Source organism: Pelobates fuscus, chromosome 2 (genome assembly GCF_036172605.1).
Source record: "Pelobates fuscus isolate aPelFus1 chromosome 2, aPelFus1.pri, whole genome shotgun sequence".
Classification (NCBI taxonomy): domain Eukaryota; kingdom Metazoa; phylum Chordata; class Amphibia; order Anura; family Pelobatidae; genus Pelobates; species Pelobates fuscus.
Genome location: NC_086318.1, coordinates 125,160,715 through 125,423,597, shown reverse-complemented (window position 1 = coordinate 125,423,597; position 262,883 = coordinate 125,160,715). Strand labels below are relative to the sequence as shown.

General features: G+C 42.3%; 1 protein-coding gene and 1 pseudogene across 3 annotated transcripts; both read left to right on the top strand.

Moving 5' to 3' along the window:
- Nucleotides 1–51,860: 51,860 nt before the first annotated feature.
- On the top strand, nucleotides 51,861–231,197 carry PLD1 (phospholipase D1). Of its 3 annotated transcripts, none has more exons than XM_063442682.1 (26): nucleotides 51,861–51,976; nucleotides 160,932–161,099; nucleotides 161,811–161,947; nucleotides 163,177–163,322; nucleotides 163,721–163,826; nucleotides 167,756–167,821; nucleotides 170,907–170,965; nucleotides 172,984–173,076; nucleotides 174,112–174,264; nucleotides 174,874–175,023; nucleotides 182,636–182,719; nucleotides 189,879–189,960; nucleotides 192,430–192,540; nucleotides 193,173–193,376; nucleotides 193,900–194,119; nucleotides 203,583–203,711; nucleotides 204,846–204,964; nucleotides 205,080–205,193; nucleotides 214,919–215,029; nucleotides 217,092–217,180; nucleotides 219,106–219,219; nucleotides 221,351–221,400; nucleotides 224,528–224,662; nucleotides 227,405–227,558; nucleotides 228,753–228,870; nucleotides 230,368–231,197. In XM_063442682.1, the coding sequence occupies exons 2-26, from the start codon at nucleotides 160,946–160,948 to the stop codon at nucleotides 230,590–230,592; spliced, it is 3,123 nt and encodes a 1,040-aa protein (XP_063298752.1). In that variant the 5' UTR covers nucleotides 51,861–51,976; nucleotides 160,932–160,945; the 3' UTR covers nucleotides 230,593–231,197. The 3 variants fall into 3 exon arrangements, with proteins under 3 accessions (XP_063298752.1, XP_063298751.1, XP_063298750.1); XM_063442681.1 differs by lacking the exon at nucleotides 51,861–51,976 and adding an exon at nucleotides 57,324–57,441; XM_063442680.1 differs by lacking the exon at nucleotides 51,861–51,976 and adding an exon at nucleotides 108,752–108,841.
- A 19,288-nt stretch (nucleotides 231,198–250,485) lies between these two features.
- On the top strand, nucleotides 250,486–253,167 carry LOC134586190 (prefoldin subunit 6-like; annotated as a pseudogene).
- The last annotated feature ends 9,716 nt before the right edge of the window (nucleotides 253,168–262,883 follow it).

Here is a 262,883-nt window from a genome sequence, read left to right as displayed (position 1 = left end):
ATATAATCAATGTAATCACTTCACCAGTCAGAGGTTTTAATGTTTTGACTGATCAGTGTATATTGGCATTTGTTTTTTTCCTCGTTTCTTCCACCTCTCCTTTCTTTAGGCATTATTTTTTCTGACTTTCTTGTCATCCAATCCTCCTCTGCATAAAGGTACAAGGTCTGAATTATATTTGCCCCACTCACCCCGGCCTAAAAGGCACCCAGCTTACATTAGAGTAACCTTCATCAAGTTTGTAAATCAAGTTTACCACAGAATGCAATGTACACTATATTTTCAAAGAAAGGTGACAGACACATTAGGTAATACGATATGAGTTCAGCTAATTCACAGTCACAGTTGTACTTTTCAGGAGAGGTATCGAGTATCAGCATACCTCTTGTGACCCATTTTGGAAGGGCAGTCTCTTTTTAGAAACATTGATTCCCATATTCTCCATTTATACCTTTGGAATCAATTTTTTAGGAGCTTGGGAATTTAGTAGTGTATAAATTTCACAGTACGCTCAGCAATAGTATAACGTTTTGCATTAAAATTACATTTCTAGAGAACTGACAAGATAGCTACAAATCAAAGCTGAAGATTAATGAACTTGATGCATAACTGAGTTTGATAGATTTTCCAATTTGGACTATTGCATTCAATTTCCTTGTAAGTTCTACATAATTTCCAATTTAATGAGTAAACTCTACAATAAAATCCAAAAGTAACCATAATGTGTGTTTTTAAATTGCAGGCAGGAATTTGTAAAGCAAACGCTCCATCCCTGTTCTAAATGATTAACCCCAAAGTCTGAGTTCCAGCGCTAAATCTCTCTGCTTCTCTGTCGTTCTGTTTTCTCAAAATCGTGAACCTCCTCGGATCATAACAAATCCATTTTTATCAAGTTATTATTGTCCCCTAAGTTACATAGTTACATAGTTACATAGTTACATAGTTACATAGCTGAAAAGAGACTTGCGTCCATCAAGTTCAGCCTTCCTCACATATGCTTTTGCTGTTGATCCAAAAGAAGGCAAAAAACCCAGTCTGTTGCGCTTCCAATTTTGCAACAAACTAGGAAAAAATTCCTTCTTGACCCCAAAAAAACAGTCAGATGTCTCCTTGGATCAAGCAGCTATTACCCCACTAATTAGAAATTGTATCCCTGTATGTTATGTTTTTGCAAGTATTTATCCAATTGCAGTTTAAACATCTGTATAGACTCTGACAAAACCACCTCTTCCGGCAATGAATTCCATATCCTTATTGCTCTTACTGTAAAAAAACCTTTTCTTTGCCTTAGATGAAATCTCCTTTCTTCAAGCCTTTTAGTTCCTTTAAATGCATAAAATAAATATTGTTTAAAAGCAAGCTTCTGTATTTCACAAATATAGTATTATTGCTAAAGGAGAACAGTAATGTTAGTGAAAAATAAAGTCTTTACTATAAGATTGTTGAAATAATTAACTTTACTTGTCCAGATTACGACATGGACAGCTGACACCTTCAGCCCCCATCCTTCAACACACACAACATGTTTACACTCACATAAACAAATTCCAGCTTCAAAATAAAACAGTGTGTCTATGCGTGCAAAAACAAAAACAGACTCAAGTATTATATTATTATTGTGAATTTTTCTTTTTTTTAAGATGCGTCATGGGGTTTGTTAATAGTGACTTCACTTGATCGCTGCTGAATGGAATGTGTGAATGGATATTTTTTTTTTCCTTCTTAATGCTTATGGTCCTTGGAACACAATGTAAACATGCTAAAAGTATTTATGAAAAATTGTCAGGAACATCTTTCAGCTATCCAGCTGTTTGTAGAGTTTGTTGGGCGTGGTACAAAAAAAGTGCCAAAAACCTTCTACAACTTTCATTCTGTCAACAAATATCACCAATAGTATTGTGCTTGATACAGCTGTTGAGCAGAAATGTTCTCACAGACACCATCCAAATTGCATCTATATAACAGTCTCATCCAATAATGTTAGCTGAGGCTTCCAGCTTTGCTATAAACCGGATTCACAGCAAGCCATGTGAAATTTGCGGTTCCCTCAGGGCTATCCATTCTAGCACTGGTGAGTGTGCTACATTTTCTGATTAGTTAGGCATTCTTAGTGTACAAATATCCCTCTGCATCCCACAATGTTTGTTAGGATATTTGCCTGCCTAAAGCAGATGTGTACAAGGAAAACAACAAAACTATTGGGCAAGGCAGGTTCTGCTAATTTAGTCACACATGAACTGGTGGCTTGTGGGAGTATTTCCCATGTCTTACAATGACAGCGGTAAATTGTCCTTCCTCAGCTTATCAATTATCCATGCTTTTCGGAAAGGAGTCTGTGGGAACCTGAGCTTCGCTGGCTGTAAAATCGTTAAGTAAAAATAGAAATGTTATAGCGCAAATAACACATTTTATGTTAGGTTAGTAGAGTTGTCACAATGAAGCCATTCACCATTGCAAAGATTGGAGGCTTATTGAATGGAATCTGTACACTGGACAGGGAGTTATTGTGACTTTTATCCTGAAATAGCAAAGCTGGTAAATATATCCAACATGGCAGAATTAGCAGTTTTATCCAATTCGACACTTTATCTGTAAAAAGTCGAATCTCAAAACAAACACAATTTGCAGTTTAGTGAACAGGTCTCTATGTCGCAGACATTGATAATGGGAACATTTTATCTAGCTATAAGGAGTATTTCATTGTGATTGATAACTAGCCATCAACACATGCAAGGACATACAAATACTATGTGGTTATTCACCTAGTATTTAGAAAATTGGGCAGACTAGATGGGCCGAATTGTTCCTATCTGCCATCACATTCTATGTTTCTGTGTATTTCTATAGTGAATTGAAAATGGAAAAATTGTGGTTTGGGAAAAATTCTCCAACTAATCTGTAGTTATAGTTACAGGGTATTTAAAACTTTAACTTTGCAGTTTGATTTTTAGATCACTACGAGTAGTTGTTAGTGAAAAATCGATACGACTCAGTTTAGATCTGTGGCAATCTTAATAATGGAGAGAAAAGGAGGGTTGGTGCAGCACCTAGGATGTCCTTGGAAATATAAGTAACGACAGAAGGAGAGACCTTATAGTGTATTATGTAAAATATATTGAATAAAAGTATTTTTTTTAAACATATGTTTGATTGTATTTTTGAATCGATTTTTTCAAACGATTATGTTACAATATCAAGCATTTTTTATACTTTTGGCAAATGTAATGATCACATTTCATTCATTTTTCTTTTTATCCCCTCCTCTTATATATGTCTCCTTTTTTCCGCTTTTTCTTTTTTTCCCCTCTTCTACGCTTTTATACCTTTCTTTATCTTTTCCGTCACTGATTATTGTTACAACAAGAAATAACACAAATAAAAAACAATTTTAAAAAATACACACAAAAAATCACATAAAATTCATAAAATACATTGTAGATAACCATAAACCTAATAGGTATAAGAGCATATCTATAATGTTTTCTTTCCCCTTTTTTCAATTTTCCACATTTCTTTCCCTTTCCTCTCCTTCTTCTCTTTCCTTTACTCCCCTTTTTCATTTTTAGAGGTAAATGGGAGTTTGTCTCATTTTGTGATGCTTACTATCCTTTTCGTCTATATTTTCTCTTTTCTTCATTCTCAGTTTTTTTCCCTTCTCTTTTCCTTTTTTCTCACCTTTTTCTTCTTCTCTTTTCTCCTTTTTTACCTTTCATTCTTTTTTTTTTTTTTTATTCTTTATTTATTCCATTGTTGGTGAAACTCGGGTGGGGTTACAGAAAAGAAGAGGGGTATCAAAAATTACAATCATACATTTTCGTTATGGCGGTGGAATACAGGTGATACACAGTGAGATAGGGTTTCGTGCAGGCTAGGGTTTGTTTAGGTTTACCTTTCATTCTTAACATCCTTACTTTGAGCAGGGCCCTCAACACCCTCTGTTCCGGTACGTCCAACTTTTCTTGCAAATAGTTGTCTGTAAGTCCACATATTATACAGCACTTCATTATTTGTTGACATTTTATAAATAATAGTTATGAAATAATAGTGTGTAGGTATTGGTTTGCATTAAAACAATGCCTCTGTCATACTAGGTCAAAACTTTCTAAAACAAGGTGAAAATAGTTTTTCCATTTTGAACCAGTAGAGGCTGCTGTACAACTGCTCTAAAAATGTTAATCACATTACCTTGCAAACTGCAGCAGAACTGCGAGCAACATAACTCATTTAAAGTTTCTGTTTAAAATAACGATTCTATAAAAAATTCCAACAAAATGTTGGTAGGGGTGGGGGGAGAGGGACACCACTCCAAACCAATATCAAGTCACTAAGGACAAACAACGGTCTATTATTGTATGTCATAATTAGAATCTAGTCATTTTATCTCCTGCATCAACATCTGTCCATCTCATTTTTAACTAGGTTTGCCACCTTTTTTGGAAAAAAATACCGGCCATTCTAATTTGCATAATTAATTATATATGCGTGACATCACAGGGCACAACGTACATACAACAATGAGAACATTTGGAAGGAAAAAATTCCCTAAATCACTAATAAACTACTTACAATGTTGGTACTTTGTCTGACAGTGTGTATAGCATTGTGAATGTGAGGCAGTGTGTGTATGTACTGTCTGTATGAGTGTGTGTGTATAGTAGTGTGTCTTTGTCTAAATGTGTATAACTGTGTGATCTTACTGTTGTCTGAGCATGTGTCATTATCTGTATACTTTGGATGTGTGTCTAAAATGTCTGTGTATGTCATTGTGTGTATATAGTATCAATGTGTGTACATGCCATTTATAACAGATTGATATTCTGGTACTATTTCTTTCACCATTCTCCCATCTGACTGCTGAAAACATACACATGCTACTAAATACAAACACACACACACACACACACACACACACACAGACTGTTGTATACACACAGACTGCTGTATACCCACACACAGACTACTGTATACCCACACAGATTCACACATGCAGACTGCTAAATACAAACACAGAGATGCAGGCTACTAAGTACACACGCAGACTGCTGAATACATACAAAGACTGTTGAATACACATACAGAGACTGCTGAATACATACAGACTGCTGAAAAAACATACACACAGACTGCTGAATTCATACAGACTGCTGAATACACATACACACATACTTCTGAATACACACAGACTGCTAAGTACATACACACACAGACTGCTGAATACATACACACACAGACTTTTGAATACATACACACAGAGATTGCTGAATACATACACACAGAAAGACTGCTGAATTGTACAGCACTGTGGAATTTGTTGGCGCTTTATAAATGCCAATAATAATAATACACACAGACTGCTGAATACACACAGACAGGCTGCACACAGACTGCTAAGTACACACAGACCGCTGAATATACACACAGACTGCTAAGTACACACAGACTGCTAAGTATCCATAGACTGCTGAATATACATACACATAGACTGCTGAATACATACACACAGACTGTTGAATACACACACGCAGACTGATAGCTGAATACATACACACAGACTGCTTAGTACTAGTACACACACACTGCTGAACACATACACAGACTGATGGACACATACACATATCAAATTCTGAATGCATACACAGACTACTGAATACACTCACACACAGACTGATACATACACACACACATTGCTGAATACACACACACACACAGATTGCTGAATACAGACATACACATACTGTTATACACACATACACATTGCAATACACACACAAACACACCCACACACACAAGTACCTGCTCTCAAAACTCAGCTCCTGCTGCCATGCTTCCATCTCCTTGACATGCAGCTCCTGCTCCTCACTTGTAGACTTAGTGGAGAGGGCAGGTACAAGCTGAAAATTCCCCATCTCAGTCCTCTCAATACAGCTCTAGCACCTCAGGGTTTTCTTAGTATGGCCTGAGAGCACTGCACACCCTGGTGGCCGGTGCCGATATTGCTGCACATTCTCCTCATAGAAAAATACCAGCAATTGTATTGTAGTAGTTTTGCAATACCGGCACCGGCCACAGAGCAGTAAAATCCGGCTGTGCCGGTAAAATACTGGCCAGATGGCAACGCTATTTTATAACAGGACCTTAGAACTCTGTTGGTTTCATATATAGGACATTTTGTGCAGGATTAACGCCTACGGGGTAAGATTGTCATGGTGGCATGGAAAGTTATTAAGACTTAAAGGGTTAACTCATATAGTAATAACTAATATTTGGGCATTTTCACAGCAGGCTTGCAACTGGGTTGAGACAGTTTACAGACTGATTAATTAAAGTGTGAACTGTCAGGAATATAAGGTGCATTTTAAATTGTAGATCACAATAGACTGGAAACAGAATGGGAAAAAAATTCTCAGCTATATTACCAGTTCAGTGACGGGCAATGTGGAATGCACTGTGAATTTGAATTCCTGAAAATTCACACTTAAATGGCTATTCCAACCATTTCTTAAAATGTTTTTTCTTCTATTTATAATGTCCTTTGGGCACAATTCATTAGATCCCCCACAAATTTAGCAAAAAAAGTGTTTTACTTACTTGGAATCTAGCACCGGGCAAAGCTCCCAGTGCTGTCTTTCACAGCTCTTCTGATGTCACCAGCGCTGTTTCATAGAGAACCATTTGATTGGACATCCTCTGTGTCAGGGAGGTAGAGAAGGGGTGCACTGCCCGCTCACAACAGATTTAATTTTTGCACAGGATTAACAGCCCGGAATTCCTAAGGCAGGTGTGCATGCAGATACAGACTTCAATCGTTGCATATACAGACTTCAACCACCATGACCTATTCTAAATGCAAAAGTGGTCACGGTGGTTGGAGTAACCCTTTAAGGGAATAACCTTGTCTTTATAGTTATGGAGACATCAGACACAGAAGAGTAAAAGAAGGATACAGCACAAGGGAACAAAGTGTCCAGAAATGCAGAAATGTTTTATAATACGTATACATGGATCACCACCAATTTAGACATCTTCATATATGAAGCTTTGCCTCTAAACCCACATGACAAGTCACCAAATCTATTATGAGAAAATGGGTCCATCAACATATTCACAGCCAAGGGAAGACATGCCAAGTATCAGATGAATAGAAGCCAAATAAACACAAAATTCAAGTTTTAAATAATTTCAATGCCAGCTGGCCTTCTGGGAAAATTGTAATTACTGTACCTGAGCTTATACCACATTTAGTACTAACAATTGCAACCAAGTGCAGTAGAATATTGCAGGTTTTTAAAGCATTCAGTACCTATTTTACGTCACACTATCTTAGTGGTGTTTAAGCCAGGACTAGGTCACTCCAAAACTTTTATTTTGCTTCCTTTGATCCATTCTGAGGTAGACTTAATGTGTGTTTTGGATCATTGTCCTGGTACATAAGCCAATTATGCTTGAATAGAAATTCTCCTTCAGAATCTTCTGGTAGAAATCAGGTTCCCTGGTTCTTTCCATGAAAATTTCCCTGGGCCCTGAGGCAGTATTTGCTATTGTGAAATACAAGGTTTACTTTATGGCAGGTATAAAGAGGGATTTATCAGTGTTCAGTTTTGAAAAGTGGTTCAAAAAAGGGGAAGAGTGCCAACGTATTGTGTTGTTGGTTCCACTGATTTCCATTGTGATTGCCGCAATTTTATTATTTAAGACAATTTTTTTTTAACAGAACACTTTGCCAGCTAGTAAGAAGGGAAGAAAATTAATGGACAAGTAAGTCCTAAGGAGAGAGGACTCTATAGTAGTTTTTAGTAGTGAGAGAGGAGATCTGTAGGCTTGCATGATGTCGACAGCTAGACTTGGTTGGGAGACAGGGCCGTCTTTCTGCATGGGCACCTTGGGCAGTTGCCAGGGGGTCCCACAAGCATAGCGTTGCCCATGTGCCGAGGCCAACAGGAGAGATCCTTTGATCTCCCCTGCCGGCCCATGGAGAGATGGCACTGCTCAATTGATTTGGGCCATCTGTGGATGGTGAGGAGATCAATGATCTCCCTCACTGGCTCAAAGGCCCTTTATTAGTGACAGGGAAGGAGGTAGGACCTGGGAGGCAGATAGTTCCTCACGGGAGCATGATAATCTGAGCGTTGCTGTGCGTTGCCATGGCAACACCCTTGACACAGCATTCTGCTCACGCAGGAGTGAAGACAGCCTGCAGCCAGAGAAGCTGCAACATATAAATCTATACTACTCACCACTGGACCACCAGCAGTTGCAGTGTCCCCCCCTCCTTCACCAAATTTAAGAAGAAGAGTGGGGGGACATGAAGCTTTTATTAATTTATTAATTAAAAAAAATATATATATCCCTTATCACTATGCACCCCCTTCACACACACACACACACACACATACACACAAACAGCACCCCTCACATCAGGGCCATCTTTAACACGGGGCAAACGGGGCAGCTGCCCCGGGCCCAGTTACTCCTGGGGGTCCCGAAGCAGCTGCCCCGTAGGCCCCATTGGCCTCAACTATTTCTCACTCCCGGTCGGTAACCCGCGCACTAAGGAGGCCCACCGGGTGGCCCATGCACAATGGGCCACTCGGTAAGCTTCTGTCAGCAGGAGCCCGGTCACGCGCTGAGGCACTTTAACAGTGCGAGTGGGCCCCTTGCTTTTCGGCATCAGGCTAGGAGGAAGTAACGGCCGTGCATCACTTCCTCCCACAAAGAGAGGAGCGCATGGGAAAGAAGAGTAGGCAGAGTGGGGGGGGGGGGGGGTGCTGGCCGAGAGAGCAAGACCCCAACTCCCAACACCTTCAGCCACCAGCAGGAAAGCCAGCCTCCAAGGTAGGAAACTGGAGGGTGGGTTTAAAAGTGTACATTTTGAGTATGGGTGTGTGTCAGTATGTCTGTCTGTGTGTGTGTCAGTATGTCTGTCAGTGTGTGTCGGTATGTCTATCAGTGTGTGTCGGTATGTCTGTCTCTATATGTGCCAGTATATTTTGGTGTTTGTGTTAGTGTGTATATATGTGTGTGTGTGTGTGTGTGTGTGTATCTGTATGAAGTCTGTGTGTGTATCTGGATGTTTTCTTTGTGTGTTTTTGTGTATTTGCATGTGTTTCAGGTTGTATAGCTGTGTGTCAGTGTGTATATGTGTCTGTGTATATCTACATGTATGCCAGTATGTACATCTGTGTGTCTGCATGTGTTTCAGTGTGTATATATCTGTGTCTATATGTGTGTGTGTATATGTGCATACATCTCAGCATTCACACACTAACACTACACACAAATACATACAGCACCCCTCACACACACTGAACCACACACACACTGCACTCCTCACACACACACACACACACAGCACCTCTCACACACACACTTCTCACATACACACAGCACCCCTCACATACACTGAACCCCCCCCCCACACACACACGGAACTCCTCACACACTACACCCCCCCCACACACACACACACGCACATACACAGCATCCCTCATACACGCACTGCATCCCTCATTGCTCTCTGGGTATTCAGCAGTCTGTGTGTTTATGTGTTCAGCAGTCTGTGTGTATGTATTCAGCAGTCTGTATATGTATTTAACAATCTGTGTGTATGTATCCAGCAGTCTGCATGTATTCAGTAGTCTCTGTGTGTGTGTACTCAGCAGTCTGTGTATGTGTGTGTATTCAGATGTATGTGTGTATGTAATCAGCAGCCTGTGTGTTTATTCAGCAGTCTATGTATTTTGCATTCTGTGTGTGTGTGTGTTCAACAGTCTGTGTGTGTGTATTCAGCAGGCTGTGTGTGTGTGATCAGCAGGCTGTGTGTGTGTGATCAGCAGTCTGTGTGTATGTGTATTCAGCAGTCTGTATGAATTCAGCAGTCTGTATGTATTAAGCAGTCTGTATGTATTGTATGAATGTATTGCATTTGTTGGAGGTACCAATAAATATAAGCTTCCTTTTATCGATAATTTACATTTAATTCCTGTGAGTGGTCTTGCATGCAGGGCCCCAGTGCATTGTTTTGCCCGGTGGCCTACAATGCTGTTAAGATGGCACTGTTGCGAGATAGAATATAAAAGTTGACATAGGATATGTATAGGTTTTAATTTTATCCAGCACCACCTCCACCAGGCACTTGGCAAGTGTGACTGTTTTACTGTGTGCTGCACATAAGATTCTGTAATTAGGCCCATCTTAATCATAAGGTGGCCATATACTTGGTATTTTACCAGAACAGACAGTATTTGAGACTGTCTGGCCAGTACTTTTATTAAAAAATTCTGGAAATACAGAGCTCAGAATTTTTCTCCAATTGCATGACTGCTGACTCATACCAGTCCCCCCACCGTTGCCCCCCCCCCCCAATAACACATGTGACACATTCTTGTAGTGGATAAAGGCAATGGCCACAGATTTTATTTAACATAACCAATGTTAAACGATGTCCAAACAGACAGTTCCCCGGGAGACAATTAGTTTAGCACAGAGCAAATTGGTGTTGGGTAACATTTCCTTACACAATAATATAATTTAAAAATAGAATATTATGTGTTTATGTGGATTCTCTTTGTGTCTTATATTCCATTTAGAATGAAGATCTGGAAACTTTGTATGATAAATCTACACATACAGAAGAAATCTTTATAGAAGGGGCATACTTTATCACTACACTGTATATTTACTAAGCTATATCTTTAACCCCTTAAGGACCAAACGTCTGGAATAAAAGGGAATCATGACATGTCACACATGTCCTGTGTCCTTAAGGTGTTAAGAGACATGCGTTAAACAGTTTGTTAGAATATTATTTTAGGAATAATATCATCTGGTTATCATGTATACAAGTATGAAAGGGATAGAGATGTAATAATTTGTTTGTTAATTTATTCAGCACTGCTACTTGTATGTTAGTCATAAATACACCAAACAGTAAAAAATGTGTATTTAACTATAGAGGCACTTGTGTGTTCCTTTTCAATTTACACCACACATTAATGCACTGTCACAGATTAATGTACTGTTGTGATTAATGTGTTTCATTACCTTTTTCATTTCAAAGTTTATGAAGTTATGGGGTATAGCAGCAGGAATAGAAGGAGTTAAGCTGTTTTAGTTATAAAACCAATTTAGAAATTTTAGGCTAACCCAGGCATTCTGTGAGCACATAGCAATTATTACATCATCAGGAGTTTTAGCAACAATGACAAATTTCAGAATTAAAGGGACACTCTATCCACCATCCTCCATCTTAATCTAGTGGTTTTGTTAGGGAACACTTACATTAAAAGCAATATATTTATTAACAGTGTTTAATTGTCGGGATTTCAGAGTGAATTCAATGTGAATTTTAATTTTAGCTAAAATAATGTTTGCCTTACATTTGAAATTTTCTTTGAATTCCCACCATTTTTCACTTTAGTGAGTAACCCTAAGAGTGTTCCTTTAAAAGCTGACGATAAAGGCTACACAAAAAGGATTGTAGCTGCCGGGCCTTGAGTGAAAGAAATTCTGTAAGCAGAAAGAGATGAGGCAAAAGTGGAGGTAAAAGGAAAAGGCTGTCACCATTTTTTTTTTATTTACCTTTTGTATTTTAGCCAATCCTGATGCTTGAAGGGTGTTCTTTTGAGATGAATTTGTATTCAATTTAAAGAAAAAATATTGCCAATGTAAGAAAAGTGATTTCAAACATCGACCAATTAACTTAACATAAGTAATGCAAAGCAAACGACAATACTCAAACCCAGGATAATGGCCAAAACAGTCTGTATTCATCACTTCTTTGAGCAATGAAATAGGGCTAATGAGTGCAAGATAGTGATAGTTCTGGACATAGGAGAGAAGGACAGTAGTATGTTTAGGGAAGAGGCTTTTAAACAAAAATAAAAGGAATTCATTATTATGATTAGTGTGAGCAAGCAACAGAATACACTGGTAAATAAACAATTGAACAAGTACGGTAACTGCAGCCTTCTATATCCAAACATGGCTGTGGGGCTAACTAGATTTGTTAAACATTTATATTGAAGGCATTATATATTTTTTTGTAATTGGAAAAAAAAACTCATATGCCTGTGTGAAGATTCCAGCCTGTAAGTGTGATTCAATAAAAAGGTGTTATCATTGTTTAAAGACAGAGGCGGCTCTCTAATTAGGCGGTTTAGGCGGTTTAGGCTCGCGGCCGCCTAAACCACCTGTGAGCAGAGTGTGTCAGGTCCTCGGTCAGTGACCGAGGACCTGACACCAGGAGGGGGCCCGGCGGCTTGCCCGGTATGCCGCCGGGTGCGAGGCCCCTCCTGGCTGCCCGGCCACCATCGCAGACACTGGTCTGCAGCTCCGCAGTGTGCAGAGCTGCAGACCATGTGACTCGCGAGAATTGGCCAATCAGAGCGTTGCCGCGGGTTACCGCGGCAACGCTCTGAAATCTCGCGAGATTACATGGTCTGCAGCTATGCGGAGCTGCAGACCGGAAGCAGTGGCCACCGGACCACCAGGGAACCCACTGGACCACCAGGGAAAGGTAGGCTCTCCCTCCCCATCACCCCCACCAAACTCAGCCTCACCCACAGCATCACCCCCATCACCCTCAGCCTCACCCCCCACCACCATCACCCCCCACCACCATCACCACCCTCAGCCTCACCCCCCACCACCCTCAGCCTCACCCCCACCACCCTCAGCTTCACCCCCCCCACCCTCAGCCTCACCCCCCCCACCATCACCCCCACCACTCTCACCATCACTCCCCACCACCCTCAGCCTCACCCCCCACCACCATCACCCCTCCCCACCCTCACCATCACCCCCCACCACCCTCAGCCTCACCCCCACCACCATCACCCTCAGCCTCACCCCCACCATCCTCAGCCTCACCCCCCACCATCACCCCTCCCCACCCTCACCATCACCCCCCACCACTCTCACCATCACCCCCCAGCACCCTCAGCCTCACCCCCCACCACCATCACCCCTCCCCACCCTCACCATCACCCCCCACCACCCTCAGCCTCACCCCCCACCACCATCACCCCACCACCCTCAGCCTCACCCCCACCACCCTCAGCCTCTCCCCCCCACCCTCAGCCTCACCCCCTCACCATCACCCCCACCACCCTCAGCCTCACCCCCCACAACCATCACCCCCACCACCCTCAGCCTCACCCCCCACCACCATCAGCCTCACCCCCACCACCATCACCCCCACCACCCTCAGCCTCACCCCCACCACCCTCAGCCTCACCCCCCACCACTCTCACCATCACCCCCCAGCACCCTCAGCCTCACCCCCCACAACCATCACCCCCACCACCCTCAGCCTCACCCCCACCACCATCACCCCCCACCACCCTCAGCCTCACCCCCACCACCCTCAGCCTCACCCCCACCACATTCAGCCTCACCCCCACGACCCTCAGCCTCACCCCCCCACCCTCAGCCTCACCCCCCCACCATCAACCCCACCACTCCCACCATCACACACCACCCTCAGCCTCACCCCCCACCACCATCACCCCCACCACCCTCACCCTCAGCCTCACCCCCCACCATCACCACTCCCCACCCTCACCATCACCCCCCACCACTCTCACCATCACCCCCCAGCACCCTCAGCATCACCCCTCCCCACCCTCACCATCACCCCCCACCACCCTCAGCCTCACCCCCCACAACCATCACCACCCTCAGCCTCACCCCCTACCACCATCACCCCCCACCACCCTCAGCTTTACCCCCACCACCCTCAGCTTTACCCCCCACCACCCTCAGCTTTACCCCCCACCACCCTCAGCTTTACCCCCCACCACCCTCAGCCTCACCCCCCACCACCCTCGGCTTCATCCCCCACCACTCTCAGCCTCACCACCCCCCCACCACCCTCATCATCACCACCCCCCCACCACCCTCATCATCACCACCATCCCCCACCACCCTCAGCATCACTCCCCCCACCACCCTCAGCATCACCCCCCTCACCACCCCCAGCCTCACCCCCACCACCCTCAGCATAACCCTCCGTCACCACCCTCAGCCTCACCCCACTCACCATCACCCCCTCCTTCTCACATCACCCCCTCTCACTCTCACATTACCCCCTCTCACTCTCACATTACCCCCTCTCACTCTCACATTACCCCCTCTCACTCTCACATTACCCCCTCTCACTCTCACATTACCCCCTCACTCTCACATTACCCCCCTCACTCTCACATTACCCCCCTCACTCTCACATTACCCCCCTCACTCTCACATTACCCCCCTCACTCTCTCATTAGCCCCCCACTCTCACATTAGCCCCCCCACTCTCACATTAGCCCCCCCACTCTCACATTACCCCCCCACTCTCACATTACCCACCCACTCTCACATTACCCACCCACTCTCACATTATGCCCCCTCACTCTCACATTACCCCCCTCACTCTCACATTACCCTCACTCTCACATTACCCCCCTCTCACTCTCACATTACCCCCCCACTCTCACATTACCCACCCACTCTCACATTACCCCCCTCACTCTTACATTACCCCCTCACTTTTACATTACCCCCCCTCACTCTCACATTACCATCACCCCCCGCTCCCTGTCACATTACCATCACCCCCCGCTCCCTCTCACCATCAACCCCCCGCTCCCTCTCACCATCACTCCCCCGCTCCCTCTCACCATCACTCCCCCGCTCCCTCTCACCATCACACCCCCCGCTCCCTCTCACCATCACACCCCCCGCTCCCTCTCACCATCACACCCCCCGCTCCCTCTCACCATCACACCCCCCGCTCCCTCTCACCATCACACCCCCCGCTCCCTCTCACCATCATCCCCCCGCTCCCTCTCACCATCACCCCCCTTTCACCATCACCCGCCTCTCACATCACCCCCCTTTCACCATCACCCGCCTCTCACCATCACCCCCCCATACACACAACACACTTCAAGCAGCTACCCCATACACAGGGTCTCAGACAAAAACGCAAACATGCTCACAGAGACATACATTCACACACACAATGATACTCTCTGTCAGACACACTCTCAGGCACATACACAGGTAGACAGTGCATCAATGTGTATATGTGACACTTTTTTGTTAGTGGGGCCTCATGTTTGCGTTTCGCCTAAGGCCTCATAAAGTCTAGAGCCGCCTCTGTTTAACCCCTTAAGGACACATGACGTGTCTGACACGTCATGATTCCCTTTTATTCCAGAAGTTTGGTCCTTAAGGGGTTAAAGATACACACTATGTTCTGCTTTTCTCCTTTCTGTTGCATATATGGCTGATGATTGAAAGTGACAACGATAACCACGTCCCTAAAGAAACCTGTATGCGCCTGTTATTTACTTATTCCTTGTGAGTAACCTGTTGGCCACTCACATTTTCACTTATATTTCCGCCTTTCTTAGGCTATTTCACAATTTTTAGATTGTATATATTTTGTAAAATTCTAAGCCATATGGAATTGAACTTCATTTGCTAATTTACATTCCATATACAATAGTTCATCTCTAATACCATTTCACCATAATTTAGTCAATATATTATAATTCACCGCATGTGGCATTTCATTAAGACGTGCAATGGACCTCAAGAGAGCAGTAAGATAGGTGTGGGCAGGTGTATGAACATACTTTAAATTTCAACGACCCCATGACTGTGCCTTCAAATGTGACCACAATGGATACCAAAATGGTCGGTTCCCCAAGAACCTCTTAGCATCAGTGTCAAAAGGGGAGTACTTTGTGTCCACCCCAGAGTCTTCATTTTTTCTGGACTGCAAGATGACTAAGGACAGATAGCTACAATAAAAATGTACTTCACATAATCAGCAAGCAGCCAAACTTTAAAAATAAATGAATAAATAAAAAAGTATGGGAAGTTACATTCTGTAATAGATTCTGAATCAACCTTCTCTTACAGGGACACTGTGGGCACACAAACCACTTCATCTCAATATAGTGGTCTGGGTACCATACCCCTGTCCTTTTAATCCTGCAACTGAAAACATTGCTGTTTTGCAGAAAAGGAAATGTTTACATTACAGGGTTAACATGTCTGTAGTCATGTTCATATAATGTACTAAACATGCCATGTTTAGGCTATTACAGTTCCATGGCATACTTTCTTGTTTCTTATCACATTTTTATTTGTGGATCATGTGACTAATTAACTTTTGGCTTTATATACATACGATTCAGATAATGTCTGTGACTAAGGCTCTTGGGAGCCAAAACTTTGCATGTTTTGTGGGATGGTTTTCCCTTAAATAAACTGACACCATCAGGATTCGGGAGTGTTGCTTGTGTCTTCTGCTTATTATATTGCCTAGCGGATTCACGTTGTCCATTTACACGGAGCACCTCCTGGACGACGGCTGGCTTGTAGGGCGGAACCTGTGTGCAGAGTATCTTGTTTCCTATGCCTGTAGGCCAGTCCCACTGACAGCCATAGGTGGCACTTCCTATGTGAAAGCATTGAATTGGCTGAGATCATGAAGAGAAAGAGTCAAGGAGGCATCGCAGAAAGGGAGAAAAGGTAAGTTAATTACCTTTTTCCTTCACCTGGGTGGGAGGGATGTATTCCTAACATTATAGTGTTCCTTCAACCCCTTAGTGACCAATGACGTATCAGATACGTCTGACAAAAACTGGTCATTAACGACCTCGGATGTACCTGATACGTCTGTGGCACATTTGAGTGCTGGAAGAGATTTATGACAGACAACAGTGTTACAATGTCACTATTGATACATTTTAAAAATATTTATTTTCAAACAGCAATGTCCTACTTGTACTTATAGCCCTATAACATGTGGAAAAAAACATGTTAACATTGGGTATTTCTAAACTCAGGACAAAATTCAGAAATGATTTAGCACGGCTGTTTTTTCGCAGTTGTAGAAGCGTAACAGATTTTGGAGGTCAAATTTAGAAAAAGTGTTTTTTTCCTAAAAAAAAAATCACATTTTTTCATCATATTTTATAATAATTATATAATTTTATAGTGAATTATATGATAATACTAGAAAAGCTACAATTTCTGGGGAAATTGTGTAAAGTGTTCTTGCCTCCACCAGTAGTCTACAACTGGAGTGGGCGGAGTAACTGGGTGGAGTGGCTTGAGTAACTGTTGTGTGGCTGGAGTAACTGTGGAAAGGTTGGACTGGGCAGAGTAACTGTGTGGAGTGTTTGGAGTGAGTAAAGATAGTAAACATTACACTAACCAATTGATTGATCACATTTAAAAATTGCACATGGCAAGCTTGATAGAGTGAGAAATGCATTTCAACTTTTATTTATTTATATAGCACATTTAATTGCAACGTTGTTTCCCAAAGTGCTTTACAGTTACATTAAAACATACAGTTATAAAAACATTAGCAGGTGTACAAAAGGCCCTGTCTATGACATCACTTGCTGCTCCAGCTTGGCACAGGTCAGAGTATTTTGGCGGTTGCCATCTTCAAACGGTCGTATTTTAAAAACTATACATCCTACAGCAGAGAATTTTATATTGTGAGAATCACAAGACCCAGACATACATGTATGTCTCTGAAATATTAAACATGAAGGCACAGTCGCAGTTTAGAAATTGCCCTTCAAATGTGAGCTGGCTAAAGTGGAGTTTTAATAAATGTCAATGGACGGTGTGAGTTGCAAACAAATGGTCATATTGTTAAAACTATAAGGACTATGGCTTAGCCGTGGACATTTCTAGTGGCAGCAGGGATAGCTGAACGTTTTGATATAAGATTTGTGTAGGTGGGCTTGAAAATTAGGGAGTGGTGGCAGTTTAGAAATCATGTCCTGATTTTTCAGCTTTTGTCAGCTCCCACTCTAGTTTTGAACATTTTGCCATTCATTCCTATGGGACCAATTTCGCCACAAAAACGACGATATTCCGTGAACCATTTGGCGAAACGTTCCACAAAGTAATAGCACACCAATCGGGAACAATCCGCACGTTTCGGTATATTACTCTCTATGTAGTGTAAAAACTGTGGGAGGAGTTAGGGTGGTAAATTTGGCTATAATAAGAATAATAATATATATGTTAGATAACATTAAGTGGTCTTGCTATGCATGAACACTTAATTATATGAATTATATGAAAATAATGGTATCTTTAGAAAGACCATTTAATAGTGAGAAAAGCGGTATATAATATGTGTGGGTAAAGTAAATGCCCACACCGCAGAAATGTAAAAAGAGACCTGGACCTTAAAGGACCACTCTAGGCACCCAGACCACTTCAGCTTAATGAAGTGGTCTGGGTGTCAGGTCCCTCTAGGGTTAACCCTTTTTTTTTTATAAACATAGCAGTTTCAGAGAAACTGCTATGTTTATAATAGGGTTAAGCCAGCCTCCAAATCCTCTAGTGGCTGTCTCACTGACAGCCGCTAGAGGCGCTTGCGTGATTCTCACTGTGAAAATCACAGTGAGAGCACGCAAGCGTCCATAGGAAAGCATTGTAAATGCTTTCCTATGCGACCGGCTGAATGCGCGCGCAGCTCTTGCCGCGCATGCGCATTCAGCCGAAAGGGAGGATCGGAGGCGGAGAGGAGGAGGAGAGCTCCCCGCCCAGCACTGGAATAAAGGTAAGTTTTAACCCTTTACTCTCCATCCAGCCCGGTGGGGGCACCCTCAGGGCACTATAGTGCCAGGAAAAGGAGTATGTTTTCCTGGCACTATAGTGGTCCGTTAACGGTAAGAAAATTGAAAAACGGTCTGGTCACTAAGGGGTTAACTTGCAAAACAGGAAGAATCAGAATAATATTGAATTGCCCAAAGGTCACTTTCTGTACTCGGCAATTAATGAAATGCATTTAATTGGAGGATAAAAATAAAATTCATGGAGAAATGAACATAATTTCCATTACGCTTCAAAAATATATTTCTACTACCATTTCTAAATAGAGATGTAGATCATTTGAATTACTTTTCATCAGATGTGATGACAGAGAGTGCAAGTTTGCTTTTAAATTGAGACATTCACAAAGTAATTCTGAAAATCTGAACACTACAGATGTCTGCAGATTAGAAAAGCCAAACATCCCCTATTGGATGTAAGGTTCCATGGCCCATTATAAATACAGGAAATTGCATGAGAATCCTATTTTGGTTGATGCAGAAAAAATCTAAACTGTCTGATAACAGAAAAAGGAAATGTAATAAAGCCACAAGAATAAAAAGCAAGAAAGGACTCAGCATGCTCAAATCAAGTTATGGAATCCTCGAATGCCAAGTGTACGGTACTAGCAGAACTGTAAAAAAAAAAAAAAAAAAAAGCACTCTGGAAGCATTGCAAGTGTTTTAGGATTCAATTTGTCAGGGTTCAACAATTTAAAAATATGTGGAAATACCAGCTCTAATAGAATTGCAACTAAAATAGAATCTTTTAATGTAAATATTATAAAAAATACAAAATAAAAAGAAAATCTAAATATTAAAAAGTAGCCTATGGATACAGATAGAAGAGAAATCCAACTATAATTCTCGTATAATCCGATATATAGGTTAACAGGCTGGCTTGCAAACCTATTGCTCAAATACAGTGTTTGAGATGGAAAATACATTTACCACTTTCCAAAATTAGTTTGTGTGCAAGGGTTATGCACATATATATATATATATATATATACATATATATATATATATATATATATATATATAGCAATTAATCTGTATGTATAAAGAAAAGGTTATGAGCTGAAGTGGTCTGGGTGCATACAGTGTCCATTTGAATTTCACCTTGAATTCTCACTTTAGTGAATAACCCTGCAAGTGTTTGCTAAAAGGAAAATATTTTATTATAATACCTGTGCCATCTAGTGGTCAAATTGGATTTTGGAAACAATTAAGGTGTCTGCTTTATTACAGTGCAGTGAAGTATATGCAGGGGCAAATAAGTGTATTTATATATTGTTTTAATTTAATTTTTATATACTGAAATATATACAGGGGCAAAGAAATGTATTTATATATTGTTTTAATTTTATTTTAACTTGTCTATACTTGTCTAGATTTCTGTAGAGCAGTGGATGCAGGTAGAGATAGCACAGACATATGTTTTTCAATGGAGAGATGGGTGGGCATTGAGCAGTGAACATGCATGTTGCATCAGCATGTGATATTACATTCCTGTAGTCCTCTGGGGAAAAATATGTATTTACCAAAGGAATAATCACAGCAACTACAGAGAAACACAGATAGGATTGTTCTCCTGCTCTAGCCTGTCACTCTTTACTCAGCATTCAGGGCCGGCACGTTCTATAGGTGACTTATTCAGTTGCCTAGGGCACACCGGCCCTGGGGGAGAGGCACCAGATTTGCTCCCTCCTGCCAGTCACTCAATGTAGCGTGGCCTGACCACGGTACAGGAGCTTCTCAGTAAGCACTTCCTGTCAGTTCGGCCGGGTACAGGAAACAAAGTCCTGCTCCGAGCCGCCTGGCCACGCTACAAAGCTAGGTAGGAGGCACAACAGGGGGGTGGATAACACTAATGGGGAGAGCAGGGGGAGAGGTAGGACCACCAAATGGGGGGGAGGAGGAGAGGGACGACCACTACGAGAGGGGAGGGAAGGAGAGGGAGGATCACTAAGAGGGGGAAGAGGACCACTAAGGGGGGCAGGGGAAGAGAGGGGAGACCACTAAGTGGGTAGGGCAAAGGGAGGACCACTAAGGGGTTGGGGGAAATGGAGGACCACTAAGGGGTTGGAGGAGATGGAGGACCACTAAGGGAGGGCTGGGGAAGAGAGGACACTAAGGGAGGGCGAGTGGGGGAGAGAGGACCACTATGGGTGTGGGGGCGAGAGGAACACCAGGGGGGGTGGAGGAGAGAGGACCACTAAGGGAGGTTGGGGGAGATGGAGGCCCCCTAAGGGAGTTGTAGGAGAGTGAACCACTAAGAGGGGGAGAGACCCCTAGGGGACAGCGAAGGGAGTGGAACACTGAGGGACAGGGAAGAGATGGGAGACAGGGGGCAGGGGAGAGCTCCAAAGACAGAGGGGACATCTCTAATGGAGGGGAGGAGAGAGCACTAAGGGACAGGAGGGGAGGTGAGAGCACTAAGGGACAGTAGAGGGGAGCTCTAAGGGATGGGTGGGGAAACCACTAAGGGAAAGAAGGGAAAGGGAGAGCACTAAGAGGCAGTAGGGGAGGGGAGATGTCAGGAATATATTGATCCAGCATGCAGAATAGTATCACACCCTAGAACCATCTTACCGGGCCTATAATGACCGGACTTAACGTACCCGAGAATAGTCAGAAAACTAGCTGAGGTCAGGGACAAAGAACGAGACACAGCGATAAGGAAAAGCCAAAAGTCAAGGGTACCAGAAATCAGGGAAGTAAAAACGAAGCCAAAGTCAAAACAAAGAAAAACACATTCAGAAACACACTCGACAGGGCAATGAGCTAAGAAATAAGTGAGTTTAAATAACCTCTTGCAGATCCGATTGGCTGTACCTCGCCCTTGACCCCAAAACGTGTGAGTGCGTCTTTTGCGTGACGTCACCCGCACGTCGATGTCGTCTTTACCATGGACGGACATAAGGGCTATATAATTGCGTGGGTCCGCAGCGACCGGCGTGCACCGACATGCGGCAAAAGCCAGGCATCATGGCTGAAGACCGCCGAGCCGCACTCCGCTCGATCTTCAGAAGGTAATTATCTCTGTTTTTGCAACATGGAGACGAAGGATACGTGACAGGAGAGCACTAAGGGACAGGAGGGAGGGGAGAGCACTGAGGGACAAGAGGGGAGATTACTCATTGACAGGAGGGGAGAGCATTATAAAAAATATAAATGAAGAGCTACTCCCCTCTCAGCCCCTATCCTACCCCACAAATCCTCTCTTTCACACTACACACATACACAATGCATCTTTACGCATACACATAAAAATACAATGCACCCCTTACAGACACACACTGCATTACATGACATACACAGAAACACACCTTGCATTCCTTACACATACAAACACAGGTTCACACAATGCATCCCTTACTCACCCAGAAACATACAATGCATTCCTTACACACAAGCACACACTGAATCCCCTATACACACGCTACATCCCTTACACAAATTGGTATCCCTATACACTACATTCTATAAGAACACACACACATTACATCCTCTACAATAACACACCCCCTACACACATACACTCCACTCCCCGTGAGCGAACTCATGGGTGGGCCATGTAGGTGGATTTATGGGCGGGCCTTCTAGGCATACTCACGGTCAGGGGCCCAAAAAAATTGAGCTGCTTCCTGTTTGTTGATTTTTGTGAGCACTGTTACAAACAGTACACCAGATCAGTGGAGCCAAACTGCAGCCTGAGCCCATCGTTATCCTCTTGTCCTCATCTGTTGGTAAGTAGGCAATCCAATATATTATTAGTGGCCAGGGCCGCCATCAGGGGGTGACAACCATGACGGTTGTCACGGGCCCGGCAGCCCTGGGGGGCCCGGACTGCTCTGGCAGTCCCGGGCCCCACTTTCCCTCTCTGCACACATAGATAGCGAATATCGCTATCTATGTGTGCAGCCGCGGGCCCCCGGCTTCCCTGTTACCGCAGAGGGGGCCCAGGCAGCACACAGCCTCTTCTCTTCTCGTTTCTGCTAATAACTCTCGCGAGACCCGGTTGCCATGGCAACGCTCCGCGGGTCTCGCGAGAGTTATTAGAGGAGAGAGAAGAGAAGAGGCTGTGTGCTGCCTGGGCCCCCTCTGCGGTAACAGGGAAGCCAGGGGGCCCCACCATGCCACCGGACCACCAGGGATGGAATATCCCCCCTCCCTAGACACAGGTAAGCAGGGAGGGGGGAGAAACAATTTAATTAAATGTAATTTTTTTTTTTTATTATGTTAAAATGCCCCCCCTCCCCCTCACCCCAGATTGCACATTTACACACATACACTGACACAACACACACACACACACTACATACACTGACACAACACACACACACACTACATACACTGACACAACACACACAGTGCATACACTGACACAACACACACACGCACTATATACACTAACACAGCACACACACACTATATACACTAACACAACACACACACACACACTACATACACTAACACAACACACACACACACACTACATACACTAACACAGCACACACACACACACTACATACACTAACACAACACACACACACTACATACACTAACACAACACACACACACTACATACACTGACACAACACACACACTGACACAACACACACACACTACATACACTGACACAACACACACACTGACACAACACACACACACACACACTACATACACTGACACAACACACACACACTACATACACTGACACAACACACACACACTACATACACTGACACAACACACACACTGCATACACTGACAACACACACACACACACTGCATATACTGACACAACACACACACACACTATATACACTAACACAACACACACACTGCATACACTGGCACAACACACACACACTACATACACTGACACAACACACACACTGCATACACTGACACAACACACACACTGCATACACTGACACAACACACACACTGCATGCACTGACACAACACACACACCCACTACATACACTGACACAACACACACACTACATACACTGACACAACACACACACTGCATACACTAACACAACACACACTGCATACACTAACACAACACACACTTTGCATACACTGACACAACACACACTCTCCATACACTGACACAACACACTCTGCATACACCAACACAACACACACATGACATACACTAACACAACACACACACGGCATACACTAAGACAACACACACTCTGCATACACTGACACAACACACACTGCATACACTAACACCACACACACAATGCATACACTAACACAACACACACTCTGCATACACTGACACAACACACACTCTGCATACACTGACACAACACACACACTCTGCATACACTGACAACACACACACTCTGCATACACTGACACAACACACACTGCATACACTTACACAACACACACTCTGCATACACAACACACACTGCATACACTTACACAACACACACTGCATACACTTACACAACACACACTGCATACACTACCACAACACACACTCTGCATACACTGACACAACACACACTGCATACACTAATACAGCACACACTGCATACACTAACACGCACACTGCATACACTAACACAACATACATACTGCATACACTAACACAACACACACACACTGCATACACTAATACAACACACACACACACTGCATACACTAACACACACAGTGCATACACTAATACACTAATACAATACACACACTGCATTCACTAATACAACATGCACTCTGCATACACTACACACTAACCCACTCACTGCATCCACTATACTGACACACACTCTGCATTCGCTACATATTAACACACTCTGCATTCACTACACTAGCACACACTCTGCATCCGCTACACACTAACACACTCTCTGCATTCACTACACATTAACACTCTGCATTCACTACACTAACACACACTCTGCATCCGCTGCACACTAACACACTCTCTGCATCCGCTACACACTAACACACTCTCTGCATTCACTACACATTAACACACTCTCTGCATTCACTACACTAACACACTTTCTGCATTCACTACACTAACACACTCTCTGCATTCACTACACATTAACACACTCTCTGCATTCACTACACATTAACACACTCTCTGCATTCACTACAAATTTACACACACACTACATTCATTACACTGGCACACTCTGCATTCACTACACCCTAACACACTCTCTGCATTCACTACACATTAACACACTCTCTGCATTCACTACACTAACACACTTTCTGCATTCACTACACTTACACACTTTCTGCATTCACTACACTAACACACTCTCAGCATTCACTACACATTAACACACTCTCTGCATTCACTACACATTAACACACTCTCTGCATTCACTACAAATTTACACACACACTACATTCATTACACTGGCACACTCTGCATTCACTACACCCTAACACACACTCTGCATTTATTACACACTAACACACACTCTGCATTCACTAAACTATGCACACACTCTGCATTCACTATACTAACATACACTCTGCATCAACTGTACACACAGCATCCACTACACAAACATCTTGTATTCACAGTACACACACTACATCCACCACAAATTGAAACACTCTGCATTCACTATACACAGACACTGCGTCTAATACACACACTACATCCACTACAGACACTGCATCCACTAAACACATTTCATCTAGTACATACAAACACTACATCCACTACACAAACACACACTACATCACTGTACACACACTACATCCACTACTCAAACACTCTCTGCATTCACTACACATTAACACTCTGCATTCACTATACACAGACACTGTGTCTAATACACACACTACATCCACTACAGACACTGCATCCACTAAACACATTTCATCTAGTACATACAAACACTACATCCACTACACAAACACACACTACATCACTGTACACACACTACATCCACTACTCAAACACTCTCTGCATTCACTACACATTAACACTCTGCATTCACTACACTAACACACACTCTGCATCCGCTACACACTAACACACCCTCTGCATTCACTACACATTAACACTCTGCATCCGCTACAAACTAACACACACTCTGCATCCGCTACACACTAACACACACTATGCATCCGCTACACACTAACACACTCTCTGCATTCACTACACATTTACACACACTCTGCATTCACTGCACTAACACACACACACTACATTTATTACACTGACACACTCTGCATTCACTACACACTAACACACACTCTGCATTCATTACACACTAACACACACTCTGCAATCATTACACACTAACACACTCTGGATTCACTATACTGACACACACTCTGCATTAACTGTACACACAGCATCCACTACACAAACATCCTGTATTCACAGTACACACACTACATCCACCACAAATTGAAACACTCTGCATTCACTATACACAGACACTGCGTCTAATACACACACTGCATCCACTACAGACACTGCATCCACTAAACACATTTCATCTAGTACATACAAACACTACATCCACTACACAAACACACACTACATCACTGTACACACACTACATGCACTACTCAAACACACTTTGCGTTCACTATACACACTGCATCCTCTACACAAACACACACTCTGCATTCACTGCACAAACAGTATCTAATAAACACAAACACTACATCCATTACACACATTCTAATTCACTTCCACTATACACACCACATTCAGTCCCGCATCATTGTCAGCGGACTAGGTAGGGCGTGGGCGGGCCCGGTAGGGGGTCGGGGGGGGGGGGCCCAGACCTTGTGCTTTGTCAGGGGCCCCAAAATTTCTGATGGCAGCCCTGTTAGTGGCACTAATCTCTAATTTGCCTCACATTAAAGGGCCTTTATAGTCACCAGAACCACTACAGCTTAATGTAGTGGTTCTGGTGTCTACAGCCTGTCCCTGCAGGCTTTGTAATGTAAATACACTGCCTTTTCAGATAAAAGACACTGTGCGCAGAACTGGCATTGGCCTATATGGCAGATCATATGGGTGGGGCATTGTGATGTCACATGGTGGGCAGAACATATGGGGGGCGGCAAATTTTTGTTTGCCTAGGATGGCAAAAATCCTTGCACGGGCCCTGTCAGCATGGTTCATTATATGGAGAGTGGATGGTCTATAAATTTAAAGAGCATTTTAAGAATATACTTTTGCTAGCAATCCACTGCATAGATGTAGCATAACATAATGTATCTTTGATAGGTACCCTTTAAAAAATGAATTCAATTAAAATGCCAAACATGTACGTGCAATACGATATACCAGCACGTAATATTGAAATATGTTTAATACCCAGTTATATAGCAAATGGCCTCCTTTCTTCCCACACACCAACATATAATTCAAATGCTATGTCAACTATTGCAAAGCGTTTGAAAATTTCCCATGCTTTGCAACGTGAATTTGCCTCTGATCAATTATTTCTCGAGAGAAGTGAGACATATAATTAACCTGCCAAGGGTTTTTAATTAGTTGTCTGCTGACTGCTGGGGGCAAATAGTACTTAAAATTATCATTCACTCACCAGATGTCCCGAATTTAATTCAAACTGTGCTTTGTAAATCTTCTGAATTTACTTTTTGCTACATATTAAGTACACAGGCCTACAATGACATGCAGAGGGTCCGCAGCTTTCAGTGGTGCCAGCTATTTGGTTAGTACTAAAATTGTACATGATGAAAAAACTGCTTTGGCTAAATCGATTTGTCCCCCCCCCAGATTTTTAGGGTCAGCCATTTTGGAAATCATCCATGTGGTATTATGGTTCGGATTAATTTTCTCCAATGCAATCATTTCTGGAAAAATTATTCGGACAGAAAAGGCAGAACAATTGGAAAATTACAAAATATATGCCCAATATAAATATTACATATACAATTTTTCCTCCAAATTTTTTTTCACAGATCAAGTTGGAAAAAATAGCCAATAGAGTGAGGAAAGGCTAAGCAATAAAAAATCTAAATTTAAATATTACACACTTATTAAATATATAACATATAAATATGAGTTTCTTTACTGCTCAACCTTTTAGTCACTTTTTTCAAATTATTTTTATTAAAGATTTTTCAAAACAATTTTAGCAAAAATATAACGAGTAGACAGGTACAAGCAGACATCCAACTTACACACGAACAAGCTTGATTTTGCACACATTTATGCTCACACTTCCTTCTCCAACATGGAAAGACCAAACGAGCATACATAACTTCTCACACTTGCAGAATCCCAGGGGCACAACAAACACTCTATCAACTTTGTTACACCAAGGCCTACCCGGTGTTCGTCTTCACGCATGTTCACAATAAGAAAATGTGCTTAATACCTTCCTGTAAATGTTTTCAATATGCTGTTAACAACAATGTTACACGAGAACAACACCATTATCCTTGTATTTCTTAATCTATGTGGTGATGATGATTTTGTTGAAATGCTAAGCCAAGCACGAAAAATAAAGAATTAAAAAAAAATCATATATAATATGTAAAAATAGGGAATAAAATAGGAAGAGTGGGAGATAACATAAAGGAATATGAAGGTGTTTACATCTATAAGTATACAAATTAATATTATCATTTACATAAATGTAATAAAATACACTTCTCACTTGATCTGTGAATAAAATCGACATTTAATGACTGCTCTCTAGCCATCAATCATCTTTTCTTAGATAAAAAAACGGTGATCAGCGCAAAGGAAATTGTGGAATATACATACGATACAAGGGTAATTCCTAGTATGTAAATCTATGAATACAAAATAAAACAAAAATTATGGTGCAGTACAGTAAGTTTAGAGAAATATGAATAAGTCAAATGCAAACTTACACTTTTAGAGTTGTACCAGCTCTGTTTAGCAGGCCTGGACGGAATAATCCCCGTCTATGGATATATGAAGAAGGTATTCCTCCCAGCTTGATTCCCAAATTATGGAGACATCATGTAAGAAAACACAGAAAAAAATTCCAATGAAATGGTACATAAACTACAGTGGTATAAATAGAGAAAATAATGCTACTTTCTTGAATAGATTGCACATCCATAGTATGATATGAAGTAATTAAAGTAGAATAAGGAAGAAAAAATGAATACAATTTCTTAAGTCGTGTATATTTATATGGATATCTTAAAATGAATGACAAATACGGTAAATCAACAAAAGTGATAAATCGGTTTTCGGTCAGGTGGAAACTTCGTCAAGTTTGTACTTACTCCTCATTTCCTTCTCCCACTCAGACCAGACGTGCCTGAGGAGTACATTGGAAGCCGATGTTAAAGCAAGTTCACGTCTTTTATTTTTAAATATAACAGTAAGACATCTTTAACAGAGGGAATTGTAACAGATTTCCAATATCTGGGAATGATTGATGAAGCCGAGATAAGGAGGTGGCGTAACATTATTCTTTTATGCGCAGATAAATCTTCGGGGAAGCGTTTGAGTAAACATAATCCAGGTGTTAAATCAACAGGGAATTCAGTGATGGTTATGATTAATTCTAATATTTGTTGCAAGTAGTTAGCTAATTTTGGGCAGGACCCTAAAATATAATGTAAATTACCAAAGATTAGATGTGGAGAGGTGTAATCTGAACATTTTAAACGGGGAGAAATACCAGCTGTAAATTAATTTCAAGTGGGTTTCCAAATGTGAAATACAAGGGGTAACATCTTTCATTGCTAATAATGATAAATGCCAATCTTCCACTGTGAATACCTCACCTAGATCACTCTCCCACTTGGTCATATATGGTAGTTTTAAACCTACCTCGCCTGCACAAAAGGCATAGCGCATCTTTTCAACCAAATTCGCATGTCAGAGGTGTCAAAATGACTCAATCCAAATGGTATGAAATTGGGGGGCAAAAACAGGTCGTTAAAACACTTAATAGAGTGGGAGGACCAACGGTTAATTTTAGTACAGCTAGAGGAGTGGCTCTAGACCAGACATCAGAAGGGTGAATTTTTCGATATACAGGTGATACTTGAAAAATTAGAATATCGTGCAAAAGTTCATTTATTTCAGTAATGCAAAAGGGAAACTACTATATGAGATAGACGCATTACATGCAAAGCAAGATAGTTAAAGCCGTGATTTGTCATAAGTGCGATGATTATGGCTTACAGCTCATGAAAACCCCAAATCCACAATCTCAGTAAATTAGAATATTACATGCAATCAATAAAACAAGGAGTGCACATAGAACAATAACGGACCTCTGAAAAGTATAAGCATGCATATGGACTCTGTACTTCGTTTGGGCCCCTTTTGCAGCAATTACTGCCTCAATGCGGCATGGCATGGAAGCTATCAGGCTGTGGCACTACTGAGGTGTTATGGAAGACCAGGATGCTTCAATAGCGGCCTTCAGCTCTTCTGCATTGTTTGGTCTCATGTCTCTCATCTTTCTCTTGGCAATGCCCCATAGATTCTCTATGGGGTTCAGGTCAGGCGAGTTTGCTGGCCAATCAAGCACAATAATCCCACGGTCATTGAACCAGGCTTTGGTGCTTTTGGCAGTGTGGGCAGGTGCCAAGTCCTGCTGGAAAATGAAGTCAGCATCCCCATAAAGCTCGTCTGCGGAAGGAAGCATGAAGTGCTCCAAAATCTCCTGGTAAACGGCTGCGTTGACCCCGGACTTAATGAAGCACAGTGGACCAACACCAGCTGATGAAATGGCTCCCCAAATCAACACAGACTGTGGAAACTTCACACTGGACTTCAAGCATCTTGCAGACTCCATTCTTTCTCCAGACTCTGGATCCTTGGTTTCCAAATGAGATGCAAAAGTTGCTCTCCTTAGAAATGAGGACTTTGGACCACTGAGCAACAGACCAGGTCTGTTTTTCTTTAGCCCAGGTAAGACGCTTCTGACGTTGTTTATTGTTCAGGAGCGGCTTGACAAGAAGAATACGACATCTGAAGCCCATGTCCAGGATCCATCTGTGTGTGGTGGCTCTTGATGCACTGACTCCAGCCTCAGTACACTCCTTGTGAAAGTCCCCAACACTTTTTAATGACCTTTTCCTGACAATCCTCTCCAGGCTGCGGTCATCCCTGCTGCTTGTGCACCTTTTTCTTCCACACTTTTCCCTTCCACATAAATTTCTATTAATGTTCTTTGATGCAGCACTTTGGGAACATCCAACTTCCTTCCCAATTACCTTCTGAGGCTTGCCCTCCTTATGGAGGGTGTCAATGATGGTTTTCTGCACAATTGTGATTCCTACTGAAACAGACTGAGAGACTATTTAAAGGCTCAGAAACCCTTTGCAGGTGTTATGACTTACTTAGCTGATTAGAGTTGGACACTGTGAGCCTAGAATATTGCACCTTTTCACAATATTCCAATTTACTGAGATTGTGGATTTGGGGTTTTCATGAGCTGCAAGCAATAATCATCGCACTTATGACAAATCACGGCTTGAACTATCTTGCTTTGCATGTAATGCGTCTATCTCATATATTAGTTTCCCCTTTTATGTTGCATTACTGAAATAAATTAACTTTTGCACGATATTCTAATTTTTTGAGTATCATCTGTAGTATATTCCAAGCCATAACAGTGGTTTTGGTTGTAAGAAACATGTCCACTAACCTTGTGCGCTGAGATGGATCAACCAGAAAATATCTTGAAATGAATGGGGAGAGAGTTTGCTAGTCTGCATCGCAAACCAAAGGGGACGGTCATGCTCTTGGTTGAACTTCAGCGCCATCGCTGCATTAGTTGCATAATAATAATGAATAAAATCTGGCAAACCAGTGGCGTACATACCACGGTCACAGGGGTCGCAGCTGGGACCGGGCCTGTCACTCCAAAGGGGCCCGGCCTTCCTGCAGACCCCAGAGACCATGTGCCGGTCACCATGTGTTGGGGCTCCGGCCCGCGCAGTTTAACCACTGGAGCCACACGTTAAGGGATCCATCGGGTGGCCCATGCTGTGAGGGTCACCCAATGGAAATTAATTTCCAGGGGGGCTGGTCAGCGCTGCGGTGCTTTAACAGCGCGAACGTGCCCCCTTTCATGACATCACAGCTGGGAGGAAGTGGCTGCCCCGTCACTTCTCCCAGCTTACAACGGGAGCCACGTGGTCGGAAGAGAGGAGGGAGTCAGAGTAGGCACTCTGACTCCCTTCAGGCTGAACCACCACTGTACCCCAGGGAAGTCACCCTCCTGCATCTAAAAAGGTAGAAAACAAGAAGGTGACTAAACTTTTGTATATGTGTGTTTGTTTTTGATTTTATGTATGTGTGTGTGTGTCTGTATGAATGTTTCTCTGTATGTGTGTATGTATGTGTGTGTGTTTGTCTGTGTGTATGTATGTGTGTGGTCAAATGTAACACATGGATTTAATAAAAGACGAGGGTGAATTTTGGTGCCTTGTGGAAATAAGATTTTTAAGGTGTTGTTTTGGAAACCATGGCAGGGCTTTTAGTAGTGTTAACTATGTTCTATTCAGGGAGAATGCAAACACGATTAGACATTGCTTTGATAATACCTGAATAATGGTCTTATGAAGAAATCTGAGCTGTACACACTATCAATGGTCTCAACAAATACTTATTTGTATGTTCTTACAGCATCTGACAGAAATGTAAGTCAAAGGAAAAATTTATTAGCACGTAAATCTTTTTCATTGCACAGAGACATCATCGTCATTTAATTATTTATGCCTGTTTTATACATAAAACCATCATGTAATGGAGAAAAAAGGTAAAAATTAGGAGAAGAGAACTGACACTACAAGAATCTAAAATAAACCAAGCCCAATACAAAAGCTCAGTTATAGATACTGAGTAATGCGACCATTTTTTGTATTGTGTGTGTGTGTATGTCTGTATGTATGTATATAAATAATATAAAGTATGTATAAATAATGTATAAATATAAAGTTGTTTTTGGTGGTGGACCCATGGATCAGTTTTCGCACCGTGGCCCCATGGATTGTGTGTACGCCACTGTGGCAAACCCACAACTCCACTAACCCTGAGCTTTTGGAATATGGACAATTTAATCCTAGATGTTTTTTTATTCCAGATTAGTTTCAAGAGAGCAGAATATACCGTTCGAATAAAAGATAAGGCAATCGAAGGGGGATGGCTCTAAAAAAATATAAAATTTTTTGAAGGAGAGTCATTTTTACCGAATTAACTCTCCCTAACCATGAGATTTCCAGACTACTCCACTGCTCGAGAGCATTCCTAAAATTGGACCAGACCTTAACCAGGTTATAAGAATGCATCTTAGACAGGTTTTTGCATAAGTTAATGCCCAGATAAGAGATATAAGAGTCCCTCCAGTCGAAGTCAAACCGACCTTTAAGAATATCTAGGTCATACCAATGTATGAGGAAAAAAAGAGCTTCAGTCTAATGGGCCCTTTCTGCCTGCAAAGTATGTAGATGAAAGGCTCTTACTTAGGAACTAAATGCAATGAATGTTCTGTATGTATGTCAGTGGCTAAGCATCGAAGGTCCAGCTTTGCAACACCTGGTACATAGGTGTGCATAGGGTATGTGTAGGGTGTGAGCAGACATGCCCTAACGAGGGTCAGTTTGTCAGTTTGTCCTCACTGTGCCCTGCTAAGGGCTTTGTGGACACTTTTGTTTGCGGTTTTGGTTGCTTTATGTTTTTTAAGTAAAAAAGCATGAATATCTGAATTTCTGTATACATATGTTTATCAGAGTTTTATTTATAAATTAGAATATTTTATTTAACTATTAGCTGACAAGTTTATATGGCTGCACTATTTAATTTAATAAACTGGACACATTGTTGATGGAAAAATGTCTTCAAGACTAATGCCATAGATTGCAGAACTGCAACTCCCTATAGGAGTCAATTCAAGATACTAATCCACACCTATAATGCACTGACCAATTCTAGCACCTCCTATATTTCTTCACTGATCCGCAGGTATGCTCTTCTCTGTCTCTCCACTCTGCTTGTGATATTTTCCTGTTTGCTGCTCGCACCCGTACAGCCAACTCACGCTTGCAGGACTTCTTGCGGGTGGCTCCCTTCCTATGGAATAGTCTGCCTATGACCATCAAGCTCTCCCCTAGTCTTCAATCGTTTAAGAAGTGCCTCAAAACCCATCTCTTTAGGAAAGCTTATGGCCTCCCAGAGTAACCTCTACCTCACTTACCTGTCATACCAGCACTCTATTCTCTCATCCAGCTCTGCTTCACTCCACCATATGGCTGAAGGATCATGTCACAAATATTTCATTCAGAGGTCATTCATCTATTAGTGCTTCAGACTAAAGAACAAATGACTCAATGAATGAGCTTCCTATGGTAATGTATTTTTAAAGCAAACTTTACAACAAAATGTCAGAAAGTCCTTTTGATAGGATCAGTTTGTGTGTGCCCATTGCGTAAGATGAGGAGAGAGAGATAAACCTGCTCTGTCATTAACCTGCGTGCATGACAGAAACAATACAGCAACAGTAAAAGCTTATATTTCAAAGTAACTGTAAATTTGACTTGCATATGAAAAAAAACTCACAGTACTGAATAAATGTCCGTCATTGGAGAGCGGCAAGCAGAGCCCAGAAGGTGGTAGCCCCTATGAAACGTAATGCTTGCTCCCCCTACCAGAAAATCTAGGAAAGTCTTGAGCATTGAAATGGGTCAGGAGCACAACATGGAGTATGCATGCCAAGTATTACTGTGTGCTCCCCTCTCACAATTACTCTGCAGCCTGACCATCTTAAAGGGACTCTATAGTCACAAGAACAACTACAGCTTATTGTATTTGTTCTGGTGAGTAGAATCATTACCTTCAGGATTTTTGCTGTAAACAATGTCTTTTCAGAGAAAATGCAGTGTTTACATTACAGCCTAGTGATAACTTCACTGGCCACTCCTCAGATGGCTGTTAGAGATCCTTCCTGGGTCATGGCTGCCTAAAATGCATCCAAACATTCAGTATCTCCTCCCTCTGCATGCAGACACTGAACTTTCCTCATAGAGATTCATTGAAGAACTAGGGTGAGTAATAAGTGTAAGGCAATCAAACAGAAAATACTGAGAAATTAACTGAGGCGCGAAATAGGAGAGTAACCCCTCAAAAGAGACTCTTAGCTCATTCTTCCAAGTACAGAGGAACCACACAAACAGAAACTGGTTCCTTGGTCAATGATGTAGGAATAGGGATTCCCAGATCTTGTGTCATTTTTATTGTCACCTGCTGTAGACTATCAATGAACGGGGTGTTTCCCATTTATATGGAATTGCTGTATCCCTTAGCAGTTTGAGATGAGCATATACTACTTGTCAGAGAAAATACTGAGATGCCGTCTGACATCTCCACACTTTCCTCTTCACACTGTTTCATATTTATAGTTGAGTAGCTTCTGGGCTAGAGATAAAAGTGCTATATTTTCAGTGGGGAAATAGCAATATCATTAAAATGGCTCTGCTTTTTTTCCACCTCTTGATTGGACAGGAGATAAGCCCACATCAATGGACACACCTCTTGTCCATCGTGATAAGCTAAACTGCTTATAGGCTCTACCTTAAAAAAAATCGGCTTCCTCTCCATTCTGTTCCACCTTTAATTTCCATCCAATTGTTTGCTTGGTTTTATGTACACATGGCGCTTTAAATGTATGTTTGGCTATTTGGCTGAAATTTGATTGAATTCCGTTTTGGCTTAAAACAAATGCTCATTGCTCAAGTCTACTATCCGTAATTCTTTCATAAGGAGCAAAAAGGACACGATCAACTTGCAACTTTAAAAGTAACAAATGAGAGAGAATATGGTAAGTAAAAATGACTAAGGCAAGGAAGTCACAGCTGATAATTCACAACACACTTATAGTAAATTGAAACCTGAATTGCAAATTTAGGTCAAAATAGCTACGATGTGACGAAAAATTGTAGATAATTTTTTTTCCAAATTAGGAATGTTTGCTTACATTTTGCAATACAGTGATACATTTATTATAATATGAAATTTGTAAATAAACAAAAATGTCAGATACACTAACACAAGCAGTACAAATAAAAATCTATTTAGGAGGGCTTATTAACTGTAGATATTAGTATTGCAAAAATAATAATACAGCTTTCCTGCAGGGTCTAGCAGACTATTAACAGAGTAGAGGATAAAAAATTCAAAATTATGTAGACTGTGCAATAAAGGCAGTTTAAACATCAGAATATTCTTTACAGGAAGTGTTTAGGAAGTCTGTGTAAGCCGCATGCAGGGAGGTGTGACTAGAGCTGCATAAACAAAGTGATATGTACCCATAAATGTCAGAGAGCTGAACAGTGAGACTGCATGGGCATAATCTATTCGCACTAAAACTGCTTTATTAAGCTGAGGTTGTTTTAGTGCCTATCGTGTCCCTATTACTCTGCCATTTGTATATACTTTGATTATTTTTAAAAAGCTACAACAGAGTCTGTAAAACAGCACAGTATGATGATCCATAAGTTTAGTCGTGACATGAGAGCCAAGATTAGAAGTCAATGATGAATTTAAGATGAAAGGGTGATCTCATAAATCTGGTCAGGGTATGAGAACCGAGGTCAAATGCCCGGACAGGTCACTTGGAGTACACATGTACCAAGGCTGTAGGGGAAGGTTGTTTTTTTTTGTTTTTTTTCACACTTGCTAAAAGCAGAGCTTAATAATTGAGCCCTGGGGAAGCCACAAAGGAATGTGTAAACAGGCAACCATAATTAGAACAACCTGAAACAATTAAGGATTAAACATAAGAAATTATATGATATCATCCACTAAGGTATATGAGGCAGTGTTAACCTTTACTTGGGAGACATTCTGACAGAATCAGACAAATAGAGAGACTTACACAGAATTATACAGTCAGACAGACAGAGAATCAGGAAGTTACAGAGACAGAAGATCACACGGACAAACATTCAGGCAGACAGACATACAGACAGTGAATTTGGCACATATAATTGAAAAAAAAGGTAAGTGGGTAGAGCATCACTGAGTGAAAACAAATCAGACAGAATCAGAAATGAAATAAAACAGAAAAAAGGAGAGTGGGAATAAAATAAATGCATGTACAATGGGACCTCGGTTTACAAACGCCTCGGTTAACATAATTTTCGGTTTACAAATGAAAATTCATTGAAAATAATGCCTCGGTTTAAAAAAAGTTTTCGCAATACAAAGCAAGTTTCCCCAGGATGCATGGCACCCGGGAGGTTTATAGCACCGCCCCCTGCATGCTGGAGCCTGTGGGTAGCACGTGGCGTCGAGTGTGGAGGTGTTGGAGTGGCTTTTGCATCGAGTTTTGGAGCCATTCTGGAAATTGTTTGCAGTGACTAATATATCCGTGTGCAACAGTAAAATCACGGAACTTTACAATTACTTGAGATTTACAACTGAACCTAAGTGAGTATGTTAAATTGGTTCGTAGTACATGTAGATGCATACACTATACTGTCATAGCCAGTCACTAGCATTGATATTTGTTGTACAACCTGCTTTCTTATCAGAGATCTAAACAGGATATGTTCAGAGCAGAGTGCGTGGCCAAGAATAAACCCAGTAAGTTTTTAGTATGTAAGCCAAATAAGAGATTGGGATCTAACCATATTAACTTTATGTGGCCAAGTTCTATCTTGACTAATAAGGGTTAGTTGACAGTGCCAGTTGCCTGCTGGCACCATAACCAGTAAACAGGCTGCACTACTTATCGTCATTTTCAGGAGCATTACTGGGAGGGCCACTGACTTAGGTTGATACCCCAAGTGGGGCTTTAGTGGGTGCATGTTTAATGTTTCAAGTTTGGGGTGAAAGTTGTGTACAGGGCTAATACAGCCTGATATGGGGTAAATACAGCAGGTGTGGTTTATAAATTAAATGTAGATTCATATAGTACTCTGAATTCATTCAACGATTTGGTATCAGAATGTGATTCGTAGAACATGTTAGGGTTTATGGTTGGAAATAAGGAATTGTACAGAGTGGGGTTGTGGGAGGGTCTTTAGTCAGTTATATGTGGAAGAGGCCAGTGGTGAAACTAATGTAGACAGGACCCTGGTGCAAGAATTTGTTTTGGCCCCTTTACAGTGCAAGGGTGGCCAAAAGGCAGTTTACCATCTTTAGTACAACTTCAACTATGCCATGCCAGCTTAGGGTCTACCATTTGCAAATCCTTGAAGGGTTGTAATTGTGAGTTTGTACGTTCGAATGTAAGCATGGCTTTGTGAGTCATGCTTTCAGCTAATCCTCATTGGTCAAGATAGAACTTGGCCATATTTGTGAGCTTGTGCGTTTGAATGTAAGCATTGAGTATATGTGTATGCATGTAGTGGTGTACTTGTATGTACCGTTGCCATTGGAATATAATGGTGTACTTCTTTGTAATATTTGTGCATTAATACAGGGGTGTGTTTGTATGTAATGTAGTGTATTTTGATTGCTGCGGTGTATGCACAAACGCTGCCACATACATAAATAGTTACATAAATTCACATGCACATACAGACACTGACACATACACACACACTGATATGCAGAGAGATACATACTGAAATACAGACACACACGCACTGACACATAATTTGTAGGCACCCTCCTGCTAACATCTTTTTGTGGTGACTTCCCTGGGCCCTGCTGGTGTCTGAAGCTGATGGGTTTGTAGACTGGCTCATTTCTCTCCTTGCTTCTCTCCCTCCATGCTGATTGTGTCGCCTACTCCTCCCAAACTGCACTCTGTCTGTATCTGGGAGCAAGTGACAGTCTTTCACAGGGCTGGCGGTATTACACGTACCCAGCCATGCTCTTAAAGGGTTGCTGTGCTTAACTGGGCGCTGTTAATCAATTCCCAATGGGGTGGCCCTGAGTGCATTGGCCACTCAAGAGGCCATAAAATTTACCTTTACAAAGAAGCTTCTGATTTTTTTACCACGTAGTAACACCCCTTGTACTCTGAGTACTCCTTTAACTCTGATCCTGCAAGCTGTTAATATCGCCTAAAATCACTCTATATTTATGTATCAACTTCTGTGGTTAAAGTATAAAATTATAAAAGTTGTTATCTGTTTATCACACGAGCTATAACAGGTTCTGAGCCATAGATGAGACAGCATATGTAATTCAGCTACAAACCGTTGGGAGAAAAAACTAAAAACACTGTTATATTACCTTTTAAAAAAAAAAAAACAGTACCTGTATTACTTCATATTTTAAATCAAGGCTGGGATCAGCAGTAGGGGGAAGACACCACCACCACGATAACGCATTTCGTGCCTCATGGACACTTCATTAGAGTGAAGTATTACAGGTATATATTTTTTAAATTTTATTTGCACTTATTTCCTCCAGCCGCTCAGGTGAATACCTGTCACGTGGTCGTACTTTCATTGCCTACTGCAGCCTTGTGCCCTCCTTCTCAGCCTTAGTAGTTGAACAGTGCATGCCTGGTAGTAGTATATTGAAAGAGAGATGGGGATTTGTTTTATGTCATGTGCCTGCAACGTACACTCACAGCACAGATGCCAGTAACACAGGATTTGGGCTGAGAAGGAAATCATAGTGTAGCAATAAACAATGACAACACAGCTATGCTACATGCAGTGTTGGATTAGGGAAGCTGACGTTTAGGTAACCTAAAAAAGTGAAAATTACACTGGGCCTAAATTCTAAATTTTAATTTGGGCTTCTTGTCTAATGCTTCTTACCTTCATCTGCAACTGGACTTTGAAGCCATAAATAAATCGACCCTTATATGCATTTATGAAGTAGATATAAAATCCATATTCACAAGCAGGCAGTGCCATAGAGAAATAAGTCATAAGTCACTTATAATTAATTGCTTCATGCATAACACGTGTTTAAGGGACACGCAACATTTCGAGACAACTGTCTCATTGAAAAACTTTAACTTTGTATGAGACAGTTGCCTCACTCTGCAGTCTTAAAAACACAGGTAAATATGTTTTTTTTTTTCACATTTACCTACTTTTTTCTTATGTTTATCACACCCACTCCAGGAGGAAACACCCATCTAACCAATCATTGTCCTATCCCTAGGAATACTGAAAAGGTGCATTGGGCATACCTGACAGAGTTACACATGTGCAGCTGGAAGATCTCTTCACCTTACAACATCTGCCATGGGGAGAAGAGAGGAGTCTGATCAGTGTGATTAATGCAGTGCAGGCTCCAGTGTTGGGTTTCTCATGCTGCTGCACAGTGATTAGAGCTGGGTTAAGACAGGATGCCAGGTTTTGTCCTAGAGCTCTTGGCTCTGTTCTGTGAATAGGGGTGCATGGGTGGTTGCATTTTGTCTTTGAGCGTGTGTAGTGGCTGTGGTATGTGTGGATACACATAATGGTATGTGTGGAGGAGGCTGAGTGTGCCTGTGTTTGCTGGTTGAGTGTTGTGAGGTGGCTGAATTTCATGTGTGGATCAGTCTGCATGACTTAGTATTGTGTGTGTGTGTTGTGTTTGAATGTGTTTGAAAAGGCGGTTGAGTGTGTGGGTGAGTTTTTCATTTGCCCCCTCTAGCTTACCTTGTGGTGGTGGTGGGGGGGGGGGGGGAGGAGGGGTGTTTCAGGCCCCATGGTTTAGTGGAGGGTAGTCCGGTTGGGGAAACATTGTGGTCTGCATCTCTGTCCTAAGTCATTGAGAAGCACCAAGAACCCTGAGGGAGCTCTTAAAATGATCTGCACCATATAGTGTCAGTGTATCACAGACCTTCATAGCAACAAAACTTACAGTAGGCATGTGCATGGGGAAAATTTTCAGTTCGGTTCGGCATTCCAAAATTCGGAATTTTCACAATTCGGGACTTCGGCAATTCGGCACTTCAACACTTCGGAACTTCAGCAAACTTCGGAACTTCGGCACTTCAGCACTTCAGAACTTCGGCACTTCGGCAACTTCGGCACTTCGACACATCGGAACTTCAGCACTTCAACACTTCGGAACTTCGGCATTTCGGCACTTCGGGACTTCTATTGCAGCCGCTTAGTAGATAACTCCCTAATTCCCACGGTATTAGGGAGTTATCTACCAAAAGGCTGAAAGACCTAAATTGGTCTTTCAGACAAATGTACTAATACTAAGTAAAAATGACTTAGTATTAGTAAATTTTGCCCCTACTCGCTATACCGCGAGTAGGGGCATGTCTAGTAAACAGTGAGCAGCCTGTGGCTGCTCACTGTTTAAAAAAAAAATAGGCCCCCCGGTGGGTGGGGGCCCTAAAGTAAAATGATGGGGGGGTACCTATTGTCCTCCCCCTGGCCCCCACCCCTGAGCGGTGGGTGGGGGCCCTAAATACTAATAAGGATGGGGGAGCTAATGTCCTCCCCCCTGGCCCCCACCGCTGAGCGGCGGGTGGGGGCCCTAAATTGGTATAAGGGGGGGACCTAATGTCCTCCCCCCTGGCCCCCACCCCTGAGCGGCGTGTGGGGGCCCTAAATACTAATAAGGGGGGACCTAATGTCCTCCCCCCTGGCCCCCACCCCTGAGCGGCGGGTGGGGGCCCTAAATTGGAATAAGGGGGGGACCTAATGTCCTCCCCGCTGGCCCCCACCCCTGAGCGGCGGGTGGGGGCCCTAAATTGGTATAAGGGGGGGGACCTAATGTCCTCCCCCCTGGCCCCCACCCCTGAGCGGCGGGTGGGGGCCCTAAATACTAATAAGGGGGGGACCCTAATGTCCTCCCCCTGGCCCCCACCCCTGAGCGGCGGGTGGGGGCCTTAAATTGGAATAAGGGGGGGACCTAATGTCCTCCCCCCTGGCCCCCACCCCTGAGCGGTGGGTGGGGGCCCTAAATACTAAAAAGGGGGGACCTAAGGTCCTCCCCCCTTGCCCCCACCCCTGAGCGGTGGGTGGGGGCCCTAAATACAAATAAGGGGGGACCTAATGTCCTCCCCCCTGGCCCCCACCCCTGAGCGGCGGGTGGGGGCCCTAAATACCAATAGGGGGGGACCTATTGTCCTCCCCCGGCCCCCTCCCCTGAGCGGCGGGTGGGGGTCCTAAAAAAATGTCCCCCCCAGGTGACTAGGGGTCCCCAAACCCCTAGTCACCCCCCCCCAAAAAAAAATGATCCCTCTACCTACCCCCCTCACCCTAAAAATAATGAGGGGGGGACCTTTAACTAAGAACCTGTAAAAAAGAGATAACTTACTTATCTTTCTTCTAAAATCTTTTTTTTTCAGCTCCAAAAAAGGCCAAATAAAAAACCATAATAACCGACGCCAAAAAAAAAAATCCTTGTTCACCCGGTGAGGGCTCCGCGCAGACTGAGCTCTGCAGGGCGGGGGAAGGTTTATAGTTAAAGGTCCCCCCTCATTATTTTTAGGGTGAGGGGTGTAGGTAGGGGGATAATTTTTTGGGGGGTGGGGCAGGGGGTGACTAGGGGTTTGGGGACCCCTAGTCACCTGGGGACGGGACTTTTTTTTAGGGCCCCCACCCGCCACTCATGGGTGGGGGCGGGGACAAGGACAATAGGTCCCCCCTTATTGATATTTAGGGCCCCCACCCGCCGCTCAGGGGTGGGGGCCAGGGGGGAGGACATTAGGTCCCCCCCTTTATTAGTATTTAGGGCCCCCACCCACCACTCAGGGGTGGGGGCCAGGGGGGAGGACCTTAGGTCCCCCCTATTAGTATTTAGGGCCTTCACCCACCGCTCAAGGGTGGGGGTAAGGGGGGAGGACATTAGGTCCCCCCCCCCTTATTTTACTGTAGGGCCCCCAACCACCGCTCAGGGGTGGGGGCCAAGGGAGGAGGACATTAGGTGTCCCCCCCCCTTATTAGTATTTAGCGTCCCCACCCACCGCTTAGGGGTGGGGGCCAGGGGGGAGGACATTAGGTCCCCCCTTATTATAATTTAGGGCCCCCACCCGCCGCTCAGGGCCACAGGCTGCTCACTGTTTAATAGTATAGCGAGTAGGGGCATAATTTACTGATACTAAGTAATCTTTAATTAGTATTAGTAAATTTGACTGAAAGACCAATTTAGGTCTTTCAGCCTTTTAGTAGATAGCTCCCTAATGCCGTGGGAATTAGGGAGTTATCTACTTATTCATTCCTGTCATTACATTGACTGGCCAAGTAACTTACATTTTAAATGAATGTATGTTACTTGATTGTTGCAAGTGTTGCAAATGCTTACAGGTGAATCCTGGCTATGTTTGTATACTTTTTATTTAAAATTTTATACAATGTAACATTTTTCTTCTTTCACTGGGTAAGTATATTAGTACTTAGGCAATACTGTGCTTCGGAACTTCGGTACTTCGGCACTTTGACACTTCGGAACTTCGGCAGCTTCGGAACTTCGGCACTTCGGAACTTCGGCACTTCGGAACTTCGACACTTCGGAAATTCGGTAATTTCGGAACTTCGGGACCTCGGCAATTTGGCACTTCGGCAATTCGGCACTTCAGCAATTCAGCCATTCGGAAGTACCCGAAACGAATTGCACATGTCTAACTTACAGTGATGTGTAGTGTGCATGAGCGTATCACAGAGCTCCACAATAATAAAACTCAGTTATGTGCAGAGTATATCAATATATAACAGAGCTCATCTGAGCAAATATGGTTGAGTTTGATATTTGTAAGATGTATGTGTTGTGTTTCTGGAGTGTTGATAATGAGTGTGGGGTGGCTGGGTGTTGTGAGTGTGAGGTGGTTGTGTAATTAGCTCAATGTGGGGGCGTGGCCTGAGCTCAGACCGAGATGGCCGCATAAACTGTGAGCTCTGCTCCGCCGGCACCTAAAATGGCCCAGACACAGCGATCATAAGCACAAATGGGACGCCACCGATGCACTGATACCCCCCAGACCCTGAGGGGCTCCCAAGCGGGTCACCCGCATGGCCCGATGGGCGGGTTCCTCCAGCCTACAGCCGATAACAGCAGGCAGGCAGGCGGATCCAACATGGTGCTGACGGCCTCACCTCCTTGGTGCGGCGTTGGAGAGGATTGGGGATGAACTCACTGCTATGGCCACCAAGGCAGACCTTCTGGTCCTCACTACCACCATACAAGATGCTTTAAGGGCAGAAATGGTGGGCATGCGCACAGAGGTTGCGGCCCAGGTAGGCCGAATACGGGAAGTGGAGTGCACGCAGGAGACGCATGCCTTGAGGCATACAGCGACGGACACGGCCTTAACACGCCAAGGTGAGCTACTACTTACCATGAGACGGACAGTAGAGGACCTAGATAATCGGGGGCGCAGGTGTAACATCAGGGTCCGCGGGATCCCTGAACCGGACAGGGGAGAAGAAAATGTGGAGGAAATCCTCATGGGCCTATTTCGGCTGATACTGGGAGAAGACGCACCACGCACCATTAAGTTTGACAGAGCCCACAGGGCCCTGCGCCCCCGTTTGCTGGAGGACGGACCCCGAGACCTGATATGCTGCTTACACTCTTTCAAAGAGAAAGACGCCATCATGAAGGCCTCTCGCTCCCAACAGACCTGGGAATATGGGGGAGCATCGATTTACCTATACAATGACCTCTCACCTATTACGTTGGAGGCTCGGAGAGCGCTAAAGCCCTTAACCGCGGCCTTGCAGGAGAGGAAAATACCCTACCGCTGGGGCTTCCTCTTTGCCCTCCTTGCCCGCCACCAAAATGGCTGGGCATCGGTTCGATGGCCAGAGGAGATACCGAGATTTTTGGAGGAGATGGGCCTACCCTCGATACCCATACCAGACTGGGTACTGGGTCCACTGGGGGGCAGATCCCGACCACAGTGAGCACCTAGGAGACGAGGGGAGGACCCCCCTCGAGGACCGGCTCCCCGCAGGCGTAATGCCCCGGAGGCGCCGGAACATTAAGCAGCCCTTTCATGAGGTCTCTCACCCCTAAGCTCTCACATTCCAGCCCAGCTTTCCTAGTGCTTTAAACATCGGGGGCCCCTTTGCCCGCCTCTGGGGATGCGCCATGGATCTCGCCTCTATTTTTGCCCCGAGGTGCACTCCCTACACTACCCTGGGAAAACGGACCTACACTGCTCGGAACCCTCTGTTCCTCATGGGCTTGGGGCGGGGGTGATGGGTTCAGCCCTTGCCACTTGATGCTCCAGTTCCTCTGGGATGACACCTATTGACAGGAGATCCGACGTGGATACTGGACTCACCCCACTAGATCTTAATTTGTTGGGAGGGGGTCCGGCTGGGAAGGGGAAAGGGAGAAATACCAAGCACAGCGGCATGATTATCTGGGGCATCCTGACATGGGTCTCTTACTCGCTGTGACAAGGGACACCTCTGCTTGGGTAGAATGGTAGTCTGGAAGAACTCCATAACAGGCCCCGGAAGAGGCTCGTTGTGTACCCAATGAACGGTTCCCGGATGCCGAGCGTACATTACTGGTCGTATCACTTCTTTACCACATATGTCTTATACCATGATAATGTTTAATGCACACATATTACCTTGCCTATGCCAAACATCCCGCTAATAGGGTATATACCCTCCCTGATAGCTATTCTGCATCCACGGCACCTGTAAGCAAAACATGTCTTAGCGTACAAGACTGAACACTATACTACTTAACCCTACCACACGGGAGGCGGGAGGGGACACGACAAGGGAGGGGCAAGTGAGAGGGACAGGAGGCTAGCGCCCCTACACTAATCAGCACTTCTGATACCCTGTGGCGGGCTCACGGGAGGTGGGCGGAGGGTGACCTGATAGGGAAACGACCGTCGAATGGCCTTCATAGATGTGCTTTTGACTAACAGGCCCACATGACACGACGCGACTGGGCTGGAGAGGACTTCATGAGGGCACGATGACTGACGGATAGGGAGGGGGGAACCTCTCGGGGGAATTGAGGAGACAAGGGAGGTGAGCGCAGTAGAGTAGAGAGGAAAACATGCAACCAACCTCACCGAGAGGAACTCCCCCTTAGAGGTTATTGTTATTGATATTATATGTCCTAAATGTTACAATATTGATATGCATATATGTTGTTCCATATTTATCCTACAAGGTGGCGTCCTATGGTATTAGGATCACATGGGGTTGTGGTGCTGACGGGGCGGGAACAGTGGTTATCACTTAGACACCACATTTATCTGACATACCCCTCCCGGTCTAGGACGGAGCTACGGACCCCAACTTAGGGTCGTGCATTTCTCCCTGACGGCGGAGTGCCCGGGGGTACACATCTCGGTCAGTTTGCCGAGGTGGCTCCCGGCAGCCCTAGCTGTCGCACGACTATTTCCTCCTGGTCTTAGGGAGGTACCGAGGTGACCTTTCTTTACTCACCTACCTTACGGCAGGCACCTCCACTTGGGGATTTGGCTCTATCCCCATTTTTTTTATTGTGTCGTACTTTTCCTTCCCTCCCCCACTGTTTCCTTTTCTCTCCTGGTGACCCCTCCTGATGTTGGCGACAACTCTGCATTCACGGCATACCACCTGCATTGCAAGTTGACGACACACCTGGCTCTGACGTGAGTTGGGACCTCACGACTCGACACGACATACAGATCTAGGGGGGAAAGGGGAGAAGACATTCTAACGTACCCTTACTATCACAACAGTGACCCCTTATCTCGCCTGAGTTTGCACCTCCCGGTCCTCTGGTCCCGTCGCGTCGCCAGACGCTGGCGCTTGGGGGTGGGAGCCACGGGGTGGGAGCAGGGGGACTCCCTCAGTGGAACGGGTTGGAGGACTACGCGTGCCTGGAGACACCTTCCGGGATGGCCATGTCTTATCAATCTACCCCTCTGCATGTTTTAAGTCTTAACTGCCGGGGCCTGAACGTCCCGCAGCGTCGCACACAACTGCTACGCGACCTACGGAAAGCTCATGTCTCGGTAGCTATGCTCCAGGAAACTCAGTTCCTGGAAGGCTCTGCGCCGAGGTTGCGGAACCAATATTACCGGCACAACTCCTTTAGTAATCACCCCCACGTCACGCAAGGCGGGAGTGGCCATCATTTTAGCTGCCGAATTGGACTTTAAGGAACTGGACACGATGTCGGACGCGCTGGGGAGATTTATTTTCCTGAAAGGCACCATTGCCGACAAACTCTACACACTGGTGTCAATTTATGTACCGAACACGAACCAGGCACGATTTCTACGGGGAACACTGAACAGACTACGGGGATTCTCGGAGGGGGCGCTCATAGTGGGGGGGCAACTTTAATGCCCCACTGGACCCTCGGCTAGATGCGTCGACTGGGTATAGCTGCTTACCACATTCGAGTATCCAGTCAATACGTAAATCATTGAATGAACTGGGGCTTGTCGACTGCTGGAGAGCAATACATCCGAAAGTCAGAGACTATACCCATTTCTCAGCTCTCCACAGTCGTTACTCGCGTATCGATTACATACTGCTCCAACAAGAAGGCCTATCACGCCTCCGTTCTGCTACCATAGGACCCGCGACCTGGTCGGATCATGGCCCGGTGATTGTGGAACTAGAATACCGACTGTTTAAGCCAGCACGCTGGACATGGCGAATGAATGAATCCCTGCTCCGAGACCCTGAGGTGGTTGAGGAAATCACACGGGCATTAGACAACTATTTTTAAGAGAACGACGTGGGAGATACATCACCAATCACGATCTGGGAAGCGCACAAGAGCGTCCTCCGAGGCGCTCTCGTCAGAATAGCTTCCCGCAAAAGGAAAGCGGTCATGCAGGAGATGGCAGAATTATACGGGACCATCTCGACTTTGGAACTCCTACACAAACGGACGCAACAGGCAGCCACCCACGAGGAGTTGACGGACGCGAGACGCAAGCTGAGGGACCTTATCACGCGCAGGTAACATCGCTCCCTACAGTATTCCAAAAATGTATTCTACCTTCACGCTAATAAAGGAGGTAAATACCTGGCTCGTCTCCTGAAAGGGGAAACTCCGCGAACAAGAGTGCACAAAATACGCCTACCTGGAGGGACAACGTCGTCGTTCCCGGAAGAAATTGCACAGAAATTCCAACGTTATTATCATCGGCTATACAACCTCACTGCACCGACGGAGACGACATCAGGACTAGACATCACCGAGCTTACTGGGACTTTCCTACAGGATAACGTACGCAAGCAGATCAACCCGAACACGACGACCCTGCTGGATGAACCAATCAGCGTTGAAGAAGTAGCGGCGGCCCTGAAGAACACTAAGAGAGGCAAGGCGCCAGGCCCGGACGGGTTCCCAGCGGGATATTACAAAGACTTTTCCGCAACCCTCATACCTTGGCTGACGAAAGCCGTTAATGCCATCACGGAGGGGAAACGCTTCGGCGCGGAGTCGCTGGCAGCCACAATCACGGTTTTACTCAGACCGGGGAAGGATCCCGAGAACTGCTGCAGTTATCGGCCTATCTCCTTACTGAATGTGGACACGAAACTTTTAACTAAAGCGCTGGCCACCAGAATACAGCGAGTGCTATGGAGTATCATTCATGCAGATCAGACAGGGTTTATCCCTGGAAGGGAGGCGAGAGACAGCATCTTACGCCTGTTCTCAATACAAGATCGAGCACAGAAAACAAAAGATCGCCTTCTCATCCTCTCCACAGATGCCGAAAAGGCTTTTGATCGGGTCAACTGGTCATATATGATGACTACACTAAACACCATGGGACTGGAAAAGAAGATGATGTCGTGGATATCCGCTGTGTATGACAAGCCTCGTGCATCGGCGCGCTGACCGACAGTATTGAGATTAATAATGGGACGAGGCAGGGATGCCCTCTGTCCCCTCTTCTGTTTGCAATGACCTTGGAGCCTTTGCTACAGGCGGTGAGACAAAATCCTGACATTCACGGCTACACATGGAAGGGCTTGGAACATAAGGTGGCCGCTTATGCAGATGACCTCCTCTTCTTCATCACTAGCCCCCGAATTACAATACCCTGCCTACTCGCGAAACTGGAACACTATGGTAAGATATCAGGATTCAAACTCAACCTATCAAAGTGTGAGGTGCTGAATGTGACCTTCCCATCGAATGAATACACTGAACTGAGCACTATTTTCCCATTTCAATGGCGTGAAGAATGGATGAAATACTTGGGTATATGGATAACCACCGACCCCCAGGATGTCTACCGACACAACTTCGCTTACTTGCTACGGACAATTACATCAGATTTAGAAAGATGGGCGTACCCGCACGTCACATGGCATGGGCGTATAGTGGTTCTTAAAATGAATGTGTTGCCAAGAATTCTATACTTGTTTCAAACCATTCCACTGGCACTACCAAGTGCCTTCTTCTCGACTCTGAAATCGGCGATTATACGCTATGTCTGGAGAGGGGAGAGATCCCGACTGCGACATGAGACGCTGTGTTTGCCCAAGTTCAGGGGAGGCCTAGCGCTCCCCGACTTCAAAATTATCACCAAGCTGCCACAATGCAACGCATTCTGGAGTGGCACGCAGCCGAAAATCCGAAGCAATGGGTGACCCTGGACAGAGGTGACTCAGGGGCCAAATTCAGGGCAGGAGAAACTGAGATGCCGTAGGAGAGATGACGACGGGAACCCGGTGGCTCAGACGCTGAAGATATGGGAACCAATTCAGGGATTGTCTCTCCGAGTCCTAGCCCCTTAATCCCGATCACACACAACCCTAATATTGGAGGTGGCCTCCCGGCTGAGGCATGGACATTCCTAGGTGAGAGTGAATATATTCCGATCCGCGCGGCGCTTGAGGGGGGACGGATGCGATCCCTGGATTCCCTGCTGGGTGATAGAACACGGATGCCCATGACAACTATGCGATACCTGCAACTGGTACATTTTTATGACTCCGTCCCCCATAAGGAGCTCCTCCACAGGGAGCTAACGTGGTTTGAGGGCCTCTGTCACAGAGGAGCCCGACTGGGTAATGCAGTGTCCACACTTTATCAACACTTGCTGGTGGGAAACAACGCGGACAATAACACCTTCAGGAGACAGTGGGAAAATCAGTGGAACAAAACACTCACGACTGCACAATGGGACACAGCACTCCTATGGCAATACAAAAGTTCCTCTAGCTCATACTACCAAGAAGTCAATTATAAATTGATCTCTATGTAGTACAGAACACCGGTGGCTCTACAACGGATATTTCCGGCTGTGTCCCCGATATGCTGGAGATGCCATGAGGAAAGGGGCACCATACTGCACCTGTGATGGGAGTGCCGAGCCATTACACCGTACTGGGACCAAATTCACACGGAAACTAGAGCTATGCTAGGTGAATGGTCGATGGAACTGGCTCTGCTACATATCACCTCACAATCCATCTCCAGGTACAAAAAGTCAATCCTGCGCCATCTACTGAACGCAGCAAAATCCCTCATTCCCGCATACTGGAAAAAAAACGAAATTCCAACGCGTACGGAATGGCTCCATAAGGTAGGGGATATACAGTCGGCAGAGGCGCTACAGGCATCCATCGCGGGGCGCTAGACCAGGCACGCGGAGACTTGGGGACCATGGTTCTTGTATCAATCGACCGGGCAGTAAGCGGATGGCACCGGTGCCTCCGGGAGAAGGAGGGACGTGAGACCGATCCACAACCGATCACAGCCTGATTCCGTACCAGCGTTCATCCTCAGGCGAGATGTACCTTGGCTATAGACTGATTACATAAGGGCATCTACTGCCTGATAACAGACTATACACTGTATTTTACAAACTTTCACGCACACACAAATTGAGGCGACACGACAGATGGCCACTCTGACCGACACTGCCATGCGCACACTGACACATGACACAAGGTCGCGGAAATCAAATGCAAAAAACTACGCATGGTCGGGCTTTCGGTGGGCTGGTCCCACTGCAACACCGACAGAATCCCGGATAGCTACACTTAGGGACGGAGACCGTACCAACACCATCCAGCTACACATAGCACTGACCAACCGGTACATCTCCGTGGATTATCACACGACCTTACACATACGCACCATACGAAACACAACTAGCGATGGAATGCTCACGACAGGCAATGACAACACACATAGTACTCGCCCGCAGGGGGTGCCGAAGATGGAAGGGGGAAACCCCCTCATACCTATCTCCTTTACCTTACCCTTTCTTCATCTAACCAACTCTCTGAACGACACCTTACCCATTCTTGACAATAGGAAAGCAACAGCTATTCATGGTATCACTGACTGCAACAGACGAGGATAGCACACGGGGACAAACCAAGAGTAAAAAAAAACAACAACAAAAAAAAAAACCTGACCTACCGCAAACACCCACCTCACAAAGGAAGGTGACTTACTCGGAAACTTGTACCCAACATGCCAAACGCCAATTGCTATACTTATTTACTATTTTATGTCTCTGGAGGCCTGCGAGCCTCATACTTTTTCTGTTCCACATCAATAAAACAGATTTACAAAAAAAATAAAAATTATTAGCTCAATGGGATGTGTGTGGGGTTGCTCATTGTGATTGTGTTTGGTGCTTGGCTAAATGTGATGAGTGTGGAGCGTGATTTTGTATTTCGCTAGCTCAGTGTGATTGCCTGTGAGAGTTGTATGTTAATAGGTAGGGAGGGACGTGAGCATAAGGATGGATGGCAGTGATGTAAACATAATGATGGCTGAGAGTAATGGAAATATAGGAAGTGAGTGAGGTGGATACAGGGCTGGTGCAAGGATTTTTGACTACACAGGCGAAGATGCATTTTGCCGCCTTTCCCCCCCCCCACCCCCCACCCCCCCCAAAAAAAAATTCACCTTTACCTCTGTGTCTCATAGCCCCCCCTTTTGAATTTCTTACCCCCATCAGTGTTTCATATCCACAATCTTGAATGTCTTACCCCTTTGGACCATTTGTGCCTTACACCCCACATTAGTGTGTCTCCTACAACCCCTCTTACAACCCCTCTTATTTCCCTGCCAGACCCTTTCTTTCTCTTTCACCCCCCTCTCCCATTCACTACAAACTTCATGTTTTACTTCCCTCTACGTGCACTGTCTGGATTCGCTTTTTTCTTGAGCTCCAACACTGTATTAAGAATACTTGGAGATCTCTCTTTGGCAGAGGTAGTCGAGTGGTAGTGCTCTAATAGAAACCTGTTATTCTAATGGCCCAAAAGTAAATATGGAGAGAATAGTGGGTGTTGCAGCGGTGCATTAAGGATTAAAGGTTTTACAATCGTGTCCCTCCCTTTGTCAATTGCTTGTACTTCATTGTGTGTGCATATAGACACATGATTAGGCTGCTGTGTGCTCATTTCCTGGATTCTGAGAAGCACAAATTTAAGAGCGTTGGACAGACTTGCAAAGGGAGAACGCAGAGGTGACAGGGGCAGAGTGAAACATTGCTACATTGTGATAGGGAGTCCAGAACCATCTGACCCCAGGCTTTTAACACAAGGTATGATAACTATGTGAACATGTTGAATGGCTCTTTAAATAAAAGGAGAAATATGCAGTTTTATTACATTGGGAATAAGGGCTGTTACATTGCTTCAGAGGTTAAGGAATCGTAATGCACTGCATGTAGCAATTACACAACTCCTGTTTAACTTTTGTAAGATTATATTTAAGGGCATGTTTTTTATGTTAATCCTGTAAGGAGATGTGGCAATGATGCACTAAAGTGGAACAAGTTTTATGAAGAATACACTGTTACAGTACTGTCATGTTTTGCAAACCAAAAGTCAAGAGCAGGTGTCTCAAAGTCTGAACCTCCAGATGTTTCTAAACTACAACTCCGTGTGATCCTCTGGCCATCTTTCGAAGTTAAAGCATTTCAGGAGTTGTAGGCTTCTGACGACTGGGGGGTCACATTTTGAGATCCATGTTTCAATAGTAACTGTTGGGCCAGGTTTCAATAGGACGAGTGTCACAGAACAAATTCCTAAATCCCAAACTGCTGGTAGCCCAGAAAACCAAGTTTAGAAACCAAGCTATTGTTTAAATTGTGGCAACACAAAAAGTGAAAACACCATTGTTGGAATATTTTGATACTGCAACGTGATAGCTGTGTTTATGCACCATGCAAACGTTTTATACATATTTTTACAGCATACTGTGCAGAGACGTACAGCAGGCAATGAGCTAAGGGGTGGGACAAATAAACAGTTCTAGTCCGGGTGTAGTTTTTTTTTTCCTTTTAGGTACTGTGTAATGTAGAGGAAGTGTGACATTTGCTTACATATAAAAGGGGCTTACATATAAAAAGTGTTGTCTTCTAAAAATTTGTGCAAAGATGTAAAAGGAGACAGATGGAATGTGACTGCTGGTTCCACTGGTTTCCATGGTGATTGCCACACTTTTAGTACTTTAGAACACTTGTCAGAGCATAACATTTTTTATACATAACACTCAAAGTATCATTCTTTTTTCTTCTCTTTTTTTTTTTTTTTAAAACTGTCATTTTGGGATTTATTCATTAAAGAGTCAGCTGACAATAGACTTTAAAAATTCAGACCAAAAGTTATACGTCTCACATTGGGCAGACGGAAATCTGCACTGGAGTGGGTAAGGCTGTGGGTGACGTGTCAGTGAGTTATAAGCGATGGGCTTGATTTAGAAGGGGGCATGTCGGCTTGGCATAGATGCATTTCAGATTGTGAAATGATTGAATACATTATAATTCTAACTTGACATAGGAATTCAAGTGTTTTTCTTTGATACAAAATAACTGCACGTTTTGCAGGAATTTGTTACTAAATACTATCTGATAAGCGGCTATACCAATAAACCCACTAAATCTCCACCCACAGAAACCTTTCAGAAGGAAATATCAGAAATTTATTCAAAAAAACAGAGCTAAGGTCAGTACACGTACTGTAAATATTTTGTCTCATCTATGCCCATGCAAGTCTGCGCTACACTACTAACACATTTTCTAAGGCCTAACCCCTCATAAAGCATGTATTAGCTGCCTAACCCTGAGTAAACTAACCTTTTCAAGTGTTGTAAAGGCAGGAAAATGCAACTTTCTCAGTCAGATAAAAAAATAATATACAAAATTGTAGGATTAGGATTCAAATTAGGATCCCAGAATCCCCTTTTTAACAGAGGTGACCATTTTTTATGGAAAAAAAATATAAGGATCAAGGGGGAAAACTCAAAACACCTCTACTAAACCGGAGAGACCAATGATGTGACTCATTAGATAAATATTCTTTGTGATTCCACAACTCAATAATTAACTTAAAGTTACTTGTGGGTAAGCCTTTTTTTGAACGCTTATTTTTTAATTGGAATTATGTGCCAGTCCATATGATGCAAATCCCCTTGGCGGCGTTCATAATGTCTTTCACTCTAGTGTGAGGAGGGTGCATCCGTGTGCAGGGCCAGATTAAGAGCCCAGTGGGCCTGGTGCTGACAATTATGATGGGCCTAATTACAAAATCTTATTGACCAACCACACTAAAACAGTCCTACCTCCTAAGCGTCATGTATCTGATGGAGATGGTGCTGGAGGGAAACTCATAGGATGCAGCTATAAAACACATACCCTATGCTAATCTCACGATTTCATCTTTCAAGAAAACCCGTCCCATACCATACCCCCTAACAGCAGTGTCCAGTAAAGCAGGAAGTCTATGGTTGGGGTAAAAGGGTGGGCCACTGACACAAATCACATAACCAGAACTGCCGAAAAGGGCGATCATACACAAAAAGGGGACATGTCTTTGCCCCCATGTCTCCTAGTCCCTCAGTGTCTGTGTCCATATGTCTCCCAGTGTCCCCATGTCATTAGGACACTAGGAGACATTGAGAGACATTGGGACACTGGGAGACATGGGGACACTGAGATACTAGGGAACACTGGGAGACCTAGGGACACTGAGACTCTTGGGGACACGGAGATATGGGGACACTGGGTGACTATGAGACATGAGGGGACACTGGGAGACATGGGGCACTTAGACACTGTGATACATAGGGGACACTGTGATATATAGGGGACACTGGAGACTCGATAAAGACCTGAGTACAGGTCAAAACATTGCAGTGTCCAATAAACCTGCTTAAATCTATCACAGTGAGTGCTTGAGATTTTTTCTTTTCTTATACTAGGGGACACTGAGACACATGGGGGCACTGTGAGACATGGGGACACTGGGATACTAGGGGATTCTGAGAGACTAGGGGGTACTAAGACATTATGGACACTGGGAGACACCAGGGACACTGGGAGACAGGGGCACTGAGACACTCTGATACATAGGGGACACTGTGATACATAGGGGACACTGGAGACTTGATGAAGACCTGGGTACAGGTCGAAACGTTGCTGTGTCCAATAAACCTGCTTAAATCTATCACTGTGAGTGCCTGAGATTTTTTCTTTTATACTAGGTGACACTGAGACACTAGGAGACATGGGGACACTGGGAGACATTGGGACACTGAGACACTAAGAGACTAGGGACAGTGGCACACTACGGACACTGAGAGACATGGAGATACTGGGGGACACAGGGAGACATGGAGATACTGAGATACTAGGGACACTGGCTGGGAGACATGGGGACACTGGGAGTGCCCCATATCTCCCAAGTCTCAAAGTCGCCCAGTGTCCCCATGTCTCTCTGTGTCCCCCAGTTCCTCCATGCCTCTCAGTGTCCCCATGTCGCCCAGTGTCCCCTAGTGTTTGTATCCCCATGTCTCCCAGTATCCCGATGTCAATAGGACACTAGGGGACACTTAGAGACATTGGGACACTGTGAGACTTGGGGACACTGAGGCACTGGGAGAGACATGGGGACACTGAAATACATGGAGACACTTAGAGACTAGGGCACTCTGGGAGACTAGGGACACTGAGAGACACCAGGCACACTGGGAGACATGGGGACACTGAGAGACACTGGGAGACACAGGGACACTGAGACACTAGGGACACTGGCTGGGAGACATATGGACACTGAGAGACTAGGGGCCACTGTGAGACATGGGGCCATTGTGTCCCTAGTGTCTCAGGGTCCCCATGTTCCCCAGTTTCCCTATGTCTCACAGTGTCCCAATGTCACAGCGTCCCCAAGTCTCTCACTGTCCCCATGTCTCCTCGCAGGCTCCAAACTGCTGTCTGAACTCTCTGTGCAGAGCTGCTCCCCTGCGGATCAGTGAATAGAGAGAGGCAGGGAGGGAGATGATGTAACTTCTTATCCCTGCCTCTCTCCACACAAACCCTTACTGGCCGGCGCTGGTATTGCAGGATAATCTCTGTTTATACTGAGACAGACATTTGTATTGCCGGTATTACTGCAATACCGGCACCGGCTAGGCAGCCTGCAATACCGGCACCGGCTAGGCAGCCTCAAATACCTGGGAAATACTTCTGAAAAATACCTGGCAACCCCAAGAGTAGTGTGTGTTTAAAAAAATTTTCTTTTTCAATATATTTTTTTAAAACCAATGGGCCTATTCCATGGGCCTGGGCCTGGAGCTGCAGCTTCATCAGCCCCATGTTAATCCGGCCCTTTGCGTGTGTATAGCTCAATGGAAGGAAGCTCTTATTCAGCACTTTGTAAGAAGATGTCCAGAGCTTCATGCAAAGATGTCCATCACTACAGTGGAAATGTGTTTAGTCTATACATCCTTTAACTAGTAAACTCGAAAAAGATTTAAAAAAATGTATAATTGTGAAAGACGTTAACTAAATCATTCAGGTAGTGTCATTCATGGAAATAACATAGAGGTCCTCTGGAAATTAAAAAGTACTAGTCTTGTGCATACAGATTCTTGGTGCCATGGCAACTCAGAATACTGAATCAACCATGTCCAGCCTTTGTGCTAGTGTGTAAATTGTCCAAATGGGCACTTCAGAAATATGGGAATTAGGTCAAACGACTTATGTTTCCAAATGTTGCCGATTTGTGAATCCGAAAGCCTAAGTCCAGTGTATATTTTGTATGACATTGATTTACCTTTTTAGGGTTTGCCTGAATGTTTTCCGAAACGTACGTGTGTGTGTGTGTGCGTGTGTCTGTGTGTATATATATATATATATATATATATATATATATATATGTATGTGTATCTGTCCTGGTGATCATCTGAATTTCCTGCCATGCCCTTATAGTTCTATCCTGGCTGTACCACGTCGAGATCTTAGAGACACTCAATGAGAGACCACTAAAAGGAGGCAGATCAGAAAATGTCTAATGTTTATTAAACAGAACAAAGTTTACAAGGCCAATGCAATAAAGGGGAGTACAGAGGGAGTTTCATTAATTACCAATCAAATAGTGACAACTATAAACTAGCGGCACAAAAAGCTGGAGCAAACAGCATAGTAAAGACATGCAACCATTCATTGTTCCTAAGCTTATCTAAGGGGACCTGTAATAGGTGGTGTCTTCCTAATAGCAGGAGAGTCATGTGCAGATCTAAGTGCTGACCTCCTGACAAAACAAGCTTGGTAGCAACATAATTTAACCCTTTCAGAGAGAGATGGTGCGTGTTTATGTGTGTGTGTGTGTGTGTGTGTCTCTCTCTCTCTTTTCAGAGCTTGGTGTGTCCCTTTAAATACTGGGTTGTAGTCTACAGCAGACTTGTTAAACCAGACATGCTTATTATAACAAAGCACCCGCAGGCTTTAACCTGTTAAGTGTGTTCAGCATTTAACTGCAGCCACTCTGATCCCCTGCCTGGCACAGAAAGTGTCTCTATAGCGAGAGGGGTCCTGTACATGGTTTGGGTACATGGTTACATGCCCTGGGAGTTGTGACAGCAGTATTGTGTTAGCGGGTGTGTCACTCTATTCTGTGTGAATCCGGATATCTCTCCTTGCTGATTGCGAAGGGAAACAGTGTAGTCATCAGCTGTAACCTGCACCACTGCCTCTGACCCCCTCTCCCCAGACTTGCTGGAGTACAGGTAAATAGAAATCTTGTTTATTGGAGCTGGGCTGCAGACAGTCATACTGCATTGCTGGATTCTAGTACTGCTGGAGTAGGCTGCATTGTACTTTGGCTGCTGTAAGAAGGAGAACATCTGTTTATCACACAGCAGCACACATTAAATGTGTTTCCTACTTCTGTAACAATTCAATGTATAGTGTAAACCTGGAAGCCATACAGTCTAATAGAGGTTCTAAATGGCCAGCATTGCTAATCCAATAGACTGATAAAATGCAGGGAGATTTCTCTTTCTGGCAGTTTAGTTGCCACATGAGGATATGTCCATACTTTTTGTTTTGGGAATCTCAACGTGATTTGTGTTTGTTTCGATGGATGACCACTACACCTTCCATAGAAAGTTGCACACAAATGTATAGGTAGATAATAAACAGCTCAGTCAGAGGGTTACTGTCCAGATAGCTGTGCTTGTTTCTCTGTTACGACACCTGACAGATACAGCTTCTCATTTTAAGCAGCTCATCAACATTCCTAGAGAGGCCTCTAATCATGATATGCAATGAAGCATATTAAACATAGGTTGGGAATCAGAAAAAGTGATAGCTGTCTATATGTATGTGTGTGCGTACATTCTAGATTTATTTCTAAAATATTTTACCAGGAAGGAGACTTTTGAGATTTGTCCTGTTATAAAGTATGTTTTGGGTAATCGAGTGTTCTAGGAGTTTACATTTATTTTGTATCTCTTTTACAATGGAATACCAAAACCCTGTGTTTTCTAAATCATATTTCAAAAGTGATTCATGTAGTAATAAATCAGGGGAAGAATGGATTAGGTCAGGGGTAGGCAACCTTTTAGCGGCACTGTGCCAAAATATGATTGTGATGTCCCGTAGCGTGTCATTCCGATTTCTTTAAATTGAGGTGTGCATGTTGCCATATTCTGCTTGTGCTATTTATACTGCATTTGCTTTGTATCATTGTATTTGTGCGTATATGAGTTATTATATTGTATGTTCATTAATAGTTTGTGGTATCATGTATAATACCTATGAATTTGGGCTGTGTATGGGGGCTACTTGTTGAATTGTGTGTGAATGGATATGTCACATTGTGTATTTGGTAGTGTATGTGTAGGGCTGTTTGGGGTATTGCATGTGAGAGGCTGCATGTGGGGTTGTGTGCATGTATGTGGATTGTTGGTGGTGTTGTTTGTTCGGACGGTGTGTGTGTGTTTGTATTATTTGTATGAGGGGAGGGTTATTCTGCAGCTCTGAGGCTTCCCTGGGTTTTAGTGGGGACCAGGCTGGCCAGGTACAGCTCAAGGACAGAAGCTGCAACAGGAAGCTGTAGGCTGCTCTACTCCAGTGTGGATTCCCATTCACAAGTGCTGGGAGGAAGTGATCTGAGGTCACTTCCTCTACGTTCTGCAATGCATAAATGGAGGATTGTCCTTCATCACCTTTTCGTATTAGCAGATATCTGAAGTTTCACTGGGACTCCTGACAGGCCAGAGCCTGTTTGGCTCTTGTAGCCTTGAGTGCCGTGCAAAGGCACCTCGAGTGCCGTGCATGGCACTAGTGCCGTAGGTTGCCTACCCCTGGATTAGGTAAATGCGTTTGTTGCCATACCAACTGTAAAAAGCATCTGTTTAATTTTCCATTATTTAAACTCTTTGGGGAAAAAAACAAAACAGCTCTAACACTTTTTCAGGGCTTAACATACTAAAACACTTATTTAGGATTTTCTAGGTGATAAAGCATTTTTATGGGTTAATCAAAACTAATACTAATACGGCTTGCTACTGTAAATATGTCTCCTGCTGCATACATGAGTTATGGATAGGAAACATAAACAAACTGAAAAAACACAAAGGGACACTTGAATTGGAGTGAATAAAAGACCATGGTTTTTATTTAAAGCCAACATGTTATTTTTTAAGATACATGTAACTACACACTATTATAATAAACACTTTAACTTTATTCACATTGAATGCAACAAAGATTTGCCTGGCATTGAACCGTCAGCCTAACCACATAAACTGCATTAAATAGCCAGTATGACCAAACTTACAAATTCCCACCTATTTATCTAGGCAAGCAAATCCCAATACCCGTTTTCTTTTTTGACATATAAGGAACACTACAATATTGTTGACGCAGACATTTAAGCAGGTTGTAATAAGAAAACTATCAGGGGTGGGGAAGCTGAACCTGCTGAGGTACTTAACATTTTATTACATTTTTTAGTTTGTGAGAATTACCTTACGGACCACCGTATTTATAGACAGAATGTCTGCGCAAAAATTGGCTGCAAAATATTCAGAACCAATCAAATGCTGTTGTCGCAGCACAAACTGAATGTTCACCGTGCACTGTACACAGTCTGGGTCCTCGCACCACACTTGAGGTTGCTTGAGAGGAGAAATGGAGGAGATAACTACAGCCAAGCGACTAAGTGTCCCTTGTCTATTAATCTGACCACAAAGGTTCAATAAAGAAGACGGCTTGTGTGACTATTGAAAACAAAAAACAAAATTGTCAGTGCTGTATGTTAGAAATGATAGTAAATTAGATGGGAAAATAGAGAAAGTTGCATGTGAATTTTAAGAAACAAATAGACAATGCTACCTGTTATGACTGAATGACAGGGTCATCAAAGACACTAAATCTTTGTCTGCTAGAGGAGTGGCATTTCAACAGAAGATAAAAGAACAATATAACACAATAACCTTTTATATTATCCATAAAGGTTTTTGTATTCGTTCATAATGCTTTGAATACAGCAGTCCTGTATTAAACAGGTGTAACCTTACACCTAAGGTGCCTGAAGAAACATAATTTTCAGGCCCCCATCCTAAAAAAGGAAAAAGTAATGGGCAGAATGGCAATGCACCAGCGTATATGTCAGTGTAAAAGCAAAGTGCAGAGTTTAAGTTATAAAGGTGAGTGCAGGGTACGATATCCATCAGAAATGTAGCAATCAAAGGCAAAAATTGTGAAAACCCACTGGAAATGGAAATCCATCTAACTGACAATCAGAGGCAGAATTAAAATATGGGCACAAAAAATATATTTGCAATTACCTAGGTCAGAGTCCGTCGCAGGGCAAAATCTGAAGGCAGCTGCCAACTTGCAAACTGTTCCTGATATTGATCGAGGAAATAGTGTAAAAACTGGAGTGTTACTAGCAAGTGAGTAAGTCTAATTACAGGGACAATACAATGGAATAATAAAATGATGAATAATATAGTGCCTGAGAAAATTAGAATTAAATAGTCATGGGATAGAAAGCGTGTGTCTGTCACTATTAAATATAAAATAAGGAAGCTAACCAATAACGTGGTAAGCCAATGAGTCAGATGCTGAATGAGCAAATATGTATATATGAAGCTAAACAAAAATATAAAAAGTCACCACTGAAGGATTCATATCACAAAATCAAATGTTTATTGTAGTCCATGGTCAGGGCATTTCAGGTTTTGGAGGCTTTAACTTGGTGTCAGTCTGGATGGACAAAAATGGTTTGAGACCCCCCTGACCCCTCCCCCCCATCTCTAACCACAACATATAGCCACATACTGTAGGCTCGAGTTGCTCCCTCACACCGATAAGCCTGAGAAAAACGGAATTGTAATACAAAAAGTTTAGCCTGCCGCAGCTACAAGGTCCACTGATGTTTGCAATATTTTGCTACCTTTTTGCCTATATACAAAAACTGTGCTAATACTTCGACTGCCACATTGTTTTAATATGTGTTTTACTGAACCTGCCTCTGCTGTTGTGGCAATGCAGGCCTGTCTGTTACTCGAGCACAACAAAAATAAAGATTTTTTTTTTTAAATGCGTTGAGAACAGTAAGCAAGGTTTGCAGAGGGCATAGTATGCAGAGGTGCTATATAACCAACTAGTTTATATGACTATTACAAGATGAATGCTGGTATGCTGAAAGGGTCAAAAATAGCAAAATAGCTCAAGAAAAGTGCATGATCCTGAACCTTTTAAACACAAATTAAGTTTAAATCTGTGTTATCTTACCTGACACATTCATTTGTGTGGTGGTTTATCACACTCTGTTTCCAATGATTATAGACTAATTTCCAGTCCTGGTCAGTCTGCATTGGTGGAGTTGTACTAGTGAAATTACAATACAAACAGCCCTGTGAAATAACTCTGATTTGCGTATCAATGTATCAGCACAGTGGTTAATTTAATACTTTTTGTACGAAATATGCATGTTTCACATGAATGTGGTTTGCCTCTTCCATATCTACATACAACACTCAACACCCACAAGTTAAAACTTACTGGTTGTATATGAAATACTATTTTAGGCAAAGAGTTGTAAACGTGGAGCAATCACCATGGAAACATATTAAATGTTTCTGCTCATTGTCCCACTTTTAGAAATGTTTCTACACCTTTGCTCTTTTTATATAAACTCTTATATTTATAACTTGAGTTGAAGGGTTCAGGAGATCACTTATTTGAATATTTCTAACAAAACACATATTTATCAAGGGTTCTTGACTTAATCTTTGCAGCTGTCTAATCTTCTTGCAATTACAACATTAAGAAACCTGGAACTGATCATATAATCCGCTCTGATTTTTGAAGCTTATTAAGTGCTTTTCTTGGATTTGGTTTCCCATGCTTGTTTAGTTGCATTGAGATAAACTGTTCTCCATATTGCAAGTCAATGATGGAACGTCATTGATGGAACGTCATTGATGGAACGTCATTGATGGAACAGGTGATTTAGAAGGAGCTAGTGGCACCGTATTATTTCAGGGTTGTTTGAAAATTGTGTTTATTCTCAATGAATCATTCTGATTTATATGACTGCTGAAGGTTGCTACCCCTGAAATATGCAGCAATATGTCAACGTATAACCACAGTAGTGAGAGCACGGACTACATGACCTAGTTAAACTCTAAGGGTCCTTCCCTTACAGGGAAGTCTGAGCATAAGTCTTAGTCACTGTATGAAGCAACCTTGGAGCTAGATATACCCAGTGAGTGTATAGCCTTCAACTAAATGCAAATATTCCAGGCAAGCCATACATGTGTTACATACAAATTTACATTTGAAATTTACTTTCAATTCACTTAGAATTTCCAACAATTTTAACATTCATGCAAACTGATGCTGTCACAAGTTACACTAAAAGAATTTCCTGCACGGTATTGAATCATTCCCCTTAAAACAGGGGGAACCCGGTGTAGAGGTGGCAAAACCTTAGCTGCATTAATGCTGTGGCGGAACCAACCTCGCCACTGGGGGAGCCTGGCCGCCCGCCTCCTGCCGCTGGACTATGGCCCCATGTTAAAAACCTTTTATTTTCCCTGCAGAAAGGCTTATTCGTGCCTTTCTGCCTGGGCGTTCGGTAGATTGAATCTGCCGAACAAACTACCGACCGATCGACCACCTGGGAACTGGAGTGTGCCGTCAATTAACCGCAGCTTAATCGACGAATGCTGGGTGGCCTTTGTTCATTTGCCGAACACGTGGCAGCGGCCATTTTAAACTCCCGAACGGCCAGCGGTGTTCAGAGCCGCCGACATCCCTTCTCCTGCAAAGAAACGAACACCGGTTCATTCGGGACTTTCATTATGTGAACAATGTTACCCCAGATAGTTATGCCATGGAGCCCATTCGTATACCGAAAGAATGTATGAAAGACTTTGGCTCCATGGCGATTGAACTATGTGTATGTGATCTGAGCGCCATTCAGTCATAATGTGCGCTCAGATCTAAGCTATCTGGGGATATGTTGAATGTATATGTTTTGTGTAATATTAGCAACATTGTATATTTTTCTGTCTTTTTGGTAACATGTTCTTAATGGAGTTTGCCTCTGTCCTTGGAGATAATTGGATTACTTCCCAATTATCTCCAGGACAGAGAGGAGAGATTGCAATGCATTGTGGGATTTGTTTAAATGTGTAAGCTTGTGATTGGTCCGTTTACCCTTTGTATCCCAGTCTTCTATCTGGTCCCCTAGGGGAGTGTCCACCAGGTGGAAGACCTGCATAAAAGCCAGGCAGGTAGCCCCAGTAAATCAGTTCTGCTTGATCCTCAAATGAAGTGTCGTCTCGTTCTTGGGGGGAATTGGATTGTATGCTGTTACAGTGCGACTGCCAGGAGTGTAAGCTGTTCGTATGGTTTTTCCTGTTCGGCTGTTTAACAGCATTCGTGTGTTTCCTGTTCGGGAGTTGGAGGATTCGTATGGTTCCAGTTCGGGAGTTGGAAAATTTGTGTGTTTGCAGTTTGGGAGATTGGGGATTGCAGTAGCTGCCTGTGCATCTGAAAGGGGAATGTCGCCTAAATGTTTTTTAACCTCTTGTGTGCCAAACGGTCCGTTACAAATGCCTCAGTAGGTAGTTTTATATGCTTTAATATAATAAATAGGGGAGTGTGATGCAACATAAGCATTGCTGGGTCCATCTCAATTATATTCTCAGTAAGGTGAAACACTTAAATGGACACTAAAGTCACCAAAAGCAACTGTGGCTGTTACTGAACAGCTTATAATACCTGCCTATTGCAATCTTTCTACAGAACAGTACTACTTGCCACGATGTTCAGGACAGAACATAGTGTGGCAGAGGACAGAACATAGTGTGGGCAATTACCCACTGAGGATAGTTTCATGAGCTATTGATAACCATTTCAGTTTATGAAAAACTAAAAACCAAAAAAAGGAATTTAAACAAATTTAGTGTGCATTTTAGATACATTTCTGTGTTTAATATAGATTAATACACATAAAATTGTTAGTCCGTAGAAAGGAAACAGAGGGATTCCTAAACAGTAGAAATGCTAGAGGCACTGATATGCCATGATTACATTTCCATAACTCTCATGCATATTTAAATGAACACTGTGACATCCCCCCCCCCTCCCCTTTCCTGTGATTTTGCCACAAGTTCTGCCACAGCCTCCTACCCTGTGACTATGGCCCCTGCAATAGATCTGGCTAAAATACTTTAAAAGGCTCTGTTCATGTAAAGTATGTACATTTGTACTCCAGACAGAGAGACCGACCGTTAGCACTAATTCTCTGGAACTGTTTTGGGCATGGGACCATGTGCATGGTCGGTCAAAAATAAGACTTCCAGATATTTCCTGACCCCCTCCTCTGATCTGGGTGATTTTTGGATATGTTTTTCACCCAGATCAGGGCTATCATGGAATGTAATTTATGGGGATATGTTGTGTTTTGGGCTACTTATGAGACTTTGTAAAATATGTGTTTTTTCTGCCTGGAGATAATTGAGTTACATAATACATAGTACTTTACTCAATTATCTCCCATGCAGAGGGGAGGGATTGCTGTGTGTGGGAGTGTCATACATTTAATTACTGTTCTGATTGGTTTGTAAGCTTTGTGTCCCTGTCCTCCACAAGGTCCATTTGGGTGTATACCTTGCTTGGGGACGTGCATAAAAGGCCAGCTTGGCTCCCATTAAACAAGATACCTTACCCCTTCATGAAGTCTAGGCTCATGTTTGGGGGATTGGAGAACTACATTCACTCTGGGGATTTCTATATCACAATACTCCCCTGAGGATAATCACTAAGATCTTGTAAGAGCTGTTCCTGCTACGCTCTCTGGACTAGGAGAGGTCTACCTACTAGAAGCTGGATCCTGGTCTTGGGTCCAAGGTGGGTGGAGGACGGCGAGACCCCAACCAAGCTGCGGCGGTTCGTGGGATTTGCGGTGGTTATGGTGTTCCAGTGCAGTGCTTATGGTACTCGCAAGTACTAGGAAGCAGCGATTGAAAGAGGTACCCGGTCGGGGTGCCAGGCGGTCCGTCACAAACACTATAATCACCAAAACAACTTTGGCTTAATGAAGCAGTTTTGGTATATAGATCATGCCCCTGCAGTCTCACTGCCCAATTAAAGCTAAAGTCGTTTTGATGACTATACTGTCCCTTTAAGTCTTGATTTACTATTTTTGGATAAGCTTTTCAAATGATTCAAATCTGTTAGAAAAAAAAAACTTTACAAATTATTTTATCTACAAAAATCGTCATGCGTTCATGGTGATTTCTGTAGATAAATCATTTATTTGGAAAGTGTTTCTGAGTCTTTGAGTTGAGGATTATGGGAAGCCAAAATCATATTTGCCTGGAGAAATCACAAATGTTTAGGTGTTGACATCCTGACAATAAATATGGAAGTTTTATGTAATGAACATCTTTTGGACTTAAAGTCCGTGAAGGCATTTCCATTACTCTAATTTCCTAAAACGTACTAAAACACTGAAATAAACGACTAGTTGAATAATTGCTATGTGTTCTGTAAACAGGGCAAAGTTTGCTTTTTATCCAAGGGTTTGTTTATTATTTGTGTATGGAGGAACAGATCACAAAGTAAATTCGATCAAACTAATACAATTGTTGGCTATAGAACTGATAAGAGTAATACTCTCAGACTCTGTGACTCTGTGACTTCAGGCCATACAAAGGCCATCAGGGTACCTTCAATATAATTATATCATTATGTTTGTATGATTTCATAGGTCTAAAATAACTTTCAGATCTCTTAAAGAATATCTTCGCCAAAGCATTGATTAAATTAACAATGTATTTGCTGCATTGTGTATCTGGTTGGGTGAGCATAATACAAGTAAAATGACTGTAAATTCTGATTGAAGTGTTTATACTGCCGCTTTACTATCACGACTAGTTACTGTGATGACTCTGGCAAACAATAGCAAATAAAGAAACGTTCCTAATATTTGAAATAAATCAAATAAATTAGAGAGCATTTGCAGTGCTATAAACTATATTTTCTCATTTTAATATGCAAGTTAACACCTCTGCATTCAATCTTCTCCTATGTATGATATAGATTATTTAGTTTCACATCTGAAGTTCAGCTTTCGTTGAACCTTAAATCTTTTTCATTCTCTGCTCTGCAATAAGGATATTATAAAGTTAATGGTCTCTTTGCAACATATTGTGCCCACATACAATAAGTACAGTGTATATGTATGTGTGTGCGCGCTCGCGCATGCTCACGCAACACACCCCTCCCCCCCCCCCCCCCGTAAGTGCCTGTAGGGTCCCTTTCAGCTAACCACATGATAAGTCTGATAATGAAAAGGTCAGTCATGACTATTTAATTGATGGTTTAGTAACTGTTTTTACCACACCCTTTTCTATAAGGAAAAAGTTACCCTGCTTATAATCTGCAGATGGAAAGGCTCTCTGTGTGTCCCACCTATAATTACCTTATCAGTGTTCATGGGAAGAGCTAAGACTGTGTATTGGACTTTAAATAGATGTCCATATGGGTGTTACCAATTACTATTGTTCATGTACTGACTGTTTAGGCGGAGATAAAATGTGGAGCAGTTACAGTACAGAGGATACATTATAATAGATTTTAATATTCAGAGTGACATTTTAATATTCTTAAAACAGTTGTCTTGTTCCCAATTTATCAGCCTATATCCTTAAAGGGATACTGTAGTGCCAGGAATACAAAGCTCTGTTGCTTGCACTATAGCTCCCTCTGTCTTTCCCCTTCCCCCACACTCCCTACACCAAGTGTGTATATGAGAGTGTGTGTGTGTGTCTGTCTGTCAGTGAAAGTGTGTGTTGGTTAAACACTATGTGTGCCAGTGAGTATATGTCAGTGAATGCATCAGTAAGAAAGTGTCTGTCAGTCAGAGTGTGGCATTGACAGGAAGGCAGGACCGGTGCTAGCATTTTTAGTTACACAGGCGAAGATGCATTTTGGTGCCCCCCACCCTCGTTTAAAATAAGGGTCATACAAACACAGAAATACTCATACAGAGACATACAGACACAGACACATACAGACACACAGGCAGAGACATACATGCATACAGAGACATGCAGGCATATAAAGACATATATACAGAGGCATACCGTCATACAGACACATACATACATACATACATACATACATACATACATACATACATACATAGACATACAGAAACATACATACAGAGACGTCCAGGCATGCAGACACATACATACATACATACAGGCATACAAAGACATACACGCATGAGAGACATACCGTCATACAGACACGTACATGTATACAGGCATACAGACACATACGTACAAAGACATACAGGCATACAGACACATACATTTGTACATACAGGCATACAGAAACATACATACAAAGACATACAGGCATACAGAGACATATAGGCATACAGAAACATGCATACAAAGACGTACAAGCATACAGACACATACATTTGTACATACAGAGACATACAGGCATACAGAAACATACATACAAAGACATACAGGCATACAGAGACATATAGGCATACAGAAACATGCATACAAAGACATACAAGCATACAGACACATACATTTGTACATACAGAGGCATACAGAAACATACATACAAAGACATACAGGCATACAGAAACATACATACAAAGACATACAGGCATACAGAGACATACAGAGACATACATACATACAGAGACATACACAATTACATACTTACATCAGTTCAATCTTGTCCCCTGGGTGCATGCTGTCCGGCTCCTTGGAGTCCTGTCCTGCAGCCCAGCCCCATCACAGGGCGCCAGCCGCGCTGTGTGGTACACAGGGAGCAGGGATATGATGTCATTCATATCCCCGCCCCCTCCACACAGCCTGCGGCAGACACCAGGGTAGGTGCAGTGGCGTACACATGACCCATGGGGCCCCGGTGTGCCCCCCCCCCTCGCGCTTACTCTGCTCGTGCCGGGGCCGCAACACATGGCGGCGGGCACCTGGTCGCAGGGGTTGCAGGGCTGTGACCCCTGCGACCGCGGTATGTACGCCAGTGCATGCAGACGCACACACACTTAAAGGACCACTACAGACACCCAGATCACATCAGCTCAATGAAGTGGTCTGGGTGTCAGGTCCCTCTAGTTTTAACCCTGCAGCTGAAAACATAGCAGTTTCAGAGAAACTGCTATGTTTCACCGAGGGTTAATCCAGCCTCTAGTGGCTGTCTCACTGACAGCCGCTAGAGGAGCTTCCGCTATTCTAAGACACTGAACGTCCATAGGAAAGCATTAAGTAATGCATTAAGTAATGCTTTAAGTAATGCTTTCCTATGGGCGGTTTGAATGCGTGCGCGGCAAGAGCATTCGGAGCTGAGAGGCGGAGGGATCCCCAGCGCCAAGGGAGTCCGGCGCTGGAGAAAGGTAAGTGCAGAAGACACACACACACTCTCACAAACAGATGCATACACACCAGCTAACAGACACACATTTACTGACAGACACACTCAGCGACAGACATACATACACACTCACTTACAAAACATACACTCACTGACAAACACACACTCACTAACAGACATCAAACAGACTCACTAATACACACACAAACACACTCAGTCAGAGACACACACTCACTGACACTCACTAGCAGACACACTCACTGACACTCACTAGCAGACACACTCATGGACACTCACTAGCAGACACACACACTGACACTCACTAGCAGACACACACACTGACACTAGCAGACACACACACTGGCACTCACTAGCAGACACACACACTGACACTAGCAGACACACACACTGACACTCACTAGCAGACACACACACTGACACTAGCAGACACACACACTGACACTCACTAGCAGACACACACACTGACACTAGCAGACACACACACTGACACTAGCAGACACACTCACTGACACTCACTAGCAGACACACACACTGACACTAGCAGACACACACTGACACTCACTAGCAGACACACACACTGACACTAGCAGACACACACACTGACACTCACTAGCAGACACACACACTGACACTAGCAGACACACACACTGACACTCACTAGCAGACACATACACTGACACTAGCAGACACACACACTGACACTAGCAGACACACACACTGACACTCACTAGCAGACACACACACTGAAACTCACACTAACACGTTTTTTGTTTGTTTTTTTAATCCCCCAGCCTCCTTACCTTTTGGAGTGCTGAAGGGATTCCCTGGGGTCAAGTGGTGCTGCTGGGCTCCTGGGCAGGTAGGTGGGCAGGTAGGTTCTGCGGGCGCGCGAGGGAGCACTCTCCCATGTGTGCTTCCTCTTCAGCTCCCTCGCGCACCGCGTAGGGATGCCGGCGCCGGAAGATGACGTGGAGAGTGCTCCCTCGCGCGCCAGCAGAACAGATGACATGGGAGAGTGCTCCCTCGCGCGCCCGCAGAACCGGACGCCCAGTGATACCAGGGCCAGCCTCGGGGGGCCCTGAGGTGGCCGGCTCCTGGGCCCCCCAGGGGAAGAGGCTGGCCCAGTGGGTACATACCGGGTTGCAGGGGCGGCCGGCCCCCTGCGACCCTGGTAGCGCTCGGCCACTCTACAATAGGTCGTCGGCTGGAGGGGAGCGCAGTGCACTTCCCTCCTTCCGGTCAGCCTGATTTTGCGCCCCCAGGGCCGGTGCGCCCTAAGGCGGACACCTGGGCCGCCTTATGGTAGCGCCGGCCCTGCAGGAAGGGGTGGGGAAAATTTAAATACGGGGGAGGGGTGCCCAAGCATCTTTCTGCCTAGGGCAGCACAAATCCAAAATACACCACCTACTATAGTGTCCCTTAAAGGGACACTATAGTCACCCAGACCACTTCAGCTCAATGAAGTGGTCTGGGTGCTAGGTCCCTCAGGTTTTAACCCTTCAGATGCAAACATAGCAGTTTCAGAGAAACTGTCTTCCGGGACAGCCACTAGAGGCGCATCTGCGACGCTGGAGGCACATTTCGCCTCCTTCACGCAGAGCATCCATAGGAAAGCATTGAGAAATGCTTTCCTATGGACACTTTGAAGGCGCGCGCAGCACTTGCTGCGCATGCGCATTCGGCTCTGCTGACGTCGGACGGTGGAGCTGACGTTGGTGGGGGAGGAGTGGTCACCAGCGCCGAGGGAGCCCGGCACTGGATTAAGGTAAACTGCTGAAGGGGTTTTAACCCGTTCAGCACCTCGGGAGGAGGACCCGGATGGTTGGGAGCACCCTCAGGGCACTATAGTGTCAGGAAAACCACTTTGTTTTCCTGACACTATAGTGATCCTTTAATTTTGTTATGAGATGCCATTGTACCTCATATTAGAGTATAACATCTGTGAATTGATATAACAATTTACATGTATATTTATACAGCATTTGATACACAGCTTGCTCACAATAAAGAATTGCAAATTGCTAATCTTATCTGTTAGTATTGCTCACCATCACATTGCTATGTTATTTTGAAGGAAGAAATACTCTTGACCACACCGAATAATGCTTAGAGGGAACATCAATAACACCAAAAGATTTAAAAAAGGCATTTATATTGAAGGTGCTGATTGAATGTGGTATGCTTTATGCAGACATCTGTGAAGCACACATCATGTGATTGTGTGTGTGTGTGTGTGTGTGTGTTTTAGTCATAGCTGGAAAATGTCTGAATAAGCAATTGTGGATTTGTATTAACCCTTAATAGATTTTATTACAAATAGTGAATTTAACTTAGTAACAATATAAAGTGTGAGTCGCTGAAATAGTGATACTACAGTATAATACGTTTTCAGCTGAACACGCTCCGCTCACAGTGCAAAATTCAATCAGTAAAAGTACTATAAACAAAATAAAAGTAAATCAACCTTTAAGTGCATAAATACTAAAGCATTTTTGCCTGGCCCTGGCTAAAACCAACAAGGAGAGGGGTAAATAAACCACACCATTCTTGGCTCTTTCATGTATAATAATATAATTTGGGTTACATTTAATTTTGCTTGGGTTTTAATGATTTCATTGAAAAATGTTATCATCCAATAAAATGCAGTAGAGTAACAATAGGATAGCAAGGATGCATTTGCAAATGTACTGAAGATCTTGTTGACCTCTTATTTTGTTACTTAGTGTAGCAGCACAATGGATCAGGCCCTACCTGTATCTTTGCTGCACAGCAGGGGGCAGCACAACAAAACTACATCCGGATACCTACCAACATTTCAAATAGAGAGACATTTTCACCATCAGTTTGTATTATTATGATTATATTTATATAGCGCCAACAAACTCTGTAGATGGAGGCATGGCCAGGGATGAAACCGTTCTGGAACCTAATATACCTACTGATAGATATTTATGCAACTGAAAAAGGCCAACTTTTACAATTTTTATACATTTCTGAAAATATGTATTGTAATTGAAGAGAACAGGCAAAAGCTCAGAGAAACTTCAATAGCTTACCCTTTAGTCCCGCTAAGTCAAAAATATTTTAGCTCACTTGTGCCATTACAGATAGAACCTATACCATTTACTTATCAGAATGACCCCCGCCCACAAAAGCGGTCCAGATCCAAAATACTGACAAGTTCCTTTTGCATGAGAGATACAGCAACCCTGTTTTCGCTGCAGTGTATTTGCTTAGGGTCTACCTAAGTTAAAAGCTCAAGGTTCAAAAAAGGTTGAAACGATTGTCCGGGCTTGCTGTGTCTCCTGTGCAGAGAGAACTTGGCATCATTTTGGATCTGAACTGCCCTTACAAGTGGAATTTGTCTGATATGAAAATAATATAGGTTCACTCAGTATTGGCACAAGTAAGCGATAACTATTTTGAGGCCTGAGCAGGGCTTTACCATAGGAAACATTTTGAGCTTCTCTAAGCTTTTTTTTGTTCTGTTTTTAGATTTCTCATATTCTTGTTTTTTGCTTCAGTGAACTAGACCACCTACCGTTACTAACAACCCCACACCCTTTGCCAGAGTCCACTTGTCCCCAATATTAATATCATAATATTGTCTTACCAATAAACTTTTCCTAGTTTTAGTCCTCACAGTGACCAGGACTTTGAGATAGTTGTGGAAACATGATTTCTCGAATTTCTAGGCTTAACACACATCTTCAACTGCTTTCTCTCTCTTCTGGCATTGTCCCTGCTGACCTTAAACATGCCACTGTAGTACCTATCCTGAAAAAAACATCTCTCGACCCGTACTCCCCCTCTAGCTATCGTCCCATATCCCTGCTCCCTTTTTCCTCAAAGTTCCTGGAAAGACTTGTCTTTACCCGTATGTCTCACTTCCTCAATTCCAACTCTCTCCTTGACCCTCTTCAATCTGGCTTCCACCCCTCCACTTTACTGAGACTACTCTTATCAAAGTTACTAACGACCTAATCACAGCTAAATCCAAAGGGAACAACTCCATACTAATTCTTCTTGACCTCTCTGCTGCCTTTGACACCGTTGATCATGCTCTCCTTCTTCAAACTCTTCAATCACTCGGTCTCTGTGACTCTCTCCTCTTTTGGTTTCCCTCTTATCTCTCCCAACGCTCATTCAGTGTCTCCTTTTCTAATGATACCTCCTCCCTTCATTCTGTCTCGGTTGGAGTCCCCCAAGGCTCTGTCCTAGGTCCCCTTCTATTTTCTCTTTATACTGCCTCCCTTGGCAAACTTAATACCTGATTTGGATTCCACTACCACCTGTATGCTGATGACACCCAGATATATCTCTCCTCCCCGGACCTCTTCCCTGCCGTACTGCAACGTGTCACTGCTTGCCTTCTTCCATCTCTGACTGGATGTCCTCACGCTTTCTGAAACTAAATCTCTCTAAAACTCTCTCTGTCTTTTCTCCTCCTAATACTGATCCTCCTCTTTCGCTCTCCCTTCAAGTTAGTGGTATCCACATCAGTCCATCCTTGCAAGTTCGCTGTCTTGGTGTCATACTTGATTCTAGCCTCACCTCAGAGCCTCACATCCAGCATGTTGCCAAATCCTGTAGAATCCATCTTAAAAACATAGCCCACATTCGCCCCCTTTAAAAACATAGCACAGATCCATAGGTATGCCCCTTCTCGGTCTCTCCGCTCTGCCCTTGACCTTCTCCTGTCCGCTGGTCGCACCCATATGGCCAACTCACACTTGCAGGACTTCTCGCGGACGGCTTACTTCCTAAGGAATAGCCGGCCTACCGCCATCAGACTCTCCCATAGTCTTCAATCATTTAAGAAGTGCCTTAAAACCTATCTCTTTAGAAAAGCTTATGGCCTCCCAGAGTAATATCTACCTCACATACCTGTCTCTTGCTCTCTCCTAAATTTGTTCTCTGCTCTATCCTCCAACTCTGATTCACTCCCACCTTATTTGGTTGCTATTTCCTGTCCTATTGTGTTTTACACCCCACCTCCTATAGACTTTAAGCATGTTTGAGCAGGGTCCTCTACAACCTAGCGTTCCTCTAAGTTTTCTTGTAATTGTCCTATTTATAGTTAAATCCCCCCTCTTATAATATTGTAAAGTGCTACGGAATCTATTGGCGCTATATAAATGACAATAATAAAAACAATAAGGAGGATGATTCAAAGTCCAACTTCAGATGTGCAGAACAGTAATTATTCTATTTGCACTTTCTGGAGTTTTATTGTGTTTAGGTCACACCACAATCTATTGGGCACCTACCTATACCCCTCTCTCCTAAATTCACATGCCTGCATCAGCCTGCAAATGTGGAGGCTGTGTGCCTTAGTAGACCCACCTCTTGATTCCTCCCAAATTCACCAGAGCTTTGAAGCCTGTTACATACTTCAAAGGTGTCCATAGAGGGGGCTGGGGCTTTGCGGGCTGGGGCGATGACCGGGGACTACACCCAAACAGAACCCCTCTCCCACCGCCCCCTTTTTTTTTCTCCTCTCCTCTCTCCTTCTTCTAACTCACCAACCCCTAACACTCGAAACCCACTCCCCCCTGCCGGCAAATGTAGACCCCGAGATGCCACAGGACAACCCCTGACAGATCAGACCGACCAACCCATAGACCTTCTTTGGTTGTGGAATATGTTTGGCGTGCAGGAACACTGGAAGCAAAAAAAAGACATACAGGGAAATTCAAAAGTACTAAAGAAAATGAAGAGTTCAACATAAACAATCTCATCACTTGCCATTCAACCAATGTAGTGTACCTGTTGGAATGTCCATGCAGCCTCAAGTATGTGGGCCGCACAAAACGTAACTTGCATATTAGAATAGAAGAGCATATAAGGAACATTAACAAGGGATATGAAGGACACAGTGTATCCAATCATTTCAAGATTACACACAACAGCAATCCTCAGGGGCTCATATTTATGGGCATACACAAAACTTTAGGAAATTGGAGAGGCGGTGATTTTAATAAATTTTAGCTCAAAATGAAATGAGGTGGATTTTTAGCCTTGGGACTTTACAACCCAAAGGTTTAAATCTAGATTTCGAACTCTGTCATTTCCTTTAATTATCCTCAACATATAATTAACATTATCATATTATATCTGTACCATCTGCAATATTATATTTGTACCATCGGAAAATGTTTTATGCTATTTGGTTTTATGTCCTTTTATAAAATGAAGTCTTGAATTCCAACGGGAGGAGTTTGTCTTGATTGCACTTCCTCATCCAGTAAGTTTTTAATCGACCCCCATTTTGGTAATCCCTTTTATTCTATATTTGAGGGATACCTCTCTGTTATTGTACCTATTTATTTCACTTTGTTAATATTCATTCCGTTATTTTTTTGTTTTTTTTATTAATAATGACATTCGGGAAGATGTTGGAGGGCGGAAGTGATGTCACTTCCGCCAACCACTGCCCTGAATGGGTGCTATGCATGACAGCCCCATCCAACCACCAATAGAATTTGTTCTAATCAAGGTTTTTAATTGATGGACAGGCAATTCAGCCAATGAAAGCTTTTTTACCACAGGTGATCAGTATAAGAAATTTGAAAAAGACAGCCCCATCCAACCACCAATAGAATTTGTTCTAATCAAGTTTTTAATTGATTGACAGGCAATTCAGCCAATGTAAGCTTTTTTTTTTTTTAAATTCTTTATTTTTGTTGAGGCATGTGGTTATGGGGGTACAGAAAAAAGAGAGGGAGACGTTCAAAAGTTGTACAGGATGGGGTCGTCATAACATATTGACATTGTCTCCTATGATCATCAACCTCATTTTATATATAGTAACATACTATGGCTAAATACTATTATCTCTCTCTTTAAAACTGTAATCTCTCGCTTTAATACTGTAATCTCTCTCGCATTAATACTGTAATCTCTCGCATTAATACTGTTTTCTCTCGCTTTGATACTGTTTTCTCTCGCTTTAATACGGTTTTCTCTCGCTTTAATACTGTTGTCTCTCGCTGTATTACTGTTATCTCTCGCCTCAATACTGCCATCTCTAGCTTTAATATCGTTACCGCCAGGGGTCAAGTCCTGGGTAAAAAAGTGCAGGAACTCACCCAAGACCCACTCCCCGCCCCCTCCCCCCCCCCCCTCACCCCAAAAAAATGATACGCTTGTATGCAGGGGCTGAGTAAGGGCACGGGGCTGAGGAGGGGGACAGGAGCTGAGGAAAGGGACAGGAACTGAGGAAAGGGACAGGAACTGAGGAAAGGGACAGGAACTGAGGAAAGGGACAGGAACTGAGGAAAGGGACAGGAACTGAGGAAAGGGACAGGGGCTGAGGAGGGGGGCATGGGCTGAGGAGAGGGACAGGGACTGAAGAGGGGGGGACAGGGACTGAAGAGGGGGGACAGGGACTGAAGAGGGGGGACAGGGACTGAAGAGGGGGGACAGGGACTGAAGAGGGGGGACAGGGACTGAAGAGGGGGGACAGGGACTGAAGAGGGGGGACAGGGACTGAGGAGGGAGGCAGGGACTGAGGAGGGAGGCAGGGACTGAGGAGGGAGACAGGGACTGAGGAGGGAGACAGGGACTGAGGAGGGGGACAGGGACTGAGGAGGGGGACAGGGACTGAGGAGGGGGACAGGGACTGAGGAGGGGGGACGGGGCCTTAAATAGGGGGACAGGGACAGGGACTGAGGAGGGGGACAGGGACTGAGGAGGGGGGACGGGGCCTTAAATAGGGGGACAGGGACAGGGACTGAGGAGGGGGACAGGGACTGAGGAGGGGGGACGGGGCCTTAAATAGGGGGACGGGGCCTTAAATAGGGAGACAGGGACTGAGGAGGGAGACAGGGACTGAGGAGGGAGACAGGGACTGAGGAGGGAGACAGGGACTGAGGAGGGAGACAGGGACTGAGGAGGGGGGACGGGGCCTTAAATAGGGAGACAGGGTCTTAAATAGGGAGACAGGGACTGAGGAGGGAGACAGGGACTGAGGAGGGGGACAGGGACTGAGGAGGGGGACAGGGACTGAGGAGGGGGACAGGGACTGAGGAGGGAGACAGGGACTGAGGAGGGAGACAGGGACTGAGGAGGGAGACAGGGACTGAGGAGGGGGACAGGGCCTGAGGAGGGGGACAGGGCCTGAGGAGGGGGACAGGGCCTGAGGAGGGGGACAGGGCCTGAGGAGTGGGACAGGGCCTGAGGAGTGGGACAGGGCCTGAGGAGTGGGACAGGGCCTGAGGAGTGGGACAGGGCCTGAGGAGTGGGACAGGGACTGAGGAGGGGGACAGGGACTGAGGAGGGGGACAGGGACTGAGGAGGGGGACAGGGACTGAGGAGGGGGACGGGGCCTTAAATAGGGGGACAGGGACAGGGACTGAGGAGGGGGACAGGGACTGAGGAGGGGGGGCGGGGCCTTAAATAGGGGGACGGGGCCTTAAATAGGGAGACAGGGACTGAGGAGGGAGACAGGGACTGAGGAGGGGGGACGGGGCCTTAAATAGGGAGACAGGGTCTTAAATAGGGAGACAGGGACTGAGGAGGGAGACAGGGACTGAGGAGGGGGACAGGGACTGAGGAGGGGGACAGGGACTGAGGAGGGGGGACGGGGCCTTAAATAGGGGGACAGGGACAGGGACTGAGGAGGGGGACAGGGACTGAGGAGGGGGGACGGGGCCTTAAATAGGGGGACAGGGACAGGGACTGAGGAGGGGGACAGGGACTGAGGAGGGGGACAGGGACTGAGGAGGGGGACAGGGACTGAGGAGGGGGACAGGGACTGAGGAGGGGGACAGGGCCTGAGGAGTGGGACAGGGCCTGAGGAGTGGGACAGGGCCTGAGTAAGGGGACAGGGCCTGAGTAAGGGGACAGGGCCTGAGTAAGGGGACAGGGCCTGAGTAAGGGCCTGAGTAATGGCTTGAGGAGGGAGACAGGGCCTGAGGAGGGGGGCAGGAACTGAGGAAGGGGAACAGGGCCTTAAATAGGGGGACAGGGACTCAGGAAAGGGACAGGCCTGATGATGGGGGCAGGGACTAAGGAGGGGGACAGGGCCTTAAACAGGAGGACAGGGACTGAGGAGGGGGGGCAGGGCCTTAAATAGGGGGACAGGGCCTTAAATAGGGGTCAGGGACTGAGGAGGGGGGACAGGGCCTTAAATAGGGGGACAGGGACTGAGGAGGGGGACAGGACCTTAAATAGGGGGACAGGGAATGAGGAGGGGGGGCAGAAACTGAGGAGGGGGACAGGGCCTTAAATATGGGGACAGGGACTGAGGAGGGGGGACAGGGCCTTAAATAGGGGGACAGGGACTGAGGAGGGGGGCAGGAACTGAGGAGGGGGGACAGGGCCTTAAATAGGGGGACAGGCCTGAGGAAGGGGGACAGGGCCTTAAATAGGGGGACAGGGACTGAGGAGGGGGACAGGGACTGAGTAAGGGGATAGGGCTTGAGGAGGGGGACAGGGACTGGGGAAAGGGACTGGGGGGGGCAGGAACTAAGGAGGGGGGACATGGTCTTAAATAGGGGGACAGGAACTTAAATAGGGAGACAGGGACTGAGGAAAGGGATAAAAAAAAAACCTTCCTCACTCCCTGAGGCTTACCTTGGGCCAGGAGGGGTGGGACTGTATCTGGAACCTGCAGCCTGCAGTCAGTGGAGTAAGCCGGCCTCTCCTGATGATGTCAGGAGGAGGGGGCGTGACTTCCTCTGCTCCCCAGCAGTCCTGTGAGAAGAGCAGAGGAAGTCACGCCCCCTCCTACTGACATCATCAGGAGAGGCCGGACGACTCCACTGACTGCAGGGGGAGAGGTGAGTTTAAAAATCCGAGTCCCCAGTCAGAGGCAGGGGATTCGGATTTGTGCTCCCCCTGCTCTGGCAGCCGCTTGTGCCAGCCCTGGGTCCTGCAGGACTAGTAATGGGAACGGCGTTCCTGCTGTGGAAAAAGTGCAGGAACGCCGTTCCCACGCGTTCCTGCAGGACTCGAGCCCTGGTTACCGCTAAATCTAAAAATACCAGTGTAATACGTAAGACTAGTTATGCTTAGTAAGCTGTAGATTAAATCACATCATGGGACTAAAGTCTGCAAGCGCTTGGTTCGCGTACCTCGCTAAACATAATGCTTATTGGTAGAGCTTACAAAACTGCAGGCTAATATTCCAAGCTAAACAGTTGCTAGACTAGCATGAATAGTAAAAACTGTATGCTTTCGTGCGCGATTAAAAGTTAATCATGGTGTGCCTGCATGAAAAGCTGCAAAGCTAGGTAACAAAACAAAGGGTGAAGATAACTTTGCTAAATAAAATATGCTTTTATAACATTAGTGGTCACCACCGTTATCCACTGGCTGCACACTTCTCTGGCGGTCTGAGGAGTGGGTTATAAGGCTGGTAAGTTCATGGCGTTGGTTGATGGGGTTGACTGGCAGCAGTTTATCAGTCCTGTGCTCGGTTTAGGTCGTTCACCCCACCCCAGTATTCGGGAACAGGTAGGTGAGTGCCCATAAGGGTGCCGGGTCTGCGTGCTTCACGGTAACCCTCTTGCCCCAGACCTCGGGAGGGGCCCGCATTAAATGGCCACAGACTCGGGGGTTCCTGTCGGAGTCCAAGTCTTTCCCATGGGGGGTGCAACATTGGCCCCTGATGCCTTTTTGCCACCTATAGCGGGGGGCTTTCCGTTGTGGTGGCCGGTGCGTTGGGGGTTTCCCCCTTTTGGCCCTTGGCCCAGGTGGGCCTTTTGTGCTAGTGGCTGTAGCTCGCAATTGTCGAGTGATCGGAGGGTGTACCTGCGCCTGCTGTTCTTTTCCCCCTCGTGGGCTCTCCTGGCTCTGTGAGTGTTTGGCTTCGGCTCGGGCTTCCAGCTTTGCCCAGAAGCGGAGAAAGAGCTTGTCGATTCTTTGTTCCAGGCTGGCAGGTAAGTTCAGGGTGTGTGGTGACTTCAGTGCCGCGCATCCGTCCGCCATCTTGGGGGAGCACATGGCGATCTCCGCCTGCTTTATTGTTGCCGCTCGTAGGTATGTGTAGCGGCCAGTGGGGACCGGGATTACCCCCACCGGTCCAAAGGGGGGGGGGGAGGAGATCTGCTCCCGCCTCAGCTTTCTCCAGCGTGTGCGTTAACGGCCCGTGACAGTAGGGCAGGGCGGCTGTCCACCCCGTCCCCCGTTCCACTAGGCCGCAGACCGCGGGGTATCGCCGGAGCGGCCAGAGCTTTGATGTGGTAGTTGTGGGATCAGGCAGCCTCCTCTTCAGTATGCTTTGGCACCAATTTAGGTCTGTTTATTGCGGGATTGGCTTGCTTAAAGTTGTGGTACAGGCCTAAAGTTCCTGGAGCTCAGCAGACATGCGACTGATCCACTCAGTGGCTCAGCCCCGCCCCGAATGTAAGCTTTTTTACCACAGGTGATCAGTATAAGAAATTTGAAAGAGACTCTGACCTTATGATTGGATAATTACACATCCTGTGACCCCAAAGGGAGGATCCAAATTAACTTTAGAACACTTATAAAGTGGAAGATTCCCGAGGCTACTTCACAGCTACTGAGGAAGCTCATACAAGAGTGAAACACGTTTAGCTGGAGTTTGGACTTTTATACTTGGACTTTCTATCATTTTGCTTATATGCTTTTGAGAAGTCTAAATATTGTATTTATTATTATTTTTTATCTCTACTATAAATCGTTATTTTTTTATATTAGTCCATATAGTCCTTTCTAGCCTCCAGGAACACTATGTGCATATTGCCAACAAACTATCTCACTATATTGTATACACTATCTGTACAATACCACCTGTGAGGTTTTTTCTCTCTGCTTGTTCCATATCTTCGGGAGAACATCGTTTGGGATAAAGGGGTGTGTTGCTGCCTCAAGAGCAAAAAGGAGTCACTTACGGAGCCAATAGCTTATAGGCTCCAACCCACGTGAGTGGTTTCAACCAATTGCTACTATTATTCATTTTTTATTTTTGTAAACCATCTGCACTATATTCTCTTTTTTTGTTGTTTTACTTTGTATGTGCATTTGGACATATTGTATCACTATGTTGGAGGGGTGAGTATACCCCCTCATTATTTTGGTTGTATATTTATTTGTTTATATCTATATTCATTATAGCGCTCCACTCGCTGGTATATTGTTTATACCTTTCTTTTTCTTGTATTTTGCACTTTATTGTGGATTACGGTATTCCACTTTTTGTGTTGAGCTGCTTTTATTCAGGCACTTTAGTATATCACTCACTATCTCAGTAAGGGATAGTTATTGTTTTCTCTGTGTAACCCATAGACCTAACCCCACGCACATGCCCCACACACTAACAAAAGACAGAGGATGATCCACAGATGACACCCAGTAAACCCTGAGACACAACAAACGCTTACACCACTTAAATTCAATCTCCTGCCAGAAAAACCACACAACAACAACGGACAGATACACCACTCAACACTTCAGGAAAACACTGACACACGCCCTGACCTACAACATTGACAACGACCCTAACTTTCAACGTGCATATGACGAAAAACGAGCTGTAACTGAACCTCGAAATAAGTACTAAACATATGAACACTTCCCTGCGTGGGAAACCCTTTAAATAAGCTGATCTCAACAATATCAGCGATCACACATAATAAGCCTCTGCGAAGGCACAAGCCAAAATGCTACTGACATACTGATTCTGTATTCTATGTTACTTGTCAACCATACATTGCACCCCCTGCGTGGGCACACTGTTCCTCATACTGATCTCAATAGAAACGGATTCAATACAAAGGTGTCCATAGAAAATATAGGAGGCCATAACGTGTATAAGCACTGTCACTCATAGGCCCATTTAAATGTAATGAAATGCAAATTCTGGCAGAGGGAGGGTCTTACCTACTCTTGCCTTATGCTGCAGGCACCCATGATACATTCATGCACTCCAAAAGTTGGGAGCAGCTAAAAAGAGTGACAGAAGAGAAAATTAAGACAGAGGTTTGAGTCCAAACAACATACTGTCTTTAAAGAGGGGTTCTTGCAAGTTATGCTTTGCATCCTATTAGCCAATAGAGCAATTTCAAATGAGCATTTTGGAAGTTGACTGTCATATCACTGCAATTCAATTTATTAAAGTAACCTCTGTGATACAATTAATTGATTTGTAAGGAATTTAGAGCTTTTAAGACAAATAAATTGTTGGTGGGTGCAGTCACATACTTGACAGTTGCTATATAAAACATGTACTCTTGTAATACAAGCTTGATATTGTACATTTACTGCAAATAAATATAATTAATTGTCAAGATCAAATAACTCTCATTTGTATACACAAACGTACAAAACCAATGTCTGCCACTAGATGTCCTAGCTAGATCTTAGTTTAAAAATAACTGTCCTATTTAAGATACAAGCTGAAGTCTGAAGCGGAACAATTGGCAAAGCTCAAACAAGACTATAGAATCAAGTGGAAATGTATGAGATTGCACAAAATATTATCTTTACATGTGTTTTAAAAATGCATTTTTGCTGTCGGGGTGTAGTTCTGTTGATCAAAATAAATTGAAAGTTGATTTAAAAAAAATGAAAGTATACATAAAAGGTAACACAAGTAACGGCTACTTTAATATTTTATATTATATTAAACAAAACACATTCTCTTTGCAATGATGACACAGTTCTTTCAAGAAGTAAGCCCGAATTGCTAATTTCCTAAATACTTTCTAATCATTAACTATAAAATACTCCAGCATGATTCTCCTGAATTCGTTCTGCATCCATAACTCCCAACATCTCAAATGGACAAAGAGGGACACTTTTATTTTAGGGGTGTGAGTGGGGGCCAGGTGCAGGGCTGTTCTGAGAAATTTTAGGTAACTTACTAATAACAATTTATAAAATTAAATGTAATTTATAACATGGATAGTGTATCTTATCTACACAGACCGATTTCTAAACACACTTATAGTTTAAACTCACATTACAGTGAGTATTATTGCTGTGGAGCTCTGTTATACACTCAAACAATACAGAGTTCCTAGAAAAGAGGGGCATTAGTATAAAAACGAGGAGCAGTTGGACTTGTGCTGTTACAATAAAACTCAGGGTATTCCAGTTTTATTGGAATGCTTTAACAGAGCTCTGTGTTTTGGTGGTGCCCTGTGGGCTGTTCATATCTACCACATGTCAGCCTCTTGTGCATTCCTATCTGGAATAGGAGTAGACCAGCCTGGGAAGAAAACACATCAAAAGCTCACAAGTGCAACTAAAAGTCAGCCAAAATATAACAGTATGTCAATTAAAGTAACAAAAAGGAGAGTTGGCATTCAAAAATAGTGTAAATAGTAAAATGCAACACCTTGAGAACACATTGGCTTCCAGTACACAATGTCATATACCTGTACTGAAACCTGCCTGTGATGTGGCTATATCTACATGAAGAGTCTAAACTACAACTCTCCGTTTAGATATAGTAAAGAACTGCATGCTAGAACGTATAGCATATATACAATACAGATAAACATTAATAATAAATTAGCTTGGTAGATGGAGAACGTAAAAACACAAAAACCCATAGCACATACCATACAGGAGCCATCCTTGTGAAGCAGGAAGAGCACCTTCCATGTTTGCAGTGGGGAGATGGGATCGGCTGGGTGACACAACTATAGTGTTGAGGTTGTGGGAACGTGATGGATAGCCCCCCAACAAAAGATTAAAATTTCACTTATTAGTCAGCTATGTTTCATGGGATTCTTGGGTTCAATTGGATTCAATGACCTCCCTTCCACACCAGCAAATTACAAGTGGGGGTGAATGTGGCAGTAAGGACATCATACCCCCATGCATTCTCACACATATGTCCTGCATAATTGTATATAAGTCATGACTGGTGTATCGTCGCCATATGGGCATCCGGAACCTTGGACAAACCCCCCACATACCTACCCCAATAAAACACAGACACTAGGGTATATGGGTAAAATTGTCCACAGCTTTACTAAATATATAAATAATAATAATAATAACAACATAGAAACTTACGGGTCATTGCCCTATGCCCCACCCTTGTTTCCGTATCCTTCCGTTAGGTATAAAAGGCAATGACCCCACTATAAATAACATATATATATATATATATATATATATATATATATAAACATTATACCAACATAACATCACTTAAAGTGCCAACCATTTATTATAATTTAACCATGGTAGGGGTATACCCGGGTATTCCCTACCCCACCAGGTTCTGAGCCACCGACAGGACTTGAAACCTACCAAACATACCAATAACCACTAACATAACCTTCCTACTAGGGAGCCTATTTCCTCTCCTGGCGCTCCCTATCCACCGCTGTGACAAAACGGGAACCCCACTATGGCCAAAAACCCAGGGAGGGAGGGTGTGACAAACTCAGCCAGGTAGGCGAGTTAAAAGTGATTTTTTCCAAGATGTCTGCCGACTTATATAGCCCAGCCCCTTAACCCTCCATTAGCCAATCCCATTAGCTTCCTCCTATGCCTGCCTCCTAACCCCTGTCAAGGCCCCTTTCCACTAAGCTGTGCTTTTGTTACATGGGGCTACATTACTAAGACATCCTATAGGTGGCATTTGATCCTTTGGCCCCCTCACCCCCAGCCCATGTAAGGAAAACCAGCCATTCTTCACAATAGTGCTGTCTGGACATTTTAAAGGTTTGATGAACAAAGCTCAGCTTGATCCATATTATTGGGTAAGAATGTGGGCAATTACCCCACCAACCTAAGGGCGATACAGCTTACAGCAGCGGCACACTATGGCACAGGGCTGGCCAACACATTTTGCTGCCTGGGTCCAAAAACAAAATGTTGCAGACATCATTGTGTCTATGTGAAGCACTGGTGCACATACTCTAACTCCTTAAACATAAATAATTCAGCAATCAAGTTTAAACACATATAACTGTCCATACAGATATACAACAAACCACTAACCAGCACACCTACTTAGCAACACATACACTGACGTTCAAAGATACAGGTTTACAATACTCATATTCTTGAGGGTTTTTCAGCTACATTTACTGTCCCTTTATCCTCTTTCACTACCAAAATGAAGTTTTTTTTATTATTATTTACATGTATTTTGTAGTATAAATTTGGGGATTATGCTAAGCTCAGGGTGCTGTCTGCACAGCATGTCCTTGGTTGGTCATCCTGCATAATTGGCAGGCAGCCTGATGTGCATTCACACCAGACTGACCATCTAATTCTCCATGCAGACACACACCCTTTTTGGACAGGTTTGTCCCTTTAGGCAGTTCCGGTTACGTGATTCACATCAGTGGCCCACACTTTTATCCCGCCCATTGAAATCCTGCTTCACCGGACACTGCTGTTAGAGGGTATGGATTTACTTGAATGATGAAAGTGAGAGATTAGCATAGGGTATGTGTTTTCTGATAGCTATATTCTGTGAGTCTCTCTCCAGCACCATCTCCACCAGATACATGACACTTGGGTGGGTAGGACTGTTTTAGTGTCTTCTGTCAATAAGACTCTGTAATTAGGTCCATCAAATTTGTCAGCACCAGGACGAATGGGCTCTGACCGAATCCAGCCCTGGCCACTAGTCACTGATATAATGTCTGTAACATAGCTAAAAATTATAAGCTCACTCCCTTATTCAAAACTGAAAAAGGGGATTTCAATGGGTCATATAATTTCTACAGTCAGGGAGGGGAGTGAGTGAATGGACCATTTTAATGTTGGCATTACATTAGCATTACGGTAATTGATTAAGATTCCTATAGCCATTTTAAATACCTTTATTTTAAAAATATGATATGTGTATTTACTGAATGTGGGCATTAAGCATACACGCAGACATTCTTTTACATTCTGTTGCCGTTCTAGTAAGCTGTTATGCCTCCAGGGTCCTAGCAAATACCTATAAGCAAGGTACTTGACATCCATGTTTATATATTTTTGTCACACCTGCTGAATGTGAGAAAACTTGCAATTTTGCTTTCATATTATTTTAGGTCTGTGTGAAATACTGCAACACAAAGGACAATGTACACTGTCTAAAGCTTTTAATTTACCAAATATTTTATAAATAGTGATGAACAAATAATTGAAAAATAAAAATCTTGTAAATTTACATAATTGAAATGCTTAAGTTTGTCTGCAAAGCAATCAATATGAATCCATTTAAAAAAAATAAATAAATGTTATGGTAAGTCTGAATTTAAAGTGCTGCCAGAATCCCATGTACCCACATGGACTCATATGCACTGGTTCTGCTCTTGTAAATTGTAGCATGCGTTGGAATAAGGGATAGGTTGCCTCCCTTGTCTTAAGGTAGCCTCAGATAGGCCCAGGGCCCGTACAAGGATTTCTGCCACCCTAGGCAAAGATCCATTTTGCCGCCCCTTCATGTCACTCACTCACTGACAGACACACTCACTCACTGACAGACACACACTCAGTCACTGACACACACACTCAGTCACTGACACACACACTCAGTCACTGACACACACACTCACTCACGGACACACACACTCACTCACTGACACACACACACTCACTTACTGACAGACATACACTCACTTACTGACAGACACACTCACTGACAGACACACTCACTCACTCACTCACTGACAGACACTCACTTACTGACAGACACACACTCACTTACTGACAGACACACACTCACTTACTGACAGACATACACTCACTTACTGACAGACATACACTCACTCAAGTACAGACACAAACACACAGACACTTACTGACAGACATACACTCACTTACTGACGGATATACAGTCACTCACTTACAGACACACACACACAGACATTTACTGACATACACTCACTGAGAGACAAACACCCAGACACTCACACTCACTGAAAGACAGACACTCACACACAGACACTCACTGACAGACACACACACCCAGGGGAGGGCTGGCAGCCTTAGGCCTGGGGGGCAAAACCAGTCAAGTGGCCCATTGCACCACCAAATCAGTTCACCATCCATGCCCACCTTTTCCTGGTTTTATAACGGATATTGATGTTATGCTAATCAGTAACTCTTTGCCATACCCGCTCCTTCACAGCTCTGACTTTCAATGTTGTCAGAGCGCAGGCTAAGAATCTCTGAGCCTGTTCTCTGACTCACTAACTGAGCGCCGGAACCACGAGGGAGAGGATATGATCTGACTGCACCTACTGCTGGTGCGCACCAGTGGACCACCAGCGAATCGTTTAAACTGAATATGCTGGTGTCCCCAACTTGTGAGCTGTGTTGTCCGCCGGGCGCCTCTGTAGTCACCCTGCGTGACCGCACAGCTTGCACACCATAAAGGCTGGCCCTGCTGACACACACTGATGTTACTACTTAGAAATCCCTCAATATTAATAGAGACATCAGAGTAAACACCAATAAACTGTGGAAACAGAGCTTATCCCCCCAAAATTTATAAAGATTTGCTTTCTGGATTTGTTGTAATATTAAATCATGCCTCCTCCTCTCTCTCTCCCATGCGCTGCTCTGTAGGCTGGGAGGAAGTGAAGAGTAATCACAATCTCCCAGCACAGCACCTATGGCACCTATGGCTGCATGGGGAACAGCTGATAACTAATAATATACTAGATTGCCTACTTACAACCAGATGAGGATGATGATGGGCTGCAGTTTGGCTCCACTGGTCTGGTGTAGAACAGGATCTCTGGAGGCTGTTTGCAACTGTGGTCACAAAATCCAATGTTCTGGGAGAAATGCAAGCAGCTCCATTTTTTGGGGGCCCCTTACACAGCTCAAGGTCTGGGCCTCAGGGCCTGATGGTGAGTATGCCCACAAGGCCCACTCATAAGTCCACTTATATGTTCCACCCACCCATTAGTTCGCTCACAGGGAGTGGAGTGTGTAGGGGATGTGTTATGTGTTATTGTAGAGGATCTAATATGTGTGCTTATGGTATGTAGTGTATAGGGATACCAGTTTGTGCAGGTGATGCAGTGTGTTTGTGTGTAGTGGAAGCAGTGTGTATTTGTGTATAAGGGATGTATTGTGTGTTTCTGGTTGTGTGTAAGGTATGCATTGTGTGAATCTGTGTTTGTATGCATAAGGTGTGTGTCTGTATGTGTGTGCATTGAGTGTGTGTAAGAGATGTGTTGTGTTTCTGTGTGTATGTAAGAAAAGCAGTGTGTGTGTTTGCATGTGTGTGTTTCTGTGAATGTGTGCGAAGGATGCATTGTCTTTGTGTGCAAGGGTTGCATTGTCTGTGTAATGGATGCATTGTGTGTTTCTCTGTGTGTAAGGGAAGCATGTTGTGTGTCTGTGTGTGTAGGGATGCATTGTGTGTTTCTGTGTATGTATAGGGATGCATTGTGTGTGTGTGTGTGTGTGTGTGTGTGCGCGTAGTGTGAAAGAGCTCCCTGTCTTGCCCCCATCCTATAGAGCTGTCCCTTCTGTCCCTTAGATCTCTCCCCTGCCCCTTAGTGATCTCTCCTCTCCCTCACCCTCCCCTAGCGGTCTCTTCTCACACTCACCCACCCTCCATGTGTTCTCCTCACCTCCCCCCTCCCTGTGTTCTCCTTACCTCCCCCCTCCATGTGTTCTTCTTACCCCCTCTCCTCCCTGTGTCCTCCTCATCTCCCCTTCTCCTCCCCCCCCTCCCTGTGTTCTTCTTACCCCCCTCCTCCTTGTGTTCTCCTCACCACCCACCCTGCCTGTGTTCTTCTCAGTGTCCCCTTTCTCCTCATCTACCCCTCTCCTCACCCTTACTCTACCCCCTCCTCCTTGTGTTCTTCTTACTCCCCCCCGTTGTTCTTCTTACCCCCTGTTTTTCATACCCCCTTCTTCTTCTTACTCCCCCCTCCTCCTTCTGTTACTCCCCTCCTCCTTCTGTCACTCCCCCCTCCTTCACTTACTCTCCCCCCTTCCTTCACTTACTCTCCCTCCCTCCTTCACTTTCTCTCACTCACCCACCTTCACTTAATCTCTTCCCCCCTCCTTCACTTACTCTCACCCCTCCTTCACTTACTCTCTCCTCCCTCCACTTACTCTCCCCCCTCCTTCACTTACTCTCCCCCCTCCCGGCCGGAGTGATAGGAAGGTGCACGCTCAGTGTGCACTTCCTGTCAGTCCGGCTGGTTACAGGAAACAAAAACTCCTGTTCCGCACGGAGTTTCTGTTTCCTGTACCCGGCCGGACTGACAGGAAGTGCACACTGAGCGTGCACCTTCCTATCACTCCGGCTGGGCACCGCAGACTAGAGAGGAGCTCGGCCACGCTACAGGGGAGGGGAGAAGCAGCGCTGCAGCCGCCTGAGGCTCTTAACAGAGCGCTCAGGCGACTGCAGCATTAGGACCGGCCCTGCAGCGGCCGGTCTTAAAAGAATTTAGGGCGGCCTGGGGGGCAATTGCCTCCCTGCCTCCCGGCCCAGCCCGCCCCTGCACACACACACTGACAGATACTCACTCACTGACAGACACACTCACAGGCATACACTGACAGACACACACACTCACACACAGATACTCACTGACAGACATTCACTGGCAGACACGCACACTGAAAGATACACACAGACACTCACTGACATACCTACACTCACTCACTGACAGACACACACACACAGGCAGACACTCACTGACAGACACACACAGTCACTCACTGACAGTGAAACACTCACCTCCCTGGGGTCCAATGTGGGGCAGCTTCTCACTCGTCCCGCCCGCTGTTTAGTATGCCTGGGCCGGAATGACGTCATATTCGGCTCCCGGCATCACAGAGGGCCTTACTGTAGCACAGCATCGGGGGCGACCTGAGGTGGCCACATGGCCACCTCCTGCCCCCCCCCCTGTGATAGGGCTCCTCTCGGCGCCCCCACCTTGGGGCGCCTTGAGGATCGGCCCGGCGCTGGGGGCAGCTCAAGAGCCGCTCGCCCAGCATTGTGGCCCAAGACAGGGGGAGACCATCAGGAAACATCCCGGTGGGTGCCCCCAGCAGGCCGGCACCCTAGGCGAATGCCTAGTTGGCCTAACGGTGGCGCTGGCTAGGCCCAGAAGCTAAGTAGTTCATTATATATATATAATAAAGTAATGAGATAAGTCCGGGCAAGGGATTGAAATGACAATTGTGACTTTTTTATTTTGTGTCATTTACTCTGTCTGTCTGTCTATCCATCAATCTATGACTAAACTTTCTGGACCTGCGATTCCTAAAATACACTACACAGAGTAGTTTTAAAGTTTTCATTAGTGTGACTTTCGATGACATAGCTGCAGCATATAGCTGTTAGAATAATGGCTCATTTAGGGAATGCACGATTCCACTGAGATCAATAAGAATCAATTCTCAAATTGCTTTCTCTTATATAAGTGATGTAACACTGCCAGCTGAGATTGAAAGTAATTTTTCCACTGAGGGCCTCCGTTTGACGGTCTGCCTATGTGACCTTGTGTAAATGATTTGGCTTGAATAAGAGAAACATGGAGTCCTAGCACAAATCGATGTACTTCTGAGTAAATAAATTAACCCCTAAGGAAAGAAAATACTTAATTTTTTACTCACATCATTTGGTCACTAAAGAAAGTATGGCAGCATTGACAGTCCTGCATATTTAGCATTAGCCGCTCAACAGGGTCCTGATTCTTAACCCCTTAAGGAGCAAACTTCTGGAATAAAAGGGAATCATGACATGTCACACATGCCATGTGTCCTTAAGGGGTTAAATGAGTGAAAACCTTATATTTCAAAATAGGATTGTTAAAGACTAAATTAGGACACAGACTGCCTTAAAGTGTTTAAAAGACTCATGAAAATGACTTTTAGATAAATCCATTTTACATATTGCCAGTGAATAAGTACTATTTTCCTATAACAAAGCTATAGCAACCTTAGATTTTTTTTTTTTAATATGATATGATATTGATACTCAGTGAAAACCTGAAATGTTCTTAGCTTACTAACCCGAATGATTTCACTGTGCAGGCAAAAGGAGACAATTATTTTATCTCCGTAACGATACCGAATGCTCTCTACTCAAATGTCGGAGCCAGGCAGAGCTGGAACTTGAATAAGACAGATGCTACATTTGAGCGCTCAGTTCCGGCTGATAAAATTCCAATGGCATAAAGTAAAAAGATAAGGCTTAAAGAAACTGAACTGATTCTTACTTCATCTTTCAAAATATTGGATAACTTACGTGCCAGGTCTAGAGGTCTATGCCAGATATGATGACACACACACTGGCCTACTTACTCTCCAATGCAAACAATAATGGGGTTATTCACTAATGAAAAATTACCAAATTCTGACCACAATGGCAATTCTCATATTTATTAAACAGATGTCATTCGATCGACCCGAGGAAATCTGCAGCAATTGTCCAGATTGTGTCTGGATTAAAACAGGTGCTTTCGTATCTGAATTCTGTACAAAGTATAGGATTGAAAATATACACAAAGCCCCGGTTTTACTGAAATTTGGAACTTCGGAAACTCGGTAGGCTACACATTCACAAATTGCTGTTCACTTGCTTGTTTGCAAGGGAATGACTTTTTTTTAGTACTATTTGCCCAATGGCAACACTATTATATTCTTGTTGTATAGATCATACAGAATTATTTTTAAAAATGGTAACTTGGCTGTAAATGGACAGTTCTTCTGTTTTTCTTGTTAAGACACTTTTTTTTAGTTTTTAAAGGAAATCACCAAGCACAATAACCACTACAGCACTGGCACATCCCAAAGTAAGAAGCCAATCCTTATCAGACAGAATATGGCAGTGCAGGGCATTAGCTGATGCTCTCAGCCAGTGAAGTGGCCCCTCACTGCAAGGTTAGCGCAAGAGAGCTAACAGAAGGAGCTTTTGACTTTAAATTGGGGTAGTGATTTGTAGACTCCAGGTATAAAATGCAAATGCTGTGACTACTTACAATGAGGGTTATTCTGTAGTGCTGATGGTGCTTGTTGCCTGTTTCCTATGGACTTCACAAGAATATTTTTTTTAAAAAAATCTACTTATTCAATAGTGCTGTACAATAGGTGATTCAGTGGTGTTTTCTATGAAATGCAACACATATGGTGTTTAACGCCTCACTGGTGTGTCATCAGCCAGTACGGAATTCAACTTTTACTGCACATAGTTGCATCCATTGGTGGGGAGCGGTAACCAGAGGCTTCCGATTGCTGCTGGTCCAACAGGGAGCATAGGAACCTGGCGGTGACCCTAATAAGGGGGCAAACTGCTGCTAAACAATTTGCCCCATTACTAGTAAACTGGGTCAGGGTACACCTGCATCACAAACATTACAGTTTCGATGTGATGATTAGAGTAACCCATTAAACATGCAAAATACATTCATTAAATGGTTTACTATCATAAATTGATCAGTGAATTTGTAATTTTGGGCTAAAATAGATACATTATCTTCGATTCAGCTATATTTTCAACCTAACTCTTTTGTGTCTAAAATGTGCAATTCACTCATCGTTTTCAAACAATTCACTATTTAATGACTGACAAAGAAAGTGAATAATGGGTTTTAGACTAATGGTAACATGAGTTCACGATGGTCTTGCCCAAACACGCTAAACACAGGGGAAGTGGAGTATTATAACACAGATTGTAAAGTGTTATTGGTCCAGGTTAAGGTAGATCTCCAGGTGTAAGTCTGTATAGAGCTATGACTAATGTAAATGATGTGACAGTTACAGTACATAGTATGATAGATTGTGTAATCGGGTCAGGGCAGACAGTGGGAGGGCAGTTTGTGTTATATGAGGTAGATAAGGAGAGGAATGAATCAGGAAAGGAGTGGGTGTTTGATTCTTTTTTTTTAACCCCTTAAGGACCAAACTTCTGGAATAAAAGGGAATCATGACATGTCACACATGTCATGTGTCCTTAAGGGGTTAAGATTGAAAACAAGGGGAATTTTGATATTGGTAAATAGTCCATTTAATATAAAGTGTGACACACTTAAATAAGTACTATAATTGAAAGTTGAAGGTGGGACAAAGGTCGGTTGTATTTGGTAATTAAAGAATATAGCTTGATATTCAGTAATGGATAGCTCTGTAGATGAATAACATTTATAAAGGAACACTCCAAGTACCATAACCACTACAAAGCACCCTGGCGCCTCACCACTGAAGTGGTAATACCTTTTTAAAACAGTTTGAATTCTTAACTGGGGTCCACCAGGCATGGCGTCCCACCTACACTACAGCTTACATGAAAGCCAGAACCTTTCTATGAGCTAAGCCAGCAGTCCAAGACCTAATGCATTGGAAAAGTAGGAAAAGGCCTGAGAGCAGCATACATTAAAGGGACACTATAGTCACCTGAACAACTTTAGCTTAATGAAGCCGTTTTGGTGTATAGAACATGCCCCTGCAGCCTCACTGCTCAATCCTCTGTCATTTAGGAGTTAAATCCCTTTGTTTATGAACCCTAGTCACACCTCCCTGCATGTGACGTGCACAGCCTTCCATAAACACTTCCTGTAAAGAGAGCCCTATTTAGGCTTTCTGTACTGCAAGTTCTGTTTAATTAAGATTTTCTTATCCCCTGCTAGGTTAATAGCTTGCTAGACCCTGCAAGAGCCTCCTGTATGTGATTACAGTTCAATTTAGAGATTGAGATACAATTATTTAAGGTAAATTACATCTGTTTGAAAGTGAAACCAGTTTTTGTTTTTTTTATGCAGGCTCTGTCAATCATAGCCAAGGGAGGTGTGGCTAGGGCTGCATAAACAGAAACAAAGTAATTTAACTCCTAAATGACAGTGAATTGAGCAGTGAAATTGCAGGGGATATATACACTAAAATTGCTTTATTTAGCCAAAGTAGTTTAGGTGACTATAGTGTTCCTTTAATACTGTAATGCGTGGCATTAATCTCCAGTGCTTTGCATAATTTAACCATAAAAAAACAATAACTTCACAGATTTAGCATTACTTAACCCCTTAAGGACCAAACTTCTGGAATAAAAAGGAATCATGACATGTCACACATGTCATGTGTCCCTAAGGGGTTAAAGAATGACTAAGGCAATTTATTTATGTCTCTCGTAAGAATTTCAGTAGGGTTGGTATTTACATTGTATGGGCTCCTGGGCAGGAGATCTTTGGCAAACTGCACATACTATTATAATACTCCAAACAAAAATATATGTGGGGTACTGGAATAAATATTGCTGCATTGGATTTAATTTAATTCCGTAGGTCTATTTGTGTTTGTATGTTGCTAATTCCAGATACTTTTTACAGTATGTATTGTGTATTTATATACAAAATGTATTTAGTGTGCCATATCATTTAGGTATAGGTTTTTTTGCGATCTGGTATTTTTTATTATTTTAATAGTTGCAACATGACCTGTTTGGGGGTTGAAGCAAAGAAGTTTTAAGAACACATCTGATAGTAAGTATATATTTTTTTAACAGACATTTAGTGTATTGGGCCCCCTCGCTATTATCTGGGCAGAGAGCTAGATCTAACTATTTATTTTTAAAGAAAAGCGCAAGTCAGTCCTGGTTTATGAACTAGGTGTAAATGTCAGTGGGTAAAAAAGCCACTGTGCTGGGTATTCATGTCCCCTAAATCTTGAAAAAAAAAAAAAAAACACCCATCTGTATGACAAGCTTTGGACACAAGATTTCTCCTCAGTGTTTCTCTGTGAGAAGCATTTGATTTGACAGTTCCCAGCAGTAAAAAAACAAAAAAAAGTACAGGGCAAAATGGGGGTGGATCTTCATTATTATTATTATTATTATTATTAGCTCCAAAGACCCATTCTTTTTTTTTTTTTTATTCTTTTTTTTTGGCGAGTCATTGCATTACAGTGAGGTATCAGGGCGTGCAGTACATGATACAAACATTTATAAACATAGGCATAGAAGCAGTTTGTATTCCATTATACATTTCCATGTACCTCTTTTCTGGTTTAAGTGTACTTGCTTATTGTTGACTCTTTTTTTTTTTTTTGTTAAATATATACAAAACAACAAAACATAGCTTCTAGTACATGTATAGAACCGGCACCGCCGCTGAGAGAGCCATCTGTTGCAAATTGTGTCCTCTCTCAGTTAGCTGTGGGTGGTCGTGGCTTAATACTCCATCAACGGTGATAGGATAGTTTAAGATGAGGAGGAGAGAAAAATAGGAAGGATGAAGAGGAGGGGGGGGGGAGAGGATATCCCCCTCATGGTGGAGGTCGGAGTTCCGTGGGCGGCTCTTTCGTGGTCGGTTTGGGTTTTGGATGTGGGAGGCACCCCAGTTCTGCTCCCAACTCAGTTCTCCCAGTCTCCAGCTGCCCACAGGTCCCAGATTTTTCGTATGATTTCAATGTACCTCTCACCAGTGCCGTGAGGTGGTCCATGCCTTGGGTATCTTTTATTTTGTGTATTACTGCGTTTATTTGGGTAGGTTTATTTTGTAGGTTTGAGCCATGCATGTGCCATGGCGAGTCTGGCAGCTAGGTTGATTTTGTGTAGGAGTTTTTGTTCTCCCCTTGGCCAGTCCTCCAATGTTCTAGACAGTAGGAACACCCATGGATCTATTGTTACTTTTCTGTGGAATACCTTATGTAGGAGGCTCTCCACTCCTTTCCAAAAGGCCTGTGCTTTCGGGCATTCCCACCACATGTGTATATATGTCCCTTTGTGTCCGCAGCCTCTCCAGCACAAATCATGTGGGTTTTTTCTCATATGGTACATTTTTGTTGGGGTGGTGTACCATCTGAGCATGGTTTTATAGGCCTGATCTTGTTGTGTAACGCATTTTGAAGTGGCTTTGTTTGCTTTCCAGATTTCCCAAAGACCCATTCTGCAGCTAATGAAAAGTTCTTGGGGCACTGGAAATATTTGTCCACATTTTAGTCATCACATAGGACTAATTATAATCTTTGAAAATTTACATATTTGGACATAGATTTTCCTTGTGACATTACTTTCTTCACAAAGTTGACTTATTTCAATCTGATCAGAGAATCTCTTCAAACCATATGTCCAACTAACAGGCTGTAAACAATGGAAATAAATAAAAATAGGTTGCGCCACAGTGAACCGTAATATAATATGATATATAGTAGTGTACTTACATTGATAAAACAAAACGAAATATACAATAGTCTTTATTTTAAACGTGCAGGTAGGAGACCAACGTGACTTGCGAGGCTTGAATATGATATAGATCTGTTTGTGCTGCAGATCTTAAAGTAGTCAGATTCTCTTAGTTCAGTTTAGAGTATGTAAATGAAAAAGAAAAACTCCAATAGTGTTCACTGCATTAAAACCGTAGAACGAACAGGAAACTTCACAGCAATGATATTTCAACTCACCTATTTAAGAGCTATTCCAAGCTCAGGTGTGAATAGCATTCAGTGGCGTTGATCCCCCACTGGTAGAATGTAGGTGGTGGTTGGAGATATGTAGCTTGAAGTGAAGATTGTCTCGATGAAGGGAGAGAAACAACAAAAAAGAGTGCTCTCTGTATGTGACAATTAAAATAATAATAATACAATGGTATTATACTCACATTTGAGTGAGCAGGATATACTACTCACTATAATAGCATGGGTGGCATAATCCCCACCTTAGGATTCTTGGATGAGTAAATACTGCGATGTTCCTGGTGTCCAGGTTAAAAATAAAATAATTGGTAAATAAAAAGGTATATGGCACACACAAAATTAAGGGGCCAATATTCCTTTAATAATACAAATTTAAAAAGCAATAAACACAGCCAAAACACGTTTTGCCAACACAGGGCTTCATCAACTGGAATTAACTAATGCCAAAAAGCAATAAACACAGCCAAAACACGTTTCGCCAACACAGGGCTTCATCAACTGGAATTAACTAATGCCAAAAAGCAAAAAAACACAGCCAAAACACGTTTCGCCAACACAGGGCTTCATCAACTGGAATTAACTAATGCCAGTTGATGAAGCCCTGTGTTGGCGAAACGCGTTTTGGCTGTTTTTATTGCTTTTTAAATTTGTATTATTAAAGCCACCACCTACATCCTACCAGTGGGGAATCAACACCACTGAATGCTATCCACGCCTGAGCTTGGAATAGCTCTTAAATGTGAGGTGAGTGGAAGTGGAAATACCATTGCTGTGAAGTTTCCTGTTCGTTCTACGGTTTTGATGCAGCGTACACTATTGGAGTTTTTATTTTTCATTTACATACTCTAAACTGAACTAAGAGAATCTGACTACTTCAAGATCTGCAGCACAAACAGATCTATATCCTATTCAAGCCTCACAAGTCAAGTTGGTCTCCTACCTGCACGTTTAAAATCAGGACTATTGTATATCTTGTTTTGTTTTATTAATGTAAGTACACTACTGTATATCATATTATATTACGGTTCACTGTGGTGCGACCTATTTTTATGTATTTTTACTGTGTACTTTTCTCTTTGATGGTCTGTGAGGGAACCTCATACCCTTAGGTTGCGGCCCTACATTCATCTTAGCCTCTAGTTGAACATTTAGCACTGATCCAGCAACTATTTATCCATTCGACTTTAAACACTGGAACGTATACACCCAAACAAATCCCCCTCATCATTTGATTAGTAAATAGAGCGATGTCTATTGTGAATTTTGGGGAAACTTTCATGTATAAAGCACATTATTTGCACAAATTAATTTGTACACACAAACTGCAATTGATATAATTTTGCAGTGGAGTTCTGGAACATACTAAGGCAGTAGTGCCCAAAAGGTAGATCACCAGATGTTATAAAACTACAGCTTCCGTGATGCTTTGGCATTCTAAAGGCATTCTAAAAGAATGCAAAGCATCATGGGTTCTACAACATCTGAGGATCTACCTTTCCGGCACCCCTGGACTTAGGTTTAGATGACAGGGATGCCAGGGTCCAACTCTCCCCTTTAAAGATATGCTAGTATTTTTCTTATTTACTGCTTTATGGTACATAGGAATCCCTGACCATTGAGCTCTGTGTAAGTTATGTGAAAAAGAAATGGTGTGAAATGTAAACCAGCCACATAGAAACCTGGCCATATAACACCTATGTGTTCAACCTGGCTTGGAAAATGCCAAAAGTTTAAAAAATGTTGCATCTCCTTCCTAACTGCTTTTGTTTTGAATGTATTTATATGTAGATCCTTATGGGCTGTCATCACGGCATTAAAGTCCATACTCTTAGCAGTAGCCTGGTTAAGCATTTGGGCCTGCATGGGTTCCTTAAATTGATCCAGTTGGAAGATAGGAATATATCTACAAACCTGATCCTTTTTATGTTTGTGTGTCAATCTGTATTTATGTGTGTATGTCATTGCGTGTCTGAGTGTGTGCAACAATATGATTGTTTAGCAGTGCATATATGTGTAGGAATCTAACAGATTCATTTCTTAAAGTGAGAATTAAAAGTGGTTTGAAATTTAATTTTACATTTAAAGCCAAACTTAAAGCTTAGTTCACTAGAGAATTTATCCAGTTTGGCTATTTTAATCTTACGTTTGAAATTTAATTTTCACTCTGAATCTGTGTGTGTGTGTGTGTGTGCCTGTGAATGGGAACGTGTATGTGTAGCTGTGAATCTGTGTGTGTGCATGTGTCTGGCACTGTGGGCCAGAGGGGTCTTACAAAATGGTTCTGTAAGTGGCCTCATGATTTTTTATGTCATTTTCCCTGACTCCCACAAAATCGTCATTGTCTTCTAACTAAGGAGTCCAGAGAATGCCTTTATTGACCCTAAATTCCTGAAATAGTAAAAAAAAAAAATAGCCCATGGCTAAGTTTCAGCAGGTTGGGCAAAAACCAATATGTGATTAGTCCCTTTCAAACTGTATTTATGTATTTATTTATTTGTACTTTGTATTTAGTTCTGCTATAGCAGCCAAATATTTACGATTCAGCATTCAGTGTATAAATACCATGAAAAATATTTCAGTCTCTAAAAATAATAAACACAATATCAGAGTTTTTTTTAAATATTAGGAATCACATCTTCAGTTTTCAGTGGGCTAGGAAAACCGGTTTCTCTTTTATGAGTAGGAGATGAATATATAGAGTAATGTCAACAGGAAGTAAGAAGAAGCGTACAAAGAAGTACGAATAGCATAAGGCTCAGAAATAGCATGTATAACTTTTTTAAATAACACAATCTGTATTTAGCTTTTTTTGGAGTGTTACATAACTCTTTTACATATTGACTCCCTTCCAAAAGTAACTGTCACTTATGAGAATGTTGTATTAACCAGCAAAGTAAAAGAAATATCTGCATAAAAGACAATGGGGTCTATTCACAAAAGTCTGGATGTTCCTGGTTCAGATACCCCAAAATATTCCGGATTCATCAAAAAACATTTGGACTGCAAAATTTGCTCTGTGTAAAAAATCATGACTTTTTTTCGCTCTGTTTGTCTGGAACTTGAGTTGAAGATGTAGCCATTCAAATCAGAGGACATCTGATTGGCTGGTATAATTGATCACATCAGCCAATAACTTTTTTTATTTTTACTTTTGTGGTAGTGATTGGCTAGCAAGACTTGCCCGGTTACCGCATACCTAACGTGCACTATCGAGTTTTTTTTTTTTAACTATTTACCAGCTGGCTGCCAGCGAGATGATAGCATAGATTTAAATAGATTCACCTGCAAAATGCAAGTGAATTTGTTTTTTTAGTGAATCCAGTCGAAAATGCAGTGTTTGATAAACATGTGAATCCTATATATTCTGCAGGAGTGTCATAAGCAAAATACTGATTTTAAAGAAGACACGCAGATGTAGTTACCGTATTCGTTCTGAATGACTGAAATTAATTTAGATATGCCTTTAGATTTTTTGTCAAATTAGCTATTTTGGCCTCCATTTTACAATTCCATTTTCAATTCACTAAAATCCACTGTTCAGTGAACTAAACCTCCAGTAGATAATGCTTACATGATCTTCAGATGCACACATAAGCTAGTTTATTGAGGATTTTAATGGTAATGTCAAGAACTGCTGTTAGCCTGTCAATGTGTGGCTGGGGTGGTGGGCTCAGGGTCTGAGGGTCATTTTACAATGACGTTAGGCAGGCACCACTTCAAACACTGGATGCTTGCCTCACATTAGTGAGCAGGGGTGTGCTGGGGAGCCATGTGGCAGACACCTTTGTCTGTGCGGTGTCTGCCTGTATTATGAGGGAGCCAGCCGGCAGATGGGAATCTTTGTGCCTCAGTTTCAGTCCCCAGTTCCAGCAGGGACTGCTGTAACATGAAGTGCCTGCCACCAATCTGCCCCTCTCTACACTCCCCAGTAAAGTTGCCACCTTTTTTGGAAAAAATTGCAAAGTTGCATAATTAATTATATGTACAGGACCCGACGTACATGAGAGAACATTTGGAAGGAGAAAATCCCCTAAATCACTAATAAACTACTTACAATGTATGTACTTTGTCTAACTTTACATATAGTATTGTGTATATGAGGCAGTGTGTGTATATACTGTTTGGATGAGTGTGTGTAGTAGTGTTTGTATAGCAGTGTATCATTGTCTAAATGGGTATAACTGTATGTGCATACTGTTATGTGAGCGTGTGTCAGTGTCTGTATACTGTGAGTGTACGTCAACTATGTCTGTGTATGGTATTGTATGTGTATATAGTATATAATAATGCGTGTACATTCCATTTTATAACAGAGATGGATTTTCTGGTTTTATTTCTCTCACCATTCTCCCACCACACTGCTGAATACATACACACGCTGCTAAATACAAACACACACAGACTGCTAAACACACACAGACTGCTAAGCACACAGACTGCTGTATACACACATGCAGACTGCTAAATACATACAGACACTGCTGAATACACACACACACACACACACAAATACACGCACACAGGCCACTGAATACATACATAGACTGCTGAACACACACACACACTGCTGAATACAGACAGAGACTGCTGAATACATACACACATACTGCTGAATACACACACAGACAGGCTGCTAAATACACACGCAGACTGCTGAATATACACACACACACAGACTGCTGAATACACACACACAGAATGCTGAATACACACACGCAGACTGCTGAATACACACACACAGACTGCTGAATATACACGCACACGCACCTGCTCTCGGAACTCAGGTTCTGCTGCCATGCTTTCATGATGCTTACATCTCCTTGTCCTGTAGCTCCTCCCACTCCTCCCATGCAGACTTTATCAGTGGAGAGGGCAGTGGCATGCAGTTGCTTCCTATCCCAGCCCTCTCCACACACAGCCATGCACCAACAAGTTAAGCACGGCCCGAGAACACTGCACACCCCGATTGCCGGTGCCGGCATTGCAGAACATTCTCCTCAAAGAAAAATACCAGTATTTGCATTGTCAGTATTTTTGTACTACCGGCATCGGCCACACAGCCTCAAATACCAGCTGTGTTGGTAAAATACCGGCCAGGTGGCAACCGTACTCCCCAGCCGGCTGTCTGTGAGAGATTATTAAGGCAGACACCCAATGTGTGAAGTATTGCCTCCCTTAATATGCCGAGGAGTACAGAAAGAGGCACATTGGCGGCAAGCACTTCATGTTACAGTGGTACCTGCTGCCATTACTGGGACTGGAGACCCACAATTAGTTTTATATACAGCTACTGCCATCCTGTCCCCAAGGCATTGACTGCTAGTGTGGGGTCTGGAAAGCTGAAACGGAACTGTGCTGGGGAGCTGGTGATGAGAATTTGGGAGTTTGCTGTGCTTGGGAGCTTCGAGGGAGCTGGTGATGGGGAACTGGGAGGGAACTGGTGATGGGGAACTGGGAGGGAACTGGTGATGGGGAACTGGGAGGGAGCTGGTGATGGGGCGCTGGGAGGGAGATGGTGATGGGGAGCTGGGAGGGAGCTGTGCTGGGTAGCAGATGATAGGAATTTGGGAGAGTGATGGGGAACTGTGAGGGAGTGAGCAGCCACTTAACTCATACATCCAACTGCACCAGAGAAAGTTGCATTCTGACAACTCCACCTCTGGTGAAAACAGCCAATCGGAGCCCAATAGGCAGGCTAGTAGGCTGGCATGTCTACTAAGGGCGATTTTTGTCCCACTTATTTGGCAAACAATGGGGGCTGCCGCCTGCCAGGCAGTCAATGACGGTCAAGTAGATCACTTTCCATAGTGTTTTTAATTAGAGTTTTTTTTCCCCCAGCAATCTGAAAAGGCTTTTTTTAACTCTCTCTAGCAACAGCAGAGGGGAATAAGAAGGGGAAGTTCAGTACTAATATTTAAAGGGACAGAACAAATTATTATCACACAGACCTATCAAAGGTGCAAGTTTACAGAAAAAAAAGAATGATATAGTTCAGTTTAAAAAAACATTTTTTTTATCCTTTTTGCAATAAAAATAGGTGGGGAGCTGTCCCAGCTGCTCCATGTATGAGCCTCCACTGACTGTGAATGCATCATTAGATGCACTTGCCTTACTATAAGGGTATTCTGAATATACAGAATGCTGTAACAGTGCTCTCTGCATTGTTCATCCTTCATGAGACTGGTCAACGTGATTTGCATTCATCCAGGCTGTCATGCCTATTCTTTGGTGGGTCCGCCCCCTTTCCAGGTGGTGCAACCACTTTAAGCAGCACCAGTGATGCAAACTGTGTTCGAAATGTGAACACATCTATCAAAGATTGACTATATCAGTTCATGTTTTGGGTGGTATTTTCAGGTGTGATAATTAAACCCCAGAGTCATGAGATCAATTCACAGGTAAAGATGAAATTCCAGTCATATTCCCAAATATATACCTGGATACATTCAGTTTGAATTTGGCATTAGAACATGAATTCTAAGTAGCACAATATTAAAACCATCGTGAGCTGCCAAACTCCATAAGATCATGACATGACCACATTCACTGTAAGCTGTTTGATGCCTTCACAATGTGTGTTCTATAAATGGGTTAAGATTGTCTTCTCCTTTCTTTCACTATGTGCAAATAACATATAAATGCTAGAAAAACACCTAACTTGTCTTTTTTTAATAAGTGAGACTTTACCTACAAGTGGTGTCGGTATAATCATAAAATAAATTAGCAGTTGTAGATATGCTGTAAGTTACATTTGTACTTTTATTAACTTTTTTTCTTTAAAAATTGTTGACTAAGTTTTTTTTATTTTATTTTTTTAAAACAATCCTGGTCCTCAAACCATTTTCAATCAAGGCAATGCAGTTATTCCACAAACTTCTGTTATGCTGCTCAGAGTTTCCCATTGAACTGGTAGACCTAATGAGAATACTGAATAATTCCTGTGATTTTATGAAACATTGTATTGTCTTGAATATGTTTATAATCCAACACTGTCCATTTTCAGTATTGTTAAAGGAGCTGTTCCCTGTTTCCTCTTCACATGCTGCCTTCTACCCCTGTTCCCTTATTCCATACTGCCCCCTCTCCTCTCCCTTCACTCCATGCTGCCCCCCTCTCCCCGTTCCATCACTCCATGTGGCCTCCTCTACCTGTACCCTCGCTCCATGCTGCCCCCCTCTCCTCGTTCCCTCACTCCATGCGGCCTCCTCTCCCTGTACCCTCACTCCATGCAGCCTCTTCTCCCTGTACCCTCACTCCATGCTGCCTCTTCTCCCTGTACCCTCACTCCATGCGGCCTCTTCTCTCTGTACCCTCACTCCATGCGGCCTCTTCTCCCTGTACCCTCACTCCATGCGGCCTCTTCTCTCTGTACCCTCACTCCATGCTGCCTCTTCTCTCTGTACCCTCACTCCATGCGGTCTCTTCTCCCTGTACCCTCACTCCATGCGGCCTCTTCTCTCTGTACCCTCACTCCATGCAGCCTCTTCTCCCTGTACCCTCACTCCATGCAGCTTCTTCTCGCTCTACCTGTTCCCTCATTTCATGCTTCCACTCTCTCTGTTTCCTCATTCCATGCTGCCCCCCCTCCTGTGCCCTCACTCCATGCTGCCCCCTCTCCCCGTTCCCTCATTCCATGTTGCCCTCTCTTCCTTTTCCATCACTCCATGCTGCCACTTCTCATTCTTCCTCCTCTCCCTGTTCCCTTACTCCCTGCTGCCCCATCTCCCTGTGCTCTCACTCCTTGCTGCCCCTCTCCATGTACCCTGACTCCATGCTGCCCCTCCTCTTCCTTCATTCCATGCTGCCCCCTCTCCCTGTTTGAACCAATACCACCTCCTCCCTCCTGCGTGGTGCACTCTGACTCTGAGAGGAAGCGATTGTCTGCCGACATGTAAGGGTCTTGGTCGTGGTCTTAAAGGACTGCTATAGGCCTGACCAGGCTCCTGGTCCGCATTAATATCCTTCAGGTGCCCAATGGCTGCTCCTGGAGTAATTCCGCCACTGACTAGGATGGGCAGAGAAGGAAGTATAGCTTCTTCATTTGACATCCATCATTTATTTATTTATTACTTGTATTTATAAAGCGCCAACAGATTCTGCAGCGCTGTACAATTAGTGCAGAACATACAACATACACAGATAAATACAAGAGGTCGAGAGAGCCCTACATGTAAGCTGATAACTAGCAATTGGAGCTCTTTTATATAAAGTGCTTAGCTAGATAGCCCATGAGCTTACAATCTAAAGGATACAAAAGGGATTGGAGACAAGAGGTAGCAGAGGAAATTTGTTGGCTAAAAGAGTTAACCGAGAGAAGCAGCTATTGGCAAAATATAAAGGGAATGTAGAGGTAATTGAAGGATAATCTCAAACAGCTGTAGGAGCGTGCTATATATTTAGGGGGAACCTGGGTGGGCGGGTGGAGGGGTTACAGTACTTATTGCACATTGATTCAGTTAGAAGCAATTGTGTGCAGTCTGGAAAAAACAAGCTCCTATCACCATATGGTATGCAAAAAACATTATTATGTTTAAACTGTCTCTCTGTAACATTGCATTGTTACATTATGGTACAATAAAATACAAACACAATATTAATACACAATATACCAAATTTATCATAGAACAAGTAAGAAACATATAATCAACTATGACAGGTGCATTCTGTGTTGAGATACTTTTAAAAGATTTTAGGCTTGGGGAAGATTTGAAAGTTGTAATCTCCTTTTTAATTTTAGATCTAGTGCTCCCCGTCCAAAAAATTACTAACTTCTAATTGTGCAGTGAGAGCTTCTTTTTGCCACAACTCTGCTCTGCCAATAGAGATGACCTCCCAGTCAATCCAATACTTTTTATAGACAAGCAATGATGCACGCGAGCCTCTAGCAGTGCTTCTCATTGAGAAGCATTGCAACAAATGCTTCTCTAACTTCTGTGTACCTGTATATCTCTCTATCTAGGCACACACATAACACACCCATCTACGTATAACAATGGATTATTGCAGTATAATGTAATACTTTTTTATTGGGCTAGTTTAATTTATGAACAAAGACCTTTTGGGTGTTGTTCCCTTTATCTGGTTTGTAAGAAATACTTTAGACTTGATAAAAGGAGCAAATCCTGAAAGGTACGGTAACACAGATATTTTCTATTTACAGGGTGAGAAAAAAGTCAGGAACGACTCAAATCATTGTCAGGTAATTAATGTTCTATAAATCACATCCGCACCCTTATACAATAGGCAAATGGGTGTACCTATCGCATATCTTACACTACTGCCCCACAATCACGAATGCTAGTTACCGGTATTTGGAATTTTGATAGTTTCTACGTTTTCCATCACCCAGTATTTTGCATTTGCATCAATGGACTATCAGGGCAATATACTAACTGCCGGAATCAGCATATCTATCTGCCTGTCTGTCTATCTATCTTGTCTATATATGGCGGTAGTTGTTGTAGATACTTGAAATAGCTAACAGTGTGACAGATGGATAACCCTACCCACGGAAGCTCAGCTCCCAGCTGTTCCTGAGCTACTTAGCGTATTGAAACTGCATACTATACAGCTAGTGCTGTATATTATTTGTTTGATTTTTTTTGATTTTTTTTCAGTTTTCTTTTCCATTTTTTATTTTGGCATGCATGTCAGAATTTATACTAATTTTTCCACAAATAGCCTGCAAAGCATCTGTTATATGGTCTGTTCAGCTGTCTGATACTAAAATAGAAACTTGGGCCTGTAAACATATTTGTAACAAAACAAAAGCATTGCGGAAAAAAAACCCAGCAAAATGTTTCAAAATAATAGACATCTTAACAACTAATTTGGAATCTGGTCTCTGTGGAGAAAAGCAGTGACCTTATATTTAGAGCGACCATGTCTCACGATTTACGAGGGATGCTTTAGATCATTACAATCATTGCTGCCCTGCAGGATACATTTTTTCAAACAGTCCTAATTAAACAGACCCTCCAGGCTTATAGTGACCCCATTGTATAGGCTTCATAGAGGATAATTAATTTAAATATTTTTTTAAAAATGATCTTTATTTGTAACAAATCCCCAGTCATCTTTGATGATTTGGCATATATTTCAACCAGTGTTAGTTCTGCCATTGCCTTAAAAAAGAAGTGCAACATGTTACCCCCATGAAAAATGAGTATTTCATAGACTTTATGCAATATTTATTTTGACTGTGTTGGAGTTTCACTGAAATTTAAATTCACGGAAATTTCAACCAGAGACAAAGTTTGTGAATTGGGCAAAGTCCCCAGACGGTGACAGTGCTGCTTTAAAGGAACACTAAAGCTGGAAAGGAAAGGAACGGAAAGGAAAGGAACACTGGAATACAAACCTGTATTTTTAACACTTAATTGTCCCTGTTCCTATATACATTTAGGTTTCCGCAGAGGGCATTAAAAATTAAGAAAATGTTCCCTCTGGGTTGCCTACATGCAAGGTTAAAATGATAAGATTACTACACCCAGGCCACTTCAATGAGATGATGTGGCCTGGATGACCTCTAGCATGTAAGCTCATTGAGCAGGGCCCTCAACCCCTCTGTTCCTGTGCGTCCAACTTGTCTGGTTACAACTACATGTCTGTTAGTCCACCCATTGTACAGCGCTACGGAATTTGCTGGCGTTATATAAATAATAATGACTTTAGTGATCCTGTCATTCAACAAGTTATGTAGGAGATAATTGGATACAATGATATCTGTTTATATATAGTGAAAAAATATAAACACACAGGCATGCATTGTAGCATTGGAATCAGATGGCTTCAGTTATTGCTTAACGGAATACTCCATTATTCTTTTATTAAAACATTTATTTATAACGCTGGAGTGTTGATGGGTGTCCTTGCTTCCCCCCCCCCCCCCCCCCCCCCCCCTCCATCTGTAAATAAAGAAGGTTAACTTAACTATAACCTAATAGAGAGATGGCCTCTCGCTACAGCTACACTCTGCCCACTGGGAGATTATTGATACCTTCTGGCTACTAACTGTACTCGATCAGGGGACAAATGAGATGTAATACCTGTTCAACACCATAAATCTATACAGCGGCAAAGCAAACACCGCTGTAAAGAGGCCCATCTCATTCCCTTGCTGCTATTACATTAGGACAGCTCTTGAAGAATAATATGTAGCCGTGAGGGGTCTATACTCTGAAAATGGGTATAGATTATTTTTTAATGACAATTCTACAAAATGTTAGCATGATTAGTTGCTCTGCCCCTTAGCAGCATCATCAGCCATCAATAAGGGGGAGACAAAACACACTTGTCATTAGACCTTATGACACTAACAGATTTTATTTATTTTTTTTATAGCAAGAAAAAATGTGGGGGAGCAGAGTGTCCCCAGCAGTACGTACCTTTCTCACATAGTTTTGTGAAGCTAATGATAGTCGTCAGCTGAATAAACATGTTTGTATTTATAATGTTAGTTTTTCCACTATAACGAACTCACAACAGACAAGTTAAAGGATTTATTTACTTTCATTCATGTTTATTCTGCATTTACCGAGATCAAGTCTATGTTGCCTGGAGTGTCCTTTACTGTGATTCACTAGTTAGCGAATAAAACCTTAAAGTCTAATTATTCTCCAATTTTTCTATAGTCACCGAATTGCTATTTAAGTCAGATTTTTACAGACTGCATTTTCATTTATTAAATGTATCCTCTAGAGTGGCTTTTGTGAGAGGCTTAAGGGGAATAACACTTGTTATACATACAAACATGTATATCTTCCTATTGATATCGGGTTTCATTAAATGTAAAAATAACAACAAAGTTTTACTTGTGTGACAGCCACAACAGTCGTACTTAGAGAGTAATGTAAACACTGCCTTTTGACACAAATGACAAGATTTACAAATGATACAGACTTTATGCACCACAATCACTACATTAAACTGTAATGGTTCTGGCGCGGCTTAGTGTCCCTTTGAGAGTGAATCTGGGAGTGGCTCTAATAGTGCCCTGCGTCAGGTGGCATCTAAATATTCTATTTTTTTTAACCATTTATTTGATATAGTTCAATGTTTTCTGCTCTGGATGTTGTCATGTTTATGTTGTGCTCTTTGCTTCTTGCTATACGTGCCTTTTTTACCTTGTCTGAATAATGTCTGAATAATACAAACGTATTTAAAAAGAAGAAAAAAAAAGAGTGTCTGCTAGAGACGCTTGTATTACAAGTGACTTTTTCATAATTAAAAAAAATACAATTGAGCTAAAATGTCTCCCAGCAATAGGGTCCAAAAAGCAGGCATCATTCTGGATCAAAGCAGTAACTAAAAACCAATCGCCATGGAGATTCATCGACTGTCTCCACATTTAGCCCATCGCTCTAGAATGGCACTTGATAAATATAGACCCACGTTGTTTTCATACTACATGGGAATTCCTGTCCTTTAGTGAACATGATACAGTATCCGGTCTGCTCTCCCGGTACTCCAGCGCTGTGCATGGCGCTGGGGTTAGCTTGGTAAATAGCTGCTTATCGAAGTGGAGGAATGATTACACAGTTTTCTTGTCCGTACAGACAATACAAAGTGCAGGTTGGAACATGAACAGAAAACGCATGGACTCAGTCGTAGTTTAATCCCTCCTTTCCTGCTACATCACGGCAGCCACTGACTGCTACACCCAGGGGGGTGGCTACAAGTCATCTCTCTGGGCTCATAGGCTAAGGAGCTGGAGGGATTGGCCAAGCTGTATTGTGCCTGTGGGGAGTTGGCCCCGATCCCCAGTGTGTGCCATCTACCAGTGGCAGCCAACTCCTGTCTCTCTGTGGATCTACCCTGTCACTTCATTGCCCAATTCTAGAGAAAGGATCCGGAAAGAAAGTCACTATGAGAACTTCTCAGCTCCCCCAGAGGCCACAGGTTAGTAGAAAGTACCCTAGTGATAATTTCAGCTATTACTAGCATTGAATGGGTGTCATTAAATAATGATATTGTATCATGATGAATTGATATCAGCAGTGATCATCCTTTGGATATGTGGTGTAATCATAAAACCAAATACATATTATTACTGTTTTGCAATATTTGGATTTTTCTTTTGGTTTTTAAAGAATCTCTGATTTGTTGTATGGGATATTTCATACAGTGTATACATAATCAAAACAGACTTTAAATTAACTAGACATTTAACATCAGTTAACTCCTCTGTTGATTAACTTTGCTTTGTTCAAGTCTGTGACCCAAAGGGTCATTATTTTGTTTATCTTCAGAAACCTGTAGAACGTATGGTTGGTAGTCAAAAGGCAGATTCCCCTGGTTTTAGCAGAGCATTATGGGAGTTGTAGTTCCACATTACCTGGGGATATTCTTGTTAGCTAATCTTGCTGTATAATGGTCTATGTGTTATCAATTCATTTTTCTCTTTGAAATTAGTATTTTTATGTATTTAAAAATAAAATAAAAACATTAATGTCAGTGATGTATACTACTCTCAGGAATAACTCCCATCCATGAATGCAGGACACTGTATTGACAATTTTCCTGACCTACTTGGAAAAACCAGTTCTACTGAATGAGTAAGAAGCATGGTAAACGCAAATGGGGTGTTAGGAAACATCACAAAGGTTTCTTAAAACAATAGTCTGACAGCTTCATAACTACAGACAACAAATCACTCAGCATCTTAAGAATGCCCCATTCAAGTAGTTTTTCAATGGATTAGCCACCCAGCAGATATGGTAGCAGCCAAAGATAATTTAGAAAATCGCTTATGTCAGATAAAGTGCTAGCAAGGATAATAAAGAAGTATTAAAGAATCTTAAATTGAACTTGAATTATTTGTAACCAATGCTTTTTTTTTGTTTTGTTTTTTCATAAGCCAGTGATAGGTGAGCTTTCATTTACAATGTTTGTGTAATACTTTGCTTAGCCAGCATTTCCAGGGCTATTGTGTGAACATGTTGTGAATTTCAAGTAAACTTCACACTTTAAGCTAAAAGAGACAAACTGGAAACATTTGTCCTCAGGTAAATCCCGGATGGATCAATTCATTCTAGCATAGATTAGCTGGAATTTGATTCGTTTCGACACAGCTGACATGGACTTGTAAGACTAGTGACTGTCCATTTCAGCCCTCCAGGTGTTGTGGACTACATCTCCCATGATGCTTTGCAAGCATTTATGGATGTAAGAGCATTATGGAAGATATAGTCCATAACATGTGGAGTGCCGAAGGTTACATTGAAACATATACAGAATTTTAACATTTATCCACTTTAATTTTTATTCACTTGACAATGAATTATGGTAAATTGATGCAGGCGTTGCAAAATGTTGCCTAAATAGCATATCTTACCGAATGCTCAGTATAAAAGTTGTACAGAGGCAGCTATTTTTTATTTTTTTATAATTTATTTATTGTTGTTTTTTCTTTTGTAACAAATATAGATATATATACATATCATACATTGCGTACATTGCGTACATATCATACAATGCATGCAAGACAAATACAATAGATAGAGAAAAAAAATACATGTACAATACAAAATACAAAAATACATATAAACTAACAAACATAAAACAAAGTTGACCGCCCTGTCCTATTCATTCAACTCTAGCCTCAGATTAGATAAAGTTAGATTAAATTTCCATTCCTTCAAAAAAAAGTTGTACAGAGGCAGCTATTTATTTAATAAAGAGATTGCTAAATCTAGATTACCATTGTCAGGCTGAAAAGACTCTCACATTGACTATATTGGCAATTCCCTCATCAAATCACAGTTTATTGAAACGCTGTTGCATAACTGTATAAACTTTGTGTCCACTAATATACAAGGCAGTTTTATTGGCATTCCCATGTGATCCCTGGTTAATCATTGTTAGGCCCAGCTCCTACGTGCTAGTTTTTATGTGTGTTATACATGGTTTTACATATGATATCTCTATCAAAAGTTTCCCTGTGTTGTACGTCCACTCTGGGTTGTTACATGGAAATCTCCTACAATGGTTTGTCTGCTCTTGAATCTACAGAGGGATCTGGAAATGTAGTAGTTAAAGGAACACTATAATGTTAGGAATACAAAACTGTATTCTTAAACACTATAGTGTCCCTCTGCATCCTGCTTCATTGCAGCCTTCCCCCTCCGCAGCAAATAAAGGGTTAATAACCCTCTTATCGCTTACCTGATGCCAGGGCCGATGTCCTTCGGTGCTGGGTCGGGCCCCTCCTCTAGTGATGTTACTGTGGTTCGGAAACCTAATGAACATATTTAATAAAGATCCTAAGGACCTGTCAGCAGTATACATACTTTAGGAATTCTCTGTCCTCTAGATTTGAAGCTAATGAGACTTTTTATGGTTTCCTTGACTTTGATGGCTAATGTAATTTCAGTGCGTGTCCCTTACAATTTTTTTTTACCAATTCTTTATGCTAAGAGCAAGGTACATTCTGTATCTCTTTTCCTGATAATGTAAAAACAAATACCAGCAAAGTGTCCCTGACATAGAGATGAAGTTGCTTGGACAAGCCTTCTTCCTTTAGATGTTTTAGTAAATAAGGTTCTGATGGTAATGTTTTGTTTTGTCTTTTTTTGTGCCTGAGGGCTATGTGTCTTTTGTTGAAAGTTTTGATGGAAGAATATCAGATGAATCTTAAGAAGAAAGCTTTACAGCACAGAAAATAGAAAATTATGGTTTGTTCTTGTTTTTCCCTACAAGTAGATTTTGTGTGTTTGTTTTCTACTCATGGTTTGTGTGCACTAGGCCAATTCTTTTAGTATCGATGATCAAATTCACTCTTCACAGAGCTATTTACAGTGCCTAGTTATCTCCTTTAGCTTTATAGAGAACTCTTCTTTGCTGACGCATAAAGCAGTGTCCAAGAGTCAAGGTCTACTGACGGGTCTCCCATTCTACTGAATGAAAGATAACGTGTCCTAACACCTACTGGGAGACTTGATCCAATGATAACAATGCAATTGGAATTCAGCTAATCTAGTGGTTTTACGCATTAGGTATACTTCTTCCATTACTGCAATGGACGGTTGCTTAGTAAGCTTGAAAGCACCCTTGCCTTCACATCTCCAACGGATATATTTTTTGTTTGTTTTTTAAGAAAAAAAAACTCTCCTGTTCCTCCAGGCAAGGTTTTGCTGTAAACCTGCAAACACTTTTCTTTGCAAGATCCATTATTATTGTTTCTTAGGTGGGCATCCCAGCATTTCAACGAAGAGACCCCCAAAGTAAAGGGTCATCTACATCCAATGTTCTAGTTTGCATTGTTAAGCTGTTCCATTGTCAAGTTTAGGAACACCAGTTTAAAAGGTCATGCATCACTTTGAGACAAAGCTTTAGTTTTGAATGAGACAGTTCCCTCACTCTGCAAGCTGAAAAAAGCAGGCAAATGTATGTATGTTTTTATCTTATGTATGTTTTTATCTTTTTTCTTATGCTTTCCACATCCACTTCAGGGGGGACACTGATCTAACCAATCCGTGTCCTATCCCTAGGGATTCTGGCAAAGCCACTGACATATGTATACATGGGCAGTTGGAAAATCTTGACACCTTGCAGCATCCTGATAGAAGAGAGGTGACTGATCGGTAATCAGTATGATTCGTGCAGAGCAAGCTCCAGTGTCAAGATTCTCTCTCCTGCTGCAGCAAAAGGATGACCTGCTTCAGTTACTAGTAGACTGGTCTGAAACTGAGATGGGTGGCTAAAATGGGGACACGGGGCTAATGAAACTCCCCTAGCTGAGAGGAGTGCCTAACAATGTAATCTTACCAAGATTATAGCAAGTTTTTAAATGTTTATTACATACTTTTTTAAAGTTTTTCTTGCTTTATTTTTGTTAGCAATACTTTAAAAGGGTTTACTTGCTGGTTTAAATATAATTGTCCCATTAAGAATCTAGAATATCTGTAGCTCAGTTCATTAAAAGAGAAAAACTGCTTCCATAATTGTACCAATAGTGAAATGATATCATATAAAGATTTGACTTTTCTTTCTTTTTTTTTTTTTTTTTTTTTGAAAAGACTTCTTGTGCAAAGCAGACTTAATTTCCATTAAGGCCATGCCTTAAAGATGAGGTCTAGCCGCTTTGGAAAAAATGAATCTTCTCTGCATATTTATCGTCTGCTGGAGAGCGAGATTGCAAGTGAGAATGGTTTGTGCGTCATTCTCTCCAATGTACAAAAGGTGTTGGTAGACAGACTATCACAACTGGGAGCATGCCACAATTTACACCACCATTTTCCAGCTCTGGAATATGTTCGAAATACAAACCTATTACAGTAAAGAACAAGCTTAGAAAAAATTAAATCCACAAGCTGGTCCGACAAGTTCCATGCAGGGAGACGGATTTGCAATTTTCTGCTCGTTAGGTACTAAATTTAAATAAATATGCATAATTTAATTCCATAACTGCAAGAAAAAAATATGCAAACCATTTTTTTAAAAAGGTTTTTTCACATCTAATTGTATTCTTATTAAATACTTGATTGATCATTAAAACATTTGTGAATACTTTGTGTGCTAAAAATAGATGACACCCACTTCCCTTTACTTTAGAGCGCAAAAGCCCAAACATATTTTCCTGATAGCATTAAAAAAAGCACCTTTTCACTTAAAAATTATCATGTTTTAAGTCTGCAAACACTATAGGCACCCAGACCACTTCAGCTCAATGAAGTGGTCTGGGTGCGAGGTGCCCCTAGTTTTAACCCTGCAGCTGAAAACATACATTTACATTGCAGGGTTAATCCTGCCTCTAGTGGCTGTCTCCCTGACAGCCACTGGAGGCGCTTCCGCGATTTACACGGAGTAAATCACACTTATTTGACGCTAAACGTCCTCACGGACCTCCAGCAACAAAAAAGATCCCAATAGCATTGAGTAATACTTTCCTATCGGCTGGTTTGTATGCGCGTGCCCCTCTGGCTGCACATGCGCATACTGTTCCATACGGTTCCACTCGGGAGCTGACGTTGGCGGGGGAGGAGAGGTCACCTGGATTAAGGTAAGTGGCTGAAGGGGTTTTATCCCCTTCAGCGCTGAGGGGGGCAGTCCAAGAGCCTATAGTGCCAAGAAAACAGGTTTGTTTTCCTGGCACTATAGAATCCCTTTAAATTCGGCTTGTATCTGGTAACTGAAAATATTATCTTATTTTATAATGTGAGTCGAGTCCACTGTATGGTTTTTTCTTTATATAATTCTTTAAAAGAAGCAGCCTACTAGAAAAATACAAATGTACACAAATGAAAAAGTATGTAAAGGGCAGAAACAGAGTTATTATAAAGGTGGGTCAAAATATTGGCAGAAACTCAAAAATTGCTGGTTAATTTTTCTCACCAAATATTCAGATGTTTGGCACAAGTTGTAAAATTTATTTGACTGAATGCAACCGAAGTCAATGATGGACAAATCATTGAATGTGCATCCAAGAAGCAAAAGTTATTTTAACTGGCCATTTTTTGTGCTTTCTCAGTCTAAGATTAGGTGTTCCTATATCCCATGGCTGCTGCTATTTGTTCAAGAACAGTTCTTCCTTTTACCGTCTTGGAAAAGTGAAACTGTCCAAGTTTTCTAAGCATCTCCTTCTCAACCAAATTGAGGGGGAATGCTTAAATCCTGGACTGTTGTGCCTTAAACACTGGTTTAAGAACCAATGCTCTAGAACAGGCATAGGCAACCTTCAGCACTCGTGATGTTTTGGACTACACCTCCCATGATGCTTTGACAGCACTATGGGTGTAAGAGCATTATGGGGGATGTAGTCCAAAACATATGGAGTGCCAAAGGTTGCCTATCCCTGCTCTAGAATCTAGACAGTTAGGTTCAACAGTAAAACTGAGAATTGACATGGTAACTACAGATTTTAATTCAAAATAGCCAAGTTGGAAATTTCTCCATTCTGTTATAGGTGAAATGTATTGTAAGTGTTTTTGTAGGACTACTGTGTACTTGTATAAACACGTGTTTTAAAATTAGCTTTGTTGTGATACATCTTCTGTTGTTTAACACTCTTTCTTCTCTCTTATCCTTCATCGTGAAAAGTCCAGGACCGGCAAGATTGTTTAAATGCCTGTGTAGCAGTAGTGTGTGATTTTGCAGCTATAGAGCAAAAACAACATTCTATGGACATTAGTTGTTATGCCTTTTTGAGTTGGATTATTTCTTTATGATAGCAACAAATCTTTTTTTTTTATGTTTATTTTACAACCAAACACTACTTCCATAGGCATTCACAGCACATTTCACTAGGGTGTGCACCCAGTTGTTTTTGCCTCTTTTTTTCTCATTTTATATTTGGTGAATTTTATGAAAGGAACATTCCAAACACTACTACAGCTACCCTCTGCTGTGGTTGTGTTGCCAGCACTGCGCTGGTTTCCTCCCAGTGTTATTTGTCATACTGTTTTAGAACACTTTAACAACTTAACTGGGTTTCACTGGTTGCCTGCACCTGCAGCCCATATTTGTAGTTTCTGATTGCAGGCCGTGATATTTAACTTTTTGAAGACATCTAGCATCTTCTGGAGGAGAAGTCGGGGTGCGACTCAGTTGCTTGGGAGACACATATAAATTGTCAAATTGTTATCAAAGTTGCACTGGAAGAATGTCAGAGTACTCCAGAGGACTGCAGAGTTTATAGTACTTAGTGTGTTTCTTTTAAATACTCAATCAAAAGTGTCTTTTATAACTAACAACCAAAAAAAAGTGAGGTGTGTGTGTGTGGGCGCGCAAAGATTTTGGTGACTGTAATTATGGTTGGTGTGTGGTGGCTGTATGTATTCTGTATGTGAAAGTCTGTGTATGATGTGCATAGCTGTGAGTGACTTGTGGGGAAGTGAATTATATCTGGGTAGCTGTGACTGTGTAGCTGTGACAGATTTCTGTGGCAATAGGTAGCTAGCAGTGATGTCTGTTACTGTGTGTGGGTGTTTTGTGTTGTTAAATAAATACACATTAGCTTTAAAATGCATTTTTCACAGTGACGCCTACACAACATTGACCCATACAAAAATACTTACCAACATGGATACCACACTCTCCTGGATCCCAGGGTGCAACCAAGCCTGACGCTGGCCAATCCTCACAATGTGATTTGCAAAAAAGTAATGATGGTCCAGGCAAACAAGTTTAATCCAGAGGGCAGATTTCTTGGAGCAAAATAGAAACAACGTTTCGTCCCACAACCGGGCCTTTGTCAAGCTTGCAAAGGCCCTGTTGTGGGCCGAAACGTTGTTTCTTTTTTGCTCCAAGAAATCTGCCCACTGGATTGAATTTAAATGCCTGGACCATCATTACTTTTTTTCCATACAAAAGTGGGGATTAGGAGTTTCTTGAGAATTCTGTGCCTACAGGCGCTTGTGATGTAAATCCAGCCCTGGTGATGTTACACCTATCCACCACCCATATAACACATTGCAGTTAATGTTTCCCATTCAGGCACTCATCAAATTCCACACACACTCATAAGACAAACAACAAACACTTACAAAATCAATATACCATCATGGAACCTCCTTAGTGTATTACAGAGTCCCAGGCAGGCTGTTTTCCAGCTAGTTCACACAGTTCACATCTCAGACCACATTATAATTTGATTAGCAAGTTATGTTTGTTCACTGGATCATGGCATTATAGCACTGCTTGGAAATAAAGGTAATTGCTTCAAGTTGTAGCTGTGCTTGGAGGAAAAAGAATCACCTGTTTTCTGTTTGGTTTTCTCGCATATAGAACCCTTTGCTTGTTTGATTTGGCTTGGCATCTGAGACACCGTGCAACCCCTGTGGCAGAATTAATCAACAGAGTACAAGTCTGTTTTTTTATTTCTCCTTTCATTTCTCAATGCAATCAAAATCCATGAACCCTACAGACCACTGTATATAGTATGATGCCAGGAGGTCCCTAGCACCATCCAATGGAAAACGGTCAAACTATTTATGAATGTTTTGACACTTACCTGATTTCCTCTGGTGCCTATGTTGGCTGGCTGCGCCCTGGGCAGATAGGGTAAAGTAAAAGTCCACAAATCAACATCACCGTAACTACTAATACCGAGCTGGAATATTATCCATTGGCCGTTTGACAAGTATTCTTTACCGTCCACATCCCCTACAAGGAATGCTTTCTTCTCAATAGTTACATGCCAGCTCTTACTTGCCAGTTGACCCCGATTTCCAATTGACCTCCTACAGTAAATTAACCACCTCCTTACCTAATATAGATTCACACGTTGCTCTGCAGTTGACCCTTCCCTCACAAACTAGATTCTCGTATTTCCCTGCAAATAATGCCCCTGTCCCCTTATTCCTCTGGCAATAATCCCTCTCTGAATCCCCCACTTCAAATCCTGTAAAAAGCTCCTAATGCATCAAATACTAATGCATCATATACCTTCTTCCTTCCTCTAGATGTAGGGACAACAGGGCAATTTGCAAGGAAATCAGCGGTAATAGTTTGTGAGGGAGGGGTGGTTGCACTGACTGCATCCCCCGTAATAATACCTCTGTGCAACCCTATCAGTCATTAGTCTTGAAAGACCACATAATAAATGTGCATTATCATATGGATCTTATAAATATTTTCACTCAAACTCCCATTTTATGTCACCTGAATGATGCTCTCCGTACAGATGCCTTAATTCAGTTATTTATACAACCACTGATAGACATTATCCTCTTGTATCACATGCCCCTGTCCTCTAAATACTTTCTCCATTGTTGTAGTGGTAAAAGACGCATGGGTAATGCTCATTGAAATAGTTCTCCTTTTCAGTGATTTTTGGTTTAGCATGCTACCTTAATAATCCCTTAAGGACACATGACATGTGTGACATGTCAAGATTCCCTTTTATTCCAGACGTTTGGTCCTTAAGGGGTTTACAGGCCAACTTTAAAGAATAATTAAGGTTTCCTTTTTTTCACTTAAAAATCTTTACTTACAGTCAGTTAATAGTTACAAGAATTGCACCAAAAATATCCATGGATTAAGACAAAATACCTTAATTTTTATACATTTTTACAGATGGGAAATACAATTATTCATAAACCTAGTATAAATTAATCCTGAATAGAGAAAAGAGGAGAGAAAGATTGAATGGGTAAAAAGGGGATAGATACGGAGTGACAGCGGGAGGGAAAAGAGAGCAAGACTTGAGTAACAATAGTTTACATTTTCTATTTGATTCTAGAAAGCCAAAAATGCTGCCTTTCAGTCCAATGTATACCAGCATACTAAAATAACTAATGCCATCTGGTGTCCTTAAGGATAAATGGGACTTTAAATGTTGCACAATGCCAATGATTTATTTTGATGAATGATAATTTGAAGAATCCTAGAATTTTAAAATAATTGCTGACATGTACAGTTTGCTATTCATAAGCTAAATAGTGATGATGGGTAGTTCATAATAAAGCCACATGCTACTCAAGCTCCACCTATGTTCAATGGTAGATAGTCATAAATGATCAATTTTATATTCAGGAACTTATCTCAACTCTTTACCTTTCCATTTTCCTTCGCCAGTGCTTCACTATAGCCTTGACTTATCACTATTTACTGGTTTTGGTAACAAAGACCTCGATTTAATTCTTTTGTTTTAAATATATTTATTGGTATCATGTCAAGTTTTCTTACATCAAACCGAGTTTCATGAAAGCGAACAGTCGCCTGCGCAGAGGCTTAAGCATCAGTATAAAATTACAGTTGTAAATTATCGCCTGCGCAGAGGCGAATCAATCAGGTCATTTTTATCGTACATAAACTATGTCTAGGCTTTAATCTAACATTTAACCACAGTATTCTGAATTAACATTTCAACATACTTGTCTAGAAGAAAAACAATAGTTGTGTATTGCATACAACTGTATAGGGTGGTTCTAAATTGGCCCTTGTGAAGATGTAGTGGTACCTTAAGGAGTATGTAAAGGCTTGTGTCATGTAGGTGCGTTACCTAGGTGGATAGTGAAAGTGCTATGCTTTTAACATTTCGCATGGCTATCCCGTGGATGGTTATTTGTGACTCATGTAATTGTGTTGCGAGTATTATCATCCGTGTCATGTCGTGGATGTGGTTTACGGCTGCATGTGCACATTGCAGTCGGTCGCCTGTGTGAAAGTGTGTTCCTCGTTGTATTAATCGAAGCAGTCAGTCGTCTGCGCGGGGGCGTTTCATACCCTGCATCTAACATCGCGTTTAGTTGCCTGCGCAGAGGCGTGTTTCTCAATACATCTATCATAGCGTTTTATTGCCTGCGCCGAGGTTCCTTTCACCTAGCTGCAGTGATGACTTTTGGTGCCTGCGCAGAGGTTGTTTGGGCATGTCTATTGCATCCTTAATAGTGATCTTAGTTTGTGTGCTGTGTTTGGTTTGAGTTGTGTGTGGGTGTCGTTCGGTGAGTGAGGTGTGTATTCCTGGTATCTATAGTGGAGTCTGTCAGTGCCGCGTGTGCTTAACATGTTCTTAGGGCTGTGTGTGGTTCAGTGTTGTTCAGATGTGTGGTATATTTGCTTGGCGTGTTTCGGGCGTCTGGTTTGTTATCTCGTGTGCAGCCCAACTTTCTAGTGGGTTCGGTTATGTGGCCCGTGCCTCCTGTGTTCTAGGCGGTAACGTGGGTTATGTGTGTTGCGTTGTTTCGTCTTGTTCTGTCTATTTTTGGCCGCTGTAGCCCCTTGGTAAATTCTCAGGCATCTGTGTTGTGTGTGGCTGGTATGTCTTGCTTGTGTCTCCTCAGCATGTGGTTGGTCATTGTCGTATTATGTGTCTCCTTTCTCATCGCCTGGTTATGTGGCTATCTTTTGTGTCTGAGGTTGTTTTTCGAGTGTATGTGTGTGTGGCCGTGTCCCGGGAGGGTATGTGAGGGGGTTGCGGGTTGGTGGCCTGTTATCCAGTCCCCCGTTGCCGCCCCGTTCTGCTCAGCCCCCGGGTCTCTCGGCTCCCCGCTCTGGCCTGCCGCTTTCTTGCTCGTTCCTCTCGGGGGTGTCTGCCGCAAGGCGGCTTTGGAAGGGGTCGGACGTGGTGTGGCGTAGCCAGTAGAACCAGCGTTATGTGTATTGGTCTCTTTGTCGCGGGGTGACGGCTTTCACGTCTTCGAATGTTCGCGTCGCTTCCACTTCTGCTACCCATCGTTTCAGTGGGGGCTTGGCCGCGTTGAGCAGTCTGGGGATGATGGATCTGACGTATGCCGGTGTTGGCATGGTGGTTTTGTGTAGGAGGAAGGCAGCTGGGGTCTCTGGTAGTAATTCATCCGTTACTTCGTGTATAGTCTTCCCAATCGTCTCCCAGTATGGACGGATCTTGGGGCACGACCACCAAATGTGCTTGAATGTGCCTACTGCCTCCTCGCATCTCCAGCAGGTGTCTGGCACCTCTGGGTTCCTTGCATGGAGCATTGATGGTGTCAGGTACCACCGAGTGAGGATCTTGTAGGAATTTTCCTGTAGACGTGCTGAGCCCGGTGTCTTTTGTATCAAGGTGATGACCGTGTCCCAGTGCCTCTGTCATGGGCTCGTCTAGGTCCTCCTCCCATTGTCTGATGCATGGGGGTGCCAGTAGGTATCTGCTCGTGATTAGGGTCTGGTAAATCTGTGATATGGCTCGGGGTGGTTCTTGGTCTTGCAAACAGAGGTGTTCGAATGTGGTTGGTTCCCTCAGGAGGGATGGTTTCTGGGGGATGGATCGGGCGTATTGTGTCATTGTGTCATTTGCGCTCTCTGGAGTGTGTGTGCGAAGGTATGTGGTCTGTCCGGGAATAGTTCATGTAGTGGTCGGATGTCAAAGGGGTTTCGGAGGATGTCTTTTATGCGGATGATTGGCTTGTGTCCTAGTGGGTGCGGAGTTGTGCCCATGTCTCCTGCCGGGAAGTCTGGGTTGCCTCTCAAGGGGAGGAGTGGGCCGGGGTCTGTCGTCAGGTACTGTTTCGTGCCCTGTTTGTGCCAGACTTGCATGGTGGCCGCCACAAATGGGTTGGTGATGTGCTTGTGTTTGTATGTGGCTTTTGGGATCCACGGTAGTGTCCTGAGGTCGCAGTTGGTCGTGTCTGATTCTAGTTGGGTCCACTGTTTCGTGCCGCTTGCTACCGTCCAACTGATGATTCTCGTGAGGTGTGCCGCGTGGTGATATTTCTCAAAGTCCGGCATTGCCAATCCCCCCCGTAGTTTGGGTAGGATTAGTTGGGCATGTGCTATCCGGGGGGACCTGCCTTTCCATATAAATTTGCGGACTTCCGTTTTCAGTGCCGTAAAAAATGATGGTGGAGTTGTTATCGGGACTGTTTGGAATATGAACAGTAGCTTGGGAAGCAGCGTCATCTTGACCGCGTTCACCCGTCCTAGCCATGATATGTAGTATGAGCTCCATTTGTGCAGTTCCTCCGTTGCTTTCCTCAACAGTGGGAGGTAGTTTTGGGCGTATAGGTCTGCTGGATTGGGTGTGAGCCAGACCCCCAGGTACCTCATTCTGTGGTCGCACCAGCGGTATGGGTGTTGTCTCTGGATCGTTGTTTTCAATGCGTGGTTGACCGTTTAGGATCTCTGACTTCGAGTGATTGATTTGGAGATTCGAGAGTCGGCCATATAGTTCAAATTCTGTCTGTATTGCCCTGAGAGAGGTCTCTGGGTTCGTGACTACAAACAACAGGTCGTCCGCGTACGCCATGATTTTGTGGTGCGTTTTTGCGATCTCCATTCCTTGTATGTCCGCGTTCTGTCTGATCTTATTAAGAAAAGGCTCCAGCGTCATAGCAAACAGTAAGGGTGAGAGCGGGCATCCTTGCCTGGTTCCGTTGAGGATGTTGAATGGGTCCGATAGTGCGCCGTTGATCCTGAGCCTTGCTGACGGGTCAGTGTATAGCGCCATCACCCAGGTGAGGAACTTCGCCCCGACGCCGAACTGTCGCAGTGTTGCGAACATCATGTCCCAGTCCACTCTGTCAAACGCTTTTTCTGCGTCTGTAGACAGGAGTAGTACCGGCGTCTTTAGCGTCTTGGCGTGGGCTATGATATTTAGGGCTCTGATGGTGTTGTCCCTCACTTCCCTGCCTGGGATGAATCCCGTTTGGTCTGGGTGGATTGACGCGGGAAGCAGTGGCGCCAGTCTGGTCGCGAGGATGCTTGCGAGAAGCTTGAGGTCTGTGTTTAACACAGATATCGGGCGGTAGCTGGGGCACAGTGTTGGGTCCTTCCCTTCCTTCGGGAGTAGGGTGATGTTGGCCGAGGTGAATTGGGCCGTCGGTGTGGCTCCTTCTTGGATGGAATTAAGTGCCACCAGGAGTTTCGGTGTCGTTACCTGCGTAAATGTTTTGTAATATTGGAGGGGGAGGCCGTCCGGTCCTGGGGCTCTGCCGGTTTTCGCCCTCTTGATGGCATATGCTATGTCCTCTGGTGTTATGGGTGCTTCTAACGCTTCCCGTGCTATGTCGCCTATGTCGGGCACGTTCGCGGAGACCAGGTAGTCCCTGATATTTTCAGTGATGTTTGGCCGTGGGGCTCCTGGGGCTGTTTGGCGGAGGTTATACAGGTTCTGGTAGTATGCTCGGAATGTTGCGGATATGTGGTCCGGCCTGTGTCTGAGTTGCTGTCTGGTGTCCTTGATTTTCGGGATGTAGAGTTGGGTCCTGCGCTGTTTGAGGAGGTTTGCAAGTAGTCTCCCGCATTTGTCCCCGTGTTCATGTATCATGTGTTTGAAGTGTTGATATGAGCGTTGTATCGAGCGGTTGAGATGTGTGGTGAGTTGATCACGTTTGGTTATCAGGTCTCTGTATGTTGTCGCGTCCAGGGTGCGTTTATGTCGCGCCTCTAGGGTTGCTATGTCTCGGCCGAGGTCGGTTATCTCTTGTATCGCCTTCTTTTTGCGTGATGCGCTGAGTGCTATGATCTGGCCTCGGATCACAGTTTTGTGTGCCTCCCAACACGTCAGTGGCGTTACGTCGTCGGTTTCGTTTTCCACAAAGTATGTTCGTATGGAGTCGCTGATTTTATCTACCACTGTTGTGTCGGAAAGCAGCGATTCGTTCAGCCGCCACGAAATTTGTTTGGGCCTGAACAGCGGTGATTTCAGCCGTATGCGGATTGGGCAGTGGTCTGACCATGTCATCGGTAGGATCTCTGCAGCGGTGAGCAGAGTCAGGTTCGGGTGCGGTGTGAGGAAGTAGTCGAGCCTCGTGTATGTTGCGTGGGTCCTGGAGTAGAAAGTATAATCGCGGTCTGTTGGGTGCATCGCCCGCCAGCAGTCTGCCAATTGGTGGTGATGGAGGAGGCGCAGGGTGTTCGCATATCTGTTGTTTGGGGTTGCACTTTGTGGGGACGAGGAATCTTGGTCCGGGTGTAATGCCAGATTTAGGTCTCCGCCAATTATTAGTGTACCTTCTGTGAATTTCATCAGCGTATTCAGTGCGCGTCCGAGGAATTGGTGTTGCTTAGTGTTCGGGGCATACACATTGGCAAATGTGTATGTTTGGTCCAGGATTGTGCCTTTGCTGAAAACATACCTACCTTGGCTGCATCTGATGGTAGCTTTTTCTGCGTATGGGATACGTCTGGAGAAGAGAATGCCGACTCCCCGCGTGCGCTTGTCTGGGTTGTTACTGAAGTATCCCACATGGAAATTGCGGTCTTTCAGGGCTGGTGCTCTACTCTCCTGAAAGTGGGTTTCTTGCAGGAAGGCTATTGACGCCTTGTATTGTTTTAGGTCTCGTAATAGTCTCGTTCGTTTTTCCCTGATGTTCAGTCCGTGCACGTTGTACGAGACGATAGTCAGGTCCTCCCGCGCGAATCCGTTTGGCCCCGGGGCCGGCATCCCGCGGGCGGCCCAGGGGGACCGGTGGATATGGCTGGGGGTGGGAGCAGAAGGAGGTGGGTGGTGTTGGGTTTGCGGGTGTTTGTGCGGGTTGCGTCGTGTAGGTGTGTGTGCGTGTGGGTGGTGTATCTGCCTTGTGTGTGTATGCACTGCCTCTGGGGGTCAGTGTCCGTGTAGGGTAATGGACAGTTAACCCGTCGGTGCGACTGAGTGTCCGGCCTGTCGGTGGGACCTAGTCGTCTTTAGGGTGTGTGCGTCCCTTCCTGCGAAGGGGGCCGTGTGTCCTGGTCCTGCGGGGGAGTCTAGCCGTGTGCCTGAGCTTTCCCTACCGAGTCCGTAGGGGTGTTTGTGTTTTGAAGTATGATTTGGTGTGTGGATTCCCGTCTCTCTAGTGGCTATGTGATCGGAGCATCCGCTCGTTCTCTCGGTGTGGTGCGTGGATGGGTCGTTTGGTGTGCGTTAGTGCGTGGTGGTGCTGGTTTCTGAGCTGCCTTATGGTGTTCTGGTGTGGTGGTCACCCTGTCAGCCTATGCGCTGGCGCGGTCCTACCGGGGGGGGGGCCCATGATCCGTGGGCTTTGCATGGTTTTTGGTGGACAGTCGTGTGCCGTGGTGGTTTGGTTGTTCTCAGTAGTTTGTCAGGGTCGTGGGGCGGCTGGTCACTCGGGTCTGCCTTGGGGGGGTACTGCTGCGTACTTCTTTTAGCGTCTCTAATACTGATATTTTGAGAACTGGGGTCGTGGTAGGGCGGTTTTTGCCTTTGCGGCGTCTTAGGGAGTCTCTGTTTCGTATCATGTAGTATGTCCGTCTACCAAGTATGTGGGAGCACTAGTCAAAGGGTCTGCTGGCGCCACGTCTGTGAGCATTGAGGCGCTGTGTGTGCCCAGCGGGAGCAGTGTGCGTGTGGCATCTTAGACATCAGATATATCACAAATAGCAAGCATGCATAGATTATAAACCCCTTGTTTTGTCTCCCCTCATCTGCTCTTGTTGCCTGTGGTCTCCCATTCCCCAGACGCCATTCCTAGGGCGCCCCAGGACTAGCATTAGGGTTGTAGTGATCCCCTCCCTCCCTCCTCGCCCTCTCCTTGCCCCTTTCATGCTCTCACTGTCTCCCCTTTCCCCCCTTTCTTCCCCCAGCCCTCCTTCCTCTCCCCTCCCTCTGTGTGCTTACTGCCGTCTGTGTTTGCACTTTGTGCTCGCGGAGCCCGTGCCCTTCCCTCCCTGCCCTTTTCCCCTGGCCCTCCCTCCCGTCCTTAGTGTGGCTCCATTTGTGCGTGCATTCTGTGTCCTTCCTGTGTGCCATGCGGTTCCGTAGAGCTTGGGCGTCAGGTGTTAGTTCGTACATAACCTCTTTGGCCCCTTGGCCTGGCCCGACCCTTGTTCCCATTCCCCTCCCCAAGAGTCCAGTTCCCTCCCTTCTAGTTCAAAGTTGCGTGTGGTATTATGCGGTAGTCCCCTCAAGCCCCCCGGTTACCCTTTCCCGCCCCAGTCTTTCTAGCTTGTACTTGTGTGTGCGTCTATAGTTGGTACTCACAGTTCGGTGTGTTCTCTCTGCCGCCCTTGAGTCCCCCCCTGGTTGTTTGATGGTCTGTTTACCGCTCACGCCTCGCCTGGCCTGGGTTCCAGTCGCGGCGGCGTTGGTGCTGGGGCCCTTGAGGGTTTTGGTCCTGTCTGCGTGGTTGCTGCAGTCCTGGTGGTTGCTGGAGGAATGACCTTGTTAGCCAATCGGGTACCTGTATTGGTGGGAGGCCTAGGGTGCGTAGAAAGCTTGGGACTTCTTCTGCTTTTCTCAGCGTTAGTTGATCCGGGCCCTGTCTGGCTGTCAGGGAAAATGGGTAGCCCCATCGGTACGGAATTCCTGCTTGTTGTAGCGCTGAGGTCACAGGGCGTAGAGCTCGCCTTGCTTGTAGTGTATAGCGGGACAGGTCTTGGTAGATGGATATGCTTTGCCCCTCTTGGCGTATGGTTCCCATGCGGCGTGCTGTGCGCAGTATTTCCTCCTTTAGCTGGTAATTGTCCAGGCAGCAAATGATGTCCCTGGGCTGGTCTTCTGGGGCCGGTATGGGTCTTAGGGCCCTGTGTGCCCTCACTAGGCCTATTCTGGGTATCTGCTGACCCCCCAGTACCTGTGCGAATAGTTGTCTCAGGATGTCAGGGATATTCTCCGCCGGGCCTCCTTCTCTCACCCCGCGGACGCGTAAGTTCAGCCTGCGGCCACGGTTGTCCAGGTCGTCCACCCACGTGGTCAGGTACGCCATGTCTGCTTCTTGGCCCGTGACAGTCGTGTTGGTGTGCTCCAAATCTGTCCGGAGGGCCTTTGTCTCTGCCTCCGCCACGGACATGCGGGCCTCCATGTTAGCCATATCTGCCCGGAGTTGGGCCACCTCCTCACGTACCACCCGGCCTAGGCGGTCTGAGAGGGCCTCAATGTCTGTTTTCATTAGGAGGTTGGGCAGTATCTCCCTCCATCCCTCCTCCTGCTGCATCTGGGGTTCTGAGGCTGCAGATAAGGCTGGTGAGTGCCTGGCCGGGGTGGATGGAGTGGAGTCCGGCGCTTGGTTTGCGGCCTCCATTTCCGGCTGCGGGGATTGCGCGCGGGTAGCGGGTTGCATGTAGGACCTGATTGTGTGGTCCCCTCCGGGACCCGCGGGCCTCGGGGTGCCTCCGGTGTCGGTGAGCTTCTTTGTGCGTCCCATTTGGTGTGTGCTGCGAGCAGGATGAGCTGGTTGGTGCGGTTTTGGTGCGGGTGCCACGAGGAGCTCCGGGTTCACACTGCCATCTTGGTCGGCTGCCGGACACGCCCTGATTTAATTCTTTTGGATAAGGTTTTTTTTCAAATGATCACAATTTGTTAGAAAACAACTTTTCAAGGGATTTATCTTTAAACATTCCTGTAGACTTGAATGGTGGCTACTGTAAAAGCTCTATTAGGGAAGAGTTCTGCCGGTGATTCCTGAAAGAAACCATCAGTATTTTATCATTCGTATCTTGCTTGGCGATGCAAACTCTGTGGGATGTTGTGGCTGATTAATCAATGCTTTCCCATGGGGAAAACCTGACGCTGGAGGTCCCTTATGCAGAGCCTGAGGGCGTTCAGTGTCAGATAACGGACCAAAGGTCCATTTCAATTCAGGAAGCCCTGTAGTGGTTGTCTGTTAGACAGCCACTGAGGGCAGAGTTAGAGCTTCTCTGGAACTGTAATGTTTTGCATTGCAGCACTAGGTACAAAAGGGACACTGCACCCACACCACTTCAATTAGCTGAAGTGGTTTGGGTTCCTACAGCGTCCCTTTAAGTGCTCCTCTTAGGGGTACAAGTATGGGTTTTTATGATTGTGCATAAATCAGTGAAAAGGGCATTAAAGTGTGAAGCAGCAAAATTATAACTTCATAATATTTAGAATAGGGTTAAAAGGGGTTTTGTAAAATGATTTCCATTTTAAGTGCTTTGTGCATCTTTAATTTTTGTTTGTTTACATTTACTTGTATCTAAACCTGGACAAATAGTGCCAAAATGAAACTTCGCTTTCTTCATTATGCCACCTTTGGTTTTTTTTTGGTTTTTTTTTTTTTTCAAAAAAGCTTTGATGAAATGGGGCTAAGGTTGTTGCCCAAAAGGTGTTTGCTTTACAATGACTACAATACCTTTTTTTAAAGTGAACCTTTGCTGGAGAAGTTCCACAAACAAAAGATAGAATTCATCCTCTGCTAATAACTACCATCAATCTATCAATTTAAACCACTGAGAGGTTTTATTTTTTAAGAATTTATTTTAAAGTTAATTTCTTTTGGATATTTATTTAATCATTTTAATAGTTTCTATTTTATGTACAGTAATCTCTCACCACTGAGTACCATATTCTGGATCAGCAATCCAACGTTAAATGTTGTTTTTGGGACATTGAAACATTGATGTCATTCCTCATATGGAAATTTAACTTGAGCCTAGTTTCTATCTAGATGTTAAAAATATAGACTACTCATGAATCTGGTTGAAATTCATTGTAGAGATACATGACTGCTGACCCATACCCATCCCACCACTGCTCCAATAACACACTGGGCACCTTTTTAAAGTGGATAAGGGCAACGGCCACAGCTTTATTAAAAATAGTAAATTCTTAATTCCTGTCCGCTGTTGGGTGAGAGCCCAACAAACAGTTCTCCATACTTAATCTCCAAGAGCCCAACACAGCCGTCACTAGCCATTAGCCTTGCGCCGACTGTAGTCTTACCAAGGTGACCTTGCGTCATACTCCTTCCTTTTTGATTACGCTGTCCAGGGGAAATCGCCAGCTGTGACAATAAGAGAAACCACACAACACACCACCACAAAGAAATGGGTGGGAAATTCGGTCAGGGTCTTTGAACAACTCCTGCTGACTGGTACGTCCCCTCCTCTGCTCCCCTATTTTAACTCCTCCAACATTTGCAACATTAGTGCATCTTAACTCCAGCCCACCATCCTGGGCTGAAGTCATGCTCCCCCTTCCTTATTTGTCCAGGGGGGTACTGTTTTTCTGTCTGGCCAAATCCCCAAAATTCTGTTTTTCCCATTCTTTTATAACAAAATTTGGATCTATTGGAATTGCCAAAGTAAATGACTTGCATTTGCTGTTTTGCTCTTTTTTTTTTTTTTACAGAGAATTTAACTTAATTTAATGTTCATTAATTACTTAGGGAAACAAGACAGATGATGGGTGTATACCAAATGTTATGCAAATTGATCTAAATGTTTTCTGTCAGAGGGAAATTAATTGATATACTCCCTCCTGTTAAGGCCAGAGATGAACACTGTACACAAATAAAAGACAACCTTGTCAATAAGAGCTTCCATCAGTAAATCTATTAAAGAAACACTCCCACCACCAGGACAGTTTTTAAAGGGACACTTTAAACCCCATTACCACTACAGCTTTTTGTATCTGTTACAGTGTAAGGAGTCTTTGGGTGTAGTACTGTTTTGTTAAGCTATTTTTAATGAGTTGTGTGATTGACTAACAAAGCAATTGGATACAGATCAGTAGACTGCTGCTGGGGGACTTGCAATGGATCTTTCACTGTATGCATGGCCTCCCAGGAACGAGGAGGCCTTTTTTTTTTGTGTGGAAATATTTATTTTTTATTAAAGAAATATATAGTGTTACAGAAAAAAGAGAGGCGTGTGGTTAGCATGTTAAAGTTTCGGTATATATTTTCAAACAGGGTGAGATTCGCAGATCTCTCATCAAGCTTTAAGGTCCGAGCTTAGTAGGTCGCCTAACAAACGTGCATTGGGATGCTTGTAAGGCTTAGGACATTCTGATTCTGCTATACATTACATTAGCTAACTGTTCTTCATCCTGTTCTAATATAACAACCAATAATAAACAGTGTAAAAATACAATTTAAGACAAAGGTGTAGACAGGGTTGGAGTCGCCCCAGCCGTACCGATCGGCTCAGTCCAGTCTCCCCGCCGCAGGCTGTACACCCCAGTCAGATGGGAGCGTGGCCCGGTCTCACCTGACCATAAAAGGATGGTCCTAGGCCCTAGTTCAAGGCACGGTGGTCGGCAGTACACGCGGTGTATCCCCGCGAGAGGGCAAAGTGTAGTAAAACTCTCATGCATAAGTAGCCCCCGATGTCCCCCGACCCCCTCTGCCTCGAAGCTGACATGCCGTTTCGGGTGGTCACTAGTAGGTGTACATAAAAAAATTCCCCAGTTTGTATGTGTTTGGTCCTGATTACTACCCGGGGGGGGGGGGTTCTTGTGCATTTTTGTCTTTTTTTTCCCCTGTGTGGGGGCGGGAAGCTAATTTCATTGGGAACCCAGGTATCAGAATGTTTAAATGTGAGCGTGATGCTCATGCGGGCAGGCTTGGGTATCTAAAGGGGTCTTCTCGCACCGTGATTCTGGGTGTGGGGACCTAGGCTGAAAATGCACAGGAATACGTGCAGGGGCTGGGAGTGGGGGGTGCAACTTCTCTAGCCTTCCTGGGCCTTCCAAACCGCCTTTCAGATGTTGCATCACCTTGGCTCATACGACTCCCTTGTACCCCTGGACAGGAGCCCCCTCAAGACATCCACCCTCCCTCACCCGTAGTCTCCCCACCCCGCTTGTACATCCTCCTAGCCCAGCATTTAAAGTACAATTGTTCTTTTTGTGGAGTCTCAAGGTGTGCATTCGATGATCCCGGGTCTCCCTCCTATGGCCAGCCCCACCCCTCCTAGACAAGTTTTGGATGTGTGAGTCTCTAAGGTGTGTGGGGCCTATTTGTACGGCCTTAGTAGTAAGTGTGGGTCAAAGTCCCATAGTGTCCCAGGTGATAGTTACGTGATCCTCTGATATCATTGCTGGGGTAAATATGTGCTGGGTGTCCTTTAGCGCGTGGCCCCTGCTGGCCTCATGGTCTCCAATCTGGTTCTGTTCCTTCTTTGCGTCTGGGGTGGTCCCACAGGCTGCGATTTTGGGCCATTGTAGAAGTCCAGCGGGTCTGGCCAATTCAAGTTGAGTGGTGGTAGTTGTAATGTAGTTGTAGGAGAGCTCCTGCAGGTCTTATGGGGAGCGGATCTGCCTGGGACCTCCTGGGGTGATGGCCGTCAGGCGTGTCAGAAAGGTCCATCTGTATCTCACCTTCTGGGCCACTAGAGCTCGGGTAAGGGGTTTCAGTGCCCTGCGGTATCCCAACGCAGCTGCACATAGGTCTGGAAAGAGTTGAATGTGTTGGCCGTCATGGGTAATGTCCCCTTTTTTGCGCGTTTCATGTAAAATGTCCTCTTTAAGGGAATATAGGGCCAAACAGCATATCACTTCATGTCCCGTGGCGGAGCCTCAGGTGGGCCTCTGAGCCTCAGCGCTCTGTGGGCCCTAACAAATTCTATAGGAGTCTCTCTGGGGTGATTCAAGAGGCCATTGAAAATAGTAGTGAGCAGACCTGTGAGCTGGGTGGGGGTTTCCTCACCTTCGGGCAGACCCCTAATCCTCAGGTTTTGCCTGCCGCCTCTGTTGTCCAGGTCCTCAAAATAGCGTGCCATAGCTTGTAATTGTGCTGTTTGGCACTTCTGTGTGGAGGCGTGTGCTGCCTGGGCCGCTGTGAGGGCGTCGTGGTCTGCTTCCACCTGGGCCATGCGGTCCGCCATACCCTGCAGATCCAACCGCATTAGCTGGAGATCCGCTCTGATGGAGGCGTGGAGGGCTGAGGTCGCCTGGTTCAGGTCTGCCTGGGTGGGGAGCGCCTTCAATAGAGCCAGCCAGTCCATTGGCGGAGCCTCTGTGGGCTCCGCTCGGCCTGGTGAGTGGGAGCTTGGCGTCGAGGACTCTGAGTGAGGGTAGGCCTCAAATGACGCCTGGGAGGTCAGGTCCGGTGTCGCTGCCAGGTATTGTCGCATGGAGGCATTGATAGCTGTCTGTCGGGACCTCCTGCCTTTGTGTGCTTCACCATTGCTGTGTTGGTGGCTGCTTTCTCGCGATCGGCAGAGTGGGGTCGGAGGAGCTCAGCGCTTAAGCCGCCATTCCGGTCTGGCCACGCTCCCCAGGAGTCTTTTTTTTTTTTGTCATAGAGTCTGGCCTACTTTGTCTCATCCTCAATTAGGTTGTCTTTGAGAAATTAAACAATCATATATAATAAAGGAAACACGTTTTGATAATACACAAACTTGTTATGTTCTCTACCACAGGTACAGTAATATAACCTTTTACAAAATAAGTAAACACATTTTTATATTTTCCTTCATCCCTTTTCTCAAGGGTTCATTCAATATTTAACCTGCTTATACCAATCTTTACCCAAGCTTAAAACTATAAGGAAATATATGTAGCCATGTGGCTAGTAACCAGAGTTTAGAGCATATTGTATAAGCAGTAGTTGAATGAAAAGCTTTGTATGAATCCCAAATAGGCATAATCGGATTTCAAGAACTTGTGCTACTAAATGTTATTGTTTGATTGCAGTAGTGTGTTCCTCAACGTTCTCCAGGCAGGAATAAGTTACAATTCTTACAAATTGCTGCTTCTGTTAGCTATTGTAAAAATTAGAGTTTTTAAGACCTCTGAACTTTGGAGTAATGCTAATGTTGTGAGGACTAATTATTGTATTTAATTATGGATTGACTGTACACCACCTGGAAAGCAAACTATTCACCAAACAGCCAGAAGTATTCATTTATTTAGAACTTTTTGGAGAATTTAAAGTCCCTTAAATAAGCATTTTGTGTTTTGTCTTTGTTTTTTTAGGAAGTAAAACAGTACTGCATTTCCTTACGTTTGACTATATTTCCATATTTGGGTTTCACTCTCCAGACAAAACATTTAGGCAAATGATATTCATGATCAGATGTCTTTCAGTTGAATTTTCTCGCATATTCATAGAGAGTAACATGCTATTGTAAATTCCATATTTACCTTATACATTTGTGTATGGAGCACACTACATGTGGGATACATACCGTATATTATATTTGCTGATATGAACCATTCACGTCTCATTGTAGACCACCAATCTATGTAGCACTACATAAACACATAATGCTGGCTGCATCACTTATTTCTACACATGCTTCCAATTTAAAGGAATAGCTTGTAACAGCTGTACATGTCCAATCAAACAACAGTTTAATCACACACACACGACATGTTATTGGTCTGGCTTTTCATGCTTAAATAAATAACACACAAGTAGCTGGAGCAAACAAAAATTACTTATTTACAATAAAATAAAAAGGCCTGCAGGAGAAAAAAATGGAGAGGCAATAGTGCAGGTGTTTAAATAATGCAGTAAGCCAAAAATAGGTAGGATTACAGACACTCTACAAAAGTAGAGCCGGTGTAAATCCTGGTTTCTAATGCAGAAAGCAGTAGGATTAGTAAGGGCAATTCCACTGCCTATTCTGTGGTGGATAGCATGTGTAGATGCTACTAGGAGAAGAAAAACTCCATAGTGTAGTATTGTAAAATAAAGGTCATGTAAATATAGCAGTTTGTCTGGTAAAAAAATATTTAAATGTAGGGCCATCTCTTAAAATATGTTTTTGAATGGATTTACACATTTTACTATAATTTCCATTAAAATTGCAAATAAACGGCATATTGTTTGTATTTTTGCGTTTCCTGCTTTCTCATCATAAGTAAGCAGATTCCTTCATTGGATATTCTTCACAGCTTCAACAGATTATTTTTGTTGTATCATTTTTTGATTAATTATTCTTTAATTTTGTTAGCCTGACAAATATTCCAATTCTTTGGTACAGTTTCGACTAATCCTGAAGATTTGGCTCTTAGGAGTATTTGTCCACCATGGTGTGTGATCTATCTCTCTTTTTAAATTTAGCTATTGGAATCAACAGGTTGAAAGTAGTTGGTGTTTAAATAAATATATAGATGACAAGTGTCATGGGTGGCGTGTATTAACTCAGTGATAGGATAGTTATTTGCTAGAATGTTACTATATCAGAATTATCCTTTCAGTTTACATCCCTCTGCTTTTACAACTTTTTAATTGGCTTAAGGTTTGAGTAATTAGAATTCATAATATAAATTCTTCATATTTTTATTTAATTAAGAAAAGGAAATTGACTAATTTACTCAAAATGTTTGGTTTTATTGCGTTGTCCTTGCTACAGATAAGCAGATGTAGCCTAGGACACTTCATGAGGAGTGATCAATAATACAGTTTTTGACAAATTTGCTTAAAATCTAGGAGCCAGCTAAAAGTTTAGGAGATTTTTTTTAATTAATTTTTTTAAACAAAGCTTAATTTTTAATGACAAAAATACAATTACTAAAGGGACACTAGAGTCACCAGAACCACTACAGCTCAATGTAGTGATTCTGGTGTCTATAGCTTGTCCCTGCAGGCTGTTCAATGTAGACATTGCTTTTTTAGAGAAAATGTATTGTTTACATTGGTGACTAGTAACACCAATAGTGGCAGTCATACAGAAGGCTACTAAAGTGCTTCCTGTCTCAGTGTTGCACAGCGTGCACCACCTGCATTCAGTGTATCCATGCTCTGCATGGAGGCACTAAACATTCCACATAGAGATTCATTGATACAATGCATCTCTATAAGAAGATGTTGATTGGCGCAGTGCTGTGTTTTGGTGTGCATGCATAATAGCCGTGCAATGCGTTCCTATGAGAAAGCATTGGATTGGCTGGGATCATCAAGTTTGATAATCTCAGCCAAGGAGACGGAGTCAATAATGGCAAGAACAGCACGGCGTGGGAAAAAAAACTATTCCCATGCCATTGGAGGGTGGCTGGTAACCTAAACATACACAATCATTTACAGAAACACATACTCTCTCTCTGAGTTTTTTTTTTTTTTAATTAAATTTTATTCCACCCAGCCTCCCTACCTTTGGGAGAAGTGAAGTGGATTGGCTTTCCCAGGGGTCCAGTGGGGATCCTGTCCTTAAAGCTTTTCTTGCTCTGCTCCCTAGAGCGCTGTTTAAGGCGCCCAAGGGAGCAGAGCAAGAAGATTACAGCTCCCTCGCCGCCCAGCTTCATTCTTAACAGCCGGCCGTGACCGTCTGCACACCTCCACCTTCCCCAGCTGCCGGCTTGCCTACACAGGAACAGGCTGACAAAACCCTGGCGCCTGGGATTTGTCGATCCCGGCAGTAATACATTATTAGTTGACTTGTTTCCTAAAAAGATTTATTGCACTTTTGTTAAGTAGTAAAGTTACTTACTATATGGTTGATGACCCAACAAACCAAGCTTATTGCCTTTGTATATCAATTAGCTATTAAGTTTGTCATTTAGAAATTGTGGAGAACTGCAGAAGGAGCTGCAACGATGACAAACTAGACAAGTTATAGATTGTATCCAAATCGGCTACTTATCGGAACATTTTCAATTCCATTTTAAATTATGTACCATTCCTGGTAGAGTGAAATACCCCATATCCATTTAGAACAGTTCAACTTGGCAGGAGATTTGATCAAGCTGTTAATGTTTTCCCTCCACAATCATGGTACGTCTCATGTTCTGATGCTATTACAAGAAACATAGATCATGCCATCTCTTGCAAAATTACTCATTATACCAGGAATCGATTAGGGAAATTAAAATCTTAAGCCAAAACAGATGAATTGAGGAAAAAAATAGTGCTTGGCTACTTTTCATTCTTGCCTATTAGTAGCTTATACAAGAATTATCTGGTCAATTCACAAAATTCATTGTTCCCTGACAATTTTTCTCTTGACAGTGATCTGCTCATAGACTGACACCCAGTAAGGTCGTAGAATGACTGTTGCTATTTTCACATTTATGTAGTTTCATGTGTATTTTTTCCTGCAACTACTAAGACTTCATTAGCAGTCAGATGCAGGTAGAAGTATTAGAAGCTGTAAAAGTAATTTTTTGTATCACATGCTGCAATCTAAATCTTAGTGGGCGAAGCCTTGTAATTGCACAACGTTATGGCTAATTGTTGACTTATTAATACACTGTAAAGGTATAAATGTAAGGATGTTCCAGGCACGGATATTCGTCCATTCTATTATAGTTCTGAAGTTGGTTATGAGTCATATATTTACAAATGTCTCTATGATAATCATCTTCTTCCTTATGGAGTTTCTGTTTGAGTGAATGGTACACACTGCTAATCTATCTGGCTCATCCCCAACATTATCTACAGCTCTGTACAATGGGTTCACAAGAGATACAAACAAGTTCAACTCACAGGACTTACAGGAGAATTAGTGAGGGCTCTGCTCAAAAGAGCTTTCATTCTAAGTGATATAGGGTACAATTACACATGTGGGGATGGTAAATGATATTCTACTCGTAGTAAAAATGGATTGCATGTGTTTTGATAGTATTGTCTACAAACCGTATATGACTACAGTAGTGGGTGATTGGAGATAGAATGTGACAGAAGATAGATGTTAATTGACATGCCTTCCAACTGGTGGCATTTTAAGGCTCTTTTAAATGATTAAAAAGTCAGGGAAAGCATAACTGGCTGCAGAAGGGATTCCAAAGGAATGGTGCCACCCAACAGAAGCTGGCAGTGTGGGTGCAAACTGATAAATGGCATGAGTCATTTGCAGTGTAGAGATGTTTGGATAGGTCATACTTATTAAAGGGACACTATTGTCACTAGAACAACTACAATTTATTGAATTTGTTCTGGTGTGTAGAATCATTACATTCAGGCTTTTTGCTGTAAACACTGTCTTTTCAGAGAAAATGCAGTGTTTACATTACAGCCTAGTGATAACTTCACTGGCCACTCCTCAGATAGCTGTTAGAGATCCTTCCTGGGTCATGGCTGCCTAAAATGCATCCAAACATTCAGTGTCTCCTCCCTCTGCATGCAGACACTGAACATTCCTCATAGAGATTCATTGATTCAATTCATCTCTATGAGGAGATGCTGATTGGCCAGGGCTGTGTTTGAATCATGCTGACTCTGCCCCTGATCTGCCTCCTTGTCAGTCTCAGCCAATCCTATGGGGAAGCATTGTGATTGAATCAGGCCACCATTTCTGATGATGTCAGAAAGCAGCTTGTTTTTCTGAGGCAAACAGCATGCAGAGCTATAGCTTCAGGCTTGAATACAAGTAAGATTTTGCTATATTTGTGGAGGCATGAGGGGCCCAGGGGGGGGGGGGGGACTCGATGGTGGTTTTAACACTATAGGGTCAGGAATACATGTTTGAGTTCCTGACCCCATAGTGTTCCTTTAAAGAGGATATGTTGCTGGGGGCACTGCTAAGATGAGCTTTATTAGCAAGGATTAGGATTTGAAGATTAATCCAGGAACATGTAGAGCTTGACAGAGGGGAAATGTATGAGCTATGTTGTAGTTTAGGTAGATTAATTTGCCCGCTGTACAGTCTCAGCTTGAATAACACCAGCAAGGAGGTAGTGCAGTAGTTGTTATTGGAGATAATAAATACATATGCAAGCATTTTAGTTACATCAGATGTTAGGAAGGGGCAGGTACAAGCTGTGTTTTTAAGATGGAAGTGTCAGGATTTGGATATTGATTCCGACCTGTATTATATTCCCCACATCCAGTCAAAGAGAACATCGTGGCAGTGAGGGTGGAATGAGTGTGGAACGTAAGGGATACTCATAGTGAAGGATTAAGACTTGAAGGAGGATAGACTAGAGATTCTGTTTTAGAAAGATGGCAAGGCTATGATCTTAAATGAGAACTGCCAGGAATTCAAAGTGCATTTAAATATTTAGGACAAAATATAAAATCCTGCAATTTTGGAAGGGGTTATACTTATAATCCAGAAACCTCAGTGGTCTTGTCCAGCATTATAAACTCGCTTGGTCCAGGTCTTTGGGCCTGTGCTGAGTGACCCATTAAAGTTACTCCTTTTACACCAGTTCGGGATGTACGGTGTCTGATACAGATGGTTTGCACTTCAGCCAGCCCTTCTGAGGTTTGCTGTGCATGTCATTTGGGCTATTGTTATCTAGGCTTTCATCACTGCCAGGTAGCCTCCATCAGTGGATTTACATGAGCAATCTTGCAATGGACTCTTTCTTATGAAGGGTGGCAGGCAGTGTGATATCTGGCATCCAGTGGAGTTTGCTTTAAAACTTTTTTTTGCAGGTAGTCTGGCTACAGGTTTATGGAATATGCATCTGCAATTGAATTAGGTTTTAGGCTAGAAGGGGTGGGGGGATGGAGAAGGTTTGTTTCTATTTTTTGCAAATGTGAGTTTATGGCTCCAGTTAATACAGATTGTGAATAAAGTGCAAGGTATAGCCTACCTGGTCAGTCTGTCTGGTACTTAGAAATTGAAACCCTGAGCTGTGACGTGGAACTGATTTGGCTGTCAGAGGTTTGAGGTATAGTTTACGGTATATTATGTGGTGGACTTAAAATTGGCAAGCGAAAATTCAGCCCTGGCAAACAGAAATTCACCCCTGTGAGTGTGCCACATGAGTTATATGTATATATAAAAAGAGACAGAATATACTGCATCCAATGTGCACATTTTATACGTACATTAGTCATTGAATTATTCCAACATAGTTGACCTCAAAGTAAAAAACAAAAACGACACAATAATAGTGCAGCACAGTATATTATATGTAAGTGATATGTTCAAATATATAGAATACAATCACACGTCAAACCGGAAAGGACGCGGCCTCAGCCAGTAGGGACTGTAGCGGGTGCAGGGATAATACTGGCTTTGATGAGTGCAGTGGGAGTAGGGGCTGTACTGGGTGCAGTGGGGGTAGGAGCTGTAGTGGGTGAAAGGGAGTAGATATAGAATATTTCATTGTTTATATTCAGTATTGCTGTCTAATGGGTTCAAAAGAACAGATGGTAATTTGCTATTCCTTACCATGAGAAGTCTGGAATGTGGGTGTATAATGAGAGGATTGCAGGTCGAAGGTCTTCATATATGTCCTTATAAGGCCAGAGTTTTAGTTAAAAGTTCAGATGTCATTATAGTCATGACAAAGGACCACGTGCTACTACTCTTTGGTTTTTCCCCCTGACTTTCTGGAAAAAGACAATTACTCTCCATTGAAGATCTTTTATTTTTGTAAAATTGTTAAGTTGTACCATCTGTTAAGTTTTTGCTTATGTATTGCTGTTTTCATTGTGAGTAGAATAAATGCATATTTTTGATAAGGGAAGATCTTTAATTTCTCCACCGGCCGTGGAAATCTTCAGGGGAGAACATAGGGGCAAGGCACAATCTAGGGGTGACAATCAACCCCCTGTAATGATCCCTATGGACGCTGTCCTGCAGTCTTACTAATGTAGGCAAAGTTGACATTTGTCAGTTAGTACAGTATACTACGAAGGGCTGTCAATTGTACAGCTACAAGAGGCAATTCTTCTTGACATACCTTAATTTTCACAATCACATTTTGTGTCATTACACTTGGTATGATAACACCGAATGCAGATATTTCTTTTCAAAGAGGAGTATTGATAGTGCTTCTCTATAAGAAGCATCTAATTGGCACATAAGTGATTGCTCTGCATAAAGGTAGCATTTCTCCAATGCTTTTATGTTTACACAAAATCGCCATCACTGATGTCGTCACCGCAGGCAAGGCGACTGCCGCAGTGAGATTTTATTTCTTTTTAGATAACTAAAGGGAGGTAACCTGTATATAATAATTAAAAGAAACACAAGCATGGTATATATATATATATATTTATTTGAACCAAGGCCCTGTTCAAGAGGTGAAGGAAATATGTCTGCCAGTCTAAAGGAACTATGCACTCACATGACACATGTCTTATCTTATTGCTACAGTAAATTCCTGAATAATAGACTTGAGCCTCTAGAGTTGTCAGCAAGACTACAATACAAGTCACTACACAGACTCCAGGAGAGCTACCAGACTTTCTCCACTATAAATTTATGCTAAGCTCATACAGCTTGGCTCTTTCCTCTGCAAAAGTAAATGACTTCAATACCCTCATAACCACATTCTCCCGCGAACCCAAACGACTATTTCACACATTTAACTCTCTTCTTCGCCCTGCGGTTCCTCCTCCACCTACTAACTTGACCGCCTCAGACTTTGCAACTCACTTCACTGACAAGATCTCTACAATCAGAGAAGAGATCTCTCATCTTTCTTCTTCCCCTTACAATACTTCCCCTAACTTCACTCCGTCTGCTGTTCATTCACACCCGCTACATTGGAAGAGGTTTCTGCTCTGCTCCAGTCCTCCCGCCCCACCACCTGCTCCCTAGATCCAATTCTCTCGCATCTCATCCGTACTCTGTCTTCTTCTCTTTCTCCACCTTTCACTAAAATTCTCAATCTCTCTCTCTCCTCTGGTATATTTCCATCGCCCTTCAAACATGCAACTGTAACCCCAATTCTAAAGAAGCCCAATCTTGACCCTAACTCCCCATCCAACTATCGTCCTATCTCGCTACTGCCTTTTGCATCCAAGATCCTTGAAAGAATTGTGTATGCGAGATTGACAGACTTCCTCGAGTCCAACTCTCTGCTAGACCCGCTTCAGTCTGGTTTCCGCGCTAAGCACTCTGTGGAAACGGCACTGACCAAAGTATCCAATGATCTACTCGCTGCAAAATCTCGTGGTCACTACTCTATCCTAATTCTCCTTGACCTGTCTGCGGCTTTTGACACTGTTGATCATCAACAGCTTCTTCTCATCCTCCGCAATATCGGTCTACAAGATATTGTTCTCTCCTGGTGCTCCTCCTACCTCTCCCAGCGCTCTTTCAGTGTTTCTTTCTCTGGCTCTGCTTCTTCTCCCCAACTCCTCTCTGTTGGTGTCCACCAAGGTTCAGTCCTTGGTGCCCTACTGTTCTCCATCTATACTGCCTCCCTTGGTAAACTCATTAGCTTATTTGGCTTCCAATATCATTTCTATGCGGATGACACGCAAATCTACCTGTCCTCTCCTGATCTCTCCCCGTCCCTCTTGACTAGTGTCTCTGACTGCCTCTCTGCTATTTCTAACTGGATGGCTGCCCACTTCCTTAAACTAAACTTGACCAAAACTGAAATTCTGGTCTTTCCTCCCTCAAGTGTTGTTACTCCTGTGTCTGTCTCCCTCCAAGTCAACGGTGCTACCATCAGCTCCACCACGCAGGCTCGCTGCCTGGGTGTTCTCTTTGACTCCGACCTCTCCTTCAAGCCTCATGTTCAATCTATCGCCAAATCCTGTCATTTCCATCTCAAAAACATTGCGCGCATCTGCCCCTACTTAACGCCAGATGCGACTAAGGTGTTGGTCCATTCCACTGTCCTTTCTCGCCTTGACTACTGTAATCCGCTTCTCAGTGGTCTTATGTGCTCCCAACTTGCGCCGTTACAGTCCATAATGAATGTGGCGGCGAGGCTCATCTTCCTGTCTTCCCGCACCTCCCATGCCTCACCCTTCTGTCAGTTCCTACATTGGCTTCCTATAAAATATAGAGCTCAATTTAAAATTCTGGTTCTTGCTTTCAAATCGCTACATAATGCTGCTCCCACCTATCTATCCTCCCTTATACACAAATATGTCCCGTCTAGGCCCTTACGATCTGCTGAAGACTTACGCCTATCTTCTGTCCGTACTCCCACCTCTGATGCTCGCCTTCAAGATTTCTCGAGGGCTGCACAGTTTCTGTTGAACTTGCTTCCCTCCTCCGTTAGATGCTCACCCAGTCTCCACTGCTTCAAAAAAATTGTTAAAACCCCTCTTCTTCATAAAAGCGTATCAATTAAACTGTTAATAGCTCCTGACTGATTCCTCTTCTGCAACTGTCACTAGTCTAATACTATCCTTTCCTTTTTGTGTCATTTTATCCCACTCCCTCTAGCATGTAAGCTCATTGAGCAGGCCCTCAACCCCTCTGTTCCTGTGTGTCCAACTTGTCTGGTTACAACTACATGTCGGTTCGCCCACCCATTGTAAAGTGCTGCGGAATTTGATGTCGCTATATAAATATCATAATGATAATAATAATACTAATGTTAAAAGTAAAAGTGTTAAGTTCTAAGTTTTTTATTATTTTTCTGCTATGCTGTGTGCAGTGTGGGTGCGGAAGAGATTACATTAAAGCACAGATAAATGTATTATTAAATTGTTGATTCAGTGCTTAAAGGACCACTCTAGGCACCCAGACGACTTCAGCTTAATGAAGTGGTCTGGGTGCCAGGTACCTCTAGGATAAACCCTTTTTTTTTATAAACATAGCAGTTTCAGAGAAACTGCTATGTTTATAATGAGGGTTAATCCAGCCTCCAAATCCTCTAGTGGCTGTCTCATTGACAGCCGCTAGAGGCGCTTGCGTGCTTCTCACTGTGAAAATCACAGTGAGAGCACGCAAGCGTCCATAGGAAAGCATTGTAAATGCTTTCCTATGCGACCGGCTGAATGCGAGCGCGGCTCCTGCCGCGCATGCGCATTCAGCCGATGACGTCGCGATCAAGATGGAGAGGAGGAGGAAAGCTCCCCGCCCGGCGCTGGAAAAAGAGGTAAGTTTAACCCCTTCCTCTCTCCAGAGCCCGGCGGGAGGGGGTCCCTGAGGGTGGGGGCACCCTCAGGGTACTCTAGTGCCAGGAAAACGAGTATGTTTTCCTGGCACTAGAGTGGTCCTTTAACGTTATTTGTGTAGCTGTGTTTTTCCTTAGCAAGACACTATATTAAAATTAGTAGGTATAGGAGACATCGTTCTGACTCGAGAAGTGAGCGGAAATGTCACGGTCGTTTGTGATGTCATCTCAAGTAATATTTTCCAGCGCGCTCTATAAATTAAGAAGATATGGTGCTGCCGTGTAAGAAATCAATTCCAAGAATACTGCAATGCAAAAAAAACATCAAACAACAAAAAAAGAAAACCTACCATAATCTGTTGCTTGGCACGCATATAGGACAACTTTTTCTGTTTGGCAGATTTCCCAGACTGTTACTATAGTAACTAAAACTAGCATTTGACTATCTGCCTGAAGTCATAAATGTAATATATATAACTCACATGTAAATGTTATATCCCACATATCCAGTTTGAGAACAGTGGAACAGAGTGGAATAATGTCCGTGACATCTTTATGACGCTGCTTTTCCTTAAATATTGTTTTGTAAATCTGTGAATGTTTTGAGATGAAGAGCAATACACTTGCAGTGCCCTCTATATATTTATATGCCATGGTTATAGAGTAAAGCCTTTAGACTCTATGGGAGGAATTCACAAATTGCTCCTTTTTTTTCTTTTCCCATTTTCTTTCAATTGATAACCTATCCAGAAACCTTAAAGGAACACTATAGTCACCTAAATTACTTTAGCTAAATAAAGCAGTTTTAGTGTATAGATCATTCCCCTGCAATTTCACTGCTCAATTCACTGTCATTTAGGAGTTAAATCCCTTTGTTTCTGTTTATGCAGCCCTAGCCACACCTCCCCTGGCTATGATTGACAGAGCCTGCATGAAAAAAAAAAAAAAACTGGTTTCACTTTCAAACAGATGTAATTTACCTTAAATAATTGTATCTCAATCTCTAAATTGAACTTTAATCACATACAGGAGGCTCTTGCGGGGTCTGGCAAGCTATTAACATAGCAGGGGATAAGAAAATCTTAATTAAACAGAACTTGCAATAAAGAAAGCCTAAATAGGGCTCTCTTTACAGGAAGTGTTTATGGAAGGCTGTGCAAGTCACATGCAGGGAGGTGTGACTAGGGTTCATAAACAAAGGGATTTAACTCCTAAATGGCAGGGGATTGAGCAGTGAGACTGCAGGGGCATGTTCTATACACCAAAACTGCTTCATTAAGCTAAAGTTGTTCAGGTGACTATAGTGTTAACATTTCTAAATCATGCATACATTTGCTTAATTGGCAATATGCCTCTACCAGGACAGAAACATTGATCTATAGCCTGTGTGAGAAAGTGTTTTTCGCAGTACAGGGAGGAGGCCCGTATAGAGGTCTCTAGTGACCATTAAGAGGGCCTAGACTGGGTTTTCTCTCTAAAATAGACTGTCTCCAGGCCCTTTCAGTGTCCTTTATCTATGTAGTCAGCACTGTGATACTCCTTCACAGATGACATGCTAGGTTACATATCTCCACTGGTGAATAATCGTGCCCGTCAAGAAACGTTGCCTGTCTTCAATAAACCCTGGAAATTAGATCTATGTGTGCCCAGACATTATTTTGTTATTTTGTTTTTTTATTAGGGACTTTTAGTCACCCATGTCTGTGTGGCACCATAGTAAAAAAAAAAAAAAGAAATTTAAATCCATCTTTTGATTGGTGAGTGCCAGTCCCGTTATACATTTTTTTTTAGTTTGTTTCATGATTCGATGTAGCATTTTGGATTTCGGAGACCTGGGAACATTTTTCACTCAAAGTTCACATGAATCGCAATTTGTTTGAAACCAAATGCACAAGTCTATCTCAGAGTATACTCCTGAAAATACATATTTATGTTTTTTTTTTTTTTTGGGGGGGGGGGGGGGGAGTTTATATATTCTTTTATAGTGCTAATATCAGGAGAGTTTCAGCAGAAGTTCCTGCTGAGGAATATACATCTCTTGGTAGATGGTAGAAGAGTTGGCGTGTGGTACCTTGCATATCCTAGCTAAGTCAAACCATTCAAAAACAATCTGACTTCGTATGATGGGGTTGCCATGGCACTCCTGGCACCCTAAACACTACAGTGAGCTGTAGAGGTTATGGTGTCTGGTGTGTTTCATTAATAAATGATTCCATTGTGCCAGGATGTGTCAGACAGTACCTAATAGTCTTTCATATATGTCAATATCCTGATAAGGTTTCTTGGGAAACAATCTAATTTAAAAGGAATGTTCATAAGAAGAATTGGAAACATTTTACAAAGAGTTACTCAAAGTGCGTCTGTTTATTTAAATAACTAATCTAGCGATCTATAAGCTTTTAAAGTTGTCTTTGTTACTCTGTGGAATGAGATAATCGGTAATGGACAAACACATTGATCTTATTAACGAGTATGTGCTAAACTCACCGGGTCACATGTAATACATGTATTATTCCCACCACCATCAACAAACAAATTCAAATTAATGAGCCATTACTTTTATTCTGGAGTTATTTAAACTGTGAAAAGTTATTTAGAAATTTTTTCCCACAATAGTGTGTGTGTGTGTGTGTGTATATATATATATATAATACCAAACAATTTTGCACTCCAGCTATCCCTTGACGTGTTGCCTGGGGCTCGGCTGCACTATGAATAGATGAATGAAAAAACCCAGCACTCTAGGTCTTGTAAAAAACTTCTCAGGTTTATTCCAACAGTCAGTCAACGTTTCAGTTCTATCAGAACTTTCTTCAGGACATAAAAACACTTACATTTTCTGTGCCTAATGTTTAATCTATCATTGACTTCTGAAACATTTGGCTTGTTATCAGACTGCGTTTCAACTTTACGTTTGTCTCCATTTCATTCAAGCATCGGATCATTATGAAAAATATATATACTTCAAAAATATTCTTTTAATCTCTGTGAGCATGGGGCATATATTCTGTTAGTTACATTACTAGTTATTTTTGTGCCAAGATAATTTTCTAAACCCTAAATTCCTTGGTATTTATTTACTAAACCTTGAATTGTAGTCAATTAACCCCTTAACGACGAGTGACGGACGAGGTCCGTCACTCAGGGGAAACCCTTAACGACGAGTGACGGACCTCGTCCGTCACGCGGTAAAATTAACCCCAGATCGCCGCAATCGCGGTGATCGCGGGGTTAATGGTGCTCCGGTCTGCCTCTGTATTAGAGGCAGACCGGGAGCACCGGATCGGGCTGTCCCAGCACATATACTCACCTTCCGCCTCCCTGCACTTCCGGGTTCAGTGTGAAGTGCAGGGAGACGGATCAGTGCTGATCCTGCTCCCTGTGTAAAAAATAAATAAAGTTTATTTAAAATCCCACCCCCTTTACCATTTTAATACAAAATTAACCCCTTCCCTGCCAATTGATCACTGGCTACAGTGATCAATTGGCAGGGATTGCATTTTACCTTAATCTGATTTTTTTTTAACCCCTGAGGGTTAATTCTTTTTTTTTAACCCTCAGGGGTTCAATTTATTTTATTAATTAATTTAAGTATTTTAAAATTATAAATTTAGCTAGCTGGGGAGGGTGGAAGTTAGTGGGGAATTGGGGGATTTGGTGCTAGGCTAACTAGGGGTTAACGTTAAAAAAAGTTTTAAAATAAGCTTTAAAAAGTTAAAAATTAAGTTAAAAAAAGTTTTAATAACTTTTAAGTAAAAAAAAAACAAAAAACACCCCCCTTTACCCAGTCCAAATAAAAATTAACCCCTTCCCTGCCAGTCGATCACTCGCTACAGTGATCAAAACACAGATCACAGTATTATACTGTGATCTAATTTTTTTTTAACCCCTGACGATTAACTTTTATTTATGTTTTAATCCTCAGGGGTTCAATTTAATTAATTAATTAATTAATAATTATTTTATTATAATTAAATATTTTTTTCTAGCTGGGGTGGGTGGAAGTTATGGGAAAATGGGGAATTTACGGTTAGTGCTGCTTACTGCTAGTTAGGGGTTAACGGTAAAGAAAAAGCTTAGAAAAATGTTAAATCTGTAAAAAAAAAAAGTTTTAAGAAAGTTTAGGAAAGTTTAAAAAAATTAATAAGCAAAACAAAAGTTTAAAAAATAGTTTTAAAAAGTAAAAAAAGTTAAAGAAAAGTAAAAAAAAAAAAAAACATTTAAAAACGCTCATTACCACTACACCTAGAACAAACTAGAGAAAAAATTATCCCACGCTAAGGTTCAAAATATGCCTTTTGAATTACCCCAGGGTGTATTCTTTAATAAATAGTATGTGTTTGTGGGGAAATTTCAATAACCAACCATCTAAACTACTCCAAATTGGAACATGGACACAGCATAAAACGTCAAAGTTAGAAAAAAACTGAATGGCTGCGTCGCAAATGTGCCCCTTCAACATCCACATATACCTGGGTAAGGTACATACGGGGGTATTGCTGTACTCAGACCACATAGCTGAGCAACATATGAAGTATTATACAGTCGTAGCACACATAAGGTTTGCAAAATATACTGTGCAAACTCACTTTGTGTGTCAAAAAGGCAGAAAAAATGCTTATTACCACTACACCTGGTACAAGCTAACGGAAAAATGATCCCACGCTAAGGTTCAAAATATGCCTTTTGAAATACCCTGGGATGTCTTCTTTAAGAAATGGTATGGCTTTATGGGGTATTTGGATCATATAGCCTGGTAAAATACTCTAAAATGGGACATGGGCACAGCGTAAAAATGTAAAGTTTAAAAAATAACTGGAATGGCTGTGTCCCAAATGTGTCCCTCCGATGTCCACATATACCTGGCAAAGGTACATACGGGGGTATTTTTGTACTCAGCCGACATAGCTGAGCAACATATGAAGTATTATAGAGTGGTGGTACACATATGGTTTGCAAAATATACTGTGCAAACTCACTTTGTGTCTCAAAAAGGCAGAAAAAATGCTTATTACAACTACACCTGGTACAAGCTAGCGGAAAAATGATCCCACGCTAAGGTTCAAAATATGCCTTTTGAAATACCCTGGGATGTCTTCTTTAAGGAATGGTATGCCTTTGTGGGGTAGTTTGAATTATATAGCCTGGTAAAATACTCTAAAATGGGACATGGGCACAGCGTAAAAATGTAAAGTTTGAAAAAAACTGGACTGGCTATGTCCCAAATGTGCCCCTCCGATGTCCACATATACCTGGCAAAGGTACATACGGGGGTATTTTTGTACTCAGCTGACATAGCTGAGCAACATATGAAGTATTATACAGTGGTAGTACACATAAGGTTTGCAAAATATACTGTGCAAACTCACTTTGTGTGTCAAAAAGGAAAAAAAAAAACGCTTATTACCACTACACTTGGTACAAGCTAGCGGAAAAATGATCCCACGCTAAGGTTCAAAATATGCCTTTTGAAATACCCTGGGGTGTCTACTTTAAGAAATGGTAGGCCTTTGTGGGGTAGTTTGAATTTAAAACCTGCGAAGATGCTTGGAAATTGCACATAGGCCCAGCGTCAAAATTCAAAGTTCTGTAAAAACTGATATGACTTGGTCTCCTATATGGCACTGTAGCTTCACAAAATAGTGCCAAAGACATTCATTGGGGATGTCTTTTTACTCAGAATACTTTACTGAGCATAATTTGGGGGTTTTGAACTTAGTGGCACATATGAAATATACAAAATGCCCAGCAAAAATGCAATCCTTCGGGGCGGGGCCCGACCGCCATGCTGACCGGTCGCGGGCTGGAGAGGCTCCTGCAAGAATCGGCCTAATGGGGGAGAAAATACCAAACTTAAAGCCTGACTCGGAGCCAAGAGGCCACCTCTCATGTCCGGGTGGTTGCCGGTGCCACTGCAGTCCCCCGAGATCGGGAGCTTTGCAGACCCAGGGGGAGATGCGAGGCTTCGGGGTCTGCGGCCTATGCGGGTGGAGAGCGGGGCAGACGGCTGCCGTCCTGCTTTGGAACCTGGCTGCAGCGCAATAGCCCAGTGATGTGTCTCACGGCCCTGCTTCCCCCCCTATGGACCGGGGGGGGATATCCCGGTCCTCCCTGGAGGGAACCACCGCCTAATTCTGACCCTCCGAGCCCGCCTGACAAAACGCACCGCATGCCTGGGCGCCAAAATGGCGGAGACGCGACTGATGTCGGGAATTGCATCTGCAGCTATCTGCAAGCAGCTCTGCCCACAGGACCACAAGCAGCATACACCACGAGCCTACAGACAAGCGTCGGACCCTCTGAACAGCCCCTGCTTACCACCAACAGATCGAGCCCGGCTCCACGACTGCCTTCCTGGGTGGCATGCCCCCGGGGTTGAAGCCTGCCGGCGGTGTGATAATCGTTGTACCACCCGAACAGAAGCAGACACCAAACACCAGGAGGATGAAAGAGCAGACCACAAACAGCAAACGCCGCAGATCTACCAATGAATAAACGGGTGACACACAGCTACAAAGACTAACACGTGGGGCACACACTCAGCCACGAAAAGCCATCAGCTGACTTGGACTTATTACCAGGCATAGTAACCACTGTCACTCAGCCTCCCATGCCCCAAACAAACTTTCATGAACCCCAACCACTGTTAATCTGCCTAACATGCTCTATAATCAGTGAACTAGATAAGTCTGCTCATAGATATGAATGTTAAACTTCTAACATGTAGTATAACATAGGGACCATACAGGCTCCTTCCCCGGGCGGTGCACCTCTGAGGGCATACCAGCCTACTTAACTGACACCCTCCCTGCTGCTGCAGATGTATCCCAGCTGAGATAGGCATCACAGTGCAACCATTAGTCTATACCCTGTTAGCCTCTTTATCCTGCAATTAATTCCTGTGTATCTTGAGATATAGGCTTGGCTGGAATAACAAGGCTTAACTACATTAGCATCTAGGTCTAGACATTAATCAAGGCTTACCGTACATACAGTTAAGAAACTCCCTAGCAATGGAGATTATATAGCCAGCAGCATTAGCATACACACAGACAGAGGACCTAGATACGCATTACCCAACCTAGCATGTTTGTATAGCTATATTGTGTGTATAAGTTAATTCTCCAGGCTTTGTTAACAAACAGAGAAAACTAACTGTTAAATCATTTACTCTAAAAAATAGTGCCTGACTAACAAATGTCACAACACGTAGTATATACTGTACTACTACATACCTTGCAATCGCTGTTGTGGCATAACAAGGCTGTCTGTTAATTTTGTGCACAACAAAAATAAAGAATTAAAAAAAAAAAAAAATGCAATCCTTATGTAAAAAAATGCCCAAAATTTTTTTTACCACATACTTTGGCATATATTGGTGAAAAAATGGGGGCATGCTAAGGCACAATATGCACCTTATGATATACCCTGGAGTGTCTACTTTTACAAATGGTAGGCTTTTGTGGGGTTTTTTTGAACAGTCAAACTGTTATAATACCCCAAATGGAAGCATAGGCTCATTAAATCCGTCTCTCAAAAGTCTACTGTGAATACTGAAAAGGACAGTTCTCCTGTATGGCACTGTAGCTTCACGAAATAGTGCCAAAGACATACAATGGGGGTGTCATTTTACTCAGCAGATGTAACTGAACACAAAATAAAACTTTGTACAGGAATAGCACACACCAGCTTTACAAAATACACATGAGAAGTTCTTTGTTATAACTTTGTTTGCCAAAACCCCCCAAAAACACAATTTTACTCCAATATTTAGCAGAGATTGGCGGTGAAATGGCTACGTAGAAAGTGTCAAAACAACCTTAGGTAAATAGCCTGTGGTGTCTACTTTATATAAATATATACTTTTGTGTGGCAATTTTGTTTTCTTTTATGGCTATTAAGCTTACAAGACAAACATACCAAATTCTAAAATCGCTCCACATTAAAAGTTTATTTTACTCCTTGTGCTTTGTGACCTGTAACTACCAAAAAAAACTTAAAATCCCAGACACATTATATATTCTATAAATCAGAACAACTATATGAATTTATTTTTAATTACTTTCCTTAACCTGCATTAATTGTGCACACATTATTATTACAAAAACTGTAAAAAAAAAACCACAACATTTATCATTTTTTTTTGCATTTTTCTGTATTTTTTTTATAATAAATCAGCATTATATATATATATATATATATATATATATATATATATATATATATATGTTACATCAAATTAAAGCCCTTTCTGTCCTTTAAAAAACGGTATATAATATGCGTCGGTGCAATAAATTAGTCAAATGCAAATTGCAGTTGAACGCAAACAGCAAAAAATGCCGTTGTCATTAAGTGAAAGACAAGCTTCCGAAGCTCTGTCCTTAAGGGGTTAAAATCTGAATTGTTAAAGGCTTACTCCACCTCACATATAGCCACATCTTGGCCTTTTTAGCCTTAGTCACATTTTAGCCTTATCTTTGTAATTAGCCTCCAAAAATCAGTATGGTGTATTTGATCTATTACATTTATTACTATGGAACATATTACTGTAGTGTTTAATCTGTAAAGAATAAATTACAGTGAATTTACATCTGAATGGCAACATTAATGTTTACATTGCCAAGCTATGACCAGATGTCCTATTGTTGCAATTTAGTCTTCAGTGAACAAGCGTAATAACTTTTATGTTAACAAAATGTTAAAATAAATCTAATCTATGATGAATTTCATTAAATGTTACTAGTACCTAAAGGGTTACACTGCCATCATGACCACTACATCTTGCTGTAGTGGTTATCATGGTAAGAGTACCCTGGCATCATTCTCTGATAATGGGGCAAACTGTTTTGCAATGGCTTGCCCTCTAACCTGCGTCCCTGACATATGCCATGTCATCTCTGTGGGCAGGTTTACAACATCTGGCTTCTGCAGAGGGTGAATGCCTAGCCTGATTCTCATATGAGCAGAATTTTTACAGCAGCAAAGGGGTTAAACTCCGTATGTGCAGCCTTTCTTTCAAATGTTTTTATTAATGAATTTGTAATGATAACTCAAAAAAATAAATTAATAATCAACAACAATAATAACAGGGGGGAAATTGTAACCAACATCATCTGATGCTATAGGGATACTCTGCAGTACAGACTTCAGGCACCATGACCACCGCAGAACATAAAAATAGAAATAGCATTGGTTCTTGAAGTAACATTTTATCAGAGAAAAATACTAATTATTTAAAGGGAGTCTCCAGTCCCAGGAAAAAAACCTGATCCTGCAGTGCTCCCCTTCGTCACCCCCCCCCCCCCCCCCCCCCGATCCCATGTCGCTGAAGGGGTTAAAACTCCATTCAGCTACTTACCTGAATCCAGCGCCGATATCCCTCGGAAATGGGTAAGGCTCTGCCCATGTCAGCTGGCGGAGGAGACCTAATGCGCATGCGCTGCAATGGTTGTGCATGCACATTAGACCCCATAGGAAAGAATTATTCAATGCTTTCATATGTGGAAAATGGTCCAAAGGTCCGCTATGAATCTAAAAGCGCCCCCAGTGGCTGTCTGACAGACAGCCACAGAGGGCAGACTTAGAGCTGCAATGTAAACACTAAGCACTAAGTGCAATAGGGGCACAGCACCCGTACCACTTCAACTAGCTGAAGTGGTTTGGGTGTCTGGAGTGTCCCTTTAATATGTATCTTTTTATTTTAATTTTATTTAATGAAACCTGATTAGTATGTGTCTCACAAGCCCTGTAAGTTTGTTTGTTGACAGGAATTTACATCTTTTTTCAGTGGCAAATTGTTGGAAATTGCTGAAACTGAAAATTTTGAAAACATTTCCTGTATTGCAAAGAAATGCAGTTCCCTGTTTCATGTGTGTTTAATTTTGTTAATAATCTTCAGGCCAACATCCTCATTCAAACTTTCATTTGGCTGCAAGGATGGGTATATTTAAACAGAATGTTCATGTCCTTTAGTTTGTATGGATCTACACAGAGCAGGGACTTTTGCATAAAAGTTAATAAGCAATGGCATGAGTTGAAAACCAGTATGTAAAAAGGACAGCAAGATGCTTGACATCTAATAGGATGGCCTGGCACTTGTTGTGGTCAATTAAACAGTTTGATAATCCACTCTGCTGAAGTATGTTGAAGAAAAAAATATATTTTGTAAGTGGTAAGTAGATCAAATGCAAAACTGTCCTTGACAATTTAGACGTTTGGCAACTGTGACCATATTATATTGCAATGAGTAAGTCTGTATTATTCAAGTATCAATCGCTAAATGACACCAAACTTGTTGATTCTTAAATGTAAGTTGTAAAACAAGCTCCTCAGATGTCTGACACCAAAGCCTGTCTTGGGACTGCAGTCATATTTGTAAACTGTAGTTAAGTCACTTTGTACAGTGACACAGTGACCGGGGACCTCTTCACACTATAATATCTACAATGAGAATAGGATATTGTGGTACTTCCAGTAAACCTTTAAATATAAGCTCGCACGCTCCTCTCTCAGAAACTCAGATGAATATGTGCTATCTTCAAGTGGCAAACTGTTAACAGAATATATAAGAATGTCCATAGCAGGTATTGACCTCAAATCTTTGCAGACGTATTCTTTCTGTACCGAGAGCTTCACTAAGTGAAAATTCTGCTAGTTATAATAATACTTCTGATTTGTATAATAGAGCCAACATATCCCACAGCACTTGATTAACGTAGAATGGGGATATCTGACAAGTAATTGACATACAAAACATTGAGAGAAACAAGAGTTGAAGTAGGCCCTGTGCAAACAAGTTTTTCTTTTGTCAGCTGCATTTGATTGGCTGACTTCTCAACTAATCTTATCTACAGCCTCCCTTCGTCATGTTGGTTTCCATTTCGTTACGTTTTTACGTGAGCTATCCAAACCTGCACCACTAAGCAGACTTTTGCACTAAGCACACTAAGATGAATATTGCATCTTTTAAATAGGAAATCTAAAGCCCATCCTTCCAATTATGACCTTGACTTCTTATCAGATCTCCCTATACGCCTGATCCAGGCAAAATGTTGATCTCAATAGATTTACTTGGTTGACCTCTGGGTTTCCTTTTAAATGTACCTGCTTCTGTTACATTTTCTATTTGTACTTGATCCTACTGAATATGTGTTCCACACCAGTCTCACTATCACTCCATCAATGGCTAAGATGTCAGCCAAACCAATACCTACTGCACATGGACATCAATGGCTGCACCAATATTCATCTTCTCGTAGAGATGCATTATTCCAGTGATGAAGGGAGGATTTGGTGTCTTAATGCAGAGCTTGAAGATGTTGAATGTAAGTCCTGCAAATATTGCAATAGGAAGCATCTTGAGTGGCTGTCTGAGTGACAGCCACCAATGGTGTCCTTAGCAGTAAATTTAAACACTGCCTTTTTACAGAAATGGCAGTGTTTACAATGCTGAGACAGCAGGGACAGTCTTTTTAGCACCAGAGCCAGTAAAGTTTAATGTAGTGATTTTTGAGTACAGTGTCCATTTAAAAAGATGATAATTTCTAAACATTGATTGCAGAGGCATATAGATCCCTAGGGGTGATTTTATGTCTTACACTTTAGATGATTTGATATTGTCCCATGTTACCTTATCTAATGAAAGAAAATCACTAGGCAGAATCTAGCTTCAGACAATACGAGGTGCAGCAAATGGGTGAAACCAAGAATAATGTACCTGCGTGCACCAGTTCTGTTCAGGACAAGATGGTTCCTTAAAGGGACAATCTAAGCACCAAAACTGCTTCATATTAATGAAGGGATTCTGGGGAATAGGTGCTCCCCCTGCAGCTATGCTTTTGTAAACAGTGTGCTGTTTTTTTTTTTTGCTGTTTCCACTCCTGTCATTTGGGCAACCAGTAGGGATGAAATAGATTAAATTATTGCATCTCTTTGACATCCAGGGTCTGAATGCCAAGTATACTGACACCGGACACAGAGTGCATCTGATGGTTCTCTGCGAGAAGTATTGTATTAAATACTTTTCACAGAGAATTAATATATTTGTGCACCAACAGCAGTGAATGCACTTTGTGTCCTAAACGCATCTCTGATTAGACGAAAGTCATCAAGTTGAGGGCTTCACTAGTGGAGGATTGAGCTTTGAAGAAAAGTCTCTGTCTGTGTATTTTTGCGTGTGTGTCTTTGCGTGTGTATGTGTGTGTCTTTGCATGTGCGTGTGTGTCTTTGCGTGTGTATGTGTGTGTCTTTGCATGTGCGTGTGTGTCTTTGCGTGTGCGTTTGTGTTTTTAAACTTAGCAGGACCGAGTAAACTAAAACTGGAATCTAACAAAAAAAATATATATATTAAAAAAAATGATTAGTTCCTTTAAGTGGTGTAAAATCACTAACCTAAAATTTGTATTGATATTGGTACCCCATATTCCTGATGGCAGCCCTTGTGGATATTTTATTCATGGTGAGCTAACAATTAAATGAATTCTTCTTTTGTTTGGAATCTCTTAATTGCCTTCTTGTTGTTTTTCTCCAGAGAGAAGAATTTGTAAAATTATATCACACTATTAAAATCATGGTGAAGGCCACAGACTGGCTGTATAGATTAGCAAATTCCATGTAAACATATTTAACTTTTTTTCCTAAGTATTCTTATATTATTTATTTCATTTATTGCATTGTGTGTGGTATATTTCTATTCTTATTTTTTAGTGATGTTCATACATATAACATGTAAAAACTGTGTACAAAGGTTTGGGTTACACCACGTCAACCTGGGTCCGATATTTTCCATGCTATTTTTCTGTTTTATCTATCATTATTATGTCAGTTGACAGGTTTTGTTTGTTCAGTGCAAAGGTTATACAGTTGTCTGTGGCAACAGAGATATTCCCTGTATTATTGATCCAATTAGATGTTATCAGAATCTGAAATGCATGTTTTATTACTATGGCAAAAGAGTGTTCTATGTATTTACTTAATAAAGGCAGACTTATATATATCATGACATAGCATCATAATTGACATTAGTGTTGCAAGTGGGTAGAGGACTACATTAAATTAAATATGCTCTTACTGGTTAGAAAACCTCATTATTCATACAAGCAAGCACAATACCAGTCAGCTCCTCTGGGAGGTGAAACGGTCAGCATTGGGCTGTCTTTTTTTTGAATCATTGATGGTATTCATTAACCCTGTAAGAAATGGGACAAGGTCCAAACTTTAAGCCTGTTTGCTCTAATGGTCCAGGGCAAATAGAAGAGTTTTCTATAAACCTATGTTTGGTTGCATTATCAAGCAGCATCAGGAGAGTGGTTACCTTTTTCTATCCATCAGTAATGACTTTAAAGTCCGTTCCGATTAACTGGAAATAAACTTTAAAGTAATTTTTCTCTGCAACCAAAAACTATGTAAGTATATCTACTTATTAAAAAACAAACCTTTATTAGCCTGTGGACATGTCTCGCTATGCCAGTGGTGCTTAATCTTTTCTAACAGGGACCCAAATTACATGTATGGTCTTTGTTTGATGACTCGTTCTTCAGTTTTATGGTTTCTTCTGTTACCCATTTTTAATAATACAATTATTATATAGCAAAATAAATTAAGTAAAAACCCCTTAATACTACAGGTCTACCCATGTCACTGTATCTCCACTATAATGGAGAACACAGTGCTGTTACAGTAAATAATATAATGTAGGCACTTAACTGGGACTTGATGAATATACTGTGCCCGTTCCAACCTTGGGGACTCACTGAAAGGGCACAGGGGACCGATTTTTATTTCCTAACCTGAGGTTTACTGTACTGTACTGTGCTAGGCTTTTCCTTTTTTATTTTTTTATTTTTTTACTTTTCCCATGTTGGACAAATTTTAAGCAGATGGATTAGCATATTTTTGTCTTTTTTTTTTTTTAAAGCTTGTTTGAAATCTGCTACCTTTCCCCTCTCCATCTTTCCCTCAATTTTGCAAGCAACACAAAACAAAAATACAGGAAAAAAAATACTGAAAATTTAGAGATTTCTGAACTCTTCATGTAAAGTTTTATGTAAAATAGTGAATTTACATAGTTACATAGTTACATAGCTGAAAAGAGACTTGTGTCCATCAAGTTCAGCCTTCCTCACATTTGTTTTTTGCTGTTGATCCAAAAGAACGCAAAAAAAAACCCAGTTTGAAGCACAATTTTGAAAATGTAAAATCTGTTTAGCTACAAATATTTCATCCTCCTAAAAATATAATAAAACATTTCACATCTTTGCAACGTTTTAAAAACAATGTAATCTGAGATTATTTTAGTAACTTTATTTTTCTATACATGGATATAGGGGTCTTTTATACAATAATGTGTTTTGGCTTGTATTCACATTTCTGATGGTAATCTTAAACCAGGATTCTATACCTTTGATATCATGTGACGTGGAGTTCAATTTTAGTGGACCTGACATATGAACTAAGTGCACGTCCTTGTCAGCTGGGAACCTACCATATCCCTTTAGAGTTTCAAAATTTAATTGGACTTGGCAGAACTTCAGTTTGTCAGTAATGAAGTATATGTATATGATTGTGCTTATATGCATTTTCTATAATTTCTTTTACATAGTCTAAATGTACATGTAGATAGTGTGGAATTTGCTATGCATTTTGTTAATGCTCCCTTTCTGAATATGGGCTAAATTTCAGCCGTATATTTCTTTAAAGCGGCACTGTCATGGCCGCATCAGTTTTGTTTTTTTTAACTCCCCTTCCAACTCCAATACATTTTATATTTACCTTTTTTAATAACTTTATTTTATGCCCTAGGTCCCGCAGTCTTTGTGTGGGTAGATGAAGTCCCTGTGGGACACGTCATCTGCCCACACTAGATAGCGCCATGAAATTCCCGTGCATGCCCAGTTAAACACTTGAGCATTCGGACTGTAATTTTGTCTAGACATTCGTCAGAAATACAAATGAATGGATAAACATTTCAAATGAATGAACTAAGACCTCTTCGCAGCTCGCAGCTCCCTCCTTGTAATATGTAACAATAGAAGCGGCAAGGAGCAGTGCTCCCCACCACTTCCAAACTCCCCCATGTCCTCCCTAACTCTATAGGGGTCAATATGACCCCCATAATAGCGTAAGGGAGATTAGAATCTCCCGAATGCCCCTACTCGCTATGCTGCCAGTAGGGGCATGTCTGCTAAAAAATTAGCTGCCGGTGGCTGCTCACTGTTCTAAAAAATAAGCTCTCCACTCACCGAAGCAATTAATGAGGGACCTAGTACAGGTCCCCCATGGTGGGGCATCTAGAAAAGAAACAATAATGACGAACTACCTATGGATTTATAACACATTAGCAAGCATTAATAGGTAAGCGCAGGAAGTCCAACTTTGACCATTACGGTGTAGGCTACATCAGGCACTGTAAACCTGTTAGCTTTTGATTGATGGACGATCGGGAATGAACATGTCTGATAAAAGGTAAGAGATATGTTAGAACAAAGTTGAGTAAGGACCGACATAATGTTAGAGAAAGGGGAATAGGTATAAAGGTGGGTGAAAAAGATAGAGGAAGAAGGAAAAAAAAATGGATTTATATTAATAATGCAGGGAGGCAAGGGAAAGGGGGGAGGGTTAAGATTTGTATTCGTAACATCATAGTGTTTCTTCAATAACCCTTCAAGATGATGTAAAATGTGATCAGTCTTTATATCTGCACCGATAAGTGTATGTGGTCAGTGTTTAACAAAGCTGAACATGCAGATTATAATTAAACCGTTATGAAATCTGCACAGATTTATTTTATTATGTTTGCTTTATGGTTTTTGTTTTTTTATTCTTTATTTTTGTTGTGCAGTTTATTACATATTATTGACATACGCCACACAGCGTGTTTGAAGATGCTCATAAGTTTGATAGTATCATGAGACATTGCACATTTTTATATAGTTATAACAGGCTTGGCTAAACAGTGAAATCGTTAGAATAATATACTAAGGTGATCAACGCTTAATATTGCTAGGTTGGCTTTGCTAGTGTTGTTGTAGTGTGGCATTATGATTTGCAATGTAACAGTAGCTGGGTCGTGAGTGATGTGTCTGCAGGTTATGCTATTCTTGTGTAGGCTATGATGCAATAAAAACAAGTATTTTTGCCATGTCTTGCCTACAGTATAGTGTAACAACACTACGCAGTCTAAACATAAATGCATGCTGTTGTATTGATGGGTAGCTGGACATCAAGTTTGTGATGGCATGGGGGCATAGTCTACATTTGGCCATTTATAGTCGTCTGAGTCCTGGTATTCCGCTGTTGCAAGAGTTTGGAACAGTTAGGCCAGAAATACCTGTGAGGCAACGTGATGGTCGCTTCAGCCTATACCCCGCGACCTCCGGCTCGGAGGTCTGCTCCGGTAGTTCCCTCCGTGTTGTGCAGCCGCATGGCCGCTTGCGATGTTGCTTCAACTGGGGTGATGTGCTTCATGTTGCGCTGGTCGCCGGGGTTTCAGTCAGGTAGGAGATGTGTGTGTGTCGCTTGGTTTATAATCCCGGTGCTTCTTGTGTTCTGGTGTAAGCATGTGCCCGAGGGTTTTGGTGCCGTGCCCTGCTGCTTTATGTTTTTACATATGCACATGTGTGTGCCGTATTATCTACCTCCTTTTTACTTCCAGTCCTGTTCTCTGTATTTGGATTTTATTAAATGTGTTCTTTCACATACACACAAATTTTATTGACACTTTTTGTATCAGGCAACTCAAGTGATGATTAGGAGCAAGTCAAAGGGGACAGAGTTCTGCTCCTCTAAATGTGAGCCTCATGTATGAATACCCAGTTTCATCAATACCCTTCAGTATTTTCTCTACTGATTCCAGACTTTATGGAAGGTGTTCTGAATCTACCTTTGTCTCTCCCCTTAAGGACACATGACATGTGTGACATGTCGTGATTCCCTTTTATTCCAGAAGTTTGGTCCTTAAGGAGTTAAGCAACATATAGATGGCAAGCTACATTGCTGTGTTATTATCGTATCGGCATCGCCATATATAAATGTTGGAATTTTTAGAGTCTATATAGATATCAGATATGATTGTCTATGAACTGTGAGATTGAGGATTGACATGTGGTTGTTAGGATAAGGGTGAAGATTGTTAACTCTTTTTTAGCAGATAATGTATGATTTGCAGTTTTTAAATCATACAAGGAAAACTACCTTCCCCTTATCTCACGCTACATTGCAGCAGCTGCTTTTATTTTCTATTCTTGTTTGTATTTTATAGTTTTCCACTAAAGATTGTTTGGCTTTTATATAGAATTCTATTTTCTGCTATTCCGTACAATAAAGGACATATGTAGAATAAAAGCTGTAAAGACATGGTCAGGCCATCTATTCTCCTGAGAGTTTACATATCTCTCCATGCATGAAAAGTGTGCAGCAGTTGTCATGCTTCATTGAACACAATGTTTCTGCTTTAATTAACATGTTTTAAATATTGGGAAACATTTCCATGTTATGTAATGCCTAAAAAGATGGCCAATTTCCTACAGTACTAACATTATTTCACCTTAACGGACCCACAATCTGTACTTGGACTCTTCGTAGAAGAATAACTTAAAAGAACAAATACTGAACCACAGAAGCACTATATCCAAAATGTATAGTTTACACAATTTTACAAGATTCAAGTAGAAGTGCCACCTAGGTTGTGCACATACTCCTGTTGGTGTCTGTTAGTGTTTTGTAAAAATGTACAGACTTTCAGCTGTTTGCAATGAACAAATCAAACAAAAGCAATTGAAATAGCTCAACACACAACACATTTTTCAAGTGCCTTCCCCAAATTCAACTGAAAATGCAACAGCATCTTTTACTGTTATGGGCTGCTGCAAACGAGATGCATAACCAGACACTAGCTACTGGCAGCGTTCCTGGGGAATAATCCAGTTCAGTAATATTCTTGGATTTGCATGCTGCAACCGCTTTCTTCAAATCCCACCAGAGATTTTCTATGGGGTTACAAGTCAGGTGACGGTGATGGCAACTGTAGAATTTTCCAGGACAACCAAGTCTTGGTGGAATTTTAGGTATGCTTGGGATCATTGTCTTGTTGGAAGGTCCAATGACGCCCAAGTTTCAGCTTCCTCACAGACCGCATGACGTTTTCTCCTCGTATTTCCAAATACTTCAATGAATCCATCTTGCCGTCCACACACTGCAGATTTCCAGTGCCAGAGGATGCAGAAGAGCCCAGAGCATCACTGAGCCACCACCGTTCTTAACTGTAGGCAGAGAGTTCTTTCAGCATATGCTTCATTCTTCTTCCTCCAGACATACCGCTGATCCATTGGGTTGAAAAGTTCCAGTTGTGTTTCATTGCTTCACAGAACAGAATCACAAAACTTTTTTTGGCTTACTTATATGATTTTGAGCATATTGGAGCCGACCTTGGAGTTCTGTCATGGAAACCTTCTGCATATAATGCGCGCCTTACTGCGCTCACTGAAATGTCAGTGACTGTTGCCATCAAGTCTTGCTGCAGGCTTTTTGTAGTCACTCAAGGATTTTTCACAACCCTGCCGAGTATTCCGGGTAGGACGAACACTGGTGAAATAGAATGTATTGAATATTTCTAACCCCCAGCCCCCCAGAACCTTTTCCCATTGCCCAAATTTCTAGCTGTCACTCTTTTTACACACCTAGATTACACACCTAATCACGCACTTCCGGTAAATTTACAGTTTCCGGTTCGTGGTGGAGGGACACAAACAGGTTGAGCAAGTAAACTAATTAATTCATTGTTTGCATTATATGTATATATGGTGTATTTTCGTGGTGTAATTTGTCTCGAGAAAGGATCGAAAGCAGGTCCGAAACGTTGACGCTACACAAACTGCTATTTTTTTCAACTAATTAAGACCTACGAGTGCCCACTTCCTTGCATAAATATTTTGTTATTTATCGGTTCCAGCATGGTGCACCAAGGCATTACAATTTTGATTTTTTTTCTGTAAAGAAATGGGATAAAAGTGAGTGCCCTAATCCTCACAATATATATATATACATAATAGTTGATTTCTCTGTGGATGCATATACCCGGCAGATTGACTATAATAGCTCTGAATGTCCTGTTTTACTATAAAAAACAAAAACAAAATTCCAACCTTTACATGTAGTTAATTAAAAATATAAAATAGAGTAAAAGTAATGTGCATCTATTTTTTTTATTAGTTGTTTTATATTACTCAATATATATCTCTATATATTTTATTCCATTATCTACAGGCCTCTCTGGCAACATGTCATTGAAACAGGAAAGACAAGTTGATTCTTCTACATTGAAGAAACTTGCCACAGACATGAGTAATCTTATAGAAAACCTTGACTCCAGGGAACTCCACTTTGAAGGGGAGGAAGTGGATTCTGACAATGCAAATGACCCTAAAGCGAGTGGTGAGTACATGCTAAGGCACATTACTTTTTTTTTCTTCCAAAGTTAATATATACATTGCAATGTTGAACAGCAAGATTCCTCAAGAGGTCATATTGTACCAGGGCCAGATTCAGAGCCCACCCTTAGGTATGACACTTTGCCAGTTTGTTTTGTTGTCATCAGACAGATAGGTAAAAAAAAAAAAAAACCTTTTTCAGTATGTACTTTTTGCAACTACAAAATGAATAATGGCTGCTGAGATAACTCTCATTAGGGACTATAATTCACACTAATCTTAGACAGAGCTGGGGCAGGCATTCCCTGTTGCTGCCTTTACTAAAAAATCATTCACTTCATTCCTAACATACTACACTACAAATTAACTCCTGCAATAACAATAAGCATGAACTCTTATACTATCCTAACTTTTACATTAACCCCAACCTAAATATATCATGTAATATAAAGAAACTTAACAGTGAGGCATGCATCAGGTGATACATGTATATTGGGTTTTGATATAATTTCCAAACTATTCAATGTCCACTATCCCTCAAAGTCACTAATTTCCCATAAAACTTTATAATACCTTCTGTTACAATACCATGCTCAGTGCTTCAGAAACTCGATTCAGATACAGCAATAACTCTTTTAATGGTATTCAAAACTATTGCTGGAACACGCAACACATGTGGTATTTCTTATATTGAATGTTATTTTCTGTTTCCCAGGGGCCTACATTCCATTCTCTGCCATCTACAAAACAAAAGGCTTCAAAGAGCCTGATCTCCAGGCATACTTGGTGGGATTCCCCATTAAAGTCAGAGTTTTAGAAATGGAACGTTTTGCTTCATCTTCCTCGTCCAAGGTGAGAAAGACTTGCGTTTTGAGTAGCAGAATCCAAATGATAGAAACATAGAATGTGACGGCAGAAAAGAACCATTCGGCCCATGTAGTCTGCCCAATTTTCTAAATACTACTGATCTAGTTGTTTCCTTCACACATTATTCACTATATTTGACCAGTGTTTGTTTCCAGCCACCAATATCTGTCTGTTTACTAGTCTGCATGAATTTATGTACGAACCTTTATCTTTTATTATCTTTTATGTTTCACTAAAAGCCAGAAAGTCTTCATTGGCTTCACAGTTATCTCGTGTAGGCTCTGTAAGTGTGTTTGACCTGAAATAATATGTTTTGGTATTTAACAGTGGTTTATAGAGATTTTCTTTCACTGCTCTGTTGTCTGTAAGTGTTAAGTAGCTTGTGCTCTGAGGTGGTAATCTCCATACGCAGTTCACACTGGGTGACAAGCAGTTTGCTTCTCTTGTGCTACTGGTATGTTCCCTGAATTGAAACTTTAGTTTAAATGCTTCAGTAGTATGGGTACCAAAATACTCGAACAGCTCAAGGCACAATGTCTCACTTTCATGTCATACAGCAGAGATTGTGTTTAGATGTACGAAAACTATTTCCAACACATGAAATTAAACATTTAAATCGCATTCTGGAGGCTCACATATAAAACATATTTCTAGTCCTCCTTAATGAAAGCTCCAGCCTCAAAGGTATTTGCCACCCCTAAGCCTGGACTTCAATGGAAGGCACCAACAATACACGAGAGTGGCCCTCAAGAATTTCATGCAGCCAGTGGTTAATTTGGGAATGTGGGCATTGTTGTCCACAACTTCAGGATGTCTAACGTCCCAACATGCGTACATACAAAAATGAGAAAGCACTTACAGTACTACAAGCGCAATGTCTAAAGTCTTACACCGCTGATTGAACCTGCTGAAATACCTTCATATGGTTGTCCAGTGGTGCCAGCAGAAAATGTTTGTGCGGATGGCAGAACCATTATCTGTGTAGGCACTGTCACACTTGCAGATATGGGGCAAAATTAAATTTGAAGTTATGTGGTGTTGTTTGTGTTGTTTGGTGTGTTATATGTTATGTTAATTACTCATTTTTACTTCATATTATACTATTTGTTTACCAACACGTCATCAAATCAACTTGCACAGACAACTTAATACCACCTTTTTAATATGAGTTCTGTAACATGGATTCTTTTCATGTATAATATGTTTTATTTCAGGCTCCTGTTATAAATATTTACACAATAGAGTTAACTCATGGGGAGTTTACATGGCAAGTCAAGAGAAAATTCAAGCACTTTCAAGATCTTCACAGAGAACTTCTTCGGTACAAAGCTTTCATCCGAATTCCAATACCAATCAGGAGGTATGTACTTTTTTTTTCTGAGAGAGCTAGTTATAGGAACACTACAGCATGCTGAATTGGTTTAGGGGTTATCAGCAGTTATCCCTATGTTGTACAGTTTAAAAAAAATGTCCTTAGTTTCACCTACCTGCTTCACTTGCTTTGAACAATTAGAAGCATTTGATTGGCAGCAATGTATCTCAGTGAGAAGCAATGGTTTGGACCAGAGATCATTAATCATGATGTTCTCAGTGAGGACACATGACGATGTGAGTTTACTTTATTTCATTAATGAAACGGAGCATGGTGTAAATCTATAAAAAAAGAACACCCATGCATTAAAAAAGTGTAGATTTTATTTTTAAGGTTGAAAAATTCTTGGCAGGTGAAGGTCACTTCATAACTTAAATTGTTTTCAGCCACACAGTAAGAAGGCAGACAGTGAAGAGAGGAGATGTCAGGGCAATGCCGAATCTACCTCGTAGCACCGAGATTATCAGAGAAGAACAGTCCTCAAGCAGAAGGGTAAATATTTAATAATGTGGCCTGTGTATGATTGGCAAAATAGGAATTGTGTTTTCACAGCTGGCCCTAACGGTTCTTCATCAGATATTCCATCTTCCAGAATGATAGAATGTTTCATTTTTTTATGAACCACATCCTTCTCTACCTACATGCAGTACTGCTATAATGCTGTATCTCTCGTTCGAGTTCACTACTAATGGCTAGCTGATCCCTGGAAAAAGTTTGATTCCCCCACAGCATTCCTTCATGTTTACTGGTATCATGCAACTCGTAGAGGCAATTCAAAATAAATCAATACATACACTTTTCCCTGCAACAAAAATGCTGCTGAAATATTATGCAGGGCTTTAATGTTTCCCTAAAGAAAACCAGATGACATGAAATGTAAAAAATGTAAACTGATTTTATCTGGAAGCAGAAGCAAATAAAAAGTGCAGGATGGGATAATGCATGTTCTTTTGATTTATATTAAATGCACAAATTCATTACTATATATATATAATATAGAATGTGACGGTAGATAAGAACCATTTGGCCCATCTAGTCTGCCCAATTTTCTAAATGCTTTCATTAGTCCCTGGTCTTATCTTATAGTTAGGATAGCCTTATGCCTATCCCACGCATGCTTAAACTCCTTCACCGTGTTAACCTCTACCACTTCAGCTGGAAGGCTATTCCATGCATCCACTACCCTCTCAGTAAAGTAATACTTCTGGATATTATTTTGAACCCTTAGGCCCTCTAATTTTGTGTATTTAAATGTTTCTATCATATCCCCCCTGTCTCGTCTTTCCTCCAAGCTATACATGTTAAGATCCTTTAACCTTTCCTGGTACGTTTTATCCTGCAATCCATTAACCAGTTTAGTAGCCCTTCTTTGAACTCTCTCTAAGGTATCAATATCCTTCTGAAGATACGGTCTCCAGCACTGCGTACAATACTCCAATTGAAGTCTCACCAGTGTTCTGTACAATGGCATGACCACTCACCTCTTTCTACTGCTAATACCTCTCCCTATACAACCAAGCCTTCTGCCAGCATTTCCTGCTGCTCTATTACATTGTCTGCCTACCTTAAAGTCATCAGAAATAATCACCCCTAAATCCCTTTCCTCAGATGTTGAGGTTAGGACTGTATCAAATATTCTGTACTCTGCCCTTGGGTTTTTACGTCCAAGATGCATTATCTTGCACTTATCCACATTAAATGTCAGCTGCCACAGCTCTGACCAATTTTCTAGTTTATCTAAATCATTTGCCATTTGGCTTATGCCTCCTGGAACATCAACCCTGTTACATAGCTTAGTATCATCAGCATAAAGACATACCTTACCATCAAGACCTTCTGCAATATCACTAATAAAAATATTAAAGAGAATGGGTCCAAGTACAGATCCCACTGGTGACAAGCCCATGCTTATTTTACTCCATTGACTACAACCCTCTGTTGCCTGTCACTCAGCCACTGCCTAACCTATACAACAATAATGTGAAACAATATTGGAATCCAAACTCAAAGATTGCAGTTTATTGATAAGCCTTCTACGTGCGACAATGTCAAAAGCCTTACTGAAATCTAGGTAAGCAATGTCTACTGCACCATCCTGATCTATTATTTTAGTTACCCAATCAAAAAAATCAATAAGATTAGTTTGGCGTGATCTCCCTGAACTAAACCCATGTTGTCTCTGATTTTGAAATCCATGTGATTTTAGATGTTCAACAATCCTATCCTTTAACATGGTTTCCATTACTTTCCCCACTACTGAAGTAAGGCTTACTGGCCTATAGTTGCCCGACTCCTCCCTACTACCTTTCTTGTGAATGGGTACAACATTTGCTAATTTCCAATCTTCTGGGACTACTCCTGTTAACAATGATTGGTTAAATAAATCTGTTAACTCTCTTGCTAGTACACCACATCTGACTGTGCTATTTTCTCTTCTGTGTGTTTTGGAAGCTCTTATAACTCTTTTTGCCTAATCTTATAGATCTGTCTATCTTTCTCACTGTGGGTTTTTTTTTTTGTTTTTTTTTTTAATTACTAAATGCTTACTTCTAATTTTTTTTTACTATTTTGGCCACTTGTGTGGAGTACCACAGTGGTTTCTTTACTTTTTTTGCTTTTACTGACAAGCCTAATGCAATGTTCTGTTGCCTTCGGTAGTGCAACTTTTAAATAATCCCATTTCTCCTGGACTCCATTTGAACCGCTCCAGTCTGATAATGACTCTTTTACGCATATTCCAATTTTGTAAACGTGTGGTTTTCTAAAATCTAAAACTTTTATTTGTGGGGTGTGACTCCATTATATTAAATCACACTGACCCGTGATCATTAGATCTCCATTTGTTAACACTAAATCTATTATGGCCTCATTATGAGTTGACTCCTCAACGACTTGTTTTAGAGACAATCCCAGTAGGGAGTTTACAATATGTGTGCTCCAGGCACAAGCAGCTATTTTGGTTTTCCAGGTCACATCAGGAAGATTAAAGTCACCCATGAAGATAACTTCCCCCCTTCATTGTCATTTAAGCTATCTCCTCAACTAGATTATCTAACTCTTATATTTGTCCGGGGGGCCATATAAATCACACCTACACGAGTTACTGTGCAATAACCAAATTCTAACGTGACCCACACTGACTCCATGTTCACCTCACTAACTTGTATTAGGTTAGATTTTATCCCGAAGATCCCGACCGCGGTGCATCTCACCGTTCCTCGACGGACCCCTTTTGAAGTGGGTCGGATACCGGCGGCATAGAATCCTCTTCAATACCCTTCCCTTTTTTCTGGGGTTTTTTTTCCTCTATCACCTCGGTGGGGGGCCCACACCGAGGCAGGTACTTTTTATTATTGTTTATGCATTTAGTTCTATTATATTTTTTATATATAAGTTTTTTATTTGTGGTTTTTTTGGCAGCTGCTTCTGATACCGTATGTGATACTTTGTACTCTCTACACAGAGTTAGGTGACAGATTAGCATCTGTATTACACTTTGTATTGTGTTACATATTATATAGAGAAAGTTGATTGATACATTGTTCACTAAAGTGGATCCATGCACACATTGTAACTTTTTATTTGATTCAATGTTTTGTTTGATTTTTAAATAAATATATCTATTTTTTGTACAAGTGCTAAATCACAGTATATACAATAGTCCTTTTTTGATATATTCATTTCTGAGCGCACATACTTTTTTATACTTGTTTGAGCTACCACTCAATTTTAGACGCTTGTGTATGTATGTAGCTGCCAGTCCCAAATATTTGTTATTCAATACACCTGATATCTATCTTTTAGATTTTATTTTATGCTATCCTTCACATACAGGGTCACTCCTCCCCCTTTCTTGCATTCTCTGTGTTATTGCCGCAAGTTCATGGATCTTATTCCCTAAACTGCGAGCATTTGTAGACATGACGCTAAGGTTATCATTTTTTAACACACTTGCTACAGGCACTTCTTGTCCTTGTTTTGGGGGGCAATTGTATTGATGATTTCTAACCCTTTGGCCCACCCTCCTAGTTTAAATAATTCCTAGCAACACCTCTGAACTGCTCAATGAGAACACCCGTTCCCTTTTAAGAAAGGTGCAAAGCATCTCTTTTAACCGGTTTATTTCTATTCCAAACAGAGCTACCATAAGAAACAAAGCCAAATCCTTGCTCCCGACACCATTCACCAAGCCACAAGTTATAGTCCCTATATAAAAATTGGCATTTACATTCTCACCGCTGTACACACTCGATATTTTTTAAAATATATAATACGTTGCTGATTAAAAGATAACAATTCATGAAGATGGAATAAAGACAAATCTGGTAAAATGTAATTTCCTTGTACTGCAGTGCAGTTGATTTTTAATGGGACTTCGTTTTCTGGGCTTAAACAGATTTGTTCTGATTTATGTGTTTCAGAAACAACTTGAAGATTATTTAAACGCTTTATTAAAAATGCCCATGTACAGGAACTACCACGCAACAGTAAGTTGAAAATATGATTGTTTTTACATATCTTTTAGAATTTCACACCTTCTTCACATCTCGTCATACAGCAGCCTTGAACATGAGATACATGGAACGAATATTCCAACTATCTGTTCTTCGTTATTAACGATCTGCCTCTAAAGGTGTCAGTTTCTATTGGCTTTCTTTGTTTGGGGGGGCTTCTCCTGTTCCCTAATGACATGGTTTTAGAATATAATCACATACCAGCTCTCCATGATCTATGTAGGGTACGTATCTCCACTGCTTCTCTAGAGCACCAGGACTAGATCTTCAGCCTTCCACAGGGTTTATTCTACAAACCTGGGAAAAGGTAATGTATGTAGAATATATATATATGCTGCTGGGAGATTAATGGAAATGTAAATAGGCCATTAAAAATATACTGCATGGTTCAGTCACTATTCAGATATGTATATTCACTAAAGAGTAAATATCTTTGCTTAGTTAAAGGGAAACTATAGTGCTAGGAAGTCAAAATTGTATTCCTAGCACTATAGTACCCTATGCCTCCCACTCACACCCACGTACACACACTCACACACAAGTGATTTTTTTTTTACATCTCCAGCCATCCTACTGTTAGCTTACCTTGTGTATCCAGGAGAGTGGCTTGGAGTCCTGGTCCTGCTGGGGGGAGGGAAGGGGTCTGGAGCTCTTCGTGCTCCTCTCCCCTCACACTGCGGCTGCCTCTTCTCCCTCCTGCACTGTCTCTGCTGGATGCTGGGAGGAAGTGACAGGCTGTCACTTCCTCCCAGTCGACCAACATTACAGGGGCCCAGTCGCTGTCTTAAATGACCGCGGCACTCGACTGGGTCCTTGTTGAGCAGGAATGTTTCCCCAGTGCTATAATCATGGCATCGGGGAAACATTCCGCAGCACCCCGTGTGCACGTCAGTTTAGGAACCGCTGTTCTAGACCACGCAGGAGCCTCCTGTGTACGATCAAAGTTCAATTTACAGAGCAGGAGGTAAAAAAAAAAACTTCTAAACAAGTTAACGACTGATCGATAATGAAATAATTTGTTTCATGCAGGCTGTGTGAGTCACAGCTAGGGTAGGTGTGGCCAAGTCTGCACAGATAGGCACAATTAACCACAAACTGGCAGAGAATTGAGCAGTGAGAGTGCACGGGCATGATCTATACACTAAAACTGCTTAATTAAGCTAAAGTTCTTTTGATGCCTATAGTATCCCATTACGTCAGACTAATAATCATAATCTCTAACCCAAGCATGTCAAACTCAAAGTCTAGCACGGGCCACATAAACAAGGTTTAAGTTTATGTGGGCCGCAAAAGAAAAAAAAACATGTTACATTTTTATAGAAACTAAGGTTTATTTTGAGTAAAAAAGAACAACAGCACCCTCCTACTAAACCACAGCACCCCCCTCTACTAAATCCCAGTCCCCCCCATATACTAAATCCCAGTCCTCTGCCGCTACTAAATCCCAGCACCCCCCTCTAGCCAACAAGCAGACTCCACTCACATTGCCACTGCTGTTATGCGACTCCGGAGTCCGGCCTCTGGTATACCCCAAATGGCACCCTGAGCCAAATCTGATCCACCCGGCTACTTCTTGAAACCCTGTGAAGGTGGAGCACGTCGATGTCACGTCGGAATGTGATGTGGCATTGCATGCCTCCATGCACCTCCAGGTACTCCACTGCCCAGTCGCAGCCAATGCAACACTGACCAACACACACACACACACACTCACTGACACACATACTCACTGACAGACACACACACACACACACACACTCACTGACAGACACACAGACTGGCACACACTGACAGACACGCACTCACTGACACACACAGACACACACTCTCTGACAGACACACACACTCACAGACAGACACAAACAGACCGACACAAACAGACACACAGACACACACACACTGACAGACACACACTCTCACTGACACACACACCCTGACAGACATGCACACTTACACATTCTTGCACACACATCATTTTCTTTATTGCTCCCTACCTTTGGTAGCCGATGTCTCTCCCTGGGGTCCAGTGGGGATCTTCTATCTGCTCCTCACTGCTCTCTTGTGCGGTTTAGTGATGCTGGGTGCCGGAATATGACGTCCAATTCCGGCGCCCGGCTTCACTACAGGAGGAGCAGGAATACTGAGCTCCCTCGATGGCCGTTTTAGCAGAGTAGGCACCTGCAATGTGGGGAAAGCAGGTCCCTACTATGATATAACACCAAGCATGTACTCACGGCTTGATATGCTTGCTCTAACCCTAATCCCTCTAACCTAATCTCTAACTTCCTAATACCTAACCACGAACTTAAATCTACTAACATAACTCACAAATCCCATCAGTCTCTGCCATGCAATAATGGCAGGACCAAAACGTCCTAGTTTCAGCCACCTAATGTATACTTCACAGTGTAGGGGAAAGTGATGCTTGTGCACAAAAAAAAAAAATTGTTTTACTTGTATCCATCTGAAAACAAATTGTTTAGGTTGGACTGAATTTTGTCCATGTTTCTGTTCAGACCAATGTCGAATGCAATCATTTCAGGAAAAACGATTTGGACCAACCGAAAATGTCAGAAAAATGCATTTAATCATTTTTAAATCATTTTTTTTCTGCATTCCCTATCTTTTTTTTTTTAGGCGTCATACACAGAATTCTGAATCACAAAATAGATTGTAGATTGCTGTTATCATTTGCATTTCGTAATTTGACCATATGGCAATTCAGAGTTGTGAAATTTATATGCATCGCCATTAATTCAATCGCCATTTGGATTAATTCAATTTCAGTCAAAATCAATTGCATCAATTTATTGAACATTGAAGAAATATTAACCTTAACTCAGCATACCATTTGTAGTTTACCTGACCCTGTCTTAATAGGGAAGTCTATTTTACTGTTACAGTTTATTCAACAGGACTCCTATCATTTTCTAATAACGTTAATTTGTTACTGCTGTTTGCTCAGCAGTGTTTCCTTATTATCATTGTTTAAGCCTGTGGAAACACAAATATGCACCCAGTGTGGGAAAGTATATAATTGCATGTTTTATTCTTCCAGAGAGAATTCATTGAGGTCAATCAGCTATCTTTTATCCACGACCTTGGACCCAAGGGCATGTGAGTATTCTGTCTACAAGGCATTGCAGACGTTGTTTAGTACTGACTGTTAGAGGAAATTGTGCAGTGTAAGGGAGAACATATTAAAAGATTACAGGACTGCAGAAAAAATATTTAGAAGTCTCTCAAAGTATCATATATTCAATATCTAAAATAAGTATAGGGAAAGCGTTGGATTGGCTAAAATCAGCACGGGGGCGTGGCCAAATGCCATTTTGGCCAATTAGGACTTCCTCATAGACATGCATTGAATCAATGCATCTCTATGAGGAAAATTCAGTGTCTCCATGCAGAGCATGGCGAAGCTGAACGGCAGGGCTGATTACTGTGCAGTCCTGAGCCAGGAAGCTGCTCCAGTGGCGATCTGAGGAGTGGCTCATTGGAAGTGTCACTAGGGGCAATGTAAACACTGCCTTTCTTCTGAAAAGGCAGTGTTTACAGGAAAATGCCTGAAGGGAGCTATTATACTCACCAGAACAACTACATTAAGCTGTAGTTATTCTGGTGACTATAGTGTCCCTTTAAACTACAAATCCTATAATTTATTCAGGTTTGACTGTAGTTAAACAGCTGTAATTCGAGGTTTAGTTCAATAGCTGTAAAGCAAGCATGTCAAACTCAAAGTGTGGCACAGGCCACATAAACAAGGTTTAAGTTTATGTGGGCTGCACACACACACGCATACTCACTGACAGACACATACACATACTCACTGACAGACAGACACACACACACACAGACAGACACACACACTCACACACTTAAACACACATACGTTTCCTTATTGCTCCTTACCTTATGGAGCCGATGTGGGGCATCTCCCTGGGGTCCTTCCTGCTTCCACTGATGCCGGGTGCTGGAATATGACATAATATTCCGGCACCCGGCTTCACTTTAGTCAGCGTGCGCGAGGGAGCAGTGAGTTGCAGGAAGGCTGAGCTCCCTCGCGGCCCTCCTCCCAGGCCGGGTAAGTGTTAGCAGAGTAGGCACCTGCAATATGGGGAAAGCAGGTGCCTACTCTGCTATAACACCCGCATGTACTCGTGGCTCGCGAGTTTGACATGCTTGCTGTAGAGCCTTAGGGATATGGAGGTTTTGTCTGGATGATAGCAATACCTCTGTTAGCCAGATAATTGTAACCTATTGTACCTACAACCCCAAATTTTCCAATGTCAGCTTTATTTGCTAAACTAGGAATTTTTGAAAATTGACAAGGAAGTTGCCTAATATAGCTCAGTTTGAGATTTTTTTTTCCATTTTGTCCAAAAACCTGTCATCCTTGAACAATTACTGGTTTAGTAATTAACGCAGAAAGTAAAGTAAAGAATGTACAATATAAATGCATTTTCGTCTGCTGTCATTTATCAGTAATAATCAGTTTCAGTTGGTGTTTTTTTTTTCCTCATCCAAATGTAGGACCACTTATTAGGTTGAAATAAACATCTGGAGTTTCATAGTTACTTTATTACCGGTCTGTGAAACTCCCATTACTCTTGGGTGGCAGTGATGTCTATAGTAACTTTTTATCAGGCTTGGGTAAACCTTTGTACATCTACATACAGCTATAAATGGCTATTGCAATCTAGAATATAATTCAATAGCAATCAAGAATAGATTCACAGGCTTGCCAAAGCTGACCTGTAATCTACAATATCCAGACTTTGTTTTCAGTCTTGAGTAGTTTCTATTAGGTTATTCAATAAAATGAAAAGGTGAATTCAGAGTGAATTTCAAATTTAAGGCCAGAGTAGCTGAATGGAAAACACAACTGACTGAGATAGTTTTTCCAGTTTGGCTATTTTGACCTTAAATGTGAAATTTACTTACAAATCACCTTAAATTCTTACTTTCATGAATAACACTGTACATTTTGACACTGTTGCATGTTTTACAATGATCCTTGTAACACTGAAAGTTTAAAAGTCTTGTGGGTGAAGGATCGAAGGTCACTGTAGAATATTGCATATTCTATGTTTCTACAGTCACATTAATATATCATTGGCTTGTGTTTTATTTAGTGAAGGTATGATCATGAAAAGATCCGGTGGCCACAGGATCCCTGGATTAAACTGCTGTGGTCAAGGAAGCGTCTGCTACCGATGGTCAAAAAGGTATCAAAACATTGCTCCTATTATGAAATGTGCTTAATTTTTTTTTCTCTGAAGCTGAGACACTCTACCCTTGTGCACACTTATGACCTTTTAAAGGGCCACTTCAAACTGGAGTTAACCCAGGGTTTGACAAATTTGCCATAAATCTAGGAGCCAGCTAAAAAGGTTAGTAGCCTATTCTTTTTTTTTTTTTTTAATCTTACAAAGCTTTTTTTTTTCAATGACAAAAATACAATTCTTAAGAGGACACTAGTCACCAGGACCACTGCAGCTTAATGTAGTGGTTCTGGTGTCTATAGCCTGTCTATGCAGGCTTTTCAATGTAAACACTATACCCCAGCGTGAAGCAACTACATTCAGCATCTCCACGCTCTGCATGGAGACGGTAAATGTTCGCCATAGATATGCATTGATTCAATGCATCTCTATGTGGAGATGCTGATTAGCACAGCGTTTTGCAGCACATGTGAAATTGCCTCCCAATACTTTCCTATTGGAAGGCATTGGATTGGCTGAGATCATCAAGCTTGATCTCGGCCATAGAGGTGGGGCCAGTCGCGTGGAGACCAGCACATCGTGGGAATAAAAAGTGAGTAATAACACCATACCCTTGTGATCGGTGGGTGGCTGGACACCTAAACACACACATCATGACAGACAGACACACACACACCATAAAAGACACACACACACACACACACCATAAAAGACACACACACACCATGAAAGACAAACGTACACTCACAGACATACATACACTCACACTGACAGACACACACACAGACACACACGCTCACAAATTATTGCTTGTTTTAATTACATTTTATTCCACATTATTGGATAACCAAGGGTCAGAGCAGATGGGGCAGTCTACAAATTTGGGGGTACCATGATATCTTCATTGAAATTAAGTCATTGTGCCAAGAGTATTCCTTTCAGACAGTTGTGTGTTTCCCAGTCCGAGTAATCATTGTTTGCTTTACATACCTTTTTAAATGATAAGCAGGAATGATTTTGTTTTATATCATTGTCTAGGTGGTTGGTTGTGAAAGACTCTTTCCTCCTCTACATGAAGACCGACACTGGCGCCATATCGTTTGTCTTATTAGTGGACAAGACATTTAGCATTAAGATTGGAAAGAAAGAGACCGAGACTCAATATGGTTTACGCGTCGACAATCTTTCCAGGTAAGTTTAGCATATAATAGTACATAATTGGTGTCCTTTTACATGGCTTGAAAAAATAACGAATAATGTTAATATGCCCTCATTTTTCATTTGCCGTTTGCCCCAAATAGTCAGCCTTTTTCATAGGAAACTTATCACTCATAATCTATATGTGCAAATAGTTGCTATTTCCATAGACCGTGCATCGGGTGAGCCTTCCCACCACACTTCCCCTTGTTACCAAATCAGGGACAGAAGTCATATACAGAATGTTCGTCTACACACACCGCAGTGCGTTCTAGTGGATGCACACTGAATTACGTTCTAATGTGAATGATAGGAACTTCTCCATACATGTGCTTAAAAGTGATACTACTGGTCAATGTTGTATAAAGTCCTTTTCACCCTTTACACTGTAATTCCTAATGTAGATACTTTACTATCACTTACTATTACTATGTATTATTTTTGCTAGCTTTCTTTATGCATAATTTCCAAAACTAATATTCCAATGAAATAGAGAAAAATTTTAATCCAATTTTTTTTTACTTTTTTTTTTTTTTTTAAACATTTATATATAATAAATGCTTACTACAATAAACGCACACAAAACTTTCCTTCATTTTACAGAAGTTTGATATTAAAATGTAACAGCTACCGACATGCACGATGGTGGGGTCAGGCCATTGAAGAGTTTGTTGGGAAACATGGGAAAAACTTTCTTAAAGAGCACAGATTTGGCTCTTACGCAGCTATTGAAAATCACACTCTTTCCAAATGGTAAGTACCAGGTCAATAATATTCTACTTTACATTTCATTAGAATCCTGTGTTTGGAGTCATCTTTCCAACACAAAATGAACGCTAAATCCCATCAAGTGCATTTATTACAATCTTGTAGTTTTGGTCGTGCATATATAACATCTTTTCTATGGTACATCATTTATTCTTGGTTTTCTAGCATAGTGCCTGTTAATGCTTTCCAGGTTTTGAACGTTTTCTTCTTGATTTGGTCGCTGGGAAACTGTAAAATGCAGTTCTTACCCAAGCATCTACTATTGAGGTAGTTCATAAATGTCTTGCATTGATGTCATTGTCTTCTGATATGTCTCTCATGCTGTTTTTCACCTGTCGGTAATGAATTCTGCTGCCAGGCTGATTTTTCTCTCCGTCATTCCTCTAATATGTCACAACCCTCTGTCAAACATTACATTGGCTTACTGTACCCTATAGGATTTAATTCAAAATCTAGCCTACAAAGCTCTTAAAACTGTACGCCCTAAAACATTTCTTCACCAATTCAAATGTACACTCCTTCTTGGTCGCTCCTCTCTGCCGGTGAGGTTTTCCTGTCCTATGCTTGTACTTGGCTTGCTAGAACTTCTTGCGGGCAGCTCTGTTCCTATGGCAGCTCTGTTCCTCACCTCTAGTCTGCAATTCTTTACACAGTCCTTTAACCCCTTAAGGACCAAACTTCTGGAATAAAAGGGAATCATGACATGTCACACATGTCATGTGTCCTTAAGGGGTTAAAACCAATCTCTTCAGAATAGCCTATGGCCTCCTAGGGTAACTGTCACTTCTCAAACCTATCTCTTACTCTCTCAACATAACTAGTAGGTCCACACTCTACTTCACTCTCACCTTCCAAGTCAGCCACTGTCTTACCCTGTCACTTGGTTGTTATCCACCATACTGCACTGTTGTGTTAATATATCGCACTTGATTGTAAGCTCATTCAAGTAGGGTCCTCCTCAACCCATTGTTCCTGTCAAAATTTTTAATCGCTTGTCTCATTTATTGTTAAATTCCCTCCTCTATATGATTATAGAATGCTAATAATATGTAATAATAATACATTCTATTTTCCTACGTACAAGTATTTCCTTTTGTGTTTTTTTTTATTTTCTTTCTAGAAGATTATTTCTATTTCTGCTGTAATCTCTCTCTAATATATATCTCTAATATATTTTTAAAGTGACACTATAGTCACCTGAACAACTTCAGCTTAATGAGGTTGTTCAGGTGAGTGCTACAGCTACCCGGAGCCTTTTTCTTGTAAGCACTGTATTTTCTGAGAAAATGCAGTGTTTACATTGAAAGCTTGGAACACCTCTTGTTGCAGTCAATCAGACGGCCACCAGAGGGACTTCCGAGTTCAGAGGCCCTAAAAAGGCCTCTCGTCCGATGCATTCTGGGTGAATACATCAGACGGGCTATCAGCACACAAAGCACTGTGAACGCGCTTTGTGTGCTGATAGCCTGTCAGCACTGCTGTGGGCGTGGCTTCAGCTGACAGCCCGAAGCCCGAACCCACAGGGACGCTTACTGTCCACAATAGTGGTTGAAGGGGGGGGGGGGGAGACCTACTCTCCTTCCCCCCCGGCCCCCACCGCTGTGCGGCGGGTGGGGGCCCTAAAATTATCAATAAGGGGGGGACCTATTGTCCCCCACGGCCCCCACCCCTGAGCGATGGGTGGGGGCCCTAAAATTATCGATAAGGGGGGACCTACTGTCCCCCCCCCGGCCCCCACCCCTGTGCGGCGGGTGGGGGCCCTAAAATTATCGATAAGGGGGGGACCTACTGTCCCCCCCGGCCCCCACCCCTGAGTGGTGGGTGGGGGCCCTAAAATGATCAATAAGGGGGGGACCTACTGTCCCCCCCCAGCCCCCACCCCTGTGCGGTGGGTGGGGGCCCTAAAATTATCGATATGGGGGGGGACCTACTGTCCCCCCCGGCCCCCACCGCTGAGCGGTGGGTGGGGGCCCTAAAATGATCAATAAGGGGGGGGACCTACTGTCCCCCCCGGCCCCCACCCCTGAGCGGTGGGTGGGGGCCCTAAAATTATCAATAAGGGGGGGACCTACTGTCCCCCCCCGGCCCCCACCCCTGTGCGGCGGGTGGGGGCCCTAAAATTATCGATAAGGGGGGGGACCTACTGTCCCGCCCGGCCCCCACCCCTGAGCGGTGGGTGGGGGCCCTAAAATGATCAATAAGGGGGGGACCTACTGTCCCCCCCCAGCCCCCACCCCTGTGCGGCGGGTGGGGGCCCTAAAATTATCGATATGGGGGGGGACCTACTGTCCCCCCCGGCCCCCACCCCTGAGCGGTGGGTGGGGGCCCTAAAATGATTAATAAGGGGGGGGACCTACTGTCCCCCCCCCGGCCCCCACCCCTGTGCGGCGGGTGGGAGCCCTAAAATTATCGATAGGGGGGCGACCTACTGTCCCCCCCGGCCCCCACCCCTGTGCAGCGGGTGGGGGCCCTAAAATTATCGATATGGGGGGGGACCTACTGTCCCCTCCGGCCCCCACCCCTGAGCGGTGGGTGGGGGCCCTAAAATGATCAATAAGGGGGGGGACCTACTGTCCCCCCCGGCCCCCACCCCTGTGCGGCGGGTGGGGGCCCTAAAATTATCAATAAGGGGGGGACCTATTGTCCCCCCCGGCCCCCACCCCTGAGCGGTGGGTGGGGGCCCTAAATACAAAGGGGGGGGACCCTAGTTAACCCTCCCCCCCCCCAAAAAAAATTAGCTCCCTACCTACCCCCCTCACCCTAAAAATAATGAGGGGGGAACATTAACTAAAAACCTGTAAAAAAAAAAAAAAAATGAGATAAAAAAAAACTTACCATTCGATGTTTTCTTTCTTCTAAAATCTTCTTTCTTCAGCCCCAAAAAAGGCCAAATAAAAATCCATAATAACCGACGCAATTAAAAAAAAAAAAAAACGAGCGCAAAAAAAAGAATCCATCTTCACCCATGGAGGGTTCCGCGCAGACTGAGCTCCGCAGGGTGGGGAAGGCTTATAAAGCCTTGCCCCGCCCTGCAATTAGGCTAAGAACACTCTGATTGGTGGGTTTAAACCAATCAGAGTGCTCTTTGTCATTTTACAAGCGTGGGAAAGTTCTTTGGAATTTTTCCACGCTTGTAAAATGACACAGAGCACTGTGATTGGATGGATTTCAAGCCATCCAATCACAGTGCTCTGTGTCATTTTACAAGCGTGGGAAAGTTCTTTGGAATTTTCCCACGCTTGTAAAATGACACAGAGCACTGTGATTGGATGGATTTCAAGCCATCCAATCACAGTGCTCTGTGTCATTTTACAAGCGTGGGAAAGTTCTTTGGAATTTTCCCACGCTTGTAAAATGACACAGAGCACTGTGATTGGATGGATTTCAAGCCATCCAATCACAGTGCTCTTTGTCATTTTACAAGCGTGGGAAAGTTCTTTGGAATTTTCCCACACTTGTAAAATGACACAGAGCACTGTGATTGGATGGATTTCAAGCCATCCAATCACAGTGCTCTGTGTCATTTTACAAGCGTGGGAAAGTTCTTTGGAATTTTCCCACGCTTGTAAAATGACACAGAGCACTGTGATTGGATGGATTTCAAGCCATCCAATCACAGTGCTCTGTGTCATTTTACAAGCGTGGGAAAGTTCTTTGGAATTTTCCCACGCTTGTAAAATGACACAGAGCACTGTGATTGGATGGATTTCAAGCCATCCAATCACAGTGCTCTGTGTCATTTTACAAGCGTGGGAAAGTTCTTTGGAATTTTCCCACGCTTGTAAAATGACACAGAGCACTGTGATTGGATGGATTTCAAGCCATCCAATCACAGTGCTCTGTGTCATTTTACAAGCGTGGGAAAGTTCTTTGGAATTTTCCCACGCTTGTAAAATGACACAGAGCACTGTGATTGGATGGCTTGAAATCCATCCAATCACAGTGCTCTATGTCATTTTACAAGCGTGGGAAAATTCCAAAGAACTTTCCAACGCTTGTAAAATGACAAAGAGCACCAATCAGAGTGTTCTTAGCCTAATTGCAGGGCGGGGCAAGGCTTTATAAGCCTTCCCCCGCCCTGCGGAGCTGTCTGCGCAGAGCCCTCCATGGGTGAAGATGGATTCTTTTTTTTGCGCTCGTTTTTTTTTTTTTTTATTGCGTCGGTTATTATGGATTTTTATTTGGCCTTTTTGGGGGCTGAAGAAAGAAGATTTTAGAAGAAAGAAAATATCGAATGGTAAGTTGATTTTATCTCATTTTTTCTTTTTTACAGGTTTTTAGTTAATGGCCCCCCCTCATTATTTTTAGGGTGAGGGGGTAGGTAGGGAGATATTTTTTTTTGGGGGGGGGAAGGGTTAACTAGGGTCCCCCCCCTTTGTATTTAGGTACAGTACAGTAGGTCCCCCCCTCATTGATAATTTTAGGGCCCCCACCCGCCGCACAGGGGTGGGGGCCGGGGGGGGACAGTAGGTCCCCCCCTTATTGATAATTTTAGAAAGCGAGTTGAGCTGTCATTTTACAAGCGTGGGAAAGTTCTTTGGAATTTTTCCACGCTTGTAAAATGACACAGAGCACTGTGATTGGATGGATTTCAAGCCATCCAATCACAGTGCTCTGTGTCATTTTACAAGCGTGGGAAAGTTCTTTGGAATTTTCCCACGCTTGTAAAATGACACAGAGCACTGTGATTGGATGGATTTCAAGCCATCCAATCACAGTGCTCTGTGTCATTTTACAAGCGTGGGAAAGTTCTTTGGAATTTTCCCACGCTTGTAAAATGACACAGAGCACTGTGATTGGATGGATTTCAAGCCATCCAATCACAGTGCTCTTTGTCATTTTACAAGCGTGGGAAAGTTCTTTGGAATTTTCCCACACTTGTAAAATGACACAGAGCACTGTGATTGGATGGATTTCAAGCCATCCAATCACAGTGCTCTGTGTCATTTTACAAGCGTGGGAAAGTTCTTTGGAATTTTCCCACGCTTGTAAAATGACACAGAGCACTGTGATTGGATGGATTTCAAGCCATCCAATCACAGTGCTCTGTGTCATTTTACAAGCGTGGGAAAGTTCTTTGGAATTTTCCCACGCTTGTAAAATGACACAGAGCACTGTGATTGGATGGATTTCAAGCCATCCAATCACAGTGCTCTGTGTCATTTTACAAGCGTGGGAAAGTTCTTTGGAATTTTCCCACGCTTGTAAAATGACACAGAGCACTGTGATTGGATGGATTTCAAGCCATCCAATCACAGTGCTCTGTGTCATTTTACAAGCGTGGGAAAGTTCTTTGGAATTTTCCCACGCTTGTAAAATGACACAGAGCACTGTGATTGGATGGCTTGAAATCCATCCAATCACAGTGCTCTATGTCATTTTACAAGCGTGGGAAAATTCCAAAGAACTTTCCAACGCTTGTAAAATGACAAAGAGCACCAATCAGAGTGTTCTTAGCCTAATTGCAGGGCGGGGCAAGGCTTTATAAGCCTTCCCCCGCCCTGCGGAGCTGTCTGCGCAGAGCCCTCCATGGGTGAAGATGGATTCTTTTTTTTGCGCTCGTTTTTTTTTTTTTTTATTGCGTCGGTTATTATGGATTTTTATTTGGCCTTTTTGGGGGCTGAAGAAAGAAGATTTTAGAAGAAAGAAAATATCGAATGGTAAGTTGATTTTATCTCATTTTTTCTTTTTTACAGGTTTTTAGTTAATGGCCCCCCCTCATTATTTTTAGGGTGAGGGGGTAGGTAGGGAGATATTTTTTTTTGGGGGGGGGAAGGGTTAACTAGGGTCCCCCCCCTTTGTATTTAGGTACAGTACAGTAGGTCCCCCCCTCATTGATAATTTTAGGGCCCCCACCCGCCGCACAGGGGTGGGGGCCGGGGGGGGACAGTAGGTCCCCCCCTTATTGATAATTTTAGAAAGCGAGTTGAGCTGTCAGTCAGACAGCTCAGCTCGCGAACGCGCATTCCGCGCACATGCGCGGTAAAGCGCTCAGGTTCTTCATAGGGCGGCATTCAATGCTGCTCTATGAAGAACGCGATTGGTGCAGCGCGAAGCTGTGAGAAGCGTCCTATTGGGCCCCGCGATTTCGTCATTTTGACGAAAAAGGGGGCGCGGCCTAGCGGGGAGCTCGGCGCTGGAACGGAGGTAAGTTTTTAATATAAAAACACCTCGAAATTTTTTTTAATGAATGAAAGTACATATAAAAGCAAGAAGGAAGGCTGGGGGACCTGTCTTTCTTGCTTTTATATGGTGACTATAGAGTCCCTTTAAATAAAACGTAACCTTTGTGTTTTAGTATCGGATAACCATTGCCTTTGCTTTTTCCCATGTTCTGTACTGGGTACTGGAATTATATGTGGAAATAGTTTTCTCTTGACAGCTTGACAATCATTAGGCTTGTCTCTTGGGCTCTGGAATTCACAGATTAATGATGATAAATCTTTTTTTCTTTCCCCTTCCTCCCACCCTGTTCAGATGTTCCCAGAATTCTTATGTTTTCTCCTTGCCCAAAGTACTATCCATTTATTAGAGCGAAGTGATGACTTATTGATTGTGGTTTTTTCAAAATCGTGTTTTTTTTTTTTTTTAAATCTAATAAATTACATACCACAAACCAGTTCCAAAAACATTTCCCAGTTTTAACTTTGTATTAACCTGTAGCTTTATCTCCTCCTTTTGGAGGTTTGTCCTATGTAGGAGGGCAATGCCTTCTACATTTGTTTTGTAAATAGCTCTATCACCGGCTCAAACAGTGGTACTTAAGCCCCATATAATTTAATTGAGTCACCAAAGGTAGTAAAGGGCACATGACATTGTAGCAGCACTGCCTTGCCTAGTACAGTGGAAATCCATTTGACACTGTTAAGAGTCTATTGAAGGTATTCTACGGATTATTATTTTTTTACTATATATTCTGCTGGAATCAAATAATGGGTCTGAGCTAATATTATAATACCATATAGATTTTTGGGTCCCTGGCAACACAGGTTAGCAACTAGTGGCTAGACAGTTTCACACATGTGACACATGACCGTCTGTTGTTACGACCAAGAATATTTGAGTGCCATATCATCTTGCTTTTACAATATATTGCTTGTTGCCATAATTGCATTAAGCAATAAATGCCATACTATGTGTGGATCAAAAATGTGCGTCATAGTTCGTCAAGTAGTTGGACAAAATAAAGTTTGTCATTTATTACATTTTCCAATGCCTTTAGCTTTAATAGGAAGTTTAATAAATGCAATTTTAATTGATGTTCATTTAATTGGCACTTCAGTGGGTTTGGCACATGGAAAGTATACCTTGCAAATAATTGGTTCCTGTAAATCACCTCACCTCAGGTCTAAAAAAGTACTCATGTAATGGGTCATTTGCCCTAGAATTATTACCTTACTTTGCATTCCTATTACCGTTTTGTCCTTTGACCTGATATTAAATCTCTTGTTTATTTAAAGTCACGCAATTACACCTGACCTAAATCTTTACACTTCAGAGACCTCAGTAATATACGTTCAATAAGCACCACTGTTTATTGGAACATTCCAGTGTGGGAATTGGAAGGTTTAATATTGATCTTTTTGATGTATTTTAGGTATGTCAATGCTAAAGGGTATTTTCACGATGTGGCAGATGCTATGGAAGCAGCAAAAGAGGAAATTTTCATCACGGATTGGTGGTTCGTATTCTGCATATTTTTATTAGTGCAATAGAAATACCTGAAACTGTGAACCCTCTAAAACACACTTTTTTTGTAATGTTATCCACATGGTACTTAATTAGAAAACAGAAATGACTTGCAAACTATAAAATGCATTGTTCTCAATGGAAAGATGATTTAAAGGCTGTGGTTAAACCTCCATTAGGGGTCCCATTTTAGGATTTGTGTCACAAGTATGGATCAAGGTGACCATGCATTTGCAGTGCCTGTCATAATAGAGAGGACATTACCATCACCATATGTTCTTATCCATACTACCTACTCTGAGCTGTATTACTGTCGGCCCAGATAGTTGTGCCATATCTGCTGCAGGGTCAGTGGACAATATTAACAGTACATGGTGGCTTTATCCAAAGCCATTAGGCAGTTTCTGAATCTGATCTGATGCTTCCTATCTATCCTACATCCATACATTAAGAAAATCTTAGTAGATATACAATGAATAAAAACACTCTTGCATGTAATTATTATTTTTTTCGTCAGGAGTATCTGAAGGCTGCGGATTTCTTGTCTTTAGCGTTTGCAAGCCGACCTCTTTTTGCCCAGCACAGACATAGAAAGTCATAGACTTCCCTGAGCAGAGTTATGAGAAGTCTTTGCAAGGCAGGTGATCTGAGTAATTGCCTGCCTCTTGATTTTAGTTTCAGTGACATAAACAAACCAGGACGTAAACTGACGGGTTGTCTCATTGTCAACTGGGGAATGGGGGGGGGGGGGGGGGGAGTTAATTTGTTAATTTATAAAAATGCATGTCAGCAAGCTAAAGTGCTTTAGGGGTCAGGGGTGTTCTTTGAAATGGACACTACACTGCACAAATGCAAAATAAATACAACATCATTGTTTAGTAAACACCCCTGCCCTCCCCAATAAAGACATGTATGTGTTTAATGATGCATTTTTGCATTCGGTGAATATCTAAAAACAGCCTGCAAAACATGCATTTCTCTTGTCTTGGTTTGGTTGCTTCATCTAAGTGTTGCTTCTAAGTGTGTGTGGTTGGAGATATTCTGGAGAGTTTTACAGAAGCTTCAACTGTCTAAGATTTGTGCTAAGAGTTTTCTTTTTTTACTGTTACAGGTAAGATTCATCTGTAGGAAAAGGTTACTGATTGCACAAGGTTTGATTTCCTGTTGGTAATTATAAGGCATTTGATTTGATTAGTGAGCTACTTGCTATTGATTGCTGTTTAAATTAGCTATTGTTTGCAAATAAGCAGAGGCCTACCCAGGTGTTAAATATTCCTAGTGGGTGGTGATTTTAGGAGTATATAAGGGTTGTTGTCATTAGCTTGGCTAATATAGCTTGGTTGCTTCATCTAAGTGTTTCTTCTAAGTGTGTGTGGTTGGAGAGAAACTGGAGGTAATCGGAGGTATTCAGGAGGATAAATAAAAAGTTAAGATTTGTTTGATTTAAATTATTCACCTCATTGGAATGGCAGACTTAGTTCAGTGTAATAGTTGCTATGCATTTGTTTCACGTTCCACTTTTTGAGGTTTGGTTGTTGTCTAATCTGTAGACAGTTCTCTATCTTGCGGCAGGAGATTGTATTTTTGAAGTCTGAGATTTGTAAATTATCTGGTAAACAAACTCAGGCTGGAACTGCTGCAAAGCCACTGCCACAGAGACATACTAGGAATGGCAGATGGATTACTGTAGGATCTGGTAGACTTAGAGTTGCGGATAAATGGCATATTGCACAGTCTGTTGCTCTACATAATTCATTTTCTGCACTTTCAGAGTGTAGTGGTGTTGTGCAGAGAGGCACTGAGGCTAGTGGTGCTGTGCAGAGAGGCACTGAGGCTAGTGGTGCTGTGCAGAGAGGCACTGAGGCTAGTGGTGTTGTGCAAAGAGGCACTGAGGCTAGTGGTGTTGTGCAAAGAGGCACTGAGGCTAGTGGTGTTGTGCAAAGATGCACTGAGGCTAGTGGTGTCGTGGAGAGAGGCACTGAGGCTAGTGGTGTTGTGCAGAGAGGCACTGAGGCTAGTGGTGTTGTGCAGAGAGGCACTGAGGCTAGTGGTGTTGTGCAGAGAGGCACTGAGGCTAGTGGTGTTGTGCAGAGAGGCACTGAGGCTAGTGGTGTTGTGCAAAGAGGCACTGAGGCTAGTGGTGTTGTGCAAAGAGGCACTGAGGCTAGTGGTGTTGTGCAAAGAGGCACTGAGGCTAGTGGTGTTGTGCAGAGAGGCACTGAGGCTAGTGGTGTTTTGCAGAGAGGCACTGAGGCTAGTGGTGTTGTGCAGAGAGGCACTGAGGCTAGTGGTGTTGTGCAGAGAGGCACTGAGGCTAGTGGTGTTGTGCAGAGAGGCTTAAAGACTATGGTGAGGCCTAATAGAAAGCAGTTGTTGTTGGGGGATTCCATCATAAGAGGTGTGGAGATGGACAATGGTGGTCTTGTGAGGTGTCTTCCCGGAGCTACTGCTCACAGAGACAGGAGACGTATCTGTAATATTGTTAAGCAAGCAAAGCAGGAAGGGGAATTGGATGTACTTGTCCATTTAGGGACAAATTACTTGGCTTGCAATGAGGTTTCAGAGGTTAAGGAAGTTTTTAGTGTTTTTGCCAATGATATACGGCAGGTTGCTTCCACACTGTCATTCTCTGAAGTTCTGCCTGTGCATAACACTCAGAATGACAGGCGGAAGCGTATTAGGGACTTTAACTTGTGGCTTGGTGAATGGTGTCGGGAGCAAGGATTTGGCTTTATTTCTCATGGTAGCTCTGTTTGGAATGAAAATAAACTGTACAAAAAAGACGGTTTGCATCTTTCTCAAAAGGGAACAAATGTTCTCAGGGAGCAGTTCAGAAGTTTTGCTAGGATGTATTTAAACTAGGAGGGGGGGGGAAGGGTGATAAAACATCAATCCAATTGTCCCCCAAAACAAGGACAGAAGGTGCCTGTAGCAAGTGTGTTAAAAAATGATAAGTATAGAGTCATGTCTACAAATGCTCGCAGTTTAGGGAATAAGATCCATGAACTTGTGGCAATAATGGCAACTGATAGTGTAGATTTAGTCGCTGTTACTGAGACATGGTATAATGACAAAAATGACTGGGACATAGCAATACCAGGGTACTCTTTATATAGAAAAGACAGGGAAGGCAAGAAAGGGGTAGGGGTGGCCCTGTATGTGAAGGATAGCATAAAATCTAGCCTAATAAAGGTTAGTGAGGCGAACATAGAGTCCGTTTGGGTTACGTTAGAATTTGGTAATCACACAGTAACTCGTGTAGGTGTGATTTATAGGCTCCCAGGACAAATTGAAGAGTTAGATAATCTACTAGTTGAAGAAATAGCTAAAATGACAATGAAGGGGGAAGTTATCATCATGGGTGACTTTAATCTTCCTGATGTGAATTGGAAAACATATCAGGGTGGTGCAGTAGATATTGCTTACCTAGATTTCAGTAAGGCTTTTGACACTGTTGCACATAGTAGGCTTATCAATAAACTGCAATCTTTAAGTTTGGATTCCAATATTGTTGAATGGGTAAGGCAGTGGCTGAGTGACAGGCAACAGAGGGTTGTAGTCAATGGAGTATATTCGAAGCTTGGGCTTGTCACCAGTGGGGTACCTCAGCGATCTGTACTTGGACCCATTCTCTTTAATATTTTTATTAGTGATATTGCAGAAGGTCTTGATGGTAAGGTGTGTCTTTTTGCGGATGATACTAAGATATGTAACAGGGTTGATGTTCCAGGAGGGATAAGCCAAATGGCAAATGATTTAGGTAAACTAGAAAAATGGTCAGAGTTGTGGCAACTGACATTTAATGTGGATAAGTGCAAGATAATGCATCTTGGACGTAAAAACCCAAGGGCAGAGTACAGAATATTTGATGGAGTCCTAACCTCAACATCTGAGGAAAGGGATTTAGGGGTGATTATTTCTGATGACTTAAAGGTAGGCAGACAATGTAATAGAGCAGCAGGAAATGCTAGCAGAATGCTTGGTTGTATAGGGAGAGGTATTAGCAGTAGAAAGAGGGAAGTGCTCATGCCATTGTACAGAACACTGGTGAGACCTCACTTGGAGTACTGTACGCAGTACTGGAGACCATATATTCAGAAGGATATTGATACCTTAGAGAGAGTTCAGAGAAGGGCTACTAAACTGGTTTATGGATTGCAGGATAAAACTTACCAGGAAAGGTTAAAGGATCTTAACATGTATAGCTTGGAGGAAAGATGAGACAGGGGGGATTTGAAAAAACATTTAAATATATAAAGGGAATCAACACAGTAAAGGAGGAGACTATATTTAAAAGAAGAGAAACTACCACAAGAGGGCATAGTCTTAAATTAGAGGGACAAAGGTTTAAAAATAATATCAGGAAGTATTACTTTACTGAGAGGGTAGTGGATGCATGGAATAGCCTTCCAGCTGAAGTGGTAGAGGTTAACACAGTAAAGGAGTTTAAGCATGCCTGGGATAGGCATAAGCCTATATCCTAACTATAAGATAAGGCCAGGGACTAATGAAAGTATTTAGACAACTGGGCAGACTAGATGGGCCGAATGGTTCTTATCAGCCGTCACACTCTATGTTTCTATGTTTCTTTTTCTAAGCCCTCCCTTTCTGCTTCCTGAGTTTAGCTCCACTGAGATAAATAAACCAGGAAGTAACAGGACTGGTAGTCTGATTGAAAGTCAGGTTGATGTAACCAGATTTATTCATAATTCTATTGAAATGGGCACTTTTTGTAAAATGAAAAAAGAGAACATATTCTTTAGGGGCTTTAATTGTCTGGAGACAATAAATGTCCCTAACTAATCTTAGTACAAGGCATTTCATATGTAACATAAGATGTCTGCCAATCCCACTGCTTACCACTAAGCTCAATTGTCCTTTTTTCCTACCATGTGAATGACCCTAATTGTTACAGTACTCTCAAAGGGTGCAAGAAAAGCCTGTAGTCAGCTGTGAAGGCTGAAATCATTTTGAAACATTTTCACTTTCAAAGAATATTAATGAAATATGCAGACACCAACATCAAAGTGTTGCCCCTGCATTATTATTCTCAATATGAAACCAAATGGTTTCTTTCAGGCCATCTTACATTTCATTGAATAAAACGTGTGTGTATGTAATATGTATATGTGCATGCAAAAAGTATATATTTTACTTTGCATTTTATATACAGTTTTACGGTATGAACCAAATGTATTTATGTGTAGCTCACATTATTGTCTAAACGTTCCTAATTCCATACCAAAATGCTGTGAAAAGAATTGAGAGCATTGTGATAAAGTGAAGGCAGAGAAGCCATTTAACCCCAGGGGGAGTATATGTAGTTTGTGTTTTGTACAACACAAAGCTGTGTTTAGTTATGGGCCCCTGGGGTGGAGTATTTGGAGAGAAGGGTGGGCCAATGCTCCACTCCACAGTTTAGTGGTTTTCATGGGAGACATAGATCCAGGCCAGGGTTTTTTGGACTGTCTGCAACACACTGCTCAGCTGCTGATAATCAGCTGTAGCAGTGGGAATAAACCACTCCCTGCTAGGCAGGTAGAGGGGGATTGCTGGCTTCCTCTCAGGAAGCAGGTAGGAGAGAGGGTGTTCTCTCCAGTAAGAGAGTCAAGGAGACTAGGCACTGGGAGTGCTGGCTTGAGGCACTGGGAGTGCTGGCTTGAGGCACTGGGAGTGCTGGCTTGGAGCACTGGGAGTGCTGGCTTGAGGCACTGGGAGTGCTGGCTTGGAGCACTGGGAGTGCAGAAAAGGAAGCAGTCAAGGCTGGCTTGGCGCACTGGAGTGCTGAGAGCGGACAAATACACTAGGTTGGTGAAACCCACACATTTTGTTATAGTTTAACCCCTGATAGATAGGGAATCTGATGTGAGTTAGTGCTCAGACGAGCTAGGCTTTTTGTTGTAGGGATTTGTGTTACAACATTGCATTTATGTTTCGTTTGCTGCTGCCTGATGTGTAAATTTACAAATAAAGTTGCCGGGATTATAAGAAAATAAAAGGACTGTGCATGTTTTGCCCTAGAGGACCGTGCTATCTACAAACAAGGATCACAGCATGTATATTAATTACACTACGTGTGGTAATTATTTTGTGTCAGGCCATGTATAAAATGATTACGCTTACCAAGCCGCCTCGAGAAATGAAGTTTTGCTTTATGCATTGAACATGATTAGCAGTATAGCAGTATAGTGTTTAAAGCTGTGTAAACATTGCGGTATTTGTACTTTATATTCTCACAGCAAGCTGATATCTTTGGGAGAGAGATGGCCTGGCCTTTTACATCATAGTCTCGTTATGAACCAAACATTTTTCTGCTGTTTCCCAGAACTCAAAACCAGCAATATTTTCCTTTATATGGACAATATGTACGCTCAGTTTATCATTGCCAATGCATTTGTAACATGTCATTTTTCACTTTTGGCTTTAGTTAAAGGACCACTCTAGGCACCCAGACCACTTCAGCTTAATACGGTGGTCTGGGTGCCAGGTCCATCTAGGATTAACCCTTTTTTTTTTTTATAAACATAGCAGTTTCAGAGGCACTATAGTGCCAGGAAAACGAGTATGTTTTCCTGGCACAATAGTGGTCCTTTAAATCCATTTGAGATCTGAGGTCTGCCTTCATATCTCCTAATGTTTTTATCAGTAGAGAATATTGACCAAAGTGTAGGAGGATAGCAGAAGCATGAAAAATGTTTGGCAAAAACAGAGACAGTCCTGTAACCCACAACTCAGCCCTTTGACTATTGCTCAGTTAGCTCAAAATATCATTTCCACATTATCCAGAGCAAAGCTGTCAAACCTTTGAAATCCACAATAGTCTGAAACCACTGGGGTGGATTAGCTCACATAGGGATAAATGTTATTGACAAAGTTGTTGCTAAAAGTCAGAATGTGAGACGAGATATTCTTCCTAATAGAAGTGTCCTTCTCAAAACCAAATACATAATCAGGATTATTCATTAAACAAGGAATTTGCAAATTGCCTGTATAAAAATCTGAACGTCAAATATGATGTATTTCTTTTATACCTACAATCTGTATTTCCTTGTTCAAATCTTGGTTTAGTAAACAACCAGGTTTATAGCTGTTTTAGTTGTCATTTATGTTTTTTTCAGAAAATAAGTCTTGTCTTATTTGTATGTTTTAAGGCTGAGTCCAGAAATCTTTCTAAAGAGACCTGTTGTAGAAGGAAACAGATGGAGATTAGATTGCATCTTAAAAAGAAAAGCGGTGAGTTTGTTAATCAGAGAAAAACAGAAACAATTGTATATATGTAACACGCAGCACAAGCCACAGAGTGATATATTTCTAAAGCCACATGGGGAATAATATACAGCAACTGCCACAATCTCATGTTATCAATGTTTTGCTAAAGTGGACAGAATTAACTATTGGCTTCGCACAATCTAAGCTGTATTAATAGTTTTTACCTTCACTGTCACTGTATATATAAAGTCACATTAAAGGACCACTCTAGGCACCCAGACCACTTCAGCTTAATGAAGTGGTCTGGGTGCCAGGTCCAGCTAGGGTTAACCCATTTTTTTATAAACATAGCAGTTTCTGAGAAACTTCTATGTTTATCAATGGGTTAAGCCTTCCCCCTAATCCTCTAGTGGCTGTCTCATTGACAGCCGCTAGAGGCGCTTGCGTGATTCTCACTGTGAAAATCACAGTGAGAGCACGCAAGCGTCCATAGGAAAGCATTGATAATACTTTCCTATGCGACCGGCTGCATGCGCGCGCAGCTCTTGCGGCACGTGCGCATTCAGCCGACGGGGCAGAGAGGAGGAGGAGAGCTCCCCGCCCAGGGCTGGAAAAAGGTAAGTTTTAACCCTTTTCCCCTTTCCAGTGCCGGGCGGGAGGGGGACTCTGAGGGTGGGGGCACCCTCAGGGCACTCTAGTGCCAGGAAAACGAGTATGTTTTCCTGGCCCTAGAGTGGTCCTTTAAAGGATCACTGTAGCGTCAGGAACACAAACATGTATTCCTGACCCTATAGTGTTAAAACCACCATCTGGCCCCTCATGCCTCCATAAATATAGCAACATCTTACTGTATTCAAGCCAGACGCTGTAGATCTGCATGCTGTTTGCCTCAACAACAAAAAAACAAGCAGTCTGCTGACATCATCAGAAGTGGTAGCCTGATCCAATCACAATGCTTCCCCATAGGATTGGCTGAGACTGACAAAGAGGCAGATCAGGGGCAGAACCAGCATGATTCAAACACAGCCCTTGCCAATCAGCATCTCCTCATAGCGATGAATTGAATCAATGTATCTCTATGAGGAAAGTTCAGTGTCTGCATGCAGAGGGAGAAGATACTAAATGTTTGGATGTATTTTAGGCAGCCATGACCCAGGAAGGATCTCTAACAGCCATCCGGGGAGTGGCCAGTGAAGTTATCACTAGGCTGTAATGTAAACACTGCATTTTCTCTGAAAAGACAGTGTTTACAGCAAAAAGCCTGAAGGTAATTATTATACTCACCAGAACAAATCCAATAAGCTGTAGTTGTTCTGGTGACTATAGTGTCCCTTTAACTATTGGCATTTAGTTAAAGGGAGACTAAACTTTATGTGACTCTCTAAGCACAACAACAGCTACATATTACTGGTTCTAGGAGTCTTTGGGTTCAATCTCTTTGTTTTTCGTTTTTTCTAAAACTATTTTAAATCAGATTGTGAAACTTCCCAGCATCCAAAGTCTGCACATTATACTACCACTGAGTTTATGGGGAAGTACAATTTGTAGAGTTAAAATACACTTTCCTTAAAGTTCTCACATTACATTTTTGTTAATTAAGTAAAGTTGATAATTATTAGGTAAAGTTGGTAATTAGTTGTATTATGTATAATATATTCTTTCAAAATTAAAAGAAAAAAAAAAATTGAAATGGTTAGATTCCCAGAAGGCCAGCAGAACTTTGGATCATTTTAAGGTTGACCAAATAAGTCCCTTTAAGTTTGCGATTAGAAATACCTGAACATCGGGACATATTTAAAAATTAACAAAAGGTTAGAGTATCATTCCCAATTTTTAGTAATTTGATATTATTTTACTAGTCACTGCATTACAGCGGAATAGAATTTGCTACATTGGTGGGCTTCAAACAGAAGCATTGACACAGTTATCATCTCTGCAGGTGACGGTCTCACTAACCCTCATCATTACTTGTAAAAACTTAGGGCCAGTTTTAGTGATCATATAATAATTAATCTTGAAACATTAAGACTCCTTTCCGATTGTAAAATGTTATGTATCTTAGAACATACATGCCATTTTTTTCCATAGTACCCTGGAAGCAAAATAAAAGAAGAAAAAAATAAAAATAAATGAGCAAAACAATTATAAAATCAGTTATAGTTATTAAAATAGTTTAAGGAATTTTTTTTAACTAAACTAGCTCTTTAAGGGATGCTCTGTGAGTGACAAGTCATGTTTACCATTTATCACTGCATAATTCCACCTGTTCCCTTTCACATATATTTGTATCCCATCACTTTCTTATCTACCACTAGCATAGTATCTTCCACACCAAATAAATCTAGCACTTTTTTGCTCAGTTATGTCAATCTGGCTTTTGGGATATGTTAAAATATCCCATTAAGCACTCCCAGAAGTAGGCTGTGTTGTTTCAAAATACTTTCATTGTCATCCTTAATAACCGTTTGCTTCCTGGTGTATTTTTTTTAACAGCAAGAAGGAGTCAAAATATTTATCATGCTTTACAAAGAAGTGGAATTGGCTTTGGGAATCAACAGTGAATACAGCAAAAGGACACTGATGCGTTTGCACCCAAACATTAAGGTATGAGTGACTGCAGGTGAATTTTATCTGCTGACTCAGAAATCATCAATGTAGAAGACCACTTCATACTTTGTTGACATATTTTTCTTGAACAGGACCAAAAAAGGACAGTTTTGGGACTTAAAGAAATTAGCAATCACATTGGAAGAATATCTTTAAAGAAATCATATCTAAATAATATAACTTTACAAAACCGTTAGAATTTTCATTGCTGAACTTTTAATGATGCACTCGTCAGATTTTTAGCTTTGCTTAGCAAGACAAAAGTAAGACGACATCAACAAATCTCCTAGCAGTGAGTAACAGTAACAGGTCATTCTCGAACAGGGTGGGTCTTTCCCGAGTGTGGAGTCACAGAACTATGATACTATGTTGGTCACAAGACTGTATAGAAAGAGTATAGCCCAGAAATAGGGTGTAAAGATGGGATGAGCCAGTATTTTAACTTTTGCAGGGCCTTGTTTCCAACCCCAACTTGGCAATTGCCATGTGACATAGTATAGAAAATACTGTCTTCATATATTTTTAGCACTGTTAGTTTGATCTAGCTGGAGCAGATCATTGGGGCTTCCAACTAAATAATATCTATAACTAGAATTATGGCTGATCAAATAAATGTGATTTTTCTCTAGGTCATGAGGCACCCAGATCATATGTCCTCATCTGTATATCTTTGGGCTCATCATGAGAAAATTGTTGTGATTGACCAGTCAGTGGCCTTTGTTGGAGGAATTGACCTGGCTTACGGACGTTGGGATGACGATGAACACAGACTGACTGACATTGGTAGTGTCAAGAGAGTCATAGCAACACAATCAACTACTGCCATAAACACGGTAAAAAAATAAATAAATATATATATTCTGAACATAGTTTGTTTATGGTGTAGCTTGCATGTATTATATACACTTGTACATGCTTGATGACACATTTTATGCTTTTGTCATGAAGCTAGCTAACATTCATGTTGTATATGTAGACTTTAGGGGAGAAAATCAAACAGGGTTGGTAATTAAATTGAGAAGAGTAGAGACTGCAAATATTTTTTTTATTTTTTTTGCTGTCAAGTTATTATGCCCTAAATATGAAATTCAGTTTGCTATTTTGGCCTAAATTTTAATTTTACTTTGAATCCTTGACAAATTCACGCTTACTTGAATACCCCTTTGATATCACTATGTTTGTTGAAATCTAAGGGTTTGGGCAGTCAGACGGGTATCAAGTGTTTTACATGGGCGCTTTTCCTTAAAGAACGATTATGTATTAATTATTAAATACTGGGATTTAGAAATATTTGTGTTGCATTAATATAAAGGGATTTGCCCATATCGCTAGATAAATAAAACTTTTCTTTATTAGATGCTGTCAAGTTCATCACAAACTCTGAATGGAGAAGATAAAAGTCATAAGAAAACTAGCACAGAAGTCCAATCCAAGCAAGGAGAAGAAGTTGTAGATGCTTCAAGAATTCGAGGATTTGGCAAATCCAAAAAGTTTGCCAAGTTCAGCCTTTACAAGCAACTACACAAACACAACCTCCAACATGCAGACAGTGTGAGCAGCCTAGACAGCCAGTCACGTATGTATTATTTTAATTCTGTGGTTTATTCACGTAATAGAATATTTGTTTTCTTAATAACTCAGTGTGGCCAGTGAAACTCTTACAATTTTGCTTCAAAAAGTCTGTATTGATTCCAAAATAGCAATTTAACTTCGTCCTGGATCAACATGCCTTTGAAAATAAAATTTCAATGTATTTTAGCTTAATGAAGTATGTTTTATGTGTGAAGAGTGGGCCCCTTTTTTTTTCATTCATTTTACAAAAAAATGCTGATTTCAATAGAAATTGGCACATTTATAAATAAATTGTGTAAAGAACCATTTTCAAAGCAATAGAAATAACGTTTCTTCAGATCTTAGTGAATGTTAGTACCATTCATTCAGGCTCTTAATGTTCTTGAGAATTAATGTCCAGCCTTGTACTGCATACATATGGTGGGATAGTACTATTGATTTCTAAAGAGACAACATTTTATTTTCTTGCTCTGTCAATATCCCTCTTTTAAAAGGAAAATCATTATATAGCTACTGACTGTAATTGCATCCCATTGCCCACAGTTATTCAATTACTCTATTGGAATTCCCCCGATCACAGTCCACTTTATAGGATCGTTGGCATGTTCATGCTCCCGAAATGCATAGCATTCTATCTACTTATCTTATCTGCAAACCGCAAACATCGGTCTTAATATTCACAATCTCCCCATTCAGACAATAATACCTTTTAATTGTGTGTATTCTGCAAATAAGGAGATGTGGCTTTCAGCATCCTCTGCAATTGCATTAAAATGAATGTGTAATGGCATGTTATTGTCACTTTATAAGGAATACAATTTAATTGAATCATTGTGCTAGCCAATATGCTATCACATGCATAAATCAAACATTATTCAGCATAAACAGTTCAGGACACACCTGCCAAGTGAAGACAGAAAGACACTGGACAGTAAGAAGTGGTCTGGGTGCCAGGTCCATCTAGGGTTAACCCTGCAGCTGTAAACATAGCAGTTTCAGAGATTTTCAGAGTGAGAAGACGCCAGCGTCTATAGGAAAGCATTGAGATGCTTTCCTATGGACTGACTGAATGCGCGCGCGGCTCTTGCCGAGCATGCGCATTCAGCGGATGACGTCAGAAGAGGGAGGAGAGTCCCCAGCACCGAGGGAACCCGGCGCTGGAGAAAGGTAAGAGGTGAACCCCTTCCTCCCCCTTCAGCCCAGCGGGAGGGGGACCCAGAGGGTGGGGGGCACCCAAAGACCCTATAGAGCCAGGAAAACAAGTTTGTTTTCCTGGCACTATAGTGGTCCTTTAATCAACAAGAAAGCATGGGCATGTTCTTAAAGGGACATTATAGGCACCCAGTACACTTCATCTCATTGAAGTGGTCTGGGGGCAGTGTCCCACTTAGTCCTGATATGTAAAACATTGCAGGATTTGAGAACGTGCAATAATTACATTGTAGGACTAAAACTGCAGCAATGCTTTCTTATGGACCACTAATGTGCTTGTGGTGCTTGTGGCGCATTCGCATTAGCCCCCCATCGGATGACATCGGAGGAGGCGGAGTGCCGACCCATTGGCGAGGGAAAGCAACACTGTAATCAGGTAAGTGACTAAAGTATTTTAACCCTATAGCTGCCTGGGCTAAAGGGGGTATTTGAGAGGTGGGGGGACTAGAGGTTTTGCATTCCTAATCCTATAGATTCCCTTTAATGACCATTTCAGTATATGGTTTATGAATGTAATCCTTGATTGACTAAGATTTAAAACTCTCCAAAAACTTGGTATTTGCTGAAAAAACTCGACATTTCTCTTTACTAAAAGGGCTTTTATAGATGTACATTGCGTGATATGTCTTGTATAAAAATATAAATTACAAACAAAAAAGTGCTCTATGCAAATAAAGGCACTTATAGTATAACTAATGAAAATGTCCATTATATAGCAGATATGACACCCGTGCTAATACCCTCACACCTAGCACACATAGATGCAATAAAAAAGGTGAACTGGGTGATATAGACCCACTCACAAGAACCTAGCGGAGTGCTAAATTATAACAACTTACCCTGAACATTGCAAAAATTTAAAATAATCAACCTATTGGCATGCTACACACAGGCAGAGATCTAAGAATTTGAAGTGCTCTAAAAAGATATGATGAAAAAAATATTGCTGTAATTATTGTATGAACTAGTATTTAAAAAATAATTATACAAAAATTACTTAGTGTGCCAAATTTATAATCATTGTACAGTATCCTATTAAAATCCCATTATTTGTTTTATATTACAAAGTAATCATGAAGCATGTGGTGTTATGGCAAATAAAGCTACTGGCCATTTGTGGAAAAAAAATGCAGTAATGTGTTAGATGAAGTTCAGTGGTGTTTCAGGTTTGACTATGATAAAACAAACCAAGTAATTACAAAGCAGAGAGCATAATGCAAACACAAAGCTTGTGTAATTGTCCTGAACGCACCTGGCACTGCTGGTGAAGATTCTGCCAAACACAAATTACCAACACGTGAATATCTGAATAAGGTGAGCTAGGAGTTGGTATCGTTTTACATCTTTTTTTACCCATCTTAATGCATACTTGCCTTCACAGCACTTCTATGTACATCTGTGCACAAGCCTTTCATTGTATGATGCCAAATGTATGCATAGTGTTATGGTATTTGCGTTGTAACTGGCTATCGTCTGGCTTTAGATTGTAAGCTCATTTGTGCAGGGCCCTCTTAACCTACTGTGCCCGTATGTCATACATTTTTAGTTAGATTGAAATGTTTGTCTTGTTTACTTACTGTACAGCAATGCAGGCTACGTTGGCCTATGTAATATAATCTGTTACCCTGTGGTTTTCTGATTCAAATATTTCTTGGAATATTCTTTTTTCAGAAATTCTTTTTTGGGTATCTACTCCTCTCCACTCTCTTGACTCTTTCTGTTGGGGTAACTCAAGTTTACATTCTCCTAACATACCAATTCTTTTGGATTTTAGGATCACATGTATGCTGATGTCATACTCTTCTAAAACTTCTACCATGATCCATTGAATTTATGAACTTTGTCTTGTCAGTTATAGGCTACATGAAGTCCCGTCCTGGATAGCATGCCATTATGCAAACTTTTAACATCTCAAAAGCTGAGACTGGTTATCTACCCTTAACCTTCAACTTTTTTTTTTTTTTTTTTTTTTTTTTTTAATTCTTTATTTTTGCAGTGCTTAGATTTAACACACTCGCTTGTATCGCCACAATGGCGGGTACAAGCCGATGAATTAATACATATTTTACAGTATCATGGCATCATTAACAGCACTTTTTTTTTTTTTTATGTGAAAAAACATGGTTACACGGAAAGTCTACATATAGTGTTTAGTAGGATAGTAACTGGTTAATCCTGGAACCTGTGGAATCAACATGCTAGGTGAACGTGTCTAGCTCTTGTTTATAGTGTAAAGTATCATTGCTGTACTATCTAGACAAATAAATGATTCTGCTTAACAAGATATTAAGCTTGTTCAAGATTGAACAAGATATGAAGCCACTGGGAACAAGCTTTACCAAAAATAACATTAACTTGCACTTAAGTTGAGTTTAAGTGGGGTAGCAGAAAACTTAGATTGTGTCAATAAACTCACTGCTTGAAGGCTAGCAAATGGTTAAGGAGTTGAAGTATTATTCAGCAGTGGGATGTTAACTAACCTCTGTGCTATGCATGCTATTTACGCTTGGTATCATATTATGCTATGCATGGATTTACATTTACCTGACATTAGGTTATGCAGTAAATATATGTGAGTGACCTTAGGCAAGCAAATATACAATGTAGGCTAGGTGACTCCGTTATGCCTGGGTCTGAAACTCTCTCCCCGCACGGCTCCTTTGTTTTTAGCCGTGTTTAACCTATGCCCTCTGCTAATAGCCTCGGAGCCCTGCCATATGGGTTACAAGAGTCCTGCTGTACTGTGCCTCTCCGGCCTCCAGCTGTAGTGCAGGTCCCCTCTACGGTCGTGTGGTTCTCTCGCGTTGCAGTGATGGCTTGTTCTCTGGAGCCTCTGTCAGAGTGCCGTTTCTCGAGGAAGGTAAGGGCTGTCCATAGGAGCGCGTGGCATGGCCGGGTGTTTCTCTTGAGGAGCTGTGGCCTCTGTGCGCTGCGGGGTATGCAGGAGCTTAGCTGCCCGATTTGGGTGTCTGTGTGGGACCTCCGCTTTGCCAACCGCCGTGCTGCTTGTGGTTTGAGCATGGATCTATTCTTCTGGATGATTATCCGCTTGGGGTTGGAGTGAGGTGTAGTCGCTTTGTTTCGGGAAGCTTTCCGGCTGCCGGAGTGGCTGGGTGTGCGCACCCCTGTATGGGCCCCCTGCCCCGAGCTGGGTGGTTGGACTGCCGCTGCTGCTTGTTTCTTTTTAGCAGGTGAGACGTTGTAGGGAGGTCTGAGTCGTAAGCGCCTCCAGAATGCTTGGCATATTTGCTCGAACCGGCGCTCAAATTGTATTCTCCAGCGCTGGAGCTCTGGGTCTTTGTTTTTCTGCTGCAAGTGCTGTGCGGCGGCCATCTTGGGCGCAGCGCGTGGTTCTCTGCTCGGTATGAATGATTCTTGTGGTAGGTGCTCAGGAGTCCCAAGCGTGGACCGGGATATCCCCCACCGGTCCATAGGGGGGGTGACGGGAGGACTGTAGAGCCGCGCAGTGCGGGCCCCATGTCGGGGGATCGGCTGCCTCCCCCGGCACTCGGGTCTCTCGCCGTGTTAGGCCTCAGTCGCGGATCTCGGCAATCCGGCATGAAAAGTGGCTTGCGTGACATCTGTGTAGTCAGCTTAGCTTTGCCTGTTGTGTGGTCGCCCAGTTTTATGTTTTCTGGGCTGTTTTGTGCCTTTTCGCCGTCGTTTAATGTTCTGTAGAGCAGGAGCTGAGCCCACATGCGTCCACTCAGCTCGGCGTCCAGGTCCCGCCCCCTTAACCTTCAACTTTAACAGCTGAAATCTCTCTTAAAGTAGCTAAGACCTAAAACTCACCACTGGACCAAGCTCACTGCTCCAATGTCACATTTGTTTCTGATCTCTCCTTCATTCGCCACATATAAAAAAATAAAAATATTGACTCATTTTCTTAAAGAATATGCCAATGATTCTTCAGTGTCAGGATTACTTCAACTCAGTCATAATAGGCCTGCCACTAGGCTACCTATCCCTATATTATAAGCCATGCAAAAAAATCTTAGACTCATTCATTTCAGTTGCCATTCACCATTGACTCCCAAGCTGCACCTGAAATAAAATTTGCCAGTTGTCTACCGAGCTCTAATATTATCTCACTATATCTCTACTCTTATATTCAAATAATTCTTCTAACCACCATCTTTATTTTGTGCTCAGGATGTGTGTGTCTTATCTACTCTCCTTGCCTCCTCCTTGCTATACCGTACTTTACTTTGTAAGACACACGCAAAGCATAGTTATACTTGATAAATCATTTTTGATTGTGAGGGTGTGATTGATGGAGTGTCAGTCATGTAGTGTAAAGGTCAGTCTTAAATATACCAGTTGTTTTATACGTGTGCAATGTTGTGCAAGTTTTGTTATTGCATATGTATGTTATATAATGATCAGAAGTCATTTAGTCTAGCTACCATATGCAACGAGTCGAACAGCACAGGGAAAACCTTAAAGGGACACTATAGTCACCAGAACAACTACAGCTTATTGAATTTGTTCTGGTGAGTAGAATCATTACCTTCAGGCTTTTTGCTCTAAACACTGTCTTTTCAGAGAAAATGCAGTGTTTACATTTTTACAGCCTAGTGATAACTTCACTGGCCACTCCTCAGATGGCTGTTAGAGATCCTTCCTGGGTCATGGCTGCCTAAAATGCATCCAAACATTCAGTATCTCCTCCCTCTGCATGCAGACACTGAACTTTCCTCATAGAGATACATTGATTCAATTCATCGCTATGAGGAGATGCTGATTGGCAAGGGCTGTGTTTGAATCATGCTGGATCTGCCTATTTGTCAGTCTCAGCCAATCCTATGGGGAAGCATTGTGATTGGATCAGGCTACCACTTCTGATGATGTCAGCAGACTGCTTGTATTTTTTGAGGCAAACAGCATGCAGATCTACAGCTTCTGGCTTGAATACAGTAAGATGTTGCTATATTTATGGAGCCATGAGGGGCCCAGGGGGGCTAGATGGTGGTGTTTACACTTTAGGGTCAGGAATACATGTTTGGGTTTTATGAACCTATAGTGATCCTTTAAGGAATGATGTAGGCTAAAGTTGACCACAGTTTTTAGTTACATAGATCCCAGGATTTGCCGATTTGGCAGTAACCTCTCCTCTGACCAATAAGAGAGTCAAGCCTCTTTCACTATTTAAAAGAGAAAACTGAGTAGATCTTTCTCTCCTACATAGGTTTGTTGGATATATAGTTCAGTGCTCATAAATAGTTTTATTTCTTAAACGGAATCCGTGCAACTTCTGTTGCCATACGCAATAGTTTCATACATTAATGGAAATCTATAACATGGCCTTTCAATGATAAATATGTATTCTTTCGGTGAGTGAAATATAGTTGCATACAGTGATATCAAACAGGGTTGCTTAGCTTATCAATACATAGGTTATTGTAGTTAGAAGCATCAGAATGTAGGGAGTCATGAACTTGGCAATTATTTGCCTTAAAACTATTTCAAGAAGTGTTCGGCCTGCCCCTTTTTGAAGGGACAATCCAAGCACCATGCCATCCTGCAATCCACGCCAAATATATGGAGGATGAACTTGCATTAAATATTGAAAAAATAATTAATAAAATTTAAGTGCAAATGTGTAATGCAGCGTTAGAAGTCTGCACCCCATATCATTGCTTCCCCCATATCCCCCAGCAGTGTAGCAAAAGTCTGGTTGGTAAGAGGTTAGTAAAACCTTTCCTGTTCCTGTCCATTCCTGTCTCTGCTGGAAATGGTCATTTTAGAAGGGTGCCAAAGAATAACCCATGTACCTATTCAAATAAACCTCTCATACTGCAGTTAAAAAGTAGGATCATAGAGAAATTACTACACCACATGAAGTGAAGGATGAATTAGCCATATGTTGGGGTAAGGTTATTGGATTGGCTGGACCTAAGAAGGTAACAACCTGCATCACTAATTCTGTCCCAACTCTCTGCTTCAGTAAAGCTTTGAGAAGGAACAGTGCAGTACTGTGCCTGAATTCTATAGAGACCCCATTACATTTTCTCTGTCTGAAGAGATCTGTAATGGATATAATGAATTGCTTTGCTTAATTAATTCACTTATGACCACATCTGACATTGAACTTGCATTATTTCATTGTTTTCCAAGCCAATCCCCAGGCACTCATAAAAGACCATCTATCCCAAACTGAAAAAACCGGAGATCATTTTCAGTAGTTCGTTATAATTCATAACTGCTTGTGATCAGGCTACTGATATAGGGTATCCATACACCGTGCCCACTGAGTGTTTTTAAAGAATTATTTTGAACTCTTTGAGTACTACTGTGCTACGTTTAAAAGTATTGCATACCGTAACGCATGGTTTCTAGTTGGCTGATTGCCAACATATCATTTTTCACACTGTTATGCCTATTGCTTGTTTTTCTTATTTCTCTTCAGAGTATTCGTCATAGTGTGAACACACAGTCTTTTATACAAATGGACTTTACAAAGAGCCTATTCAACACACATTTTGTAAACCAGCCTGTAGCCTCTCTGCTGGTGTTTGTGTCACTTACCATAGTCATCAGATTTTACTCCATGATTTTAGACTACATCATAAATTATCACTATCAATATATTTCACAGAGCTTTACAATTTTACAATGGGGATATATGACAGAAAGTAGATGACAGGCTAAACATAATGGTTATAGATTTAAGGGGCCAAGAAGGCCATGCTCAAAGGCCAAAATCCTCATGGAAGTGGGGCTAAAGAACACAATAGAAAAAAAAAGTATAGGGTATATAAAAAAAAAAATATTGGGGAAGTATATGTTTTGAGTGAAGGGACAAGAGGACTGTTGTAACGAGTGATTTTAACGAGGAAGAAGTGATGCATTCCTAAAGACAGAAGTTTTATCAGACTTGAGGCCATAGGAGAGTGTAACAGGAATAGCTACAGCAATTCATAGGAATGGAGTGGCTTTTGAGGAATCCTGTAGGTGAAAATAAGCAGTGTGAGGCTGGACATAGGACAAGTTACGGTTACTAGCAGATGGAAGTGATTAACAGGAATTAAAGAGGAAATGTAATGACGGATGGACTCATGGGCTTTTAATGTTATCTCTGACCATACATACATTTATAGCATGAACAAAACCATATGATTTATTATATTGAGTAACTTTACCATATAGGTCATTAATTATACAGTTTACAGTATAAAATGAGTAAATTGATCAGTTGGAATAACCGTATGTAGGTTTTGGTGATAAGGGCTAAAACATCTATTCAGGAATTCTAAGATTGAAGCAGATGATTAGCAAAGCCAACAGATATGTTGACATCTTAAAAAAAAAAAAAAAAAAAATGTAATAAGAGATAAAACATACATTAAATGTATTTTCATAGTCTCTGCCAGTTACTGTATTATAGAAAGAGACTACACAGTGTTTTAGTGCTCATGTGAACGGAGGCATAACATAGTAAATAGATGTGCTAAAGCAGGTGTATGTCCAAGTATAGTCGTAAACAAAAATGAAAGCAAAAACAAGGAGTGTGTCTGAAAATTAAATCACAGTAAAGGGCAGAAGTGACAGATATGGCAGAACGTCCAGAATTTGTTTAGTTGATGGCTGATATTGAGGGTAAAATGACTCCCATTTATGCAATTAAACCTGTATATGTGAATTAGCAGCCCTTAAACCACCAGTACAAGTCACTTTGGAAACCTGCTTGAGATTTCAGAGTTTTAATAATATCTATGCATTTGAATGAAGACATCACTCTGTGTATATTGGCAAAGGAACACTGAAAAGTCTAATAGCAATGCTTTATAATCCTAATATGAATTCTATTGACCTTCATTAAAGGAACACTCCAGACTTTTAAAGCACTCTAGCTTTCTGAAGTGCTTAATGTGTGAAGAGTGTGTCCTCTTTATTTTTTATTTTTTTCACACAATATAAATATTTGATAAAGATTACATCTTTATGAAATACTCAGAAAATGTGTTATGCAGACAGTTGCTTTAAATAGGAAGGTTAATGTTGAAATATAAAAGCATTTTTTACGCAGTTAGTGGTCTTGATCATGAGAAACCATACAGTCCATATTTTTTATGAATTGCTTAAATATGCATGAGTTATACTGAAATTTAATTATGGCATATCAGTGCCTCTTGCAATGTTAGATACATATATCTATCTTGTACCTCTGTCTTTTCTATGAACTAATATTTTTTATGTGTATTAATCTATGTTAAACACTGAAATGGTTTCACTTGGTTTCACTATATTTACAGATGGCGGCTCTATGCGAAGTTTACAGACTGGTGTAGGAGAACTGCTGGGTGAAACACGCTTTTGGCATGGGAAGGACTATTGCAACTTTGTCTTCAAGGACTGGGTCCAGTTGGACAAACCTTTTGATGGTAAATCTCCAGTCCAGATATGATTTCCAGAGTCAAGCATGTTTTTTTTTTTTTTATTATTATTATTATATTGTACACAATATAAATAATACTGTTAATGTGTTTATTGTTCAAGAAGAGGAACAAACTATGATATTGAAAAGGAATTGAATGATCTCCATTTTTCTGAATGCAAAACTATTAATTTAGACCATCCTAAATCTGAGTTTAACTCTCATAGCATTGTGTTAGATATTTCAAAGAACGTTGCTTAATGTTGCCATATTCTAACACTTTTATGCAACACAGATGCAATATATTAACTCATAAAATTACCCTTATAAACAAAGCTTCCAACTATGGTAAGTAAGATGTTGGTGGTATAGATCTTTTCCTGGAGAGTTTTCTGATGCCGGTTTCTTGTTCCAAGACACTGGCTAAATTTGTAGGCAGTTTCCTTGTATGGTATACAGTTTCTCTGGGTGGTAGGATTCAGCTCAAAAAGGCAACCTAGTCTGTCGCATTTTATAATAACCATTAACTGCGCATAGGGTTTATTAGGATGAAATATGTGATTTACTCTTATCAGAATTTCTGATATTGATGCTATGTTGGGTCTCTGTGCATTATATTGATGATCCCACTTGCTAAATTAACCTCCAGAATGGAGCTAAAAAGTAGCTTCAAACTGCAGGTCCAGATTAAAACTTGGGAATACTACATGTGATAAGTATTTAGTTTCAGCCATTAGGGCACCAAATTGGGCACTTGGTACATTTTTATTAATAATATTTTTGAATGCAGTCCATAATAAGCAGGAAATATTACATTTCATGAATATTATATTCATCCCGCAATCTTTGCACTTGTTTTTAAAAAATGTCTCCACCTGTAGAAAGCACAATGTTCAGTCTTTTTTTTTTTTAACATACTTTCTGACCTGATGGTTTTAAATGAGAAATATCTAATATTTTCCAACTTGTTTGAAAATGTCAATGTCTGACTGGTGCTGGCAAGTTTAATTGTTGGACCCCAGGGCCCACCATGCATATATTATAGCTAGGCTCGATATGGCAGGTTGCTGATAGCCATAGCTTTGCATTCCAGTGACCAAACATTAAACTGAGTAGTTGACATCTGTATATTTCTGTTTAGATTTCATTGATAGATACCAAACACCCAGGATGCCGTGGCATGATATCTCTTCCGTTGTTCATGGAAAAGCTGCACGTGACGTGGCCCGACATTTCATCCAGCGCTGGAACTTCACTAAGGTTGGCAATCTGGAATATATTTCTATGTATTAAAATTTTTTTCCCTCAAATTCTTGTATAAATTCATGTAAATCTTTTGCTTTGATTCATGTTATTTGATTTCATTCTGCTGCAGATCATGAAGCCCAAGTATCGATCCCTGTCGTACCCATTCTTGTTGCCAAAATCCCACAAAACTGCCAAGGAATTGACACATCAGGTTCCGGGCTCCATGCATGCTAATGTTCAGGTATCGTAAAGCTCAGCTTGGTACTTAAGATACTTATTTAATAACCAATGGAGATATGGGTGCAACAAACACCTGCTAGTCCAGCTAAAAATACTTTAAGCAGCTCTGTCATTGTCTGGGGTTTAGTATATTGCACAGTGACCCCTGACGTTGACATCACAAATGGGGGACTGGTAACCATGGGTGGAAGGCAAAGGTGAGATTTACTCACCTAAACCAGTTGCTTGTGGGCACTTGCCATCCTCTTCCTTCCGCTCTTCTTCAGCTCTCGATGCTTCAGCTGCCATAAGCCGACGGCAGAACATTATTCTCATGCATGCGCAAGAGTACAGCATTGAGGTCTATGGAGAATCCAGCAAGATCATGTAATCCTCCATAGAAAGAGCTTTATTTTCCTACAGCCATGACCTGTGACTTCTGGGGGAAATGACAAGCTTGACAGCGGTAGTTATGTCTTTTTGTCAAGCTTGTCAAGTTTTGAAAAATACTGGGACAAAGTAGTTTCTACTTTGTCTCAGTATATCGTTTGACTGGGTTGTAATTTCAGTGAAATTCCAATGCAGTCAGTCTGAGTATTTCATAAAGATTTTATGTTTATGAAATACAAATTTTTGATGTGGGGGTTGACATAGCTGCTTTAAAAGAACACTATAGACCTCAAAGGCACTTCAGCTTGCTTGTGTCCTCTTTTTTTTAAATTTCACAAAAAGTGCAGATTTCTATAGAAATTTCCAATTTTATAAAATAACCTTACTTCCCCTGGCTGTCAATCAGACTACCAGTCCTGTTACTTCCTGGTTTGTTTAGCTCAGTGAAGCTATACTCAAGGTGCTCAGAGCACCTGCCTTGTAAAGACATCCTATTGAATTGCATTGGGAAGTCTTTGATTGAACAGCCACAGAAAGTCTGGGCTGGGCTAGAAGCGTAGGACTTGCAAAGGCTGCAGACATGACTGCTGACCAGAACTCCCAATTACTCAGTTGCCCGATAAACACAAGAGACCTAATATAATTTGAGGAAGGGCAACAACCACAGCTTTATTGATAACCGCAATTGCTAGCAAATTCTTAACTCTGTTAGCTGTTGGGATGCTTCACCAACAGACAGCTCTATCCAGGAAAATGAAGAGTCCGGAGCATCCTGCCCCCACCATCAGCTCTGCGACTCCCCAAGCCAACCCAACACCTTTTTACACTTGCTGACTGTGACGAAACAAGCTGTGACGAAACAAGAAGAAAGAACAACACCCACAGCCACTAAAACAAACAGACCCACAATCCTTAGGGCTGGCGGATGGGAAAAGGTTGGGATCCCTACACTTCTTCCATATTATTGGTGAATCACCTCCCTGTACACCCCCTTTTATCCTGTCTCAAAGTTGTATCCCCTAAGATCCAGCCTCTTATACATGTCAGCAGTCATGTCCTCCCTTCCTTAACAGTCCAGGGAGGTTCTAGAGATCTGCAGATTGTGCTAGCTGTTTTTAAATACCCAAATAAAAAAATGTATAATTAAATTACTGGTAGTACGGTATATCTGCAAAACAGCATTTTATTGTTTGGGTTTTTAGGTGCACAGAAAGTATACAGGAGCCCACCATAGTATAATGTGTAAAGATTTATCCAAATATTAATTAAAACCACAATCTAAAAGACAGTGACTTTAAATAACTTTAATACATCTCAATGTGTTTGACTACTCTACATATCGTCTAAATAATTAGTGTAATGGTAGTTTGTAAAACTTAGATGGTGTATATCCTTTTAAACCTCTCTGACAGTGGGGTTTACAATTGACATATATAGTATTTACTTTAAGTGGTTTCAGAGCTAAATGATTCCTTAAATTAAAATACATTTTTGGTTTGTACCTGGCTAGATCACGTTTAGATAAATATTTTATTTTAGAAGCCTCATAGATCATCTAAAGAGGCAGTCATAATATTGAATAGCGCTGCAATGCTTATTCAACATATTTAGAATGTTTGAATCCTAAGGAGTCTGTGCTCTTTTGCAAGTCCGGTTAACTTGTGCAGCAGTGTTAAAGCTTCTCCACCTTGTGATATTCACAGGAAGAGAGCAAAGTGTGAATAAGACACATTGTTTCCCAATGAGGTTTATTTCTTTGCATGTTTATTAAAAAATCTTTTTCTTTAACAGCTGTAAAGTTAGACAAAAACAAAACCTTCAAATTTATAAATGTGACTGTTGTTCATGATTTTACTAGGAAAAAACACACGCTTTTTTTTTTCTTTTGCAATTAGAATATTAACAGCTTCAAAAATGTACACTGAAAATTAAAGATGTTTTTTGTGGCACAAAACATTTTAATAAAAATAGTTCAACTAACAAAACTGCCACCTGAGTTTGGATTTTGTACGAAGAACTTCACGATCTCACCATAGCAACCAGTTTCAGACTACCTCCCGACATTTCAAATGACCAAAAGGGACACCGTATCATTAAAAACAGTTGGATTGTGTTTACATTCCTACAGTTCATTGTGTGAGCAATCAGTAATGTTCAATCGCAATCTGCAGTAGACAAACGTCTGTTGACTTGCTTTAATTATGATTTGGTAAACACGTTGTTTCATATTTTACTTGTAGGAATTGCAAGGCAGCTTCTTCCTTTTGTGGCTGCTGTGTAACAACTACCATCTTTATCATTCGAGACATTTTGTATTATTAAAGGAACACTACAGTCACCCAGACGACTTCATCTCAATGAGTGCAGTATCCCTGTCCCCAATTTGTCCTCCTCAGTTTTTGAAGGTTCAATCCACCTGTAGTGGCTGTCAGTATGACTCGGAAGCCCCATTGGAAAGCATTAACCATTGGGGAAGTTTAAATGCATGTGCGTCGCTCACTGCACATGCACAAGGGAGCCTCGGCACTGTAGCTGCAAAAGAGTAGGGAAAGAAACACTATAGCATCAAGAATATTAATTTGTATTCCTAATGATATAGTGTTCCTTTAAGTATTGATTCCATTTTCTTGTGTGGCAAAGAAACTTTGGTTTACCAAAGAAAAGATGATATTATAGGCAATTCCCTCCTAAACCCTCTGTGATAGTCTTATAATGTCCAAGACAAATGCTTCAGTTCTCACTTGTGAACTTTAGAAATAAGTTTACAAAAATCAAGTCTAACAGGCTTATAGTACTTATTATTGTTGGTATCTGTTTCTTTTGATTCGCTAAAGTTCATAAAGAGAACAGGACAAACCGGTAATGGTGCTTTGAGATTTCTCACAATATTTCAGTAGAATCGTTGCTGTTTCAGCACCACAAAGCACGTTGGCAATACAAACCACAAATGACTGTCCATGGAATGTGTTTTTTTAATTTTATTATTCTTTATTTTTGTTGTGCACACATTAACAACATGCTTGGATAGCTACGACAGCTATAACAAGCTCATTAGCAATAAAGTATAACAGCATGGCATATTTAGTAACAGCACAATTTTTTAAGATTGGTAAACATAATTTGCGGAATATAACAACATAGAGTTAATGTTAATGTGTTAAAAGAGTAGTTTCCGATCTGGTCGTAGGATTAGTTTTGGCATGAGTGCTTGTGATCTAGAGTGAGCGTGTAAGTGGAGGCATGGTGTGCGCTTGTGTGTCGCTTGTGTCGAGGTCTAGTGGGGACCGTGCCCTTTAGGGGTGTAGGTCGATATGTCTTTGTTGCGGGGGTACAGGGAAACCCCCTTTATAGGCCATGTGGGTGTCTATAAGGCAATTTAGAAGGAAGGGCAAGTGCATATCCTAGGCTGCCGTAGGCAATTATAGTTAACGGTGGATACTGACGTGTAACCTGTTGTAACCTGGTGTGGTATTTGAACAGCTCCTTGTTAAAACCCGCATTGTGAGGTACACGAAATGGAGCTTGGGGGGAAGTAGGTAGTGGAAGGAGCCAGCGTATCCGGGATATGCACGGTTTTGGCGGAGGGTGGCCGCCGTGTAACGTTCCTGCTTTATGCGTGCAGGAAACCCTGAATTATACGTCATTATAGGCCTGTGCGTGTGAAACAACATACAACTTATTAGTATGAATAGAAATGAGAACATGAAAAAAATTAAAACAGCAAAAAAATAAAAACAACAGTCCTGGTTCAGGTGGTCTTAATCTCAGGTGCGCCCCTAGAAACTTGAACAAATGGGACAATATTGGCTGGATCCCAAGTAGTAGTGGTCGAGGAGGTTAGGAGTCCCATAGCTGCTAGGACAGTGTCCATCTCTGCGATGTCTGCTCCTTTATATTCCTTGCCCTGGGATTGTATGAGGAGTACGTGTGATGGTCCCCAACGGTACGTCACTCCTTTGGCTGTTAATGTCGCTGTAAGTGGTCGAAGAGACTTTCGCCATTGCAGGGTTGTGCATGAAAGATCAGAGTAGAACGTTCAGTCCATGTCTTTAAAGCGGTAGGGATTTTTCCCCTTGATGGCACCCATAAAAGCAGCCTTATCTTGCCCATTTTGAAATTTGACCAGGCGGTCACCTGTTGCAAATCTTGCGAGTTGTGGTGGCTTTGCCAGGCGGAACATGCCATCTAGCTGTATCCCTTTAGCTTGCTTAGGGGATAGGAGGGCCGCAAAAAGCATTCTCAGGAGATGGGGAAGTTCAGCTGGGGCTACGGTATCTGAGAGGCCTCTTATTTTGATGTGCTTCCACCTCTTTTTTTCTTCCATAGCTGCTAGTTGGTGGGTGAGTGTAGTGTGAGCTGAGGAAAGATCTTTGACCTGATTCTGGAGCTCTATCATTTGTGCTGCCTGTGTCTGGGTGGTTTGCTCCACTGCTGGTAGGCGATCAGTGAACCCCTTAACAACCTCCCTTACATGGGAGATCTCCGTGGAGAGCAACTGGCTTAAGTCAGAGAGGAGAGAGGTCAGTATCTCCGTGGTGACTGGGAGATCCGCCGTCGGTTGTTTGGGTTTGGAAGGCCCCTTATGGCCCAGAGTCTCAGGGCAGTGAAGGGACATGTCGTCCGAGCTCTCTGAGTATTCATCGAAGTCAGCCGCTATGTTGGATCCCGTCGTGCCATGAGGCCTTTTCAACAGGTCGCCTTTATCTGCTGTGGAGGGGGGTTAGCAGGTTGTCTGCAGTGTGATGGGGTGCTTTGTGAGGCTGAATTTGGGCTTTTTAAGGTTGCGGTCATCAGAGAGCAGTAGATGTGCGACCGTTCATGACGAGAGCTGGCTCCGCCCCTTATGCATCCAGTTTTATACTCAGATTTTACCATATTTTTCCTCTCTCTTCCAACTTGATTTGACATTGCACCTTTACTGGCATGCATTTCTTGTTGGTGTTCCCATGTTCTGTGATATGTTTGTCCTTGTTCGGAATCGCAAGAAAGAGCCAAGGAATGTATTTTGAATGACAGGTGTCACGGCAAGGGTGCATAATTCATCATTGCACTATAGAATATTGTCCTTCAATGTAATTTGTGTAGTGCATAGATAATCTGCCTGCCTGGTAGAGGTGGTATTGTCAATGTCAAAAGGGGTTAATTTGATTGTATGGAAGGTTTATAGCCTTAATTACTTTTGAAGCTGGGAACCCCACAGAGGTCAGATGACAGAAGGGGTAATGTAAATTGCATAGGAATGTGAAAAGGGAAAGACATCCTGTGGTTAATCAAAGGCCCTGCGAGGTGTGAGATTCTACACTAGAAAAGCCTGAAGGTCTGGCTTCAGGCATATGGCATGTACCTCTTAATTGATGAGTCAATCTCTTTGATATGTTAATGGCCATTAGCCTTGTTCCAGTATCATATCCAAAAGAAAAAAAATAATATTTACCCACAGATTAATAATTAAGCCTCATTTCTGTTGTATTTGTAATGTGACAAGCACCATCTTCTAAACAAGCCCAAGCATGAGTGGCATAACTTAACCAAAAGGGGAAGGGTTTGTGATGTCCGCCATAGTGGGTTGCAAGTAAGAAGTGTGACATGTATATGGAATGGGAAAATAATAACAAATTCATAGATGCAATTCTTATTTCTGTGGCAGGTACATAAGAAAAGATAGAGCCTAATGTTTCCATTTGAATTGATGTGGGTCTAGACACAAGGGGGTGGTCACTTAGTATCTCTATAGATACGCCTTAACTCCACCTCTGGGTGAGGTGTGGTAATCCACAGGGTACATCTCTAATGATCCTGAAGGGTGCATGAGTCCCCATCTTTCCTATCAGAGACCCCGTGGGGCAGAAGTATTTACCTTGAAGAACAGAGTAAGTGTTTAGGACTTTTTGTTGTTTTTTCCCTTTGTTTTTATCTGTTGTTGGTGTAAATAATTTTGATTGCCATCTATATTTTTGTATGCACTGTGACTATTTTTTGCTCATAATAAATATTCCTTTATTAAGTTCTGCCTTTGTTTGGTAAAGCATCATGTTACCTGAAGAGACTAATTTGTATTTTTGCAATTCCTTATATATTGTGCTAAGTTGTATTTGGTGGGTTTTTATTATTGATTTATTTGGGGAACCAAGGCACCCTATTTATAAATTGTCTTGGTGTTGGCAGTGTAAAAATAGTAAGTTATATTATCATGCTTACGTGTGGGTGATGTTAAGTGGGATTTTATCATTATATACGGTCTAGTGCAGATAAATAGTGAACTTTAACCTTTTCACCACCACAACTATGTCATGCACACTCTTGAAGTAGGGTGCGTTCGTGACAACAGGAACGTTTAATGTACTGTTCTACCATATTCATAAACCTTGCATTATTCATTCTGGATTAACAGATTAGATTGTCTCTTTAGGTAGTATAAAACTTTCAGCAGCACTGTGCTAAAACTAGACTTTGATGTCCATTGGTGCGCTAGTCATACTTTATTAAATGTGTGTGTGTGTGTGTATGTTTGCTGCTTGTGTTGTGTAAGGTTGCTTCAATTGCTTTGTATGGTTGTATTGTGTAAGTGAGCTGTTATATTGTGTATGTGTGCAAACAATTTGTGTTATATGTATGCATGTTGGCTGTGTATCATGTTATGTGTGTGAATGTGGCTGTGTATTAAATGTAAGGTTGCATGGTTGATTGTGTGGGTGGGTGATATGTTGTGTTTGTGTGTGTGTGGTGGCTGCTTGGGGTATTGTGTGTTGTAGGTGTTGTTTATGGTGTTGTATAAGTGTATGGGGGTTGTCAGTGGTGTTTTTTGTGAAAGTTGAGTTTACATGTGTGGAAGGTTTTCTCTGCAGCTGTATGTTTGGCTGTGTGAGAGGCTTCTCTGGGATTCAGTGGGGAGTGGGCTGGGCAGGTACATATCAAGTGAAAGGGCTGTGTTGACTGCTGCAGGCTTCTGTCCTCCAGTGCGGATACCCCATCACAAGTGCTGGGAGGAAGTGATCTGAGATCACTTCCTCCAAGCACTGCAATGCGTAAATTGATTAACATTCAGTTGGTACTAGCAGATAGGCCAGCTCCAGGAGAGATCCTCAGATCTTTCCAGCCTGTTTGGGTCGGCAGCCTTACCTGTCATGCATGGGTGTCATAGGTCGCTGACCACTGGTATAAAACTTCTTCTACCCAGTCCGACATGTAGACAATCTCCAGCTATGCATACATTCAATTTAAAGAGCATCAGTTTGAAGCACGGATTTGAGGTGGGTTAATTCACTAAACTTGTATTTTTTCACTAAACATGCATTAGAATTTAGTCTAGCACTTGTTGAATTGCTTTCTCTCTGAGCAATCCCTTGTCATCATTCTTCACTTGCCCTAGTGTCCATACATAATTTTCAGCTCACCTCCTACCATCTGTATCCACCTTTGAATTCCCTCTGGCCCTGAATCAGGAATGGTTATCTCACAAATGGGAAAAAGGAAGCTGTTCTGCAACATTCAGTGAATGGAATCCTCAGTCAGTGTCGTATATTAATCCAGGTGCATTATCTGTACATGATACATATTTTACATAAATCACTAGTACTACTCTGTTTAATATTAAAATCACCTTCTGCTGAAACAGGGAATAGACAGAATAGGCGTGCAATTAATGCACAGGTAAAAACTGGTGCTATTCTGGAGCAAAATGCTAAATAAGGACCAGTTACCATGGGAACCAATAGAATGTGTCTCAGTATTTTCTACAGTGTTTTTTTTTTTTTTTGTATTGATCTATGAATTTGTAAGGCTTACAGATACTGTCAATGAAATAGAACTGCGTTAATTTTGGCTGAAAATCTGCAGTTAAAAAATAAACACCAAAATATTTGTGAATTATGGTACTGTGTTGCAGTGGTGTACGTGGCCCTCATTTTAAAGCTAGCTGAATTAACAAGATAGTTTGCAGATCATGGACAGGGTGATTTAAAGTGACTTCTGGGCTAGTATCCAGTGGTTGGAGATGCTATCCAGACATTGGCACTCTCCATGGAGAAGTGGGTGTCTCCTCTTTAGCAATGAAATAAACTATGCTTCCAGACAGATGGAGAGACCTGCAGCAGATGGAAAATGGAAACGTCAGCCCAGTGACAGCCGCCTTCATATTATACAAAATCTTTTCCTATTGCTGCTGGGAAACATTGTATCCAAATATTGTTCTCCTCCAAAGCAGAGGCTAGGGGAAAGTGCAGCGTGCCAAGAAACATAAAACAGCCTGACAAGGTAGCTACACCAAGTACTCACTCACAGCACTTCTATTCGTCAGTGTGTGCAAACAAGACATTTTCTCGTGTAGTTTTACATTTGAAGGCACATTGGCTTATAGTACTGACTGTCGGATCTGTTTACAAGAAATCAAAATTAAAGCGACACTATAGTCACCAAAACAACTTTAGTTTAATGAAGCACCTTTGGTGTATAGATCATGCCCCTGTGGTCTCACTGCTCAATTCTCTGCCATTTAAAAGTTAAATCACTTTGTTTATACAGCCCTAGTCACACCTCCCTGCATGTCACTTGTATATCCTTCCTAAACACTTCCTGTAAATAGGGATCAAAACTTTATTCTTCCTTTACTGCAAATTCTATTTTACCCCTTAAGGACCAAACCTCTGGAATAAAAGGGAATCATGACATGTTACACGTCATGTGTCCTTAAGGGGTTAAATTAGGATTTTGTATTTTTCTTGCTTTGTGAATTCCATGCTACAGCCTGCAGGAGTCTCCTGTATGTGATGTTATGGTTTTAAAGAACCCAAAAGCATGGCCAAATAATATGCATTAAACAATACATTACGTATTTAAATCATTACTCTTTTTAGGGCTATAGTGTATGTAACATACTTTACATATTTCATAACTGTGAATATTATTACATGCATGCTTGTTAGAAGACAGAGAAAATAATAAAGTGTAAAGGTGGCAAATGAAAAAATCACAGAGGGCATAACAATAATCTTCAAGCCCTGCTTTGGGAACTTTCAGACATCATCTGAGAGACTGAGCCCACTGCCAAATATATTGCAGGACAGCAGGGAAGCTACTGCCAGTTTGTCGGGTGGGCATGCACTCTCTCCCCTAAGATGATTTTCAGAGTCCTGTTGTTACTGAAGCTGCTCTATGAGCTTGTAATAAAACTGAAGGCTGCTTTAGCAAGCTGCAAATTCAACTGGCCTGAGCTAAGTGGGACTGAAGTCTACATATGTTGCATAATTCATATTGTGGTGCTGTTAAATGTTTATAGTGTTTACCTATTGTACAGTGCTGTAGTATATGCTGGCGCTATATAAATAATTGTATAAACGCTGCTGTTTTCTTGCTTGCCAGGTTCTTCGCTCTGCTGCTGATTGGTCAGCTGGTATTAAATACCATGAAGAGTCTATACACGCTGCATATGTGCATGTGATTGAACACAGCAAACACTACATTTACATTGAGGTAATTAAGAAATATTAGTCTGATACGGTTTTTTATTTATTTATTTGTTTGCATATATTTTAAGAATGTTCAAAATTCACTCTATCCCAAACGTTTTCTCTTTTTTCACCATGTGTAAAAATAAATATATATACACACTGATCTACCCCTATATGGCCACCTGCCTGATAGCGTGTAGTTCCCCGTCATGCTGCCAGAACAGCTCTAATGCATTGAGGCATGGACTCCACAAGACCTGTGAACGTGTCCTGTGGTATCTGGGACCAAGTCATTAGCAGCAGATCCTTTAAGCCCTGCAAGTTGCTGGGTGAGGCCCCCATGGATGGGCTTTGTTTTTCCGCACATCACACAGATGCTCAATTGGCTTCAGATCTGAGGAATTTGGAGGACATGGCAACACCTTGAACTTTTTGTTGTGTTACTCAAAAATACCTGACCAATTTTTGCAGTGTGGCAGGGTGCATTATCCAGCTGAAAGAGGCCACTGCCATGATGGTGAACACCATTGCCATGAAGGAGTGTACATGGTCTGCAACAATCTCTAGGGATTTGGTACGTATCAAGATTTGTAGAAAAATTGAAGTTATAGGGAGAAAGTGTCAGGTTGCTATGTAAAGGCTGGGGGGTAACTTAAGTAAACAAGAATAAAGACCACTCAAAACAAGTAAAGTGGACTTTCATGAAGAAATAAGGAACCCATATATAATATGCAAAATTACTCAAATTAAAAATTAACGTTTAATAGTACATTAAAATAGTAAATAAAATAATATGAGAAAAATAGTGATGGTACATAAAGAACCCATCTACTATATCATCAAGAAGGTCTGTATTTTGTGTGAAGTTAATATATAAACAATGTAGTTGCCAAACATGTATCCAGTTCGGGAGAAAAATAGGCAGGGAGAAAGAAACAAAAGTATCTGTAGATCGATATAAATTGGCAAAGAGGTTTAAGAGAGGCAAACAGAGCAGTTGAATTTCTATGAGCCTTTGAGGGCACCCCTATGGCTGCTGAAATAGATAAATAGATCGATGCCAATTCGCAAAAAGGTTTCAGAGAGGCAAACAGAGCAGTAATATTTCTATGTGCCTTCGAGGGCACACTTACGGCTGCTGAAATAAGTACGTATCAAAGTAACATCCGCATGAATGCAAGGACCCAAGGTTTCCCAGTAGAACATTGCCCGAAGTATAACATTGTCTCCGCTGACCTGCCTTCTTCCCATAGTGCATCCTGCTGCCATCTATTCCCCAGGTAAACATTGCACCTGGCTATCCACCTGAGCTAAACGAAAATATGATTCATCAGACCAGGCAACCTTCCTCCATTGCTCCATGGTCCAGTTCTGACTCTCACATCCCCACTGAATGCTCTTTGGCGATGGACTGGCAATGCAATCTGGGTTCTAACACCTTTCTATTATGTCCAGCATTAAGTTTTTCAGCAATTTGAGCTACAGTCGGACCAGACAATTGTCAATGTCAGGAAGTTTTTTTTTGTTTGTTTTTTTGTCTTGCCCATGTTTCTGGCTTCCAACACATGAAATTTAAGAACTGACTGTTCACTTGCTGCCTAATATATCCCACCAATTGACCGGTGACATTGTAATGATATAATTAATGTATTATACCTGTCAGTGGTTTCAATGTTGTGGCTGATCAGTGTAGACCTTTTAACACGAACAGGAGACCTTATCCATGGCTTGAGATCCAGAGCTCATCCAATTATGCTGTTTGTCCTTTCCCAGCACTCAGGACCACCACAGCATTGCTTATCCTCAATGAGTGTCTTCTCAGATTGCAGTGGACCTCACAGAGGACTGCAGTACATACTTGAAAAGAGTCAGACAAATACAGTTCCCTCATAGGCCCTCCTCTTTTCCTTTTTTTAAAATTATTAAACTAGATGTATTATAAAATATGAAGTTCCTTTATTAATGGTGCTACTCACTTAAACGCACCCTCTTTACTTACCATCAGCACTTCATTTTAGAAGACATTTTCATGTTACTAACATTGAGTATATCATCATTTTTAAATGTTTTCCTTCTATATACAGAACCAGTTTTTTATTAGTTGTGCCGACAATAAGACCGTTTTTAACAAGATTGGGGATACCATTGCTCAGAGGATACTTAAAGCTCACAGGTAAAGTGTCCTGTATTTCACTGTTACAATTTTCGTTCATATGTCACCAAGTTAAAATGTGAATGGTTCATACAGATGTTTATAAAAAAAATAAATAAAAAAAATAGCAACCTAGCTGCATGACTAGGGCAAGGGAAATGCAATGTATTAAAATGTGACTTTTTAACTCTTTACCATTTTGCAGCAATGTAAAAACCATGGTGAGCTGCTAGCGCCATCTTGTGTTGGAAATGGCAATGCCAGTGTAATTATTTTGTCCATCACTATTTATCATAACCCAGTCATGCCTAAAGTTAAATGAGGCAAATAACTCTGACAGTTAGGTGGAAGATAGAATATTTTATTCATTCATCATAAGTTGACATGTCAACTTAAAACCAGTATATTTCATGCCTGGAATACATGTGTCATTTACAACAAAATAAACATAGAAAATCACGTGCAAAGGGTGTGTATGAGATCTTTGGACTAATAATTTCTAATATATATGTTCTGATGTAAACTGTTAGTTCAATATATAATGTTGCATATATATATATGCATATATGCATATAGTAGTTACTATTCAATGCTGCCAGTGTGACTAATGTTTAAGTAATTGATTCCCCTAGCGTAAAATAGTCTAATTGAATATTTTTTAATTGCACGATCTATGTGTATGGTTGCACTTTTATTATTGTTGATATATGTCACCATGGTGATGACCATGGAGTCAGAGGCTTCACAAGTGTGGTGAGTTATCGTTATCTGTATGGTATATATGTGGGTTTATTTGTCTGCACAGTATGTCCTGACGAAAGCTTGAGGGGATCAAGCTGAAACGTTGACACCTTTGATGTTTTAGTGAGTAAAATAAAAGTTACATTTTATCAAGTCCCTGGAGTGCTATCTTTGAATCTTCCGTTGTATTTTGGCTGACAAGCACCGGGCATTGGACTACGGATCAGGTGGAGTGCAAGATTATTTGGTTTTTTGCATATATATATATATATATATTTTTTTTTTTCAATCTTAAATATAAGTAGATATAATATTTCTCTAATATGTACTTTATATTCCATTTTATTTTACACAGAACATTAAATCACATCATATAACATTGTGTACAAGCTTATTTATGTGCTTTTGAGACTGTATAGAGAGATTCATATAAAAAGTCTACTATTTTATGTTTATGTATTGCTTATATTGAATTGTAACTGTCATTTTAATTTATCTGCGTTATGTTTGCTTGTTCTTGATATTATTTGTCTTTTGTTCTTGAACATCAATCTAAATGTTACATTTGTTCTTTTATCCTTCTTTATGTGCCTTTGTTTTGTCAATGTGCTGGGAGTTGTAGGAGTATTCCTAGATGTAATTAAGGTATCACTTTAATAAGCTTTTTATATAATTCAATACGGTGTCTAACATTCCAAATGATGTATCTACATAAGTCACCATCAAAGTCTATGGAAATTTTAGTAGATTTGGAAAATTTGGAACGTTTTTCTAAATGTATTGAGTTATTTAGAAAGCTTATTAAATCGAGGTGTGTGTATATCTTCAGCTTCTGTCTGTTTTCATCCTATTTACCCTAAATACTATTTTATATAGTGGGAACATATGTTAACTGAACCATGTACAGCGGGCTATTTCTCTGTGGCTGCTGTACACTCCTGGAGGTAGAATTGTCATAAAAACAAAATAATGAGCACTCAAGAATCTGGTTGATCCTAAAAATGTTACCTATGTTGATAATTTAATTAGCCGAACACGAGCGCAATGCATCCTAGATCTTGATGAGCACCTATTTATAAAGAGATCGCATTGGGCCCCGTATGCATGATTTAAAATATTGCAATTGAGGAGTAACTATAATGAGACTGGACATGAGGAAAGTTTCTATAACTGCAGCTTAAATTCTCCCCCATTCTCTGTACTAGGGAGAGCAAGAGGTATCGTGTGTATGTGATCACACCTCTGCTGCCGGGATTTGAAGGCGACATCTCTCGAGGAGGAGGCAATGCTTTGCAGGCAGTTATGCATTTCAACTACAGGTTAATCCAACTAACTTTAATAATATCTATGTGTTTTAAAAAAATGTTTTTAAATAAAACTTCAGGTGTGGAATCAGTATGAATACATACCAGCGTACACCATTCTTATTTATTTGTTTTCTGCACCAACACCTTGAAACATAGGAATGAGAGTGAAAGAGCAAAAAACGAGAAGACAAACATAAAAGAGAAAAGTAGAATAAAGAGAGAGAGTAACTAGTTTTTGCTAAATGGGTGACTTGATTTTAAAACGGTTTATGTAGGATATATATCCCAAATCTTGGGATACTTATTAGTTGAACTTTCTCGAAGATTTTCATGTTTCGTTTATTACAGTGAATTGCACCCACCATGAAAGATTTTGAAATAGGAGGCAGGAGGAGTCTTTGAAATAGGAGGCTCACAGTACTATTAACTTCTTAACATCCAAAGAGTTTATAATATAGATAGAGAGAGAGGCAGACAGTACCAACATCATAGGGATATGGCTGTTGTTCCAGGAAGTTGTGATGCTATGCGATCTACCTGGGGAGATATTTTTTCCCCTAACCATGTTACATCGCTCTGACAGTGCAGATCTGTTACCTGACTTACTGTCGACACACTGACACTCCCGTACAGCAGTACTGGGATGGTGTGATATATCCGGTCAGCCTGCAAGGAATATAGTCAGATCCAGATGCAGGGTGGGAAAAAAAATCATGATTTAAAAATAAAAAAAACCCTAAAAAATGTATTTTTTTAAAAAAAAAATTATCAGATTTTTTTTTAGCGAAATGCATTCAGAGCTAAAATCCAACTAAAGATATTTTTCATATAAGATGCAGTATAATTCAAAGGTTATTCAGCATGAAATAGGGATTAGTTATGTAGCATTAGGTTGAATATTAAATGCAATATTGACATTTTGGGTAAGTAAATTCCTTTAATCCTAGTTACTTGAACGTGTGTCTGCAGAGATAGCATACACTTTTTTACATTAAATGTTATATAATTTACTTTAAAGCGTTAGTCCAAGCACCATGACCACCTCAGTGATTTAGTTATTTGAAGTTGTTATAGTACTTGGAGTCTGTATATGCAGCTTATCAATACGAAACAGTGCTCGTACTGATATATTTTATATTATATGTGGTGTGTGTCTGTGTGTGTGTGTGTATATATATATATATCGTGTATATATGATCACACCACTGCTGCCGTGATTTGAAGGTGACTTTTTTTTTTTTTTAAAAACAATTCTTAACTACATAGGGCACAATATTGAAGCCCTATGTTGCTAGACAGGCCTAAAAAATGCTTGCCACTGCAAGCTTGGAGGGTCCATGGCACACGTACCATGGGGGAATTTATACTTGTCGGGGCTGAATTTTTAATCGCTAGTGGGGAGTGGAAATTGTGAGCCCCTGAAATATAAATTTAAAGATAGAGAGCTATACTGTATTATAATATCATTTGTACCATAACTTTAAAACATTTAAAGCGGCTCTGTCACCTTCCAGCATCTTTAAATATTTGAAAGTCCACCGATATTGACATCGCCGCTCCAGGTGAAGAGATCTGGGGGCATAGCAAGGCTCAGTTACAGTTACCTGATGCTGTCCCCTGTGGGCTCTGCCAATTTCCATTGTTTGTGCAATTAGAATGTTTAAGGAAAACTCCTCTGAACCGTGGCATTTCCCAGAGTTATTATCTTGTGATGAGCAGCACAATTCCTTATTCCCACAATAACAATCATCAGAACTTGACCTTGGTAAGCGCTGCCTTTTGTCAAGTTTTATAAATGTAAGGCTTTAGTATAAGCTGTCTTTGTTCGATTGTATCTGACATGCTCAAAAACATTTTTGGGGTTACAGAGCTGTTTTAAGTAATTTTCAAAACCATGTTTATGAATCCTTTTCAGCAGTTTTTGATGATTTACCCATATCCTCATTGTGACGATGAAGTTAAATTCAATGTGTCTGCTGTAATTATCACCTTAATAACAACTTCTTCAGTTCTGAATTTCTTTGTATACTGGGGGTAGTAGTGACTTCTTCACAGGACTGTTTTTTTGTTTGTTTTTTCATGATTTTCTGGACTTTATCCATCATGTTTACTGATTGCTTTCATGGTGATAAATAATTTACAGGACCATTTGCAGAGGAGACAATTCCATCATCGGGCAGTTGAAAGCAGAAAGTGAGTGATTGCTGCAGTTTTATTTATTGTTGTGCGCTGGTGAATATATTCAATCAGACTAGAAAACGACAAACCAGTATGTTAGCTGAAATCTTCTTCTGAAACTTATTGTATTTCATTGATTTTTGTGTTGAACAGTAACATATAATTTTATCACAGCAAAACGCATTTTGAAATGTTACTGAATTTTTGTTCCAGCGTTAAGTGTCCTTTTGTAGCAACAGCAGACCAGTAAATTGTGTTGGCTACTAGAAGCCAGTGTTTGCTGTAAAACTGTTGCTAAACAAAGTTCAGAAAGATTGCTGCAACTTTCTAAAATTATGCTCATTTGATCAATCAGCTACTTAATCCTCTTCCTCTTTCAGCCGCCACAAACATTACCCAAATGACCAAGCTTTTTAAGTGTCGTTTCCTTAGCAGGTCCGATTCAGGCTTAGATTTAAACACTAGGGACATATTTATCAGAGTACTCAGAAAAGTGGCGGTTAAATGTAAGGATTATGTTTGTATTTATTAAAGTAATCCAAAAAGTAATTGTTTCCTTAATTTAAATTCTGCCGTTTTCCATAGAAATCCCAGAAAACTACCAGAATTGTAGTGGAGGGAAAAATCCAGCTACTTTTCTGTCGGAAAGTCTTTAATCTGTTGCATAGTGCATATTAAAAAAAGTAAAAAAAAAATACAATAGTTTAAAAATTTAGATGTAAAAGTGTCGGTGAAACTTTCATAAATCTTCTTCTAAATATCTGAGTGGAGGCTGGATAGATGGACAGATTGATACATATAGTGGTATAGAGAGAGTGCAATATTGACCACATTGTATAAATTATTAATGTAATTGTCACTCCTGCAATTTAACCGCAGTTGCCTTCAGGGCTGCCATCAGAAATTTTAGGGCCCCTGACACAGCTTAAGATCTGGGCCCCCGGGGCCAGCCCCGAGTCCGCCCACAAGGATGAAGTGTGTGTGTGTGTATAGTGGATGCGGTATGTGTGTCATGGATGCAGTGTGTATAGTGGATGCGGTATGTGTGTCATGGATACAGTGTGTATAGTGGATGCAGTATGTGTGTCATGGATGCAGTGTATATAGTGGATGCAGATTGTACGTTTTGTGTAATGTTTGTATGCATGCATTAGATGCAGAGTGTGTGTATAGTGAATGCAGAGTGTGTGTTTTTGTAGTGGATGTAGTGTGTTTGTAGTGAATGTAGTGTGTTTGTAGTGAGTGAAACGTGTGTTTAGTGAATGTAGTGTGTGTGTCTGTGTGTGTAGTGCAAAGTGTGTTTAGTGAATGTAGTGTGTGTGTGTAGTACAAAGTGTGTTTAGTGAATGTAGTGCGTGTGTAGTGCAGAGTGTGTTTAGTGAATGTAGTGTTTGTAGTGAGTGCAGAGTGTATAGTGAATGTAGTGCAGAGTGTGTTCAGTGAATGTAGTGGGTGTGTAGTGCAAAATGTGTATAGTGAATGTAGTGTGTGTGTGTGTGTAGAGCAAAATGTGTATAGTGAATGTAGTGTGCGTCTGTAGTGCAAAGTGTGTTTAGTGAATGTAGTGTGTGTGTGTAGTGCAGAGTGTGTTTAGTAAATGTAGTGTTTGTAGTGAGTGCAGAGTGTGTTTAGTGAATGTAGTGTATGTAGTGTATGTGTAGTGCAGAGTGTGTTTAGTAAATGTAGTGCAGAGTGTGTTAGTGAACAGTGCAGGGGGCAGGAGCTGCAGTGGGAGCAGGGGGGTAGGGGATGCAGTGGGAGCATGGGGTAGGGGATGCAGTGGGAGCAGGGGGTAGGGGATGCAGTGGGAGCAGGGGGTAGGGGATGCAGTGGGAGCAGGGGACATAGGGGATGCAGTGGGAGCAGGGGACATAGGGGATGCAGTGTGAGCAGGGGGGGTAGGGGATGCAGTGGGAGCAGGGGGGGTAGGGGATGCAGTGGGAGCAAGGGGGGGTAGGGGCTCCCAAAACCCTCCCAAACCTTACCTCTCTGGTGGTCCTCTTCTGAAGGAACCTCACAATGCTGACATGCTGCCTGTAAGTCTGCTCAGGGCAGCTCCGCACAGCTCACTCTGCACTGTGACTGGTGATGTCACTTCCTACAGAACAAGCTGCACGGAGCTGCCCTGAGCAGTTACAGGCAGCTCAGTGAGGCTGTGTTTGGAGACAGGCACACTGAGGGGCAGCCTAGTGGGGTCTTTGGGAGGGCCCTATAGCTGTCCCTCAGTGTGCCCTGCACGGAGGAGATGATTAGTAGAAGCAGGGGCCCGCGGACGGCTATGCGGGCCCCTTGCTGAGTGCAGGCTGGCTGGGGAGATTAACTCCCCAGCTCAGCCATTACTTACTGCAGCAGTATGTGGGGCTCGGGCCCCCCAGGACCGCCGGGCCCATGACAACTGTTATGGTTGTCATGCCCTGATGGCGGCCCTGGTTGCCTTCATGATCCCTCCTCCAACATACAATAATTGTGCTATGTGACTGTATTGATGAAATATTTACTCTGCATATATCCCTTGCTTTTGTTTGCCATGCTTTTGAACCGTTGTGTTGATGGCTTTTTTTTTTTTTGTGGCACTCCTGGTCAAACCATTATCCCTGGTTTTCTGACTTTATTTTTACATGAATGTGATGTTGCGGAGACCTATATAGTAACTTTTTTTTATACGATGTGTTATCGTTGTGAAAAGCTCTTTATATTACAAACCATATTTCTGATAGCTATATTAGGCAGCCCACGTGTTAGTAAGTCACCGCTGATCTATATGTTTGTTAGTAATTTTTCAAACAAAACAAGTGCAACTACCAAAAGTATTTTGGTTTACAACTTACACATTAATTCATTTCCAAATTGTTGTTTTTTTTTTTTTAATAAGCTGCAATAATTGCCTTATAGAGGATATGTGTATAAATTAAGACCATTAAAGTGTCAGAGGGCAGCACACGGTCTGTGAATATATTCTATAAAAACTCACTTTTCCCCAGGGCAAATCATTAATAACGAATAGTTCAATCCTCTATAAGAATGAGCGAGGACCTTTTACCGCTTTGTGATACACGGCTACATATGTGCACCTTGATTTTACCAGTGCGTTTAGTAAGAGAAGATGCCATTTCAAATTAACTAAAAAATATCCACTTTCTAGTTGGCGATCAGTGGATAAACTACATCTCGTTCTGTGGACTTCGCACGCATGCAGAACTGGAAGGAAACCTTGTTACAGAGCTGATTTATGTTCACAGCAAGTTACTTATTGCTGACGATAACACGGTCATCATTGGTAAGTCAATTGTTACAGAGTATTGTATCGTGGTAATTACAATTTTAGAATTAAACATGGGACTGGGGGCATCTATACTATTTTGAAGACCCACTTTTTGTCCAAAAAGAATAATTTTATCACCTTGAATTTTGCTACTTCTATATTTTAACCTAAATTTATATGACACAAGGAATGCTAAAACATTGCAAATAAAAATAGATATTTTTTTTTTTTGGTGAGATAACATAGTTGGTAAAGGCTCCCATGCAGCCAGTACATATCCACTTTACCTACCAGCCTGCCTTGCACCCTGGGAAATGTAGTTTATAGACATAGATTAGATAAATTACTGTCCTAAAATCTAGTTTGTATTTACATTTATTTGTGTAAAGCTACGTCAAGCAGTCCTAAATCAATGTACAGTGCAGGTAAGATTAAACTGCAAATCTTTTACCATCATAAAACTGACAATTGTAATGTATCCGCTCTTTTAGTCAATGTATTCTGCAAAATAAAGCACGTTTTAGCATGCTTGAAGAGTGGGCTAACTGTCAAAAAGCGGTCCATCTGTCTTGAATCAAAGTCAAGTTTAGCAATTAAACTTGACGAACCTGTTATCTGTTCTTTGAAGAACACGGAGTGCTTTGAAATTTGAAATATTTTTGGCATTGTCTGTATTTCATCATCACATTTTTCTGCAGATATATTCATAACAATGTAGCTTTCCAGAAAATGAAGAGTGGAAGTAAAATTCACAATTATAAATTGGTGATGTTTAAGAAAAATCCATAGAATCCATGTTAGAAAACATTCTTAGTGCATCTCTATTAAAGGGGTAAGGTCATACAAGCTCTCATTACTGCCTCTGACCTCGAGCAGCACAATTACCTGGAATCCTTCACTACGAAACCTTAACATGTTGCTACCTGTTCTGAAACCCAGAATTGGGGAGGTTTTGGATAATACAATTCTCAATAACTCCATTATTATTATTATTACATGTATGCCTGGGAAACATAAGTAAATGTAATATCATTTTGACATTTTATTAATTACAAATTTTAGGTATGTCTGTTTTTGTTTTATTATCCAAAGCTACCAAGAATACCGTGTTTTGCATTGCAGATGTGTAAAATGGGCTTATGCTGGACTTCAATAACTTATAGAAATAAAAAAAAGTCATTAACCCCAAATTATGGGAAATACTGAATTCCAAAAGGAGCAAAGTTTTACACATAAAAAAGCCACATATGAAAATTTTTTTTGACCATTTATAGACTGTACATTAATTGCATCAATCAATTCGTACAGTAAGCTTACAGGTTGTCAATAATTTATACTCCGTACAAATACATATTGAAGGTATTGGTAAAGTTCCTACTGTTTCAACACCCTGTGACTATGGAAATATGTAATTGTCGGATTGAAGAGGTAGAAACTGATTGGAGAACGTAACGCTATAAATAAAGAATAGAATTCTAAGTACGTTACCTGTACAATAATAGTTTTATTATGCTAAGTATAATCGTGTATATCATTGGCGCTAAGGTCTTGTTAATGGCTGTAATACATCTATTATTTTACACTTCTATAATTTCTCTTAAAGTGAGGTTTATTTGAAATCCCACTTAAAGATCTCCCTCTAACTGTTTCTAACTGGTAAAATTAAAAACTCAATGATCTTATTCAGACGTATTAATTGCCCTGTAAAATACTAATTAAATTAGTGAAAGGCAATTTGAATGCGCGCAGCGCGTAACATAACCAATGCAAACTGAGCCATATGGCTGCTGCTTATTGGAGATATGCTGCATTATTACAATATGTTACACATGGGATTGGCATATATGGCTCCTTATTACATAATCATTTTGACTGTGCACATTTAATATGTAGGGAATTGATAGTCCAAATATCTCTGGTTTTAATCAGTTTGCCATGATGGAATCTTTTAAATCATCCAATGTTTATTTGCGAAGTGTGCACCTATCTATTTATGCATTATATCATCACTTTACTTACTGTGTCCCAATACATACCACTGCTGAGTGATGTGATGGCCTGACAGTCACTTCTAAATAAGGTCATAGGCATGCTTACGGGATGGGCTGCATATTCTAAGCTATACAAAAAAATTATGAATAGTGTGTTAACTGCAGTACTGATATTATACAAAAAAAAAAAAAATAACACCAGTGCAACCCTAATGAAAACCATTGCATAAGCAGCAGAGGTTAGATACAAAGAACAAAATACACACACATCAGGCACAACTTGTTGGATTCACCCAGGAGACCTCCGAAATGTGACAAAGAGAAAAGATATTCACTACAGTTTGAACTTATTTGTTATCTTTTTAAGTAAATTTCATTGATTTAAAAATGTATGCCGTCTTTAACCCCTTAAGGACCAAACTTCTGGAATAAAAGGGAATCATGACATATCACACATGTCATGTGTCCTTAACCCCTTAAGGACACATGACATGTGTGACACGTCATGATTCCATTTTATTCCAGAAGTTTGGTCCTTAAGGGGTTAAGGGGTTAAAATAAATAAATAATATAAATCAAGTTAATATATCTATATATATTTAATATATATATAACCATTCAAAAAATGAAAAAAAAAAATGAATGGCACAATTATGGGCAAACTGGTTAATTGTGATTTCACTTTGTTAATAGATGTGTCGTTTTGTAAATATCCCTGTGTGTTTTTCTATGCTAATAAGTGAAATCATCTCTAACTTCTTTCCAGGTTCTGCTAATATTAACGACCGCAGTATGATGGGAAAGCGTGACAGCGAGTTGGCAATTATTGTACAAGACAGTGAAACCGTTGCCTCGGTCATGGATGGTGAAATTTACCAAGCTGGGAAATTTGCCCTGTCACTTCGGATGCATTGTTTCAAGTACGTCAAGTCTCATACAGTAAACAAGACTAAAACAGAATATAAAACTGTTCTTGTTAACTCTAATCTTCTACTGAAACCTATATTAGTGTGTACATTGCTGCCTAGTAACACCTCTAGTGGCTGTCACTCACGCGACCACTAAGCGGGGCTTCCTGGGTCAGTGTTGCCGCCGATGCACGTTAGCCTCCTAATGCTTTTCTAGATTGGCTGAGATCATCAAGTGTGATGATCTCAGCCAAGGGGGCAGAGCAGGGTCGGAGCCAGCTTTAAGTGTGGACAAAATATACTTTTAGATCTCTTTATTACTTGGCTACCTTTTTTTGCACATTGCACTTTGAGTAGTACATTTTTACATTTATAGGAGAGTACTGTATACTAATGGAGGGTGTTCCTTAGGGATTTTCCTCCTTTCCTTTCTTTTTAATTTTCCCTATAGTTTTAAAGGGACACTCTAGGCACTGAGACCACTTTAGCTCATTGAAGTGGTCTGGGTGTAGTGATCATGTCCCCTTAACCCCACAATGTTAATTATTGTGCAGCACGGACGTTCAGCATCTCCACACTCTGCATGGAGGAGCTGAACACGTTCCTCATAGATTTAATGCATCTCTATGAGGAAAGGCTGATTGGCGCAGCGATTTGCCATGCATTCACATACTTTTCCTGAGATTGTCAATTCTGATGTCCTCAACCAAGGAGGTGGGCAGGGGCAGGGCCAGCCACGGCAGACCCATGCAACGCTGGATTAAAGGTGAATTTATTAACATTTCAAAGAGTGCCAAGGGGTGCCGAGGCCTAAATTGCTCTTTTAACACTATAATGACAGCAATACATTTTGTATTCATATCTTTTAGTGTCCCTTTAAATCCTGTACATGCATTTCTTCACCTCTAATATAGACTAAGTATAGTTTTAGACCAATGTCTATACAGTTCTAGCCAACAGGTAGCGTTCAAACTTTTCATGAACTAAATATCCATTGGTCCTTAGTGATATTTTAGGTAGATGAAATTTGGCAGAGCATCTTGAGGGTTGAAGCTGGATAGCCACTCCAGAACTACCTGTACCCTTCTATACAGATTTAGATTCCTTTTTGCTTGTGATGGCTTGAAAACATTCCAGTTAGTATTTGTGCTAAAGTAACAGTGTATAATATACTATCATAAAACAATATGTAACTTTCTCTTGTAGGCTGATTCTCGGCTGTCTAAATGACCCCTCTGTTAATATCCAGGATCCTGTAAGCGACAAATTTTTCAAAGAGGTGTGGGTTGCAACTTCAGCTCGCAATACAACTATTTTTGAAAAGGTGAGACATACTTCAGTAAACAATTCTTGAATTTTGATATATATGGGTCTATAATGCCTTACGGTAGTCAAACAATGTTTAAAATGTCTATTGGCTTCCAACAAAATATGGGTCCTTTCTATATTCTCCATGTTTTTGTTTTTTTAAAGTTATTGTATTTATATTGCAGTTACTGAATAAATCTACATTTTAAATGTATTTTGGCATCTGTTATTAACTGTGCGATATCCATTACCAATAATCACAGAGCAGATTTAACAATGTCTACTAATAATAATTATACTCGGGTGGAAGGACTGATTTGCACTTTTTATCACTGTAATTTGTGCATAAGATTCACAAATAGTTACGTGATTGTTTTTTTTGTTCCACAATCAGATAATAAATGAAGAAAAAAACTGCACTCCTGTAGAATCCAACACAATTTCATGAGGGATTGCCATGAAAGTGATAATTTAGAAAAGAAAATTAGCCATGTATGGCAGAGATCAGACCACATGTAGTGACATAGAATGGAGGGAAAAGCCCACAAACCTGAACACATAAGAAGGTTGAAGGACAGTAGAATGAGAAGGAAACTGGATGTGTGTCTACTTCAGCAGAACTGCAGTCTTGTCTCCCCCCCCCCCCCCACTGCTTCATGTGTTTAGGTGTATGAACTTCTCATTTTCCTTTTTATGTCACTACATTTTTCAACACCTGTGGCCTGATCTCGCCCATTTATGACTAATTTTGTTTTGAATAAAGCTTCACCTTCAATGGAACTTCCTTGTCAAACTTGGTTGCTTCATGAGCGCAGTTCAAGTGTTTTATGCCTTATCTGTACATTTTTCAGAGATAAAGACTAAGTATATCTGCTATTTTTTTTGTTATCCTAGTAGATAATATAAAATGATTTGCCAATTTTTTTTGTTTTTTAAACTTTTCCCATCTTACATCTATTGACAAAGTTTGAAGCATAGACTAACCTCCATTATGCGGACCTCCCTAAACATTCTGTTGGACTGAACGAGAGTATTGATTAGATTCTATTTTTTAAACCCTCTTTTTTTTTTTTTTTTGTCAGCCCTTATTACTACATGTAAAATAAATGGTGCCTGATCTCAAGTTAATCACAATCATCAGTGAAGTTACACACCTGGGAAAACCAATTAACATTTTGGCAGAACTAGCAGGAAGAGAAGCCCACAATTTTAAATATCCCTTTTACTCAACAATAATCTTAAAACTAGAAACATTTTAAAATATTTTTTTTCTATTTTAAATGCAGATTGTGATAATGAAATGCATTTTGTTGTGTACAACAGGAAGAACATTTTTTCACCTACTATTGGCCTTTCAAGTTGGCTACTTTCAAACTAACTGCTAATTTTAACTTTCCCAACTAAACATTGTTAAAAGACAAGCCTTTGTTGGAGGAAATGGTATGTAAAGTTTATAACTGAAGACCTTTGACTTTTCCTTTCTTAATGTTTCATTATGTCCACCATCATATAGGTTTTCAGATGTCTTCCTAATGATGAAATACACCTCTTTGCTCATCTAAATGACTATGTCACCAAGCAAGGGCTTACAACAGTGGATCGTGTGAAAGCACAAGAAGAATTACAGAGGATCCGAGGATTTGTGGTACAATTACCTTTCTTCTTCCTTGCTGGGGAAAACCTCCTGCCATCGGTTGGAACAAAGGAGTCTATAGTTCCTATGGAAACATGGACATGAGCATGCCTTATAGTCACTTTTTAATTTGAAAGAAAGGAAAGAGATTTCAGGAAATGTCAAGAAGCAAGATATTGCATTAAGACTTCAAGAGGGCATGGAAAACTGTGAAAAAAAATGTAAAAGAATGTCCCTTAGACTTAAAACATTGTGTTCAAATTGTGTCAGAGCAGTTTATTTTTTAGGGTTTTATTAATTGTTTTTAATTATTTATATATGATATTGTTCACTAATTTTTATTGCTATTTTTAGGACCATCACGTATTTTTATTTAACCAGCGCAAGCGACACGGTACCAGAATCTCGTAAATACACAATGTCTGAAGTGTTAGATTATATTTTAATATATTTAGTCATTCCATATGTGCCAGCATGTTCTATAGCCATAGGAGAGTCCTTATAATATGTTAGTACAAGTGAGAGAGAATGAATTTAAACTAGTGTCGAAGGCTGTATAATATAATGTCTTGTTGTAACCCAGGGTATAAAGATTCCAGTACAGTAACTCGATACAATAAATAACTCCGTATGGTAACTCAATTAGGAACCCTGAGATTCCTTAAACCCTACTAAGCTGCTGTGCAATTTGTTTCTGTTAAGTTCCAAATGTAAGGAAGTTGCATCAATGCTTTGTGTTAATGTCTAGAACTATGAATGAGGCTCTCTGCTAACTGTCACTCTCATCAGATGTTCCACACACAGGATAGCGTCCCTGATTGATGGAGTGGCTGGATGCAATGCTACCATGATGTTTGGATGAGGAACAAATGCTATGCAACCATACAGTTCATAAAGCCAAATATAGCAAATTATTTTTCTATCTATACATTTGCTAGCAGTGTGGCTAGCCAATTATACAGATGAAAAATGGATGCCGTTTAAAGTGACACTAAGCTAATGTGTCATTAAGACAGGTACACTTAAGTGACTTTTTTTTATTTACTTTAAAATCTTAACAATATTTCCATATATTTAGTAAAACTTTAGTACAATTTACCTGAAAGAAAGAAAAGGATATAAAATGAGTAAAGTTTCTCAGAGGCAGCCATCTTGAAATCTTATCACCATTTAAAAACCTCTTTAACTAAACATTTCCTGAGTTAAATTCCTAATTTCCACCTGCTAAGATGGTATGATTTGCCCAAGCAGTCTTCTAGGTCAGTTAGAAGAAAGGCAGAAATATTGCAGAGTAAACTCACTGTGTCTAAAGGCAAATCAAAGACACATAGTTTACTTAAAAAATGCAAGCAACCATTGTAATGGTTGTAATGGTTGTAATAGTTTTTTTTTTTTCAGCTGAGAAACGATAAATGTAAGTTTTGCTAATTTTCATGTGCAAGTGCGCATTACCAATTTGAGCATGTGTGCGATGACATATTACACTTACATGTACCTAACAGTCCTCCCAAAGAAAACTATAGGCAGAAAAGGATTGGCTGACATATCTCAGCCACTCTCGAGTTTGTTACGAGAGAAGGCTCAGAGCCTAGCCATTTGATATTCACAGACACAGTTATTGCTTTATTCATTGTAGCTGCAATACATGCTGTCCCTTTAAACCAAAGTTGGTGAATGTGTCTGAGATGTACAGGAGTTTTCCTGGCCGTGCTTACTGAGTATTACCACAGTCAGAGCCTTATGGAGAGCTGTATGTTATTATGTCAGTAACTGTGTAAAGGGTTCATTAGAAATTAGGTAGGCATGGGATATTTGCTATCCAGTGCATACAGTTTCAATGCTGCTCTCTCATCTACGGTAATTTGCATTATAGTCATGCTTAATAGTATCTCATGGTGCTTTCTATTACATGCATCATTGCTCTAATGTTCCATTGACCAGATCATCACATCAACATTGTCGTATAATGCAATATGGCATCTTAATGTTGCATGAATTATTTTTATTGGAGGGAAGAGGACATCGCTTCCTGTTGTGCATACAGTAAATGATGCTGTAAAACCATTGTATTTGGTAATGCTCTCCAAAATAATTCCCTAATGCTAGGTAAATGGCAGCAATCTAATCTAGAAAATTATTAGTGTGTGTTTTATTTTTCTTGTAGTACATTTCATTCATTGAACAAGGTTCATTGATAGATAATTATTTTTTTTTTTTCGTTACTCTTTCGAAGCCGAATGCTGGAGAATTGAATAATAATGTTAAAATATCAATTTAATTGTCTTTTTTTCCTTGTAATGTAAAACTTTCATTTTATTTAAACTGTTAGAAAATGATGAGCCAATGTCTTACTGATGCAGATACCTCCAGCCACAGCTGGGCTAGTTGCTTATTGTTGTTGGTCTGCGACTTCTACCTTAGCAGATAACTAAATATTATTATGTACTTTAATTCTAATGTCAAAAGGATCTTCATGGCCTGTCCGGTTTCCGATGATGTAGACGTTTGTAATATATGACCAAGTATCTAAAAGTGAATATCTAATTGTTCTTAATGTAAAATACTGAATATTTAATTTAGTATGGTAACAAATGTTAATCAACCTAATATTTCACTATCTTCAGTGCATTAGAGTAAGTGTAGGGGAGCTCTTGAGCTGCTGTAAATGTATATATCTCCCATGATGCATTGCCGTCCTGCAGTCCCTCGATATCTGGAGAGCTTGTTAATTTTTACCCTGTATTAATGGTATACATGTTCAAATTAAGTTTTTAATGCCACTTATCCCTTCTGTGAAGGGCAGTCCACAGAAACTGTCTCCTACGTTCTGCCAAACTCCTTGTCATTGTAATTATATGTTGATCTTAAAATATATTTGTTAAAACCATTAATTAAAATATAATTCAATGCAGCTCGCTTCTGTATTTTTATTTATTCGGAAAGACATCAACAGAAATCGCAACAAAGTTATTCCAGGTGATGGTCTAACTGTGACACATTTAATTTTCGATAACCAAATGTTTTATTATAGTGTAATATTGTCATAGTAGTACTCATGTACTACTATGTGTCAGCAAGATAATGAAAACCATTACACTCCTATGTGTCAAAACCTACAGAGCTAAAGCACATTGACATAATAACAATCTGCTCACTTTGACTCCTTATCTACTTCTCCTGGCCAGTCCAAACATAGGAGCCGGGCTGTCAGTAGGTGGTACAAGCCATATATGTAAGGGGCCCAGGCCGGCTGGTGTGAGTAGAGTGCTGAGTAGTCCGGTTTCGGAGATATACTGTGAACTAAAGCGTGAGGAAGTCCCTTTAAGGGCTGTATTGACAGACCTCACTTCTCTCCTGCACAGCATCAGTGGGAGGAAGTTGTCAGATCACTTCTTCTCAGCTCAAGGAGTAAATAGAAGCCCTGTGCAATGCACTTCTTGGAAAGCATCTATCTACCCAGTTGGATCCCAGGAAAGTCTCCCTCCTCCCTCACAAAGGCAGGCAGAGAATAGTGTGGCTAAGACAGAGCTCAGCTGAGTATAATTTTGTGTCAGTATCTGTGTGTGTGTCAGCATTTTTATATGTCTGGCAATGTGTATGTGTGCATCTGTGTGCTGTGTATGTGTAGCTATGTGGCACTGTGCAATCTGTGTTTCTTGTATGTGGCGTTGTGCATCTAAGTGTGTTTGTGGCATTGTTTTTCTGTATGTGCGTGTGTGTGTATATATATATATTAGTGACTCGGAATGTGTGGATGTGTGCATACATTTATTTCTGCTTCAGCGCGCTAGGGAGGTCCAGCCAATGGTGGTTATTTATATAGCGCCAGCAAATTCCATAGTGCTGTACAATGGGTGGACTAACAGACACGTAATTGTAAAGAGACATATGGACGCACAGGAACTGAGGGGTTGAGGGCCCTGCTCAATGTAGGAGCCAGGAGCAGGGCTTTCACACACAAATGGATATGGCTTCTTAGAGGGCTGAGAGGCAGGAGGAAAGAAAGAAAGTAGATACAAAAAGGAGACTAAAAATTTGAGAAATAGATGAGAGGATATCATACTGTGTACAAGGGATGTATGCAGTAAGAAATTGGATAAAGGAGTAGTTCTAAAATTTGGACTGGTTTATTCTGTGCCCTTATAGATACATACAATGTGATGGAAAACATTCCTGCCATCTAGTCTGCAAAATTTTCTAAATACTTCCATTTAGTCCCTGACTTTCTTATAGTTAGAATAGCCTTAAGTCTATCTCATGCATGTTTCAACTCCCTCACTGTGTTAACCTCTACCACTTTAGCTGGAAGCTATTCCATGCATCCACTCCCCTCTCAGTAAAGTAATACTTCCTGATGCATGTGTGGACTTGATTCCCAATGCCCTGACTGCCTAAGTCATGGGTCGTCAACCTGGTCCCTACCGCCCACTAGTGGGCGTTTCAGGATTCCAGGTGGGCGGTAGGGATTTTTAATTTTGACAGATTGGGCGGGCGGGTGGGTGCGAGCCGGCGGTACCCCTGCGACCGGGTACCGCCATCACCACTTGCGGCCCCGGCCCGCGCGGCAAACCGCCGGGCTGCATATGAAGGGGTCCATCGGGTGGCAGATGCTGTCAGGGCCACCCGATGGATGTGGATTGTAAGGGGGCCCGGTCAGCGCTGGGCGCTTAAACAGCGCGACCGGGCCCCCTGTGATTACATCACACGCTGGGAGGAAGTGACTGCACATCACTCCTCCCAGCTAACACACAGACTGCGTGGAAGGAGGAGGAGGGAGTCAGAGTGGGAACTCTGACTCCCATCCACCTGAGTCACCACTGGACCCCAGGGAAAGTCACCCTCCTGCACCTTAAAGGTGAGGGTGACTTAAATATAATGTGTATGTGTCTTTGTATGTATGTCTTGTGTGTGTCTGTATGTGTGTCTTATGTATGTGTCTTTGTATGTATGTGTGTGTCTTTGTATGTGTGTCTGTCTGTATATATGTGTCTTGTCTTTGTATGTATGTGTTGTGTGTGTATGTGTCTTTGTATGTGTGCCTTGTGTCTGTCTGTATGTGTCTTTGTATGTATGTCTTATGTGTGTGTCTTTGTATGTGTGTGTCTGTATGCATGTCTGTGTGTGTCTGTATGTATGTGTGCCTGTCTGTCTGTATGTGTCTTGTGTGTGTGTCTGTATGTGTGCCTGTCTGTGTGTCTGTATGTATGTGTGTGCCTGTCTGTCTGTTTGTGTGTGTGTGTCTGTATGTGTGTCTTGTGTGTGTGTGTGTGTGTCTGTATGTATGTATGTGTGCCTGTCTGTTATAGTGGGCTATAGTAAATAATAGTAAGTGGGATACCTAGCTGAGCCTTCCTACTGGGCATTGCTATAAGGAAGGTTAAAAAAAAATGTTTTAAAAAAAGGTTGGGAGGGGAATTGAGGAGGGAGAGGAGGGGAGCTGACGCACAGATGATAAATCATATTATGCGCAAACTGAGAAGTCGTCTGAATATCACCGAAAGAGGAGACCTTCGTTTGTTCCTTACGAAAATCGAACCAGATATCAAATATTTAGTCTTGCAGCATCAACCTCAAGGATCTCATTTATCACTAGTAAAGGTAATTTCAGTTTACTTTATTGTTTTCTCATTAAACCTTATAAAGTTAAAACATTATAAACATGTATTAGGTAGAAATAAAAGATAAATGTACGTACATTAATTTTTTTTAAAACACCCTCCTTTCTAAAAAATATTCCGTACTTGCGCAAAAACTGGTGGGCGGTAAGGACATTTTTTCAACCAAAAAGATGCATTAGTGGGCGGTAGGTAGAAAAAGGTTGACTACCACTGGCCTAAGTCATTCCCCTCTGATAGTACTTTGCTTGTCACGACTCTGCAATGGAACACCACTGATGTCTGCTTTAGCTTTATGGGGTGCATTTAAAGCTAGGGTTACACATAGAATCAGTGTACTCATAACCCTGACACCTGTGAGGGAATTATTCACACTAGTGGACAATGTAGGGTAGTTCTGCTTTTAGGGTCAGTGTTTGGCTGCACATATTGTGGTAACCATGTTATTTGGGTGTATGTATGTATCATATGCTGGGGACAAGTACTCCAATCTATTTCAGACAAACTTTGCCAACAGAATAACAATACAACACATTTTCCACTGTGACATATTTTGCCCCATTTGATGATGTACTTAGACTATATCTCTCTCCTCTCTTATAATCTGAATTAGTCTCTAACTGCAAATTTGACATAACACAATGCAAAGTTTTCAGAATGCACAGTCTATTATTTGACTAGCAGTGGCGGCTCTAGACTTGGCGAGGCCTTAGGCGAGACTCATACATGAGGCCCCCACTAACACCATTATTGAAAAAATAGCAGTTGATGTATACATTGTTGCATTGTCTACCTTTGTGTGCCTGAGAATGTGTGTCTGACAGTGAGTATCCTTGTATATGTATGTATGTATGTTTCTCTGAGCATGTGTATGTTTGTGTACTGCCTGTGGCCTTTGGCACTGAGTTTATGGCGGAGCTATTTTATGACAGTGTGTATAATTATTGCCTTCAGGGGGTGACAGGGTGAGTAAAGGGGTAACTGTGGCAGGGTGAGTGTAAAAGAGCAGGAGGGTGCCAAAGTGTATGGAGGTGGGTGCCAGAGTGTTGAGGGTTGACAGTGAGAATGAAGGGAGGTGCCCGTGTGTGCGGAGAGTGGTTGTCATGCCTTAATTCTGGTATCCTCTTACTTCCGGGTTCCACGGAGCTTAGCCACACCCCCTTATGACACGGTCTCCTTACTTAATGCGACCGCACCAGCTGATAGACGCTGGATTATTGAACTACGTACCGTACTCACGAACCGGCTACAAACTTCTCTGTGAAAGCCATCTGTTACCGGACCGGACTGGAAGACTACTCACGTCCCCTTCACCTCTCCTCATCCTCGACTAAAGCCTGAACTCTCTACACACATATCATTGGATATAAACGCCTCTGAGGAGAACTAGGGAACCTGTTTTCTCTTTACCGGAAGCTAAGTAACATTAAACCTCTGTGATAAGAGTTACATATCTAAAGCCTTTATTGCCTGTTACCAAAGTCTTATTATTAATCAACCCAGCTACAGCTATCTTCAACCTATCCACTAGTCAAGTTAGCTGCACCTGTCTTGCTTCAGAACAAACTATTGTAATTGCTTATCACCTAACTTGTTAACTCAACAAACAGACTCTAAATGATTCAGAACCTGCTAATTGCAACCGTTTATTATTTAAAGCTACAGTGCCTGTAATTCTGGACTTAAGCAACCGTTTATTATTTAAAGCTACAGTGCCTGTAATTCTGGACTTAAGCAACCGTTTATTATTTAAAGCTACAGTGCCTGTAATTCTGGACTTAAGCAACCGTTTATTAATTAAAGCTACAGTGCCTGTAATTCTGGACTTAAAGTCACAATATCTTCTAATTGTTCTAATAAATATTCAAGCTCTAAGAAATCTGCAGTTGTGTTCCTTAATAACAAATGTTAAACGTGACAGTGGTGCCCGTGTGTGCGGAGGGAGAGACCGTGTGTATGGAGGGGTGTCAGTGTGCCTAGAGAGTGGTGACAGAGTGTGTGGGGGAAATGACATAGTGTGAGGGGTGGTGATAGTGTGAGAGGGTTACATTAGTAAAGGGGTGTGACAGAGTGAGAGGGGTTGACAGAGTGAGAGGGAGGGTGACATAGTGAAGGTGGGTAACAGAGTAAGAGGGTGGGTGACAGAATAAGAGGGTGGGTGACTTAGTGTGAGGGGGTGAAAGTGTGAGGTGAGGTGACAGGACAGTGTGTGGGTAGCGACAGGGTGAGGTGACAGAGTACGGGTGGGTGACAGTGTGGGGGGGGTCACAGGGTGGGTGACAGAGTAAGAGGGGGTGACAGGAGGGTGACCTAGTGTGTGAGGGGGGAGACCTAGTGTGAGAGGGGGGTGACAGTGTGAAGGGGGTGACAGAGTAAGAGGGGGGTGACATTAGTGTGAGAGGGAGGTGACAGAGTGAAAGGGGGTGACAGAGTGTGAGGAATGACAGAGTGTGAGGGGCTGACAGAATGTGAGGTGGGGTGACATAGTGTTAAGGGCTGACAGTGTGAGGTGGGGTGACATAATGTGAGGTGGGGTGACATGGTGAGAGGGGGTGACAGTGTTAGGGGCTGACAATGTGAGGTGGAGTGACAGGGTGAGAGGGGATGACAGTTAGGGGCTGACAATGTGAGGTGGGGAGACAGGCTGAGAGGGGGTGACAGATTGTTTGGGGAGTGGCAGGGTGAGGTGACAGAGTAAAGGGGGTGATATAGTGTGGGGGGTCACAGGGTGGGTGACAGAGTAAGAGGTGGGGTGACAGGGTGAGGGGGGTGACAGGTGGGGTCAGAAGGGATGACAGGGAGGTAACACAGTGAGGGGGTGACAAGGTGAGAGGAGGTGACAGGTTTCGGTGGCATGGTGAGAATGGGTGAGGAAGGTGACAGGTGGGGTGGCAGGGTGAGAGGGGGTGACAGGTGGGGTGACAGATGGGTTTGCTGGGTGATAGGTGGGGTGGCAGGGTGAGAGGGGTGACAGGTGGGGTGACAGGGTGAGGGAGGTGACAGGTGGGGTGGTTGCAGGTTGAGGGATGTGACAGGTGGGGTGGTAGGGTGAGGTGGGGTGACAGGATGAGGTGACAGCGTAGGGGGGTGACAGTGGGGGGTCCCAGGGTGGGTGACAAAGTAAGAGGGGGTGACATGGTGAGAGGAGGTGACAGTGGGGTGGCATGGTGAGAGGGGGTGACAGGTGGGTTGGCAGGGTGAGGGGGTGACAAAGTAAGGGGGTGACAGGTGGGGTGGCAGGGTGAGAGAGGAGTGACAGGTGGGTGGCAGGGGGAGGGAGGTGACAGTGTGAGGTGGTGTGACTGGGTTAGGAGGGTGACAGGTAGGGTGGCTGGGTGGGGAGAGTGACAGGTGGGGTGGCTGAGTGAGGAGGGGTGACAGGTGGGGTGGCTGGGTGACAGATGGGGTGATTGGGTGAGGGGGTGGCAGATGGGGCAACAGGGTGAGGGGGTGGCAGGGTGGAAGATGGGGTGACAGGGTGAGGGGGTGATAGGTGGGGTGGCTGAGTGAGGGGGTGACAGGGTTACAGATGGGGTGACAGGGTGAGGGGGTGGCAGATGGGGTGACAGGGTGAGGGGGTGGCAGATGGGGTGACAGGGTGAGGGGGTTGCAGATGGGGTGACAGGTGGGGTGGTTGCAGGGTGAGTGGTGTGACAGGGTGAGGGGGTGACAGGTTGGGTGGTAGGGTGATGGGGGGTGACAGGGTGAGGTGACAGCGTAAGGGGGGTGACAGTGGGAGGGTCACAGGATGGGTGACAGAGTAAGAGGGGGTGACATGGTGAGAGGAGGTGACAGGGGGTTGGCATGGTGAGAGGGGGTGACAGGGGGTTGGCATGGTGAGAGGGGGTGACAGGGGGGTGGCAGGGTGAGGGGGTAACAGGTGGGGTGGCAGGGTGAGGGGGGTGACAAAGTGAGGGGTGACAGGTGGGTGACAGGGGGAGGGAGGTGACAGTATGAGGTGGTGTGACTGGTTTAGGAGGGTGACAGGTGGGGTGGCTGAGTGAGGGGGTGACAGGTGGGGTGGCTGAGTGAGGGGGGGTGACAGGTGGGGTGTCTGGGTGACAGATGGGGTGACTGGGTGAGGGGGTGGCAGATGGGGTGGCAGGGTGAGAGATGGGGTGACTGGGTGAGGGGGGTGACAGGTGGGGTGGCATGGTGACAGATGGGGTGACTGGGTGAGGGGGTGGCAGATGGGGTGGCAGGGTGAGAGATGGGGTGACTGGGTGAGGGGGGTGACAGGTGGGGTGGCAGGGTGGCAGATGGGGTGACTGGGTGAGGGGGGTGACAGGTGGGGTGACTGGGTGAGGGGGGTGACAGATGGGGTGACAGTGTGAGGGGGTGACAAGTGGGGTGGCAGGGTGGCAGATGGGGTGACTGGGTGAGGGAGGTGACAGGGTGACAGGTGGGGTGGCATGGTGACAGATGGGGTGACTGGGTGAGGGGGTGGAAGATGGGGTGGCAGGGTGAGGGGGGTGACAGATGGGGTGACTGGGTGAGGGGGGTGGCAGGTGGGGTGGCAGGGTGGCAGATGGGGTGACTGGGTGAGGGGGGTGACAGGTGGGGTGACTGGGTGAGGGGGTGACAGGTGGGGTGGCAGATGGGGTGACTAGGTGAGGGGGGTGACAGGTGGGGTGACTGGGTGAGGGGGTGACAGGTGGGGTGGCAGATGGGGTGACTGGGTGAGGGGGTGGGGTGGCAGGGTGAGGGGGTGGCAAATGGGGTGACAGGGTGAGGGGGTGACAGGGTGACAGGTGGGGTGGCATGGTGACAGATGGGGTGACTGGGTGAGGGGGTGGCAGGGTGACAGGTGGGGTGGCAGGGTGGCAGATGGGGTGACTGGGTGAGGGGGTGACAGGTGGGGTGACTGGGTGAGGGGGTGACAGGTGGGGTGGCAGATGGGGTGACTAGGTGAGGGGGGTGACAGGTGGGGTGAGGGGGTGACAGGTGGGGTGGCAGATGGGGTGACTGGGTGAGGGGGGTGACAGGTGGGGTGACAGGGTGAGGAGGTGGCAGATGGGGTGACAGGGTGACAGGTGGGGTGGCAGGTACCTTTTTCCCTAGTGGTCCAGTGGTGGCAGACTCCCTGGTGGTCCAATGGGTTCTGTGATCTGCAGCTCTGCCGGATGCAGAGCTGCAGACCACATGGTGAAGGTCTTGCGATCTTCAGTCATAGCGTTGCCGTGGTAACCTGCGGCAACGCTCTGATTGGCTAGAGATCGCGAGACACTTCAGTCTGCAGCTCACACCCGGCGGAGCTGCAGACTGAAGGCTGGCTCTCCCGGTCAGACTGACAGGACTGACAGGAGGGGCCTCGCACCCGGCGGCATACAGGGGAAGCCGCCGGGCCCCCTCCTGTGTCGGGTCCTCAAGGACCCGACATGTCAGTCTGCCCTATGGCGGTTTAGGCGGCCGCGAGGCCCCACACAGCGCGAGGCCTTAGGCGGCCGCCTAAACCGCCTAATTAGAGAGCCGCCTCTGTTGACTAGGCACGACTGGCTAAACGGCAGATCCCAGATGTTCTAATCTAAAACTTCAACTGCCGTGATGGCAAAGCATCATGGACGTTGCAGTTCTACAACATCTACATTTTGTCCAGCCCCGGTCTAAATTAATGTAACATGCACAGTCTGGATCCCAATTTATAGCTCATCAGGTCATAGAGGTACGTTAAAGGGACACTATAGTCACCTGAACAACATTAGCTTAATAAAGCAGTTTTGGTGTTTAGAACATGCCCCTGCAGCCTCACTGATCAATCCTCTGCCATTTAGGAGTTAAATCCTTTTGTTTATGAACCCTAGTCACACCTCCCTGCATGTGACTTGCACAGCTTTCCATAAACACTTCCTGTAAAGAGAGCCCTATTTAGGCTTTCTTTATTGCAAGTTCTGTTTGTTAAGACCTGCAGGGGAGATGTTACTGCGGTCCCTTGTTCCTTTTCCAGCTGCTGAGTATAAGTGACCATAGCTCCAGCAGGGGGTAGAGATGAATACAGCTTCACGACAATCCTTCCCAGTAGTTAGAGTATCCTTTCCCCAAACATGAGCCAAGACTTCATGAAGGGTGTAACAGAACTAAAGCTTTATTGAAACAGGCTGGCTTTTATGGGGGTCCTCATGCAAGAGGACCTCCCAAAACAAACAAACATATTACCAATCACTGTACAGTATTTTCTTACTACACGCCCCTTCCTCTGCCTGGAAGATAGTGAGATAAGTTAAAGGTTAAATCAATTATCTCCAGGCAGAGGGCACACATTTTACCCAAACATTGGAACACCCCTTTCCCCACAAGGTATCCCCACAAAATACATATCCCCTGATAGCCCCGATCTGGGAGGCAAACATATCCAAATTTCACCCAGATCGGTTCAGGGGTTCTTAAAAAGTGTGGAAGTCTTAGTTTACCGACCACACACGAGGCTCCTGCCCAAAACAGTTCCACAAATTCAGTGTGTGGGGTCGGTCAATTGGGGAAAAGGGCGAAAACTGTCCAAAGTCCCGAAAATACCCTCCTGGCTCATAGGAGCGATTGTTCCCCTGGTCCATACGGATATAACTACCGAATGCCGCTCTTCTGGGTGTTCGGCAAGTGGGAGAACCGGCCGTCCGGTAGTTTTCAGCGGTACTTCGCACGGTCGAGTGTCCGATTTTAGTTCCAGACACTCGACGACCAAGTCCCGCTGACTCGCCTCGTGCGGACAAGATGGCCGCCGTTTTCTTTTCCTCGTGGCGTGCGGCTATACAAACAACGGCCACCCAGGGAACACTTAATTGTCGGTGCTCAGATCACAACAAGCAAGGAGGGGGGTCGTGGTTCGGTGATGCAAACTGCCGAACGGATAAGCTACTGTTGGCAGAAAAAGGGGAATTAAACACAAAACATAGAAGAAAAGGTTAGCTGAGGTCTCTTTTCTTCACATTACTCCCCCTTAGTTCCATGGGTCGGCATACCCGCCTAGACCCTGCCGGGTTGGCTAGGGGATGTCCGGGTGGTAGCATTAAGAGTCCAAGTCTGTCTGACGGGAAAGTCCATCCGCATTACCGTTCTGTTTGCCCGGACGGTACTGCAGTGTAAAATTGTATGGTTGCAACGCTAAACTCCAGCGTAACAACCGGGGATTGTCTCCCGAGACTCGGTTGAGCCAAATGAGAGGGTTGTGATCAGTTAGTAGCGTAAAAGCTCGGCCGTAGAGGTAGGGTTGAAGCTTCTTTAAGGCCCATACCAACGCCAAGCATTCCTTTTCTACGGTGGCATAGCTGACCTCCCGAGGTAGTAACTTCCGACTGAGGTATGCCACCGGGTGTTCCATGCCATCTTCCCCCACCTGGCTCAGCACGGCTCCCAGCCCAAACATAGAGGCATCTGTGTGAACGAGAAATGTCTTATTAGGGTCTGGGGCCGCCAATACTGGAGCTTGGCTCAGAGCTGCTTTGAGACTTTGAAACGCTGCTGCACACTCCGGGGACCACAATACCTGCTTGGGTAGGGCTTTTTTGGTTAGATCGGTGAGGGGCTTGGCTAGAGTGCTATACTCGGGGACAAACTTGCGATAGTACCCTGCTGTGCCTAAGAAAGCTAGGACCTGAGTCTTAGTGCGGGGTTGGGGCCAATTTGCTATGGCCTCTATTTTGGCGGGCTCGGGCCTCTGTTTACCCGAACCTACCCGATGCCCCAAATACTGGACTTCTGCCATGCCCACATGGCACTTCTCGGGTTTCAGGGTAAGGCCGGCTTCCTGTAATTTGTGGAATACCAAAGCCAAGTGCCCCAGGTGAGCTTCCCATGTGCCGCTGTAGATGGCGATGTCATCCAAGTAAGCACATGCGAAGTCCTGCATTCCTTCCAGAAGTCGGTCCGCCATCCGCTGAAATGTAGCCGGGGCATTCTTCATCCCAAACGGCATAACCTTAAATTGGTATAGCCCGAATGGGGTGACGAAGGCTGACTTAGGGATGGCAGCCGGGTCTAGGGGAATTTGCCAATAGCCTTTACACAGATCTAAAGTAGTCAGGAAGTGTCCACTAGCCATGCGATCGAGCAATTCGTCGATCCGCGGCATAGGGTAGGCATCTGTGATTGTCCTGTCATTTAGTTTCCGGTAGTCAATACAGAAACGAGTGGTGCCGTCTCGCTTTGGTACTAACACTACCGGAGACGCCCAGGGACTTTGGGAAGCCTCAATAACCCCTAGTTCGAGCATTTCCTGGAGTTCCTTCCACATGCTCGTGCGTACTGCTGCTGGTATACGATAGGGCTGTTGTCTCAAGGGGTTTTCCCCCTGGGTCTCTACCCGGTGTACTGCGGCGGACGTGTATCCGGGTAGAGAGGAGAATAGCCCACCGTATTCCTGGAGCAGGTGCTTAGCGTCTGCCTGCTGAGGGGGGTCTAGCTTGTCTCCTAACCCCACTTGTTCTACCGTCCCGGGGTTAGCCGCTAGTAGGTCTGGTAAGGGGAGTCCCTCACTGTCGTCTGTAGATGGGGCGCATATGGCAGCCACATCTTCCGAGCGTCCGTGATAGGGCTTCGACATGTTGACATGAAAGGCCCGTCTTACTCTTTCATCCGAACATTTGGCCACTATATACGTGGTGTCACTAATCTTCTCGACTATTTTAAATAGCCCCTGCCAGGCTGCCTGGAGCTTGTTCTTTTTGGATGGTCTGAGGGCTAACACCCTTTGCCCTATGTCCAGGTTCCTATCTCTTGCCCCGTGGTCATACCATTGTTTCTGGCGTTTCTGGGCCGCCCGCAAGTTCTCCCGAACGGACTCGGTGAGAGCTTGCAGGCGGTCCCGAAACTCCAGCACGTATGGCAGGACTGGGACTCCCTCCTCTCCTGTGTTGCCCTCCCAGTGCTCTCGTATGAGGTTCAAGGGTCCCCGAACTTTTCTCCCGTAGAGGAGTTCGAAGGGGGAGAACCCAGTGGACGCCTGAGGCACTTCCCGGTAGGCAAACAGGAGGTGAGGTAGAAACTTCTCCCATTGACCGTAGGACTCTGTGAACGCCGTGAGCATTTGCTTAAGCGTGCCGTTAAATCGTTCACAGAGACCATTGGTCTGTGGGTGATAGGGGGAGCTGAATAAAGGTTTAACCCCGCAGCTCTGCCACAACTGTTGCGTTACAGTTGCCGTGAACTGGGTCCCTTGGTCGGAAAGTATTTCCCGGGGGAACCCTACTCGGGAAAAGATCTTAACTAGGGCCTCTGCCACCGTTTCTGCCTCAATGTTGGAGAGCGCCACCGCCTCAGGGTATCTGGTGGCATAGTCCACCACTGTGAGTATGTAGCGCTTTCCGGAGGAGCTGGGTTTGTTGAGAGGCCCCACCAGGTCTACTGCTACCCGGTAGAATGGCTCGTCAATTATAGGTAGGGGTCTTAATTTGGCCCTAGGGTGATCCCCCCTTTTCCCTACTCGTTGACAGGTATCACAGGTTCTACAGTAAGACTGCACATCGGTGGATATTCCTGGCCAGAAGAACGTCTGGGTAAGGCGGTCCTTAGTTTTCTTGATACCCAGATGTCCGGCTAGCGGGATATCATGGCTGAGCCTTAGAAGCTCCGCCCTGTATCTCCGGGGTACTACCAGCTGCCTTTTTATCACTTGTGCTGCCCCCCGCCCCACTCCCCCGGTAACCCTATACAGCAACCCCTTATCCCATTGGAATCCCTCGTGGTTATTCCCTTCTCTGGGTGTCCCTACTGCCTTCCTGTAACCGGCTAAGGTGGGGTCTGTTTGTTGGGTTTGGCCAAAATCTTGGGGGGTACCCCAGAAGGGGATAGGGTTAGGGGCGACTACGGGGTTTTCAGTTCCTACCTGTGGTTCCTCGGAGTGTGTTGGTCCAGCTCGGCGGGCTTGCGCCCTAGTGGTCACTGCGCAGGCTCCGGCAGGTTCAGATTGTATCAGCTTTGAAGTTAGGCACCCTAAATCATTCCCCAACAAAACGTCGGCTGGTAGTCCCGCCATAATGCCTACTTCCATCGGCCTGTCACCATGGCCCCAATTCAGCTGTACCCGAGCAGTGGGTATCTTGTGGATGGCACCCCCGGCCACCCGTACTGCTACAGTCTTGTTGGTGCGAGCCTTGGCAGCTACGGTATGCGGCTGTACCAGTGTAAGGGTGGCGCCCGTGTCTCGGAGCCCCTCTGCTTCTTGACCGTCTACGGTGACCAACTGTCGGTGGTGGACTCGATTGTCTATTTCAGCTTGGGCTAGGTCTACCTCATGTAGGACAGCCCACTGTTCGGAGTCGGGTGCTGGCTTGCCCACCTGGGTGTGCTGATAGTGGTGAGCGGCCGCCCTCGGGGTTTGTGGGGGCCGTTCCCAGCTGGTTCGGCTCCGCTGAGGACAATGGATCTTGAAGTGCCCGGGCTGATTGCACTGGTGACATACCGGTGGAGGTTTCCGGACAAAACCAGGTTGGGGTGTGGGTGGTCTGGGGTTGGTCACAGGTCCTGGTGGTGGAGCACTGGACCTTACCAGAGGACGGTTCCCACTAGCTTCCCCCTTTCGGCCTTCATGATGCTCGTCCGCCAGCTTGGCTGCGGCTTCGATGGCAGCCGGCTTTCGGTCTCTGACCCAATCCCTGGTGTCTGTCGGGGTGTGCTCAAAAAAGTGTTCAAGTAAGAAGAGCTGTAGTACCTCTTCCAATGTGGTGGCTAGGCAGCCTTGTATCCAGTTTTGGGCCGCTCGATACAACCTAAAAGCCCACTCAGTGTAGGAGTCTCGGCCACCTTTCCGTAAGGCCCGAAATTTCTTTCTGTAAGTCTCTGGGGTCACAGCATATCTAGCTAGCAGAATTTCCTTTACCTTGGCATAGTCATGTATGGCTGTGTCAGGAACTGCTCTGTAGGCCTCGGCTGCACGGCCCGTGAGCTTGCTGCTTAAGATCGATGCCCATTGCTCTGATTCCAGACCCTCCAAAGCGCATTGCCGTTCGAAATCCTGCAGATATGCGTCAATCTCTGTTTCTCCGTCCGCAAAGCTTTTAAATGCAGCATAGTTAATTTTCTTTCGCTGTCCTCCATTTATAGATCCTGTTAGTGATGCGTTGTCTGCTTGGTTCAAGCTGGCCTGTAGGGCACTGCGTTCTGCATTCACTTGTGCCAGGATTTGCGTTATCGCCTCCGGTGGTGGGTTCGGCCCATATAAATTTAGCCTCCACATCACCTTCCGCTGGAACTCCGCTTCCTCTCGGCTGACGTCCGTCACGCTGCTGGTTTGGTCGCCCTCCATTAGTTCGGCTATGAGGGTAGCTTTTCTCTTGTTGCTTGCCACCTGGCCTCGGGCTTCCAGTAGATCTTGTAGCGTCGTCTTTTTTAGTTTCTCGTACTGCTGGGCCATTCATCAGTTGTCTTTCTGCGTTCCATTCAATCCCGTCGCTTGCCACCAGTTGTTAAGACCTGCAGGGGAGATGTTACTGCGGTCCCTTGTTCCTTTTCCAGCTGCTGAGTATAAGTGACCATAGCTCCAGCAGGGGGTAGAGATGAATACAGCTTCACGACAATCCTTCCCAGTAGTTAGAGTATCCTTTCCCCAAACATGAGCCAAGACTTCATGAAGGGTGTAACAGAACTAAAGCTTTATTGAAACAGGCTGGCTTTTATGGGGGTCCTCATGCAAGAGGACCTCCCAAAACAAACAAACATATTACCAATCACTGTACAGTATTTTCTTACTACACGCCCCTTCCTCTGCCTGGAAGATAGTGAGATAAGTTAAAGGTTAAATCAATTATCTCCAGGCAGAGGGCACACATTTTACCCAAACATTGGAACACCCCTTTCCCCACAAGGTATCCCCACAAAATACATATCCCCTGATAGCCCCGATCTGGGAGGCAAACATATCCAAATTTCACCCAGATCGGTTCAGGGGTTCTTAAAAAGTGTGGAAGTCTTAGTTTACCGACCACACACGAGGCTCCTGCCCAAAACAGTTCCACGAATTCAGTGTGTGGGGTCGGTCAATTGGGGAAAAGGGCGAAAACTGTCCAAAGTCCCGAAAATACCCTCCTGGCTCATAGGAGCGATTGTTCCCCTGGTCCATACGGATATAACTACCGAATGCCGCTCTTCTGGGTGTTCGGCAAGTGGGAGAACCGGCCGTCCGGTAGTTTTCAGCGGTACTTCGCACGGTCGAGTGTCTGATTTTAGTTCCAGACACTCGGCGACCAAGTCCCGCTGACTCGCCTCGTGCGGACAAGATGGCCGCCGTTTTCTTTTCCTCGTGGCGTGCGGCTATACAAACAACGGCCACCCAGGGAACACTTAATTGTCGGTGCTCAGATCACAACAAGCAAGGAGGGGGGTCGTGGTTCGGTGATGCAAACTGCCGAACGGATAAGCTACTGTTGGCAGAAAAAGGGGAATTAAACACAAAACATAGAAGAAAAGGTTAGCTGAGGTCTCTTTTCTTCACACTGTTTAATTAAGATTTTCTTATCCCCTGCTATGTTAATAGCTTGCTAAACCCTGCAAGAGCCTCCTGTATGTGATTAAAGTTCAATTTAGAGATTGAGATACAATTATTTAAGATAAATTACATCTGTTTGAAAGTGAAACCAGTTTTTATTTCATGCAGGCTCTGTCCATCATAGCCAGGAGAGGTGTGGCTAGGGCTGCATAAACAGAAACAGTGATTTAACTCCTAAATGACAGTGAATTGAGCAGTGAAATTGCAGGGGAATGATCTATACACTAAAACTGCTTTATTTAGCTAAAGTAATTTAGGTGACTATAGTGTTCCTTTAAATACTTTGGATGTGCCCCTTTCTTTGTTGTCTGACAGCTGGTACTTCTTTCACATTGATGCCTTGTCAGTTTTGATATTTATATATCTGCATATCAAATGCTGGTAGAATATTTGGAAACTCACAGGTGTAATGCTGGCAGTTTTAGTGTTGAATTACTAATTAAATAAAATATGCACATATAATTTCTTTAACATAGAAAACAGGTCCACTCAGAAGAGAAGAACTCAGCACGTTTCCATATTGAGGTATTATACAGAGATGAAATTGTACTGCACAGCAGAATTTATTGTTACTTCATAAAGAAATATAAAAAAAAAAATCTTGAATCTCTTATTTTGGACATTCTTCTAATCCGTTGTGCCTATTTAGCGCCCACTCCACTCACTCCCACTCACACCCATTTAAAATTACTCAAGTGATTGCCATCTGTCACAATCCGTTATTTTGCTGCAAATGTGTTATAGTGTCAAAAGAAGAGCCCCTTATCTGTGACCTTTAATGATTGTAGAGAAATATAGTGATTCTCAGAGCGCAAACAGCATTGCTTAATCTACAAAATAAATGAGATTGTCAAAATACTGGCAGGGATTGGGGGGCTGGCTATGGACCCATCAGTGCACTGTGTTATTAGTGGCTGATTATGCCAAGAGTGATATTAGTGGCTGATTATGCCAAGGTCACAGGGCCAATGTAACTTGCGTCTGTAGCAGGAACAAGGGAGAGCCAATGGTTATTGACATCTGGGTGCTTTACAAATGCTGTAGTGCCCTTCCTAATCCACATCGAGATTAGGATTACATCTTTATACATCTGCTCCTTCTACATGCCCACCCATTTAACAATAAAGTACATCACAGGAAAATGAACATTTATCAAAGCAAGGTTCTATTTTAGGTGAGAAAGTTCTAAGCAATGAGTGATATTCTTTTGGTTTCCATGGGGATTGCTCCTTATTTAGCACTCTGCAAGTGAATAACACCTGTTTTTGCCTTGATTTATCTCCCTATAGTCCTCAACAATCTACGAAAATGAGGTTACTAGTGATAATTAAGCAAAAACAGAGAATATGAGCACTCTGAGAAAGGGCAAAAACTCAATAGCTTGGCTATCAGTTAGTCCCTGCTCAGGTCTCAAAAATTTTCTTACGTGCTATTAACCTATACCATTGGTAAAATCAGAATGATCCCACCCATAAGCACAGTCCAGATCTGAAATGCTGACATGTCGCTGCACGAGATATACTGGAACCCCAGATGATTGTTTGGTCTTCCATGGACCTCGTCAGCATGGTGTAGCTAATATACTCTAGGCACAGTGTCCACATGATTACCCTTTGGTATAACAGAGAACATGAGAACTCTAAGAATGTATAAACGTAGAGAAGCCTAATAATCAGCCCTTCGGTTAATCCCTGCCCAGGGGTATGAGGAGCTAATGATAAGACAGCGCGTCTCCCTTCTTCATCATGTTTCTTTGCAGGAAACCGATTCTTTATTGATTTAAACTTACTCTACAGGCTCTACAGTGTATGTCAAATTCTCTATCTGAGTATAGACCTTACACAACTTCAGTCTGCTCCTGGAACTGGTCTGATGTCACTCATTCACATACGTTTTCCGGTGTGGAGCGGTCTACACGTTTTCTGCTGCAGTCTGAACGATGGCAGAACAACTACAAGAAAAGTTACAGGCTGAAGTCACAATATATCAGCATCTACAAACAGAAATCAGTTGCAGTATGGCAGCCAGGCAGAAGCTGGAAGCACAACTTACTGAGAACAATATTGTGAATGAGAAGCTGACTGTTCAATGGGAGCTATTGGATGACAGTAATACCATCTATAAACTTATTGGACCAATTTTGGTTAAGCAGGATCTGGAAGAAGCAAAATTCACTGTGTCTAAGAGACTGCAGTATATAAATGGAAAGATAATGAGACACTAGACCAGGGGTAGGCAACCTACGGCACTAGTGCCATGCACGGCACTCGAGGTGTCTTTCCACGGCACTCAAGGCTGCTAGAGCGAAACAGGGTCTGGCCTATCAGGAGTCTCAGAGAAACTTCAGATATCTGCTAATACAAAGAGGTAGTGAAGGACAATCCTCAATTTATGCATTGCAGTACTTAGAGGAAGTGATCTCAGATCACTTCCTCCCAGCACTTGTGAATGGGAATCCACACTGTAGTAGAGCAGCCCACAGCTGATGTTGCAGCTCCTGTCCTTGACCTGTACCTGCCCAGGCTGGTCCCCACTGGAACCCAGGGAAGCCACCCACACTGCTAGATATACACAGACCTGCAGAATAAGCCTCCCCTCATACAAATAATACGAACAGCACACACACAAACATACACACAATCCCCACAAACGCAACACCACTAACAATCTACATACATGCACACAATCCCACATGCAGCCTCTCACGTGCAAAACCCCAAACAGCCCCCATTCACTACCTAACACACAATGTGACATATCCATCTACACACAATTCCACAAGCAGCCCTCATACACAGCCCACATTCATATGTATCATACACGATACCATAAACTACTAATGAACATATACAATATAATAGCTCATATACGCACAAATACAATGATACAAAGCAATTACAGTATAAATAACTCAAGCAGAATACGGCAGCACACACACCTCAATTTAAAAAAATAGGATCGGCAGGGCCGTTTGAAGGAATTTGGGGGCCCCAAGCAAAATGGACATGGTGCCCACCCCCCCCCCCCGCACGCAAAGCCTACAAGAACCACAGCATAGTCATACAGTTTAAGTTCACCCACACTTTATATAAATAAAAAAGGTTTACAGTGCAAATACTGCTGTTGCATATAATGTGCATAAAACTTGAACATTTTCAACAATTGAAAATTCCCTGTGTTCTCCTCATCTTCCCTTCTCCTCACCCCCCTCCCTGTGTTCTCCTCACCCCCTCCGTGTTCTCCTCATCTCCCCTTCTCCTCACCCCCTCCCTGTGTTCTCCTCATCTCCCCTTCTCCTCACCCCCTCCCTGTGTTCTCCTCATCTCCCCTTCTCCATCCCCTCCCTGTGTTCTCCTCATTTCCCCTTCTCCTCACCTCCCTCCCTGTGTTCAACTCATCTCCCCTTCTCCTCACCCCCTCCCTGTGTTCTCCTCATCTCCCCTTCTCCTCACCCCCTCCCTGTATTCTCCTCATCTCCCCTTTTCCTCACCCCCTCCCTGTGTTCTCATCATCTCCCCTTCTCCTCAGCCCCCTCCCTGTGTTCTCCTAATCTCCCCTTCTCCTTACCCCCTCCCTGTGTTCTCTTAATCTCCCCTTCTCCTCACCATCCCCCTCCCTGTGTTCTCCTAATCTCCCCTTCTCCTCACCTCCCCCCTCCCTGTGTTCTCCTAATCTCCCCTTCTCCCCACCTCCCCCCACCCTGTGTTCTCCTCATCTCCTCAACCCCCTGTGTTCTTCTTACTCTTCCCCCCTCCGTGTTCTTCTTACTCTTTCACCCCTCCCTATGTTCTTCTTTCTGCCCCATGTTCTTCTTACTCCTCCCCCCCTATGTTCTTCTTAATACTCCCCCCTATGTTCTTCTTACTACTCTCCCCCCTCCCCATGTTCTTCTTACTCCCCTCCCTATGTCCTTCTTACTCCCCTCCCACCCTCCCTGTGTCCTTCTTATTCCCCTCCCCCTGTGTCCTTCTTATTCCCCTCCCCCTGTGTCCTTCTTACTCCCCTCCCCCGTGTCCTTTTTACTCCCCTCCCAGGTGTCCTTCTTACTCCCCCGCCTATGTTCTTTTTACTCCCCCCCCTCCCTCCCTATGTTCTTCTCACCTCCCCTTCCCTGTAGCGTGGCCGAGCTCAGGGTGCACTTCCTGTCAGTCCGGCCGGGAACAGGAAACTAAATCTCCTGTACCGCGTGGTACCCAGCCGGACTGACAGGAGGAAGAGGAGCTCGGCCACGCTACAGGGAAGGGGAGACGATGAGAGAGGCAGTGCTGCAGCCGCCTGAGGCTCTCTATAGAGCCCTCAGGCGGCTGCAGCCTTATAGAAATGGCCAGCCCTGCTTGGGGGCCCAGGCCAGCTCGGGGCCCCAAGCAATTGCTTGGTTAGCTTGCCTGGTAGCAACGGCCTGAGGATCGGCACGCTACGGGACATCACAATCCTATATCGGCACAGTGCTGCTAAAAGGTTGCCTACCCCTGCACTAGACCCTAATGAAGGACATGGAGTAGCACAGAGCTTCTCTTACTAAGCTTCAGCAGGAATACCAAAGAGCGCAAGGCAAGGGCCCTGTAAAAGCTTGAGGAACCACAAGTAACCCAGCCCCACTTCCTGTCAGACCTATTATGTTATGGAGGAGATAGGCCTTGCTATTAAACTTAAATTATCTTCATCAAGGAGCACTGGACCTGTCTTTTCTAAAACCAACTAGGAGCCATTTTGCCCCATTGTCAGGGCAAAGACCAGGTGCAGTGTCCTCCAACCCTGCTTCACTCCATTTGATTGATATTTCCTGTCCTAATGTGTTTTATACCCCACCTCCTATAGTCTGTAAGCTCGTTTGAGCAGGGTCCTCTTCAACCTATCGTTCCTGTAAGTTTTCTTGTAATTGTCCTATTTATAGTTACATCCCCCCTCTCATTTTATTGTAAAGTGCTATGGAATCTGTTAGCGCTATATAAATGGCAATAATAATAATGATACATTCACAGAATGTATCTCCCCCATTTTTCTGGCAGGACTCAAGTAGGCAGGATTTATTCTTCATGTAGAAAAGGAAGTTGAAATAGGAGTCCCTGTCACCAAACAGCCTGGCCTCCACTGACAAAATGGCTTCACTTTACACCATATGAGGGTAGCAAGAACTGATAAGCTGAGGGCATTAGCTGAGCATTCTCAGTCAGTCCCAGCCTAAATGAACTGATATGATGTAAGGCAAAAGCACAGCTTCACGTTTGCCATATTGTGACTGGAGGTCGGGCTGTAGGCTGCTTGGATCCAAATTCTCTGCTAGATGATGAGCACCAAAGGAGTCCAGGAACCATAACCACAGGGCCGGACTGGGAAAAAGAATTCGGCACAAGCATTTTTTAATCACAGCGGCCCACTGAAAAGGGGGCGTGGCCAGATAGGGTGTTTTTTTTTCATCCCCAATGACAAGAATGCCCCATCTCAAAGTGAGCATGTTGGTTCAATGCTCTTCCAGGGCAGACCATGCACAGAGCTCTGCTGAAGAGCTCTAGCATGAGAAAAAGGCCCTGTATCTGTTCTGCACAGCGCAAGCAGATTTAGTAACATGCTTTCATTGTGTTTCCTTGAAACGTGTCTCCATAAATGGGATACCAGGAGACAAGAATGCCAGGAAAGAGTACTGTGCATGTGTTTGGAGACTGCTTATGGGATTGTGTGTAGAGTGAGCTGATTGTGGTGTGGTTTTGTGTTTATAGGTTGGTTTCAGTCATATTGTGTTTGTGGTGTAATGTAATGTATGTGTGTCTAGGTGCTGTAAAGAGTGTGTGTATAAGGGGCATAGTGTGTATAGGGGATGTAGCGAGTGTGTGCATACGGGCTGTAGTGTGTGTATGTGTGTATAGGTGATGTAGTGTGTGTAGGGGTTGTAGAGAGTGTGTGTTAGGGGAATGTATTATGTGTTTGCTTACAAGGAATCTGGTGTGTGCATAAGGGATCCAGAGTGTGTATGTCAGAAATGTAGTGTGTGTGTGTGTGTAGGGGATCTAGTGTGTGTTTGAAGGACCCAGACTGTGTATAGGAGATCTAGTGAGTGTGTGTGTGAAGAGGGTTTAGTGTGTGTGTGTGGGTGCAGTGTGTGTGTGCATGAGGATGCTGTGTGTGTGTGTGCTGTGAGGATGCGGTGTGTGAGGTGTGCAGTGTGTGTGTGATGATGCGGGGTGTGTTTGAATGAGGGTGCAGTGTGTGTTAGGGTGTTGTGTGTGTGTGTGTGTGTGTGTGTGTGTGTTAGGGTGCTGTGTGAGGGTGATATGTGTGTTAGGATGCTATATGTATGTGTGAGCGGATTCTGTGTGTGAGGGTGCTGTGTGTGTTTGGAGGGATTGTGTGTTGGGGAAAATAACATTTAAAAAGAAACAGGCATTGTATAACCCCTCTCTTCTTACCTTTAGCCTGGGAGGGGGGTGGAGGAGACTTACTGCCATCCCTGGTGGCCTAGTGGTTCACTCATGCAAGACCCAGAGTGTTGCCTCGGAGAGCGCGGGCCCTGCTTGGACCAACTGAGGAGATCCTGTGACCTCCCCTGCTGGCCTCAAGCTATTGCCACCGAGGCCCACCGGGCCTGCATAATTATGTCAATGCATTGAAGTGGTTATCGTGCCTATAATGTCCCTATGGATTGGCGCTGTCATCCCCCTCATTAATGTGTATTTTATAAAGATAAAACCTTACTCAAAACAAAGTAAGGACTTCACTTGACAAGTTTGACAATAAGGCAGAGTTCAAAACTGGTTCTGTCTATGGAAGCTTAGAAAGTGACCACAGACGGTGACAGAGCTGCTTTAATGCATGATTTTCACAAACTAAATATAGCATCATTGAAAAAACTTACCAGTCAAAAAAATAAATAAATAAATAATTAAAAACTGAGTGACAAAACAACAAGTGATACCCAGGCATTTAGCGAGATACAGTCTATTATTGTGCACCACACACATTATAAGCAACCAAAACTGGCGTAGAGGTACAAGTAGAGATATACATGGGAGGAAATGGGAACAAAGTGGCTTAGAATTTAAATGGGCCTGGCCTCAGCACTCTGCGTGTACATATAAAAAACAAATAGAAATGAACTTGTACACCAAACACTGTGTAATAACGATGTAATATTGCATAGTGAACAAGTGTACCACATTACTCACTTTTCTTATTCTGTTCTATATATCTGCGATTTCTATTTCTGTCCCTTTATATTATTGTCCATTCTGGAATTTAAGACACACATTACAGAACCTTTCCATTCTAGCACCATGCATAAAAAGAACATTAGAAAACAACAAAAATACAGGGTGCGCTAGGGAATGGGAAGAAGTACAACAGGTAAGTCTCTGAAAATATACAAGGAGGTCTTGAGTAGGTCTTCCTAGGTTCTTAATGAGGTCCTCAGTGGTTGATATGAAAAACAAAATAAAATACCAATAGTGCACAACCGTTAAGGATGGTGTCACGAACAATACAGAGGAGAAAAATGCCAACTCACAATCGGTAGAGCTATGCCCAGCTCTAGGTAAAACAGCATACAGTGGTATTTGAAACTCCCCACATGTAGGATATAGCTGGACAGTAGACGATTCTTCAATATATTGTACAACGACTCAAAATGTGTGTCAGCATATAAAAGACATAAAGGAGAAAAAGCGGGCCAATGGTACAATAGCGTATGGCACTTGCAACTACAGACAAACACTGAAGTCCTGAGAGTACTAACTTACAGTAAAAAGAGCTATAACCAGCTCTAAGTAAAACAGCATACAGTGGTATTTAAACTCCCCACATGTAGGATATCCTTCTGGTGACGTATGGAGTGCAGGATTTATGAAAAACAAAAGCACAAACATAGCACAAACACAAACATAGCACATAGTGCTCTCAGTAAATAAAATAGTGCTAAAAGGTAAAATAAAACGTACTTACAATGTATAGAGCAGCCACACTGCTCTATGAACCAGGCGTGAGTGGAATAATCCCCACCTAAGGATTTCTTTGTAGTACTGGATCTTTAAAACAGTAGAAAACAGCCAGGATAAAAGTAATACAAATAAAAGTAAAAAAGACTAACCATAGGAATATAGGTAGTCTAAAAATACTTTAATAACAACAAATTTGTTGTTATTAAAGTATTTTTAGACTACCTATATTCCTATGGTTAGTCTTTTTTACTTTTATTTTTATTACTTTTATCCTGCCTGTTTTCTACTGTTTTAAAGATCCAGTACTACAAAGAAATCCTTAGGTGGGGATTATTCCACTCAACAAATTTGTTGTTATTAAAGTATTTTTAGACTAATGTAGTGTAATCATGCTGTCAAATCAGCATCTTGATATGCCACACCTGTGAGGTGGATGGATTATCTCGGCAAAAGAGAAGTGCTCACTAACACAGATTTAGACAGATTTGTGAACAATATTTGAGAGAAATAACACCTTTTGTGTACATAGAAAAAGTCTTCGATCTTTTAATTATTCCAACCGAAAAAAAATGATAATATTTTTTGGTAATTTTCTTTTACTAATTCCGGCTATATTTAATGCCAGGCAAAATTTCAGCAGCCAAACCAGATAAAAGGGTCTGCTGTTTGTAATAAAACATAAAATAGGTCATCCAAGTTCACAAATTCTGGTGTCATATGCAAGTGCATTTATAATATGCAGTAGGAAATTTATGATCACAGTTAGCAATAGTCTGAATTCTGCAGACGTTTGTGTAATTTTTTTGATTAAATCATGCTGATACTACAGCCTGTTTATGACTCTAAATGGATCAGTTCAAATCGCTGTAAACGATGATATCAAAAGTTTAATATTCAGGTTTTTTTTTATCTCAGTATTTTGGAAACAGACAATTTTTGGCTGCAAATTTAACTACAAAATGGTTTATTAAGCAGTTTTCACACTCAAACAAGATTGTACATTGATATAATACAACAAAAATGGGTGGAGCAGAATGTAGCAAATATAAATATAAATATAAATACTTCCCTCTCTTCAAAATTCCAGCCAAAACAATGAAACTGAAATAGAAACAGAGAGGGATACAATAGTGTAAAACTGATAAAATGGAGATAGATCGCTGTGTCTTTAAATAGCACACTCACAAAAGTAGAGCCATAAGATAACCTGGCTCTGGTCTGGATAACAATAGGATCCTTAAGGGAGATCCAAATCCCACTCCAGCAGATGAGAAGGGTAAAACAGGAACAAATAAGTGCTTCTAAAAAATTTTACTTTATTCCAGAAATAAAAGAACGGCATAAAACAAAGTCCATATAGTCACCAAAATCACCAAGACGCGTTTCGCCTGAATAGGCTTCCTCAGTTGGTGAATACTTGCTGTGTACAGTCTCTTCTCTTAAATATACTTGATTTTGGCGCCTTTTTCGTCCGTGGAACGCACAGATTCATCAATGGAACGCATCACTTCCGGGTCGGTGTTGACTTCCTGTATTGTCCGATCACATGATCGGGCTGTTTTCATGCTTCCTGTGTTGTCCGGTCACATGGTTAAGTTCTTAGATGCTTGTGGAACGCACATGCGTTCCACCCCTCCCCACATCCGCCCCATACTCCAGGAAATAAGCGGACATGGCGGCCGTGGAACGCATATGCGTTCCACCTACGAAAATTTAAAGGGGAACTTCCCTTAAAACAAAATAACATAAATTAGAGAGACTGACTGCAAGAAAAACATAATAAAAATATATTAAACTATCATATCATATAAAGAGATCAATAAGAGCAGTGTCACAGTGTGAATAAGTAACAAGAAAAATATATGTATTAAAAATTGAAATAAAAATAAGGTACTATATAGATATAAAGTGCCAATGTGCAGTATTAATATATTAAGAGACTTTTTAGATAATAGAAAATTCATATGTATCTCAAGCATATAAAAAAGGACACTATATACAGAGAATTGCACAATATGTTTAACACATTACAAATGATGTCACAAAAAATGGCATAATTCAAAGTCTTGATTTAGACCGTTTGGAATAAGTGTATTGAAATTGTATATGCATCGCATTTCTTCTTCACCAATTCTTTTGCTGAAATCACCTCCCCTCCAATTTTTTGAAACTAATTTAATAGCACAAAACATTAAACCTTTTGGATTGCTGTTGTGACATCTTTTATAGTGTTGTGAGACACTATGTGTCTCTAAACCTTTTTTAATATTACGTATGTGTTCGGCAATTCTAATATGCAGGCACCTGATTGTTCGCCCCACATACATAAGATTGCAAGGACACTTAAGGATATAAATGACATTCTTTGAAAAACAAGTTAGCTGATCTTTTATAGTGAATTCTTTTTGATCTTTATATATAAATGAAGTTATGTGTCTTTTTATATTATCCGTTTCCCTGCAGGCAAGGCATGAACCACAACCATAGAATCCTTTATTTTTATTTAAAAAGTGTGTTGGGGGTTGTACTCTAAAACTACTTTTTACTAGGGACTGTTTTAAATTCCTACATCCACGATACACTATTTTTGGTCGATTAGGTAAAATTTGACATAATACTGGATCTTCTTTTAAAATAGGCCAATACTTAGTTACAATTTTGTTTATTTTCTGATTATTACCACTATGATTGCATATAAAAGGCATATTCAGTGCATGTTTATCGCTAATCTTCTTATATGGTTTTTTATAGCGTATAAGGTCTTTTCTATCGATTTGTTTAACTTCCTCAATGCAGTTCTGTAAAGTGCTGGTGTCATAGCCTTTATCTAAAAATCATCTGATAAAAAAAAATAATTGAATTTTGAGCTCACCTTAGTTAGAGCTTTAAGGTCCCGGGTCTGAGGTAAAATAGCTTTGTGCCAATTTTGAAGGGATGGCACTTAACCCCTAATAGGATTCCTGGAATTCCACAGGACACACAGAAGTACTATATATATGATTTATTGAAGACTCTAAAATAAACCAATAAACATACCCTATAAAATATGAGTATAAATAAAATCCAGTTTTGCACTTGCTAGAAAATGTATTTTAGTTGCCAAAACGCATTTCACTCATGTAATGAACTTCCTCGGTCACCTGAGCCAGTTCTTCTCTTGGCTCACACCCAAATGTAAGCGCACACCTTAATGCACATTAAACTCCTATGCTAATAACATATAGAAAATCTTATATAAGAAAATCAGTTAAGTGATAGTAAAGAGGTTGATTTGTCAATCAATTCACCTGAATTTTGTACAGCATTTGCTATTAACTTGCTATTATATAACATGACATGTTGTTGAGCAATGATATCTCAATGTACAATCTTATACACACAAGCAAGTACGTCCCAAAGATTTAAAGGCTGCTCAACACACCAGTGAGGTATCCCCTTCACCTTCACAAATACAGTAATATAATACAACAAAAATGGGTGGAGCAGAATGTAGCAAATATAAATATAAATATAAATACTTCCCTCTCTTCAAAATTCCAGCCAAAACAATGAAACTGAAATAGAAACAGAGAGGGATACAATAGTGTAAAACTGATAAAATGGAGATAGATCGCTGTGTCTTTAAATAGCACACTCACAAAAGTAGAGCCATAAGATAACCTGGCTCTGGTCTGGATAACAATAGGATCCTTAAGGGAGATCCAAATCCCACTCCAGCAGATGAGAAGGGTAAAACAGGAACAAATAAGTGCTTCTAAAATTTTTTACTTTATTCCAGAAATAAAAGAACGGCATAAAACAAAGTCCATATAGTCACCAAAATCACCAAGACGCGTTTCGCCTGAATAGGCTTCCTCAGTTGGTGAATACTTGCTGTGTACAGTCTCTTCTCTTAAATATACTTGATTTTGGCGCCTTTTTCGTCCGTGGAACGCACAGATTCATCAATGGAACGCATCACTTCCGGGTCGGTGTTGACTTCCTGTATTGTCCGATCACATGATCGGGCTGTTTTCATGCTTCCTGTGTTGTCCGGTCACATGGTTAAGTTCTTAGATGCTTGTGGAACGCACATGCGTTCCACCCCTCCCCACATCCGCCCCATACTCCAGGAAATAAGCGGACATGGCGGCCGTGGAACGCATATGCGTTCCACCTACGAAAATTTAAAGGGGAACTTCCCTTAAAACAAAATAACATAAATTAGAGAGACTGACTGCAAGAAAAACATAATAAAAATATATTAAACTATCATATCATATAAAGAGATCAATAAGAGCAGTGTCACAGTGTGAATAAGTAACAAGAAAAATATATGTATTAAAAATTGAAATAAAAATAAGGTACTATATAGATATAAAGTGCCAATGTGCAGTATTAATATATTAAGAGACTTTTTAGATAATAGAAAATTCATATGTATCTCAAGCATATAAAAAAGGACACTATATACAGAGAATTGCACAATATGTTTAACACATTACAAATGATGTCACAAAAAATGGCATAATTCAAAGTCTTGATTTAGACCGTTTGGAATAAGTGTATTGAAATTGTATATGCATCGCATTTCTTCTTCACCAATTCTTTTGCTGAAATCACCTCCCCTCCAATTTTTTGAAACTAATTTAATAGCACAAAACATTAAACCTTTTGGATTGCTGTTGTGACATCTTTTATAGTGTTGTGAGACACTATGTGTCTCTAAACCTTTTTTAATATTACGTATGTGTTCGGCAATTCTAATATGCAGGCACCTGATTGTTCGCCCCACATACATAAGATTGCAAGGACACTTAAGGATATAAATGACATTCTTTGAAAAACAAGTTAACTGATCTTTTATAGTGAATTCTTTTTGATCTTTATATATAAATGAAGTTATGTGTCTTTTTATATTATCCGTTTCCCTGCAGGCAAGGCATGAACCACAACCATAGAATCCTTTATTTTTATTTAAAAAGTGTGTTGGGGGTTGTACTCTAAAACTACTTTTTACTAGGGACTGTTTTAAATTCCTACATCCACGATACACTATTTTTGGTCGATTAGGTAAAATTTGACGTAATACTGGATCTTCTTTTAAAATAGGCCAATACTTAGTTACAATTTTGTTTATTTTCTGATTATTACCACTATGATTGCATATAAAAGGCATATTCAGTGCATGTTTATCGCTAATCTTCTTATATGGTTTTTTATAGCGTATAAGGTCTTTTCTATCGATTTGTTTAACTTCCTCAATGCAGTTCTGTAAAGTGCTGGTGTCATAGCCTTTATCTAAAAATTGTTCTTTAATTTTTTCTGCTTGGGAGATGTAATCGGTTTCTTGTGTGCAGTTTCTACGTACTCGTAGAAACTGACTTTTTGGAACGTTTTTAAGCCAAGGTGGATAATGGCAGCTGTTCATTTCAATATAGCTATTCGCATGATGCGAATCCTTAAGGGAGATCCAAATCCCACTTTGGTTTTAAAGTACTACGCTACACAATATCTTTGTACTGTTCTCTGCCATGACTCCTATATTCTTTCTATGCTCTGTACCTCTCACATGCCTCAAATGAAAAAAAGATTAATAAAAAAATAAATAAAAACAAGTACTACACTACTTGTTTTCTTTTGTTTTTGTGTTCTGTTTGGAAGTACATCTCTAGCAGAAGAGGTTGCTGCCCTTAAGAGGCACTCATTACAGTGCCAATTAATTTAGGTTCCAGATAATGTGAGTGAATCTACGGTAGTTAACATCTTTTTATATATACGTTGCTGCGATAATCTACATATATTTTTTTTTTTTTTGGTGTGTGGGCAAGAGGGCATTCTCATACGCGTGTTTTAGAGCTACTATATAATAATAATCTCCCACATTGCAATATTGCAGAAAGAGGCTTCCTATAAAGAGGGCTGGTTCTGGCTAGAGTCTGAGATATGCCAAACTAAGAATCTATCCAGTATAATATGGAATAGTAAAACATATGAATACTCTGCCTCATATGTGTTAAAACATCTAATACCCAGTTGGGAAAAGATTAAAAAGAAATTAGATATCAAAAATACGATTCTGGGTTTTCAAGGTATAGAGTGCATTGAAAGAGGAATTCTTAATATTTCTTTGAAAAAGTGGAAAGAAGGAAACATCATAAAGATAGAAGATTTATTTTTAGATGATAAGATAAAACCCTTTGATACATTGAGAAGAAAATCGTCTCTAGCTCCTCAAGATGCCTTCACATACCTAAGAGTAAATAGTTATTTGAAAAAGTATAATTTTATGAATCAAGGAGACATGTATAATACGTTAAAATTATTATTTAACAATAATGAAACAAAAAAAATATTTTCAAGGAGTATTAGATTATTGGACACTAGAGACGAAAAAAATTA

What these genes read in the sequence shown, in the direction of transcription:
- PLD1 (XM_063442682.1), top strand. Translation starts at nt 160,946, where the DNA reads ATGTCATTGAAACAGGAAAGACAAGTTGATTCTTCTACATTGAAGAAA. An exon ending in TGCTACCGATGGTCAAAAAG is followed by an intron (nt 173,077 to 174,111) that starts GTATCAAAACAT and finishes ATCATTGTCTAG; the next exon opens with GTGGTTGGTTGTGAAAGACT. An exon ending in CGATAACACGGTCATCATTG is followed by an intron (nt 224,663 to 227,404) that starts GTAAGTCAATTG and finishes ACTTCTTTCCAG; the next exon opens with GTTCTGCTAATATTAACGAC.